Source organism: Eschrichtius robustus, chromosome 10 (genome assembly GCF_028021215.1).
Source record: "Eschrichtius robustus isolate mEscRob2 chromosome 10, mEscRob2.pri, whole genome shotgun sequence".
NCBI lineage: Eukaryota > Metazoa > Chordata > Mammalia > Artiodactyla > Eschrichtiidae > Eschrichtius > Eschrichtius robustus.
In genome coordinates this window covers 75,587,371-75,875,728 of record NC_090833.1, presented here as the reverse complement: position 1 = coordinate 75,875,728, position 288,358 = coordinate 75,587,371, and the positions used below count along the sequence as shown (strand labels likewise).

The following is a 288,358-nucleotide window of genomic DNA, read 5'->3' as shown; positions in this document are numbered from 1 at the left end:
TGTAAAAACTGTTAAGAAATGTGGGAGATAATTGGATCTTGGTATAGCAAAACCAGAAGGGTAATAGGTATTTGCTATTCATCAAAGGGGTCACTTGTTTTTATTTTCTTTTTCCCCTGTGTTCAGAAAAGAAATGTGCATATCGCCTGACTTATAACGTACAGTTCATTAGTGGAAAAAGTGCTTTAGAATTAGATCCTTATGCCATTTATCATACAGCATTTTCATTCTTAAAGCACTATTTGTAAAAGCAGGTGATAGTCAAGAGATGCAATGAGCAATGTTTGAGCACTATTTCTCTTTTATACCCCTGCACATGGAATGTGGGCAAGCAAATAATGTCACTTTTGAGCAGGAAAATAAATTTGGAGAGAACTAATACTCTGATTTCATAGTAATAAGTTACCTCTCATCTATCCATCTAGTTTATTGTTCTATACTAAATGATTTATGCATGTCTGTATGTTTATAATTTATATGAAAATTTGCAAAATCTTAATTATGGTAAAAAAAAAGACACTCTGTAATTTCCCAGGCAAGCTACTAAAAAGATGACTATCTCTCTACATATTTTAAGATGAAAAACAGTGACATGATAACTCATTCCTTTTTATGTTTTTGAAAACAGACTTACTGCCTGTGACTCAGTTACTTGCTCTCACAAAGACAACAACTCATCAAATTCCATTACTTCCATCAAGGCAATACTTTCTCATCTTTCATAATCAAATTTTAAACTGATGATTAATGCCATGGGTACAATTGCCAGTTCAAAATGACGTGTCTAAAAAAAAAAAAAAAAATGACGTGTCTGAATTTCTCATCCTTTTCACTTAGCAGTATATGAAATGTTTCTCTAGAAATCTTGATGCAAGTGGCCTGTTTGTGTCACCTAAAAATGCAGTAACATTCAAGTTAAGCTTTTCCTTATTAAGATCACCTGATAATGTGCTATATTTGGAGCTTAGCAAAATTCTTCAAAGTCAAATCTATGCACTGATTAAAGGAATTTTCTTAATTTATTCTTGTTCCTGATGGGAATTTTCTTAGGTTAAATTGTATTCACCATTTACTGAGAATCTTACATGAGCAAGGCACTGTGCTTGGAGGCAAGGGGCAGACAAAGGTGAATCAGAGAAGCTCCCTGCCCTCAGGAAGCTTAGTCTAGTGAGGAGATAAACTTATGTTCACCTTCTGTTGATCAAGCAGAAAGAGCCCATACCTAGTTGTTAGCACACAAAAGTGTTAGCTACAGATCTGCCCTAAACTAAAGGTATGACCTTGAGAAGGTCTCTTTTTTGCCCTCTCAATATCTTCATCTGTAAACTAGGAATTGGGAATAGATTTATTCAACAAATGTCAATTGAGTATCTACCATATGATCATAGTGGCCAACCTGAATGAGCAATTACCATGTGGCACGTATCAGGGTAAACATTTTACATAGATCATCTCCTTTAATCCTCAAAGCAATACCATATTCAAGAGGAAAAAACAGACATTCAAAGATGTTAAGTAGTTCTAACAGTTTTTTGATGGAGTCTTTAGGGTTTTCTACATATAATATATCATCTGCAAATAGTGAGAGTTTTACTTCTTCCTTTCCAATTTGGATGCCTTTTATTTCTTTTTCTTGCCTAACTGCTCTGGCTAGGACTTCTGATACTATGTTGAGTAAAAGTGGTGAGGCATCCTTGTCTTGTTCCTGATCTTAGAGGAAATGCTTTCAGCTTTTTACCATTTAATATGATGTTGGCTGTGAGCTTGTCATATATGGCCTTTATTATGTTGAGGTATGTTCTCTTTATATCCACTTTGTTGAGAGTTTTTATCATAAATGGATATTGAATTTTGTCAAATGATTTTTCTGCATATATTGAGATTATCATATGATTTTTATCCTTCATTTCACTAATGTGGTGTATCACACTGACTGATTTGAGATGTTGAACCATCCTTGCATCCCTGAAATAAATAAAACTAGATCATGATATATGATCCTTTTAATGTATTGTTGAATTTGGTTTGCTAATATTTTTTTGAGGATTTTTGCATCTATGTTCATCGGTGATATTGGCCTATAATTTTCTTTTCTTGCAGCAACCCTGTCTAGGTTTGGTATAAGGGCAATGTTGGCCTTACGAAATGAGGTGGAAGAGTTCCCTCCTCTTCCATTTTTTGGGGAAGAGTTTGAGAAGAACTGGTATATTAATTCTTCTTTAAATGTTTGGCAAAATTCACCTGTGAAGCCATCTGGTCCTGGACTTTTGTTTGTTGGGAGGTTTTTGATTACTGATTCAATCGCCTTACTAGTAATCGATCTGTTCCAATTTTCTATTTCTTCATGATTCAGTCTTGATAGGTTATATGTTTCTAGAAATTTATTCATTTCTTCTATATTGTCCAGTTTGTTGGCATATAATTGTTCATAGCAATCTCTTATGATCTTTTGTATTTCTGTGGTATCAGTTGTAACATCTCTTTCATTTCTGATTTTATTTATTTGAGTCCTCTCTCTTCTATTCTTGGTGAGTCTAGCTAAAGATTTGTCAATTTTGTTTATCTTTTCAAAGAACCAGCTCCTAGTTTCATTAATCTTCTCTAGTGTCTCTTTAGTCTCTATTTCATTTATTTCTGCTCTAATATTTGTTATTTCCTTCCCTGTATTAACTTTGGATTTCATTTGTTCTTCTTTTTCTAGTTCCTTGAGGTATAAAGTTAGGTTGTTTATTTGAGTCTCTTTTTTTAAATTTATTTTTAAAATGTATTTATTTATTTATGTTTGGCTGCGTTGGGTCTTCGTTGCTGTGCACGGGCTTTCTCTAGTTGCAGTGAGCAGGGACTACTCTTCATTGCAGTGTGCGGGCTTCTCATTGTCGTGGCTTCTCTTGTTGTGGAGCATGGGCTCTAGGCACACAGGCTTCAGTAGTTGTGGCACGTGGGTTCAGTAGCTGTGGCTCGCGGGCTCTAGAGTGCAGGCTCAGTAGTTGTGGCACACGGGCTGAGTTGCTCCACAGCATGTGGGATCTTCCCGGACCAGGGTTCGAATCCGTGCCCCCTGCATTGGCAGGCAGATTCTTAACCAGTGCACCACCAGGGAAGCCCTATTTGAGTCTTTTCTTGTTTCCTGAGGGAGGCATGTATCACTGTGAACTTCCCTCTTAGAACTGCTTTTGCTGCATCCCACAAATTTTGATGTATTTCTACCATTGTTTGTTTCAAGGTATTTTTTTACATTTCTCTTTCGATTTCTTCTTTGACCCATTGGTTTTTCAGCAGCATGTTATATAATCTCCACATACTTGTGGATTTTCCAGTTTTCTTTGTATAATTAATTTCTAGTTTCGTAACACTGTGGTTAGAAAAGATTTTTGACATAATTTCAACCCTCTTAAATTTTTTAAGTCTTTTTGTGGCCTAACATATGATCTAGCCTGGAAAATGTTCTATGCACACTTGAAAAGAATGTGTATTCTGTTGCTTTTGAATGGAATGTTCTATATAGGTTTGTTCAAACATGTCATTTAAGGCTGATGTTTCCTTATAGATGTTCTGTGTGAATGATCTATCTATTGACATAAATGGGATATTATAATCTCCTGCTATCATTGCATTGCTATCCATTTCTCCCTTTAAGTCTGTTAATATTTGCTTTAAATATTTCGGTGCTCCAATATTAGGTGCATAAAAATTTACAAATATTACATCCTCTTGTTGGATTGACCCCTTTATCATCATGTAATGCCATCTTTGTCTCATTATTATTTATTATAACTAATAAATTCAGTAAAGTTGCAGGATACAAAATCAATACACAAAATCTGCTGCATTTCTATACACCAATTACAAACTATCATAAAGAGAAATAAAGAGGGCTTCCCTGGTGGTGCAGTGGTTAAGAATCTGCCTGCCAATGCAAGGGACATGGGTTCAAGCCCTGGCCCGGGAAGATCCCCCATACCACGGAGCAACTAAGCCCGTGAGCCACAACTTCTGAGCCTGAGCTCTAGAGCCCGCGAGCCACAACTACTGAGCCCACGTGCCACAACTACTGAAGCCTGTGTGCCTAGAGCCCATGCTCCACAACAAGAGAAGCCACGACAATGAGAAGCCCGCACACTGCAATGAAGAGTAGTCCCTGCTCACCGCAACTAGAGAAAGCCCGCGCACAGCAACGAAGACCCAACACAGCCAAAAATAAATAAATAAATAAATAAATAAATAAATAAATAAATAAATTTATTTTTAAAAAAAGAGAAATAAAGAAAACAATCCCATTTATAATTGCATTAAAAAGAATAAAATACCTAGGAATAAATTTAACCAAGGAGGTGAACAACCTGTATACTGAAAATTATAAGACATTAATGAAGGAAATTCAAGAAGACACAACTGGAAAGATATTCTGTGCTCATTAATTAGAAGAATCAATATTGTTAAAATGTCCACACTACCCAAAGCAAGCTACAGATTGAATGCAATCCCTATCAAAACTCTAATGGTTTTTTTCAAAGAAACGGAACAAATAATCCTAAAATTTGTATGGAACCACAAAAACCCCTGAATAGCAAAGCAATCTGGATAAAGAAGAACAAAGCTGGAGGTATCATGCTCTCTGATTTCAGACTATTACAAAGCTATAGTAATTAAAACGGTATGATATTGACATAAAAACAGATACACAGATCAATGGAACAGAATAGAGAGCCCAAAAATAAACCCACACATATATGGTCATTTAATTTACAACAACAGAGCCAGGAATATACAATGGGGAAAGACAGTCTCTCCAATAAATGGTACTGGGAAACCTGGACAGCCACATGAAAAAGAAAGAAACTTGACCACTATCTTACACCATACACAAAAATTAACTCAAAATGGATTAAAGACTTGATCATAAGACCTGAAACTATAAAACTCCTACAAGGAAACACAAGTGGTAAGCTCCTTGACAAAGGTCTTGGCAATGATTTTTTGAATCGGACAGCAAAAGCAAAAGCAACAAAAGCAAAAATAAGTATGTGGAACTACATCATACTAACAAGCTTCTGCACAGAAAAGGAAATCATAAACAAAATGAAAAGGCAACCTAGTGAACGGAAGAAAATATTTGCAAATCATATGTCTTATAAGGGGTTAAGATACATATAAATATATATGTATATATTCAAAATATATAAAGAACTCATACAACTCAATAGCAAAAAAATCAATCTAATTTTTAAAATGGGCAGAAGATCTGAATAGACATTATTCCAAAGAAGACACGCAAATGGCCAACAGGTAGATGAAAAAATGCTCAACGTCATTATTCATCAGGAAATGCAAATCAAAACTACAATGAGATATCACCTCACAGCTGTTTAGAATGGCTGTTATCAAAAAGACAAGAAATAAGTGTTGATGAGGATATGGAGAAAAAGGCACCCTCCTGTGCTGTTGGTGGGAAAGTAAATTGATGCAGCCACTGTGGAAAACAGTATGCAGGTTCCTCAAAAAATCAAAAATAGAACTATCACATAATCCAATAATTCCACTTCTGGGTATTCATCCAAAGAAAATGAAAACACTAACTCAAAAGGACATCTGCACCCCCATGTTCACTGCAGTATTATTTACAATAGCCAAGATATGGAAACAACCTAAGTGTCCATCAATGGATGAATGGATAAAGAAATTGTGGATATATACAATGGAATATTAGTTAGCCATAAAAAAGAGGGAATCTTACCATTTGCAACAACATGGATGGACCTTGAGGGCCTTATACTAAATGAAATAAGATAAACAAATACCGTATTATCTCTCATATGTGGAATCTGGGAAAAAACAAACAAACAAGTTCATATAGATGCAAAGAAAAGATTATGTGGGTGCCAGAGGTGGTGAGTGGGAGAAATGGGCGAAGTGGGTCGAAGGTTAAAAAAGGATTAAACACAGTGCATTACTAAGAAACATAAGAAAATAGTGTACTATTGCCTAGTAAATTGTGACCATCACCTATAACAAATAAATAAACAAATAAACATATTTGTGTGTGTTGCTATATAAACTGAGGTCTGTAAAAAGGATAATGTCATTAACCTTGGTGTTCTATCTTCAAGAAGTTCTACTTTTACACTTCAAACAATCTACTCTCCTCCATATGCAAAAAAAAAAGTCACCATCACTTAAAATAGACGTACTTTAACAATGAAAATGTTTGCATCTTTGTCAAACTAAATATTATGTTGAGATATTTCACACATTTCCACAGAGGGGGATAAAAAGAATGACATTGAATTTACTTCCTTCTTTGTGGTATAGTCAGTGCTTACATTAAGTTTGGATGACATACCATTTCTTTCGGAGACAGACTGAAAAAGAAATGGTAATATTTTTTTGAAAAGATTGTTGGAAAAACTTATACCTGTTGACAAATACATTATTTAGTAATTAATTTAATCAGATCTAGTAAATATAAAGGAAAATTTTCTTAAGTCTTTCTGGATCTCAAGAATTCTAATCATTTCAATGGCTCTTTGCTTTGTTTTGGTTTGCTGGTATTTACTAACATTCTGATTTATATTTATTTGGAAGTAGTGCCCATTATCTCAAAATAACTCTGTCTCTATCTCCATCTCATTCTCTCTCCCTCTCTCTCTCTCTCTTTCTCTCTCTCTCTCTCTCTCTCACACACACACACACACCTATACTCAGAAACAGTCTGTTTTGCAGGAACATAACCGGATTCCATCTCCCTCATTCTACTTTGAAGGAGTAATGCTGTTATGAGTTGATCAAGATGGGAAGATGGCCTTAATGTTTCCATCAGCTTGACTAAACTTCAAACTGGCTTCTAACTCTAGGCCCCGATCTCCCTTTTCTTAGAGTCTTTACATTAGAAAACTTGTCAATTCTCTATCTTCCCTTCTGAGATGTAAATTTTTAAAAGCCTCTTGCAAGTTTTACAACACAGGAATGTCCTTCTGGGATCATACCTTTGAAATATATTCATCAAGGAAGATAGCAGCCCATCTCCCAGTCTCTGTAGGAGGGTAGGAGCCCACCTTCAGGAGGCAGGCAGCCTTGCTCCAGGATGTAAAACTACCTTCTGTCATAAAGATAAGAGAATGATTGCTTTACCTTTTGCCAATTAACAAATATAGGTAACCTAAGATTACCCCTCAGGTCTTAAAGACCTCAGCTCTTAAAAACTTTCCCAACTTTTTTTTTCTACAAGTACCATGTCAGTTTGTGTTTTTTTAATATTTTATTTATTTATTTATTTATTTGGTTGCCCCAGGTCTTAGTTGTGGCAGGGGGGCTCCTTAGTTGCAGCTTGCCAGCTTCTTAGTTGTGGCACGTGTGCTCCTTAGTTGCGGCCCGCAGGCTCCTTAGTTGCGGCACAGGTGCTCCTTAGTTGTGGCTCGCCGGCTCCTTAGTTCCCAACTTTTGTTTCAATGGAGTTTTCTGTCTCTCTTCCCTACTGGAGTAGCCTGCACAAAGTCCTCCTCACCTGTTTAACTTTGGTCAGTTTGGTGTTTGCTGTGACACAGCCAAATTCATGATGTCAGGAAACAATGCTTTTTTGTGATGTGGGATGATATTGCAATCTCTTGTTCCAATTCTTAGTCTATAACCTATTTCTGAAACCCTTTTTCAAAAAACAAAAGCAAAAAAACATGTTACGTAACTCACCCAAGGTTACAAAGTGGTTGGGCCAGGATTCAAGCTTTGGCTGATTCAAGCCTAAAAGCTGATACATTTAAACCCTACATTGTGTTGCTGTGACCATCTCCAAAAGTTTCTAACTTCAATATTATATGACCATTATTTGCCCTAAAAATGTAAAGTATAAATACAAGGTGTTTAGTTTTTATATTAATAGTGGAAGTTATGGGTACACAAGACACATCTCTTCCTTCCTGAAGGAGGCAACATGTGGCTGCAATTAACAAGATTTCCTTGCACAGAATTGGAAGGATAAGGGTATTCCAGGCTGAGAGAACTGAGTGGTTACAGAGCAGTGAACACTCGTGCATCAGAAAGCAATGAGGGGAAAGGGCAGTAAGAATGAAGTCTTGAAAAGTCAGCTGGAAGCAGACTGGGGAGAGCCTTGAGAGCCATACTAAGGACCCTGGACACTATAAAAAATACGGGCAGCTGCTGAAAGTTAAAGAACATGAAAGTGAAATGATTAGTACCTTTTTGCTTGAGGCTTACTTCTTTGTTTTGTTGTTTTAAATTATTATTTACAACCAATAAGAACATTTAGCAAGGTTGCCAAAAACAAGATGAACATACAAACCTAGTGTAAACTGAACACTAGCAACAAATAATGTAAAATGTCATTTTTAGAAGAAACAATTCTCAATAGCAACACAATTAAAACATAACTCGGAAAAATCTCACAAAAGATGTGAAGTGTCGTTTACCATTGCAACAAAAAGAATAAAATATCTAGGAATAAACCTACCTAAGGAGACAAAAGACCTGTATGCAGAAAATTATAGGACACTGATGAAAGAAATTAAAGCTGATACAAATAGATGGAGAGATATACCATGTTCTTGGATTGGAAGAATCAACATTGTGAAAATGACTCTACTACCCAAAGCAATCTACAGATTCAATGCAATCCCTATCAAACTACCACTGGCATTTTTCACAGAACTAGAACAAAAAATTTCACAATTTGTATGGAGACACAAAAGACCCTGAATAGCCAAAGCAATCTTGAGAATGAAAAATGGAGCTGGAGGAATCAGGCTCCCTGACTTCAGACTATATTACAAAGCTACAGTAATCAAAACAGTTTGGTACTGGCACAAAAACAGAAATATAGATCAATGGAACAGGATAGAAAGCCCAGAGATAAACCCACGCACATATGGTCACCTTATCTTCAATAAAGGAGGCAAGCATATACAGTGGAGAAAAGACAGCCTCTTCAATAAGTGGTGCTGGGAAAACTGGACAGGTACATGTAAAAGTATGAAATTAGAACACTCCCTGACACCATACACAAAAATAAACTCAAAATGTATTAAAGACCTAAGTGTAAGGCCAGACACTATAAAACTCTTAGAGGAAAACATAGGCAGAACACTCTATGACATAAATCATAGCAAGATCCTTTTTGACCCAGCCCCTAGAGAAATGGAAATAAAAACACAAATAAACAAATGGGACCTAATGAAACTTAACAGCTTTTGCACAGCAAAGGAAACCATAAACAAGACCAAAAGACAACCCTCAGAATGGGAGAAAATATTTGCAAATGAAGCAACTGACAAAGGATTCATCTCCAAGATTTACAAGCAGCTCATGCAGCTCAATAACAAAAAAAAAAACAACCCAATCCAAAAATGGGCAGAAGACCTAAATAGACATTTCTCCAAAGAAGATATACAGATGGCCAACAGACACATGAAAGAATGTTCAACATCATTAATCATTAGAGAAATGCAAATCAAAACTACAATGAGATATCATCTCACACCGGTCAGGATGGCCATCATCAACAAATCTACAAACAATAAATGCTGGAGAGGGTGTGGAGAAAAGGGAACACTCTTGCACTGTTGGTGGGAATGTAAATTGATACAGCCACTATGGAGAACAATATGGAGGTTCCTTAAAAAACTAAAAATAGAACTACCATATGACCCAGCAATCCCACTACTGGGCATATACCCTGAGAAAACCATAATTCAAAAAGAGTCATGTACCAAAATGTTCATTGCAGCTCTATTTACAATAGCCAGGACATGGAAGCAACCTAAGTGTCCATCATCGGATGAATGGATAAAGAAGATTTGGCACATATATACAATGGAATATTACTCAGCCATAAAAAGAAATGAAATGGAGGTATTTGTAATGAGGTGGATGGAGTTAGAGTCTGTCATACAGAGTGAAGTAAGTCAGAAAGAGAAAAGCAAATACCATATGCTAACACATATATATGGAATCTAAGGAAAAAAAAAAAAAAAAGGTCATGAAGAACCTAGTGGCAAGACAGGAATAAAGACACAGACCTACTAGAGAATGGACTTGAGGATATGGGGAGGGGGAGGGGTGAGATGTGACAGGGTGAGAGAGTGTCATGGACATATATACACTACCAAATGTAAAATAGATAGCTAGTGGGAAGCAGCCGCATAGCACAGGGAGATCAGCTCGGTGCTTTGTGACCACCTAGAGGGGTGGGATAGGGAGGGGGGGAGGGAGGGAGATGCAAGAGGGAAGAGATATGGGAACATATGTATATGTATAACTGATTCACTTTGTTATAAAGCAGAAACTAACACACCATTGTAAAGCAATTATACTCCAATAAAGATGTTTAAAAAAAAAAAAAAATGTGAAGTGTCTTTTCCAAGAAAATTATAAAACCTAATTAACGAATACAAGAGAAGTTGTAAGTAGAGAGACAGACCATGCTCATAAATGGAAAGACAAGAAACTGATCTATAAATTCTATGCAACAACAATAAAAATCTCACAAAGGTTATTTGTGGAAGTTTACAGGCCAGTCGGTTCTCACGTTCACAGAAGAAAAATGACCAAGTTGGTCAAGATGATTTTGAAGAAGAAAAAGAATAGATGTCAAAACTGCCCAGGTGTTAAAACATTTTAAAACTAAGTGACCTGACAGAGGCAGATATAGAGAACAAACTAGTGGTTACCAGTGGGGAGAGGGAAGGGGGGAGGGGCAAGATAGGGGTAGGGGATTATGAGGTACAAACTATTATGTATAAAATAAGCTATAAGGATATACTGTACAACATGGGGAATACAGCCAATAGTTTATAATAACTGTAAATGAAGTATAACCTGTAAAAATTGTGAATCACTATATTGTACACCTGTAACTTATTTAAAAAAAAAAACTTAGTGACCTGTGATTTTGGCTCAGAGACATTAGTTGTGGTTTTATATTTCTTTGCTGGGTTAAAGAAATAGTGTGGAGAAGGGAGATAGGAAAAATGACCCAGATGACAAAAAAAGAAATGGTCTCCTTCACAGCTCCTCATCCACTTTACATCAGAGTGACCCTGATCCTTAAACAGAACGACCCGACTCTTAAATAAAGACAAAAGCTAGTTTCAAAAGAAGCACTTACACCGCAGGAGCCTGGCCTAAGGATAATAACAGTTGGAGCGAAGTTTCAATCAGCCACCTGGCATTTGCCCATCATCTGATATGAGCTAAAAACAAAGGAGTCGGAACATGAAACTGTTAAGCACACTGCCCTGGGACAAATAGCCTGGGACAAAGCTGAGAGGCGGAAGTCACACGTGAAATAAGGAGCCTACTTACAAAGCAACATCCTAGTAAGTACAATAAAGGACAAGTATAAACACAAAAATATGCTGAGAGTTGCAAGCAGAGGGGTAACCACAGGCAGATGTGCTCCGGGGCATATTCTGAGGTGGGTCTGGGAAGCTTATGGCTAGTGAGGGAGTCATTGCCGTTGAGAGTGCTTTCGGTCATCTGCTCCTGGTCCACTGCAACTCAGGCCTCCGGTAGTGCAGCACCAGCACCATCACTGTGCACTGTTGATTCCACCCCAATTCCATCAACATATGATAAACTCATCAAGCTAAAACTTCATAATCTGTCTTCTATAATAAATTAGCTAATGATCTGGTCTTAAGATTTTAGAAAATGGTCGGCCTGTCTTCCTACTTCTTGTTGTCTTTCTTGTTGTGTGTTACATGGGGCTGCAGTGAACTAGGAATTTCTTCCCCTGGAGACTCTTTATCTGAGGCCTTAGATCACTCACAACTGTTGCTTGCAGATCACCGGTATGGAAGGAACAGAGGTTAATACCTGGCCAAGAATGTGATTCCTCCCATTGAGAGGCTTACTGACTTGTTTATAGAATGGTGAGTCCCAGGAGGACCCGAAAAGAAATACATATTGGATCCTAATGATGTTCTCTTGCAGGGGCACTGCCTACATTAAGCATTATTAGAACTATAGACTGTTAGCTCCAATCATGGACACACTACAGCTTTCTAAACCATTTATATCACACTAGCTCACTAACTTGATATATCCAGGAACCAAGATTCCAACTGGAAGTACCTCAGTTGGGTGTTGGGTCATTCATATTCCAACCAAAAGGTAACATAAATTGCATATTAATAAGCCTGAAATGATTAAGGCAACCACATAAAATCTTATTACTTAAAAGAAATTAAACTCACTGTGGTTTATTCAGCAATATTCCTCATCCATGTCCAAAGTCAGATTGTTCACGCGCCAGTCACAGTTAAATCTAATTTGCTGTAATCCTGGTAAACAGGAGGTAATCAACAAGTCCTCAGCTCCAGCCCCGAAGCAACACATAACACATTTCTGAAATACATTAATAAAGAGAGGATGGGGAAAAGGCTTTCTGACCATAACTGACATTTGTGATGTAGCAAGAAGGTTCTCTGAGTTCTGACATTCTATTTATTGGAATTATAAATATGTACATTGTTTACGTGGTTTGTAATTTGTTATTGCTTCTGTTACCCCTGCATGGTTACTGAGATTAGAGCCCCAATTTCTTGACTGTCTGTTTTAAATTCTTAGCTTGCTTGATCTCAGGTCAGCCTCACAACAACCCTTCGGGAAATTATTCTGCTTGCCATATTGCAGCTGAGGAAACTGAGGCACAGAGAAGTTAAGTATTGCCCAAAGTCTCATAACTAATCAAAGGCAGAGACAATACTTACAACAACTCTGATGCCAGAGCCCAAGCTCTTAAACATGTGCCCCACGGCTTCCCTAGGGTAAAGCCTTTTTTGTATAATTGCTCATTAATTATATGTGGATTGGTGGTTAGCTCAAACATTTCTAAATAGGGTCTTAGGGATACCATCCTGGTTGGAAATGGGGAACTAGGGCTCTTGCTTGAAGATATGTTTCAATAGCAAAACCTATTTTCACTTAAGCAGTATAGTTATTTGGGGTGGTTTATTTGGACTGATTAACAGAATTTGGAGGGGTTAAGGGTTAAAGTCCTCCCAAGCCATCCTTTGGTGCTGCTAGTATGGATCACATTACTACATACTTAACATCATTTTTTTTTTTGGTTTCCTGAAGAAGCAATGTGTGCTAGGATACCTGTCTTCCTATTTTACACCTTTGAGCATGAAAATACTATGAACCACAGTACTAAGTCACAACTACTTTTTCTCTCTGACTGGATTTTTCCTGCTCTGATCCACTGAAAGACATACAAGCTACTGCTACACAACGCCTAAACAATTGTTCAATTAGATGTGAGGGGGAAAATGCACATTCACTAACTACAAAGCATCATGCATACAGAGCCACTTTCAATATGTATCTTAGTCTCATGGTCATGCAGAATTTAGGCCTTGGTGTTTGATTCTCTCTTAGGAAGCATAGTTGTTCTAGGGTTGATATTGCACAAAACCAGAATTGAAGACAAGGGAAATTTTGTCCCTAGGCAGAATTTTGAAGTAGGAAAAACTGTTCTTGGCACTGTATTCCTCTCTTAGGCACTTAATCTGAGTCCCAATCTTACTCTGAACTGGAGGTGTTGGTACTGTCCCCCATAGGTATTCTGAGAAAGGCTGTCATCCACTCAGTACAAGCCTGGTGTCCTCAGGACTCAGTGGGCTCTGGAATTGCACAAAACTGGCCTGAATCAGCTAGCTAAGTGGCTTTGGGTAAATAATCTCTCTGAACCTTGGTCATATCTTCTGTAAAACAGGGATGATAATATCTATATCCTAAATGTGTTAGGAGGATTGAGCGTAATTCTTTTTTTTTTTAAATTTACTTATTTTATTTATTTTTGGCTGTGTTGGGTCTTCATTGCTGCACGCAGGCTTTCTCTAGTTGTGGCGAGCGGGGGCTACTCTTCGTTGTAGTGCACGGGCTTCTCATTGCAGTGGCTTCTCTTGTTGTGGAGCACGGGCTCTAGGCAGGTGGGCTTCAGCAGTTGTAGCACGTGGGCTCAGTAGTTGTGGCTCGTGGGCTCTAGAGTGCAGGCTCACTAGTTGTGGCGCATGGGCTTAGTTGCTCCGCGGCATGTGGGATCCTCCCGAACCAGGGATCAAACCCATGTCCCCTGCATTGGCAGGTGGATTCTTAACCACTGCACCACCAGGGAAGCCCCAAGTGTAATTCTTTATGTAGGCTGAGAAGCACAATACCAAAGACACAGTAGGAACTAGATAAATGGTAGATTTTTTCGTGTTTGATATAAGCATAAAGCATAGGTAAGGGGTCTATTTCTGCAGAGGGTATAGGTTTGAGGGAGTCATTTTGTGTATTTCTTCCTCTGAATGATAAAGATGTCCTACGTGATTTTTAAAGATGAAAAATGTTAAGTGCCACTCATCTGTAGCGAATAACCTGAAAATACACACTTGTAGACCAAAAGGCTTACTTAACTGGAGATTAAAAACAAAAAATCTTACAGCACATAACAAAGTACATTTTCAAAGGTGAAAAAAAAAAACCCACCCAACTCATCCACATTGTGCAACTAGCTAATAGGATGTTTAAAGACAAGAAAATCATCCTTGAGAAAATGCTTACATGTAAAGACAAAATTGTTGTGACTATATATTGTGGGAAAGAAAATTAACTAACGAGGCTTAGGGTGAAGTTACAGTGTACTGAATTGTGCCATTAAAAAAAACCAAATCCATTCGTTCATCAACTATTTGTACAGCGCCTGCTACCTGCCAAGCACAAACAAAACCATTCACAACCACCAACTCTTCTTTGCTTTCTTGGGGCCCAGGAGTCTTCCCCGTTAAGAACGGAACTATCTCGGTTATCAGCTTACGCTAAATTTACCGAGCGCGTCATTGAGCAAAGGAACATAGCAAGCCGACCCCGACCCCCGTCTTGCGCAGATCTCGTGCGTTTACGTATAATCGCATTTCGAAAACACCAAGGCGTACCTACGGTGTCCCACGAGGAAATGGTAGCGCAACAACAGCGACTTGTTCCGCCCGCGTGAAAGATGGCGCTTGACGCGTCAGCCATCCCTGCTGCACGGTTTCTTCTTTAAGGGGGCGGGGCCTAGAGAGAGCAGGGGGTGTGTTTAGGAGGTGTGTGGCTTTGTTTTTCCCGCCCTTTCTCTCCTCCCCTTGCTCTCACAGTATTCGCTAAGGGTGAATGAGAAAAGATCTGATAAAATTTACCAGAAGAGCACAAGGCGGGAAACGACCACGGCGTGAAGCGGGTTCGGGGACGCAACGCGCGCGGGGGCGGGGCCAGGGCCGCGGGGGCGGGACTGCGGTTGCGGTCCTATGCCCGCAGCGGCGGCGGCGGCGGCGGCGGCGGCGGCGGAGGCGCAGGCGGTGGCGAGTAGGTGAGTGAGAAGCCGGCGTGTAGGTGGCTGTTTGGGCTCCGGGTGCCGGGACCGCGCGGGCGGGGGCGGAGGCTCTCGTCAGGGCTCTGCTCGGCTGGTCCTCTCTTTGCCGCTCTCTTCCCTGATCGAAAGCCGGCATCGGGATTTTCAGCCCGGCGACCAGTGGAGTTGCCTTCATCCGGGCTTTCTGGCAGTGGCGGCGCAGAGGCAGGGGGATAGGGATCGGTTCGCTTTTCCGCGCACAGCCTCCGAGCTGGCTCCTTCTCGGGGTCCCGGCGTGACACTCAGAGGGACCCGTCGGACCCCCTGTGCCGTGACTCAAGGAAAAGGAGCCTCGGGCACCGAGAGGCCTGGCCCGGGGAAAACCAGAGGGCGGGAGGCGCGCGGCTGCTCCGTACCAAGTCGGGGTCCGAGAGGGGATAAAGCGGCGTGGCGTGGGGTAATACTACTCGTCTACAGAACTTGAAGTTTCTAAGGATTGCTGATGTCTTGTAAATTTGGGCAGCAATTCTAGACTGTCTTTTGCTCCCGTTTTGTGGTTCATGACCTGCTTACTTCACTTCTCCGAGGATACACAGACTTACTTAAAGGAAGTGACCATTATGACTTGGGCATCACTTGACTGATGGTATCGGTTGCAAAAAGAAGTGCACTGATTACGCGTCTGCTGTGACCACTCGGTCTGACTGGCCCCGGTGAACTCCACCAGGCTTCTGTATTCAGGAGACCGGGAGGTCATGCACTTGCCCGAGAGAGATGGCCCTTTAAGAAACAATGAAGATTGTTAGGCTCTAGTTAAAACAGTCTGGTTGTAGCCAGTGGATAAATTTCAATTCAAACTGTTCTCATCTCTCTTGTGATGCAAAGCAAGGGGACACAATACGTCTGGCACTTTAATTTGTACAAAGAGATTGGAAAATACTGTTAGATACGATCTTAGACTTTGGAAAACTTTTAACATAAAGGGAACATCACAGAAGCAAGAATACAATATATGGGAAATTAATAATACGGAGTCAGAGTACTTGAAGTATGATGGTGTTATGTGACACAGACACTGTTGCCAGCACCTTGGCAGTCTAGGAAAGCCCTGAATCAGTTGGAAACTACCTCATGATGCCTGTTCTCTTTATGCACATGAAACAAAAACAAGAGAAGTGATAGACCACATTGCAGATTGTGCAGTATGCCAGAACTAACCTGCTCCAAGGAAACAGTTACATAGGGGCTAAAGTGTTTTTTCCCCACCTTATGAAGTTGATAAAATAGTGTCTTTCTTTGGCCCTGTTAGCAGTTCAGAATTTACTTTCAGAGAGAGAGAAAACCAGAGGAGACTCCTATCTTTCAAGCCTGCCCTTGGGCTCTATTTTAATTAAGTAATTCTAAGGAGTAGTAGGTTAGCCTGCCTATTTGAGAAACTGGAGCTGTGAGAGATGGTCTGATAGTGATATGATGAACTTAACCTCTGAGTCTTGAAAAGTGTTGCGAACTATCTGGTGTTGCAAGCAGATCACTGTCAATAAAGTTGGTCTGGGCAGCTCCTGTTTTGGAAGGTGGGCTGGTTTAGGATCCTGCTTCTCTTAGAGCTGGGAGAAAATAAACAGAAAACATGGTTACAAGAAGTGTGGGCCTTATGATGGTTGAATTCTGATTTGCAACAGCAGTGGACCAACCAACTTTCTAAATATCAATCAGAGAAGAGATGGCTGATTTTTAGCAAAGGTTTAAGAAAAAGCAAAACTTCAAAACTACCCCTGTGCTAACAGTTTTAACAGATGATAATTAGTATAATCTCTACATCTGCATATGTTGGATGATTTTCAGGAAGTATATTGGGTACATCCTCATGAACCCTGTTTTTTGTTTACAGGAGTGTGGCAAGCCACTGTGTCACCCAATTTGAATCCTGGCTTCCCTCAAAGACTCTTACGGCTTTTGTTTGATAACTCTCTGGTGTAACCAGCACTACATGTAAATAAGATATATAGATAAAAGACTTGATTTTGAACTGATTTTTTTGAGCCATGTCTGTACGTATGGATTTTCTTTACCAAAGATGATGACTTTAAGTGTTAGTAGACTCATTTTACTACTCTCCTAACTGTACTCCTCTGTGACTTTTGGCAGGATTTAAAGCTAAACAATTCAACATAATCTTTGTCCCTTATTCTCTTTCTAATGATACTAGCAATGAGATTGAATGTAATTAGTGGTCTATAATAGTTGAGTTTTCACAATCAGGTAAAAAGTTGTCCCATAATCTAACCATATTTGCTCCAGGGCTCAATTCCATTTAAGGAAGTGTTTTTATTTTCAACATAATGATGAAATGTTTGAGTTGCAGTATTGCCTTTATGATTATTCACCTTTTTTATCCAAAAAGGAAGAACAAAAGAAGAATATGTTACCATATAATTGTATAGCTCTGTGTTTACTTAATTTGTCTCCTTGGCCTCTGGTTTGCTGTTGTTAATTATCATAGCATCATTACAGTTTCAATTCAGATTATATTCTTATATTCTGTCATTATAAACTGACTGTTTAAATTGTATACATAACAGTGGATATTTTAAACAAACTATACAACTTATACCCAGCGTAGTCTCTTAAGTCTATTAAATTGATATAACACATTTAAAAAGTGAATATTTCCTAAATGAATTTCTAAAATAAAAAATACACAAGAACTGTTCTTGTGTTAAACCATTTCTGCACATACCTACTGTAAAGCGTTTTGCCAAGCACTTACAACTATTCTTGACATCATGATAAAAGTGCTCATACAGTACTCTAAAATTAGAGTCGTTTTTTGTTGGGGTTTTTTTTTTGCTTTTCATCAATCTCTGAACTCTCCTGACAAGGTGTAGATCAAATTCTTTATTTTAAGTAAAATGGTTTACTTTGACATGAATTTAGTTACAGATAAAATGTTAATTCCCAAAGCAATCATACAGGCAAAGATAGATACATCATAGTTCACCTATTATTAACTACTATCCTTTACCATTATATGACGAATAGATTCCACAATTTTAGACCTGTTTAAATGAAATTGGTATTGAATATGCATAGGTATTCAATTTTAATATTAGGCAGGAATGATTCATTTTACATTAACATCACATTGAATGTACACTTTCAGAGTGATACAATGGGGTGGGTTAAGATATACAAGAGACCTGGATTCCAGCCTGGCTTGGTGACCTTGGGCAATTCCTCTTCTCTGTTTTCTCAGTAGATTGAAAGGTTGACGGGGCCCATCCAATCATTTAGTTCTCTACATGTTTTAAATAACTAAAGCTTTTTTACTTTAACCGTTTAGTATAACTCTCTTTGCAATGATAAAAGGCTACGCTGCTTTCTTGAATAGCATATTAAATGTATTTATCTGTCATTTTAAACACCAGTATTGGGCTTTAGCATCCTGTTACCCAAAGAGAATCATTGAGTGCATTGAGGACTTTTTGCTCATTTTCTCTTATGGTTCTAGATTGTTGTATTCTTGCAAGCTTTTGCCTTTTTTTTTTTTCTTTTCTTTTCTTAGCAGCTTTTAAGGTTTTCTGCTGTCAGGTGTGGACTGCCATAACAAAGTACCACAAACTGGGTGATGTAAAAATGAGAAAAATGTATTCTCTCTCTGTTCTGAAAGCTAGAAGCCTGAAATAAGGTGTTGGAAGGGGCATGCTCCTCTAAAGGCTCCACGGAAGAATCGTTCTTTGCCTGTTTTTAGCTTCTGATAGTTACCAGCAGTCCTTCACATTCCTTGGCTTGTAGCTGCATCACTCCAGTTTCTGCCTTCATCTTCGCATGGCCCTGTTTTCCCTGTCTGTGTGTCTCCAAATCTTTCTCTCCTTGTAAGGACACCAGCCGTTGGATTAGGACCCCCATCTTAACTTGATTACACCTGTTTCCAAATAAGGTCACATTCACAGATACAGGGGGTTAGGACTTGAGCATATATTTTGCGGGGGACATAGTTCAGCGCACAACAAGTGTCATGGTCTCTAGCTGAGCCCTCCCTTTCTCAATTTGTTTCCCTTTAGTTCCTATGGTTTAGGAACCAAATATCCTATCATATTAGAATTGTATATAGGCTGGATATTTAGAAACAGTGAGGATCCATTCTATGAGCTTTAGTATATAATATTTTATATTAATGTTCAGAGGCTTTTTTTAAGGCCATCATTATTTTGGATTTCTAAGTGTATGCCCTGAATATAAGTGGCATGTTACTACGTATGGTAGTACATTTTGCGATCATCATATCGCAAACACTTAATATGCACCTGCCATGCTAGTTTAATGTCTCTTTCATGTAGGAGACATGCTTCCAAATCTTTTTGACTGAAGAGGAGAAAACCACATATACGTAAATCATTTGAGGGTTTGGGGGTTTTCTTGACCTTAGAATGCCCTTTATTTCTTTTTTAAAATTGATTTACAATGTTGTGTTTCTAATGTACAGCAAAGTGAACCAGTTATACATATACATATATCCACTCTTTTTTAGATTCTTTTCCCATATAGGTCATTACAGAGTACTGAGTAGAGTTCCCTGTGCTATAGGTCCTTATTAGTTATCTATTTTATATATAGTAGTGTATATATGTCAGTCCCAAAATTTGCATTTTTGATGGATGACTTAAAATCGCTGAACCTAATCACTGGTTTTGTATGTCATTGTTCAGATAACCTTGGAGCTTTTGGATAATGTGACAGTTGGGATGCAGTGATGTCGACTCTCTGTCCACCACCTTCTCCAGCTGTTGCCAAGACAGAGATTGCTTTAAGTGGTGAATCCCCTTTATTAGCAGCAACCTTTGCTTACTGGGACAATATTCTTGGTCCTAGAGTAAGACACATTTGGGCCCCAAAGACAGAACAGTTACTTCTAAGCGACGGAGAAATAACTTTTCTTGCCAACCATACCCTCAATGGAGAAATCCTTCGAAATGCAGAGAGTGGGGCGATAGACGTAAAGTTTTTTGTCTTGTCTGAAAAAGGAGTAATTATTGTTTCATTAATCTTCGATGGAAACTGGAATGGGGATAGGAGCACCTATGGACTATCAATTATACTTCCCCAGACGGAACTGAGTTTCTATCTCCCACTTCACAGAGTGTGTGTGGATAGATTAACGCACATTATCCGGAAGGGAAGGATATGGATGCACAAGGTGAGTGGGTTTGGAAGCTTATTAAGCATGCTAACCTAGCCACTGAAAGTTTACCTTCTGATACATTTTTATCTAATTTTTAGAAATTATATGCAATTAACTTCAAACAGGAGCTGTTATTTGCTTCTACCCTGTTAGGTACGGATAGATCTAGGCTGATGTCTGTGGTCTTCTAACCCTGGAAAGTAGGAGATGATAGCATCACATTGTAAATAGAAAGCCAGAAGCTTAGAGAAATAAGGAAACATAAATTTTAGAATCTGGATTTGTCTTGGGAGCCTTTGACTCTAAAAGCTTTTTGTTTCTGCATTGCATGACCCTGTCTTTCACTTACCACTGTGTGGGTGTAAGCAGTTCAGAACAATAGTTTCGTAACCCTTTGCCCAAATAACCTTTGGTCCCTTTAATTTCTTTGCCAAGTTCCCAAATTTGTAAAATGAAGAAGTTGGACCAAATGGTTTTCAGGAGATATTCCTTTTAATTTTGTAGATTGAGCTAGAGGAAATCATTGTTGTCCCCTAATCTTATAGTTTAATATATAGTGATAATTATATTTCCATATACTGTAATTTTGGCAGATGAGAAGAACAAATTTAATTCTCCTTTCTGCTTTGCAGTTTGATACTAACATGGAAGTCCACTAAAGCCTTACTGATTTTATAAGGCTTTTACCAAATAGCAAGGAAAAATAGTATCTTTTAAAAGAAGAGTTTTTTACTGTGTTTGCAGGCTTGCCTCCTTATTTCTCACATGCTTATGAAAATCATTTAAAATCTGGAAGCTGTATAGTCACTAGATTCATCTAGATCTTATCTAATTTGAAAAGTACAAATCATTAGTTTCCTTTGTGAAACTATGCAGATGTTACATTGACTCTTTCTGTCACATTATCTGTTTTTAACTGCAGACAAAAAGGGTGTTTTTATTTTATTTCGTATTGTCTATGAGAGCATGGATTTGTTGGGTTAATCCCCCCCCCCACTTTTTTTTTTTGCCCTAAAGTGGAACGTGTTTTTCCCATGAACTAAATTACCCAAGAAGATGTCTGCCATTTAACTGTATTGTGAAAAATAAACAAGTATCAAAATGTTGTGGTTTTTTTATTTTAATGAATTTTCTCTTGCTCAGGAAAGGCAAGAAAATGTCCAGAAGATCATCTTGGAAGGCACAGAGAGAATGGAAGATCAGGTAAGGTGCAGATTGCATATTACCGGACACTGCTAAACCCACTACATATGTCTGTATAAAGCTAAGGGCTGCTTCTGTTAAGGCCTTGAAGACATATTTGTTTGACAGAGTGAGCCTGAACACGAACAGAATCTTTATGAAGATAAATGGAATAAACTGGATGAAAACTTCCATATCTTAGACCTGAAGAGTTAAATAAATAAAGGATAATAATAATTGCATCCACAAATTAGTATTTTGCTTCCCTTTTTTTCTGTTTGCATGGGATAAGTTTTGGATAACTTGTTCATAGTAAAAATTTTAAATTCTATATGAGTTTTGTTTTTTTTTTTTTAAGGTATTGCTTCTCAAACATTTCCACAGAAGTAGTTGTAACAGGAGAGTGAGTGCCCCTAAAGTATCTGGGGGTACAGACACAGCTCTAAGCATCATATTTCTTTGAAGTCCCGTGTTGTATCTTTAAAACTCATGCAATTTACATTTTATTCCGTGATATATCTTTTTGTTTTAATATTACAGTTTGCTGGTGATATTCCTCACCTTCTTACCACTCGGGCTTCCAGTGGTATCAAGTCTCCAGGAAAACATGCTGTGTTTATCCCATGGTTTTGAACATCCTTAGGGAGCAGGCACCAGGGCTTGAGAAGCATGATTGCAAGGGTATGGCTTCCCTTATGGAAATTAATTGCAAAACATTTCAGTCTAGGGCAGAGACGTTCAGAAGGCGAATCCCCGAAGGAGAAAGTGCTCTTTGCTTTTACTCTCATTGCTTCTGGCCACCCTCCTTGCTCCTCTGTTAAAACTCCAGTCTAAACTAGCCTTCTCCCTGGTTCTCTTTAGCTTGCCTGAGACAAATGATATTTTAAACAATGAACTTTTTCTAAAAGTTTGTCAAACTACAGCAACATGAACAAGGGAAATACAAAACCCTATAAAATGATCTTCTTTACAAAATTGTTGTGTTTGTACTTTTGTAAATAACTTTTACAAAAGTCAGAAGGAGGTAATTATGGGGCAGTTTCTAAGACTTACAAGGAAATGTTTCCCTTTACTCAGAGAAGCCCAGCCTTTGCTTGCTGGTCAGTAAGCAGGGTGCCAAGGAATGGGATGACTTTCACCAACTTCTAGATGTACCTGCTAGTTACGGAGTAACTAGTAGACTTATCTCAAAATAACCAAATTTAGGACCCAGTAAAATTCTCCTTTTTCTGGGATTTTTTTTCAAACCAGAAACCTGTACTTAAAAAGTTGACCACTATTAACATTAAGGTTTATTTCTCGTTTAAGGGCTTTTGTTGAAAATGTTATCCTATCCCTTCTATGTCAGGAGGAAAGTATACTTGGACAAACTGGAGGTTTTTAAAGGGGAAACGTTCACCTGCTGAAAAGTTCAAGTTAGAGAAGTCCAAGGAGGAAATAACTGGAAGCATTTTCTTTTAGAGCCTCTTCTGTGTTCAGCCTTCTAGGATTTGTCATTGTTGTTAAGCTTCAATGAGCATATCCATTTGCTTATGATGATAAATGTCTGAGATGCTGTGTATGACATACTATATATGCCTACACCTAAGGGAAGGTATTTTCCCATAACTGTCCTTTCTGAAAAGGAGTCACCTGATAATCGAGTTCTTGCAAATCTCATATCATGTGCTTGCAGTGACTTTATTTTGAACAATAAATACTGTTTGAGGATGATACTTAGTCTAAAACAACTTTAATCAGTGCTGGTTTTAGATGCTTATAGCTGTCATCTGATAAAATCGTTTTACAAGGAAGCAAATTTAACGCAGCTTCAGTTATTAATCTTCTTGAATTGCATGTGTTGATTGTTGTAGTTGTAAGCAGACATTTAAAAAATTACTTTGAAAAGTGAAAACAATGAGTGGTTTTATGTTACTACAGGATGGATTTTTTTTTTTTTTTAAATAATAAAACCTCCTGTGTGATGCAAGGGGGCCTATTAGGATAAAATTTCCAGAGACAGCATCACATTTAAATTCTGAAGCAACTTATATGATAAGGGGCTCTGAAAACTAGGTTTGGTCACTCAAAACAAGGACTGACTGTAAGGATGACAGAGGTTCTAATTTGAATAGGCATGTAGTGAGTTTGAATATAATCATTTCATAAAACGTGAATGAGGGGAAAAGTTGTATTGTTAGATCTTAAATAATATGTGATTTTAAAACATGCGTAGCTAAAAATTGATAGACATGTGACAATTTCATCTGCCTCTCTGAAAGTTTACATATTCAGGATGGGCAAAACATTTTGGGGGAGTGGTGGTGGCAGTGAATAAATGAGGGAACATCCGTATTTGAGACACTTTACGTGTGTGGTGTTCTGTATTGAATTTTCAATTTCATTCTAGAAACTACAGATTTTAAAATTACATCTTTGAGATGTAATAAGTAGTAGCATTACCTTGAAAGAACACTGAAGGAAGTGTGTCTGCTTTATTGATTCTTAAAAATATACGTTATGACTTTGATTTGCATTTGGGTAGATTATACCTTATTATGAATGTAGAGATTGAGGGGTTATTTTTAGATTTTTTTTTGATGTGGACCAATTTTAAAGTCTTTATTGAATTTGTTACAACACTGCTTCTGTTTTATGTTTTGGTTTTTTTGGCCGCGAGGCATGTGGGATCCTAGCTTCATGACCAGGGATTGAACCCGCACCCACTGCATTGGAAGGCGAAGTCCCAACCACTGGACCACCAGGGAAGTCCTGAGATTGAGTATTGATTCACACTTTACTACTGAGTTATCTGCTGAGCATTTCAAAGCCTTTTTATGCTTGGCTTTCCTCATTTTTAATATAAAATGCATCAGTGACCTTTGATTAACAGAAGTTCTTATATCTCAAATAAAATTTCAAAGGAGATCCTTTCTAAATTTGGTGTGGTGATTTAATTATTTCGAGTAAATGATAAACCAATGATTCCATTCTGACTAAAGAAAATTATTCCTGGGACTTCCCTGGCGATTCAGTGGTTAAGACTGCGTGCTCCCACAACATTGTAAAACAACTGTAGCCCCAGTTAAAAAAAAAACAAAAAAACTGTATACTTTTAATGAGTTAACATATTCTAGGCATAGTATGGGATATGGGAAACTTTCCCGTAATAAAGATATTTAATTAACAACAACAAAAATAGTCTTCGTGCTCCCACTGCAGGGGGTATGGGTTCGATCCCTGGTTGAGGAACTAAGATCCCTCATGCCGCACAGTGCAGCCAAAAAAAAGAGAAAAAAAGAAAATTATTCCTGGAAGAATGAAAAGGAGTTTTAAACAGCATGTAAATCCTTTAGAAATAGAAATATTTTGGAGTAGTAGACTTGTTTGGGGCTGTGTTTGAACAAGTTATCAAGTATTTCTGTCAAAGGGTGTTATTCTTTGCTTTCAGTTTTTGATTTTTTGTTGCCCACTTTATCCTATATTGTGTGACTTTTCTTCACCTCATTTTACTTTTTTATGCAGGGTCAGAGTATTATTCCAATGCTTACTGGGGAAGTAATTCCTGTAATGGAACTGCTTTCATCTATGAAATCCCACAGTGTCCCTGAAGAAATAGATGTAAGTTCTCACTTGTAATGTTAAATAGGAGCAATGGTACGCTTTATCAATTCCCTTGAGTTATATTACTATGATGTATATTAGTAATATTCTAATTTTAGTAATATACATTTTTTTGTCATACATACTATTCATATGAATTATTAGCCACTTTAACAAACACACTTAAAATCCTGAATTTTATGGCCAGAGGCTTTTTGGTCAGTAATGGTAATATGATGAAATTAAATTTATTAAGTTAATTTCTCCTCTTTTATATTTCCTAAGTGAGAGAATTTCAGACCTTAGAGAATCAATCAGTATTTAATGCAGTACTTTTTGTAACAAAGCAGTGTACAAATCACTGGCAGTTAATGGAAGTTCACTTACCTTCACTAATCTGATTTCCTTAATCATTCATTTGTTGAGGACATTAGGAATTACACACTACGCGTGTATAGAGAAATCTTTAGGAAACTATTTTTGTTGCTCCGTGACTTTGTAATTAAGATGTGTCTCCTGATTGTGACGGCTCAGAAGAGGAAATTGTTCTTGTAAGCATTGTTGCTTAAGCTGTCTGACCAGCTTTCACATCATTTGTTCTGCAAGTTTGTAGTGATGCACACAGATTGTTTTATGGGGATTTGTGATGCTCAGAAATGAGGGCAGTGTGTTATACTGAGCCTACACTTCAGAAAACTTGTGTATTAAAAGTGTTATTTCAGCGTTTTGTTACAGCCAGAATAAATTTTTTTTTTTTTTGGTGCATTTCAGATAGCTGATACAGTTCTCAATGATGATGATATTGGTGACAGTTGTCATGAAGGCTTTCTTCTCAAGTAAGAATTTTGTTTCTTTTTGTAAAAGCTGGATGAAGCAGATGCAAATCTTACGCTCACCTGTGACAAGATTGGGAAGGAAGAAAATAATAACAGAATGCCTGCCTTCATTATTCTAGGGTCAAAATGCATATCTGAACTATTGCTTAGCTTTGTGTTACTTCTTTACTTATCACATGCCTATGATATATTTGATGTTACTCTATTTAATATTTAAAGAAGCTGAATTTCCGTAGTACCCAGACAAGAATTCTTCGACCCTTGTTTGGTTCCGGTTTCTTGTTTTTCTTCTCATTAAAGCTGAAACTAAGAATCCTTTCAAATTAAGTTGCATTGTGGATAGACTTATTTCGGCCTAGAAAAGAAAATTATTCATATTTGTACTGATCCTTTCCATTTTACAATAGATTTTAGTGCTTAAAAGTGTGAGCTCTAAAACCAGACTTCCTAGCTTACTGCTGTGTAACCCTGGGCAAGCCACCTGAACTCTCTGCTTACTTCCTGGCTTACTTCCTGGCAAGCCACCTGAACTCTCTGTGCCTCCATTACCTCATCTATAAAATGGGAATATTAGTAGTACCTACTTCATAGGATTGTTGTAAGCCTTGAGTGAGATAAATCATATTAAGCATTTAAAACAGTGCATGGCACATATAAGCACATAATAATAGCTAATAGCTTACATTTTCTATTTATATTTCTTCTAAGAAAGTGATAATAACAATAATAATAGCCAGTATTTATTGAGTGCCTATGTGCTAAGTCCCTTAACTAAGTACTGCGTCTACACGTATAATCTCATCTCCTACTTGAGTGTTTCTTTACAATTACAGATTATCACAAAATCTTATTTTAAAAAATAAGGAGTGAAAGGATAAAGTATTTGCTTTTATGTCTACAGTCTTCTCCTTTAGGTTCATGATGGAGTCTTAGAGGTGTGAGCTTGTTTAATCTCCAGGCCTCACATGGCTTGAATCAGGAGCTCTTTAGTCCTGACTCTGCTCAGTGTCAGCCATTCATGTTACTTTTAATCCCATTTGACTTAAAATTTACCACTTAACCTCTCTACACCTCAGTTTCTTCCACGATAAAATGGTAATATTTTACTAACTGCATTGTTTTAAGGTTCAAGTAGAATCTGTGAGAGGCATGTGGTAGAAAATGCAAAGTACTATAGAAATAAAAGATGACATTATAATCAGAGCTTTGGTGTTCATCATGTAAAGCTATTCAGAGTTATTTGACGCTCACTTGTCTTTATTATTATTTTTTTTAGTTTGTGAAATTGTTTTACACTCAGTGTTTTTAATCTTTTTTTTTTTTTTTCCAATTTATAGTGCCATCAGCTCCCACTTGCAGACGTGTGGCTGTTCTGTTGTAGTAGGTAGCAGTGCGGAGAAAGTAAATAAGGTAATTTATTTTATAATCCAGCAAATGATCTGACTTTTTTAAACTGCTAACATATTACGGATTGTAATTTAAAGGTTAGGTTGCAGTCAAGATGGTCTAATAGTATAAGGAGGCAATATAATCTGACCAAATTACTGTGACACCCTGTGGCAAAAATGAGTTTAAAGTAAACTGTTTGAATAGGAAGTCATTTATCAGTTTCATTGTGATAATTCATAAATACTAGTCTCAGTACTGTATAAATGGTTTTGAGAATATTTTAAAATCAGATGTTTTTAAAAATATTTGTCTTCTATTTCCTAATGTGATCTTTAATAAATGTGAAGATAGCCATGTACTTTTGGTACTCATTACAAAGAAATGGTATCTGATCATTCATCTTGATTTCACTGTCTTGCTTTTCCCCCTAAATCTATTCCTTTTAGGGACCTATTGCTATTTAGTGATCGACGGAGGTTATATCTTATTCAGTAACATTTGTGACCATTTCTTTTAGTGCTATATGAGTTAATAAATAATTAATGAACAGTTACCTTTCCAAGCATTAGGTAATAAACTAAGGGATTTTGTACTTTTCTTCACTGATCATTAATTAGAGAGAGAAAAGTGCACATATCTATCAATTTAAACAAACCTAATTTTTCTAAGTTTTACACAGGAAATATATTAGGAATGATTATTTGCTTGACAAATATATTCGTAATTTTTTTTTCTGTAATATAATAAGCTACCCTGTATAATTACTTGACCCTTGATTTACCAAAATTAAATTTCTGGTACAACCATTTATGACAGGTTAGCTTACCTCTGTTATTATATTACATCTAGTGACTTATTATTATTTCTGTTACCCAAGGAAGGTAGCTTTCAATTTGTGTCCTCCAAAGCCGTCAGGTTCCACAGGGCCTTCCCAGTTGCTTCTTGGAGGGAGAAAGCCTCCATGGTTGGGGCTCTGTTTTTCAAATATTTTTCTCATCCCACATCCTCTTCTAGTTTAATAGCTTCTCTTTTATCTTTTCTCTTTTTAATTTAAGAAAAGGTTGCCATCACTAGTTTGAAAACCACTGCTTTAATATAGAAACTCTGAATATAGTCTGAATTCCAAGGTAGTTAGATGGCTTTTTATTTTTCCTAATAGAACTATGATCAAATCCTGTTAGAATGATAGGTTTCTAATCCCCAACCAATGGCTAGCTTATTTTAAATTAAATTTGAAAGAATTAATTCTCATTCTGTTGAAGGAGTTAGACACTTAGATATTCATTGTAATGGGATTTTAGGACTATTAACAGAAGCCATAATTCTGCTTGATTTAACTGCATTTAGTTTTCTCGTCCAAACTGTTTACTTGTTTGAAACACACTTGTTGCTGGGTGGAGATACAATCAATAATTATATTAGGTCATTATTTCCTAATATAAGATTAGGAATAAGGGTTCCATGGTCAAGTAAGTTTGAGAAAGTCTGCATATTGTTTCAGTCACCTGGAGAGTCACAATATGTATTCAAATGTTAAAGGTTTTGAGATACCATACAGTAAATTTACTAACATTTCCCAAACTTACTTGACCACAGAATACCTATTTTAAGCAACAAGTGTGATGTCCCATAGACTATTCCAGTTGACTATGGCATACTTATTTCTCAGAATAGATTTTATTGACAATAACAATTGAAATTTCTATTCAGATCTCTTTCATAAGCAAACCAGTGACCTTTTTACTTCATATTTTAATGCTAAAATATTTTCACTTACAGATAGTAAGAACATTATGCCTTTTTCTGACTCCAGCAGAGAGAAAATGCTCCAGATTATGTGAAGCAGAATCATCATTTAAATACGAGTCAGGGCTCTTTGTACAAGGCCTACTAAAGGTATAGTGTCCATTTATCACAGGTGAACCCAATTTTTTTAAATCATTTTTGAGAATCTTTATACATATATTTTGAACATTAGCATTTAATGTGTCTCATGTTTATATGCCAAGGAGCTGACTTCCTTTACACAGGTCTGAACATGGAGTGTATGTCGTATGAATTTATAGTTAGTATCAGTGAAACATCACAGAATAGCTTTCTTTGTGTTTCTCTCTGGTTTCCTGTAGCTGCCTGTCTGGCCTCAGGATTTTTTTTTTTTTAATATGTGCTTGAATCAAGTTCCATAACTAAATGGGAACATTTCTTTTTTTACTGAACGGATTTGAATTTTGGTGTTACCATTTTATGTTTAAAGTACCATATTCATTTATTGAAAAAATGTTAAGCTGCTTCCTATCTTGAAACAGTGTACAGGACTCGAGCAATTCCTGGATGTATGTATGTGTGTGTGTGTATACACACACACATATATACATAAGAAAAAATTATTTTATATTTTTCCTTTATTTACTTGAGTCTGCTTTTCAAGGAGCAAAACAGATAAATATAAATTAGCAATTATTTTCAATAATTATGGGGAATTGTTATTCACTTTATTGAATCTATTATTGATGTTTCAATTATAGTCAAAGGTGTGAAGAAGTAGATTTCCTAATGGCTATGTGAGTCTCTCAGAGTGAATACTTTCTTGAGGATATAGGCATAGTAAAATGAAAGAAAAAAATACTAAAAATTGTTGCAAATAAAAATTATTTTCAGCTTTTACATTTTCAATAATGTACGTGCTCTGAGCTGAGAATAATAGTGTTTAAATACAGAAACTACTTAAGAGGAACTCATTTTTGATTTGAATTGTACAAATCTGAAAATTAGAACTTCTCCTATCAAAGGCATAATAAGGTACTTAGTACTTTTATTTCCTCAGCATCATCTCATTTATTGTGTAATTTTATCCCTAAAAGGGACCTATACCAAATGCATAGTGGAAAACTTGAAACTATAATTTAATGAAAAAATATTTGTTAAGAGTTTTCCACGCAAGTCTAAATTGTATAGCTTTCCAGAGAATACTTTGACATTATAACAGTAGGTACTTGTTATATGGCAGCTGGCTACCCAGCTGACTATACCTGGAAAGAAGTACATTTTTTACTTACTATAAAAATACATATTCATTGAGACTCAACAGAATATATGAATAATCAAGAAGAATGTAAAAAGCCACTTGTAATCTCATAATCCAATGAATAAGCCCTGTTAATATTTGGCATATTTCTTTCTGATCTTTTTTTCTTCTGTTAGTGTTTTTTTCATATCTTCCCCTCCCCCCAAAAAATTAGATTATACTTTGCATGTTTTAACTTCCTTTTTCACAGTGTATTGTGAACATCTTTCAATATCAACACATAAACATTGGCAACTTAATTTTTAGCAGCTAAACAATAAACCATTTTTATTTATTTAATCATTTCTCTTTTTGGATACTTAGGTTGTTTCTGGCGATTTACTGTCTAACCCAGTGCTGTAACACACACATCACTGGAATTTGGCACACAATCATGATTCGTTTTCCAGGATAAATTTCTAGAGCTGGATTTGCTAAGTAAAAGCCAGTTTTTTTTTTTTTTAATTAAAAGATAGTTCTTCATATCTTTTGGTGTAAAAGACAGTAAATTTTCTTTTTCTGGGGTTTTATCTTGTTCCTTCATCTGGTACATAGCCTTCTGCCTTTTCATCTTGTCTGTCTTTCTGTGAATGTGGGTTTTGTTCCACAGGCTGCAGGACCGTAGTTCTTCTTGCTTCTGCTGTCTGCCCTCTGGTGGTTGAGGCTATCTAAGAGGCTTGATGGGAGGCTCTGGTGGTGGGTAGAGCTGACTGTTGCTGTGGTGGTCAGAGCTCAGTAAAACTTTAATCCACTTGATTGCTGATGGGTGGGGCTGGGTTCCCTCCCTGTTGGTTGTTTGGCCTGAGGCAACCCAGCACTGGAGCCTACCTGGGCTCTTTGCTGGGGCTAATGGCAGACTCTGGGAGGGCTCACGCCAAGGAGTACTTCCCAGAACTTCTGCTGCCAGTGTCCTTGTCCCCACAGTGAGCCACTGCCATCCCCTGCCTCTGCAGGAGACCCCCCAACACCAGCAGATAGGTCTGGTTCAGTCTCCCCAGGGGTCACTGCTCCTTCCCCTGGGTCCCGACGCACACACTACTTTGTGTGTGCCCTCCAAGAGTGGAGTCTCTGTTTCCCCCAGTCCTGTCGAAGCCCTGCAGTCAATTCCCACTAGGCTTCAAAGTCTGATTCTCTATGAATTCCTCCTCCCATTGCCAGACCCCCAGGTTGGGAACCTGACGTGGGGCTCAGAACCTTCACTCCAGTGGGTGGACTTCTGTGGTAAAAGTGTTCTCCAGTCTGTGAGTCACCCACCCAGCGGTTATGGGATTTGATTTTACTGTGATTGCGCCCCTCCTACCGTCTCATTGTGGCTTCTCCTTTGTCTTTGGATGCGTGGGGTATGTTTTTTGGGGAGTTCCAGTGTCTTCCTGTCGATGACTGTCCAGCAGGTAGTTGTGATTCTGGTGCTCTCGCAAGAGGCAGTGAGCGCACTTCCTTCTACTCCGCCATCTTGGTTCCTCTCTCAGTAAATTTTCTTTTCGTTTATAACAGGATTCAACTGGAAGCTTTGTGCTTCCCTTCCGGCAAGTCATGTACGCGCCCTATCCCACCACACACATAGATGTGGACGTCAACACCGTCAAGCAGATGCCACCCTGTCACGAACATATTTATAATCAGCGTAGATACATGAGATCAGAGCTGGCAGCATTCTGGAGAGCCACTTCAGAAGAAGACATGGCTCAGGATACCATCATCTACACGGACGAAAGCTTCACTCCTGATTTGTATGTCGTGCCCTGCTTTTTGATATTGTCATTAAGCAATATTAGGAAACTGTATCTTTTATGAGTAGAAAGAAAACAAACAATTTGGTGTTTAAAAGGAAAGAAATATTACTAGGAGAATTATACTGGAAGAAGTATTTGGTTAATCAAGCATTTTTTCTTAAATGTCAGCTTTTCTTAATATAATTGTGTTTCCCATAAGATAGGTCAGATTAGTCCTTAAAAATAAGTATTTAAGTATTTATTTAACAAATGTATATTGAGCCCCTAGGTGCAGTACTTGGTGCTAAGGTTAATAGTGGCCAACCAGACAGCCCCAGCTCCTTACATTGCTTATAGACTAGTGTGTAAGAGTCATAAAAGACTTATTAACTAAACCTTATTAACTAAGGAGGTAATTCTAAGTCTGTTTTTCCTTGATATATAAATATGAAATATGGCAAAACTGTCAAAATATATTAATAGAGCATTCTTTTACTTTGCATTTTATATTGTGTTATTCATTTCTTACCATAAAGTCTGATCAGTAAATTAACAAGAAAAAAAGTAATGATAGTAACATGTTGAATGTGGACTCAACTAGAAAAAAAAAAAAGATGATAAATCTGAATTATAAAACACTTAAGTGATGTTCTGAAATCAGGAAAAGAAATTGTAGTATACTATCATGGTTCTCTTTAATCAGTTTAAAGTGCCTGGCACATAGAATGTGCTCAATAAATGTTAACTAGTATAATCCAGGTTTGAGTGTACAAGGCAGCAGTAAAATTGGAGCAAGCAACCCTGTCCTGTGTCTTGAAGAAAAATTTTGAGCTGAGGCAACAGACATGTGAAGCACCAATAGTCAGACATAAGGTGTTGCCCAAAAGCATAGCAAGGAAACACCATGTCCAAGGGATCCCCAGCCTCATGTGTCTCTAGGTGCAGAAAGATGGCTTCATTAGGACCCAGCTTTTCCCAGCTCTCTGGTGTTCTTGTTGGGTCCTTTGAAAGATTTAGGGGAATTGGTTTAGAAAACAAATTGGTCAAAATAAGAATTTCAGGTCCCTAAGTTTTCACATATAGGTAATTTTGGCACACGTGTCAAAATTCTCAAAATTAATCTGATCCTTCAAGCATTTTCTTCTTTCCTAAAGTGTTTGGTTTTTTTTTTTTTTCTATTTTTTTGGTGGGTTCCTGGAGAGTGCTTTTGGGGGAATTTTTTAACACTTTGCTTCACCTGATTCACATATGACCAATACAATCAATTTATGAAACAGATATGTTCAGAACACTAGACTTAAATAGCTGAATTCTCTCTCCAAAGCCAGAGAAAGGTTGTTGTCAGTGCCCACACTGGCCACCAGGTGGACAGCCAGTAATTGTGAAATGCTGATTTTTCCCCCTTCTGAGTTTCCTTCTTCTGTAGTAGGGAACACCCATCTCCTAAAACTAGGAAATTTTAGGTACTTTCCTATTACCTCTGCGCACACACCTCCTTCCCTGCTACTCCTGTCAGTTATATGATGATCCCTACTATTTTCAGTCTTTCTTTTCAGTTAAAAATTACTTACTAAGCTTAAAAGCATTTTTAAGAACCTACTATATCCTAGGTTGTGTGGTAGATAAACATTATCTCAAGTGTGAATTACAACTTAACTTCTTACTCTGCTCATTGCCAATGTAGCTGACATTTTCTTAGGTAGCTGATTCATGTTACTTGCCAGATGATGGGCTTGTGGATACAAACCCAGTGGTCAAGACGTTGCAGATAATCATCTGTGTGTGTTCCTTAATCCCACTTGAATGTTACCCAGCATTCGTCCTCTTACCTTTTTTTCTTCCTAAACTACTTATTAGAAGTTATTAGTATGTGAAGTTAACCTTTTATTTTGTTTTGGTTTTTGGTGGTAGTGGTATGTGTTTATTTTTGTTGCTGTTCTATATTTTTGAGATGGCGGGATTGGTAATTATATTTATGAATCACCTAAGGCTCGTGGTATTTTTTTATAATGTGTATGATAGATACATACATACCCTTCCTGGGACTGCTTATACTGTTTAAGAGAAAATAATTACATTGTGGCCTGACAAACTCCAGTAATAGACAAATGTATCCTTGAGTTAAAATGAGTATGTATTTTATATTTTCAAATATATAGATATCTAATTCTTATAAATATGTTTATAATCCCACTTCTAAGAATTTAATTTATTGGCTGGTGTGAGAGGTTGTGGAAATCATTTCAACATTTGGCCTGTTTTTTTCATAGGAATATTTTTCAAGATGTCTTACACAGAGACACTCTAGTAAAAGCCTTCCTGGATCAGGTAAATGTTAAACCTGAGATTGTCAGAGTGAATGGTATGACATGTTTTCTTTTTCAATATATCCCACACTGCCTATACTATATATATAATTTAGAATTAAGTCCTTTTGTAGAGTCTCTGATCTTTCTAAAGTGTCAAAATTATTTTTCTTCTGAATTGTTAGAGGGGAGTAGCCTGTATATTAACAATTAAAGATTCAGCATCCCCCAGTTCAAATAATAAATGTTTTAATTCTAAGCACTAACTTATAACCCAAGGGTGTTTTCTTTTGGTAAGGGGGATATTGTACAAATGTTTATTTGCCTTAATTGAGCAAACAATGTCTTTAAAACTTATTTACATGATAGCATCTTTATTGTCTCATTCCTTTGAAAAAAATCTAGATTTTGAAGAAAATTTTAGATTATATGGGTCTTATTTCTTAAGATAACAGAGATTTGTCATAATTATCTTTCTGGGGATCAGGCCAAGAAACAGTGTCATAGATGCAGCTTTGAAATAACATAATTGTTAGGTTTGACTAGGAATTTTGGATCCAGGTCTATGTGGTCTGTGACATATTACAAAGTTCAAAGATAATCCCAAGTCATGTAATTCCATGCTTCCCAAGCAGAAATAAAATCCTTCTACCACTACACATGTACCCCCACCCCCCCAGAATAGAATAATATGAATATCTCAAAACCATAGTCTAGGACTTCCCTGGTGGCGCAGTGGTAAAGAGTCCGCCTGCCAACACAGGGGACACGGGTTCGAGCCCTGGTCCAGGAAGATCCCACATGCCGCGGAGCAACTAAGCCCATGCGCCACAACTACTGAGCCTGCGCTCTAGAGCCCGCGAGCCGCAACTACTGAAGCCCACGCGCCTAGAGCCTGTGCTTCGCAACAAAGACAAGCCACCACAATGAGAAGCCCACACACGACAACGAAGAGTAGCCCTCACTCACCGCAACTAGAGAAAGCCCGCGCGCAGCCACGAAGACCCAACACAGCCGAAAATAAATAAATAAATAAATAAATAAATTTATTTATTTTAAAAAAACAAAACAAAAAAAAAACCATAGTCTAAGCACGGCTCACCTCTGGTAGCTCCAATTTTATTTGAAGGTGTGGGCAGAGAAAAGTTAAGTAACACAGCTAGAAGTAACTTATATCATGATTTTTAATGACAAATAAAATGAACACGGATATAGTCTAAGGCAGAAGGAAAAATCTGAGTCAATTCTTAAAGATAAAACAGAACTGTTAGATGACTCCCAGACCCATACCTCTGCCTCCTCCTGTGTGTCAGGGCGCATCTGTGGAAGTGGTTAGCTGCTCTAACGTGAGTTATCTGCCAGGCACTGTCAGCGCTGAGACAGAAACATGCTGTGTATAAGTAGAATGGGGCAAATTATTTATAAAAACGCTTCATTCTCCTGCAGGTCTTTCATTTGAAACCCGGTCTATCTCTCAGGAGTACTTTCCTTGCACAGTTTCTGCTCGTCCTTCACAGAAAAGCCTTGACACTAATAAAATATATAGAAGATGATACGTAAGTCAGACTCCTAAATGGAAGAAAAACCTTCATACGTTGCTTTTGTTTTGTTCCCTTTGGACATTTTCTGTATTATAATTTCTTTTTTATTATTATTTGTAGGCAGAAGGGGAAAAAGCCCTTTAAATCGCTTCGGAACCTGAAGATAGACCTTGATTTAACAGCAGAGGGCGATCTTAACATAATAATGGCTCTAGCTGAGAAAATTAAACCAGGCCTCCATTCCTTTATCTTTGGAAGACCTTTCTATACTAGTGTCCAAGAACGAGATGTTCTAATGACTTTTTAAATGTGTAACTTGTTAATGTTGCGTCACGATCATAATTGCTGGTAAAGTAGCTCCGTGGTATTGGGGAAACATGATTCCCTCGGGTTGTGGCCTAGAGTCCTACTCAGCAATGGTAGTTAGTTACACTGCAGTTGTCACAGAAAGCCTGTAAGGGGATGTTAGGTGCAGTTACAATAAATGCACCTTTTCCTGGATGTGCTCTCTTGGGAGACAGACGTATGTTTACAATTATAATAAATATTATTGGTATCTTTTAAAGATATAGGATATAAACTTGACCACAACTACTGTTTTTTTGAAACTTATGATTCATGGTTTACAAGTATCCAAGTGAAATCTGAGTTAGCTTTCACAGATATAATACTAGTTGACTTTCCATCTGTTGGTGTTCCTTGGTATGTGGGATTACTGTAATACATTTACAATCAGCTAAAAATTAGAGCATTTAAATCGTTTCAGTTCCACAAAAGGAAGTTAGCTTGAACATAGGTTAAGTTTTAGAAAGAAAATATTGATCAAGCAGATGTTTTATTGAAATCAATTGTTCGATCCTACTTTGCAGACTTAGTCCTTGGGATTCAGTCTGTGTAGAAACGTCAGGCAGTATGTATAGTCCCGATTATGGTGAACCACAATCAGGGTGTTTTTCTGTTTGTTTGTTGAGCTCTGTCACAGAAAATGTAGAGAATTGGATTTTATGTTTCAGTAGTTATTGCCAACTTTTTTCAGTTAATTTTCATTATTTTTGAGCCAAATTGAAATGTATACCTCCTGTGCCTTTTTTTTTTCTTGGAAAATATAATCTCTTGGAAGAAGTTCAGATTTCACTAGTCACTCATTTTTTATCTTGTTTTCCTCTTGTATAGTCTTCCTCTGATTTAGCAATCATTATAACTCCGAGATTATTAAATGCAATAGAGAAATACTAACTAGTAAGATTTTTTTTCAGGAACAGGAATAGTATCTTCTTCCTTAAATTTCTGCCCGTGTTTTTGAAGTTGTTGCCACGTCTCTTTGCCTGCATGTAGGAGGACTAGCAGGAGAAACGTTACTGACATGCTGTTTTACTAGGTGCTACTTTGGCAGAACTAAGTGGTCAATTTCTTTTGTTTCCTTAATGTGTTTGGACCATTTTGCTAGCTATAAAATAACCAATTAACATAATTCTGTGCTAGAACAGTATTGACAAAATAGTATACACAAGCATAAAATATATTTTTATTTAAAACTGTGGAAGTAACATAAAAGGGAAAAAGTATTTATAAGAAAGGGATAAAAGTGATAGAGCCCCTCTGCTCTCACCCACCAAATTTAACCAAAACCAACATAGGTCCTAATAGCCTTTCACATCACTAATAAGAGAGGTGTAGACATCTCGATTTTTAGACACATTCTCAACTAGATTGACAGATGCTCTGCCTCAGTCATGAAAAAATGTACAGATTCCACCTTGTTGAACCCTGTATTCAGTGCTATTTACATGATAGATTATTTAAGTGCTAATTATTTTCTTTTGCTGATTTATTGTACCATTGTATGGGATGCAAGTTGTACAGTGAAATAAGTTATTAAAGCATGTGTGCACATTGTTATATATCTTTTCTCCTAGATGGAGAATTTTGAATAAAATATCTTTGAAATTTTGTGTCTTTCGGTTATTTGCTTAGAAAAGCAGTGCTATGATATTGAAAGACTGATTGGCTTCCTGCTCTGCTGACATTCATGTTGTATCTAAACAATTTTTTTTATTGATTTTCTCTTTTGAAAGAAAATACATTTAAAGGTTCTATGTGATGCTGGAATCATATGTGGTTTGATTGTTTTGTTTTTTATTTTTTTGTCTGCTTAACTCCCAGGACTGCATTTCGATTTTTTAATTTCTATATTAATATGTCAGATATAAGATAATGCTTGTGTAAATTCTTTTTTTTTAATTATTGTTATAATAATATTAATACAACCTAAGTTGAAGTTATTCCTTCCAGGTCCCCAGTATAGATGTCCAGTATGAAAGTGAAAGTGTGAGGAATCTAAACCCCTTAATTTGGAAAACAAATAAGATTGACACTTTTACTCCAGGAAAACAAAATTAATTCATAAATGTAATAGTTGAGTTGAAAGGTTTCTCTAGAAGAAGACTGATTCATTGCATTGCTAAGATTCTCAAAGAAGAAACCCAGACTTCATATAATGCCGGAAATTAAAAATGAGACCTCTATGGTCTATTTCTGTAATGCTGCAGGTCAAACAGGAAGACAGTGAATGTCACTGTTCTCTAATAGTAGTTTGGTTTTTACATGGAATTGTACAAATTGATATTTCTTGTGTGATCTGCAGGGTGCAGGTTAAAGTACCAAAAGCAGTTCACCACCCCCACGTGACACACACTATCCACTGGACTTTCTTGAATCTATCATCGCAACAACACTATGAGGCAGGTATGCTTAATTCCATTTTACAAATGAGGAGACTAGAGCTTAAGGAAGTATTATACATAGCCTGTGGTCACTCAGTTGGTTAAGCTGGATTTCATCCCAAACAGTTATCAGAGTTGTCCTGTGGCACAGCTCCTGGGACAGTTCCTCCATGTAGCAGGTACTCAATGCTGTTGAATTGGAGGGAGGGGAAGGAAGCAAGTATTACATACATGCTTACTAGCACTCTGCAGTGCCCAAGTGTGATTCCCTGCTTTGCTACTTGGAGAAGTTACTTAACCTCTCTGAGGCTCATTTGTTAAATATTTGAAATGAGGACACGATGATAACCTCATGATTGTTAAGAGGACTTAAATGAGGGCTTCCCTGGTGGCGCAGTGGTTGGGAATCCACCTGCCAACGCAGGGGACACGGGTTTGAGCCCTAGTCTGGGAGGATCCCACGTGCCGTGGAGCAACTAAACCCATGTGCCACAACTACCGAGCCTGCGCTTTAGAGCCTGCGAGCCACAACTACTGAAACCCACGCGCCTAAAGCCCATGCTCCGCAACAAGAGAAGCCACCACAATGAGAAGCCTGCACACCGCAACGAAGAGTAGCCCCCACTCGCCGCAACTTGAGAAAGCCCACGCACAGCAACAAAGACCCAACACAGCCAAAAATAAATAAAAATAAACTAAAAAAAAAAAAAGAGGACTTAATGAGACTATGTAACGTACTTAGCGCAGTACCTGATGAGTGTTTCATATGCTCTTTTACCTAATCTGACAATCATTACCATTTAATCAGGGTGTTTAGAACATTTACATTTAATGTAATTATTGATATGGTTAGATTCAATCTATCATCTTTCTATTTGTTTTCTATTTGTTCCATTTGTTCTTTGTTCTTTTTTTCTTCTTTTTCTACTTTCTTTTAGATTGAGTATTTTTTTCATGATTCCATTTTATCGCTTTTGTTGGCTTATTGTAACTTTTATTTCAGTGATTGCTTTAGGGTTATAGTATATACATCTTTAACATACCCGTCTACATTCAAGTGATATACCACATGACGTACAGTTTAAGAACCTTACAATGAAAAACTTCTATTTCTCTCTTCTTGCCTTTGTGCTGTTGGGGCCTCACATTCTACATCTACATATGCTATAAGCTTCACACTTAACTATTTTTGCTTAAACAGTCAATTATCTTTTCAAGAGATTTAAAGATAAATATTCTAAATACCCCAATTAAAAGGCAGAACTTGTCAGATTGGATTAAAAAAACAAGTTCCAACTATATGCTACCAACAAAAAACACATGTTGAAAATAAAGGACAGATTAAAAGTAAAAGGGTAGAAAAAGATATACCATATTAAGACCAATCAAAAGAAAGCAGGAGTGGCTATATTAATAGCAGGCAAAGTGGTACAGATGAACCAGTTTGCAAGGCAGAAATAGAGACACAGATGTAGAGAGCAAATGTATGGACACCAAGGGGGGAAAGCAGCAGGAGGGGAGATGAATTGGAAGATTGGGATTGACATATATACACTAATATGTATAAAATAGATAACTAATATGAACCTGCTGTATAGCACAGGGAACTCCACTTCACTGTACAGTAGAAACTAACAACATTGTAAGACAACTATACCCCAATTTAAAAAAAATTAAGAAAAAATCAGGCAAAGTAGATTTCAGAGCAATCCCTTTATCAGGGATAAAGATTATTTCATAATGCTAAAGGAGTCAAATTCAGCACGAGGACACAAAAATCCTAAATGCTTGTTCACCTAAAAACAGCTTCAAAATGCTTGAAGTAAAAACTGATAAAACTGTAAGGAGAAATTGACAAATCTACAATTATAGTTGGAGATTTGAAAACCTCTTTCAATGTTTGATAGAATAAGAAGACACAGATTTTAGAGCTAGATTATCCATAGGCTCAATTTCAATGAAAGACTTAACAGGAAAAAAAACTCTTAGTAAGGATATAGAAGACTTGAACAAGACTATCAACCAACTTGATGAAAATGACATTTATAGAACATAGCCATACCCAACAACGGTAGATTACACATTCTTTTCAAGAGCACATGGAATGTGTACCAAGATAGACCACATTCTGAGCCATGAAACAAGTCTCCATAACATAAAAGGATTCAAGTCATGCAAAGTATGTTCTCTTGACCACAGTGGAAATAAATTAGAAATCAATAACAGATATCTGGGAAAACCTCAAATAGTTGGAAACTAAATAGCACTTTTAAAAGATTAGATAATTTCTAAATCATGTGTCTGGGGGATAAAAGGAAATGGACTGGAGAACAGAAAGGGATGTATCAGAATGTAGTGGAGTGATTTTTATGAAGACTGGAACTCATCCTGCCTTTGATGTCTCCTCTCTGCAACCCATTCTTCATATTGATAACAGCATGATCCTTCTAAAATTAAATCTGATGATCACTTCTGTTTAGTGGCTGTACATCACTCACAAATTTAAGTCCAAAATCTTTGCAACACAGTTTCTGTTCATCCCTCTAACCTCACTTTTCACTGTCTTACTTCTAACTTCTTAGTACATTCTTTTGTTGTGTCTATTATACCATTTCTTTGCTTCTCTTTCTCCACCACTAGGCTAGACAACAAGATACATGTCTTCTTCATTTTTGTATCTCAGTGTCTAGCATGGTACTGGGCACAGGGCATGCTTCTAAAAAAGTTACTTCAATGTATATAATGAGTTTATTAAATATTATTTTCTTTGTCCTCTCCAAAAAAAGTAGTTCTTGCACAATAAGGAAATTGCTTTCTTTTTGTAATCAGAAGCTTTTTTTCCCCCAGAGAGTCCATTAAAACTCAGCCTATGCACGACCCAGCTCTAAAATTTCAAAGATCTTAAGGCAGTGATTTTCAATCCCTTCAAAGTAGTAAGACCCTGTCATTTTCTGTTTCTGCATTTGTGTCTCACTATCTCATCTCTTGCTGAAATGTTTTTAAATTAATAGCTTGATAAATTGCTAAGCAGTTGTCATCAGACCCATTAGGACAATGGTAAGTATCCATTTGTGGAACATGGACATTCAAGAAATCTGATCCAGTATTTAGAAAATCATTCCTGAGCTCAGAGTTGGCTCAAACTGGCACCTTCTGGCATTTGCTTGTGGGTGGGGAATGTGGAATGCTTTGAAAGCTGAATGGATTTGTCAAGTTTTAAAACTCCCTTGTGGCTAAAGGAAAACAGCATTCATTGTTTAAAAACACCATTGTTTGTTTTTTCTGCTTTTCTGTTCTTTGGAACCTGAATCTGCAAAAACGTTCACACCCAGCATTTTGTTTCATGTACCTCTTCTACTACATTTCTAGAGGACATGAGTGGCATGGAAACCTTTTTTTATGATTACAGTGTTCAGAGCAAATTGAAAAACTCCGTTTTAATGCTCATACTGAATTTTATGGGAAAAGACACTATAGCTGTCATTGTAGGCAGAGAGTAGAGTTGATAGGAGCGTGAGTCCTGGAACCAGACCTCAAGGCTCAAATCCCTGTTTTTCCACTTCTTGGCTGTGTGACCTTGGGCGAGGTATTGAACGTCTCTGTGCTACCTCAATATCCTCCTCTATTCCATAGGAATAAAAGAACTGCCATCATAGGATTGTTTGAAAAAATAAGTGGGTTGATACATGCAGAACGCCTGAAAGGGTAACGGGCACAGAGCAAATGAACAATAAAATCTAGTTGCAGCTGTTGTCAATGGTATCCGTGTCATTATCAGCATCATTAAGCAACTGAATATAAAGTTCCCATATCTGATTCTTAAACCACAACAATTCTACAGCTGTGATTCGAGGTGATACCACCTCAGTAGCCAGTTTATCTTATTAGTGTGAACCCATCACTGCCTGATCGCACAGAGCAGAGCATCGCCCACGGAGAAGGTCATTCTCGGCCATGAAAGGTACTATCCGGACGATTCACCCTGTTTTTCAAATCTCTCCGCTCTAGTTCCACTGCCGTTATTTCTCATCCACATTAAATCAACAGCTCCCCACTTCTGATCTTTTCACCCATTAACCACCCTCCTTTCCATGCCCTTCCCCCACCCCAATCCGTTTTCTCCACAGAAGGCAGAGTGATCTTTCTAATATCATCTCCTCTTTGACCTCACTCGCTTGCTTTAAAAAACCCTCCGGGACAAGCTTTGACACAATATAAGGCCTGTCATCCTTGGGTGAAGCACAAGAGCCTTTGGGATCTGACCGCAGCAAACCTCTCCACCCTTCTCTCTCACCACTCATCCCCTCATTCAGGGGCCCTGATGAAGTTTGTACTTCCCCACCCACCTTCCTCTCATCACTGCTCTCCCTGCCTGGAATACTCACGCCCTTCACCTGGATGAACTTACTTGTCCATCAGGATTTACCTGTGGCTGGTGTCCTGTTTTTCCAGTCCCTTCCCTCAAGTTTGGATTTAGAGCCTCCAGACTTTAAGCTCCTTGAGGCAAGGACCATGTCTGTGCACTAGGTTACACCTAATTGCCTGGCACTTAATATGTTTATTAACTATATGTTGAGTTAGTTACCCTTCGTTAAGGGCTCTTGTAGGTCTCTATGCCTATAGGCCTAGCAAAACACTTAACTCATTATTATCACCATTATCATGGGTTTGTTTGTCTCCATTAGACTGTGAGCTTCACACACGAGGTTGGGTCCTTGTCTTATACATCATTGTGTCCCCAGGTTCCAGTGTAGTGCCTGCCATGAAACAGGAACTCAGCAAGTTCTGAAAGAATGAATGGTATCCACATACCGTTAATCTCAGTTTTGAAGTTTCTCCAAATTCTGAAGTAATGGGATTTATGGACCCCTCTTGGCAGTTCTTGGGTGTTATCCCAATGATACCACTGACATTTTAAGCAAAAGTTTGTACATATGTATATTTTTCTGGGTGGTGGGGTCATAGCCTTCATCAGATTCTCAGAGGGGTTTCTGATTCCCCTCAAAGGTAGGAATCTATGTCCTAAAGAGTTATATGTAAAAACCAGTTGTGAAATAAAATGTTTGCAAGGAATCAAAACTACAAGGTGTGTACTACCTCACACCGATCAGAATGGCCATCTTTTTCTTTTCTTTTCTTTTTTTAATTTATTATTTAGGCTCTGCCGGGTCTTAGTTGCAGCATGCGGACTTAGTTGTGGCCTGCATGTGGGATCTAGTTCCCCGACCAGGGAATGAACCTGGGCCCCCTGCACTGGGAGCACAGAGTCTTACCCACTAGACCACCAGGGAAGTCCCCAGAATGGGCATCTTTAAAAAGTCTACAAATAACAAATTCTGGAAAGAGTGTGGAGGAAAATGGAACTCTCCTACACTGTTGGTGGGAATGTAAATTGGTGCAGCCACTATGGAAAACGGTATGGAGGTTCCTCAAAAAACTGAGAATAGAGTTGCCATATGATCCAGCAATTCATCTCCTGGCCATATATCTGGACAATACTATAACTCTAAAAGATACATGCACCCATATGTTCATAGCAGCACTATTCACAATAGCCCCAAGACATGGAAACAACTTAACCATCCATCAAAAGATGAATGGATGAAGAAGATGTGGTATATATATATATATATATATATATATATATATATATATATATATATATATATATATATATATATATATATGTATATATATATATACATATATATATATACACACACACATATGAGTATTACTCAGCCATAAGTAAGAATGAAAATACCATTTGCAGCAACATGGACGGACCTAGAGATTACCATATTAAGTGAAGTAAGTCAGAAAGACAAATACCATATGATATCACTTATATGTGGAATCTAAAATATGACACAAATGAACTGATCTATGAAAGAGAAACAGACTCACAGATACAGAGAACAGACTTGTGGTTGCCAAGGGGGAGGGATGGATTGGGAGTTTGGGGTTAGCAGATGCAAACTCTTATATACAGGATGGATAAACAACGAGGTCCTACTGTATAGCATGGGGAACTATATTCAATATCCTGTGATAAACCATAATGAAAAAATATGAAAAAGAATGTGTGTATTTATATATTACTGAATCGCTTTGCTGTACAGCAGAAATTAACAGAACATTGTAAATCAGCTATACTTCAATAAATTTTTTTTAAAAAAAGGAAAGAAGGAAAGAAAAAGCATGCACGCACAAAAGATGTTTCCAAGGTAGTCTGATGAATAAGCCCATGTGGCTCGAGGAGGTAGAGGGCTTGTGTCTCTACAGCCCCACCGCCTCGAGCAGTCTCCCTGCTGCTGGACGGTGGAGGCTCCACCCGGCTGCAGCAGCTGTTTCTTGCCACGTGGATATCCACCTGAAAGCCCCCTCCCACACACCTGTAGGAGCAGTTTGAGACTCATTTGCAGGACCTTCTCAGTTCTGGAAGCATCAAGGATTTCAGCCCCGGGACCAGCACCACTCAGTATTTCAACCTAGCATTCAGGGAGGAGAGGCTTTTCTGTTCAAAGCTGAGAACCTCCCTTGATTCACTTTGGCTAGACATTTTCTCTGGCTTCCATCAATAGACTCGGTATTTTTTTCTGGCCTAGACCCACACAAACAAGAGACTAGAGCTTCTCTAATAAGCTAAGGAAAAAGCACATTTTAAAAATAACTTGAGCAAATGAATTCATTCTGGTTAAAGCAACCAAGCTACATAACATAAACTAGGGTTTCGCAACAGCAGGTCCTAAAAACATAAACAACCCAAGAGTCCACGTGAGCCAAGCCATTTGCTGAACAGAAAGAGTCCCTGGCCCAAATTCTTCCAGAATAAAAAATACCTTATAAAAGTAGGAGTCGATGGCCATGATGTGAAAAAAAAGAGGGGGGGGGGAGGTGGGAGGGGTGGGAAAATGAGAAAGTCTCATGACTAGATACCCAAAATGCCAGCTTTCCAAACCAAAAGCTAGAATGATGAGGGATTGGGGGGCGGGGGGTGAGTACAGCCTGTGCCTCAGGCCCTTGCTCAGACCCTACCAGGACCCTGCCTTCCCTAGGGAAAGTCAGAGGCTATTCACTCTCATGAAGTCAGAGGAAGACCCTGCAGGTTTTACCATGTGTTCTGTTGACAAGATAATGGTTCCACTGAAACTGTAATAACATACTGGCCAAAGAAGCCCATACTTTTTTTTTTTTTTTAGCCCATCCTTTTATAGTAACTTCATACCCAGCCTGAGTTTTTCGAGCATCATAATAATATGTTCTTTCTAATGAGACCCATACTGTTCTAATGAACTTATGCAGAGTTTCATCTCTGTTCTAGAACAATACTTGCTATAAATAATAAATACAGTGATCATCATTTTATATTTGAATAGCTCCCCTTCCAAAAAGAAAAAAAAAGTACTTTCTCATTTCTTAGTAGTAGTGAGGTCCTTTCTATGCTGGGAGCACAGTGCTAGAATCCACACCTTAGAACAGACAGAACTTGGAAAAATTCAGAGAAAGGGCACAGGAATCATTTTTAAAGACCAGAAAATGCAATTTATGGAAAAGGGTTAAAGAACTTGCTATTATTTGCAGTAAAACTTAATACTATATTTCAGGTATACAAAGGATCATGGTCAAATAAGCCACATTTATTGAGTAATGGCTACGTGCCAATTTCTCATTTAACCCTCACAACGACCTTGGAGATAGAGTATCCCCAAGGTCCACCACAAGGACACTGAAACTTAGGTTAAATGATTGTCCAAATGTGATAGACATTTCTCACAAGTATTCTGCTTTTTTCTCTCTCTCTCTCTTTTTTCACCAAGAAGTTGGATAGTACTTTCCCCTTCCGTGGAACTCAGGCATGACCACCCGAATGGCCAATGAAATTTGAGCCAGAGACGTGTGTCGATTTCAGATGGAAGGTAAGAAAACCACTGTGAGCTTTGCCTCCTTTTCACTCTGTCACAGTGACCATTAACGTTCTGGAAATTCTCGGTCCTGCAGTGGGAGCCACGGGGGCAGAGCCCCCTCACCCACCCCCATCCACCCAACATGAGCATGGTGCATGGGCAAGACATTAACCTTGCAGTTTTAAGCCACTGAATTTAGAAGATTGTTTCTGCAGCAACACCTGTTAGACTTTGTCACCCAGCTGACGAGAACTTGACCTGCTCTATTGCCCACAACTTATTTTAACTAACATGCTGTGCTACCTTCCAGGTAGAGAATGATGGTTGTGTCTTCTACCTGGTGTGAGGAGCAGGAAAAAAAGGTCATTATCTCCAATGATGGGAATTGAGATTCCCCAGGGCGCAGTCAAGACTGACAGATAAAGAGAAGTGAGGATAATTGGGAGAACTTCTATTGAAGATTTACTCAGAAGAGAAAAACAGTTAATGTTTTGATGTATTGTCTCCCAGGCATGTTGAATGAACACGTTGCATAGATTTTCACAAAGGAGGCTCTACTTAAGGGAAATTTTCCTAATAGAATTTCTGGCTTGGAATTGTTTACTCTGCTTCACGGTCTCTCTCTGGTTTAGCCTATTTGCTTACAGACCTCACAACGATAACCTTCTCCCTTACTAATCAGCACACAAGATGGTCTTCATTTCCAGTCTACCAGGAACCCAAGGATCTTGGTTGGATCTCCCCCAGATCAGAGCCTGAGACAAGGACTCGAGGGCAGTCAGTTTATTTGGGAGGTGATTGCAAGAAGCAAGAATGAGAGAGCAGGCTGACTGAGAGAAGAAAGAGGAAAAGCCAACATAAAGCTGACTCATACCTACCATCCAAGGTCATTGTGAGGGTAAGAGGAGCTAATATAACTGAATATGCCCAACACAGCTCCTAGCACATAATAGGCACTCAATAAATGTGAATCCCCTGCCCTCCATCTCCTGTGAAAGTTCTGGAGCTGTACTAGACACGGAGGCAAACCAGCTCTAAGGTCCTTCCAACTCTTCACTTGTGCTTTCCTTTGGGTTTCCGGTGAGGACTGTACCCCCAATCTGAGTAGCAATGAGGAACCACTTCAAGTGAAAACCTGATTTAGCATCTGCTGACATAAACAGAAAAGAACGCAGGAAAGCAAAAAGCCAAGGAAAGGGAATGAAAGTGTAATTCAATTTTATAAAAAAGGAGATTTGTTCGTCTGGAACGTTGGGTGGAAATCTTGCTGAGTGACCTAGCTGCCATAAATCCTCTCTGGAACAAAGTAACAAAGGAAGGAAGGGAAAGAAAGAAAGGAGGAAGGGAAGAGGGAGGGATAAGGGGGAGGGAAGTAGGAAAGAATAAATAAAAGAAAGAAGGAAGGAAATTATCCAGCCAGGGACTCTGCTGAGAATTAGACCATAAGACTCAGGGACAGTTTAAAATGAAACTTTCCGGAAAACCTTTCAGAGAGATGTGTTTCCTCAGAAGAGCATCATCAGGGCTGTTCAATGCCCAGGGCAAGTCTCTTTCATATAATTGGACATGAAAACGATCACATTGGAGGTTGGCTGGAGGCCATTCAGAAATTAAATAATTATTCAACCCAAGGGGCTTTCCAAATGTTGATGTAGCTCCTTAGGAGGAAATTAATATTGAACAGTGTATCGTATCTAATTGGAATCTTGAGGAAATAGGGTCCTGAGTAGGTAAAACATCTGGGGGCTAACGTAGGGCAGGATGAGTGAGGCCCTCACTTTTGTGTTTTGCCTTAATTATGATGTAAAAAGGAAAATCTTGTTTATTTTTTATGCCAGGAGGGCAGGGGTTGGTTGGGAGAGGTTCCTCCATGCACCTTCAGTTTGACAGTAGAAAGGTTACTTCTTTCATTTCTTTGCACAGATATGCAAGGAGAGCTGAATAGTCACAAACGGCTTCTTGGTTTGCCATACAGGGCAGTTGGGAGTTAATGACTGACTTATCAGCCATGGTAGTGGGTAGGCACTGAACACAAAGGTACGGTAGTGTTTTCCCCCCTTCAAGAGAAAGTCTATTTGAGACCCTTGCTATGTTCCTGTTTGGAAGAGGGAAGGGGGGTGTGATCAAGTTCGAAGCATCCATGACACAGCAGCCTCTTCTCTATCTTCCTATGCCCTTTTGTATGAATTACTGTGAGAGCACAACTTCCCAAATCCACTGAGCACACAACAGTCTGATTTTCCCACTTGAGAAGGGTACTCAAATCTAACCCTTAAATTGACTTTGGGGATCCAGACTACGTACGGTGTCTTCAGATAAGACTACGTTAGATGCTGGTGCTCCTGGCAACTCTCCCTCCTTGGATCATATCTAAGCTGACCTGTTTAATGGTGAGACAGTTCCTCTCAATTACTCAAAGTGCTGAGGCCAACCACAAATGTACCACACCTGGCTTGTGTCAGGCCAGAGCAAAAACGTCAAGCTTATCTCCTGAGAAGAAGAGTCCCTCACTCAAGATACAAATGATTTAAAAAACCCCCAACCCACAGTCTATTAGGAAGATCTGAAAGAGTATTGGGTCACTGTGAAAAGTACAAACAGATCTTAAAACGAGAAAGAAAGATCACAGTCTCCTTTCAATAAAATTGATCTTAAAACGACTTAGGAAAGGATACGCACTCTTTTCATATAGAGTTGCAGGTAATTGTCCATTATGATTCTAAACTGCATCATTGTTTCAGCTGCACTGATATAACTCTGAACATTATCATAGGTTCTTCCCAGTCCTCAAACTATGACCTTCCTATGCTTCAGTCCCACTCCTATAAAATGGGGTTGGTCTAATGTGGATTTCACAGAAAATGACTATAGACATCTAGTGTCATTATAAAGATAACATGTGTAACATGGATTCTTGTCACGGTTTGAAATTGCTTGAAATATTGGGTTGGCCAAAAAAATTTGTTTGGGTTTGTCCATAAGATAGTATGGAAAAATCCGAATGAACTTTTTGGCCAACCCAATATATACATTGTTTGAATTACCATTATTTCAGGGCTTAGGAGGAGCCATGCACATTTATTTCTAGGACCCAAAGTTCATTAACATAAATGTTAGTATTACAGATCCCACAAAGTTTTGAGACAATCCCTCCAACCTTGTGACTAGTCAGAATTTTGAAAACAAAATCAAAGTAGGTAAGCCGGAAGTGCTCCTTACTTTTGATTTGTTACGTAGACACTTAGATTTGCAAACTGTCATTGCTTGGGATGAAAGGAAAGACTCTGAGAACATCTACTGTTTGTTAGTAAGCTGCCTGTAATAATTGCAGTTAGCGGCACAATGATGCTGGGTAATCAGACTCAGCCAAAATGAATAGAATTTTCACAAAATTTTACCTCTCACCAGATCTAACTGGAGTAGCCCTTGAACTCTGAGTACTGCTCTCCAGAGCAACATGATTATGGGTCTAAGTTCATCAGTGACTAGGCAAACATGCTTTCTCCATTTTTACTCTATTGCAATCTGACTGTTATGACGTTGCTATGGTGACACCTTACCGATATCCCTTTGCTCTTTTGGTACCCTCTCAGAGGAAGCTGTGATGAAGTGGTTTGGCAACAGAATCTTTCTGGGACTTTTCTCACACACGATTGAAGACCAGCAGGGCTTTCCTCTTACCAGGAATGTATAAAGTGTGAACTGAAAATGAAAAATAAGTTGCACTGACTTGAGCAAGGAATGTGAATGTTATTCACCCTGTATCAACCTAACCAGAAATATTCTCTTTTTGTTCCCAATTCCAGGAGATGTCATCCCAAGGGACAGGGAGTCTTTTGGATTCAGTGTGGAATATAACACATGCTGGGTGCTGGGATCTCTTATCCTCATGGCGGAGGGGCTACATGAGGGTGGTGTGAGAACAACATGCTGGAAAGAAAAGAAGGTAGTGTTTTCGAGCACTTATCTGTCAGCACTTACAGTGACAGGCACTCTGCCAAGCACATTACATGCAACCCTTCACTGAGTCCATACGATTACTTATATTACTTACCCCGTTTTACAAAATGAGGTAGCTGACTCAGAGAGATTAGACACAGCTAATATGGATCTTTCAGACTCTGAAGACTATTCTCTTAATTACCATGCACCTTGTCTCTCTATAATTCATCCTTCAGATGATCCTGGCTTCTCTCTTTTTCCAAGAAAAGCTTGGAAGTGAGATTCATGAGTGGTCCCATCCAAATTCCTCAGTCTTGTCCCATAGGAACCTGGGGAGGAATATCTGAAACAGCCGAAAAGCTGACAACGTCATCTGGGACAAATGCACCCTTGTGGCCTTTTCCACTTAGGTATCAGGACACACAGAACACTAATGGTCATGAGACACAGAATCAATGTCCCAATTTTACTAGTTGTGTAATCTTGGGTGAGTCACTTAATCCTTCTAGCCTTCGTTACTTTATCTGTGAAATGCAAGTGGTGAAAACCATACTTGTCCGGAGGTCAGGAATGGCCGGTTGCTCTCATTATCCATTTTTGCCCTCTTTTAGAACCTTTTGAGTCTCAGATATTTGAGGCTGTGCCCTGGACTCAGATTTATAGGTCCATGATTGCCCTTTTATAAGGCAGCAAACAGAATTAACAGTCTAATGAAAACATTATGCTCAACGGGAAGTTCATTTTTCTCTTCTACTTGTTGCCTTTTGAGTTACAGCTTCAGACATTACTTTGGAAGCTCCTTGAGGTAATTTTTCTTCATTAAGAACTGTTAACAGATATCATTAAATCCCTTTGCTCTCTAGCCTAGCTTTCGGGATCCCAGCCATTATCCTCTAACTGCATGAAAACTAGATGTATCTTGGTTTCCAGAGCACGCCTAGCATTTTCTCCCTTCTTGTGTCCTTACTGCTGTGGCTCCCTCTATCTGAAACAGCCTTTCCATCTGACTGCAGCAAGGTCCACCATCTTAAGTGCAGCTCAAATGCCACATCCTCCCTGAAGCTCCCTACAATCAGCTCCACCCAGAATGAATCTATCCCATCTCTATGCTCCACAAAATCGTGTTGGCCTGTTTTACACTACCCACCCCCCCATAGTCTTTTTTTAGTGCTATTGCTATTTGTGTTTCTCTAGTCACTTTTACTAGATTGTAAGCATCTCAAGGGCAATAGCCAGGGTTGCCCATTGTCATGTGATAGTGGCAAGAGAGTGTGAGGGTTACGGCCATGGGCTTCGGTCACACTGCCCAGTCTAAAACCTGCCTACAGGGCTTCCCTGGTGGCGCAGTGGTTGAGAATCTGCCTGCCAATGCAGGGGACACGGGTTCGAGCCCTGGTCTGGGAAGATTCCACATGCCGCGGAGCAACTAGGCCCGTGAGCCACAACTACTGAGCCTGCGCGTCTGGAGCCCGTGCTCCGCAACAAGAGAGGCCGCGACAGTGAGAGGCCCGCGCACCACGATGAAGAGTGGCCCCCACTTGCCGCAACTAGAGAAAGCCCTCGCACAGAAATGAAGACACAACACAGCCAAATAAATAAATAAATAAATTTATAAAACCTGCCTACATGATGTACTAGCTACATGACTTTGGTCAAGTTAATTCAAACTTTTCTAGTCTATAATTTCCTCACCTGTACCTACCACATAGGGATCTTCTGAGTATTAAATGAGATATTCCATGTAAAGTGTTTAGCAAGTACCTGGCATATTGTAGGTGCTTAATAGATATTAAGTACTTGCAATGCCTACAGTGAGGTCTTTTCATTAATTATTTCAATATATATTTACTGAGTTCTGTATTAGTCTGTTTAGGCTGTTGCAACAAAATACCATACCACTGAATGACTTAAACAATAGACGTTTACTTCTCACAGTTCTGTAGGCTGAGGAGTCAAAGATTACAGTGCCAGACAATTTGATTCCTGGTGAGGAATCTCTTCTTGTCTTGCAGATGGCCCCTACTCACTGTTGTCCTCACATGGCAGAGAGACAGCAATCTCTGTCTTTTCTTTATTCTTCATGTAAGCCACTAATCTCACTATGAGGGCTCATCTAACACTAATTATCTCCCAAATACCACATCTTCAAATACTACCACATTGAGGATTAGGCCTTCAACATATGAATTGGGCGGTAGGTGGGGGGAGAGATGGGCACAGAGTGGGTGACAAAAATTCAGTCCATAGCAAGTATCTATACATTTTCTTTACTTTTATTGAGCTGGTCTAGGGATAGAGCAATAAACCAAACAGAATAAAAATCTTTGTCTCATGGAGTTTATATTCTACTGGAAAGAGTAAGGCAGTGTGTAGAGGGAATAATTGCTGTCATAGACGTCCACATCCTCATCTCCCTAACCTGTGAATACATTACGCTACAAAGGGGAATTAGGTCGCAGATGGAATTAACATTGCTAACCAGCTGACTTTAACATAAGAAGATAATCCTGGGGCTTCCCTGGTGGCACAGTGGTTGAGAATCTGCCTGCCAATGCAGGGGACACGGGTTCAAGCCCTGGTCTGGGAAGATCCCACATGCCGCGGAGCAACTAGGCCCGTGAGCCACAACTACTGAGCCTGCGCGTCTGGAGCCTGTGCTCCGCAACAAGAGAGGCCGCGACAGTGAGAGGCCTGTGCACCGCGATGAAGAGTGGCCCCCGCTCGCCGCAACTAGAGAAAGCCCTCGCACAGACACGAAGACCCAACTCAGCCAAAAATAAAAATAATAAGTAAATAATAAATAAATTAAAAAAAAAAAAAAAAAAGAAGATAATCCTGGGTTACCTGGATGGGTTCAGTGTCATTTCCCCATAAGTAGAAGAAAGGAAGCAGAAAGACGAGAGTGATGCCATATGAGAAGGATTTGACCTGCCCGTGCTGGTTTTGAAGATGGAGAAGAGAGACTATGAGCCAAGGAATGCAGGTGGCCTCTAGAAGCTAGTAAAAACAAGGAAACTGATTTTCCCCTATAGATTTAAAAGAGGATTGCAGCCCTGCTGTCACCTTGATTTTAGCCCAATGAGACCTAAGTTTGGACTTCTAAGTTCCAGAACTGTAAGATAAATTTGTATTATTTTAAGCCACCAAGTTTGTGGTAATTAGTTACAGCAGCCATAGAAAATGAAAACAGGCAGTGTATATATTGTACATCACATGGCGATAAATTCTATGGAGAAAATTCGAGCGGGGAATGTGGAGAGGGAGTGTTGGGGGTGGCAGTTGATTGTAATTTTAAATAGAGCAGAAAGGGGGGCCCTCTGGTGACTTCTGGTCAAGACCTGAAGGAAGTGAGGTAGTAAGCCTTGAAGTTTCTGAGTAACGAGTGTTCCTGGAAGAAGGCACAGCAAGTATAAAGGTAGGAGCTTACCTGGCATTTGTGGGAATCAAAGAGAGCAGTGTGGATGGAGTGGAATTTGTGATGGGGAAGGTAATGGGAGACAAAGTCAGAGATAAAGGAGTGCTTCTTTGTGCTGTTTTTACTCTGAGTAAGAAAGGAAGGCCCAGGAGGATTTTGAGTAGCAGAGTGACGAAATGCAACATACATTTTAAGGGAATTACACTGGCGGCTGTATTGAGAATAAAACAAACACAGGGCAGGGAGGAAGCACGGGGACCAGGTAGGAAGCTATTGCAGTGTTCCAGGCTGCTTGCATTTGTGGCTGGACCAGGGTGGTAACTGTGGAGGTGGTGGACGGAGGTCTGCTTCTGGATATCTTTTTTTTAAAAATTATTTATTTATTTTTGGCTGTGTTGGGTCTTAGTTGCTGCGCATGGTGAGCGCAGCAACTAAGAGTAGGGGCTACTCTAGTTGCGGCGAGTAGGGGCTACTCTTCATTGCGGTGCACGGGCTTCTCATTGAGGTGGCTTCTCTTATTGTGGAGCACGGGCTCTAGGCGCTCGGGCTTCAGTAGTTGTGGCACGTGGGCTCAGTAGTTGTGGCTCACGGGCTCTAGAGCGCAGGCTCAGTAGTTGTGGCGCATGGGCTTAGCTGCTCTGCGGCATGTGGGATCTTCCCGGACCAGGGCTTGAACACATGCCCCCTGAATCGGCAGGCGGATTCTTAATCACTGCGCCACCAGGGAAGCCCCTGGATATGTTTTGAAGATAAAACCAATGAGTTTTTCTGATAGATTAGAGGTGGAATAGAAAAGGAGAAAAGTCAAAGAAGATTCCGTGCGGCCTTAAGCAACTGAAAGGTTGCACTGGCCCTTCCCTGAGTTGGGGGAAGACAGCAGTGTGAGCAAATCTGACAGGGAGGATCCATTCAGTGAGGGTGAACTTTTGATATCTGAATCCTCCCCCTCCCCCATTCTTTTCCATCAGAGTACTTTTCCAAACAAGCAAAGACACATACACATAAGGAATAATAGCCAGTGGGAAACAACATCTACTTCAAATCATGATGGGGCCAGTTTGCTGTACAATACAGGGCTCTGATAAAAGCCAGATTGGAGAAGAGATGTAGCCCAAGATGCTATAGATTGAATGTTTGTGTCCCCCCAAACACAATTCATATGTTGAATTCTAACCCCCAAGGTGATGGTATTGGGAGGTGGGGCCTTTGGGAGGTGATTAGGTCACAAGGGCAGAGCCTTTATGAATGGGATGAGTGCCCTTATAAAAGAGGCCTGGGAAAGCTTCCTTGCCCCTTTCTGCCATGTGAAGACCCAGAGAAAAGATGTCTATGAGGAGACGGCCCATCATCAAACATTGAATCTGCCAGTGCCCTGATCTTGGACTTCCTGGCCTCTAGAACTGTGAGAAGTAATTTCTATTTATAAGCCACCCAGCCTATGGCATTTTGTTTCAGTAGCCTGAATAGACTAAGAAACAGGACCAAAGAAGGCTTGAATTTAAAATGCTGGCCCTTCAGAGCAGATTCTGAAGGTTGAGCCATCTTCTTCCAGCCACCAGGTCACAGGCAGGGAAGCCAGATCAAGGGTGGGTGAGAGATAGGATGTGATTCATTAGATTGACCCCACTCACTGGTGAAAGTTATCGAGGAAATAATGAAGGCTTCCTCCCAACCACCAGGTTCACCATTTCTCCCCAGTGAAGGGGCCACTAAGGGGATGAAGTGGGATGAAACTTCTCTTTTCCCTACAGGCAAGGCTGAAACCCAAAGAGAGAGGCAGAGACCCTTCCATTAATGCTTATTGATTAGAATCCAATGCCTTCTTTGCCCTGCACATGCCCTGTTCATCTGCGCGCTGGAGCTTGAACCCTATCTTCGAGGGTAGAAGTTGGATCTCAATGTTCTACTTTAATTTCTGAGACAGGAAGCCTTATTTTTCCTCTCTTCTTGACAGAACAGAAAAGACCATGTAATGAGAATTCTTGGGCAGGCAACAGCCTCTTCCCAATGAGGGACAAGTGAGTAAGAGAGAAGGACTATTAAAGGTAAACTAGAGTAATTAAGAGACACTTCTACCCTAATTGTTATGGATGATGAAGAGCTGTCTGATTGCCATGGGGCCCAAGGACAAAAGGAACTTGAAAGCAGTGAATGGGGTTTGAGACAATTTGGAAACGAGACTGCTTGACTCAACAATGAACGGAAACATTGCTTAGTGGCTGGGTTTTTGTATCTGACCATTTTTTTCTTCTCTTGTTTGAGTTTTATATTCACAATATTCATTATCTTTGCATTGCCAAATGACATAGAATTAAATCATTTAATCCAGGGTTGATATCATTAGACCATGACTATTTATTAAATATTTCTTATAATATCAGAATTGACTTGATATTGCAAAGGATGAGTGTGGTTTTAGAGGGTCTCACTTGGTAGTTGTGGAAACAACTTTTGGGGGAGGGATGTTTTCTCTGTGTATTCTAGTTTCCACTCAATATATTTCCATACTTCTTTAAAGTGTGTAGTAAGAACTGTAAAATGCAATACCTAGTCATTTGGTACTTCTCAATCAATGTGCACTAAGATGCTATCGTACGGGGAACTAAAAGATGTGGAAGACTCATTCTTTTCCTCAGGAAGCTTATATTTAATGACTACTACAATGAACTAGGAATACTTTCTATGTTTAGTTTACCCTTTACTACCACCCTGCAAGGTAGATACTACAAGGTAGAGGTCATAGACCAAGATCACACAAATAGAAAGTGGCAGGCTGTGGGTTGGGCTTCAAAGTCCATGCTCTTTCCATTACTCCCAGCTTGCTCTAGCAAATTTGCTAGAATCTCAAAGTATTTTCCAATGATTAATGCTCTCCTCAGTCGGGCAGTCCACAGCATTTTTCAACAAGTCAGAAAATCCTGGAGAAGGTGAGCAATTTCCCCCTCTCTAGGTGCCTTGGATGTGGCCATGGTGGACCCAGAACGCATCCTTTCTGATCTGATATCCAATTCCCCGCCCTGGCCACAGGGTCAATGTCTTTTCCGCAAGGCTGGGAGCCCTGCTCGGACTGTCCATTCCCCAGCTCTTTCCGGAGGGAAGCTGACCCAAAGGTGACCTGACGTTGCTTTCCGACGGAGCTGCCATTCCGCGGGCGGCCGCCAGGGGGTCCCCGCACGCGCCTCCGCATGGTAGACGCGCGCCGGGTGCCGGTGGGGGCCGCTTTGGAGCGGCGGCGTCTGCAGCTGGAGTCCCGCGCTCGCTCGCCCGCGCGCTCGTTGAGACCGCGCGCGCTGGCCCGGGAGCCCCTCGCTGGATCCGCGAGCGTCGCCCCTCCTGCCCCGAGCTCATCCTCTTCCTCTCGCGCCGCCTGCAGCTGCCCCGGCGCGGGGAGCCGACAGGGCCCCGGGGCTGAAGGTAGAAACCCCACGGTGAGTGAGAGCTCGCGTCAAGCGGGGGGAGGTGGCGCAGCCCGCGGCCGCTCGCGCCGGGTCGCGCTCAGGAGGGTAGAGGTGCGGGGCGCACCTGGGGGCGGGTGCAACAGGAGGGCGGGAGGCGGCGGACCCCGTTTCCCCGCCCGCCCTTCGCTGGCTTCCGGGGCTGGAATCCGCGTCAGACCCCTGCCCGCGTCTTGGCTTCTGGCCGGCTCCTCCCGCGCCCTTCCCGGGTGTGAACGAGAGTCCACCCCGGGCTCCGGGGCCTTGATTTTAAAAGGTCTGTCGAAAATATCGATCTTCCTTCGGGGTACAAGTGTGTCCCCGAATCCATCCCGGGTTGCAGATGACTGCAGGGTCCGTGCTGGGCAGTGGGTGGCGGGAAGACAAACTTTTACAAAAGTGCGCCTGGGCAGGGGGACCACGTTTAGGGCGTCTTGATATTGAAGGAAGAGGCTCGGCTCGGGGCTGCGAAGGGGAACTCCGCTCCGTCGGCGAGGTCGCCCCGGGGACTGTGGATGCTTCTTGGAGGGAGAGGGTGTGAAAAGGACGTACAAACCCTGCCGAACCCCTGGGCCAACAACTGTCAAATATCTGGAATCCCAGCCCCTCCCTTTCCCTGCACTGAGGAAGAAGGTGGAAACCCTTCAACTTTCCTTTAATTGCCCCCTCCCTGCCTTTGGACCCCTCTGGAAGGGTAAAGGGCCGACTCCCGGCGCCTGGCAAGTAAGTACCAGAGACCCCAAACTCCTCAAGATCCCCCTTCACCCACCTTCCTGACCCCCTCCCAGACGTCCTCCCCGCAGGGACCACGCGACAGAGCCGATTGAGATCGTGGCGAATAGCCTTTTGTTTCTCCGCGTTTCCCCTATTGTTTGCCTCTCTCGCATCTGGCGGGGCTCGGGAGACAAGGAAGCCCCTCGGTCCTCCTTCCCCGGCCTTCACACCAGCTACCCGGCCAGCTCGCGCCCGGGAGCCCGCCTGGGGAAGGAGAGGAGCCCGACCCCAGCGGGGCCGCCCCACCTGGGCCTTGCGGTTAGAGGGCGGAGGGAAAGTTGTTCCTTCCCCGCCTCCTCGGGTGCCTGTGGCCCCGGGCGCATTTCTCAGGTCTTATCCCCAGCGCGCCGAAGAGCGCAGGTCGAGATGGGTGCCTCTTTCGGCAGAGAGTGGAAGCGAGGTTCCGCCCCAATCCGGGGTGTCCTTTGGTGGGTTCCAGTGGATTCCGATCTCCGCCTAAAGGCGTGTGGCCTGCCCGCTGCCAGGCGGCGGGACGGGATCAGGGCATGTCTGGTAGGCAGACAGCTCTAAGGCTCTGAGGTCTGCGAGTTTCCAGGGGTCGAAGGGCAGGCGAGTCGCCTTAAAGAGAATGGAGATATGCAAATAACCTAGGAAGCCTCGAGACTTTTTCTAGAAACAGGAGTGAAGTGGCTCCCTCCAGAATGAACCTGGACTTCTGTCTTCGCACAGGGCTCCAAGTGTAAAGTCCCGGCCCCCTCTCGGCATTTAGGAAAAACGGACCCGGAGGACCCAGCGCAGACGCTGCCAGGGCCGAGTTCACGATACCCAGGCCCTGTGAATCGGTGTCTGGGGACAGAGTTCCCCTGTGAGTGCGCCTGTGAGATTATAGTGGCCCTGTTTCTCTGCCTTTCCTATCAAGTTGTTTGCTTACACATGGTGCTTATTCTTAGTGACTGTGGATTATTAAAGAACTAGGACTTAACACCTGAAACTAATATAATATTGTAAATCAACTATACCTCGGGGGCGGGGGGCGCGGGGGGGGGCGGGGGAAGAACTAGGGCCGAAGCACAGTAGCCACTCTGAGAGGGCAGGGCCCCCAGCTGGTGCCCCTAGAGTCGCTTAGACTGAGAGGAGACTGTCTGTACACCTGTTGGAATCTATACCTGCACATAGTCTTACATATACTGGGGTTGTCAGCTTTTTCTGTGTGACTGACACCCAATCAGTCCCCTTCCAAGGAGACTCAACTACACTCTTTTTTTATCCTCCACAATTTGATCCCTGCCCCAAGACAGGGGAGGGAGGAAGCTTCCATCTGAACGCTCGTGACCGATGTACCCACTCAAGCATTTTAAGTAGAAACTGTGCACTGGCCTCTGCCCAGTTCCAGAAGTTTTCCCTTTACTGGACTTAGAACTTTTGAGCTTCCATTTAATAAAGAAGAACAAAGGAGACTAAGTCAGGAGAGTGGACACATAGAGCACTTTCTCCAGTGATTTCTGAATATTACCAGTGGGACCAACAAAAGAAAGAAAGCAAAATCTTTGAAGCACCGGAAGGCACTTTACAAAGATTTCATTACGAAAATGATCCCCAAGGAAGGATTCCTTTGAAATTAGCAGCAGCAGCAGCAGCAGGAGAAAAACAAGAAGGACCTGAGTTGCTCAAGAAGTGTCTAAAGGCATCATTAACGAAGTGAAAGGGCAGTGTCTGTCCCAGTCTACTCCAGTAAGGAAAACAGGGTAATTGCAGTGAAAGATAAACTTGTACAGTTTCTTTAATTTTAGAATTAAAAGAAAACCCTTCCCAGCATTGTAGAAAAAAACAGAAAATACAGAGAGGTGAAAATTAAAACAGAGGAAGGAGGGATATTATAAACAAGGCTCCATTAAACAGTCTTATCCAGGTATTTCCTTGGAATAAATTTCTGGAGATAGGATAGCCATGTCTAGGGAGTTAATGTACTTTTTAAGGATATTTAAGATGCCATATTGTCCCATAGGAAACTTGTGCCAGTTTAGCCTCTCCCCATCAATACATAGGAGTTTTTTTTTCCCTATACCCCACTGATAGTCTATATTATCACTCTTTTTTATCTCTGCCAGACTGGTGGGAGGGAAGTATCTTATTGTCTTCTTTTGAATTTCTTTAATCATAAATGAGATTAAACATTTTTTTCACATTGCCTGTTAGTATTTCTTTGTGATGGTGCCAGTTTGTGTCCTTACCTAATTTTCAGTGAGAGTGTTCTCCTTTTTCTGACTAGTGGTGCTCTTAATAAAAACATCCTGTTCTGACTTCTGCCCCTGCCAGTACAATCAGACAATCTTTATTGACTTGAAGCGTCAATTCTCTTCCTTCTTGCATTGCAAACATTTAGCAAGACTGCAACCATCACTTGCTGAAGTCACTGACACGGTCCCAGTAGAGTTACAAGGGAGACCATGCAAAGGCATTATTAGAGAAATTCATGGAAAATATTAAGTGTCTACTTTCTGCTCAGTAGTTTGCATGCCTTAACTCCTTTATAGCTTGTAATGCTTTTTTAAAATTTAGAGCTACTACTGATGAGTTTTTTCTAAATGGATTATACTAACTCATTTTATTGTCTGATCCTTCCACTGATAACCCGTATACCATGATCCACAACTAGTTCTTGTGCTGTTAAACATTTCTTCTAACTTTTGGACTGAATTTGCCTCAATTTTATCACAAGACTTTCTCAGTTTGACTACATTGTCGGAGCCCTGTACTTGGATGAATCTTGAATCTAAACAGTTTAGCAGCGTGCTGTTAAAGTAATAGCAAGAGAAGCCTTCCAAGAGCTGAACCGGGTACATTTCACCCTCTTTGATGCATTTGGGTAGCTGCAATCTCTGTGAATTCTTGCTTGAAGGTAGATGGTTCTGAAATGGGGTAGGGGAGAGAGAGGAAGAGAAGATTCATTTCGGCTAGAAGATGAATTAATACAGTTGAAGGACCACACAAGAAAATTTAAGTAAATAATCTGGGTAATCTAGGTACAAAATAACTTTCAAAAAGATAAAGTCTATTAAAGTGTCATGTATTATTAAATTTATTTAACAAATAGAAAGTGGCTTTCTAATTGGGAAAATCCAGTCTGAAATTCTTCCATAGTCTGACTGTAGGCATTTCATTTCAGGCACAAAACAAACAAACAAAAAACAATGAAAGGCAGATATTAAACTTGTCTGCAGCATTTTCCATGCCTTTAGATGTAAAAATCACACAGTATGCATTAGGAATGAACGATGCTGTCTGCATTAAATCATAGGCATCTAATTCAACCATCCAATGTCGCCATGTATCTTCACTCTCTTAAACTAATAAAATACCAAGCCACAAACTTTTTTGTATCATTTTAACCAAACCAAGTTGAGAAGCAAATGGGCCAGAAATTTCAATTTTTTTTTTTTTTTTTTTTTTTTTTTTTTTTACAGTAGGGAGACAGGAAGGGTTTTAACTCTATGGGAGCGTGTATAAGCTCTTTTGAACATGCTGAACTTTCCTAGAATAAACAACCTTGGCAACAAGAGGATTAAGTCATTGAGGTGTACCATTTTGCAATATTCTCTGATCCGTGTCCTCTAGCCATTGTTTTGGTGGAGTTCAAAGGTGAGAGATAGAGCAAAGCACGTACGAAAGAGCACGAAAGAGCGAAAGGAAAGAGGAACAGAAAGTAGAAGGTGGAGGGGGAAATCCTCCTTTAAAACTGTCTTCAGGACTTCCTAACAAGACTCTTGGTCACCCAGGAGGTGATTGGCATCAGTTTTCTTTAGACAGGTGCATGTGGCTGCCAAACTTCAGAAACGGTGAACATTACCTAAACCACCACCAATCCAACAGAGGGGAGCCTTGGCGTAGCACAGTAATCCTTAAACAGAAGATGAAGGAGGAAGAGAGGGAAAAGGAGATTTGGGAGAGAAATGGAATTTGAATTCTAAGATTATACCTCATTTCCTCCTGAGTAGTGCTGTGAATTTATGGAAGAAGTAGAAGCATCTTCTGATTTCCACTCGGACGATCTCCCAGGCACAGTGACTGTATTTCTTATCTTTGAGGAACCTGTCTATCCTGTTGAAATATCTCCTCAGCTCTAGGTTGCTCAGCTGGGGGACCGGAGCTCCTGACTGTGTCCACTCATCCTCTGCCATCTCTCTCATGTCTTCGTTTTCCTCCTCCTCTTCTTCCAAGCATTGTTCCAGGTATTGCAGCTGTTGATCAAGTCCGATTTGGACTTGTCTCAGGTGTTTCTCCTCCCAAGTGGATCTGAAGGTGTCTTGAATGAAGATGTGGAAGGCCTGTCTGGACATTTCATAGAAGGCCTCCTTGATGTCCCTCGTCAGAGGCTGGGTGTGTGAGAGGATCTCTTGGGGCAACTCAAAAGCCTTGCTTTCCCTTAGACACTCTATAGGAAACGACTTGCTCATCCTGCTCAGAAGGCTCAGGTTTTGCCAGGTGACTCTCCTCAGGTGAACATCCAGCAAGCTACAGTCCAGAGAGAGGATGCCGGTGACAAACAGACCCACGAGGCACACTGGCCACGTACACTTTCGAATCACATCAGGCTCAGCGCTCATTTTTTTTCCTTGCCCCCTTAGCTGAAAAATCCACAAGACTCAAGGTTGACAGTGAGTGAGGTTTTAGGTCTTAAGTATTACTTCGTGTGCCTTTTATACACCTGGGTATCTTCAGTGGGGAGGAGTTTTCTCATTCGTCATTTTATGGTACTCACGGTTTCGGCCCCTTTGCCTCTGAGGCTTTTCTGACTTTGGCTGACTACATTGACTTTGGGACTGCAATCTTGGTTGTTTTTTTTTTTTCAGAGAAGTGAGCAAAGCATTACCATTGTGTTATCTTAGGTGCCTGGATGATCCATCCCAGTACTATAGAATCATCAGAACAAGGCTGATGCAGACTGTTTCAGAAAGCACTGAAAACTGGGACTCTACACACTTGCTCACCTAACGCTATTACATAAGAGAGAGCAATCCTTCAAGGAAATATTTGTACCTGACCCTGTAGCCGAACATCTTCTCTCATTGAGTTAATCATAGACGTTGACAAAATAACTATGATTATATGATTGCAAGACCAGTAGCACATAAAATAGGTTAGGTTGTTTCCAATCTTGATAAATTAAGCTTTTTAAAAAATAATTAATTAATTAATTTTAATTTTTGGCCACGTTGGATCTTCGTTGCAGTGCCTGGGCTTCTCCTTGCGGTGGCTTCTCTTGTTGCGGGGCACGGACTCTAGGCGCGTGGGCTTCAGTAGTTGTGGCACGTGGGCTCAGTAGTTGTGGCTCGCGGGCTCTAGAGCACAGGCTCAGTAGTTGTGGCGCATGGGCTTAGTTGCTCCGTGGCATGTGGGATCTTCCTGGACCAGGGCTCGAACCCCTGTCCCCTGCATTGGCAGGCGGATTCTTATCCCCTGCGCTACCAGGGAAGTCCTTAAATTAAGCTTCTATGTTTGGATATTTTCTCTTTTTATTTGATTTTTCTGGGCCTCAAAAAAGATGAAAAACAGAGTGGGTCGTTGAGCATGGCACTTATCACAGAACAGACTAGGCCAGCTTAGTTTTCTGTTGCCATTAGGAAATGTTGAAACTCTCCAACTATCCTTCCCTTTAGTTAAACCTGAAACAGTGCTTACCACCCCCGCATAGCATTTTGTATGATCTGATCTCTTTCTTAGAAGTCCTCCAGAGGGTTGTGTATCAGGGAATATTTTTCTGCCTCATTAACTTCTCTCTTGTAGTATCATGCATTTTTTATTTTAACTTTTAGATATGGTTTAGACAGTATTTTAAAACTTTAACTTAGCTGTCTTTCCTTCTTGTTTAGAGGTTCTGCGTGCTGTAAAGTTTTTTTTGTTTGTTCCTGTTTGTTTTTGAGGAGGTATATGAGTAGGTGATCACCCATTTTAGCCAAGCTAATTCACACCTGGATCAGTATTACTGTGGTAATAATGGCTGTCCACCACTTATGGTTTTCACCCTGTTTGACCAGATAACCTTCTTCTGGTTTTGGTCAAAGAAAATTTCTTTCTCCAGGAATGTGAAATGGGATGTCATTAAATAAGGCTAGCTTTAGTTACCACCTTAAAAAAAGAAATTCATTAATTTTCAATAAAATCATTTTAGAATGGTAAGCAACCACCGTTCCATAAATATGGCAGACTTGGACTGCAAAATTGCTTAAAATGTTTGTGTCTAAATTAGCTGGCTACACCAAAGGCTAATTGTAGACAAGTGAGACATCTTAAAATCCTGGCTTTTTGGACTGGTTTACTATGACAAGAAAACCTACTACATAATGTTACTCTATGTGCTCTCTCTGTATAAATTCTGATTTCACAGAGATATTTTGTGGGATGACTAACTTAGAAAAATAATTAGGAAAATGGGCCCTTTTACACAGGAATATAAATTGACACAAACTTCCTGGAGAGCAAGGTGGTGCTATGTATCAAAAGCCTTAAAAATGTACATAATCTTTGACTCAGCAATTCTCCCTCTAGGAGTTTATCTCCAAGAAATAATGATGGATGTCTTTTAAGGACTTAGCTGTCAGGAAGTTCATCACAGCAAAAAACTGAAAACAATTTAAATGTTCAGCAGTAGGTACTTGGTTAAGTAAACCATCCGTAGAAAACGTCTGTGCAAGCATTAAAAATTATGTTGTGGGAATATATTTGGTTACTTGGATGGATACACTTTGTAGCTTAAAAACAAGCTTACGTGGTAGTATATAGAGTCTGATTTGTTAAATATAAACATATGCATATATGTACAGAAGAAATCTAGAAGTATATATGCTACAAATATTGAGTCATTATCTCTGACTAGAAAAATAATGGGTAATTTTTAGTTTCGTATTTTTATTTACCTAGATTTTTTAAGTTTTCTATAGGCAGCAAGTATTTCTTATTTAATAAGGCAAACTATTTTTCAAACAAAATATATTGAAAAAAAGAGATATTATACATCTGCAATAGGATCAATACTACTTTATTTATGTAAACATTTCCGTTCTAGGGTACTTTAAAAAGGAGATGTGAATTTTCTCTGAGATTCAGTTCTAATTCAGTTGATATGAATAATACAGACTATGTGGGAGTTCAGTGTAGTATTGTTACAACTTTGCATATAAAAAATATAGGTTTAGGTATATATATACATAAAATACATATATTTATTATTGCACATACGTACACACACAGAGTTTATAAAATGCAAATCTCTTCTGAGGGCCAGACCTTCTTACATACCTCACTTAACTTCTTATACCTAAAGCTTTTTGAATTGTCACAGTTAGAACTGCTTGTTCCTCTTTGGGCTTCTACAGTGCTTTGTCCTCCTTAATTCTGGCTTTGTAAAGTAAATAATTGTGTAAGTGTTGATCTCCCAATTTTGTGTGCCCCCCATCTCCACCCACCCAGGGTGCTTAGTATAGTTTGTGCTTGAGACAGTTCAAACGTACTAACCAAGCTAAGAGATTGTTCAGTTGACCTTCTGTGCTAAGAGGTTCTGCCCGTGGTTGATGGAGGTGGCTGGAGATTTGGCTATTGTCAACCGTCTTGAAGGTCCCTGTATTTTCTGCCATGTACAGTTTTGTCATCTTATCCCCCTCACCCCATATTCCCTCCCTCTATTGTCATTCCATATTGTATCCTCATTTATTCAAAACTGTATTTTTAGCATCTACCACATGCCAATCCCTGGGCTAGGTCTTGCAGAAGGAGGGATAAGGTATAGTCCATGATCTCAAGGAGTCCGTGGTTGAAGAAGTAGGTATGTTCTGAGTGTTTTAGGTACAGGAGTAATTCATAGGTCCTCCCTATAGTGTGTACCTCATTCCTCATGTACAATATTCATGACAAAAAAGGAAAGATGATTGACAGGCCTGCTGTCCCCTCTTCCACCATTAGAATTGCTTGATGTAGCAAACAACCATATGGAAGACCCATGCAGTATTTGGAATGCACCTATACTAAAAATCATTAATTTTTTAATCTAAAATTCCAATTTAATGGGGCGTCCCGTATTTTATCTGGCAACCCTATCCAGCGTGCCAGCTCCCATTGAGCTCTTAGAGCAGAACTCAGACATGAAGGCCTCTGCAGGAAGCTTTTCCTCTGCTAGCTGTCCGCCTTATGCAGAGGGGCATTCGATTGTGTTTCTCTGTGCTGGTTTGACTTGTGCACACATCCCTAACAACTGTGCACAGTCCGAAGACTGTACCTGCCACACTAAGACAGAATAGCACACACACACACTCTCACACATAATTGCTGTGATCAGAAGCATTATTGCATGAGCAGTATTGGTCATGCCTCTGTTCCGTAAAAGCCGTGCCATCTGACTCTATCTCAAAATATAATTAGAAAGGTGAAAAGAATGGCAGTGTAAGGAATCGTTTTTATTCCGGAATTTGTCTGTCACAACTGCCCAGTCTGAAACTGTGGGCTGTATTTTCACATGCTAACATTGTTCCATGGTACCTGCTCTCATTTCTCTTGATCATTTCTATGTGGTCAGACTTTCCTCAGGGGGAAAGCGGATTAGCAGGGGCTGCCCTGTTGTCAATGGAACTGTGTGAATTTGACATGTGGATGACCTGGTTAACAGTAATGGGCAAGACACAATTTGTTTGACAAAATGGAGATGAGACATTTCAGTCTAGACAAGATAGCCGTGACTCAGCTCACAGGCATTTGGCATCGTGTGGCTAAGATTGATAGCTCTCCGTGAAAAGGCAAGTTTTGAACCAGGGTGAGAGTAACATGTTGATCATCCATGTGACTCAGTGCATGAAAGTCAGTCATTCTGTTTGTGGGGTCAGAAGATGATTGAGCCCAGTAAGGAGCTCAGAGATGGGAAGCCTTGTGTCCATACCTGTCAGTGCTTTCCATATGGCGTGCAGACAGCTGTCACCACAAAGTCATGTGCAGCTCATTTAGCCCAGACCAACCCTGAAGCTCTAATAACTGGGTGTTTCACTTATTCCCACTGCCTCCCATATTGGGGTCCCCTCTCCCCTGGTCCTCTAGTCCCTCTCTTGGTTGTTCTTCTCTTAATGACGTAACTGACATAGAAATTTATAGTGACTACACAAGTAATTACGTGGATATGTGTCCATATGGTAAAAATTTAAACATTTCAGATAAAGTGAAAGCTTTGCTTGCCAGCTCTGCCTCCTGTCATGCCTCTCTCCTCCCCTGCGGTAACTACAGTTATCAGTTTGGTATGTCCTTACTTGATATCTGTCTCCCCACTAAACACTAAGTTCCGTGAGCGCATGTCCAACAACTGGCTTGTTCGCTGCTCATTCTTGCCCACAGGGCTCACAGAGATGCAGAGACACCTGGACCACTTCCATGGGTGATACGTGGCATGGGAGTAGGGGGACTTGTATGTATTTTTTAAAAATTGCCGAAACAGGATTATAAAAACTGTGATATGCTTTGAAGTTCAAGCCTGGAAGTGTATTCCTGTGACTGTATATATGATATCATTTGGATATCATTTTTAAAATCTATGTTATAAACCCTTTGTGAATGTGAAACCCAGGATAAATGGCTCATCAGACCTGGATCAGACAGATCCAGGTGTCTTTCACAGCACCCTGCACATAGTAGGTGCTCAATAATTATTTGTTGGATGATCAAGGGAAGATAATGAAGCCATGTCTCAGTGACAGGGAAGTTTTTTGGTGGTTTAGTTCTTCTGCTGTAGAGATACAGGGAGGACAAATTCAGGTGCTGGGGAGACTTGAGAAGTTCACAGAATGGTAGATGGCAGCTCAAGCATTCGTTCAGTGTCCTCTCCTACTTCCATTGCTTTTGTCTTTGGGATTCCCCGAGGCTGGTTAGGTCATGAGCACCATCGTACCTCTACTCTGGTGGTATCACATAATTCTGGTTGTTTTTTTTTTTTTAATATTTATTTATTTATTTATTTTGACTGTGCTGGGTCTTATTTGCGGCACGCGGGATCTTTGTTGCGGCATATTTAGTTGCAGCATGTTTAGTTGCGGCATGCGGACTTCTTGGTTATGGCATGCATGTGAGATATAGTTCGCCGACCAGGGATCGAACCTGGGCCCCCTGCACTGGGAGCGTGGAGTCTTACCCACTGGACCGCCAGGGAAGTCCCAGTTCTGTGTTGTTTGGTTAACTCATACATCCTCCCCTCCAGACAAGAAATGTGTCTTACTCAGTTTTGTATGCTTGGCACCTCTTACATAAAGACATCAAATGTTTGTTGAATAAAAGACTGCCATGTGATTTTTTTTATGGTTCTGAAGTTTGGATATTAACCTGTGCTCAAAATCTGAGAGCTTCCAAAATCATCCCTTCCCCACCCCCCCCTCCTCTGAATATTGCCACTTCTCTGTATTAATTGCTCCTGGTAACTGTCATTTTATATCACCCTTTTGGAGGCTCAGTGGACAGACTTACCCCTGGTTTGCTTTTATAGCCCAGCTTCAGATTATGCACATAGTAACTTCCTACACAGGAATAATTTTAGCTTTTAGAAAATGACCCCAGATAAAAAGAGATTTAACGTGGTGGAATAAGTATGTAAGTAAATAAATATGCACCACCAGTAAAACCTACCCTCAGTTTGGGGTTTATCAGAACAGCTTCCATCTGAATCCTGTTCCACTGTTGTTTCTCTTGGTCCATTGGAACCCTAATGGGGCTTTCACTTCTGAGTTGGTGGTAAGCATTTCAGATGAGACAGGTCACCTACCAGAATAACCCTCCCTTTTACCCACTGAGTAGATGTGGATTTCTTCCCCGAGCATATCTGTAGTCTGGAAAAACAATGAGAGTGGAGTGAGTGATGGACAGAGACGTCCTCTTGTCTTGGATAAATATTTTAAAAGGAATTGCCGTGGCAGAGATGAGGACAGTGGCTTCTTTTAATAACTATCAGTTTGAATGTGGTCATAAGGTTTCCTGACATTTATGAAGAACAAAGAAAGGTATTATTATGGAAAAATTTAAGTGGGCTTTTCTTTTTCTTTTTTTAAATTTTTATTATTTATTTGGTTGCGCCGGGGCTTAGTTGCGGCAGGTGGGCTCCTTAGTTGCAGCTCATCAGCTCCTTAGTTGCAGTATGTGGGCTCCTTAGTTGTGGCATGCATGTGGGATCTAGTTTCCTGAACATGCCCCAAATTTTAGGGTCTTTTTTTTTTTTTTTTTTGGTCTGAGAAAGCCCTGGGTTTGAGGATAGTGTCTGGAATAATCTACTAGGGCTATGGGCAGTGGAGAGGGGCCTCTTTTCTTCCTGACAACACCCTTGCCCCTAGGTAGCCTGTGAAGTGCAGACTCTATATCATAGAATGTAGGGTTGGAAGGAAAATGAGAGATAGACTCTTGAGGTCAGAGGGGTAAAGTGACTTGCCCAAGGTCAGAGTGGTACTTGGGGGCAAAGTCAGGCTGAGACCCAGGTCCTTTGGCCTCAAGGCCGTCACTGCAAGTCTTTCATCAGTAAGCAGAGAGCTCCCTTTGCTCTGCTTCCACTGAGAGGAGATGCCCGCCGGCAGCCATGAGAAAGGGGATTCTGGAGGCTTTCTCTGCTTTGAGGTCAGACAAGGATGCTATAGCTCAACCTCCTTCTGGTACTTCACAAGGGCTTTTCAGCTCTGTAAGGGAGGCATTAGTTAGCAAAGGAGGAAACCCTGAGTCGTCTGACACCCCTAATATTTCTACAAAGTTCCTTAGAATTCTACAAATAAAGACTGTTAGGCTTCCCAGATTCCTAGGTCAGTTCAGGACTAAAGTGGTTGCCCTAGAGAAACCTGGAATGGGTTTCCTGAGAGGTTTCCCCCATGTCTGAAATTTATTTCTGGACTCATTTACTTATTTTCTTTGTTTTCCATCATATCTCCAGTGCTTAGCACATAGCATATGCTTAATAAATATTTATTGAACAATTAAGTATGTGTGTCACTATTTTATCTTATGAGTATACTGTATGAGATCGGTTCAATAACTCTACCTCTTGGTAGAACTGTGTAACTTTGAGCAAGTCATTTAAACTTCCTGAACTTCATATGTAAATAGGGATAGTAAGGGTACCTACCCCAAAGGGTGGTTGTGGAGATGTAAATTGCTAATAACAGTGCCTGGTACATAGTAAGCGGTCAGTACGATAGTTAACATCATTATCATCATCATCGTCATTATCTGTTGCCTAGAGTGTAAAGACAATGCTAAATTCCAGGAGTACAGGAGTAGAAAAGACATATATAGTCCCTGTCCTTGCAGAGACTCCTGGAGGCAGTGATATCCGAGCTGAGTCTTTTTTAAAACTTATTTTATTGAACTATAGTTGATTTACAATGTTGTGTTAATTTCTACTGTACAGCAAAGTGCTTCAATTATACATATATATATATATAGGCATTCTTTTTCATATTCTTTTCCATAATGGTTTATAATAGGATATTGAATATAGTTCCCTGTGCTATACAGTAGGACCTTGCTGTTCTGAGCTGAGTCTTGAAGGGCAAAAGCTGGTGGGAGTTTGAATTAGCATGGTGATAGTTGGTATGGAGAAGAAGATAATTATCTAGGAGGTAAGATTGGCAGGTCTTGGTGATTGATTTGGAGTGGGAGGGTGAGAAAGAGGAAATAGACCATGGTGAAGCCCCATTTTTTTAGCTAGGTATACAGTGGTACCACCAACTAAGAGGTAGCATATGGGAGAAAGAGCAGGTTTGGGGGGGAACAACTGGTGGGTTCTGTTATAGATGGGTTACTTTGAGTTGTCTATGGGATAGCCAAGTGGAGATGTCCATTCGGCAGTTGGATATATGGGTCTGGATGAGGGCTGGAGACTGATCCAGGTGGGAGAGAGAGATTTGAAAGTACCACTAGAAGCTGTGGGTGATAATTAAGACCATAAGGATCAATGGGTCTGTCCATCTAAAGAAGACATGTAGAGTGCAAAAAGAAGTGTGAGCCAATTTCAGAACCCTAGGAATAGCCTGCATTTAAAGAGTGGGCAGTGGAAGGAGAAACTGAAGAGGATGGTCACAGAGGCATGAGGAGAATGAGGATGGAGTATTTTGACTCTTTATCTGCCTCTCTGCCTAGATAACTCCTCATAATCCTTCTCAACACAGCTCTCTAAGACAGCCATTCTCAGCTCAACTCTATTTGCCATCATTAATCTAGACCTAACCCCATCTTATAGATGAGATACTTGAAGCTCAGAGAGGGGAATTAATTCATTTAAGCCTAAAATCAAAGCCTCTCCCTCTCCCTTTCCCTCCTTTGTTCTTTTCTAGCATATGCCCCCATGGAACACGCCAGGTGTGTATCTGTGAGTTCTTGGCAGATGTCAACTGGATTGAAAGTTGGCTTGGTTATTTCACTTCTGCCATTTGGGGCTACAGGAGCTGGAGAATGTATTAGTTTCCTAGGACTGCTGTAGTAAATTTCCATGAACAACGTGGCTGGGACTTCCCTGGCAGTCCAGTGGTTAAGACTCCGCACTTCCACTGCAAGGGGCACGGGTTGGATCCCTGGTCAGGGAACTAAGATCCCACGTGCTGCGTGGCGTGGCCAAAAAAAACCCCCCAAACAAACAAACAAACGAAACAACAACGTGGCTTACAACAACAGAAATTTATTCTCTAATAGTTCTGGAGTCTAGAAGTCCAAGATCAAAGTGTCATCAGGGCTGGGTTCCCTCAAAACGTTCTAGGGACAAATCTTTCCCTGCTTCTTCTAGCTTCTGGTTATTGCTGGAAATCCTTGGTGTTCCATGTCTTGGAGACGCATCACTCCAGTCTCTGCCTCCGTAGTCCCATGACATTCGCCATGTTTTTGTCTGTCCCTGTGTCTTCCAGACGTTGCCTTTAGGTATTCTTTGGTAACAGTCTGCATAGTTATTAATAATAATAAAGGAAACTATTTATGTAGCAGTTACTAAGTACCAACTCTTTATATAAATTATCTTTTTTTTTTTTAAATTAAACCTTTCTTACAACACTTCTTAATTTTTATTTATTTATTTATTTTTGCTGTGTTGGGTCTTCGTTTCTGTGCGAGGGCTTTCTCTAGTTGTGGCAAGCGGGGGCCACTCTTCATCGCGGTGCGCGGGCCTCTCACTATCGCGGCCTCTCTTGTTGCGGAGCACGGGCTCCAGACGCGCAGGCTCAGTAATTGTGGCTCACAGGCCCAGTTGCTCCGCGGCATGTGGGATCTTCCCAGACCAGGGCTCGAACCCGTGTCCCCTGCATTGACAGGCAGATTCTCAACCGCTGCGCCACCAGGGAAGCCCCTAAATTATCTTTAATTCTCATAGCCACTACACAATGTAGGTGTTATTACCCTTATTTTAAAGAGGAGGAAATGGAAGCTTGGAAGTATTAGATGACTTTCCTGAGATCACATATCTAGAAATCCACAGAATTAGGTTTCAAACCCAGGCCTGTCTGAGGCCACATTGTATTTTTACAAGGTCTAGGGTTGTAAAAGTTTTGGTGTAAAATCTACTGTGTGTATGTATTTCATCCCCACAAGGATTTGAAGCAGCTTATAAATATATATAATACAAGAGAATAAAAATGGTTAAAGAAATTAGAGTTGAGAGAAAACAAGATGAAGTCAGGGGTACAGTCTGAACATAAGCATGCTTGTCCAGTGTCATTATGGCAGAGAGTTGCAAATCTGTCCCTGGGCTTTCTAGAAGCAAAGGGGGAAGAAGACCTGTTAAAGTAACCACAGTATCCAAAAGATAAAACAAACTAGCAAAAAAGCTAAATCCTTAGTAGAAGCAAAGCTTTTCTTGGCACTGAGTCCTGGGGGGAAGTTGTCCTGCAGGCCTTCTGGAAGAGAGTGCTGTGGGACATCCTGGGCAAAGACCCCAGCAACTTCCTTACAGGAGTGACCATCACCACCATCACCACCACGTGTATTGCAGGGCTGAGTCTTGTAGCCTCCCTCCATGTAGGCAGATGTCACATTGCCAGGGCACAGTTCTTGCAGGCTTTCTGCAGGGGCTTGTTGACTTTCCTCATGTTGAGCTACAGAAGGAGTTCATTAGTTCTGGATTGGGACAGTGTTTCTTCATCAGGGCTCAAAGGGGGGAAAAGGGTAGTCACACATGTTGGCATTCTCAGGGTGTTCAGTGTGGAGAGACTGCCCTGACATTTCCAGAGTCCCTGCCCAGATCCAATCCTGCATTTCCTATTATATGTACAGAGGAACTTTGGGGAAAACTATTTGCAGGCCTGACTCTCCTCCATTTAGTCAGAACTGGGAAAACAAGCTATTTTGTCAGATTGACCCAGTGCCATAAACAAAAGTGAAGTGTGTGCTGGACTTCCACATGGTCATGGGCTTGATTTGCTGTACTCCTCTAAGGGCGGTCGTCCTGGATATGGGAATCCAAGGACGACCGCATTTTACTCTGCATTGTGGGGACTTTTTTCTCTCCTGAAAGAGCTTCTTCGTAAGTTGGATAGCTTAAAATTCAAAGTGAAGACAGCCTTGTGTCCCCAAATATTATAGATAATTAAATGTTAAGACATCTTCTTGGGACTATTAATTTTGCAAACTCAAGCATTTTTATTTAAGAAAAGAACTCACATATGGGTGGCCTCCGAGCTAAAACTTTGTATTTCCAGGAGTGATGCAGTTAAGAGAGCAGAAATTGGCATTGCCCTATACCCATCCCCATTGGGATAGTGCAGTAACACTCATTGCCAAATGTGATAAAACAGTTTCTCATGAATGGTCCATGGGACAAAGAATGCTGTAATTATCTATTGCCTATAATTTCATCCATCCATCCATTCATCCACCCATCCATCTATTCATCTTTGAGGATATGATGCCTGAAACAAGACCGTAAAAAAGAAAAAGAGGTGAAGCAGTTCATGTTCTCATGGAGTGTCCAGATTTTCAGACAATAAAGAATAAAATTTCAGGGTGTTATAAGTGTTATGAAGGAAATAACCAGGGCAAGAGGGTAATTGGGGAGGTGATGGCTGAATTGAGACTTGAAGGATGAGGAAAAATCAGCAATGTAAAGAGCTGGAGGGGAGAGCATTTCAGGCAGTGAGAACAGGAGGTTCAAAAGTTCTCATGGGGAAGAGCTTGGGATATTCAAGGAACACAAAGGAGACTGGTTGTGTTGGAGTGAAGGGAGTGGGGAGGTTGGTCCTAGGATATGTTGGGATTGGGTAGGGCATGGCAGGCCATGATGGAGTTCCAATTTTATTCTAAGACTAGTGAAGACACATGACAGAATTTTAAGCAAGAGAGTGGTGTCATATGACTTGTGCTTTAAAGAGATCACTTTGGGGCCTCCTTGTTGGGAGCAGTTTGGAGAAGGGGCAAGAATGGAAGCAGGGAACCCAGGTGGAGGGTGGATATTTTAGCAGGCTGGGTGAGAGTTGTGGTGGCCTAATAAAGGTAGAAGCAGTGGAGATGGAGAGAAAAGATGATTTGAGAGAAGCAGCTTATGATGTATTTGGGTCCAGGCTAACATCTGTGATCACCAAAGGCCATTTTCCAGAAACGCCATTATAAGGTCTTTACTGAAATAACACGGTAGTTTTTTGATAACCCGTAAGTAATCTCATTTGGCATTACATCTTTAACTGGATGGCCTTAAACTAGGGTAAGTCCCTTATACTTCAGACAACAAAATAAATAATTTACTTAATTAGACCTGGGTTGGGATTGAAGCTTGAATTTCGCAGGTTTAGCTTGAGGCTTAAGTTTCTGAGTGTCCCTTGATACACAAAACAAATACATATCCCTGTACGTTTTAACATTTTTAGATAAAATCATGTGTTTCATGATCAAGTTAAATCATGGATTACTATCTATAGTCAAATCATAATGGAATATAATCAATATAATCATACAATTCTGAAGTTAAGAAAGAGATTCTAATCTGTTATTTACTAAATATAGATGAAAGCCTGTAGCTAACAACTCCAATTCTCTCCAATTTGGTTTCTCTAAAAAGTCTCAGAAATGTCTAATTGTCAGAAATGCCAGTCCATACTAATGCTCTGACACAGACTATACTCCCATGAAACACAGATGTTTGATAGGCTGGGTCAAGATGTTCTCATCACTAAAGTCAAGCAATGACAGATTTTTCTTGTGTCACAGAAACATTTTTTTTTTAAAAGATTTATTATTTATTTATTTTTGGCTGCATCGGGTCTTAGTCGCGGCAGGCAGGGTCTTCATTGCAGCACGCGGGATCTTCGTTGCGGCATGAAGGATCTTTTGTTGCGGTGCTCGGGCTTCTGTCTAGTTGTGGCGTGCGGGTTTTCTCTTCTCTAGTTGAGGCACGCAGGCTCCAGGGCACGTGGGCTCTGCAGTTTGCCGCACGCAGGCTCTAGTTGAGGCGTGCGGGCTCAGTAGTTGTGGTGCGAGGGCTTAGTTGCCATGTGGCATGCGGGATCTTAGTTCCCTGACCAGGGATCGAACCTGCGTCCCCTGAATTGTAAGGCAGATTCTTTACCACTGGACCACCAGGGAAGTCCCTTTCAAGGTTTTCAACAACATTTTTCTTAAACTTTTGGCACCTCTGATGGTTAACCTGGAGTAGAAGCTAGGCTACAATGTTATCTTAGTTCTAGATTACTTAGTTATTTTATGAGCTAGTGTCTGATTTGGCACATAAGGATTAGATTCATTGTTTTACAAATAATTTATCAGTATTTCATAATATTGCAAAAAATCCTAGGACTTCCAGATGCTCCAGAGACCAGCTACTGTAATAAACACATCCAAAAACATAGAATGGCTCAAACATGGTAGGAGTATTTCTCACTCATGTAAAGTTTGGAACAGAGGTACTTGAGCTGTGGTTGGCTTTTTTCCAAGCAGTGATCAGGCACCAGACACCTTCCATCTTGTGGATCTGCCATCTTCCATGTGGCTTCCAAGGTTTCAGAGCTTATCTTCATCAAGCTGGAGCAAAATGGCAAGAGCTGGAAGGATATGCATGGGAGTGTTGTACGGGTTAGGCTTGGAGAGGCATACATCACTTCCAGTCACATCCCATTGGCAGGAACTTAGTCACAGCTAAGTGCAAGGGATACCGGGAAATTCAGTCTAGCCATGTGCCCAGGAAGAAGAGGGACTACTTTGATGAACAGCTCGCCCGTCTCTGCCATGCTCCTGATCCATTTGGAGAAAGTCTAGCAATCAGAATGTGTTGGCACTGGTATGAGTTGGCTTGGGGATTGGCCTGGTATGATGGGACACATTGTAGAGACCCAGAAAAGATTTTTTAAAAATCCATTTGAAGAGAATTGGAACTGTCAGCCACAGGCAGCTTTCTAGTGAGACTATTTATTTATTTTCTGAAGAGTAGAAGAAGAAGTACTGTTGAATAGAAGATTTTCATTTTTTCCCCTAAGGCTTATACAAAGAAGAAAAAAAATGATTAATTTGTGTCTTTAAACAAAGCATGCTTTCCTTACAAGAAATCTATTTTGGTAGAAAGATACTGTCATTTGCTTTTTTTGAAAAAAAAGCAGGGCTTCCCTGGTGGTGAGGTGGTTAAGAATCTGCCTGCCAATGCAGGGGACATGGGTTCGAGCCCTGGTCCAGGAAGATCCCACATGCCGCGGAGCAACTAAGCCTGTGTGCCACAACTACCGAGCCTGCACACCTAGAGCCCGTGCTCTGCAACAAGAGAAGCCACTGCAATGAGAAGCCCATGCACCACAACGAAGAGTAGCCCCCGCTTGCCTCAACTAGAGAAAGCCCGCACACAGCAACGAAGACCCAATGCAGCCAAAACTAAAAAATAAAATAAAAAAAAAAGCAGATGGAGGTTATTTCCCATGGGGGCCAACATGTAGAAGACAATCCTTCAGTACTATCCACAGCTAACACTACACTGGGCATTAACCATTCATCAAGCATAGTATTACCAAGTTTGCATACATTATTTCATTTTAACACCAAAAGAATCCAGCAGGATCCCATTTTATAGTTTTGAGGAACCCAGGCTGCAAAAAGTTACATAATTGGCAAAGGCCACACAAAACTAAGGTCTGCCTGATTTTCTGTTAGACTGTATTCAAGTGAAAATAAGTGTCTTGAGTATATCATGTTTTTCTTTCTTTCTTTTTTTAAATAGAGAAGAAAATTTGTCATAGCCTTAACGTCTCAAAGGCTTCTTTGAGAAAAGACTTTGCAAGGCTCCTGGCTTCTGACAAAATAAGCCGAACACACTCAGGTCCCTTTTCCTGCCTGTGGAGGGCAAGACCTTTTCCCTCTCCACGTGGTCAGTTTAGATTCTGGATGCTGTTTATGAGTCCCTGCAGCTTGACTGGACGTGGGAGACCAGGCAAATATGATTCTAGGGTGTGGCTGGAATGCACTTCTGGCTTCTGTGGCAGAGGGAGGGAAAAGCGCTGCTGGCCCTGTGAGAAGGGGCGAGAGCTGGGGCCCGCCAGGGTCTCCGCAGAGAAGCAGACTATGAGGAGCATCCTGGGGCTACACCAAGCAAGCTTGGCTCCCACCTCAAATCAGCTAGGGGGATCCTGATGCAGAGACAGGCTCTGCGTCGTCGGCCCAGAGCATCCTGCTGTTAGAAGAGGGGCTAGAGCAATCTCAACACAGCATCTTCAGGTGCAGAAAGTACTCAAATCTGTTTTCCCAAAGTTGGTTCCATGAAACACTAATTTTGCAAGAAGTTCTGTGAAAGAAGCTTTTTGTGGTTCAAGAAATTTAGGAAACTTTGTATGTTCAATAGACTCACAGTGTACCATAGCATATTAAAAGCCTCTAAAATCTTACAGCAAGACACCTATTAAGCTTGTTTAACCCATGGTATAACAAACTTATTTGACCACGTACTTTAAAAAAAAATCACACTTATTAATATCCTGAGCAGCCAGTGTTTAGGGGAATGTACTTTGTGATCTAAATGGGGCTTAAAAAGAAGATAATACTAGAAAATACGTAAATCTAATGCCCAAATTCCAGTGGAACATCGTATCTGTGGAGGATTATAAGATTACTCTTTTATTAGGCAACATAGGCAGTGACAATGATCGCATCGTAACCCCAGTGGTTTCTTTGTTTTTAAACAGAAGAGGAGTATGAAAAACTCATATCTTTTATATTGTAAAATGCCTTTTGCCCCTCTTTTTTTTTCTTCTCCCTTTTCTTTTTCTATTACTACATAAACTTCTTGCTGTCATCAAGTAAGTCACTTGAAATTGTCATGTTTATTCTTTTCAAAAGATGTGTTAAAATCCCATTGAAGGGAGGATAAAGGTATTAATAAAGTACATATTGTCACTAAAAGGTGTTTCATGAATTTATTGGGCTGATAATTTTATTTGATGTTTCTTTAAATTGGGGGAACTTGAAATGTATCCTCCCTTCCTTCCTGTCTGCCTGTCTGTAGCAAATATATATTGATATAAAGGCTTGGCATTAGAACTACAAAACTCAATATCTCTTAGTGTGTGTGTATATGTATTTTTAATTGGATGAATAAATGTATCTTTTATGTGAATAATGAACATTAAGAAAACTAAAGGGCTTCCCTGGTGGCGCAGTGGTTGGGAATCCGCCTGCCAATGCAGGGGACACAGGTTCGAGCCCTGGTCCGGGAAGATCCCACATGCTGCAGAGCAACTAAGCCCGTGCGCCACAACTACTGAGCCTGTGCTCTAGAGCCTGCGAGCCACAACTACTGAGCCCACGTGCCACAACTACTGAAGCCTGCACACCTAGAGCCTGTGCTCTGCAACAAGAGAAGCCACCGCAATGAGAAGCCCGTGCACCACAATGAAGAGTAGCCCCCGCTCACTGCAACCAGAGAAAAGCCCGCGCAGAGCAACGAAGACCCAACACAGCCAAAAATAAAATAAATAAAAATTAAAAAAGAAAAAAAGAAAACTAAAGACATTTGTATTAGTCACTCGAAAGTTTTGATTGTGTAGACTTAGATTTTAAAAAAAAAATTTTTTAACTTTATTTTTTTATACAGCAGGTTCTTATTAGTTATCCATTTTATACATATTAGTGTATATATGTCAATCCCAGTCTCCTGATTCATCCCACCACCACCACCGCCCCTGCCACTTTCCCCCCATTGGTGTCCATATGTTTGTTCTGTGTAGATTTAGATTGTGTGACATGGTATACTGGAGAGGTGCAGATAAGTACCATATGTACCACCACTCTTGTCATGATGCCATGGCAGACATCACTAACAGATCACAGCACTCATTCTTGCTAAGTCCAGACCTGACTTTCTTCATGTAACAGAGAGGCAGGCACTACAGAGAAACTGGGACTGGAGCTGTTTGCTTTCCTTGGAGTGGTGGATGGGTTAGAGTTTTAGGAGACCTTGGTTCTGTTCTAATGAGTTGTTTGACCTTGAGAAACAGTCTTGGTGGGCCCCATTTTCAATTTCCTCATATATTTAGACCAGGTGGTTTACTATATAGGTTTTTAAAAGTTTTAAAAATATACATATATTTTATTTATTTATTTATTTATTTATTTATTTATTTATTTATTTATTTATTTATTTATTTATTTATGGCTGTGTTGGGTCTTTGTTGCTGCGCATTGGCTTTCTCTAGTTGTGGTGAGCAGGGGCTACTCTTCGTTGCGGTGCGTGGGCTTCTCATTGTGGCGGCTTCTCTTGTTGCGGAGCATGGGCTCTAGGCGTGTGGGCTTCAGTAGTTGCAGCACGCCAGCTCAGTAGTTGTGGCTTGTGGACTCTAGTGCACAGGCTCAGTAGTTGTGGCACACGGGCTTAGTTGCTCCGCGGCATGTGGGATCTTCCCAGACCAGGGCTCAAACCTGTGTCCCCTGCATTGGCAGGCAGATTCTTAACCACTGTGCCATACTATATGGTTTTAAGATTTATATTAGTATTATTCCTCTGCCTACAAAGAACTATCCTGGTGGCAAATTCAATTTAAACTCAGCACAGTTTTCTGCCTGCTCATCTGAGACTCCATTTGATATCTTCTATGCGTTTGTTAGGAGTATCTAATGCCTTATCTCTCTACTGTTTTCTGTATGTGTCAATAGTTTAATATATGTTTATTATTTATTTATTTTTAGAAAAATGGCCTTCAAGATGAAATAATAAAAGTTTTGATTTCCTGCACTTAGTGATGCAGGCCCCCTCTATGAATTCACTTTTCTAGACGTGTCTAGGCCATATTCCCAGGGAACGTACCCCTTTAGTCTCCCCCACAGTCCTGCTAAGGCTTCTTGGTCAATCCCTATGCTTGGATTCCTTAGCTTAATAGATGAAAAGGCTCAGTTTCTTTACCTATAAAAGAGGAACCATAACTTCTACTCCTAGATGCGATAATAAAAATGTAAAGTGCTTGACATTTCAGTGTCTGAAATACGGAGAACACTCAGTAAATAATATCAGTAAATACAGACACCCAGTAGATAGTTTGGTGTGTTTGTTTGTCTACAGAGTAGCAGTATTACATCATAGGACGGTGGTCAAGATGCAGTAGGATGACCCGGCACAGTGCGTACCATGCTGTAGGCATGCGGTAAATGTCTCCTTTTATTATTATGGAAAATGTGATAGATGAGAGAAGGCATCTCAGGCACATGGAGGAGGCACATAGCCTGGTCTGGGCTTGGCGAGTTACTCAGTCCTCTTGGACAGAAGATTTTTTCAGGTGAGTAATGGCTGAAAGGTAGATGCTGGTTGTAAAATGTGTGACTTTTAAAGGAAGAGTCTCTTAATTAGAGCTATTAAAGGAAGATTCCAGGTTTCTGGGAGAAAATCAAATGGGTGATCGCCAAGTTTCCTTCTGACTCTCCTTCTGTGGTTCCCCCAAAAGTTCCAGTGATTCCTGAGACAGACCGCAGTGACTCAAACAGCCCAGGCAGTAGAGCTCCAGAACTACAGCCTGAAGCACACCAATAACAAGGCAATGACTACCCTTTTGTCGGCTTTGATGATAACAGCCCATTTGCCAAAAGGAGAAAACGTTGTAGTTTTCATGTGGCAATCTGCCGAAGTCTTTGATTTGACAGGTAACAGAGGGAAGCAAAGCTCATGAGTGTATTTGGTGACACGTTATTTCCTGGTCATTTTTCTTCCCTTCAGTTTTGAGAGCCAAGTCAAGGAGAGGGAAAAGAGAGGAAGGGAAAAAAAAAACACAACAACTCAGCTCTCCAGGAAATGAGTCTTCAGGCAGAACTGAGACACCTGAAGAATGTGTCCCTTCACAAACTTTGTACATGTGAGTCAGTAGACAGGTTCTAGGTTTGCCAACAGACACCTGAGGACTGGTGCAAGGAAAGAGCCTCTCCCTCGCAGCTGGAGGGCTTCAGCGTTAGGTTCCTAAGAGAAGCTGGAGGGATGTGCAGACTCCTTGCAGAGCTGTTTCCCTGGCATTGACCTGGGCCGGAGGACAATCTAGTGCGTCATTCCCAAAGTGTTCGTGCAATGCTATGTGAAAACCAAATTGGTAAAACTCATGGTTAAGCAAGTTAAAATTGTTTTTTTTTTTTACTGTCGGGCTTCTCAAGACCTTTGATTATGCCAGTGTGAATTGTGAGCATCCGAGGAGGGAGAATATAAATGCAGTACTTCCCAAACTCCCTGGAAAGTGGTACCTTTTACTGAACTCTAGATATGGACAACGACGTGCCTGAGTCTCAGAAACATTGTGCGTAGTCAAAGCAGTGAGACACAAAGAAATACATACTACATGAATCCATTTATATGAAGTTCTGGAACAGGCAAAAGCAGTCTGTATTTATAGAAAGCAGATCGGTGGTTGTCTGGGGCTTGGCATGGGATTAACAAAGGAATTTTTTAGGGTGGTGGAAATGTTCTATATCTTTTTTGTTGTTCTTCTTCTACAACTTGCTTTTTTATTCAACATTGTGCTTTCTAACCCCTTTCCATATTGATATGAGTGGATCTAGATCTTTATTTTAACTCTGGTTTAGAATTCCATTGTATGAGATATACCATAGTTTATTTATCCATTTCTCTATCCTTGAACATTTTTGTTGTTTCTAATTTTTTTTAATACCAATAATACTCCAGTATTCATCTATGCACCTAGAAGTAGAATATAATTCACCTTTTTTGTGTTTTTTAAAAATTTTATTTTTTTATACTTGTTTGAGGGAGTTATTTAAATTTCTTAAGACAGTCTGGTTTTTTTTTTTATTAATTGATATTGGAGTATAGTTGCTTTACAATGTTGTATTAGTTTCTGCTGTACAGCAAAGTGAATCAGCTATACATATACATATATCCCCACTTTTTTAGTTTCCCTTCCCATCTACATCACCACATAGCACTGAGTAGAGTTCCCCGTGCTTGCTATACAGTAAGTTCTCATTAGTTATCTATTTTATATGTAGTAGTGTATATATATCAATTCCAATCTCCCAATCCATCCTACCCGCCCCCCTTCTCCCCTTGGTAACCATAAGTTTGTTTTCTACATCTGTGACTATTTCTGCTTTGCAAATAAGTTCATCTGTACCATTTTTCTAGATTCCACATATAAGTGATATTTGTCTTTCTCTTTCTGACTTACTTCACTCTGTATGACAGTCTCTAGGTCCATCCATGTTGCTGCAAATGGCATTATTTCATTCTTTTTTACAGCTAAGTAATATTCCACTGTATATATGTACCACATCTTCTTTATCCATTCCTCTGTCGATGGACATTTAGGTTGCTTCCATGTCCTGGCTGTTGTAAATAGTGCTGCACTGAACGTCGGGGTGCATGCATCCTTTCGAGTTATGGTTTTCTCTGGATATATGCCCAGGAGTGGGATTGCTGGATCATATAGTAGCTCTGTTTTTAGTTTTTTAAGGAATCTCCATACTGTTGTCCATAGTGGCTCCACCAATTTACATTCCCACCAACAGTGTAGGAGGGTTCCCTTTTCTCCACACCTTCTCTAGCATTTATTATTTGTAGATTTTGTTTGATAATGGCCGTTCTGACCAGTGTGAGGTGATACCTCATTGTAGTTTTGATTTGTATTGCTCTAATAATTAGTGATGTTGAGCATCTTTTCATGTATTTTTTGGCCATCTGTATGTCTTCTTTGGAGAAATGTCTCTTTAGATCTTCTGCCCATTTTTTGATTGGGTTGTTTGTTTTTTTGATATTGAGCTGCATGAGCTGTTTGTATATTTTGGAGATTAGCCCTTGTTGGTTGCTTCTTTTGCAAATATTTTCTCCCATTCTGAGAGTTGTCTTTTTGTTTTGTTTATGGTTTTCTTTGCTGTGCAAAAGTTTAATTAGGTCCCATTTGTTTATTTTTGTTTTTATTTTCATTACTCTAGACGGTGGATCAAAAAAGATCTTGCTGCGATTTATATCAAAGAGTGTTCTGCCTATGTTTTCCTCAGAGAGTTTTATAGTGTCCAGCTTTACATTTAGGTCTTTAATCCATTTTGAGTTTATTTTTGTGTATGGTGTTAGGGAGTGTTCTAATTTCATTCTTCTACATGAAGCTGTCCAGTTTTACCAGCACCACTTATTGAAGAGACTGTCTTTTCTCCATTGTATATTCTTGCCTCCTTTGTCATAGATTAGGTGGCCATAAGTGCGTGGGTTTATCTCTGGGCTTTCTATCCTGTTCCATTGATCTATATTTCTGTTTTTGTGCCAGTACCATACTGTTTGGATTACTGTAGCTTTGTAGTATAGTCTGAAGTCAGGGAGCCCTGATTCCTCCAGCTCTATTCTTCTTTCTCAAGATTGCTTTGGCTATTTGGGGTCTTTTGTGTTTCCATACAAACTATAAAATGAAATGTTCTATATCTTGATGTGGAATGACTACATGGTATCTATAATTGTCCAAATACCCTTAACTATGCATTCTGAATGAGTATATTTTAAATAAATTATACCTCAGGAAAAAAAAAGGGGAACCTTTTAATGTAGAAGGTATCTAGGGACTAGTGGCTTGAGCAGGTCTTTGAGCAAAGCTGATTCAGGACCAAAATACCAGGCTAAATCATTTCTTTGTTCTTGCCCTCTCCCAGGGGGTCCAGCTCCAGACACAGATGTTTGCAGGCAGCTTTGCCTTTCCAGGAGCCAAATGGGGGTCACTGTTCATGAGAGCACCATCATTTGGAAAAGCCTGATGGGGTGTGGTAGGCCCCATAATGGCCCCCTATGGTCTTTCACATTCTAATCCCTAGAACTGGTGAATATGTTACCTTACATGTCAGAAGGGACTTTGCACGTGTGGTTAAGTTAAAGATATTGAGAAAGGCCATTATCCTGGATTTATCAGGATGGACCCAAGGTAGTTACAGGGGGCTTTATAAGAGGGATGCAGGTGGGTGAGAGTCTGAGGAGATTCAAGGACAGAATCAGAGGTCAGGGTGATGTGGAGCAGTGAGTCAGGGAATGTGGGCAGTCTCTAGAAACTGGAAAAGACAAGGAAATGGATTCTCCCCTGGATCCTCCAGAAGGAACACAGCCTTGCCACCCATTTTAGATTTCTGACCTCCAAATTATTATATAATAAATTTGTGTTGTCTTAAGCAACTAGGTTTGTGGAGATTTGTTATAGCAACAATAGGAAACTAATACTTGGGATTTGATATTGGTCCCACCCTTCCTGTGCTTGAAGGTGGATGGATTAACATACTGCATTACCCTTCTCAGACCTTCAGGACACTAACACTCAAGGGAGAGGCCTGTAAGTAACCACCATCTGGCCAGGGGGCCCTGCTTTCTTGCTGTCCTTCCTCCACCTCCCCAGCCCCCTGGGGCCAAACATCACTCCAGCTCTTGCTTGTCCTACTTAGATGTCCAGTGACCAATCACCGACAAGCTTTGGATGAAGTGATGTGATTGCTCACTGGTCATGATGTGCACCTGTTATTTACATTGTGATTAGTGGATGGAAAAGCAAGCAGCCCTCTCTGTCCTTAATGCAATTACTGCTATAAGATACTGTGGTAACTGAAATCTGAACTGGGGTATTGTGGGACTGGTATTATTTAACCAAACCATAGTCATTGAAATGCATGCATATCAGAACTGTGCAAAAATGAGGACTGCGTTTGTTGCTATTATGGCACAAATTCTGCAGTGTAGCTGTTACAGCTGGACTGGCGGGCAGCCTGGCTGTGCCTTCATTCATCCACTGAATGTGGCTGATACAGGGTTAGGGCTGTCAGTAAACAATGTATGCATTTAAATTGCAGCAGAGGCTAGTGAGGTACTTTTTGTACCTCATTTCTGATGACCACAGGTCAGTTCTCCAGTAAACAGATTCTGAGACCTGCGATTTGCATGTAGGGGATTTATGGGGAACTGCTTATGACAACAACGCCTGGCAGAGAAGTGAGAACAGTAGAACTGGGCAGAGGGAGAGGTTGACTGTGAGGCACGGGGGCTCTGGAACTGGGATGCACTCAGGCAGGGGGCCAGGCCTTATGTCCCTCCATCAGCTAGGCACTGGATGTGCTCTGCTCAGACCCTAGCCAGCAACTCCCTCCAGCGAGGTGGCTCTAAGTACCTGTAATTCCTGAAGAGGCTGAGAGCTGGCAGCCTCCAGCACTCCCTGCAACTGTGGGAATAAATGCTCCCGCCCTAAAGGCATCTGGGCAGCACATTATAGGGTCCACTAAATGATTAGCCTACGATTCTGGTGCCACCAGACAGCCAAACTCTAGAGGGGTCTGATCACTATTTTTAGCAATGCTCAAGTTGGAATCTGGGGCAAAGTAATCAGGAAGAAGGGACCGAAGCACGGGAGAGCTCTCAGGCTGCTGAGCCAGGACCCTCCTTTTCCCAGAGTGAAGGACAGCAGCCTGCTGGGCCCAGTTTGCCTCCGCTTGCATTTTCGTTTATGGTAACTTGCCAATTTGAGAGAAGTTGAAGTCTTGTTCTAGTCTTGTTTTGGCCTTTTAGGGCACTTGGACTCTGAATTGGAGCAGATGGAGAAAAATGACAAAAACATGAAATAAAAAGTTGCTAGGTCTGACATTTTGTGGTCAGTTTTCCCTCTAGTAAAATGTAGGTACCTTGTAAAGAAAAGTGAAATTTGTTCAACTCCCTGCTCCTCCCCCGCCCTCCTTTTTCCTTTTGATTCTTAGGCCGCACACATACATCAGGTTCTCTCTCCAGTTTAGTCACCCCTAGCTCTTTAGTCATAAACCATTAGATGCCTGGAGTCTGGCTCCCACTTCCCTGAATTGGGAAACAGTGGGGTCAGCACCTCTCATTCTCTGAAATAACTGATCAGCTCACACTTAGGGGCTTTGAGACGCCCCACCCCCTCCGGAAAAAAAAAAAAAGGGTCGGCAGATCTCTGAGGGAGGTTGCTAAGAAATCAGCAGAGAGATGAACAGGATAATAGAGGACTTTGTCACAAAGGGCTGTCAGCATGTTTTATAGTTACTGATCTCAATGCTTAGGCTTAAATACTAGATTAAAAAAAGAAAAAGGGGCTTCCCTGGTGGTGCAGTGGTTAAGAATCTGCCTGCCAATGCAGGGGACACGGGTTCGATTCCTGGTCCGGGAAGATCCCACGTGCCACGGAACAACCAAGTCCGTGAGCCACAACTACGGGCTCGCCTAGAGCCCGTGCTCCGCAACAAGAGAAGCCACCACAATGAGAAGCCTGCGCACCGCGGCAAAGAGTAGCCCCCGCTCGCCTCAACTAGAGAAAAGCCCAAGTGCAGCAACAAAGACCCAGTGCAGCCAAAAATAAAATAAATAAGTTTTAAAAAACCAACACCATTCACTTTTAAAAAAAGAGAGAGAGAAAAAAAGAAAAAGATCTGTGCTTACTTCCTTGTGATGTTCTCCTTAAAAGACTGAAGATGTTCCTGGCTGTAATAAGGATTTAGTTTTTGCATCCTGGTGGACTGAGGGTTTGGAGGCCACCTGACAAAGGCTTTTCATCCAGAGAACCAAGTCTGACCCATCAGGAGCAGTGGCCTGGAGATGCAGAGTTAGGGAAGATTCTGAAAGAGCCTGTCTGATTGGCTGATGGCTGCCCTGGCTGTGCACCAGGGGAGGTGTGTGTTTGACCATCTCTGGACTAGAGTTTCCACCAACAGCCCTCAGTTGACTGAAGGGTGGTTTTTGTTTGTTTGTTTGTTTTTTGTTTTTAAAACATATTCAATAGTTACCTTTAATCCAGTGGGATGTACTGAGTTATTCAGAGGTGAAATGCTGAATGTAGCATGGTAAGTTAAAGAGGTAATTGTTTGTCTAGACCCTATACTTCAGGAGGAAAATGAAGGACAGTTAAATCTCCAAACAAGCATATTCTTGAATGGGGAAGAGATGGTGGAATTAGAATGTGTAAATATTCTTTGGTTTTGATATTGTATAGGAGACACAGACCAGTAAACTCCACCAAGGTACGTCTAGGTCCTATATGGCTAGACCTGCTGATATAAAGGTTGTTTTGGGTTTGAAGTGGAGAATTCTCTCATTACCTCATTTGACCTGATGGCAGGCAGTGAAGTATGAAAGAAGAGCTTACAACAAAATGCTTAGCAAATGACTGGAAACCAGAGATCTACCGACTTGGTAGGGGAGGGATGGTGTGTGTTTGGAAGAAACGAGAGCCGAACTGGTGGCAGAGGAGTAGAAGACAAACAGGGTTAGATTCCAGTCTTTGTCCTTTTGGTTGAGGGTGTGCATTTCCTGAAAGAGCCTTGGGGGCTAAAGGTAAAACTTGAACTGCAATTTTACAGTTCCCTTTTGTCTAGCAGCATCTCTTTTTGTAAAGCAAAAAATGAAAGGCTGCCCTAAAACAATCAATTCTCTGACACTTTCCCTTGCTGGAAGTACATTACTTTGCTCAATGTGGAGTGCTCATCTCATAAATAGTGCCTTTTCTTTATAAAAAATAAATTTATTTATTTATTTATTTTTGTCTGCATTGGGTCTTTGTTGCAACATGCAGGCTTTCACTAGTTGCGGCGAGCGGGGGCTACTCTTTGTTGCAGTGTGTGGGCTTCTCATTGTGGTGGCTTCTCTTGTTGCGGAGCAGGGGCTCTAGGCATGTGGGTTTCAGTAGTTGTGGCATGCGGGCTCAGTAGTTGTGGCTCGCGGGCTCTAGGGCGCAGGCTCAGTAGCTGTGGGGCAGGGGCTTAGTTGCTCCGTGGCATGTGGGATCTTCCTGGACCAGGGCTCGAACCTGTGTCCCCTGCACTGGCAGGCGGATTCTTAACCACCGTGCCACCAGGGAAGTCCCAATAGTGCCTTTTTAATAAAAAGGTCCTATTGCTGTAATTGGAGTTTTAAATGAGGACTCTTTCCATGTGTTCAGTAAGACATCTGTTTGTGCTTTCCGTTATTTGAATTGCATAATAAGGCAGCTTTGCAAAGAACTTGGCATTCCTCGCAAGATACCTTATAGGTAAAAAGTCACAGTTTTGTTCCCAGTACAGAGAATCTGAGACACAGAAAGGAAGAAACTAAAGAAGGTGAACCAGACTCAGTTAAAGGGAATTGGCAACTCAGTTCTGGATGTCTGGTTTCTGGTATACTCCCTTTAATGGTGATTTTTCAATCATTGGAAGTTCTCCACAATCCTGAGGTCAGGTCAAGTATGCCACAGCATTTCAGAACAAGATGAAGTTAAGTTAGGTGTAAATAAACAGAAATCTAACATGAGACTGTCTTAAAAGCTTGATTTTCGATGAAAAATTCATCAACATTCAGTGATAGCTGTATGTTATGAATCACTTCAACATCAAACTTAAGGGCAAAATTATAATTCTGTCCAATATAAGATGGTTCTGAAAGTTGCAAACAATATTTAGAAAAAAATGATGCCCCAATGTTGAGATCGTTCAGTATTAGAATACACGGTTTTCCTGTACTGACACCAACACACACACAAAAAGCCAATCGTTTCCTGCTTCGACTTGTCCCTCAGAAGGTGGGATAGTGGCCCAGTATGACTCATTTCCCTCACAGACCGGACGTCGCCTTTCTAATGAGAAATGGCATGAGTGGAAAGCAAATTTGTAAATAATAATGTGTCTGTCCTAGGAAACTGAGAATGTTTATTAAATTGGACAGTGTTTGAGTTACTCATCTTAATATACACTTTGGATTAGATGTGATGAATATTCCAGTATTAAAGACAGATAAAAATGTCTTAACCTGACACATTTCCTTTCCATGTGTTTTAAGTAAGGACCTGAGTTTGTCTTGCCAAGACAATTAGAATAGTACTTGGTTGACATGACGACTTGCTTCATGAACCTAGAGGGTTAATAGTCTTGCTTTCTTACTCATCCCTTTAGAGAAGGTTCTTTTTTTTTTTTTTTTTTAATTTTACTTTCTTTTTTTTTTTAATTTATTTTATTTTTGTATTTTTGTCTGCGTTGGGTCTTCTTTGCTGCGTGTGGGCTTTCTCTAGTTGTGGCAAGCGGGGGCTACTCTTGGTTACGGTGTGCAGGCTTCTCATTGTGGTGGCTTCTCTCGTTGTGGAGCACGGGCTCTAGGTGCGCGGGCTTCAGTAGTTGTGGCATGTGGGCTCAGTAGTTGTGGCTCGTGGGCTCTAGAGCGCAGACTCAGTAGTTGTGGCGCACGGGCTTAGTTGCTCCGCGGCATGTGGGATCTTCCTTGACCAGGGCTCGAACCAGTGTCCCCTGCATTGGCAGGCAGATTCTTAACCACTGTGCCACCAGGGAAGCCCTAGAGAAGGTTCTTAATTGTTGAATTGTGAGGAGACAGAACTCCAGTCTCATCCCTTGGCTTCTATGTGATTTTCCTTTTTTCCTCCGTTGTTTTTTTTTTTTTTTTTAAATACCCAAAAGAAATAAGTCATTAGTAGCTCTGAGGTGTAAAAATAAATGCATTTGCTCTTGTAAGTTCTCGGGTAAAATATTTGAATTGTAAAACCTTAGTACGTTACTCCTATTTTAATAAAAGGAGGGAAACACACACCAGAGTAATTTAGGAACTTGATTAGGGTAAGTTGGTCAGGCAGTTTAGAATTTAAGTTCATGATTTTTTTTTTTTTTTAATTTTATTTTTTGGGCCGCACTGCGCAGTATGTGGGAGCTTAGTTCCTGACCAGGGATCAAACCTGTGTCCCCTGCATTGGAAGCACAGAGTCTTAACCCCTGGACCACCAGGGAAGTTCCCTCATGATTCTTTTCTAGTCTGTTCATTGGATGGTCATGTATACCTATACAGAGAAATTTAGTAATATGCACTTTAAAAATCCTATGTTAAGATCGTGTTCTTTGGAATCAGAAATTGCAAACTGGCAGTCCACAGGCCTATTTTGGTCCTCAGAGATGTTTTGTCTGTGCTTAGAAAGCATTGATTTTTCTTTTTAGTTGTCAACCTGTAAAAATACACAGATTTTCCATAAACATTTGAATTTCCAGTTACTCTTGGAAAATCAGAAGATCCAGCAATTCTAGGTCTTTATCCCCACATTAGCAACTGCTGCTGGTACTGAGTCCCTGACCCCTTTTAAGTGGCACATGTGCCCTGACACTATTTGTCCTTTATCTACCTGACGGCTAAAAGCATTTGAGTATGAGACCCTGCTCCTACAAATCACAGTTTTCTCTGTTGGCTTAGATGAGAAAATTCTGGCATTGAGAATAAATAATTTAAGCATTATTAAGTGGTATTTGTATTCAAAGAGATTGGGTACCAGAACAAAAACTTAGGGTACTGCTGCCTTCAACATTTTTTAGTAAGAAGCGAATTCTCCTAACTTCCTACTTTCTCTTAAGTTTGTCCAAAGGTGCGTTTGCAGATGGTTTCCCAAGACTGTGGCCTAACTAGCCCTCTCCTCCCCAACACACACATCACACACATCACACACTTATTCCTACAACTCCTCTAATTAATGGTCTAGCACAGCTCATAAGATTCCCGAAGCGAATTAAACAGGGCTCACCCTTGTACCTCCCAGTAGGTTGGGGAGTAGCTTGGCAAATGCTGTGATTGATATGAAAAGTAGCAAGGTATTCTTAAGCACTTTTAGCACTGTTGTTACTCTCTGAAGCACAAGCTTTCAACACTGTGGCCTTTTATCCTCTGTGCTTTTGGAGTGTGAGAACGCCACAAAGGCTACAAGCACCGCAGCGTACTTGTGGGCTGAGAATCAAGGCTGGGAGGAGAGGGTGGGCAGCAGGGGAGTGACAGGCGGGGAGAGGGAGCTGGCAGCTGTCATCTGAATAGCATTTCCCTCCTCCCATTATCCTGTTGTCTGAAAGCTCTGTCCATTCATATTCATGGTTTCCACCCCTCTCCCTTCTGCCAAGGCCAGCTTCCTTTGCACATTTTATTTCCTTGACTGTCTTGGATTTATGAAGAATCCTTGAACTGCTTCAGAAAAAGGATGAGCTGTGAGAAATTGGAACTAGTTGGTAGAGAATCTGCAGGGAGAAATTTATTTAAACATAAGAAGCGGTACATGTCTCTTTTTGAATTATGATTTTCTCAGGGTATATGCCCAGTAGTGGGATTGCTGGGTCGTATGGTAGTTCTATTTTTAGTTTTTTTAGGAACCTCCATACTGTTCTCCATAGTGGCTGTATCAGTTTACGTTCCCACCAACAGTGCAAGAGGGTTCCCTTTTCTCCACACCCTCTCCAGCATTTATTCTTTGTAGATTTTTTGATGATGGCCATTCTGACTGGTGTGAGGTGATACCTCATTATAGTTTTGATTTGCATTTCTCTAATGATTAGTGATGTCGAGCATCCTTTCATGTGTTTGTTGGCAATGCAGCACTATTTACAATCACCAGGACATGGAAGCAACCTAAGTGTCCATCCACAGATGAATGGATAAAGAAGATGTGGCACATATATACAATGGAATATTACTCAGCCATAAAAAGGAGCGAAATTGAGTTATTTGTAGTGAGGTGGATGGACCTAGAGTCTGTCATACAGAGTGAAGTAAGTCAGAAAGAGAAAAACAAATACTGTATGCTAACACATATATATGGAATCTAAAAAAAAAAAAAAAGATTCTGAAGAACCTAGGGGCAGGACAGGAATAAAGACACCGCTGTAGAGAATGGACTTGAGGACACGGGGAGGGGGAAGGGTAAGGTGGGAGAAAGTGAGAGAGTGGCATGGACATATATACACTACCAAATGTAAAATAGATAGCTAGTGGGAAGCAGCTGCATAACACAGGGAGATCAGCTTGGTGCTTTGTGACCACCTAGAGGGGTGGGATAGGGAGGGTGGGAGGGAGACACAAGAGGGAAGAGATATGGGGATATATGTATATGTATAGCTGATTCACTTTGTTATAAAGCAGAAACTAACACACCATTGTAAAGCAAGTATACTCCAATAAAGATGTTAAAAAAATAAATATAAGAAGCGAATGCCAGATCTATATAGTACATTAACTTCATTTCACTGACTTTTATTTATTCCCGTTTATTTCCTACTAATCTAGTGATTAATTTATTTCACATGTATGAAGGCTATAGTCATGCTGATAAGAGAACAAAATGAGGAAAACATTTTATATTTTAATTACAAAAGTATTATACAATAATACATATTTAGTGTAAATGTTAAACTACAAAAATTCATGAAAATACAAAGAAATTTAAAATCACCCTACCTTACTGTTTAATTATTGTTAAATTTTGCATTTATTTCTTTTCAGTCACATACATATGTATATTTTTTAGGAAATTGAAATAATTCTAGATATGCTATTTCATTATCTACTTGTTTATGTGTAATACTAAATCATACATATTTTCATATCATATATTACATTAAAGCTTTTTAAAAGTCTTTATAGAATTACACTGTATGGATACCCTATGACTGATCTATTTTGGGAAAGATAGGTTTTTCCAAATTTAAGTGGTAAACAGTGTTGTGATACAGACATTCATAAGCTTTCACATCCAAGCTCTCTGCACATCTATGATTTTTTCTGTGGAAAAATACCCAAAAGTGACTTGTGAGTCAAAGGGTATCGCTGGGCTTATGGTGACCTTCAGAAAGGTTGTAGGAATTTAATCTCCCAATGGCATTTTATGGGAGCCCTAAATAGGGAGCTTTTCTAAGGATGTCTTATGGGGAGGTTGCTCTGAATATTCTTTGACTGCTTTTACCTAGATATTTCTACCCCATGAAGAAGAATAACCACTTAGGTTTCTCGGCTTACGGGAAAAGGAAAGTGGAATGCTGCCAACTGTGAAAATGTTTGGAAGAAGTCTGGGCCCTCTTAACCATCATCCTATTTAGCATTTGTTTTATATTGTGCATGGGAAACCAACTCTTCTGTAAGAAAACATAAATGTCTGCTGGGGAGCATGTATTTGCTTTGAGAACTCTCGGGACCAAGAAAATCAAATGCTTAATAACAACAGCATAATGAGATCACAGGGGTGCTGAAAGCATTAATTAAAGAATGATTTAAAAGTTCTCCAGTAAGCTTAGGGAGAGTGTGTGCCGTAGGCTTCCCAGGAGAAAGATTCAGTTTAGAATAGATGGATTCCTGTACTGACAAAAACTAGTACGTCTGACAACCTGGGGTGAGTTGATTACATCAGAGCTAAATTTTGAAGATGCACGTAACTACAGTTTTCCCTATTGTAAATGTAATGTACCATATTTATAGAAATCCTATTATTCTATTGAGAAGATGAATCACAGCTTACCGCACCCAATTTTTTGAACATTTTGGCTGTAGAACTAAAATTTTAAACATATCCGGAGACGTTTAGAAGTAGATATTGTACCGACTGTACACACACACACACACACACACACACACACACACACACACACAATGTCCCAATTTGCAACAAGAGCCATAAGAAGACAGGCCTATGATGACCAATTGAATTAGAACTTGAGGCTCTGATCAAAAAAACCAAAAATCATGTTATATAAACACATCAAATTTGGACAAGTACTTCCTAGTGTTGTCTAACGAAACTTAAATTTTTAGTGATCCTTCTGGTTTAATGAGGTTTCTAACTCCTAGCAAGAAAACCAGATTTTGCTACAGTAGTTTCCTTGGCAAATCTAATCTCCAGTTATCTGTGCAGTAAGATAAACCATGTAAAGACTACATGACTTGATTGTACAAGCTGATACTGATGTGAAGCCCCAGTTGGAAAACTTGTTGTATTTTGTAATAAGAGCAATGCAGGGTTTTTGTTTGTTTTTAGTGATCCTTAATTACTTAGGAAACCTATAACCTGGAGTAGTAGAGGTATAAAGCTATTACATGCCTTAAAAGAGAATCTAGGCTCATTATAATAATGTGTTACCAGCATGATGGTTTTGTAAGAGATGTTGTCCCGTTGAGGTACTTGGAATTGTAATTACTGTTCCCTGAGGACAGGAGACTTCCCTTGAGAGAGGGGAGTTCTCGGTTTTTCTTTTCTACCATAAAGGGAACTCTTTAAACTTTATATTTCTAGGGTGAATGCCCAGGATTAATCTTACCTGGTGGTTCTTTTGCCTGACTATCAAACTAGATAAAGTACTTAATCACAACAACGTTAATTTTAAGTGAAGTTAGCCCAGCAGTTAAGAAGTATGAAGTTCAGACTCATACAGACTTTTATATATTAACCAACAGCAATTTCCTTGAATTTCATTCATTCACCACATTCATGGATCCGTTCACTTATTGATGCATAACTGGATTGAATATCTGAATTGAGTGCAGCAATACTTGAGTCCGTAAGGATGGATGCTCTCGACCCATAGAGCAGACAGGAGAATTCCAATACTGTGCTCAGTGTGACCGTGGAAGTGTGCTCAATGTGTACAGGCACATGGATAGAGTAGCTAATACCGCCTCAAAGTCTATCCCATCTCCCTCAGCTTAATTTATTTTATTTTAGTTTATAACTGCTTTACCCTAGAGCCTTGCTACTCCAATTGTGGTACCCAGACCAGCAGCATTCACATCACTAGCAGTTTGTTAGAAATGCAGCATCTCAGACCCCATCCAGACCTATTGAATAGTAGTGGGTTGGCCAAAAAGTTCATTTGGGTTTTTCCATAAGATGTTATGGAAACACATAACATCTTATGGAAATGTTCCATAACATCTTATGGAAAAACCCAAATGAACTTTTTGGCCAACCCAATATTTTGCATTTTAACAAGATCTCCAGGATCCAAATTTTGTCACATGATTTAAACTCGTATGTGAATGGGGAAGGGGAACCATCACAAATGTATATTCTTAAAAGTCTGAGCAGAGAGAGCACACTCTAGATCAGTGAGTGATGGAATAATTTAGTAATACAGCTCCCTTTCTTTTGTGTCTATGGCTTGCCAGTGTGACTGTTAAGTGACTTAAGTATATGATCTTACTCACTTCTCTCTACAACCCACAAGAAAGGAATACTTATCCCTATTTTGCACATTAGAAACAGAAGCTCATGACTTCAAGGGATGTGTCCAAGGCCACGAAGCAAGTAGTAACTGAGCGAGAATGCAAACCAAGGACTGCTTGGTTCCAAAGGCTTGCTCCTTCCCCGGCAGGACCCACACAGGCTCCCCAGTACTGTAGACACCTCCCTGAAAGCTTGGGTTACACTTAGTGTTTTTAATCTGTCAGTTCAGTTTCATAATAGAAATTTGGTACACTTAACCCAAACAGTCTAAAACTGGAGTTAATACTCTTCCACTCCAAATACAATTAATAATTACTCTAAACGTGCAGTTCCCAAATGCAGTTTGGGTCAGTGGTTGAACCCCACTGGTCTGCTTACTTACGGGGCCAGATAGTAGATGAACTCTTTCTCCGAAAATCTTCTGGTACGCTCCACCCTGGGGGTCATTTGGGTGGTATTTGGCTGGCAGATTGCCTGTCAGATACCTGGGCCTTAAGAGACTATTTGTTTGCTGTGGGATACATTTTACTCAGGGAATGCTTATTGAATCAACTTTTTAAAGACTTTTTAAAAAATTCGTGGGCTCTGTTTTTCTTTCCAGTTTTTTTCTATTCAATTAAAAGAAAAGTATGACATTTTACAACCATTGTAACAAGTGTGAACATTATGAGGATACAAGAAGAAAAGTTAATAATCTCTCCTCTAATTTTCTTTCCCACTTCCTTCCTCCCATTTCCTCCATGGACTGGCCCGAATTGTTCCACACCTTTCTCCTTCCTCATGCAAACATACACAAACAGATATGTGCACATGCAGTGTTTTCAGTTTTACAAAGAAATACTCTGCAATTTGCCTTGGGTAGGTCCTGGGCTTCCCTTCCCCCACTCTCAAATCTCATTTGCAAAGTTCTTTTTTCTTTGCTACAAGGATTCTCAGTTTGAGTCGGGGTGGTGAGGGGCAGGGGGATGAGAAGACTATATTCAGTTTAGGTATCTCAGACTGGTGTTTAAGGAGGTATGCCTATAAAAGTGATGATGTGAAATAAAAGGTACTTATAAAATATAAAAATGCTTCTACTGATCTTTAAGGAATTACCTTTCTAATCTGGCGTGTAGAAAAAGAATGGTTGATCCTGATGCATGTCTTTTCCCCGACTCTCCAAAACTAAGCAGGTTGATGGGCAGTGGCTATCTTTTTTTTTTTAAATTTTATTTATTTATTTATTTATTTTTGGCTGTGTTGGGTCTTCGTTTCTGTGCGAGGGCTTTCTCTAGTTGCGGCAAGCGGGGGCCACTCTTCATCGCGGTGCGCGGGCCTCTCACTATCGCGGCCTCTCTTGCTGGGGAGCACAGGCTCCAGACGCGCAGGCTTAGTAGTTGTGGCTCACGGGCCCAATTGCTCCGCGGCATGTGGGATCTTCCCAGACCAGGGCTCGAACCCGTGTCCCCTGCATTGGCAGGCAGATTCTCAACCACTGCGCCACCAGCGAAGCCCCAACAGTGACTATTTTTAGAAAGAAAATATGCCTTACTCTGGCAAAATTATAGTGGGACCTAAAATGTCCTAAAAAGATGCTGCAGTTATTTTTCTGAGCCTGTTGCTGTGCTCTCTTGCACAACTTCATCATTTGAGAGGAAAACATTCTCTTCCTTAACAAACAGCATAAATACACTTCTATTTTCTGTTTTTCTAACCTTCTGGTTTACTTGGAGTTGGTGCCAGATCGCTCAGCATAAAGGTATCTGTTTTATATGTTCACAGCAGTGACAGCCTCAAATGAACAGTTATAAATAATATATCTAATATATCTTCTTTTTATATGGACCACATATTAATTTTGTTCATACTATATAATGAGCTTATTCTTGTGATGAAATAATTTAGGGAAAAGAGGATTTTAAAAGTGTAAAGTACAAGGAATATTTGTTGCAATTATTATCACTATTATTATCATCTTCCTCTGCCCAGGTATTCTTTTTTTTTTTTTAAACATCTTTATTGGAGTATAATTGCTTTACAATGGTGTGTTAGCTTCTGCTTTATAACAAAGTGAATCAGTTATACATATACATATGTTCCCATATCTCTTCCCTCTTGCATCTCCCTCCCTCCCACCCTCCCTATCCCACCCCTCTAGGTGGTCACAAAGCACCTAGCTGATCTCCCTGTGCTATGCGGCTGCTTCCCACTAGCTATCTATTTTACATTTGGTAGTGTATATATGTCTATGCCACTCTCTCACCCTGTCACATCTTACCCCTCCCCCTCCCCACATCCTCAAGTCCATTCTCTAGCAGGTCTGTGTCTTTATTCCCGTCTTGCCACTAGGTTCTTCATGACCTTTATTTTCCCTTAGATTCCATATATATGTGTTAGCATACTGTATTTATTTTATTTGTTTAATTTTCTAAATTAAAAAAAAATGGCTGGGGACTTCCCTGGTGGTGCAGTGGTTAAGAATCTGCCTGCCAATGCAGGGGACATGGGTTCGAGCCCTCATCTGGGAAGATCCCACATGCAGTGGAGCAACTAAGCTCGTGCACCACAACTACTGAGCCTGTGCTCTAGAGCCTGTGCGCCATAACTACTGAGCCCACGTGCCACAACTACTGAAGCCTGTGTGCCTAGATCCCGTGCTCCACAACAAAGAGAAGCAATGGCAATGAGAAGCGTGTGCACCTAGCCCCTGCTGACGCAAATAGAGAAAACCCACGTGGAACAGCGAAGACCCAATGCAGCCAAAAAGAAATAAATAAATTTATTTAAAAAAAAAAATGGCTGTATGACGTGCTATTTGGGGCTTCGATAAATAATCTTTTTGTTCTGGTTGTCGTCATTGTTGTTATAATCCTCCTCCTATTTCACTTTCTGTGCTTCCATCTGGCCTCCCCTTGAGCTTCCCATGGTGCCCACAGCATCTGATGGTATTTATTAAATGCAATCGTAGTTTCAGATGGCTGCATTTCATTGGCAGTAAAGGCCTCAAGGTCCAGTGAAAAGACCCCTAGAAGGAGAGTCAAGAAACCAGGTTAGGCTTCCCTGGTGGCGCAGTAGTTGAGAATCCGCCTGCTAATGCTGGGGACACGGGTTCGAGCCCTGGTCTGGGAAGATCCCACATGCCGCGGAGCAACTGGGCCCCTGAGGCACAACTACTGAGCCTGCGCGTCTGGAGCCTGTGCCCCGGAACGGGAGGGGCCGCGATAGTGAAAGGCCCGCGCACCGCAATGAAGAGTGGCCCCCGCTTGCCGCAACTAGAGAAAGCCCTCGCACAGAAACGAAGACCCAACACAGCCAAAAATAAATAAATAGATAAAGTAGCTATTAATTAAAACAAACAAACAAAAAAGAAACCAGGTTAGGTGGGCCTTGGAGCTATTCTACTATGAAACCTTAGGGCCATAATGTAATCTCTCTAACCCTCCTCTCCCACTCCTTACTGCCATCCGTTAAGTCCACTAGCTTCTCCCCCAGCAGATCAAGTGCTTTCACACTATGTCTTTGTATATATGCTTTTCCTTCTGCCCTGAATGCCCTTTCTTGTCTCCTGCCAAACTCCTACTCATCTTTAAATGACCAAGTTCAAATCTCATCTCCTTTGGGAAGCTTTTCTTGGGTCCTCTTAAATACTCTTAGTTGCTTCTTCCTCTTTGAGCAAACTCATAATTCTGCAAACACACAAGAGAATACTTTCAATATGTCATTGTGATTGTGATTGTGCATGTGTGTGTATGTGTTTGTGTTTAAACCACCCTCACTAAACCATGAGCATCTTCAGGGCAGGGATTGTGTGTCTCATTCATCCTGTCTCCCCCGGGCCTAGAACTTCTCCTGACACATAGTAGGTCTTCTTTACCTGTTTATTCACTAAGACATGGGCCTCAGTTTCGTCATCTGCGGTAGGGGGATTGGACCAGATGGTGTCAAAGCAATGCCATGGAATTCTATGTTGGTCAAAGACCTTAAATAAGAGGACCCAGGTCTGCAGAGGCCCAGCCAGGTGATACTTTTTATGTACAGCACAGAGGGAAAGTGTGTCTGTGGCATAAGTTTGGCTGCATTGCTGTTTCATAATGGTGAGCACAAGAGACACATTCCCTCTTTTGAGCTTTAGCTGCGCTGTTGGTCCTGATGTCTTGTTACATTACCGTAAAGAATTAATAGAGTAATCACTGGGAGGTTATTATTATAATAAATTTGTAAAATGTTATCTTATTCTTTGCCCCAATGTCTACCAGTTTTGAATAGCCTTTGCTTTGAATAATCTTGTGATAGCTTTTAATCTGGCCTGCTAGATTTGATTAACTAAAACGTGATCATTTTAAGAAATCAAAAAATGGTTGAAAGATTTTCACTAAGATTTTTATGTTTGTCAGAAAATGAACTGATTATTAGGCCCTTTGACACTGGGTTGGAAGTGACTAGGAAAGCTAATTAGTCCCATTTCTAGATCCATTCATTCATCCAGTCACTCCTGCACTCTCCCACTCACCAACAAATATTTACGGACGATTCCTGGGTGCCAGGCATTACGCCATGTGCGAGGCATACAGAGGACAGCAGAATACAGTCCCTGTTGACGTGGAGCTCTCTCTCTAGTGGGAAAAGAGACCGCCAGGCAGTTGGCTTCCATTGTGATAAGAGTTATGATTTGGGAAGTACAGAATAAAGATACCTAATTCAGATTTGGGGAGGCAGGGGTAGCTTCCCAGAAGTGGGTCTAATCTCAGAACCGAAGAGTGGGTGGGAGGGAGCCAAGGGCAGGGGTCAGGGAGTGCCAAAGGAGGACAGTGCTCAAGGCAGACAGAGGATGCTGCACGCTCAAATGCCCAGAAATCAGAGAATGGTGCTCTGGGGGCACCTGAGAAGTATATTCTGACTGGGGTATTGAGTTCAAAGTAATGGATATGGTGGCATTGAGTTCAAGGAGGGATGAGCAGGGTCCAGATCAGAAGAGGTGCTCTAGGCTGTGGCTACATGCTTTGGAAGGCAATAGAGAGCCCTTGAGGACCCTGAGCATGGGGTCCTGGTCAGATTTGGGCTTTAGAAAGAGCACTCTGGGTACTCTGTGTGCAGGATGGCTCAGACCATTCCTAAATAATTTTTTTTAAATAGATCTTTACTGGAGTATAATTGCTTCACAATGCTGTGTTATTTTCTGTTGTACAACGATGTGTATCAGCCATATGCATACATATGTCCCCATATCCCCTCCCTCTTGAGCTTCCCTCCCATCCTCCCTATCCCACCCATCTAGGTCATTGCAAAGCACCGAGCTGATCTCCCTGTGCTATGCTGCTGCTTCCCACTAGCTAACTGTTTTACATTCGGTAATGTATATAGGTGGATGCTACTCTCATTTCGCCCCAGCTTCCCCCTCCCACTCCATGTCCTCAAGTCCATTCTCTATGTCTACGTCTTTATTCCTGCCCTGCAACTAGGTTCATCAGTACCATTTTTTTTTCTTTTTTTTTAGATTCCATATATATGCATTAGCATACGGTATTTGTTTTTCTCTTTCTGACTTACTTCACTATGTATGACAGACTCTAGTTTGTTTGTTTCTATGGCTGAGTAATATTCCATTGTATATATGTGCCACATCTTCTTTATCCATTCATCTGTCGATGGACATTTGGGTTGCTTCCGTGTCCTGGCTATTGTAAATAGTGCGGCAGTGAACATTGTGGTACATGTGTCTTTTTGAATTACGGTTTTCTCTGGGTATATGCCCAGTAGTGGGATTGCTGGATGATATGGTAGTTCTATTTTTAGTTTTTTAAGGAACCGCCATACTGTTCTCCATAGTGGTTGTATCAATTTACATTCCCACCAACAGTGCAGGAGGGTTCCCTTTTCACCACACCCTTTCCAGCATTTACTGTTTCTAGAGTTTTTGATAATGGCCATTCTGACCTGTGTGAGGTGATACCTCATTGTAATTTTGATTTGCATTTCTCTAATAATTAGTGATGTTGAGCATCTTTTCATGTGCCTATTGGCCATCTGTATGTCTTCCTTGGTGAAATGTCTATTTAGGTCTTCTGCCCATGTTTTAATTGGGTTGTTTGTTTTTTTGATATTGAGCTCCATAAAATGACTTTAAAATAAAGCCTGTTACAAGAGATAAGGAGGGACACTACATAGTGATCAAAGGATCAATCCAAGAAGAAGATATAACAATTATAAATGTTTATGCACCCAACATAGGAGCACCGCACTACATAAGGCAAATGCTAACAACCATGAAAGGAGAAACTGACAGTAACACAATAATAGTAGGGGACTTGAACACCCCACTTATACCAACGGACAGGTCATCCAAGCAGAAAATAAATAAGGAAACACAAGCTTTAAATGACACAATAGACCAGATAGATTTAATTGATATTTATAGGACATTCCATCCAAAAACATCAGATTACACTTTCTTCTCAAGTGCACATGGAACATCTCCAGGATAGATCACATCTTGGGTCACAAATCAAGCCTTGGTAAATTTAAGAAAATTGAAATTGTATCAAGCATCTTTTCTGACCACAATGCTATGAGATTGGAAATCAATTACAGGAAAAAAACTGTAAAAAACACAAATACATGGAGGCTAAACAGTGTGCTACTAAATAACCAAGAGATCACTGAAGAAATCAAAGAAGAAGTAAAAAAAATACATAGAAACAAATGACAATGAAAGCAGGACGACCCAAAACCTATGGGATGCAGCAAAAGCAGTTCTAAGAGGGAAGTTTATAGCAATTCAATCTCACCTCAAGAAACAAGAAAAATCTCAAATAAACGATCTAACCCTACACTTAAAACAACTAGAGAAAGAAGAACAAAGAAAACCCAAAGTCAGTAGAAGGAAAGAAATCATAAAAATCAGAGCAGAAATAGATGAAATAGAAATGAAGAAAACAATAGCAAAGAGCAATAAAACAAAAAGCTGGTTCTTTGAGAAGATAAACAAAATTGGTAAACCCTTAGCCAGACTCATCAAGAAAAGATGGGAGAGAACGCAAATCAGTAAAATTAGAAATGGAAAAGGAGAAATCACAACTGACACTGCAGAAAAACAAAGGATTATAAGAGACTGCTACAAACAACTATATGCCAATAAAATGGACAACCACAAAGAAATGGGCAAATTCTTGGAAAGGTACAATTTTCCAAGACTGAACCAGGAAGAATTATAAAATATAAACAGACCTATCACAAGTAATGAAATTGAAACTGTAATTAAAAATCTTCCAACAGACAAAAGTCCATGATCAGATGGCTTCACAGGTGAATTCTATCAAACATTTAGAGAAGAGCTAATACCGATCCTTCTCAGACTCTTCCAAAAAATTGCAGAGGGAGAAACACTCCCAAATTCATTCTATGAAGCCACCATCACCCTGATACCAAAACCAAAAAAAGAAAATTATAAACCAATATCACCGATGAACATAGGTGCAAAAATCCTGAACAAAATACTAGCAAACAGAATCCAACAACACATTAAAAGGATCATACACCATGATCAAGTGGGATTTAACCCAAGTATGCAAGGATTCTTCAATACATGCAAATCAATCAATGTGATACACCACATTAATAAATTAAGGAATAAAAATCCTGTGATCGTCTCAATAGAGTCAGAAAAAGCTTTTGACAAAATTCAACACCGATTTATGATAAAAACACTCCATTTGTTTATTTTTTGTTTTTATTTCCGTTACTCTAGGAGGTGGGTCAAAAAAGATCTTGCTGTGATTTATGTCAGAGTGTTTTTCCTATTTTTTCCTCTAAGAGTTTTATAGTATCTGGTCTTACATTTAAGTCTTTAATCCATTTCGAGTTCATTTTTGTGTATGGTGTTAGGTAGTGTTCTAATTTCATTCTTCTACATGTAGCTGTCCAGTTTTCCCAGCACCACTTATTGAAGAGGCTGTCTTTTCTCCATTGTATGTTCTTGCCTCCTTTGTCATAAATTAGGTGCCCATATGTGCATGGGTTTATCTCTGGGCATTCTATCCTGTACCATTGATCTATATTTCTGTTTTTGTTCCAGTACCATACTGTCTTGATAACTGTAGCTTTGTGGTACAGTTTGAAGTCAGGGAGCCTGATTCCTCCAACTTTGTTTTTCTTTCTCAAGATTGCTTTGGCTATTGGGAGTCTTTTGTATTTCCATACGAATTGTAAAATTTTTTGTTCTAATTCTGTGAAGAATGCCATTGGTAGTTTGATAGGGATTGCATTGAATCTGTGGATCCTAAATAATTTTTGAAACAGATGTGTGCCTATTTCTGTCTTTTGTTCTCTAGTACATTTCAGTGAATGTGATTTCATAACTTTCTCTATCAATCTCATCTTCCAGGGCTTAACGGGAGGTGTGTAATTTGGAGAATGCCACTGTACAATCCCCGTTTCTCATGTTTTAATTATTTATGTCATGAAGTATTTCAAACAAACAGAAATATACAGAAAATAATATGGTACACACCTAAATGCACACGGCCTACATCTACAGACGTAAACAGTTTGCTGCAAAAGCTTAGATCTCTCTTTTTATTAAAGAAATGAACCATTACAGATACATCTAAAGCTGCACCCCCATTCTTTATTACTCCTCTCCAGAGTAGCAACTCTTGCACTTGGTAAACATTGATCCCCTGCATTTTTTCTTTAATTTTTACTTTTGCTGTATATATGAATGAGTCCATAAACAACATAAAATCAAGTTTTATAGTTTTTTTTTTTTAATTTTCATGATTGTTTTAGAGATACATCTGTGTTGATAGTGTAGAGAATCTAGTTTGTGTATTCTTTTACAGGTGGACATTACTCTTATAGTATTGAGCCTTAATGCCTTCATGGACAAAGGGGAAATAGATTCTCATCTGGTGTGGCGTTGTTCCCTCTCCAGGGCCTGTTCCCAGCTAGGGAAATGTGTGCTTTTACCTGCAGCTCTGGCACCCTGCAAAGAACCCTCCAACTCCCACCACACCCACACATGCAGTTTGCATTTATCTGCCGATTAGGGAAATCCATGCCACCTCCAACGGCCACCTCCAACGTAAGCAGTGTTCTGTACCAGTAGCATAGTCTTTCTCTCCTCCCGTGGTGAGAGAAATGAGCTTAGTGTTTTTGGAAAATTTCGAGGCAAGAGTGGCTTGAGTTCAAGATGAGAGAGTTAACCTCCAGCACACTTGGTTTTGACGGAAGTCCATTTTACTGCTTTTAAAAAAGAGTGAGAGCCCAGGATTAGCAGCTGCTGGGTATAGGTCTAAGGTCCAACCGAAGCCTCTGCAGGGGCACCTGTTGCTTTCAGAACTGCCTGGGAGGGAGGGAATCCCCCCACACAAAAGGCTTCTGTTGGGTTTCTGTGCATAGCTGAGAAAGCTTAAGTGACAAGGGAGGTAAATCACAAGTGAAAGAGGAGGACAGACCAGGAGGAGTAAAAGGGAATACTGTTGACAAAAGGCTGTGCTAGGGCAAAAAGATACATGTGAGTATGAAACAGCAGAGAAAAACTGAAAAACAAGCCCAAGATGGCTGGAAAGAAAACCTGGTGGCAGCATCTAAATTTTCCAAAGTGAAGATGGGAATCAAAATTATCTAAAATCCCCACCAGACGTTTGAAACATCATGGCTCGCCCCTTTAGTCTGTGCAAGTTACCATTCTTTCCAGAATAAGTAGGAATGATTTTGAGCCCCTGCCATAGGACGGCTACAACCCTAGGCCAGTCCTCCTCCTAACCCTGGCGCGAGATAAGCGGGCACAGGCAGCCTTGAAATGTACATTCTGTAAGCTGGGCTTCCCACGGTGTGCCCACCACGATGTCATGCAGTTCTGCTGGGTATGCAAAAGAGCGCCCTGTGTGATTAAGTCAGTGCCACTCAGTGGGTGTATTATGAACTCTCTGTAGATGTGACTCCAGTCTTGAATCTCTGTGTAAAAAATCATGTTTGCACGGTACCCTGACAACTGCTGGGCTGAATGTTGAGCCGAGTTAGGTGGGACGGTTAGAGTTCTGAATCACCCTATTCTTGCTGCTGTTACAACAGCTGCCACCCTGTAAGAGCTAAATTCAGGAAGATTTTGTCTTTATTCTACCTGATGCTCTCCCTCCTCTCCTCCCATGTTTACAACATAATAGGAGACCAGTTGGTAAGGGACTTCGGGAAAGTCATTTGCAGACTTCCAGCCCCAGGGGCGATACAGAGCAGAGTAAAGGAGGGCAGTTGTGAGGCTGAAAGACAACAGATAAATAATCATCACCTGACTCAAGGGGAGCCAGTTTGCATATTAACAGACCTATGGACTGGCCTGGCTTGAAAATCTCTGTCCCATCAGAGACAGGTTGGCGCAATAGGTTATTTTCCTCAGAAATCTGATATTGGAAATAAAGATTATCAGACAGCAGTGAAAGCTGAAAGGATGCACCTAAAAGGCCATAAGCAACCCAAATTAGAGAAGACAGAGACCGTGATTTGGCAGAAACCATGTTATAAGGCAGAGAAAAGATACACAGCATTGAGGTGAGAAAGATGTACCTGGAGAACCTGTGGAAATAGTTGAGTCATCAATAGCAAACACAAGAGTGGAGATCTTCAAACTCGTGCTCGTAAGGGTCAAGTGACCAAGCAGTCCCTAAGGAGCAGGCTAGAGAGGGGAGCTACTAGATCACGAGCATCTAGGTAGTTTACGACTCGTGGTCCCTCAGGCAGTGTGAACTTCCTGTTCACATGAGTTCCCCTTGCCCCTCAAGTCCCATGGGGGTGATGTGGATGTGGGCCCAGGTGGGTGCTGTGCACACAGGGGCCTGTTCCCCAGCTCAGCAGCACTGAACTTAGGAAACCCCCAATTTTATAGGGGGACCCACCCATCCTCCCCTCCAGAGACAGTGCCATTATCTTTATTACCCTGGAGTGTAGACAGCTCTTCTCTGGGCTGGGGTTGTTCCCTGTCTTTACTCTGCTGATCAAGAAACAAATGTGCCCTCTGATCTGGAGGGGGACACTGTCTCTAGCTTCCTAGGTTGTTTGCTAAGGGGAACATTCCAGAAGAGATAGTCTGGGGATCAGACTTGCAGAAACAACATGGAGAATTGTCTCCCTACGCTGAGGACTCTCAAGCTGCCTTGGCTCTCATTCCAATTCAAACAGACCAAGTCCTACGTTTTCCTTATTGCTCTTATATTCTTAAAAGCACCACTCTCCTCTTCCACTAGCCCAGATGGCTTTCTGCTCCTCGCCTTTAGAACTGCAGAACTGGCACAAAGCTGGAAAACTAGGTTGTAGTCAGAATGTGGGACCTTGAGTGCTAGGTGAAAGGTATAATCAAACGTGAAACCCTGATGCTTGGATGCCCCGGGACTACCATCAATTATGCTTGATCCAGTTATGCTTCCGTTCATTTGGGACGTGACTGCCCGTGATACAGGAAATTACTTCTCTTCATTGCTTCCAGGATGCTTAGTGGAGCATTGACTTGGAAACCAGAGTTCTGGGCCCAGCATCTAAACTAGCCCTTGCCCCACCGTACTCTCTTGTAACACTTGCTCTGTCATTCTTAGCACACAGCACAAGTTTTAATTATATATCGTGTGTGTGTGTGTGTGTGTGTGTGTGTGTGTGTGTTTAATGGCTTTTCCCTCACCGGATTATAAGCTCCATTAAGATAAGAATTATGTTTGTTTTGTTCACCCCAGCAAACCCAGCCTGACCTAGCAGGTGCTCAAGAAATACTGATGGGACAAATTAAATGTAGGTTTTGGACCCTTTTATTGTAAAGAGGCTTGAATAACAGCCCTGGCTGTGTGGATGTATTGATAGTTTACTGGCTGGTCCCCTCGTGACCAGTACCTGGATATGAGTGCCTGCAGACAAAGCCCCAGGATGCATGGGATCCTGAGTTCTGAGAGAGCAAGAGAAGAAATGTATGGAGGGGGCATAGGGGTTGATTTGTGCAGGTATCGAGCCCACAGGGCAGGTACAGGGCTCAGGAGGTGGGCAGGCCTGAAATGCAGCAGGAACAACCTCTGGACCAAACAGAAGGGAATCCTCCTGGGACTGCTGCAGGGGAGCCTGTAGGGTGGCCCTTTAATGTGGATGGGTTAGAGTGACTTCGAAGTTGGAGGCTAACAGCCAATAGTTTCCAAGTTCTTTATGTTTCTTATGTAAAGTAAAAATAAGCTCACAATAATGGACTTTAGTCTACTCTGTTTTCTGCTTCCCACCCATCAGCTTTGCACAGGGAGAAACATGCACTTCCTATGGTTTCCTGCCCCACCCAGGTTTTTTGTTCCACTTTGGTTTTAATATTGGTCCATTCTAACTGGAAACATGAAGACCGCCTCCTCAGCCCGCACCTGGTAGGCAGCAGGCCTCCGTGGAAACCCTGGGAGACCTTGTTGGATCAAGGGCTTCTGTGCTGTCTAGTCCCTCCCCCCTCTCTCTTCATTAGCTTGACTCTCTGAAGGTGAGCCCTTATGAAGGACGCCTGATGACTTTTATTTCCAATCTGTCTTTAGCAGCAGACAATCTTGACTGGTTGTGCTTTTTCAGAAGAGCATCCATCATGAAATGCAGGTAACATGTCTCATTGGGGCACTCCTGCCCCTCAAAGGCTTAGGGAGAACTTGGCCTGAACCCCAGTTCCTGGTGCTGTGAGTTCAACATGGCCCTTCACCCCTGCTCTGGCACCCCTTTTCCTTCTCTGCCCCTCTCACCCCTGCTCTGGCCCCCCTTTTCCTTCTCTGCCCCCCTCACCCCTGCTCTGGCCCCCCTTTTCCTTCTCTGCCCCTGCTGCTGAATCATGCAGCCTCCTCACTTTTACTCAGAATCCGACGTGGATTCTGAGCCTTATCCTTGTTCCATTTCTGCAAGAAATCCAATGGAAATCAGCATTTTCCTGGGCCTGTAGTTTTATTAATGATTTCATGAGAGGTGGGGGGCAGAGGAGGGGCCCACCTCAGCCATGACCAGCCCTCTGCCATGTCCCCTGCACTGCTTCACGTCCCATCAGCCCTCCGCGTCCCCTCCAGCTGTGCACAGGACCAGGTCTTCATGGCCTTCTTTCTGAGGCCCTGGGTCCTCTTCTGCCCACACACATGCCGAACATTTCAATGTTCACCCACAGCCCACATTAAATGTAGCTTCTGCTGCAAGAAATGAAAAGCGTTCTTATCATTTGGCTTTTGAAACTGACTATAATTAACTCATTCAATTCATGATTGCTCTGATTTCTCAGGAGTTACGCATTCACGTGTTCTTTTTTTTTTTTTTTATAATTTTAATTAATTAATTTTTATTTTTGGCTGTGTTGGGTCTTAGTTTCTGTGCGAGGGCTTTCTCTAGTTGCGGCAAGCGGGGGCCACTCTTCATCGCGGTGCGCGGGCCTCTCACCATCGTGGCCTCTCTTGTTGAGGAGCACAGGCTCCAGACGCGCAGGCTCAGTAGTTGTGGCTCACGGGCTTAGTTGCTCCGCGGCATGTGGGATCTTCCCAGACCAGGGCCCGAACCCGTGTCCCCTGCATTGGCAGGTAGATTCTCAACCACTGCGCCACCAGGGAAGCCCCATTCACGTGTTCTTAAAAAGTGAGACAACGTAATTTACCATATAGAATAAAGTATCTTTGAATATTAGATTTAAAAATTAACAAGTAAGCATCATATATTTATAGACATTTACTTAAGCATTTGTTAATTTGTATGCTTTTCTCTTTGTATTCTCTCTTTTTTTTTATTTAGGTCTTGGTGAATTTCTGTCTATCTATCTATCGATTTATTTATTTATTTTTGGCTGCGTTGGGTCTTCATTGCTGCGCGTGGGCTTTCTCTAGTTGCAGCGAGCGGGGGCTACTCTTCGTTGCAGTGCACAGGCTCAGTAGTTGTGGCGCACGGGCTTTGTTGCTCTGTGGCACGTAGGATCTTCCCGGACCAGGGATCGAACCCGTGTCCCCTGCATTGGCAGGTGGATTCTTAACCACTGCGCCACCAGGGAAGTCCTGTATTCTCTTTTAAGCCTTAGAATATTTAGGTACAGCCCATAGAGATTAGACCGTAGGCACTGTAGCTCTGCTTTCCAGTTGGTGAGACAGCTTCAGCAGGAGGCCCGTCCACAGGCAAGAACCTCTAGGAAAAGAGTCCAGTCCCAACCATAGCTGCATCCCTTGCTGGGGGCAGCCCCGTCAGGCCAATCCATTTACCCTCAGGCCTTCTGGCATTATGATGAACACAATTGTCTTTGTCTCATTACACATATTTTTGCAGAGCCCAAGTTTAAAAATAGCCATGAGATGTATTCCTCATACAGGGATTTCATCAGGCACCTTAAGCAACCTTTAGAGAATGCTTCACTTGGGAGTGGGTTTGGTCTGCAGTGTGGACGGGGAGACTACAGGAATCCTGGCAGGGGCAGCAGCCTGGGCAGAGGTGTGGAGACAGGGGCTGCAATAAGCCAGGTCTGAAAGGCCTTGGAAGCCACGCTGAACATTTGGGACCTTACCTCACAGGCCATGGGGAAGAACTGACATTCCAGGAACTGGCTCAAATAACAGACTCAGAGTCACATAAGGTGAACATCCTTGATTCTTCTTTTCCCTTCTCTGCTTCCTCCTCCATCCTTTCAGGTATCTTTTAACATCACTATTTTTATTAACAGGTAGATGAGCCCAGGTATCCAGTAAGCCCCAGAGGAGACTTGGTGTGAGCAGAACTGATGGAATAAACATCCAGACATTATTTGGAGTTTTCAGTCACCACTGGTGCTCCGTGTACTTTATGTTTGGATTATTCAGTGTTTTTCCCATCCTTTAATGTTAGGTCTCTTCAGCCAAATGATAAGGTTGAACAGGGTGGAAATTACAGGGTGTGGATCACAGTGGGTGTTTAGTAGAAGCCATCACTTCCATTTGTGCTGCAAAGGCTTCCAGAGGTGGCTCTTTTTTTCTTTTGTTTTATTTCTTTGTTTCTTCATTTTATTTATTGTGCTTTTTCTTTGCTTGGTTGCTTGTTTCATTTTATTTCCTTTTCTTCCATTCACTGAGTTAATAGGATATTCTTTTTTTTTTTTTTCAAGAATTGCTTTTTTAAAAAACTAATAGCCTATGTTTAAAAATCAGATTTCCCATAAAACTCAGAATTTCCAGCTTTGTTTGAAAGTTGACATACATAGCACTGGGCTATATTCCCACATGGCAGCAATCCGTGAGAACAGCCTTCTTCAGACAGATATTCTCTCACCAGTTTACCCCAGGCCCCACTATACTCTGTTGTCTCCCCTGCCCTGAGGAAGTATCAGTTACCCTTTCATTTGAGCTGTCGCTTTCCTGTACCTGCTGTTTACTCATTTATGTGACTTCGCCTGCCCCAGGAGTTGTTCAAATTTACCATTTTTTAAACTGGAAAATGTAATGGCCTTGCATTTGTCATCGTTACTGATATATTTTAATTCATGTCTGCCAGAGTCTTTTGTGCTTTCTATTTGTCCCCCAAGTTCTATGTTTCTTTTCTCTTTTCTTGTCTTCTTTTGGCTTGACTGAGTTTGTTGTCTCACTCCACTTTTTTTTTCTGTAGCACTCTGAAAATTATACCATCTGTTTTTTATCCTTTTAGTGGTTAACCTAGTAATTATAGCTTGTATCTTTTACTTACCAAAATCTAAAGCGATCAATATCTTTACTTTACTCTGAACAACACCTTTCCCATTTCTGCCCCCTCTTATGCTAGTCATTTTGTATATTTTAAGTCTATATATTTCTTTTCTTTTAAAAATCCCACAAGGTATTGCTTCTTTTATTCTTCTATAGAGTCAATGCTTGTATTGATTTGCCTATATATTTACCACTTTCTGTCCTCTTAATTTTCTTATAGCTTGGGGTCTTATATCTTGTATCTTCTTGTATCCGCTCAGTTCCTTCTTCTAGCTTCTTTTATATGTCTTTCATCTGTGATCAATTTCCTTGGCTTGAACTACAGTCTTTAAATTTCCTTTAATGAGGATCTGCCCATGGCAAATTCTTTCTGATTTTATTTATCTGTACACATCTCATATGAGTGTTCTTTTTTTTCCTTTTCCTCCCCACTTTTACTTTGGAAGTTATACATTACATTTCTTCTTCCCCATCCCCACTTTCATTTCCCCTAAAATTATAATATGCGTGCTTAGCTTTAAAAACTTTTATTCTTCAAAATTGCTATTCTTCTACCAAACAACACAAGGACCTTAAAATACTTTAAGGTAATCATACTTCCATATTATTGCTATCTAATATTTTAGTTCCAAGTTGTTTATAACTTCTCCCCTCCATTAATCTTAAAAAAATTTAAATAGTATGGTGTTTATAAATTTATTATTTTTATTATCTTCTTTGCTCATTGTTTATCTTACTTTGTTCTTAGTTTAATTTACTTTAAATTGAAATGTACTATTATTATTTAATATTTTCTTTCAGGGAGCTTCTGTGAATTGGATATTCTTTTTTTTTTTTTAACATCTTTATTGGAGTATAATTGCTTTACAATGGTGTGTTAGTTTCTGCTTTATAACAAAGTGAATCAGTTATACATATACATATGTTCCCATATCTCTTCCCTCTTGCATCTCCCTCCCTCCCTATCCCACCCCTCTAGGTAGAAACAAAGCACCGAGCTGATCTCCCTGTGCTATGCAGTTGCTTCCCACTAGCTATCTATTTTACGTTTGGTAGTGTATATATGTCCATGCCACTCTCTTGGATATTCTTTTCTTTGTATAGATATGTCTTTATTTCACCCCCATTTTTGAGCAGGAATTTAGTTATAGAATATTAGTTTGGCGTTTATTTTCTTTTACCACTTTGAGTATGTTATTCCAGTATCTTCTTGCTTCTATGTCATTGATGAAAACTCCTGTGCTGATCTAATTGCCATTATTAGGTTGGTAACTTCTTTTTCTATCTGGTTGCTTTCATGACTTTCTCTTTGGTTCTGAGGTGTGTGTGTGTGTTTCTTTTGAATCCTACCTGGGACTTGTGATGGTTCCAATGAACATCACAGGTATTACTTTAATTCTGTTAAATTCTCAGCCATTATCTTTTTAATATTGCCTATCCTACTTCTTCCTCCTGGAACTCCAACTAAAAGGATATTTTATTTTCTCAAATAAAATACTCTCCATGTCTTATACTCTCCATGTCTTATTACCTCTCTTTCACATTTTTCTATTTCTTTTTTTTTCCTCTCTCTACTACATTATGAGTACTTTCCTCAGACCCATCTTCCATGATACTGGTTCTCTTTTTAGCTGTAGCTAATATTCAACCTAGCACTGTATTTTTCATTTTAAAATTTCTATTTAGTTCTTTTTTTTTTTCCCAAAGCTGTCCTTTCTTTTTTCATAGAGGCTGGTTCTTTCATTATAGTTTTTATTCCTTCTTTTACTTTAAAAATACCTTTAAACATATTTAGTTTCTAGTTCCATCAGATTATTCTATTACCATCAGTTCTTGCGGTGCTAATCATTCTGCTTGTTATGTATGTGGCCTCTCCCTCTGACTGGTTTGTTTCTTTGTCTGGTTTGTTCAGCAGGACTTGTTTATTGTGAAGGAATCTTATGAGTCCTGAGTTATGAAAACATTTCTACAGGGCAATTTGAGTTTGCTTCTGCAAAGGTTTCTCTGGTCCTGGGAACATTTTTATCGTAATTTATCAACTCAGGATTCTTGCACAATTTAAACAGTGTATATTTGGGTATCACACTTGTACACGGCACACGCTTGATGTTTTGTGTTTTCATGAGATACGTTTTTTTCACCCTGAGACTAGGGCAGAATACACACTTACTGGCCTCTTTCCTGAGTTACTAGGGAGTGGTGGTAGTTTTTCTGGTCCTACTTTCATGTAGAGGCAGGTTTTCAAGAATTCTGACTGTATGCAGTTATGTCGGCTCCAGTCCCCTACCTTGCTTGGGCCCAGGCCACATTACCTGTCCTCACCTGAGCATTAAAATTCCGCCCCAAGCTCCTGTGCAGCTGTATCCAGATTCAGCCCCGCTCTGGGTGAGTGCAGCATTTGCTCTCATGCCTCCTGCTTTGGCTTTGGATTCTCTCTTCATTTATGGCCTGTGTTTTTAAAAAGTTATATTTTATAGGTCTGTGAAGTACATTCTCAAGATGGTCACACTAGGTTATGTTTTATATATGTTTGGAACTGAAAGAAGATCTAGGTGATTTTTATATGATTTTTAAAATATATTAATTTATCACAAACTATTTTTGGCTACCTATTACGAGCCTGGCTTTGTTATAGGTGCTGGGGTACAACACTAAACAAAAGAAGTCTTTGTGTGGTTTACATTCTCAAGGGGAAGACAAAACAAACAATAAATAAAAAGATACAGTAAAATCAGAGGGAGCTATGAAGAAAATAAAAGCAGGATAATGAGAGAGAAAGAGATACTGGGTTGGGTGGAGTTTGCTATATTTAGGACAGCAAAGGAAGCCTCTCTGAGGAGGTGACGTTTGAGCAGAGGCTTACATGAAGTGGTAAAGAGTCATGCCGATATCTGGGGTGTCAGTCTGGGTCCTCCAAGAAGTAGACACTAACGCAGGATTAGCCGTGCAAGAGATTTATTAAAGCAACCCCTGTGAACAAGACCAGTGTCCAGTACAAAGTGCAAATGTGAGTCTCCTTTTTCAAAAAATAACTTATTAAGGATTTCAAGTCAGGTACAGCAAAGCATTCAGTCCAGTTCAGGGCCTTTCTGAGTACTCTGTTCAGACTAGGAGGGAAGATGGGGAGAGACCTGGTGAGAACCTGGGAGTGCTGTCAGATTATGATGCAAGTCTGAGACCAGGTGAAGAGGAGAGGGGAGGACAGAAGGTTGAGGGGAAGCCTCCTAGAGTTCTATGCTGTTCTGAGAGAGTTTGGCAAGGCTGGGGGAGAGCCCTTGAGCCAAAGTCCCCTATCAGGTGAATTTTTCATCTCCCAGGAATAGGCTTGCCTTGGCAATCTTGCCCTGCTCAGTCACTGACCAGGAGTAGATTGTGGACAGTATGACTTTATCACAAATGCAGAGATGGATTTCAGAGCACAGTAGCCATGACTCCTGGTCAGTTTTGCTCCTTGTAAGTTGGATGGCTGTGAAGCACGTCCTCATGGCAACCACACTGGGTAAAGAGCTTTCCAGGAAAAGGGAACAGCCATTGCAAAGGCTCTTTGTTATGGGTTGAATTATATGCCCCCAAAACTCATATGTAGAAGTTCTAAGCCCCAGCACCTCAGAATGTGACCTACTTTGGAAATAAAGTCATTGCTGATACAGTTAGTTAAGATGAGGTCATACTGGACTAGGGTGAGCCCCTACTTCATTAAGACTGGTGTCCTCATAAAAAGAGGAAATTTGGAGACAGACACGCCCATGACAAGAACACCATGTGAAGGTGAAGGCAGAGATCGGAGTGATGGTGTCTGCAAGCCATGGACCACCAAAGATTGCCAGCAAACCACAGAAGAAAGGAGAGAGGCATAGATGAGATCCTTCCCTAGTGCCTTCAAAAGGAGCATGGCCCTGCCAATGTCTGGATTTCAGACTTCTAGCCTCCAAACCCATGAGACAATAAATTTCTGTTATTTAAGCCATCCAGCTTGTGGTACTCTGTTATGGCGGCCCTGGCAAACTAATACAGCCCTGAAATGATAATGAACTTGGTGTGTTGTAGAAACATCAAGGATGCCAGTGTGGACACAGCAGATAAGTGAGAGGGAGTGAGAGGGAGACTTGTAGAGGAAGGAGAAATATCCAGGGCCCAGATCTGTAGATCATGACTTTGTGAACCAACATAGCAACTCTGGTTTTTATTTTGACTGTGATAGAGAACTTTACAGGCTTTAGAGAGGGGAGTGGCCTAGTGTCATTCATATTTTTTTAGTATCACTCTGGCTATTGTCTGGAAATAGATTGCAGAAGAGCAAGGGCAACGAGTCAGGTCCGTTGCAGCTGCCCGAGAAAGAGAGGATGGTGGCTTGGATGGGAGAAGTCACTGTGGAGGTGGTGAGAAGTGTGGGAGGGGTGGAAATTTGAAGGTAAACTGTGTAATTTACTGATGGATTAGATGAGCAGTTAGAGGGAAAGAGAAGAGTCAAGAATGATCTGTCCTTTCTCTTTTGCTTTTGTTTGTTTGCCTATAGCGACTAGATAACTACAGTTGTTATTTTCTGAGATGGGAACACTGCATGAGGAGCTTGTCTGGAGATTACAGGAATCAAAATCTAGATCTCTGCTATGTTTTAGAAGTCCCACGTTGTTTTGCAACTGGCTTTTTCCTTTTCGTGGACTTCTTTCCATTTCAGTACAGATATATTGCCTCATTACATTTTGAGGGCTGCCCAGTAGTATTTCTTGTATGGATGTATCATTCTTGATTGAACTAGCTCCCTCAGAATGGACTTTTGGGTTGTTTCCCTTTTTTGTGTGTGATTGTAAACGATGATGCTTAAAAGTCATATTATTTATCTCTTGCCGCGTAACAAGACACCCCATAACTTGGTGGCTTAAAAACAACTACGTATATTATCTCCCAGTATCTCTGGGTCAGGAGTCAGAGCACAGCTTAGCTGAGCTCTCCAGTTCAAGATCTCTCTCAAGGCTGTAGGCAAGGCGTAGGCTGGGGCTAGTCATCTCAAGGATACACTGGGGAACGATCTGCTTCTGAGCTGACTCAGTGGTTGTGGGGAGGATTCAGTTCCTGTTGGAATGTTGGCCTGAGGGCCTTCATTCCTCACTAGCTATTGACTGGAAGCCACCCTCAGTTCCTTGCCGTGTGGTCCTCTCCAAAGGAGAGCTCACAGCATGGCAGCTGGCTTCATCAAGGTAAGCATGCAGAAGAGAGTGGAAGAATTTGCAAGCAAGACGGAAGTCACAATCTTTTATAACCTAATCTCAGCAGCATTCTCCATCCCTTTTGCTGTATTCTATTCACTAGAAGTAAGTCAGTAGGTCCCTCACTCAGGCAAAGAGGATTATTCAAGTGCCATGGATACCAGGAGGATTACTTAGATCGTTGGGGGCCATCTTAGAAGTCTGCCTACCACAACAGCCCCCATATTTGTCTTTTGAAAGATTGTTAAAGGTGGGTTTGCTGAATGAAGAAGTATGCACATTTTAAAATTCCAAGTATAGGGAGTTCCCTGGTGACCTAGTGGTTAGGATTCCAGGCTTCCACTGCCGTGGCTGGGGTCGATCCCTGGTCGGGTAATGAGATTCCTGCAAGCCGCATGGCGTGGCCAATAATAATAATAAAATAAAATAAAATAAAATTCCGAGTATAACACTATAAGATTTCTTTTCAAAAGTGTTACTCCAGATTTCAAAGTTCATTTTGATGGGACTATTTGCTATTGCCTGAGAGGGACAGATTGTAAATCCTCAAAGAGCCTTTGCCAGATTTTGTCAGGAGTCTCTCTTCCCTTCCTGTCTTCCTTTTTCTTGCCCCTCCAAAATTTCCCACAACAGGAAATAGCTGTGTGTCTTGTCACAGAATTGATAGGAAGGTTCTAACCAGCAGGTACATGCCATTCCCATCATCATGGCAACTAGTCTAGGGTATGCTGACCTGGGTATGCTGCCATTGAAAAACGTCATTGCCTTCACTTGTTTGCTGGCTTGAGTGAGGTTTTTTCAGCCAGCCTTGGTGAGAGAGATGAAAAAGTGATAGACAAGGGGAGGGTAGATGGGGCCAGTGAGGACTACGGAAACTCCACTTGAATCATTTCTTCTACATCCTCTGTCCTCAGGAGTTTCTGGTAGGCCATGGAATGATGAGGTGTACATTTATTTCTTCATTAGTCCGAAAGCACCTTTACTTAAAAGGACCCTCTTATGTTTACTTGGATAGGTTGGGGGGAAAGCCAATATCAGGAGAATTGCTTTATCTCCTTCCCACACAATTTTAGGTGGCTTTATAAAATTAAGTACATTCTAAACTGAGACTATTATAAAGACCAAACAAAGGTGTTCCAAGTGTGGATGGCTGCCATCAGGGCGGGTGCCCCCGTGGAAAGCTTAGGCTCTCTTGGCAGCTTCCCAAATGCATGCGGAGGTGCCTTCCTCCTGTGAGCAAGGTGGGCTGGGCTGCGGAGCTGGGGGAAGTACCAGACCTCTGATGGTGTTAGGGGACATCTTGATGGGGCCATCATTGACCTTCCCTGTTTGTGGCTAGCCCCTTGGCTGGAGAAGGGACTGGAATTCCCCACGTTCCGGCCTGACTTCCCACTTTCAGGTCCCCACAAGCCACGAGGCCCTCTTTGGATGTAAAACAGTTTAGGGACCTAGCTCTCAGGGCAGCAACTCCATCTCTGCTTGTGCCGCCCGCTTGGAAAGCTTCTCATACTGGACAAACTGAGAGCCAAGGCCCTGCCTCCTTCCTGTCTGGGCCCTCCTGCGAGCCCGGTGCTGCATGAGCAAAGCTTAACAAACTTGCAGTGATTCCGCGTGCTGGGGCAACACTGCCCTGCCCCTCTGCCCTCCCCCCAGGCGCCTGCGCAGGATGTGATCACATTTCACAAGATCACTCTGCTAGATGAGAAAAACGTGTGGTTGACTCGGTACAGCGAGCTCAGTCCTGTGGATTGCACTCCCTGCAGAAACGAGAACCCGAGTGGAGCGGCCTTTCAAACTGAAGTAAATCAGGGCTCCTTGGCCATCCTTGCCCTGCTCTGTCAGGTTTTGTCTTTTTCTAGAAACCCCGCTGGGTTCAGGCAAATTAGGGGAGAGGAAATTAGGCCCGGCTCATTGCATAATCACTCGCAATTTCTAGGGTCTGGGACCAGCCATCTTGTGATTTAAAATATAAATACTTGCAAACGGTTTCTATCTTGATCAGTTATATAAAAATCTGCGTTTAAGATGTGCTGAAGTGGCTATCAGATGTGTTTCCTTTTTGTGGAACTCTATTTTTCAGTCTTTGACTATATTAAGACTTTTATATATATATATATTTAACATCTTTATTAGAGTATAATTGCTTTACAATGGTGTGTTAGTTTCTGCTTTATAACAAAGTGAATCAGCTATACATATACATATATCCCCATATCTCTTCCCTCTTGTGTCTCCCTCCCACCCTCCCTATCCCACCCCTCTAGGTGGTCACAGAGCACCAAGCTGATCTCCCTGTGTTATGCAGCTGCTTCCCACTAGCTATCTATTTTACATTTGGTAGTGTAAATATGTCAGTGTTACTCTCTCACGTCATCCCAGCTTACCCTTCCCCCTCCCCGTGTCCTCAAGTCCATTCTCTACGTCTGTGTCTTTATTCCTGTCTTGCCCCTAGGTTCATCAAAACCTTTTTTTTTTTCCCCTAGATTCCAGATATATGTGTTAGCATATGGCATTTGTTTTTCTCTTTCTGACTTACTTCACTCTGTATGACAGACTCTAGGTCCATCCACCTCACTACAAATAACTCAGTTTCATTTCTGTTTATGGCTGAGTAATATTCCATTGTATATATGTGCCACATCTTCTTTATCCATTCATCTGTGGATGGACACTTAGGTTTCTTCCATGTCCTGGCTATTGTAAATAGGGCTGCAGTGAACATTGTGGTACATGACTCTTTTTGAATTATGGTTTTCTCAGGGTATATGCCCAGTAGTGGGATTGCTGGGTCATATGGTAGTTCTATTTTTCGTTTTTTGAGGAACCTCCATACTGTTCTCCATAGTGGCTGTATCACTTTACATTCCTACCAACAGTGCAAGAGGGTTCCCTTTTCTCCACACCCTCTCCAGCATTTATTGTTTGTAGATTTTTTGATGATGGCCATCCTGACCGGTGTGAGATGATACCTCATTGTAGTTTTGATTTGCATTTCTCTAATGATTAATGATGTTGAGCATTCTTTCATGTGTTTGTTGGCAATCTGTATATCTTCTTTGGAGAAATGTCTATTTAGGTCTTCTGCCCATTTTTGGATTGGGTTGTTTGTTTTTTTGGTGTTGAGCTGCATGAGCTGCTTGTAAATTTTGGAGATGAATCCTTTGTCAGTTGCTTCATTTGCAAATATTTTCTCCCATTCTGAGGGCTGTCTTTTCGTCTTGTTTTTGGTTTCCTTTGCTGTGCAAAAGCTTTTAAGTTTCATTAGGTCCCATTTGTTTATTTTTGTTTTTATTTCCATTTCTCTAGGAGGTGGGTCAAAAAGGATCTTGCTGTGATTTATGTCACAGGGTGTTCTGCCTATGTTTTCCTCTGAGAGTTTTATAGTGTCTGGCTTTACATTTAGGTCTTTAATCCATTTTGAGTTTATTTTTGTGTATGGTGTCAGGGAGTGTTCTAATTTCATTCTTTTACATGTAGCTGTCCACTTTTCCCAGCACCACTTATTGAAGAGGCTGCAAGACTTACTATATATTTTTTAATTGACTAAAATTGGTGAGAGAAATGTTTGTGGTTATGCTTATCAGGGTTTTTATAGATTGCTACATCACCTTCTTCCAAAAGGAATTTGAGTCATTTAGCCCTTATGTAAAATCAAAAACTCTTTAAACTCAGGGAGTTGCTTTTGGCTTTTTTTTTTTCCTTAAGTATAAAACGCAGTTTAAAGAAAATAAAGTGCAGTCTAAGGCAATAGTATCAAACACCTGTTTTGGTCTCTTGCTGGGCGGTAGGCGGGTGCTGTTTTTCTAGGAGTGGTGGCTGTGTTTCTGTTTTTCCTCTTCTTTCTTTGAACAAATAGAGGAAATCTCTAATGGAGGATTTCTCAACGAGACATACTGGTGAATGTAGAATCTTAAATGAAAAAGGAGTCAGTGGATGTGGCTTCTTGGCCTCTGTGCTTGGACCAGAAATAAAGCAAGTCCTCACCGCAGGCATTTGGCTCAAGGCCTTTGTTTTCCACCGTTGGCCTGAGCAGCACACGTCTCCGAGCAAAAGTTCCCCACGCCTTTGGAGGTTTTTAAGGGCCTTTTTTTTTTCTTTAAACCTGTGCTTTCATTGTTTTTAAGAAGAGTGGTGTCACCCTCACTTGTCATTAAAGAATAGTGTGGGAAAAATAAACAAACCTACCCAAAAAATAAAACAGGAAGAAGAAAAACCACTCCCCTAAATGAATGAAAAAGTTTATACCCGTCACCCTTTTGTGGGGTAACTGTTTCCATGCAAGTTGGTTTAGAAACTTCAAGAAGATTTTTTTCTTTTGATTTCTTTTTGGGTTGTCTTCTATTTTTATATTGTTGGCAAGTCTACACATTGTGGTTACATAAGAAAGTCAGAATTAAGATATTTGGTATTGAAACAGCACCCCTGGACTCAGGATGAGTTTTTCTGGTACTGCCCTGAGAGAGTTCGAATTCCTATCATAATAGGCATAAATGTCCAATCAACACAGGCTTTCTGACCGCCTTCTCCATGTGGTCCCTGGAGAAGCCTCCTAAACAGGGCTCCTGCCCTCCTGAAAGGCTCCTGTGCCTAGTGACTGGAAGGTGTCAGAGCATCAGACCTGAGGAGAAAGTTCCTGCTGTTCCTCGCTTCCAGAACTGGTCAAGGCGGGTCAGCCTTTTCAATAGCCACTGCCATTACTGAGTGCCTACAGTGTGCTAGACCCACTGCAGACATCTTTTCACCTCCTGTCTTATTCCATTACCACCACGATCCTTCAAGGTGTAATCTAGTAAGAGTGTGTTTATAAGAAGAAGAAAGGTGGAAAGCCTATGGAGTTTGCTGTCCAGAAGTGGGGACGCATGTCTATATGAATAAGGTCAAGAAAGCGTTATGTTAATGATAAGAATTAAAAGCTAGTGCTTATTACAAACTTACCTTGTGCCTGGTGCTGGGTCAAATGCTTTCTTTGGATAATATCGTTTAGCTCTCATAACAACACTAAGAGATAGATAATTTTATGAAACTAAAGTTTAGCAATGTTATATAATAAGCTCAAGAGCCCAAAGCTCTGAAAATGATAGCCCTGGTAGTCTGATCTCAGACTCACTGACTTCACCACCAGTCTGTACCATATGGGGGCCCACAGACACAGAGCACAGGAGGTGGTGAATCTAACCCGGCTCGCCATCAGTGGTGTAGCTGGTGGACCAGTCAGGGGGAGAGCCGCACTCTCCACGCTCAGTGTGATTTCAGCTAGCCCTCCTTTCCCCTAAGGACTTTTTCTGTCGTTCTTATTGCTGGACCTTCAGTGCTTCAGGTGACCACATTTCTGTCTTACCCATTCTCCTCAATAAATGGCTGTTGACCCATGTGGACTCCATGGTAAGCCAGGCCTAGTGTGTGAAACTCCCCAGCTCAGGGAGTTCTCAGACACTGAAGTGCATCAGTCATTATATGCAAAGTGAGGGGTGGGACCCGAGGGTCTGCATTTTAAACAAGCACCCAGGGTTATCTTGGTCTTCCTGTTCATTTCTGAGGGTGCCCAGGAGGCCCAGGGAGAACTGAATAGTCAGTGGACAGACGGTTCTGGGCAAGTAGGGGTCATATTTATTTTCTTCTTCAGCAGTCACCCACCTCTACCAGAGTCCCCAGGGCTCAAGAGGGGAAAAATGAAAGAGAAAAAGAACAAATGGGAGGCAGTGCAGGGGAACAGTGGAGAACACAAGAAAAGCCAGTCAAATCCATAAACATTTGTTGAGAATCAAGTGTTCAAAATGAGCGCAATAAAGGGGGAGGGGCAATTTAGGGGGAGGGGAGTAAGAGGCACAAACTATTAGGTATAAAATAAGCTATAAGGATATATTGTACCACATGGGGAATATAGCCAATATTTTATAATAACTATAAATGGAGTATAACCCTTAAAATTTGTGAACCACTATATTATACATCTGTAACTTATGTAATATTGTACAGCAACTGTACTTCAATAAAAAATAAATACATAAATAAAGGGAAAAAAATTCCCATAGCAAAGAAAAAAGGATGAGCAGAAACAAAAGTGAGATCTGGGAAGGGTCGGGCAAGGAGGCAGAGGGGTGGGCTGAGCCTACCCCGGCGTGGCAGCTTGGGTTTGAAACTTGTCTTGATGAACCTGCAGGGGCTGTCAGATGGGTGGGTGGGCCCTCATGGTAGATGGGCGGGGAGGTGGGGGTGAGGTGTGAGAATAACGAATGGTCCAGACTGTTTGGCACAGAGGAACAGTTACACATTCAAAGCTTTGGGAGCAAAGGGGTAACAAGAGTCAGTTCTAACAGCGTAGTCAGGAGAGGCTGCTTCGGGGGGGTGACAGATGTCCGGGCCTTGCAGGCTGAAGGCTGACTGCAGGTGGGCAAGCCTAGGAGAGGACTGGGGCAGAAATTTAGTCCCTGACAAGTGCGGTGGACATTAGGGGTCAGGTGAGTCATCTGATTCATAGAGCCACGCCTGAAGGTCCTTCAGGGCCTGTTGAGGGTGGGTAGACTAAGAGTGAGGGCCCTTTTCCCTGCTTCAACTGCAGAAGAGAGACGTTTTCTCTATTTTTATATAATTGTGTCCTGCATAAGACTTCATGTGGGGAGAAAAGTCTATGTTGCTTAAAAAAAAAAAAAAAAAAAGACTTAATAACTACCAGGGGAATTAAGAAAAGCTATATATATAATATATACATACACATGTATATATTATATATACACACAGGTATATATACTATCTATACATAAAAACATATGTACGTGTGTGTATATATAATATGTGTGTGCGTATATATAAAAATATATATGGTTTGTGTTGAAGTGTTGAAAGAGATAGTTTTTGTGAACTTGGGGGCAGTTTTGAAGGGCAGCTAGGTGTCAGGTCTGCATAAGCATTTCAGAGAGTCCTGCCTTAGTGGAAAGAACACCGGCACCGAAGTTGAGGCTTTGTTTCAGTTCCAGTCTGTCCTAGGTGTGGGCCTCTCCTCACTTTTCTGGGCATTAGGTGTGTTTGTTTCTGTTTTTGTGTTTAATACATTAAGAGGTTGAATTGAATTAAGTGATTTTCGAGGCTTCTTCCTGCTATGAAACCTCCCAGCAGTGATCTCGCTCGCAGGCCTCCCCAGCATATGCATGGGGTGGGTGGCAGGATCACGCTTGAGGAGCGTGAGTTTAAGGTATCGTTCAGGATGATCTAAGGAGACAGTTTAGGGGCCAGGATGCCTGCTGCCACGTCCCGCTGAGAAGGGCAGCAAAGGGTGGATGCAGCAGAGGCAGAAGCTTGGGGATGGTCACCAAAGTCACAGAAGTAGAGTTGGCACTAAAGGAGGTGTTGTGATACGTTTTCTTCTTATATTTAAAAAAAAAAATTCCCCAAGCTGCTTGCCCTGCTCTCTTCCCCATTATTTTTCTTTTGAGGTAGATTTTTTAAACTTAATTTTTAAACAAAGCACACAGGTAAAGGCCTTTGCAGCACCATGCAAAGATGGTTACAGAGATCTACAATGAGTTTTGAAACATTCTTTTAAGGCTGGGCATCCTTCCAGAGGAGCTGACTTTTCGGTGGATGCTGGAAAATGAAAACGTGGGCACAGTTTAGATTGGCCTGGGGAACTGCACATCTTGTAGCTGCTATTGATCTTTGAATGAAGTATCTGTGTTCTGAAAAGGTTTCTCTTGTCGATCATCCTCTCATCATGATTCTGGGAGCGTGGTCCTCTCACCTGGAGAAGGAACTGTTGTATCTGTGCACCATTTGATTAGCAATAATCTAGACACACAGTTCAACCACACAGCTTACTGAGTTTCTGTCTGTGCCCTGTCCTGCGCTAGGTCCTCGTGCTGCGATGAAGTCTAGGGTGGGATCCTAGCCCTCCCAGACCGATGGAGGGGCCAGATGTGTGAGCACAGGGATGCAGTGTAGTGTGCGGTTACCATGTGAGTGTGAGAGAGAGGTGGGTGCAAGATGCAGAAGTCACAGGACAGAGATGGTGAGCCGTCCCTTTCTTCCTTCCTCTCTACCTCTTTCCCTTCACTATACCAGCGGTTGAAGTTAACCCAGAGAGAAGCTTGAGGCCATGAGGCTGGGCAAGGGAGAAGCCTTATCTGGGTGGAGGTGTTTAGATTCCCCATGGAGAAGGCTGCCCATATACTGTTCCTGGATGGTAGCCACCTTCGGCCTGGGGCTGTCACGCCCGGTACTCACTGACTGCTGGGGAATGTTGAGAAACACCTCACAGATGAGAGAGGGTCCTCTGTTAGCATTCTCACTGTCCCGGGCTGTGGCTGCACAGTATGTGGGAGAGATGCTGCCTGTGATGGGTGGTCTCTCTTGTCTGAGTCAACCCTTGAGGAGACTGTGCATGCCTGGTGTGCAGATACAGACCTTCCGCAGGTAAATAAGTTATGTCTTAAACAGGGCCGGCCTTGCATTGATGTCGTAATGCAGCTCTACTGAAAAACAGCTACGTTGGGCTTCCCTGGTGGCGCAGTGGTTAAGAATCTGCCTGCCAATGCAGGGGACACGGGTTCGAGCCCTGGTCTGGGAAGATCCCACATGCCGCGGAGCGGCTAGGCCCGTGAGCCACGACTACTGAGCCTGCGCGTCTGGAGCCTGTGCTCTGCAACAAGAGAGGCCACGATAGTGAGAGGCCTGCGCACCACGATGAAGAGTGGCCCCCGCTCGCCAGAACTGGAGAAAGCCCTCGCACAGAAACGAAGACCCAACACAGCCATAAATAAATAAATAAATAAATTTATTAAAAAAAAAAAAACAACAGCTACGTTTGCATAGGCAAGCCTGTGGGCACAACATGACGTTGGGATCTCCATAAGGGCCCCCGAAACAATACTAGTCTTCTCTAAATGGCTTCTGCAGAAACTGATTGAAGCAACAACAGATCAGCCTTACTGCTTATAGGACGTAGCTGTAGGTCTGTTAGTGAAATTTGTTTGCTTACATCGAAACCCTAGATTTACCCCCCTTTTCCCATGCAGCTCTGGAGACAAGGGGCTTTGGGGAAGCAGCAAATAGCACACTCCCTGAGGGCAGGCATCTCTCAGGAGGGAAGGCTGAGCCAGCTGAGCATGTGCCCAGTTGATTCTTCTCAAATTCACCAGTTACATGACTTAGTACCTCCACTTCCCCTGGGGTAACGTTAGTACAAGGACAGAGAAAGGCCAGTTGTGTCCTTAGGGGAAATTCTTCCTGATAAAAACCAGGAATGGGGAAATGGAGCTCTCCTTCAAACTTTCCAAGATTTTGTACAGTTTTGAGGGTCACGTCTTATGGAGAAGATGTCAAAGAACAGCCCAGGTTATGCTTGGGACCCCTACTGATCATGAAGCCACTTGAAATCCAATACTATGAGAAAGCTGGGTTAATAAATGTAACATTTGAAATTTGTCTATCTTTACTCACACTGTCTCACTTATCCCCCAAACACGCTGTGATATTGCGTTAGTACCCTCATTTAACCAAAGAAGAAACTGAAGCACAAAGAGGGAGGGTTTAGCCCAGGAGAGTAAGTCGTTAAGGGGCAGAGTCTGGACTCAAGCCCACGTCTTTCTGACTCTAAAGGTAGGGCTCTGTGCAGTCCTCCAGGTGGCCACGTCGTTTACAATTACTTGTTTGATTCAGTTTTATTTCAATCCTCTTTTTTAGTTGTGGATGTGTTCAAGAACGTAGAGAGGATAGCATCATTTATTATTTGTCTCAGTTTTATCTCAGCATTATCCTCCTGTCCATCTGTTTCCCCTCTCGAGTTGAAAAGCTCCGAAGTAGATGTTTGTCTTTTCTCTCTTGAGAATTTCTGGGGATGCAGCCTAAATCCTCCAGCCGGATCACTGTTTGATAACAGGAGTAACGTTGTAATCAGTTGAGAAAGTTATTCTGTTACCAACGCACAGAGATCATAGCTGGGTTAAAACCAAACGTATTGTATTAAATGTAAAGCATTTAAAAATTTTAAATGAGAAACTTTTATATTCCATTCAAAACAAGTGTTTGAGAGATTAATGGGAGGGCATGCTGCATGTAATTTGCCCTGGTATATCAAAATTCATGAAATAATATTGCACTAGATTTTATTACATGCAGAAATACTGGAACTTCTTCACAGTATTAAGCTAAGTGTGTTATAAGTATTAGGGAATCTTTTTTTTAATGTTTTGTTTGTTTTATTTATGGCTGCGTTGGGTCTTCGTAGCTGTGCGCGGGCTTCCTTCTAGTTGCGGCGAGTGGGGGCTGCCCTTCATTGCGGTGCGCAGGCTTCTCATTGCAGTAGCTTTTCTTGTTGCAGAGCTTGGGCTCTAGGCGCGCAGGCTCAGTAGTTGTGGTACACGGGCTTAGTTGCTCTGTGGCATGCGGGATCTTCCCGGACCAGGGCTCGAACCTCAGACCCCTGCATTGGCGGATTCTTAACCACTGTGCCACCAGGGAAGCGCAATTTTGGGGAATCTTGACTCATTATCAAATCACTTAGATTAATATTATTTCCTTTTTCCTGAGAATTAGAAGTCCATCCAAATCAAGCAAGAAGGAAGCATTTGATTTCTTTCATCATATGCAGGGCTCCCATTGCCACCCCTTCCCCTTACTCATAAACACACATTTGCATCGAACTGAATCATTTTCCATTACTCATATCATTTCTTGGTGTTACGTCAAAAGTCACCATGTCAGTAACGATATAATGGTTTTCTATTGATGAAGTGCTTCCACAGGAGATATCTCTTTTAATTCTCACAGTAACCTTGAGAGGTAAGCACCAGGTGCTTACTTTTATTTTTTTTAATTTATTTTATTTATTTACTTTTGGCTGCACTGGGTCTTCGTTGCTGCACACCGGCTTTCTTTAGTTGCCACGAGCGGGGGCTTCTCTTGTTGCGGTGCACGGGCTCTAGACGTGCGGGCTTCAGTAGTTGCGGCGTGTGGGCTCAGTAGTTGTGGCTTGAGGGCTCTAGAGCTCAGGCTCAGTAGTTGTGGTGCATGGGCTTAGTTGCTCTGTGGCATGTGGGATCTTCCCGGACCAGGGCTCGAACCTGTGTCCCCTGTATTGGCAGGCAGATTCTTAACCACTGCGCCACCAGGGAAGTCCTTACCTTTATTTTTAAAGAAAACAAAACTGAGGCTCATAAAGGGTGTCTTTTCCAAAGATATAGCCAGTCAGAGTCATTGCCAGGACCTGACTCCAGACCACAAAAGTTCAAGAAATACGTATCATTGGGGGGTGGCACATGACCGTGTACATAGGGCTAGGTCTGCGTTTCTCCCATCCTCTTCCCTAACCCCCTTAGGTGTGCCGTAGAAGTTCCTCTGGTCTTTTTTGTGAGCTACCTGTCTAGAGAGGCAGTCTAAATTAGGGTTGAGAGTTTTGGAGTCAGCTTGGCTACTTACTGTTTCTATGACCTGGGACAAGTTTTACTCTCACTGTATCTCAAGTTTCCCTGAGTATAAAATGGGGACAATAATACCTAACTCATAATTTGCTATTTAAATAAATGTTAGTTATTGTTACTATTATGTAATTAGGTTGAGTAGAATTTTAACCATTCTAACATTCTAATTGGCTGTTTGCTATCTCAAGAATCTGACTCTCTGTTAAAACTTGAGTCATAATATGATTCAAAGGATGATTACGATGATGGCAGCAACCACATTACTCAGTGCCTGCTGTGTTCCAAACGTTAACCAATATGCCCTCTGGAATTCCCTCAGCAACCCTGCAGATGCTATGTTCTTAGCTACTGGGCTATATTGCCTCCAAATTTTGCCTGCAGTTGGTGTTAGTTTTACCCATCCCACCAAGCTTAAAATAGTATTCTTTTGAAAATTAGAAATGTATTTTCCAATTTCCAGTCTTCTAGCGCATTTTGTGTTCTCTAACCCCCTTCAAAGATCTCTTGCAGTGGTTCCAGATGTCATACATAAATTTCCATAGTGCCAGGGATAAAAATTTTCCAGACCCTGAGACTCAAATTCACTTAGAGTGCCTAAAAGTAAATAAGTCTGTTGATAGTTACAGGAACCAACTTCCTTGAATTTGAATGTTTTTCCTTTAAAGCAAGACTTTTCCAAGAAAGAATTGGCATATCCTGTCTCAAAGAGAAAGAAGGAAATGGTAATTGACAATGACCTTTATCCCAGTATCTGATGGAGGTTCTGAGTGACATCACACCAGCTGGTATGCACCTTTGCTTTAAAAAGTAAAAATACATTTTTTTATCTGCCTTATTTTTTTATTTCAGCAATTAAATTAGCTCTATCTGTAGTTACCTCCTCATCGTCCATTTCTCTGCTGCCACCTGCCTAAGTATTATGGTCTCAAGTCTTAAGACTTTTTTTCTCACCACAAAAATATTCTCTAGCTAGGCGAAAGATTTGGAAATAATAGAGAGCAAGTGGTTACTAACTTGGAGAAGTTTTTGTCTTTTAAAAATTATTAAAATAATTAGGATGCCTTTCATAAATATTAAATGGGTCAACTGAGCATTTATCTTGCAATAATTTTGCTTTCACTATTTATTTTTAAAACTGTGGTAAGATTGAATCAACCCTATTCAAGGTAGAACCAATGATTTGCCATCTCCCTCATTACTGGGAATCTAAGCCAGTCTCTACTGGGCTCAGGAAGGACTTTATTTAAGAGACCTTTAGTCTCTTTTTTTTTTTTGGCTGTGTTGGGTCTTCGTTTCTGTGCGAGGGCTTTCTCTAGTTGAGGCAAGTGGGGGCCACTCTTCATCGCAGTGCGCGGGCCTCTCACTATCGTGGCCTCTCTTGTTGCGGAGCACAGGCTCCAGACGCACAGAGACCTTTATTCTCTTTAAGAAAATATATTTTTAAAAGTCTGTCTTTTCTTCAGCACAGTGTGAGTATATGGTAAATTTAACCACACCAAGTAAATCCCACCCTTTTCTTCTCTTTCTTTTTTTTTTTTTTTAAACTGTGAACTAAGCAAATAGGTCTTTTTTAGAAATTTATTTATTTATTTATTTATTTATTTTTGGCTGCGTTGGGTCTTCATTGCTGTGCACGGGCTTTCTCTAGTTGCAACGAGTGGAGACTACTCTTTGTTGCAGTGCGCGGGCTTCTCATTGTGGTGGCTTCTCCTGTTGCAGAGCACGGGCTGTAGGTGCGCAGGCTTCAGTAGTTGGGGCACGCAGGCTCAGTAGTTGTGGCTCACGGGCTCTAGAGCGCAGGCTCAGTAGTTGTGGCACACGGGCTTAGTTGCTCCTCAGCATGTGGGATCTTCCCGGACAAGGGCTCGAGCCCATGTCCCCTGCTTTGGCAGACGAATTCTTAAGCACTGAGCCACCGGGGAAGTCCCTAAATCCCACCCTTTTCTATCCTTCCACTCTTTTTACTCTTTCTTACCACCAAGTGTCCTCTTCTGAATGGTGATGTTTCTGAGTCTGTGAAATGAAGAATCCTTGTGGGTCTCTGCTGTAAACACCTGTGCATTGATCAATCACTGCTGTTGCTGCCACTGCAGTATACCAGCTTGCATGCAATATTTTCATCTTTGGAATATTTACTCCTATTTTTAATGCTAGACTGTCCACACTGGTGACTAAAATATGCAAATGAAACAATGAGAATGCAACTTGAATGGATATTGAAGAGCTAGAAATTGATGGGGAGTGATGGTTATGCAACAGACTTCTGTAAGGCTGCACCTGTTTGTCCTGATTTCATCTGTGTTCAGAAATAACCTGGGCATTTTAAAGCTCTGAAATCATACATGCCTTTGAAGATTAAAATGAGGCAGAACTGTCTCTCCCAACTAGTCTAAAATGTAACAGTATGGCAGCTCAAAGTTGAGGAGGTAGATTAGTTGGACCAAAAAAAAAGAAAAAGGCAAGATGGCTTCTCAGGCAGGAATCTCTCCAATTTTTGGATTGTTTTGTGAGCAAAGATAGTACCTAATGACTAGGCAGGAGTAAAACACTACATAAAGGTTGATAGAGTCACATTTTTAGGCACAATCCTTTTATTGGAGCCTGAGAAGTTTAGGTGATGTTGAAATTTATTCACACACACACACACACACACTCACTCCTCTAAAATAAAAACCGAATCTACTTTTATTCAGTATTTGGAGTGCGAGAGGAGGGTTCCATGGACTATTCTAGTCATAAAGAGAAAAAAATAGTGGGAAGATAATAAATCAGGTGAGTTATTCTTTAATTCTGAAGAGCTGGAATTTTAGGTAACACATGGGAAAGAACAGCCCATTTGAGAGAGAAGTTGGACAGATGTCTTGAGTTTTCAGGACAGCCCAGCAGTTGGTAATATCTGACCTCAGTGCGTAGGCAGTGAACTTACAGGTTGAGGTAGAGTCCCCAAATAATGAAAGATAGGGGGTCCAATTTTGTTTCACTTCTGTCGTTTCACCTTGATGCAAAGGGTTCTTCATTCACTGTCACTTATTCATTCATTCAGCAAACATTCAGTGAAGTCGGCTCTGTTCCAGGCACCATCCTAGCTCCTGGGACCCCAGCAATGAAGATGGCACGAACTCCCTCATGTGGGGTCCTTCTGGGGCCCCCATTTTCCTCATGGCCTTCCTGTAGTGAATTGCCCTGCCAGCTGGTCCTGCCAGGAGGAGTGCTTCATCCCACAGAGGAGACATTAAACCTCCTTTCCCCGACTAATGTCTCTCTGGTCCCTCTGCTTTCTGTCCTGCCTGCCCTTCTGTACCTCCAACGTCTCTAGAGGTGGTCACAGCTAAAGAGGACACATCTCTCAGGAGTGGATGGGAGAGCTGTTTCATTTCTTCCTTAATCCTTGGTGAGGAGTCTTTGATTTTTCAACTGATAAGTCAGAAGACATCAGTAGGAAAAGAAAAATAAGAACTTTTCTTGCCAGTGTTGCTTAGTTACCTTGTCAACATTCCCTTGCAGCCCAGCTGAATGCTCTCTGCATATTTTTATAGTGCACATGTTTTATTGCTATAATTGATCTATTTAGCAGAAAATATGGAGAACACATGGAGCGCCTGTCAATTTTATGCTGTTTACTTGAAGAAATTTATGCTGTTTATTTGAAATTTAAGATAATTTTTCTCTTCACTGTCTTTTTCATTCCTAACCTGAGTAATACTGTGAAGGAATCCCATCATGATCCATGTTGGGGCATTTAATTTTGTAGCTAAAAAAGCAAAAGCCAATGAACTGACCTCAAAACTAGACAGCAAGTTGTGGACTTTTCAAAGGCAGGGCTCAAGTTTGTTTGTTTTTTTTAAATAAATTTATTTATTTATTTATTTATTTATTTATTTATTTATTTATTTATTTATTTTTGGCTGTGCTGGGTCTTCGTTGTGGTGTGCAGGCTTCTCATTGCGATGGCGTCTCTTGTTGCGGAGCATGGGCTCTAGGCGCATGGGCTTCAGTAGTTGCAGCACACGGGCTCAGTAGTTGTGGCTCACGGGCTTAGTTGCTCCGCGGCATGTGGGATCTTCCCGGACCAGGGCTTGAACCCGTGTCCTGTGCATTGGCAGGCGGATTCTTAACCACTGTGCCACCAGGGAAGCCCAGGGCTCAAGTTTTAATTAACTTTGTGTCCTTGGTGCCTAGCCCTTTAGTAAAGGTTTATTGGTTGAATGAGCAGTTAGCTTCAAACATTTCTTAAGAACCAGCATTGTAGTGGGTGTTATTCATAACATAGAATTTGCTATAGTTTTTAGCCGCGGGGCAAAGCTGGTGACTTGTTCTTTTCTTTCTGGAGACTGGACAAAGACAGAGAATAACGACAGTGTCGTTGCTAGTCCCACATTTTATTTAGCCAAATCAGCTATTGTGCCTGAGGCTGCCATGGCCATAGCAGCAGCCATAGTCCCTCTGGCATTTATGACAAGGTCTTCGCTGGGAACCTCCTGGGTTCTGGGGCTGTGCTATCCAAATCAATCCAGATCAAGAGACCTGGTCATTGTCACTATCTGTCAAGGCAATTGTATTCAAAGCACTGAGTCTCTCATTCTTTTTCTCACATACACACATGCACACTCAGCTGATAACTAGGTTTATGAAGCCAACTGTTGACAAAACAACAAATGGAAGTTTATTTAGTCATCCCCTTCCCCAGCCAGTAGGGCAGCTCACTAACCCAGTACTCCTCAAAGCATATACTTCTGAGATTTTGTTGAAATTCAGGCTCAGATTTACTAGGTCTGGGGAGAGGCCTGAGCGTCTGCATTTCTAGCAAGCTCTTTTAGTTAGATCAGGCCTTGATACTTAAAGTGTCATCCGTGGGCCAATAGATTTGGCATCACTTGGGAACTTGTTAGACCTGCAGACTCTTAGGCGCCACCCCAGACCTACTGGACCAGAACCTGCATTTTAACAAGATCCCGTGTTCACATTTGAGAAGCACTGCTCTAACCGTGTAATAAGCCTACAGTGTCAATTATGGGCAAGGGTCCTGCTGGGGCTCTGGGTTGAAAGAAAGGTTAGATGGATTTCTTTTTTTTTTTTTAATACATCTTTATTGGAATATAATTGCTTTACAATGTTGTGTTAGTTTCTGCTGTATGACAAAGTGAATCAGCTATATGTATACATATATCCCCCTATAGATGGATTTCTTGTTGCCTTTTTACTTCAAAACTCTTTTGGGTACCTGCTTCAGTAGAGCATCTGACACTCAGATAAAGACACAGCCAGATGCCTCTTTGTTCAGTCATTCAGTGGTGTGATGAATTTGTTTTTATCCATCCTGGAGTGCCATTGTCTTTAAACACGAGGGCCCACTGACCAACCTATCCCTGCTCCAGAAAACTTTATTCTAGACAGAAAAGTTTGACCGGGAGAGACATGTCTGAGCATGTTAGAATGATGAACACATTTGGAACAGCATTAGGAGATGGGAGTTTCTGTTTCCTCATCTGTAAGATGCAGATAATAATACCACCTGTTCTAGCTTCCTTTATAGGCTTGTGAGGAGCTTTGACATCTACCTGTGAAGGGGCTTTGAAAACATAAGGATGTTCATGAGATTTTAAAGCAACTTTAGTGAGAAAAAAAATCATATATATTTCAGTACTGGAGAGGTCTGGATTCAAAATTTAGCCTTACCATCTACTAATTTTGTGATTTCTGCAAAATTATTTCATATGATTGAGCCTCAATTTCTTTTTATATAAAACGGTCATAAAATCATCCATCATGCAAGGTTGTAGTGAGGATTAAAATGTTAATAATATACGTAAAAATCTGGTGCATAGTAGAGTTCAATAAATGGTAGCCAAGAGCAGCACATTAAGGGACTTGGTTGAGAAATAATCTTACAAAGATTACTTTTCCCTCAGGTAAGCCTGTTACATTGGAGCAAAAAGGAAGAGTGACTTTAAATCTGGTTAAAAGTGTGAATAAACACCCATCCATTTCAAGAGATTGATATCTTGAAGTTTGTTTTCTAAGTATCTCTGGAAGAAAAATCCCCAAACCTCAAACAAGGTTTTTTTTTAAATTTAAATATTAGTGAGTACCAGCCACTGGTGGGCTTTGTGATTAGGAGGATTTGCTATGATTATCTGTCTCATTCACACGCTCTCAACAGAGGTGCCAGAGGGACTTGGTAGTGTCCATGAGAGCCTGGCACTGGTAATGAGGATGGTTTCCACACTGGTGTCTGTGCACCCAGACATGCCAGGCCCTGGGGAAACAGCAGAATTAGTGATAACGAGGGTCATGTAAGGTGATTAGATTGCTCTGAGGACCGTGGGAATTGATGGTACCCTCATTATCAGAATAACAGAACAGCAAGTCTTATTTACTGGAGACATGAGGGGGCAGCTGTTGGATTGTTGCTGCTTTACCGTCAGCAATTAAACATTTGCGATACAGAGTGACTTGTCTATTTTAAGAGAAAATAAACGTCCTTGTCCTCCTTTCCCTATCTTCCCAACCTCTAGCTCATATTTTTATTTTGGAAATGCTCTTTGAAGGCCCTCAGCTTTCTTAAGTCTCTTTTCAGGCAGGCTAGGCCTTTGGGATGGTATTCTTTTTTTTTTTTTTTTTTAATAAATTTATTTATTTATTTTTGGCTGCATTGGGTCTTCGTTGCTGTGCACGGGCTTTCTCTAGTTGCAGTGAGCGGTGGCTACTCTTCATTGCGGTGCACGGGCTGTAGGCCCACGGGCTCAGTAGTTGTGGCTCGAGGGCTCTAGAGCTCAGGCTCAGTAGTTGTGGCGCACAGGCTTAATTGCTCCGTGACATGTGGGATCTTCCCAGACCAGGGCTTGAACCCATGTCCCCTGCATTGGCAGGCGGATTCTTAACCACTGCACCACCAGGGAAGCCCGGGATGGTATTCTTTTGAAGAAGAGATTGCCCCCTTTCTCTCCCTACAGTGTGCAGAGTTTGTGTGGTGATAACCTTCCTGGTGATCTTCTGAAGTACCGTGAATGTGATTTCACAGACAGCCAAAGGCAGGGTGTCACATGACCCGCTTTTCCACACGGATCTTTTTGAGGGGGTGTGTACACTCGAGGCCAGGTGAGGAGGGACACGAGCGCCTCGCTGATAATATGACCTTGCAGTGAAAACCTACTAGGAAGAGGGTGGGGTTAAGAGGGAGGAAGTGAGCCCACGAAGGCTGCAGGGAGGCTGCAGGGAGTGGCCAGAAGAGGCCTTCAGCTGAATAATCAGCAGTTCTGAGTGTAGAGCACAGCCTGTGAGAGGCAATCGGAACGTCTTAGCTGGTTTTTGTTTTGGTTTTGCCGGAATAACTTAAGGTTGAATGCATCCCTGAGCCGTGTTTGAGTGTGGGTGGCATAGCAGAGGAGTGGATCAGTGGATCCTGTTTCAAGTCATTTTCACTGATGCCATGATGGACTCTTCTGACTCTGGCCACAGCTGTTGGCTCATTTTGCTAGGGTTTGACCCATGAATGGATCAGTGATCTCCTCTCTGTTTCCAGGCCACAGGCCGTCGTCTTCACTTCCAGCCAGTCGATACTTGTGGTCTTTGGGGAATACGTGGGTGGAAGCTCTAGGTAAAGGGGCTTCATGAACCAGCAGGAGGGACAGGTTGAAGAGCATCACTTTTTAGAATGTAAGGCTGCGTGGAAAGAGCATTTGCTAGCAATCAAAAACTGATTTTCAATCCTAGCCATGTCCCTACTCACTATGGGACCTTGTTCAGCAAGTAATTTTATCTCTTGGAGACCCAGGGATAATGATACCTACTGCACATCTACTACACCTATTCTAAATCTGCTATAAATCACACCAGAATTTTAAAAGGGTCAAATGAGGTGATGAAGAAGAGAGCACTGAAGACTTCGAAGCTGCCTGTCCAGTATGGTAGCCACTAGCTGCGTGTGGCTTTTTGGATTATTAATTAATTAATTAAGTCAAGCAATTATTTAATTAATTAGAACGAAATAAAATGAAAAATTCAGTTTCTTAGTCACACTAGCCACCTTTTAAGTGCTCAGTAGCCACATGTGGCTAGTGGGTACCATACTGGACAAAAAAGATACAGAACATTTGCGTTATCACAGGAAGTTTTATCGGATGGTGCCTCAAAGCACCATTTAGGATGTAAAGGATGGCATGTTGTAAGGGTGATAAATGCTGTCATAGTTAGGGGTTCTTAGAAAGAAACAACCCACTCAAGTTAGCTGGAGTAAAACGAGATATTTGACTAATTCAAGGAAAATGTATGTGTCCCAAGGGTTGGAAACACAACTAGGCTTTAAGAGGAAATGGAACCAGTTCCTAGAAGACTATCAAGAACAAAAGAAGCTACTGTCTCCCCACTGTCTCTCTTTCTCTTGTCTTCCTCTCCCTGTGGTCACTTGTGCCCTTCTCTCTGTTTCTCTGTCTGTGCATGGCTTCTTTCTTTCTCTCCTCTTCCTCCTTCACTTCTTCCTCCTCTTCTTCTCAACCCGTCCCCCTTTCCTCCCTCCCCTCTCTACAGACCAGCTTTCTCAACTGTACTACACATGGTCCAAATAGGGCTCGAGCAGACCCAATTTTTAAAAAAATATGTTTAAGTATCATTGATTTACAATGTTGTATTAGTTTCTGGTGTACAGCAAAGTGATTCAGTTATACATATATAACAGTTTGCATTTGTTAATCCCAAACTCCCAATCCCATCCCTCCTCCCCCTTGGCAACCACAAGTCTGCTGTCTATGTCTGTGAGTCTGTTTCTGTTTTGTTAATAAGTTCATTTGTGTCATATTTTAGATTCCACATATAAGTGATATCATATGGTATTTGTCTGACTTAACTTCAGTTGGTACAATAAACTCCAGGTCCATCCATGTTGCTGCAAATGGCATTATTTCATTCTTTTTTATGGCTGAGTAGTATTCCATTGTATATATGTGTATATATATATATATCACATTTTCTTCATCCATTCATCTGTCGATAGACATTTAGGTTGTTTCCATGTCTCCATGTCTTGGCTATTGCAAATAACGTCAAGCAGACCCAATTTTCATCACTTCTCAGGGATAATGCCTAACAAAGGCTGGATCCTGATTCCAAATTCCCAGGGAAGCCCGCTGGGTGTGATAGCCACCCCTGCTCCAATCAGCTGTATCCAGGAGGATGGGGGTAGTGTCCTTATGCTTACTCAATAGGGGCAAGTGGGGGGGTGGGGCAGATGCTCTAAAAAGGAGCATATGGGGATGTGTCATTGACTAACATGATCATCCTTAACACCTTGGAGCAGTCCATTGAAACTATGATCACACAGGGAAAAGTTCCCAGAGATTTGATCAAGACCATGAAGAAAAAGGGTGTGATACTTTTCCTCCTTTGGCTACTTGGTTATACGATTTGATCACCAATTCAGATTCTCAGGGGTTTGGCTTAACTTCCATGTCCTTATACCTGGATGGAAGTGGGCACAGCCAGAAGTGAGATGGAAGTCAGGTCTAAGCCTTTGTCATTTCTTAAATGCAAACGGGACACTAATGAGACCCTTTTTTCTCCTGCCTTTAGGAAGAAACATGAGGTTCCCCTGGAAATCATTCAAGAGGAAGATGGAAGGGGCTGTCTAAAAAGAGATTGAAAGCTGCAGACCGCAAGACTGGGGCCAGAGGGCTGGCAGTGGAAAACCCTGTTGGGTTGTGATCTCTCGTTGAAAAGTCCCAGTTGCCTTTTTGCTTCCTGCAGGAGGAAGGAAGCGAAGGAGAAGACCATGTCCATAGCCTTGAAGCAGGTGTTCAACAAGGACAAGACCTTCCGGCCGAAGAGGAAATTTGAACCTGGCACGCAGAGGTTCGAACTCCACAAACGGGCTCAGGCATCCCTCAACTCAGGCGTGGACCTGAGGGCAGCTGTGCAGCTGCCCAGCGGGGAGGACCAGAACGACTGGGTAGCGGTGCACGTGGTGGACTTCTTCAATCGGATCAACCTCATCTACGGTACCATCTGTGAGTTCTGCACTGAGCGGACCTGCCCTGTGATGTCGGGGGGCCCCAAATACGAGTATCGGTGGCAGGATGACCTCAAGTACAAGAAGCCGACTGCACTGCCAGCCCCCCAGTACATGAACCTTCTCATGGATTGGATTGAAGTCCAGATCAACAATGAGGACATATTTCCAACGTGTGTGGGTAAGTCCATGACCAGCTTCCTGGTTATTTTGTCACTTCCCACCCAAGCTTGGAAAGTTTGCAGAGGCTTCTTCTGGGACTGCCTTTGAATGCTGGATAGCACCTATATCAGTGTTTCCCTAAATTCCATCACTCACATGTCAGCAATTTCTTTTTCCGGATCTAAGGACCTTATTGAAAAACAATCATTTGTAGACCACTTAGAATTATTTTGTAGACTGAAATAGTGGGAAACACTGGCTTGATGAAAAGTTGGATTTGATCTTATTGGCTTCCTTAGGATTAGACTCCAAACCCACCCAGAGCTCCTGGTAAAATTTTTAATTTGGAGCTAATTAACTAGTTAGTTACATTAACTCTGGTGCAATTATTGGTACTTGTCTCTCAGGGTAAGAAATCCCAGTGTGAGAATCCGTGGATTTGTTTGGGAATCAAGCAAACAGGCAGTTGGCATTTTGGAGAAATAAGATCCTGGCATTCTCTTCTTCCCTCTCCTGATCATAGGTATTAATTTCAGTCTGTACTATTAACTCTGGACCCTTGGGTAGCTGCTAGACCAACCCGGACACCTGAAATGCAAATGCTTTTGTTTGCTTTGTGCTCTGAGCCATAAAACTCTTCAAGGGGAGAGACCAGACCTTTCCTATCTCTTATATTTCTTTATGCTGCTGATCATTGAATCTGCATGCCTGGCAGGTTGAAATTCAGAATTCAGTTTTTAGGGCCTTAGGTTCAATAAGGATGAGCATTCTCTTCTTTCCACTGTTGTACCTGTGATACCTAGCATGGTGCCCTGGAACCTTTTAGGCACTCAGGAACTATTTGTGGAATGGCTGAAAAAATACTTATGCTGCTGGAAAATATTATTGAAAAGCTCTGAGATAGTTGGGGTATTAAAAAAAAAAAAGCGTTTGAAACACATCGCTGAAATCACCTTTAGATGGGGCATGTGTGTCCCCATGTGGCATATGGAAAGTTGAAGTGGGGTGTATGGAAGTAATTACATTTATACCAGAAAAAAAAATGTATATAAATTGATTAGGGCAGTATGTCCATCTTGAAATATTCAGCACACAAACCAGTCTGCTCAGAATCCTCGTGCCTTGACTTATGCAGTTTCCTCATGTACTTTCTGCTGTCCCTTGTTAGGGCAGGAAGTGGGGTGTATGGCAGCACAACCCCCCTTGGTTGGCTCACCAGCATAGGAGGAAGAAGGCAGGTTTCAGAAACTCCCCTGGCTGTATAATTGGCGCCTTGGAGGAGTAGCAATTTCCTAGGTTCATGTCTTTTTGCACTTTCATTGACTGTCAGAGGCTTCTTTTGGAGCTGGGAGGAATTTGTCTTTTCCAAAAGCATTACAAGCAACTGCCAATGCTCTGTGCAGAACATATGACAGCAGTAAAGGTAAATAAATGTGGGTAAGGATCTCTCCTTGCTGCCCTTCCCCTTCTGTTTCTTTGATGCTTTGAACTCTGGGCACTTCTGTTCTCTCTGGCAGTTGTGGTTGCCACGTAGAGTTGCTGACCAGAAATAACATCACAGAGCCTGGTGTGTTACTTAAGAGTGAGGAAGCTTCTGGCCGTCTCCCTGGAAAATAGAACATCATAGGTGATTTTAGACTTTGCTTGGAGGAAATCACTGGATGCCGCCAGATCCCCCAGAGCAATTGACTTTGCTTACTTTTTCTAGACGGTCTCCTTAGCCATTCAGTGTGCTTGGGGAACGCTCACCTGATCCGAATCCTCTATTTCAGCTCTTCCCAATTTGTGCCGCACAGTATAAAAGTGTTCTGGGAGCTCTTAATAGGTGCACTGTGATATTTTTTTTCTCCCATGGAAAAATAAGTTTGGGAAATGCGGAGTGAAATTGATTTCTTTACTTCAGGACTTTAAATATACTAATGTGCATTATACATCTCCAAGAAAAGAATACGTTAGTAAGTAGTGTATCCTAATTTGAACCTGGTACCTTTTTTTTTTTTTTTTAATGGAACACTATTAGCATCTTTAGGGCAATGTTCATCTGTATAGAGTTGTCAAACTTTTCTTTGTATCAGAATTACTTGGACCTTCTTCTCAAAATGCAAATTCCTTGGTCCTCCCCCTCAACAGCTAAATCAGAATCTCTTAGGTGAGGCCTAAGAATTTGTACTTTTAGTAAGCTCCTCCCACTCCTCTTGTTTATTGTAACCACCCAGAATGCTTTTCATCCTCCCCAGAAACAGTTTGTTTCTTACCTCTCTGGTTTTATCCATGTCATTCTCTCCTTTGGAATCCCCTTCTAGTGAATTCTCATGCATCCTTTATACCATCTCAGACTTCCCTGGTGGTCCAGTGGTTAAGACTCCTCCGTGCTTCCAATGCAGGAGGCGTGAGTTCGATCCCTGGTTGGGGAACTAAGATCCCACATGCTGTGTGGCGTGACCAAACATTTTTTTTTAAAAAAATGAACTTTATACCATCTCCTCTGTGAAGACTGTCATCTTTTAGAATATAAGCCCCTTCAAGTTATAGAATATGTCTTATGCATTTGAATATCCCAGCACTAAGTCCAGTCCTGGTGCCTTATAAGTTGTTGGATGGATGGATGGATGGATGGATGGATGGATGGATGGATGGATGGATGGATGGAAAAATAATCTTTATAAAGTTCCAGCATGTGTATGGTGCTGGTGATCAAAGTGAAGTTAAACAAATGTCTCTGAATCTCTTTATCACCATTCCTGGCTATTTCCCGTACCTTGCCTTCCACAGGGTTTAATTTTGTCTGTTTAACTTTTCCAGGGTTAAAATGTTAGGGGTCAGTAAAAACCACCACCATCCACCATCACCCTGAGGGTCTTCATTAGTATCCTGCTCACCTCTGCTATTTGTCCTCAGACAATACTGTTGCTGTCTTGGCAAGAACTTGTCTTTTAGGAGCCGCTTTCTCTATGAGAATTCATTTCCTCCTCTTCTTCCTCCCCCTGATTCCAGCCTACTTTCCTTCTTTTTGATCTTGGTGCTGCCATGAGTCATTATCATGGAAATGATCAAGATGTCTGTCAGGATAAAGTAAAAGAGGAATTCCCAGCCAACAGCAGACCCTGGGTGGATGAGAAATTTGGGAGTTCTGCTTAACGTTAACGGCTTTGAATCCTGGGCATATTTCTGTCTTCTTGCCTGGGAATTGGGAGGGTTTGAAACTTCCCCTCCTCCCCACTGTGATCCGAGGAACTAGAACCGGAAAATACAGACAGATGTGAAGGCTTCACCCTTAGTTAGGTATTAAAGGATATAAACAGCTGTTGATCTCTACCGTTGAAACATGGAGGAAAGAAAAGCTTTCATCTGTTTCTGGATTCTGGTTTAACTTGGATACCCGGGCTATTTCAGAAGTCGAGCCTTCTCAGTTGGGAGAATACCAAACAGATGTGGCTCCCTCGTGAACCAGAGTCTCCTCCAGTCTCCCTTGATCCTCTCCAGCTTCCTTTGTTAAAAAGCCAACAGATGTTCCTGCAAAAGCTCCCAAGACAGCAGTAACTTCAGAAGCAAGGGCCACCTCCTCTTTGATTGTATCTCTTTAGCCACTTTTAGAGGTAACGTTTGAAAAATAGAAAGCACAGCCACCCACTTTTTAAAATTCCATTGCCTGTCTAATTACAATAATTTTTATGTTCTAGCCCCCGGTTTCCCTGTTTTTCTGTTATATAATAGGACTTAAATCTCAGATCTGACACTCAGAAAAAAAAGAGTGGAAAACTTAGCGCTCCTCCAACTCATGTTTTTAAAAAGTCTTTGAGCAGGAGGAATTTAAAAAATAATGACATGATCTCACCTACCTCTATGGTTTTAGAATAAATGGGTGTCAGGGAAGGGGAGAGCAAGGAAAGGAAGCAAAGGAAGGGAGAGAAGCCAGGAGGGAACTCACGTGTATTGAGTTTGCTAAGTGCCAGGCACTATGCTTGCTACTGTTAATCTTTCTTAATTCTTATAATAACTGAATGAATTAAATATGCCGTTTTACCAGTTAGGAAGCTGACATTTAAACAAGCAAAAGGTTTCCCAAGGTTGCACAGATAATCAGTCATTTAGAAGTCAGGGTTTGAGCTCAAGAGTGGCCAAAAATCTATGCCCTTGTCACCCACTACCATTTATAGCATGAATTGTTATTCTGCAAATTTCCTTCACATGGTGAAAGACTTCTCAATCATGGTTTTAGGAGGTTGTGTAGGGTGGGAAAAAATTCAGAAAAGCTGATTTTTGGTATAAATTTTAAATAAATGATTCTTTTCTTTGTTTCTGTTTGTCCCTATTTTATTATTTTTTTTAAATAAGATTCTTTTTTTAAATATATTTATTTATTTATTTATGGCTATATTGGGTCTTTGTTGCTGTGTGCCGGCTTTCTCTAGTTGCGGTGAGCGGGGGCTACTCTTCATTGCAGTACACACGCTTCTCATTGCAGTGGCTTCTCTTGTTGTGGAGCACGGGCTGTAGGGGCACGGGCTTCAGTAGTTGGGGCACGTGGGCTTCAGTAGTTGTGGCTCGCGGGCTCTAGAGTGCAGGCTCAGTAGTTGTGGAGCACGGGCTTAGTTGCTCTGCAGCATGTGGGATCTTCCCGGACCAGGACTTGAACCCGTGTCCCCTGCAGTGGCAGGCGGATTCTTAACCACTGCACCACCAGGGAAGCCCTGCCCCTCTTTTAAAAAATCACCCCTGAAATGCCTGAGGAATGTGTCCGTGAGACTACAGCTGAGTTTCATCCTTTCTCAAAATATTGTGGCAGGAAACATAAGGCTATAAAAATGTCCATAGGGATGAGCTTTTCAGACATGGGATGTTGGGGAACTGAGTTTATAATTAGCCTTTAAATTTTAACTTTTTATTTTCTATTGTCTCCCTCCTGGTTTTTTATTTTTATATAAATCTATGTAACACTGGTAAGACAGCATGTACGTCAACAAAATATATTTACAGTGTGGTAGGACTAGCCCTGGGCTTGTAAACAGAGACTAGCTCTGCTATTACAAGATGCTGTGTGACATTGGTAAACACAAAACCTCTGGGCTTGCGTTTCTCTGTGTAAAGATTCTGATCTCACAGGACTGTTGTAAAGATTAAATGAGGCCGTGTGAGTAAAAACACCCAGCCCAGAGCCATAAGCCCCTGTGAGAGGTGCTAAAAAACAAATGTGTGTCAGCTGCCTCTCTCTCTGCATACGTTTCTACTTAACTGTCAACCAAAACTCTTGGAGCCCACTAGATGATTTCTGAACGGTATCCCCAGAAAAGAGCAAGACACATTGTAAGAGAATCAATGTGATTTTTAAAAAATCGTTGCTGAATTGCTCTGTGATGGGGGTCATAAATACCTTCCAAGACTTTGGGAAATTTCAGTGTTTCTCTAGGAGCTAGACCAACTCCTGGTGTCAGGGACGAGCACTTAACTCTTTAGACAGAAAGCTACTAGGAAGGATGGTTTTGCTTGGTTTTCAGAATACTGAGTACTGAGTGTGCCCAAGTCCAGTGTCAGTCTGGCAAACCTCAGCAGAGACTGGGTGCAGGTTAGCTGGGGAAGAGGGGAGACAGCTTACTAGTCACATCTGGCACAAGCCATTCATTAAAATCAGTGCTGGGTGAGCTGCCCTGGATTTGACCTCTCAGGAGGATGGGGAAAGAGTTCTCAGTGCCCAGGAATGAAGCCTCCAAGACAGCCTTGTGAACTGGCAAGTTTTTCTAAGACTCTGGAAACATGTTTTGCCTTTGGGATCTGATAAACTGTTTGGCTCCCTAAGAGTTTACTCGTTGGGAAGGCATCATAATAAAGCTACAATTTTCTGAATACATACTACCCTCCACACTCTACCTGCATCATATCGTTTAATCTGTAAAATAACCCCGTAAGGCGGGTATTATGAGGTCCATTTCGCAGATGAAAAAGATGAAGTAACTTGCCCAGGGTCACACAGGCAGAGCTAGGATTCAGACCCAAAGTAGCCCAACTCTACAGGCCGTGCTCTCAGCTACTCCAACATCTCGTGTCTGTGATGTTCTTAGCCCAGAATCAACATTACCCTTGATTTACCCCTACCTGTTGCATCACATGTTAAATCCTCTTTAGGAAATGTCCTACGATAAACCCAGCATTCACAGGGAAGGATGTGAAAACAGACAGGGCGGTGCATCCGATGCAAATTGTACTGGGTCCTTACTGATGGGAACTCTTAAAGTTCTGCTGGCGGTAAGAACTTGCCTTCTCTAGATTCTGATTCTACCCTAGTTTATTCAGTTGTCTATTCATGGAAACCATGCAGAAACAGCTGAATCCACTCTTCCTCACCCGCTGGCTGCCGGCGAATTCATGGGCTTTTGTGGAGGGACACAGTTCCCTACTTCCACCTTGTTAACCCAATACTGCAGTGACTTGGTGGCTGAGTTAATAAGAACGGTGGTAAATAACCACCCCCACTCAACAAATCCCAAGAGATACCTCTGGAAAATGGTGAGGGCCATCATTGTGCTAAGAAGCAGCAGGGAAAAGGAGTGGAGAGGGGAGCCCAGAGGGCCTAGAAACTGCCCTGTAAGTTAAGGCTAATTACCTGCTGTCCCCACCTGCACTGAGGTCTCCATTACTCGTGCTGTGTAATTTTAATGAGCCATATCTCAAATGACAAGTCGTTACATCTCAGCATCAGCTGGGAAGGGAACTGGGCTATATGATACTCAGTGGAAAACAGAGATGAAAAATACAGGCTGTAATGGGGGTTGGGGGGTATATGCTGCTTTCTCTCGGTTGGTGCTTGTAGACATGGTGCCCTACCTTAGTCAACGAAGGCTGCCTTGTGAAGGTCAGTGCTGCACAGATAGGCAAGCCAGCTCAGCACCAAGCCTTAGGGGATGTGGAAATGCATCGGGAAATGCAATGGGATGGAGAAAAACGAGTTAACCAGAACTCTTGCCCAGAACAGACATGGAGTTGGAAGGAACAGTTGCATAAAACACTTGAAGTGGAGATGAGATCCCCAAGAGCACGCTGGATTATTACTGACCTGCCAGCTGACTTTTAAAGAGCACAGGTTTTTGTTTATCTGAGTAGGGCATATCAGCAGGGCCCTGACACCAGAGGCCTTCTCTCTCTGCCCTCCCCACCAGTCTCTGCCTCCCCTCTAGATAGAGAAGGTACCCTTAAACAGTGTCATTTTGAAGAGAGGTTGAGTTTTTGTCCTGCCCTAGATCTCCATGTGTGGAGAGTGAGTCTCAAGCTTTTCTTTTAAAAGACCTTTGTAGGTTTCAGGACAAGTAGTATCTGTTAAGGCCTCTGCATATAAGAACTTTTTGGTGTTTCATCTTTAAAAAACTCATGCTAAATTCATCTTCTAAATGATAATTCTATCCATGTTTTCCTTCATGTAATCATGTGTTTCTCTTAAGTCTTCTGATGAAATGGATGCTGTGGGAAGATGAGCCAGTTTGGGAAGGTGGGGTGTTGGTAAAAAGGAACAAAAGCATTAGTCTCTGTTAGACCTGAGTTTGAATCCCAGTTATCAACTTTTAGTAGGAAATTTTCACTCTCTGGGCCTGTTTCCTCATCTGTAAAATGCATATAAAAGGATCTACTTCATAAGACTGTTGAGATAATTAAATAACATGCTACATTTAAAATACTTAGCACAGTGTCGAGACATAGACTAGGTATGCTTTCGATGTTATCCCCTCAATATCACATGGTATCAGTGTGATGAATTAGACTTGGCAGGTGAATTAAGGTAAGAAAGGAAAGAAGGTAGGATGAAAATCCTTACTTCTTTCAAGTATTTGGCTGTGGAGTTGATCCACATTCCCTTAATCTTCTGCTATATCTTACGGAACCTTTAGAAGAAATAGTAAACATTCATGGGATGTTTAGCTTGGCCTTGACGGCTGGAACCAGGTGGGTCCCCGATGGAACTTGAGAAGATGTTCACATGAATAGCATATGAGGCCTGCACAAAGCCAATCCCACCTTCTTGTTTCTGCTACAGGATGCAGCATCCAACATAACGCTCTGCATCAAGTAGACACATGGTGAACTAATTACTACTATGTAAGTGTAAATTGATTGACTCATGCTGTATAGTTCATATTACAGAACAGAAAACTCCTGAAAATTGTGAGGCAGTTGAATTTTTGTCATGTGGCTGATATTTTCATTTCTCAGAGAGAATTTTAAAGAAAGCTTGGCAAAGAATCCTTTTAGTGTGTGAATGCCTCCTTAGTGATATGTCTAATTGATCTTTAGAGCAGGCCTTTGGAAGTTAAAATGTTTGTCTTCATGGAGAGACAAACTGGAGTTGTCAGTTCTCTCTCAGGGAAAGGAAACATTCTTCAAATTAAGCAATAGGTTTTCAGTGTTTCTATATCGTCTGGCCCGGGATCCTAGGACTGGAGAGCAGTGATGAGTTAAGGGAGACTCTCCAGCTGATAGTCAAGCGTTCATTCTGCTGTCACCCCCGGAATTCTGCCAGCAACAGCTGGCTCCTGCCTGGCTTCTGGGCCAGCTGAAGTGAGGGAGCCCTAATGCCTGGTGTAGCAGTGCAATGGAACCCCAACGTCTTAGGACCACCAAGAATTACTTGTGGGTGACTTCCTTCAACATTTCTTGGTTGCCTGGCCCAGCCAGGGAATCCTACCATGGCCTCCAGGAACAGAGGGAAGAAAGTTGTTGGACATTGGGAATTTACCTATTCCAGCCTTCAGATAAACCATTCATATTTCACCATCCCAAAGTGGGGGTGGGGGGTGGGGGGGGGAAAGCCTACAGCTGAGGGCATCTGTCTTTCTGTGTCTTTGAAGAGAAATGTGAGCAAATATGTTAATGATATGTACCAAAGTCCCTGTGAGCAGTAACTGTCATAACACATGGATTGTGTTATGATGGCTTTATTTTGTTTTCCAAAAATAGTGTACGGGTAAGGTTTCATCATCAGCCTGGGTTCAAATCTGTTCCTCTCATGGCTTTGGGACCTTGGGAAGCCCTGACCCTCTCTGAGCCTGTCTCCTCATGTGGAAAGTAGGGGTATTAATAATTATACCCACTTTGTAAGGTTATGAGAATTAAGTGTCATAATGCGCACAAGGCTCTTAGTGAGTTCCTGGTAGAGAATTAAGTGCTGAATACATTTGGGCTTTATTACTTTTCATGGTGATATAAAAAGAGAAGACCACTGATTTATTGCAGTTTGTAATGCTTAATGACATAGGAGAATTTCTCCTGCAGTATTCGCTGTAAATTTCTTTTCCAACTGGAATAAAAATTGAGAAAAGCTATTGATCATGTCATAATTACAGTAGTTATCTTGGAAAAAGAATAATCTTTCACATCCATTAGAATACCAGTTAATAATCAAGACTTGAATGCCTCACTGAAATCAATAGATTCCATATTTTATGTCAGGCAGTAATTCCAAAGTTTAAAGTACAGTAATAATAATAACATTAGCTAACATTTATTACCTATTCGGGGCCCAACAGCATGCGAGGTCCTTTGTGTGAATTTTTTTTTTTTTTTTTGGCCGCACTGTGCAGCTTGCGGGATCTTAGTTCCCCAACCAGGGACTGAACCTGGGCCCTGGAAGTGAAAGCACCGATTCCTAACCACTGGACTCTGAGGGAATTCCCTGTGTGTATTTTATTTCTAATCCTCAAAGCAGCCCCAGTCGACATTATCATTTTCCCTATTTTCAAATGAAGAAACTGAGGTAAGTTTCTTTCCCCAAAGTGTGGGGAGAGCTGAAATGTCAAAGTGGGATGGTGAGGTACCAGTGTAATCACAAGAGCTGCAAGCTCCTGCTCCCTAGGATTGGACATACCAAGTGAGGGGAGGGGATGACTAGCACCTGGGAGCTGGGGCTGTGCAGCAGGAGCTGGGAGCACAGCCTGTTCAGCAGAACTGGAACCAAGGAGAAGATGCAGCACTGCTGGAGGCCAAGGCAGACCACGGGAGAAATACCTGGGTGTCTGCTTCCCTCCTCCAGTCTCCTGCTGGGGTAAAGGGGCCTGGGAAACCTATTTAGGGAATGGATCTGAGAGCAAATAAGTGAATGGCTGGCATATGGAGAAAACAGATAAATAACAAATAAATGTATGAAATAATTTTAGGTAGTGATGAGTTCTGTAAAGACAACTTTGGGAAAGGGAATTGGGATGCTGTAAGATTTAAGTAAGATAGATGTAGAATAGTGGCCTCAAATTTTTTTGGTCTTTGAACTCCTTCATACTCTTAAAAATTATTGAAAATCCTAAAGATCTTTTGTTTTATGTGGGTTATAGCTATCAACTGTTATCATATTAGAAATTAAAACTAGGGACGTTTTAAAATATTAATTCATTGAAAAAATAATAATAAATGCACCACATATTAACATAAATAACATTTTAATGAGAAATAGCTGTTTCCCAAAACAAAAAATAAATAAGTAAGAAGAGTGGCATTGTTTTACTTTTTGCAAATCTATCTATTTATTTATTTATTTATTTATTTAATTAATTTGTTTTTTGGCTGCGTTGGGTCTTTGTTGCTGCGCGCAGGCTTTCTCTAGTTGCGGTGAGCGGGGGCTGCTCTTCGTTGCGGTGCGAGAGCTTCTCATCATGGTGGCTTCTCATTGCGGAGCACAGGCTCTAGGCACATGGGCTTCAGTAGTTGTGACACGTGGGCTCAGTAGTTGTGGCACACGGGCTTAGTTGCTCTGCGGCATGTGGGATCTTCCCAGACCAGGGCTCAAACCCGTGTCCCCTGCATTGGCAGGTGGATTCTTAGCCACTGCGCCACCAGGGAAGTCCCTGCAAATCTCTTTAATGTCTGAGTTCATAGAAAACAATTGGACTCTCTTATCTGCTTCTGCATTTCAATCTATGGTTCAAGTCCAGCTTTGCACAGATATGTAGTTGGGAAGGGGAGGACTTTGTGTACCTGTGAAAGAACCCCCAGGGATGCATACAATCCTTTGAGAACCACTGTTGTAGATAAAGCAGTGAGGAGGCCAGTCCTTTGCACCTAGTAGGCATTTGATGATTTTGGTTGAATGAACACAAATTAAGGTTGCATTGAGGGTTTCACAGTGTCCCTTGTAATAAATGGTATCATTGGTGACATTGTGATAGTGTAAGACAGTTAGATAAGATGGTTCTTAGGGCGCATTGATCAGTAGGACACATGCTTTGTGGCATTTACCCAGCAGTACTGATGGCTTTTCCCCTTAGTGTTCAGAGTCATGCAGGCGCCCTGTCACAGACTTTTGTAGGACCGCCAAAAGAAAGATGGTAATTAGTCTCTGAAAAAAACACACCCTCTGATTTCCTTAACACTGTGTTCACACTAACCTAATGAGCTAGTTCAGACTAGGCTAGACTTAACTGGTGGTCCTTGATGTGTACATAGGAAGTATTTTAAAATTTGAGTGGAATTGCTGTGATATAATTATTGTGCTATACAATACAAGGTGGTAGACCACCACCAGTTACCTTGCAAATTTTATGCAGTACTATTTAAGATAAGGAGAGCTTTCTATCTGGGTGAGAGAGGTTATGAGTTTTTTTTCACCATCACCTGATACATATTCTTATAGAATGCTGACATTAGCCAAGATCTAAGTAATAATGCAAGGTAGCTGTTATGAAAAAGAAAGCAAATGAATGATTTAGACAGTAGTTGCTCTTTTGGATTATCTGTGATCCTGCTCTTTCCATCAGCGTGAATAATGGAATTCAGCATTAACTGAACTCCATGACAAGGGACACTGATGGAGGTGACCACCCGTCAGCTTTAGATGGACATGGCCACATTGCTTCAACCCCCAATGGACAGATATAATTACCCTCTGTGGACAGACTAGTTTTTGAATGGGGTTTATACAACATCTTAGGCCAAATGAAATGTGTTTTTATTGCTGATTGTCAGAGGCAAATCTCATACCTGCCTTTCTGAGCAAATTATATCGCATCTTGCTTTGATATTATGCAGTTGATGTAATAATGATGTCTACCATTTACTGAGTATCTATAATATGTTAGGTGCATTACAACCACTTTAGAAAGGTGTTTCTTTACCTCTTTTCTAAATGAGGAAACTGAGTCTCAGAGAGGCCCAGGTCACATAGCTTATAAAGACTTGTAGCAAGTCTTTCTGACTCCTCTGTGTTTTTTCCCTACACCAGGGACCTCTGAGATATCACATTCTAGGCATGTGCATGCATGTCTTTGCATAAACACAAAGACAGAAATGTATTCAAAGACTGAGTGAGAGAGGAGAAAAACGAAAGGATAAATTGGAAGAAGGAAAAAGTTTGACTTCTGTATGACACCAAGGCATGAGACTTTTGCAGAAGAAATCCTACCTGGATGAAATAAGATATTTCAAGTCATGGCTTTGTTCCTTTCTCATTGTGCCTTAAATATGTGGATTTGACTCATGGTCTGCTGAAACTAGGGAGACTGCCACTGGGACAAATGCTCCCATTAATAAGGTGAGACAGGGACTTCCCTGGTGGCGCAGTGGTTAAGAATCCGCCTGCCAATGCAGGGGACATGGGTTTGAGCCCTGGTCCGGGAAGATCCCACATGCCCCGGAGTAACTAAGCCCATGCGTCACAACTACTGAGCCTGCGCTCCAGAGCCCGCGAGCCACAGCTACTGAGCCTGCATGCCACAACTACTGAAGCCCACGCACCTAGAGCCTGTGCTCCGCAACAAGAGAAGCCACCACAATGAGAAGCTCATGCACCGCAACGAAGAGTAGCCCCTGCTTGCCACAATTAGAGAAAGCCCATGCGTAGCCAAAAAAAAAAAAGAAATAAAGTGAGACAGATAAGGTGGTTCAATAATTTTCATTTGTGTAGTGAGGACTGATTTTGTGTGTGTGTGTGTGTGTGTGTGTGTGTGTGTGTCCAAGGTGAAAATCTCACTGGTTAGGAAGAAAAGAAGGAAAAAATAAAAGAATATGAGGGTATGCCTGCTAGCTCCCTATAATGCCCTATGGTTCCACATTGAGGAAGTGAGCAGAGCAATATAATTGTCTTCAACTTTTACCTTTCAGTCCAGTGTGCAGTCCCTCTGACCCTTTTTACTGCCTTCCCTTTCCACTCCTTGGTCTGTTAACCCTATTTCTCTCCTGTAACACCACGAGATCTAGGTCATAAGGTTGCTGTGAGGACTTAATAATACATGGGGCTCGGCATGTTGAAAACATTTGATAAATATCAGCTAACATGATTATTAACAATATTGTCAATACTGTATTTCTGCATAGTAGTTACTATGTTTTTCTCCCATATGAGAAGCTGCACATACCAGTAAGTGATTGAGGCTCCCAGAGATTAGGACCCTGGAGGCCCTGAGCCCTCGACAGGCAGGGTCAGAGGCAGGTTTCTGGACTTGCTGCAGGGGTGGACTTTTCAGCCATGGTTTCTCTGCCATCCCTCAGACAGTGGACACTTTGGGGCCCATGAAATTTTTTTAGCTGTAAAACATGTTGACTCTTAAAATAGTCATGGAATCTGGCTGCCCTTATCAGTCTGTGATGACTCACAGGGTTGATTGGGTTCAATGTTGTTTCAGGTGCCACAGGTGTACATTTCACCTCTTCCCCGCAGTGTTCCCCAGCAGCTGGCCTTTGAGGAAGGCCCATGGGGCACTGTCGGCTCACGAGAAATACGGCCAAATGTGGGGCTCAAGTTTTTCAGATAAAACAGTGTCACCTTTTCCACGACAGTTTGAAAAGGGGATGTTATCAAAGTGAACCTTTTTAATGACCCAATAAATAGATCCATAAGGATGAGTTTCTTTTTTTTTCTTTTTTAAATTTTTCTTTGTTGTTGTTTTTTTATTTATTTTTGGCTGTGTTGGGTCTTCGTTGCTGTGCATGGGCTTTCTCTAGTTGCGGCAAGCGGGGGCCACTCTTCATCGCGGTGCGCGGGCCTCTCACTGTCGCGGCCTCTCCCGTTGCGGAGCACAGGCTCCGGACGCGCAGGCTCAGTAGTTGTGGCTCACGGGCCCAGTTGCTCCGCGGCATGTGGGATCCTCCCAGACCAGGGCTCGAACCCGTGTCCCCCGCATTGGCAGGCAGATTCTCAACCACTGCGCCACCAGGGAAGCCCAGGATGAGTTTCTTGAAAAAGCTACGTTTCAGAACTAAGTTCGGGGTTATAATTCAGTAACTATTTATTAAGCATCTGCCTATTCCAAGTACTGTATTAAGGGGTGGGATACAAAGACTGGTCTGCCTGGTCCTTGTGCCTGCCCCCTGGGGGCTCCTCCACACCCCTCCGAGTGCTCTGTTCCCACAGCTGGAGCATTTAACCCCGTCCACAGGCTCGGACCCACCAGAGGCTCTGACCTTCTTCACAGGTTTTAGTGGCAAGATGGACTCTCCCAGTATTATTTATTGGGCCAACCCCATACCCCAAATCCCAAGACTGGGAAGTGGATTCTTGCCTAGGGCTCTACCTGGTGTCCCAATCTTTGTAAACTGGTGTCCCCCCTTGTAGCCCAGTTGTGCCATATTAGAGTCTTACTTCTGGTGTCCAGAGCAGGAACAGGGTCCCCACTGTTTGATCCTAGCGCCTTCCATGCAGACCATTTGCCAGCCCCTAATTCCTCTCAGTCCCCCTCTTGCCCCAGCACCCTGCCATCCGCCAGGGCTCCCTGGGTTGCCTCCTCCTGAGTTTGCCTCAAGCACTTGCCTCGTCTCCGTGGGTCTGTCAGTGGTCCTCAACCTCCTGCCACTGAAGAGGGCCTCCTCCCACCAACTCAGCAGCAGAAGTTCTGCAGCTGCAACCTCCGGCTGGGAGGCTTTTAGCAGGGAGCAAGTGAGGGCTCCCAGACTCCAGCAGGAACAGGGCTTTGAATCACATTCCCTTCTAGCTGCTAATGCCCTGAACTTACTGCTTAGGTGTTTTCTAAGGTGAATGCTCTGCTCTTTTGCCCAGGCTGAAGCGGCATCAAAAGGCTGAGGGGCTAAGAGTTTGGTGCAGCGCCTTCCTTAGAAGAATTTTCAGTGCTCTTGGCTATGTATAAGGTTACTGCTAACTGCTGTCTATGGATGTGGCTTCTAAAAGGTAAACTGACTTGCATCACAATGTCTTTAATGGTGTTGCAACTAAATAAGAAAAGGAGAATGCATCTGGCATATCTTTCATCTTATCAAGAGGCCCCTATTCATCTGGTCCAGCAGGCCATCTCCTTAATTTAAGAAATAGCCTTGTGACTTCTGTTCTTCCATAGCTTCTAGATGTGTTTTTATTTCCAGTAGGATTTAGCAAAGTCATTATCCCACGCTTTAAGAAGGCTCCAGACTAAAAATACCTCAATACATTTTTTTAAATGACATAAGAAAACAGAAGTCTTCTTCTTTCCTTGGAGAGAGCAGTTTCAAATATAAGACTGGCAGATGTGTCCCTAAGGATGACTCTCACTTCTGTTGCATAGATCACTGCTCATAAATAATGAGTGTGACAAATGTCAGATGCATCGGTGAATTTCAGAAGGAAGGCTCTGGTGACAATGTTATGTACTTTGTAGCCCTTGAAGGGAGATGTTTATCAGAAATGAGCCTACTGGTTTTTTTTCTTTTTAAGTGTCCATCAAACGGATCATATTTGTCAATGATCAGTAAATAAATAGATCTCATGTTAATAAATAAACAGACTTGATGAGAGTTATGGCCCCTTAACTGGCTAATGTCCAGTAAAATGAGAGACTTGTCCCCTTGCTGGAGGTGAGGACTTGAAACTCACCAAAAAGGACTAAAGTCAACATATACCTTTTTAATTATGTAATAACCCCAAATGAAGTTAGATTTTTTTTTTTTTAATTTTATTTTATTTTTGGCTGTGTTGGGTCTTCATTGCTGTGCGCGGGCTTTCTCTAGTTGCGGTGAGCGGGGGCTACTCTTTGTTGCGGTGCATGGGCTTCTCATTACGGTGGCTTCTCTTATTGTGGAGCACGGGCTCTAGGGTGCGCGGGCTTCAGTAGTTGTGGCACGCGGGCTCAGTAGTTGTGGCTCATGGGCCTAGCCGCTCCGCGGCATGTGGGATCTTCCCGGACCGGGGCACGAACCCGTGTCCCCTGCATTGGCAGGCGGATTCCTAACCACTGCGCCACCAGGGAAACCCCAGGGTCATTTTCTTAAAAACCATAAATCAGATCATGTTTATTGTCTGCTTTAAAAACCCCAATATCTCCCCACTGAAACCACAAAAAAGTCCTAAATCGTTGCCTTGCCCTGCTGCCTGCTTTGTGAGCAGGCTTCTGGCCACCTCCTCTTGCACTATTTACCCTGCCCACTGGACTCCAGCCATCCTAGCTTTTCTTAACATTATTTTCATTCTGAAATAATTTGTCTTGTTCATTTATTCATTTATGTTGGTGAACAGGAATAAGAGAACCAATAATTCCTTACTAAAAATCAAATGATACAATGAAAACCATCATGATAAATCTGAAATATTACCTTTTTCTGTGGACATGATTGCTTGAATGAACTCGTCTAATTCAACATGTATTTATTTACTATGTGCCCAGTAGTATCTTCAGTAAGCCAATCAGACAGTTGGCTAATGCTTACTGAATATTCACATGACAATGTGCTAGTGTGCTAAACACTGGAATGTAGCGGCCAGCAAAACAAGCATGACCTTCTCCTCGAGCAACTAAAAATCACATAGTGGAGGGAAATATTACAAAGGATGGAAGGTCCCTGAGTGCAGGAGTCTCTCCATTCGATGCTGCAACCCCAGTGCCTACAACAGTGCCTGGCACAAGCAGGGACTCTGTGTAAGTTGATGAATGAACGAGTGAAATTAATCATTACAAGTGTGAAAGTTGAGGGAAATGCAGTGTGCCAAATATACAAAATACAAAGGCATACAAATGCTCTCGAACACATATACAACATCTCTAACAGGGGGAGCTGATAGAGGGAGGGGGCATTTAAGGTGGAACTGGAAAGGTGAGTGGGACTCAGCAAGGTGGAAAGGGCAGGGTAGGGAGGTGGTGTGGGCAGAAGGGGAGAGCAACACATGCAAAGGTCCTGAGGTGAGAAAAGCCTGGCATCTCTGAAGAACTGAAAGAAGGGAAATGTGAGGGTTGCCCAGTGAGTGAGGCAGGAGTGACACGTGATGAGTTCACATAGGTAGTGGGGCCTTGGAGACCATGCAAGAAATCATGGAGGTCCTGAGAAGAACTCTGGACTTCATTTTACTGATGTAGGAAGCCTCTGAGGTCAGCTGAGTGACGTGGTAAGACTCAAAAGTTCAAAGTAGTGAACAAGAGAGGAGCAGAATGGATGTAGAGAAACCCGGCCGGAGCTCATTGCAGTGGTCCAGATAAGAGACGGTGAGAGCTTAAACGCAAGTGTGAGGTTATGTGGATTTGAGAGGTTTAGGAGGGAGAATAGGTGATGGAAGATATGGAGGCAAAGCAGGGAACAGGAGCAATAGAGGGTAACTCCTAGGTTTCTGGCTTGAACAACTAAGTAGAGCCATTTTCTGAGTTGAGAATGTTGGACGAGGAGTTTTGAGGGGCTGGGAAGTTTGGCTGAGTTGATTCTGAGGTGCCTCTGAGACATCCAAGTAGGAATATGGACCGGGCAAGTTGGATGTACAGGTCTGGAACTTAGGAAAGAGGTGAAGCAGGTAAAGGGCACTGAAGCTGTAGGTGTGGCTGAGATCACTTAGGGCGGGAGTCTAAAGTCTAAAGAGCAGAGGTCTAGGACGGTGCCCTGAGGGACCTCACGCTCAGTGGTGGGGCGTGTTGATAAAGGAGTGTGGGGAGAAGTCAGCGTTAGGAGGGAAATCCGGAGAGAGTGGTGTCACAGGAGCGGAGGGAAGAGAGTGCTGCAGAGAGTAGGGTGTTGAAAGGCCAAGTGAGTTGAGCACAGAAAAGACAAGCACTTGGTAGATCAACGTAGTGAGAGGCGCAGGCCACAGTCCAGGGGAGTCAGAAACACTAGTAAGGCAGCGTTGTTCTCCCACAGACATTCTGATCTACGTCCGGGGCCCACGGAGCCCAGCCAGCTCCCATGATTCCTAGTTCCCAAAGCAGAGAAGGTCGGTGTCGACAAAAATTTAATCAGTCGATCTAAGAAAGAAATAGAAAATTGTATTGGAGCCCAACTGGGGATTATAACCCAGGAACAGCTTCTCAGAAAGCCCCGAGAACTGTTCTGCCTGTTAGAGGTCAAAGCACAGTTAGCTATATAGGTTTTTGAGACAGAGGGCTGTGCATTAAATGACACAGATAGTTTGCACAATCCAGATCTATGTATACAAAGCGAGTAGTGAGTCTTGGGTCATTATGGCTCCTTATAGATTACGAAAGGTTACCTCCTGAGGAGTCATCTTGGTGGTGCTGGGAGAATGTTGTTCTTTATGGCTTAGCAGGTATTTCTGCCAGTGGGGAGGTCTGGTCGATGCATAATGCAGATACACATGGCACAGTAGAGGGGAGAGAGGAGGCCAAAAGGCAGAGAAAAAATTTTATGTTTACATTTCCCTTGACTTGCCTTAGAATAGGAATTTTTATTTCATCATCTGTCTACAGAAGGAGAAGGAGCAAGCAGACGGGAAGCTACCATGCGTCTTCAGAGAGGGTGGATCAATCCTATGGGCCTTGGGCTTCCCTGGTGGTCCGGTGGTTAAGAATCCGCCTGCCAATGCAGGGGACACGAGTTCGGGCCCTGGACCGGGAAGATCCCACATGCCACGGAGCAACTAAGCCCGTGCACGATAACTACTGAGCCTGTGCTCTAGAGCCCGTGAGCCACAACTACTGAGCCCACGTGCCGCAACTACTGAAGCCCGCGCGCCTAGAGCCCGTGCTATGCAACAAGAGAAGCCACCACAATGAGAAGCCGGTGCACCTCAACGAAGAGTAGCCCCCGCTGGCCGCAACTAGAGGAAGCCTGCGCGCGGCAACAAAGACCCAACGCAGCCAAAAGTAAATAAATAAATTTATTTAAAAAAGAAAGAATACTATGGGCCTTGACTTGCCAGTTCCATTGCCGTTCCCTCGTGATGCTGGATGACATTTCCTGCACTTGTTTCCTTCCATCAAATTGCCTGCATTAGTTTATGCTCATTCAAGTGGTTTTCTTTTGTGTGCAACGAAAAGAGCCTTGGGAAGCCAAGAACTCTTTGACTCGCAGAGAAAAGACTGCTTGACCTCTGGAGGCTCCATTAAAGGTCACCTTTGGCAGTGATTCAGTAGCGTAGTAGGTTTACTGCTGTAGTACAGCCTGCAACTCCTAAACCATAAATTAAGAATCCCGTGCACCTTCAACATGCACAGAACGGCTTCATTCTCCCCTGTAAATCACAGGAATTCTAAAGCCCTTGACAATTCATAGTGCAACCTCCCTTAGTTGTTCTGCTTCCAGGAATTTTTTCAGACTTGATTAACTGGAAGGGTGGAGATGGGGCTTTGCAGGCTTTTTTTGGTATCCTTGGCTGTATGATGAAGTGAGAGGAATGATTCTCTTTTTTTAAGGCAGAAGGCATAAGGTTGGTTTTTCTGAGAGACTTTTCGCATCTCTGATTTCTGTGACAGTCAGTGGGCTTTGCACCCCCATTCCCACTGAACAGCTGACAGATTTCACCGCTATGTGTCCAGATGTGTGGTTGTCTCTCAGTTTAAAATCATCTTGCCGCGCAAGACAGGTGAGGGGCACAGCGATGGGATAGACGGGGGTGGAAAATGCATTTAGAGCTAGAAAAGAGGGGAGAGAGGAACTGGAACCATTTCTGATTTAAAATTTTGGAGAAGCCTGGTTGAAAAATCAGCAAATCTGATTTTTTTAAAAAATTTTATTTATCTATTTTTTTATTGAAGTGTAGTTGATTTACAATGCTGTGTTAGTTTCCGGTGTAGAGCAAAGTGATTCAGTTATACATATATATATATATATATTTTTCAGATTCTTTTCCCTTATAGGTTATTACAAAATATTCAATGTAGTTCCCTGTGCTATACAGTAGGTCCTTATTGTTTATCTATTTTATATATAGTAGTGTATATATGTTAATCCCAAACCCTTTGGTAACCATCACTTTGTTTTCTATGTCTGTAGAGCAAATGTGACTTAGAAACAAAATTCTGCAGGGAAAGGAAAGTGTTGATTTTTCTTAAAGGAAAGATAATATTCTCAGAGGAGAGAAAAGGATGTCCCTGGTCCTGTTCCCTAGCACCATTCTCTGTCTCCCAGATGAATTGAGCATTCGGTATAATCGGGAAATTCTTTTGCGTTTTGGGCACAGGTTGGAAACCAGCTTCCTTTCTCCTCTTCCTCCCTCATCTCCTTGAAGCCTTAATTGGAGATACCCCCTTTTCCTGCACAAAAGAGTATAAAGTCGAGAGGGCAGAGGAAGGTTACCCTCCAGGGACAACAGTTAATGCATAGCTTAGAATTGAATCCCACCCTTATTTAAAAGTGGGGAACTCTGCATTTTTCTCAATATTGTTAGGTAGAAAGGGATGAAACTAGGTGGCTTCCAGGGTCCTCTCAAGTGCTGACATTCGATTATGGAAAAGGATTGCCAATGACAGTGCCTGCTCTGAGGGCATGACAAGGGTCAGGGGTGTGCAACACTGGCTGGGATTCAGTTCATTTCAAAAGAGACATTGAATGCCTACGATGGGCCGGGCCTGGGTGAGGCATTGCAGGGCACAGACAGAACTGCCCCAAGTGCTCCCTGCTCTTGAACTTAACCACCTCAAAGTGAAAATTAAAAGTAAAAGCTTTACCAATATGACAATACTAAATAGAACTCTTCGGTGTACAGGTTATTCTAGTACATCATGAAGCAACAATCCTGTTATGCAATTATTACTCCCTCTGCTTTATAGGGGAAGAAATTCAGTTCACAGAAAGAAAGAAATCTTATAGAATTGCAAAAGAAGGAGAGCCCCTATCTGGCTGGTTGATCAAAATAAGTTTTACAGAAATGACTGGGAGTAAAAGCTTGCTTCCACTGCTTTCTTCTGGGACCAGTTTTTATGAATAGACTGCCTTCCTCCCTTAATTAATTTCTCTCTTAGCTGTGCAAGTCCCAGCAGTATGTTTCTGAAAATGGCAGCTGATTGCCTGATGTCTTTTGCTTTTGTGAAGCACATTACCTAAAGGATGTTGGACTGTTCCTAATGTTACCTTTTCTTTCCAGTCTAGGGCTCATTTATTCCAGTCCTAAAAAATTGATTTAGCTCTGTTTTAAACTGCCCTACACTGTGATGCCCAAAGACTCAACTCATCTCTTCTGTGTGTGTGACACATAAGCCTGGTACCCTAGAGAGTTTGGGAGAATTTTGTGCATGTTTTGGGTCTCTTGGTACACGGAACTGTGTTTATCTCTCATGTTGATCGGTTGTGTACAGTTTTTAATGGGAAAAGCCTGACTTTACTGACCTTTTCTGAGCAAATAAATTGACTTCAGGCTGCTTGGTGTCATTTGGAAAAGAATGTTCTTTCTCTTCCTCTGGGGCTGCCTCGAGAGTTTTGCATTTCAAAATCACTACATTCCCAGCTTCACACCTCCCCCAGTCACCCCACCAATGTCACCACTTTAAAAGCAGACTAGAAGGGGGCCTGAGAGAAGATGAGGGTGGGGAGGAGAGGCCCAGGGGCTGTGTGGCTGTCAGTCATTGGTGTTGCGCTTTGGTTTGCAAGGAAGATTTACCTCACGAGCCCTCGTGTTCTCCCCATAGGAGTCAGCTCCTGTTGCCACTTGAGGTCAAGCTTTCCTTCCCAAGGGAAGTCTTGTCTTTCTAGAAAGTACTGTCCTCTTTACGGGGTTGGACTCCCTCTGAATTCTGTGTAGACTGGGGAAGGAGCAGCCAGGAGGATTAATCTGTCCCCTTCCCTGTCTCCATGTTCTTTCTGGGATCTCTCTTCAAATATGGTGATTAAATCACTTAGATCTCTAAGGAGATCAGGAGTTTGATTTCACAACTGAAATAAAACCACAAATCTCTAGTTAAGTGAGGAAAATGATGTTGTTTGTTTAACTTTTGATTCTTTGGATGTGATTCCTGGCATTTGTTTGTTTATTTTCTCATTGTCGGGTGATCCAGCAAATCCTCCTTTGGGAATATAGAGAATGTCCTTTCCGGGGTGGAAAAATCATCTTAAAAAATGAAAATTACTCTCTTTAAAAAAAAAGTTGAATTTTCCCCTTATCCCAGAAGTCAGTTTTGTAGCCGTGCACAAAATCCCAGCCATTTTCAAGTGGAGGAACCTATTGAAGAAATGGCTGCTGAATTAGCAGTGGCCAAATTCTTGGGGCCTAAGAGTCTCAGGTGAAATCTGATCTTTGACTGGGAAATTTTTTTTTCTGGCAGGCAGGACGGCAGCTTAACAAACTGTGGGACAGAACCCATGTGGTTACTGTTCTGAAGTGGGGAGGGGTTCAGAAAGTTAACATTATCGTGGCAGGAACCAGGAGTCATTGTGCCTACTTTCACACAAAATACTTAAGAACAGCTACCACAAAACCCCTCACCTAATAGGCAAAATCATTGGCCCAATGAGCTTTTGTATTTAGTGATGACCTCCTATAGGAATTTTCCATCTCCTTCGAATTCCGCCTTGGACCCACTTTGCTTTTGTCTTGGCTTCAACCCTTTAGTTGTTTTAACTACAAAAAATATGGTGTGATGTTATTGATACAGATACATCGTTTTCTTGGTTTCAAGCCTTTTTATATTTTTCAAACCAACCAACCAACCAACCAACAAAAGGCCTTGAACCTTAAATAAGATGAGTAAAATTGGATCTGTGTTGGCTGCCATGGTGGGTGAAAGGGTCAGAGTCTCACCCCCACTCCTCCAAGATGAAGTAGCTTCTTTCACTCATGAAGTGGAACCTTAAAGCTTCAAGAAACACAGTTTGAAATGCTCCGTAAACACTTGCCACCTATAATTTCCCCTAGGGCCTGCTTTCCTTCTTGTTGTTTGGGAGTCAGGAAGGAGTCACTGACCAAGAGAGGCTGCTTGAGGAGGAAAGAAGAGGCCTGGGGGCTCAGATCCAGCCCTTCATGGTCTGTGGTCTCAACACGTTCTCCAAGCCTCGCCATCTACCCTGAGAAGGTGTGCCTGGCTGAAGATGAGGATGGTGAGAGTACCTAGTCAGGGAGTAAGTAGGGTTGTCTCCATACATCCAGAAAGGTTGATCAGGTGGGGTAGTTTAAGGAACAGCTCTGCAGAGCCCCTACAAGGCAAGTGGCACTCTTGGGGCCCCGCAGGGAATTCTGTTGCAGTGAAGGGGCTTCCAAGAGCTTTGTTGCCATCACTTCTAAGCTGCAAGCACTGATCTTGCTGGCTCAGCCGCTATCTTAGATCTTCTAACCCTCAACACACCCTGCTCCCCCCTGATAACCTGGTTTGACAGTAACCATTAGAAACCTTGTCCATGCTTTTTACCTGGAGATGGTGCTTCTTCCTCCAATGGTAACCTTGAAACACATGCTCATGAAACTTCAGACTCATGACCTTGAATAGTGACCTTGAAACTGGGTAGCCTTCCACCAGCACCACTGGTGAGCTGGCTTAAGCTTGAATCCATGAAACAGACACCACTTCCATCTGAGTGCCCCTTTTCCCAGAGTCCTAACTCTCCAGAGCCAGCCCTCTCCTGCCCTTAACAAACTGCCACGGCAAACTGAGAAAATGAATCATCTTCTGGCTCCCAAGAGTATTCCTTCTGTTTATTTTCATTGTTTTAAGATATATTGTTCTCTTAACTGTTTCCCATTCTGAATTGCTCTGAGTGGGCTTAGAATATTACAGAAGAGTTTTCCCCCTTATTTTCCTCTCCGATGACTTCAGAGACCAGGTTTCAGCTGATGTCTGCAGTGACCAGAATGACTACTGGTCATTCTGCATATACCACCTCCTCCCATGGGAGTATTTTCAAAGATCTCACATCTCATTGAGGGCCTATGCAGTTCATTGGTTTGTTGACCTCTGTGTCGAACTGGGCTTTCCAAGTGGTTCATTTTAGAACATTGTTCTGAAGTTGTAAACTAAACCAAGACCTGTTAGTTGAAGGGAGTGTAGCAGAGGTGTTCCTCGGGCTGGTGAGAAGCGCTCAGAGTGTTACTCTGGGCCTTTCCCTTTGTGCCCTGGCATCCATAGTGTGAACCTAAAGCCAGAGTGTCTCCTAACGGCGTATGGTGTCACCTACAGATTAAACCATTTTGAATTCCTTAAACTTCTGAAGTGTGTATGAATCAACAACACAAACTTGAGTGTGAATGGAGTATCCATGGAATGTCGTGTTTATTTTCCTTAATTTAATTATATCTGAGTACAGTCCCTGTTCTACCAGGTGGTGGGAAACCTAGCCGCAGACATTCTTGAGACTTTCTATCCTTCCTCAGAGCTTGGCAAAGCTTCCAGGATTTGACTCAGTGCCAAAGCCAGCCCAACCAGCCCTTTATCTACCCAGCTATGCCCATTGTCCCAGCACACATGGTGCCCTTGAGTATGCTGCATATGTGACAATATTGGGGCGCAGGAATCTTTGGCAGGGCCGGGAGCCGTGGAGCCTACGACCCAGTCATTTTAGACATGCCCCGAAGCCATCACCTTTGATAGGTTGCATCTCCCCTGACAATAAGTCATATCGATAAATCATCTTGAAACACTTCCTTCTGTTCAGCCTTTGGGACTGCAGTGAATGGAAACTGAACATTTTTACTTTATCTTTTGCCTCTGCCACCCCTCATTTCCCCACACAGACCAAACCCATCTATTTCGGGCCAACTCCCATTCATCCTCTGAGTCTCAGCTGCAATATCACTGACCAAGTTAGAGGTATCCATGTGGGCACCCCCTCTGCCTGCCCATTCGCTTTCCTGTTACCTTGTATTCCAAGTATGATTTGCTTTGGGATCACGTGGGAAATCGTTAAAAATGCAGAATCTCAGACCCCATCCCATATCAAATTGCTAGAACAGAATCTTCATTTTCACAATATCCCCAGGTGGCTCATGTGCGCATCAAAGAGTGAGAGGCACAGACCTACTGGATCATGAGCTCCTTGATCACAAGGTCATTGTTTTTCCATCACGATGTCTCCTTTCACAGTGCCTACTCTACGGCCCCCTCAATAAATAGCTGCTGAATGCATAGATAGCCCTTAAGAAGGATGGAGACCAAACATTCAGTTTGCAGTGGCTGCTATTAAAGGATGGATTTTACCTAAAGTGTGACATGGAGCTACTAAACTGGAGGTGGGTTGGGGAGCGACTGTGGAGCCAGAAATGGTGGGCTGGGCTAAGGCTAGGTGGCCACGCCCACAGATGTAATAACCAACTTAATAGGCCACATGGGGCCAGGTGGAAAGCTGGAGAGCCTGACCCCAGGAGGGAGGGCAAAGACTGAACCAACGAAGCAGAAGAGTGGGTAGGGCAACCTCTGTGAGTGTTCCTGAAAGGCATGATGGGAAATAAGTTTGGACAGGTAGATTGAAATTCCAGTGGCATTCATTTCCCACCCAGTGTTGGAACACAGATTCCCAACTAGATCAAAGACAAGGCAAAAAATATGAACAGAATCTTTATTGTTCTCTGCATTCCTTTTATGCATTTGAACTTGAGGGCAGAGGGATAAGAGCCAACAAATGGATTAAATTCATCTCTCAAGTTAGTTAGAAAACCTGAGATTTTATTAGCGACTTTTTTTTCGGCTGTGTTGGGTCTTCGTTGCTGCACACGGCCTTTCTCTAGTTGTGGCTAGTGGGGGCTACTCTTTGTTGTGTTGCGCAAGCTTCTCATTGCGGTGGCTTCTCGTGGAGAAGCGTGGGCTCCTGCCCTGTGAAGCGCAGGCTTCAGTAGCTGCAGCACGTGGGCGCAGTAGTTGTGGCCTGTGGACTCTAGAGTGCAGGCTCAGTAGTTGTGGTGCACGTGCTTAGTTGCTCTGCAGCATGTGGGATCTTCCCGGACCAGGGCTCAAACCCGTGTCCCCTGCATTGGCAGGTGGATTCTTAACCACTGCGCCACCAGGGAAGTCCCTATTAGCGACTTTTACACACCTAATTATGGAAGACATGACTCCTAGACTGACATTAAGGCACCATTTGAGGAGCTGGGGCAGAAAGGCAGCTGCCTGTGAAAAGGTCATGCTTGTCTGTGTAGCCATCTCTCTTCAAATCAGTCACTCTGAGGGAATGTCTAACGTTGGCCACGTAGGAATTGTCTGGCAGGTGAGGTGTTCACTCTTACTGGCATTTTCTTTTACCTAGGAGATAACCAGGTTCTCTTTTGGGATGCTGACACATTGGTGCCTTATCAGTTACTGAAGTTTCTTCTTTTGTGGAACATGAAGTCTGTGGATTGTACCAAAGAGGCTTAGCTTTGGATCTAGGAAAAAAAAAAAAAAAAGGAAGCAGCAGTGTCTCAGGGCTGCATCAAGTGACCTTGAACTCTGCCACTCCTTGCCCTACCCACTCTTCCAGATGGGCAAGAAGTCAAACCTTGGAGGCTTTCTGCTCTCCTTGCCCTGGAATGCCCAGATGTGCTTTTAGGGGAGCATGTAGCACTCACTCTGCCCTTGCTTGTGGCAAACTTGGATGCTCCCCTGCTGAAATTGGCACCTAGGATAATCCAGCGTGTGCTTGCAAATTCTGTCTTGCCTACACAGGCGTGGGATTCTGCAAGAAAACTCAAGTGTCCCTGCCCATTCCCCTCCACCTCTCTGAGCTTGTAATGAACTTGGAGAGCTTGTTTCCAAAGCACTCTTGGGGGAGGGGAGACTATTCTGATTGAAGCCAGGCCTCCCTTCTAGGTGTGGGAGGCTGCAGAAAAGGAAATAGTGCACGCTGGGAAGTGAATCTTAGGGATCCTGGAGCAGCTCATTTTCCCCTTGAATTCTGAGTTGGGAGCAGAAAGTGTCATGTATTATTCTGAGATCAGAATTCAGCTGAGCCTGGATTTCTTTTGAAGAAGCAGCAGCTGTTGCCTAGACATGAACTAGAGGTCCGTGACGGGCAATGGCATTGATGTTCTCAAGTCAGCTTCACAAACCCTGCAGGAGTGGAATTATGTGCCCAAATGAGAGATTCACTTCACAGCATCCTGGTCACCTGTCTGGATCTCTGTGCACAAATGCTGCCAATATATGTGGTATCTCAACCAATGAGGGTTTGAAAAACTATTTCTCCATGAGATTCCTCCCCACCTATGAACACACACACACACACACACACACACACACCCCTTCCTGTCCTGTTCATACCAAGCAAAAATGAAAACAAAACAAAAACAACAACAACAAAGCATATGACCCTTCTTTCCTCCCTAAGTGATGCTTGTAACTGAGGAAACTGGATTTGAGTACCACTCAGTGTAGATGACTTTATTTACACAACATTAAACAGATGATGAGTGTGGGATCTGGGGTCCACCCAGTCTAGGTTGGAATCCCAGTTCTGCCATTTACAGGCAAGTTATTTAACCTTACTAAGTCACTGTGTCCTCACAGATCAAATGGGGTAATAATAACACCTACCCCCTAAAATTTACTGAACGGATGAAATGAGACTTTATATTTAAGGGCTTAACATGGTCCTTTGCTATGGTAAGCACTGAGTAAATATCAGACTTTTAAAAAATGTTCATAAAGAAGCAGATCAGCCTCTTGTTCCTGCTGGATGCATCAGTGCTCTGCTGTCTAACGGACAAGTCAGTTTCCCATCAGTCTTCCTTACTTATTCTGTGCCTTTTCTAGTCCCACATTTTGAGCTGCAGTCTGATTGATGAACAGATGGTAAGATGTATGCTTGAAATCCATCAAGTTTGGGAATACCTTGGGGGGAGGATGCTGAGGAAAGAGAAATGAAGTGAGGAGAGGGCTGATGAAAAAGCCCGCAGGCTTTCTGATAGACACACTGAACCCCGTCTTCCTCTCCACCCTGACCGCTTCCAGGTTTGTAAAGCCCACTGTATTGGACTTCGGGTTATAAATATGGGTCTACAACCCATTATCAGCCATTCTGGAATCCAGAAAAGGTCTGAAAACCACAAGTGTTTTCATCTGGCATGAGGCTACTTATATTCTTTATTTAACTTAGTATGAACATTCTTATGTTTCACTGTGAAGATATTAACGTGTTTGATTCCAAGATGCTGTCCCTGGGCCTGCCGGGGGTGTTATGTAACAGGCAGTATATGTACCATGTTGCCATTCTAAATTCTGAAAAATTTTGACTTCTAGAACCAAATCTGTCCCCAATGACTTTGAATAGGGATTTTTTTTTTTTTTTTTTTTTTTTTGTAACAAGAAACACGATCCTGAAGCAGTTTAAACCAACAAACAATAAATTGGAGGTGGTGGGGGAGAAATTTATTTCAAGGCTGGTAAGCAGAACCTCAGGGCAGAAATGCAGCTGTAGTGAGAAGCGGCTGGAAGCAGGCCTGGGAAGCCAAGGATGCCCTCTCTAGAATTCTGGTTCTTATGGGCATGAACATGGATGGCTGCCATGGATATAACAGTTATAACCCTCGAGGCCCAATCTGTGGCAAGTGGTAGGAACTTAACATGTACATATCAATTCACAGATTGGCTTTCCGGTCTGATATATGCCTTGCTTGGTGGCCAACCCAGATTGCATGTTCTTACTAAGCCCATAATCAGAATTTGACTTTTGTAGGTTTCCATATGATGATCTTCCAAGACTCTGCTGTGCTCCCAGGCTTCTGAGCTGCAGTCCTGGGTCCCAAGGCAGTTTGTGACCAATCCCTGGTGGTTCCTTCTATGGGTCTGGCAATGGCAGAAATCACTCGGAGTTCATCTTCCTAGAGTTGTGGGGTTTGATTCACATAAGAATCTATGAGAAATGAAGCAGAATGGGAGAAAGATGGCAAAAAGCAATTTGAAAGAAGGACTCACTCAGGACTTAACATGTTCCTCAGTATTTTTTTTGGACCTTCAGTTTAAGCTCACCCCACATTAACTGTCTTTCCCTGGCCATCATGCCCTGGGACCTGGCTTGACATGGTCATGACTGTTTGGGATGAACCTCTAAATCAGCCTAATCATTTTCCTTTAGTCTTAGCATCTTTGATAAGCCACAAAAACCTTTCTAAATGTTCTTTTGCCATTTTCCTTCTCTTATCTAAGAGGACATTCATACATAGACATAGGGAATGTCAAGAGGCTAAATCAATGTGGGTGATGATCAGCTGTCAGGAAGCTGGAGCTTTGAGACACATACACAGACAGTGTCCACAGACATTCACCCTGTATCAGTGCAGTGATTAAAGTGTACAGATTCTGGAACCAGCCTTCTAGATTTGTGTCCTAGTTCTACCATTTACTAGCTATAGGACATTAGGAAAGTTACTTAACCTCTCTGGGTCCTCACTTCTTCACCTGTAAAGCGGCCATCCTGGCACCTACTTCATATATTTGTTGTAAGGATTAAATGAGTTAATATATACAAAAACACTTAGAAAGTAGGTGGCATGTAGTAAGTTCTAGATTAATGTTTGAGACTTTCCTTTTATAAGCACAGAGTCTGAGTTAGATTCTTATTCATTTGTTAAACAAATATTTATTGTGTGTATTTTGTGTCTACCCTGTGAAGGCACTGTGTTTGAGCTGGTGAACAATTCACGTATCTTCTAGTCTCAGTGGTGAAGACAGACATTAAACAAGATATTACACATGTCATGAGTATTATGACCCAAGCATTATGCTTTCTAAAAAGAAGAACAGAAATCAGTAATAATAAATCCAACTTTATTGTCTTTTCTCTTTAAGTATTGCATACTAAGTACTTCATATATTCTCCAAAGATCAGGGCATAAGTAGAGGTGAGAGTGTCTTCGAGCAATAGTCAGATCAATTGTTGCTTGCTTGGAACAAGAAGTGATTTAAATCTATGATAAACTAAAAAAAGAAAAAGAAAAGAAAAAAATTATTGTCCTTACTATCTTATGTGTGAGAGCCAAAGATATCTACAGAACAGGTGAAATTGTTGTATTTACTTGCAATAATAATAATAACAACAACAACAGCCAGAAGATTTGTAATGCTTAGCAGTTCATTCTTCACCCTTGATTCTCATCACTAAGATGTAAAGTCAGTAGAGCAGGATTTACGCCCAATTTACAGATGAGGAAAGTGCCCAAAGCAGTAAAATGACCGACCCCAAGTCACAGGCAGGGTCAGTGCCTGACACGTGATTAGCTCCGGTAATATTTGTTGGACTGAATGGCATCCAGGCATTCTGACTCCCTATGTCGTCTCTCTGGTTTTATGCAGAACACAAGCAAAACCTCAACTCTGTAGTATTTTCAGATTTCATGCTTATTTAGTAGTATTAGGATTATTTATACTACTTCTTTGCAGATGGTAATTGAACAGCACTCTTTTCTTGACCCTGTCAACACCCAGCAGCAGTTTACCTCCATCTTTTTTCTATCTAGAGATTCAAGACATAGAAAACTAATTTTCAAGGTACATCTTTTAAAATTTTATAAGTACATTGAATAATTTAAAAAAAATCATGTACAGTGTTTCTTGACAAATTGTTTCTGTAACTGCAATTTACAGCAAAGTAGAATTAGTGGTATACAAAGTAGAATTAGTGAAGTCTTCGGTTGAATCCTAGGACTTCAACCGTCCTAGGATTATCTCTTCTAGATCCAATCTTTTCAAAGCTATTAATATTCATCAGAGGCTGATCTCACGAGGATTGTCATACAAAAAGCTTAAGAAGTGCATCACTCCCGCTGAATTTTTTGGCAAAATATAAAACTACATATTGCAGAAGCGTGAAAACAAAAAGATAAAATCTGTCTTCGGCTGTCTTGATTAAATATGATGCCTTGGTTCTATTCCACCAATATCTTTAACTTCTCAGGGTGCCCAATTTTAACCTAGGTCAGACTACATCAGCAGAATTAGAGAAATGACACCAAGATAAGTGTGCAGCATATTTCACATTCACCAAATACCTCTGTTGTAAAAGTCTCTATAAGTAAGTAGTAGAGTTGGACTGAATTTAATTTATGCGTGAAATGGCGGGCACTTGATTTATTTTAATGCAGAAAAGATTAAATGAATGAACTCAGGAAATGTTGGGAAATGAAAGCTAAGTGTAAATCGCTCAGCCAGCCGTCTATTTGGAGAGCAGGCTCAGGCTTAGGTTTGTTAAGCTGAATTGAATATTCAGTCCCACCATTTTCCATTTGTAACTTACTGCCCTGAGGAGAGGTAGCGTTCATTCACTGATTTATGCATTTATTCATTCAGTCACTCAGCAGATATTGATTGAGCCCCTGTCAGGTTCCAGGCACTTTTTTGACTTTTACTGGGGATGTTACCGACCTGGGCTCTTGAACTCTTTAATCAATAGAAATTGATAAAAGGCCAAATGAGGAATTCAGGCAAGGCTTTATTGGGACTCATGCTGCAGCAGGAGGGAGTGAAAACAAGTAACAGGTTCCCTTGCTCACTCCCTGAGCTGGGGTGAGGGTGGTGCGGATCAATGGGTAAGACTGGAGGGGTGGCTTAGTGGTCTGCTCACCGCCCTGGTGGTGCTGTGTGCAGGGATCATGCGTGGTACCCGGCTTTTGCTCCTGGCACCTCAGAAGTGGCAGTTGGGTCTTGGCCTTTTTGTATCTTGTTCATAATTTGGCCCAACTGTGCATGCATGCAGTTATTTCTACGCCCTTACAGTTTCCTTGTATTCTGTTGCTCGAGGGGACATTTGTCCAGGTGCAAGCACTGCAGTAAAGGATCCCATGAGACTTCCCTGGTGGTCCTGTGGTTAAGACTCCGCGCTTCCCAATGCAAGAGACCTGGGTTCGATCCCCGGTCAGAAAACTAGGTCTCGCATGTGACAAAGAAGATCCCTCGTGCCGTAACTAAGACCCGGCGCAGCCAAATAAATAAATAAATAAATATTCAGAGAATAATAAAGACTAAGTTCTCACTCTCCTCGAGCTTATAGCTGAGTGGAAGAGAGAGGCACACTGTAATCACATTTGTAATATGTCAGCTGGTGATCAGTGCTGTGAAGAAAAGTAACTAGAGAGTGACAGAATGCTGCTTTATAATGGCAGAAGGGCCACTCCGAGAAAGGGATATTGGAACGACATCTGAAAGGCATGAGAGACAGAGTCCTTGGACATTGGGGAAAGCACGCTCCAAGCAGGGGGAAGAGCAAGTGCCCAGGCCCTGAGGTGGGACCATGCTTGGAAAGTTTGAGGAACAGCAAGAAGGTGTGGCTAGAGTGAGGACATGGGGAGAGTTGAAGGAAGTCAGATTATCTAAGGCCTCAGTAAGGTTTTCGAAGTTTATTCTAAGGGCGATGGGGAGTCAGTGAAGGGTTTTAAGCAGAGATGTGAAGTAACCTCCCTTGATTTTTTTTTTTAAGTATTTGTTTTTATTTATTTATTTATGGCTTTGTTAGGTCTTCGTTTCTGTGCAAGGGCTTTCTCTAGTTGCGGCGAGCGGGGGCCACTCTTCATCGCGGTGCGCGGGCCTCTCACTATCGCGGCCTCTCTTGTTGGGAGCACAGGCTCCAGACGCGCAGGCTCAGTAATTGTGGCTCACGGGCCCAGTTGCTCCGCGGCATGTGGGATCTTCCCAGACCAGGGCTCGAACCCATGTCCTCTGCATTGGCAGGCAGATTCTCAACCACTGCGCCACCGGGGAAGCCCAATCTCCCTTGATTTTTAAAAGAACCACTCCAGCTGCTGCGTGGGGAACAAGCATGATTTGAGAGGAGCAGTGGGTGTGAGCAAAAAGGTTGGCGTGATTTCTACTGCTCTCAACTAGTGCTTTGACGGCAATCTCAACTCCTCACCTGTAAAATGGAGCTGAGAATACCTCTAGTTCCTGTGAGGGGAAGATGGGTGCAAGGTTACCCCTCGTGTACGGTAAAGGCCTCCCAGAATAGATGAGATTATTATTGTCGTCAAGCTCTGGGTCTGTGATGTATGGTGTTGACCTTCCTATTTTCTCTCCCCAAAGGGTCTGTGTAAGGATCACAGGAGATCATATATGTGAAGTGGCTGGCTGGAGCTCAGTACACATGGCTCCCTTCACCATCTCTTTAATAGTCAAGAGGGTCCAAAGTACTGGCTTCTTCCTTCTCCCTGGGGACTCTGAGCAGGAGTTCAGAGGCTTAGAGGGTGTTTTGTAAATTCCCAGGGAAAAGAGCTCTTGGTTCCTGGAGGCTGGGGTAGAAGGCTTTGAGCAGAGGAGCTGCAGTCAGATCACTCAAACCTAACTTTATCATTTCATTTCAAAGAGGGTCTCTCTCTCTCTCCCTCCCGCCCTCCCTCCAACCTCCACCCACCCCTCCTTCCCTGCTTCACTCCTTCATTTCCTGCTTTTGTGTTTCAAAAGTAATATGTCCTGGTACTAATAATTTAACCAATGCCAGTGTCTGAAGTCCCAATAAAATTAAGCTTCTTTCTTTCTCTCCAACCCACCCCAATCCCAAACTCCAGATGTAACTAAAGATAACTAGAGATAATTTAGTGTATATCTTTCTTCAGCTTTCCCTTGCCTATTCAGTCATAAACGCATTTACAGATTTATGGTGGTGCTTGTCTTTTGCTTTGTTTTGCAAAAATAAAGAAAAAATACTCCATGGGTTTCACAAACCCCTCCAAATTATATTTAAAGTGTTTAAGAATGCATTTTCTAGGTAGAATATCTATAGCTTTATCAGATTGTCAAAGAAGTCTAGTAACCTACCCCAACCCCAAGTTTTCAGCATCAGTCATTTAAACTTCCTAAAATCCCCAAACATGGAGATTAGACCAAATGTTCTCTGAGGTCCCTCTATTATTGCCATTTCACCAAATTTGCTTGTATTCAAGTCCAAGAAAAGCTTTTTTCTCTGATATGCCACTTACTGTATTTCTCTTATTAACTGATTCTTAAGCATACCTAGAATAAGTCTTGAGGTCCTTCAAGATCATGAAGGGAAATCTCAATGCTTAATAAAAATCCTTGATTTTTTTTCTGTGAGTACAGTTTATTAAATTGAATTATTCAGAATCCAATAATATTTGTATATGCTACATAATAGTTTTATCTATCAGAATAGTGTATTAACACAAAATACATTTTTGTCATATAATTAGAGGATAAAAACATATTGCAAGTCCAAATATCAACCAAGTTTAAATATAGATAACTCAGTGGTGACAGCATATGAAAAGTAAATCTGATCCTATATCTGCGTCATTAGTTAGCTAAATAAATAAGTGCATAAAACGGAAGATTAAAATCTATATGAGTGATAGAATCCACTCATCTTGCGATTTAGAACCAGATGTGATGAAATTGTATTTTTCTCAGCAAGGCAGCACTTCAGCAAAGCAGACACACATCTGTTTGGTTTTCCCCAGAGGATGCAGTGGTTTTCAGATCTAAAGCCAAATCCATTTGAATCAGCCAGGACCTTTTCCATCGGAAAGTGAAAAATGAGGCTCTTTCTTACACAGTTAGCTGATGGTACTCTGCTGGCATGTTGGGTCAATTATTGCAAACTTTAGACTGACATAAAATGTATGTGCCCACCTCATTTATTTTTTCATGATCCCGTCCAAAGATGGTCATATATACATATATATTTATCGATGGGTTAGAACACTTTTCGAGTAAGAAGTCATAGTTGGGAAAATTCAGAGACTACAGAACCCAGTTCTAATTTTTAAAATTTTATTTTCTAATTTGAAATTACTTTAGACTTACAGATAAGTTGCAAAAATAGTACATAGAGTTTCCATATACCATTCACCCAGCTTCTCCTAATGTTGACATATTCATAACCTTAGAGCCATTTTCAAACCAAGGAAATTGACATTAGTGAAGTCATAATTTTTAATAATTTTTCTGAAAGCAAATGGTAAAATTTCACTTTTTGCCTAGGTTTGAGAAAAAATTGGTATTTTGTCTTTACAGATTGTACATACACATAAAGCAGTCTTATAAAAATTCCTTCATTCTAAAGGACTTAAAAACCATACTTAGAGGACTGTTCAGCCAAGCTCTCTTGCAGGTTTTTTTTTTTTTTTTTTTTTTTTTTTCCCCCCCTCATTTTGGTTAAGAATTTTGGAGATCTGAACAGCAATTCCTACAAACAGGCCTACATGCATTTGACTTATTGAGGAGGAAAAAAACTTGTGGCTGGGTCAGCTCATGTTTATGTTGCTGATTTAAGTAGTGAGGCAGCACTTTGAAAAGCACACCATGTGTAACTGGTTCTTTATCACCAAATCCAAGGCCATAGGGAGTATAACCTCAGTAGCAGGAGCCAAGAAAAACTGCCCTTCGTTCAAGACTGACGTTTTAAACCTAATTCCCATGTTAGCTTTGCTGAGGCTGGAGGTGGGTCTTGCCTCATGTGGGGAATCTTCAGGGTCATCCCACTGCCCAGTCCTAGATGAATGGAGGCCATGAGTGTCGGACTGGGCTCTCAGCAGCTGCAAATATCTGTAACAATGTGGTGTTAAGATGAATGAGCCCCACGGGTTCCCAGCTGCTTGCATCCACCAAGACCTTGTAGCTTTAGACAGATGTTTCTGCCCTGAACACTGGGAAATAAATGTACAGTTTCTCTGTCTGTTGCCAGGGATGATGGTTATTCCCAGTCATGCTCTGAGGTCCTCTGAAGCCATTAAATGGTACCTGTAGATGTTGGCCTCTGCCGACAAGCGTAAGCCAACATTTGATGCTTTGAAAAGCAAGGCCTTCCCTTGGGAAGCAGCAGTGAGAGAGATCATATGTATTTCTCCATCAGAACCCAGCCCAGATTTATAGAGCAAGGCAGGGTGCAGAGATGTCACAGGATACTTTGTGGCTCCCAAACTAAATGAAAGCTTGACTCTAGCCAACACATATGTCAGTTTTAAAAATACATCTCAGGTTCCAGCATTGGCCTTCTGTTCATTGAGACACCTCAAAGAAACCAAAGCTCTTTGGAAGACTGTTCTAAAATAGCCTCAGCAACTTGCTAAAGTTTGGTTTTATTAGGGGGCTCCCCTGTCCTTCCTTTGCCAAACCTGCTTCTCCTGCAGGGTTCTCCAGCTCACAGTTCGGCCAAGATCTTCTCCCCAGTTGCTCAGAAACCTAGACAAATCCTTGATGCCTCCCTCTCCCTTGCCCCCACTTTGAATCTATCCTTTAATCCTACTGCTTGTACCTTCCGATGTGTGTCGGGTTTCTTTCTCTCTCTTTATTGCCATTTCTGTAATCATCTCTCAACCAGAATACTACAGTGCCCTCAAATTTTAAGTCTCCCAACTTCACTCTTGCCCCCTCTCCAATCCATTCCCTTCAAAATAGCCAAGAGTAAGTTTTTTAAAACAAACCAAAGCCATGTACATAACTGGTTCTCTAGTGGGTATGACTCATGCTGTAACCCAAATGTGACTTTATTCTTTTTCACCCTTCAAAAAAATATATTCAGTATGATGGTCCTTCCATGGTTCCTGGATAAAATTCTTACAGGCCGTGGCTTTTCTAGTCTCTCTCAGATGATAAGAATCTTACATCAGTTTAGATCACACACAAAAAAGTCCCAATTCAGTAATGAGAATGAGTCCAGTCCAAGGTAATCATAACATTCAAAGATAAGACTTCTGCCCTAGCTTTGCCCCCACCTCTCTGCTGTGCTAAGATAGTTACAATTGAGCTGTTTGCCTCAGGGGAGTGGATCAATAGAAATAAGGCAGGATTCCACTCCTGTTCCAGCATTTCCTTCTTCTCCCACTACTGACTGCTATTTGGGACCCTGCCAGGGTCAAAGCACAGGGAGGGAACAGGAGACAGAAGATAGGAATGTTATAACTTAGTTAAAAGGCCAATAGGCTCTTGCTATTTGGCCCTACAAACGGATAAAGCTAACTCTTCAGAGTGACCCTTTCAAAGGAGAAACCATCTGAATGGTTGGTCCATCTTGGTCCACTCATGGTTGTCGACCGAAAGGAAAACACACAGTATAAGAGTTGTGAGTTTCAGTTTTATTCAGAGTCCTTGCTGAGGACTATAGCCCAGGAAACAGCCTTTCAGTAGCTTCTGAGAGAATTGCTCCGAAGATGTAGGATGAGAAGCTAGTATATATATGATTTTTGGCCACAGAATACTTGCAGTCAAGCACACATTTCAATAAAAGATTACTGCTAGTCACAAGGAACAGATATCTCAATTAATGATTTTAGTCCTTTTCTATGTATGGGAAGATGTAAGGATCTGGGTTCATTAAAATTCTTCCTGGGACTTCCCTGGTGGCACAGTGGTTAAGAATCTGCCTGCCCAAAAATCTCCCAGAGATCTCCATCTCAACTCCAAGACCCAGCTGCACTCAAGGACCAGCAAGCTACTGTGCTGGACACCCTATGCCAAACAACTAGCAAGACAGGAACACAACCCCACCCATTAGCAGAGAGGCTGCCTAAAATCATAATAAGGCCACAGACACCCCAAAACACACCACCAGATGCAGACCTGCCCACCAGAAAGGCAAGATCCAGCCTCATCCATCAGAACACAGGCACTAGTCCCCTCCACCAGGAAGCCTACACAATCCACTGAATCAACCTTAGCCACTGAGGGCAGACACCAAAAACAACAGGAACTACGACCTGCAGCCTGCGAAAAGGAGATGCCAAACACAGTAAGTTAAGCAAACTGAGAAGACAGAGAAACACACAGCAGTTGAAAGAGCAAGGTAAAAACCGACCAGACCTAACAAATGAAGAGTAAATAGGCAGTCTACCTGAAAAAGAATTCAGAGTAATGTTAGTAAAGATGATCCAAAATCTTGGAAATAGAAAGAAGAAAATACAAGAAACATTTAACAAGGACCTAGAAGAACTAAAGAGCAAACAAACAATGATGAACAACACAATAAATGAAATTTAAAATTCTCTAAAAGGGATCAATAGCAGAATAACTGAGGCAGAAGAATGGATAAGTGACCTGGAAGATAAAATGGTGGAAATAACTATTGCAGAGCAGAATAAAGAAAAAAGAATGAAAAGAATTGAGGACAGTCTCAGAGACCTCTGGGACAACATTAAATGCACCAACACTCGAATTATAGGGGTCCCAGAAGAAGAAGAGAAAAAGAAAGGGACTGAGAAAATACTTGAAGAGATTATAGTTGAAAACTTCCCTAATATGGGAAAGGAAATAGATAATCAAGTCCAGGAAGCACAGAGTCCCATACAGGATAAATCCAAGGAGAAACACTCCAAGACACATATTAATCAAACTATCAAAAATTAAATACAAAGAAAATATATTAAAAGCAGCAAGGGAAAAACAACAAATAACATACAAGGGAATCCCCATAAGGTTAACAGCTGATCTTTCAGCAGAAACTCTGCAAGCCAGAAGGGAGTGGCAAGACATATTTAAAGTGATGAAAGGGAAAAACGTACAACCAAGATTACTCTATGCTGCAAGGATCTCATTCATCTTTGATGGAGAAATTAAAACCTTTACAGACAAGCAAAAGCTAAGAGAATTCAGCACCACCAAACCAGCTTTACAACAAATGCTAAAGGAACTTCTCTAGGCAGGAAACACAAGAGAAGGAAAAGACCTACAAAAACAAACCCAAAACAATTAAGAAAATGGTAATAGGAACATACATATCGATAATTACCTTAAATGTAAATGGATTAAACGCTACCACCAAAAGACATAGACTGGCTGAATGGATACAAAAACAAGACCTGTATATATGCTGTCTACAAGAGACCCACTTCAGACCTAGGGACACATACAGACTGAAAGTGAGGGGATGGAAAAAGATATTCCATGCAAATGGAAATCAAAAGAAAGCTGGACTAGCAATTCTCATGTCAGACAAAATAGACTTTAAAACAAAGACTATTACAAGAGACAAAGAAGGAAGCTACATAATGATCAAAGGATCAATCCAAGAATAAGATATAACAATTGTAAATATTTATGCACCCAACATAGGAGCACCTCCATACATAAGGCAACTGATAACAGCCATAAAAGGGGAAATCGAGAGTAACACCACCATAGTAGGGGACTTTAACACGCCACTTTCACAAATGGACAGATCATCCAAAATGAAAATAAATAGTAAACACAAGCTTTAAATGATACATTAAACAAGATGGACTTAATTGATATTTCTAGGACATTCCATCCAAAAATAACAGAATACACTTTCTTCTCAAGTGCTCATGGAACATTCTCCAGGATAGATCATATCTTGGGTCACAAATCAAGCCTTGGTAAATTTAAGAAAATTGAAATCGTATCAAGTATCTTTTCCGACCACAACGCTATGAGACTACATATGAATTACAGGAAAAAGTCTGTAAAAAATACAAACACATGGAGGCTAAACAATACACTACTTAATAACCAAGAGATCACTGAACAATCAAAGAGGAAATCAAAAAATACCTAGAAACAAGTGACAATGAAAACACGACGACCCAAAACCTATGGGATGCAGCAAAAACAGTTCTATGAGGGAAGTTTCTAGCAATACAATCCTACCTTAAGAAACAAGAAACATCTCAAATGAACAACCTAACCTTACACCTAAAGCAATTAGAGAAAGAAAAACAAAGAAACCCCAAAGTTAGCAGAAGGAAAGAAATCATAAAGCTCAGATCAGAAATAAATGAAAAAGAAATGAACGAAACGATAGCAAAGATCAATAAAACTAAAAGCTGGTTCTTTGAGAAGATAAACAAAATTGATAAACCATTTGCCAGACTCATCAAGAAAAAAAGGGAGAAGACTCAAATCAATAAAATTAGAAATGAAAAAGGAGAAGTAACCACTGACACTGCAGAAATACAAAGGATCATGAGAGATTACTATAAGCAACTATATGCCAATAAAATGGACAACCTGGAAGAAATGGACAAATTCTTAGAAATGCACAACCTTCTGAGACTGAACCAGGAAGAAACAGAAAATATAAACAGACCAATCACAAGCACTGAAATTGAGACTGTGATTAAAAATCTTCCAACAAACAAAAGCCCAGGACCAGATGGCTTCACAGGCGAATTCTATCAAACATTTAGAGAAGAGCTAACACCTATCCTTCTCAAACTCTTCCAAAGTATAGCAGAGGGAGGAACACTCCCAAACTCATTCTATGAGGCCACCATCACCCTGATACCAAAACCAGACAAAGATGTCACAAAGAAAGAAAACTACAGGCCAATATCACTGATGAACATAGATGCAAAAATCCTCAACCAAATACTAGCAAACAGAATCCGACAGCACATTAAAAGGATCATACACCACGATCAAGTGGGGTTTATCCCAGGAATGCAAGGATTCTTCAATATACGCAAATCAATCAATGTGATACACCATATTAACAAACTGAAGGAGAAAAACCATATGATGATCTCAATAGATGCCGAGAAAGTTTTGACAAAATTCAACACCCATTTATGATAAAAAACCCTCCAGAAAGTAGGCATAGAGGGAACTTACCTCAACATAATAAAGGCCATATATGACAAACCCACAGCCAACATCGTCCTCAATGCTGAAAACCTGAAACCATTTCCACTAAGGTCAAGAACAAGATAAGGTTGCCCACTCTCACCACTGTTATTCAATATAGTTTTGGAAGTTTTAGCCACAGCAGTCAGAGAAGAAAAAGAATTAAAAGGAATCCAAATCGGAAAAGAAGAAGTAAAGCTGTCACTGTTTGCAGATGACATGATACTATACACAGAGAATCCTAAAGATGCTACCAGAAAACTACTACAGCTAATCAATGAATTTGGTAAAGTAGTAGGATACAAAATTAATGCACAGAAATCTCTTGCATGCCTATACACTAATGATGAAAAATCTGAAAGTGAAATTAAGAAAACACTCCCATTTACCATTGCAACAAAAAGAATAAAATACCTAGGAATAAACCTACCTAAGGAGACAAAAGACCTGTATGCAGAAAATTATAAGATACTGATGAAAGAAATTAAAGATGATACAAATAGATGGAGAGATATACCATGTTCTTGGATTGGAAGAATCAACATTGTGAAAATGACTCTACTACCCAAAGCAATCTACAGATTCAATGCAATCCCTTTCAAACTACCACTGGCATTTTTCACAGGACTAGAACAAAAAATTGCACAATTTGTATGGAAACACAAAAGATCCCGAATAGCCAAAGCAATCTTGAGAATGAAAAATGGAGCTGGAGGGATCAGGCTCCCTGACTTCAGACTATACTACAAAGCTACAGTAATCAAGATAGTATGGTACTGGCACAAAATCAGAAATATAGATCAATGGAACAGGATAGAAAGCTCAGAGATGAACCCATGCACATATGGTCAACTTATCTTTGATAGAGAAGGCAAGAATATACAATGGAGAAAAGACAGCCTCTTCAATAAGTGGTGCTGGGAAAACTGGACAGCTACATGTAAAAGAATGAAATTAGAACACTCCCTAACACCATACACAAAAATAAACTCAAAATGGATTAAAGACCTAAATGTAAGGCCAGACACTATCAAACTCTTAGAGGAAAACATAAGCAGAACCCTGTATGACATAAATCACATCAAGATCCTTTTTGACCCACCTCCTAGAGAAATGGAAATAAAAACACAAATAAACAAATGGGACCTAATGAAACTTAAAAGCTTTTGCACAGCAAAGGAAACCATAAACAAGACGAAAAGACAACCCTCAGAATGGGAGAAAATATTTGCAAATGAAGCAACTGACAAAGGATTAATCTCCAAAATTTACAAGCACCTCATGCAGCTCAATATCAAAAAAACAAACAACCCAATCCAAAAATGGTCAGAAGACCTAAATAGACATTTCTCTAAAGAAGATACACAGATTGCCAACAAACACGTGAAAGGATGCTCAGCATCATTAATCATTAGAGAAATGCAAATCAAAACTACAATGAGATATCATCTCACACCGGTCAGAATGGCCATCATCAAAAAATCTAGAAACAATAAATGCTGGAGAGGGTGTGGAGAAAAGGGAACCCTCTTGCACTGTTGTTGGGAATATAAATTGATACAGCCACTGTGGAGAATAGTATGGAGGTTTCCTCAAAAAACTAAAAATAGAACTACCATATGACCCAGCAATCCCACTACTGGGCATATACCCTGAGAAAACCATAATTCAAATAGAGTCATGTACCACAATGTTCATTGCAGCTCTATTTACAATAGCCAGGACATGGAAGCAACCTAAGTGTCCATGGACAGATGAATGGATAAAGAAGATGTGGCACATATATACAATGGAATATTACTCAGCCATAAAAGGAAACGAAATTGAGTTATTTGTAGTGAGGTGGATGGACCTAGAGTCTGTCATACAGAGTGATGTAAGTCAGAAAGAGAAAAACAAATACCGTATGCTAACACATATATATGGAATCTAAAAAAAAAAAAGGTCATAAAGAACCTAGGGGCAAGATGGGAATAAAGACGCAGACCTACTAGAGAACGGACTTGAGGACACGGGGAGGGCGAAGGGTAAGGTGGGAGAAAGTGAGAGAGTGGCATGAACATATATATACTACCAAATGTAAAATAGATAGCTAGTGGGAAGCAGCCGCATAGCACAGGGAGATCAGCTTGGTGATTTGTGACCATCTAGATGGGTGGGATAGGGTGGGAGGGAGGGAGACACAAGAGGGAAGAGATATGGGGATATATGTATATGTATAACTGATTCACTTTGTTATAAAGCAGAAACTAACACACCATTGTAAAGCAATTATACTCCAATAAAGATGTTAAATAAAAATAAAAAATAAAAATAAATGATAAAAAAGAATCTGCCTGCCAATGCAGGGAACACGGGTTCGAGCCCTGGACTGGGAAGATCCCACATGCTGCGGAACAGCTAACCTGGTGCACCACAACTACTGAGCCTGCGCCTAGAGCCCTCGAGCCACAACTACTGAAGCCCGTGCCCCACAACGAGAGAAGCCACCGCAGTGAGAAGGCTGCGCACCACAACGAAGAGTAGCCCCCACTAGAGAAAGCCTGTGCACAGCAACAAAGACCCAACACAGCCAACAATAAATAAATAAAATAAACTTATTAAAAAAAAAAATTCTTCCTGAGATATACATATATCTATCTAAGGGGTCTATTTTTCCAAAGCACAGAGTACCTCATCCTGTTTTTCATCCTGAATTCCTTTTAGGGTGCAGCGTCTGTTAGTGACTGCAGTGGCTAATGACTTACTGAACTGGGTTGTGGGCAACATTCTTTGTTGTACGTGGTTCAATCAGCTGTAGCCACAGAGGAGTGATTTCCCAAAAAGTAGGGCTGCCATAGAGTATATATACCAATGGGCTGTATGTGGGTCCTCAGAATCTAACTAAGGAATAGACAGCTGCAGGCTAATGACTTAGTGTCTGGCTGTAATAAGCTAAGGTAACCTGCCAGGGTTACTGTTTCTGTTTAAAGCAGGATGGCTGTAACCCTCACTTTTATCCTGAGGTGACGCTGCATTAGTCCTCAGGACAGATCATCCTCATTCTCTTCCTATGACAGAAATAAAAACTTTGCCTTCCTTTTTGATTAATGGCTGTAAATCCATAAGACTTGCTCTGGGGAAAGTGGAAGTTGGTATTTTAACTTAGAGGAAAGGAAACAGAGGAAAGGAAAAGAAAGAAGCCCTAAAAGCTGTAGAAACAAAAAGAAAATTGACTCCTGGTGCTGAACGTTTCCTCATGGCACTGAAGTATAGAAAAAGAATACATGTCAAGAAGGGGTTGTTGTGTGGTGATAATGCTTTTGAATCTGGGAAGATGGGGGCTTCATCAGGAACCCGTGCCCTCACTTATTAGACGTCAACTAGGAGTTTTTAAGACGTTGCTTTGGAAAAGTTGAGGAAAGGAACCTGGCCAAGCAGCCTGTCTCTGCTCCCTGGGATTCTGAGTTACTAGACATGGATAAGGGTTCTGCTCCTCCTTGGTTTTATTTTATTGTTTTTATTTATCTTTAATCAAAAGGGCTGATTTCAAGGCAAAGCTGACTTTTTTTCGTAACCTTTCCTCCATAGTATCCTGCCACGTACTATCTGAATTGTTTCATTTTACTTTGTTAGATTGCATAAAGCACCACGAATAATAAATTACTTGGGGCTAACAGGCAGCCTTTTCCCCCCTTAATTAATAACACTTTATTTTTTAGAGCAGTTTTAGGCTCACAGAAAATTAAGCAGATAATACAGGGTGTTCTGGTCTGACCCTTTCCCCCGCCTCACAATTTCTCCCATTGTTAATATCCGGATTAGTGTGCTACATTTGTTACAATTGATGAACCAAAATTGATTTGTTATTGTTAATTAAAGTCCATAGTTTACATTGGGGTTCACTATGTTATAGTTCTATGGTTTTTGACAAATGCATAGTGCCGTGTATCTACCATTACAGTAGCAAACAGAATAGTTTCACTGCCCTGAAACTCCCCTGTACTCTGCCTTTTCATCCTTCTCCTTTACTTACTTACTGACTTATATTTGTCACACCTCAAGTGTGAGCAAGGCCCCTCCTGTGGGTTCATTTAATACAACTGGCATGGTTTCAAACTTTCAAAAGACTCCGCCAAATCCTGAGGGCGATCAACGAGGAAGTATACACAGACATTTTAAAAGTCTAAAAGTAGGGACTTCCCTAGTGGCACAGTGGTTAAGAATCTGCTTGCTAATGCAGGGGACATGGGTTCAATCCCTGGTCCAGGAAGATCCCACCTGCCACGGAGCAACAAAGCCCGTGTGCCACAACTACTGAGCCTGCGCTCTAGAGCCAGCAAGCCACAACTACTGAGCCCACGTGCCACAACTACTGAAGCCCGCACGCCTAGAGCCCATGCTCCGCAACAAGAGAAGCCACCGCAATGAGAAGCCTGCGCACCACAACGAAGAGTAGCCCCCGCTCGCCGCAACTAGAGAAAGCCCGCACGCGGCAACAAAGACCCAACACAGCCAAAAATAATAAATAAATAATTTTTTTTTTAAGTCTAAAAATAGGTACAGTGTGTACTCTGATAATGACTGTCCTGCTCCTCCAGGCTCCCTTGCCCATTCAAGGCCTCACACTGGCTTCTGATCTCCACCCTTTAATCCCCAAAGGTCAGTTCAAATCTGCAAGCACTTTGCTAGAAAAATTAGAGGGCACTGATTTCACCACTTAACTGCTCCTTTCTAGAAACTTTGAACCTTCTTTGGGACCAAGGTAGAGCTGGATTTCTCCACTGCAGTAGTATCCCTCCCTCCAAGCCAGTAGGCTTTCTTTTAAAATGAAGCTATTATGTTTTTTTCCTGGTTACAAATTAGTGATGCTCACCTTAGAAAGTTTGGAAGATTTGGAAACATCTGTGTGTTATTTCCAGATGTGCCTGGCCCAGAGACCAACCAGGCAACAATGGAGGTGCAAAGCTGGGGTCAGAGTGTTAACCCCTGAGTAGTCAGCTTGCCTGTACTTACTTCCAGAAAGATGCAAAATATACATTTATCACAAGAGCAAATGTGCTCTTAAAAAAGAAAGAATTTCCAGAAATTCAAAAATCCTCTTTTCTAAGCAGTTGCCTAGCCCGGTGCCTCTAAAAACTCTTTTGAACTGGAAGACTCGAATTTGCCAGTTTCCAGTATTCCCTTGCTATCATCTTCATCAAACTGTATTTATTACATTTGCCCTATACTGCCTGTACATTTAGGGATAAATGGCCCCCACTGGTTAAAGGATGAGGTGAGTGAGGCCTTGCGGGAAGCTGGCATCTTTTCTTTCCTACGTGTCTTGGGGTAGAAATGTTTGTTGACTTTGAAATCAAATGACAAAATGAATAGGCATGTGCTCCAGACCCTGAGAACCCCCAATAATTGGCTGATGTCTTCTCGTTCTTAGGCTGATTTCTTTTATGATCAAAATTTTTTTAAAATTCTATTGATATTTCTTCTACTGTGGTAAAATACACATAACATAAAAATTACCATTTTAACTATTTTTAAGTGTACAAATCAGTGCATTCACTATGTCGTGCATTCGCAGTGTGGTTCAACAATCACCACTATCCACTTCCAGAACTTTTTATCACCCCAAACATAAACTCTGTACCCATTAAACATTAACTCCCCATTCCTCCCTCCCGTCAACCCCTAGTAACTTCTATTCTACTTTCTGTCTCTATGAATTGGCCAATTCCAGGTACCTCATATAAGTGGAATTATCTAATACTTGTTCCTTTGCATCTGGTATATTTCACTTAGCCTAATGTTTTCAAGCTTCTTCCATGTTGTAGCACGTATCAGAATTTCATTCCTTTTTTAGGCTGAATAATATTCCCTTGCATGTAAATACCACGTTTTGTTTATCCATTCATCTGTTGCTGGACATTTGGGTTATTTCCACCTTTGGGTTACTGCAAATAATGCTACTATGAACATTTGTGTACAGGTATCTGGTGTGCAGGTATCTGTCCAAGTACCTGCTTTCAATTCTTTGAGGTTTATACCTAGAAGTGGAATTGCTGGACCATGTGATAATTCTGTCTAACTTTTTGAGGGACTGCTGAACTCTTTTCCACAATGGCTGCACCATTTTACATTTCCACCAAGAGTGCACAAGGGTTCCGATTTCCCTACTTCCTTGCCAACACTTGTTATTTTCCATTTTTTTGATAATAGCCATCCTAATGGGTGTGACGTGTTATCTCATTGTGGGTATGATCAAACCTTTTAAAGCAACTCTTTCTGTGTGGTTGTGACCACCTCTGAACTAGTGTCGTGTAATTTAACCCTAGCTTGACCCCAGCTCGGGGATCAAACAGCTTTGAGCTTAAACCCCAGCAGGAAATCAGCTCCATGAGGACCGGAATTTTAGACTGTTTTGTTCAATAATGTATCCCCGGTCCCTACAACGGTGACTGGCACATGATAAGAGCTTAATATTATCTGATGAATGGACAAATTCTACCTCCATCACTTACTAGCTATGTGACCCGACTGAAGTTAATAACCTAAATCTCTGTTTCCTCAACCATAATATGGGAAGAAAGATAGTGCCCTCTGCCAGGGTTATGTGAGGATTAAATGCAGCAATGCCTAGAGAGCACTTGCACACTGCCTGGCACATAGTAGGCACTCTGTAAATGGTAGTAAGATGCTTGTTATGACTAAGCAGGGGGCTTCATACATAGGCCAGTGCTGAGCACTGTCTGCAGCATGGTGATGAGTTTCAAGAGGCAGGAAGGGTGCCGTATCTTCAGGGATCTGGGCAGCTTTGGTGCTAAGCCAAAGCTTTGTAGCAGGAAGGAAGGGGAAGTGCTGCAAAAATCCATTAAGCCCAGAGCTCCCCAGAGCAAATGCGCACCCCGGCAATGATGCTGGGGTGCCAGACAGAGGGAGAAGAACTGGGAGGCATCCTCTCAATGGGCCCCTCCAGCAGGACCTTAAGCCAGAACAGGCACAGAGAGTTTACAGCAGGAGGAACACTCAGTGGAGATTAATGACCCGTGATGGACAGTGGGTCTTGTAGCTAGAGCTACCACATTCTTTCACGATGCATAATAACACATTGGGAAAATGCAGCTTCATGTAACCAAATGCTAATGGAATCCTAACATCCCAGGTCCAGGAGTAAGTAGACTGAAGGAGGGGAAAGCTGGGTATTTCCCCCTTTGCTCAGGTGTTGATAGAAAATGCATCTCCATCTGGGGGCAGAAATGTAGATTCCTGGGAATTCAGGCAGGCTGAAGTCTACATCCTGTTTGTTCTGTTACATGTCTAGTGAATGGATACTGGCTAGTGTCAAGCAGATTTCTCTTAGGAGGAGGAGAACTTTTGCTTTCCCCCTTGGTGTGGTTTGTCTGTCTTATCAACTTGGAGCCTGCTGGGATGTTTCAGAAGTGGTGCATGCATTATTCCAGCGGCTGAGTCACCTCTGTGTTGATCTGTACAGCTGTCATGGGGTAGAAGGTTAACAAGTCCTACTCTGTGCTTACCACGTTCTTTCAGAGGCTCAGACTCAAGCCTGCTGTGTAAACCCTGACCAGAGATCACCTGGACGCCCTGGGGCACTGGTCAGCTGTTGGCATTCCAGGCACCATGCTCAGTGCCCAGAAGCAGCCTCTAGAGATGGGGAGGGCTGTGAGCACTCAGCGAGGGTACCACTTAGGGCTGGCAGGAGCAGGGCTTGGGGCCCTGGAGCCAGGAGTAGGTATGACAGGTTGTCAAAGAATATAGAGCTCACGTTTCAGGATCAGAGCCAAGAATGGGAGAAAAGACAAGGAAAGAAGTTGAGAGGAAGCAATATTGGGAGCAAATAAGCATCCCCGGGATCCCAGTGTCTTGCCAGAGATAGTCCCTGAGGCCTTGCCCCACATTCCCCTTGCCAAGTCAGTCCCCATTCCATGCATCGGAGCACTTCCGGTTTCATGCTCTGCAGGAGAGGTGAAAGTGACCGGTGTTCCTGGAGCTGAAGGAAGTCTGCCAGGGTGGGAGAGCAGCCAGGGGAGCACAAGACTTCCTTGCCTTCCCCACCCCCAGCACTTCTCCAAGAAGAGGGAAAGGCAGGGTCGAGCACTGGCCCTCCTGCCCTCCAGGAGCTCAAAGCTCTCCAGGCCTCCAGGGCCCCGCTTTGGCCTGCATCCATGGACCACTGGAATTCCAGCGAGCCGGGTGCGTGAGTCACTCCACACCTCTCAGGGAGTTGTTTCCTCTTCCTTTGATGGACGACTCAGACCCTCTTTATAACCAAACAAAACCCATCATTATAATCCTGTGGTAATGCTTCTGTTAACAGTAGCTTGAGCTGAAAAGACCAGCTCCCGGATCGTGAGAAATGACAACAGTCCTCAACCTCGTCTGGGCAGGGTTCCCTGATGTTCTGCTCTAGGCTTTCTTCTAATCTCAGATGTGAAATGCCCGGCACTTCTGTCTTCCCCAGACCTGCCAGATGACACAAAGTGCGGGCCAGGCAGTAAGCGTGTCGGAGAACCTTCGCGATAACGTTGGTGTATTTGTCTTTGTGGACCTTGGCCGTTCTTTTCTTCTTGCCTTCTCCCCACGCTGGTGTATTTGTGGTTTCCTGAAGTTTAAGTAATTGAAAGTGACTGATTTTCTTCCAAATGTAACTACATTCTACCTTTCATATGTTGTTCCTCCTTTATTTGTTGTCAAAACCAGGAAGAACATTCCTCTCTTCTAAAAGTGACTTCATTCTAAAATCCAGAGATATAACTTGACATTTTAAAGGTGGATGTATGGCTGGGTGAAGTCTTCTGTTTTCACTGTAACCAGTTTTCTTTTTTCTTTTCTTCTCTCTTCATTTCCTTTTCCTTTCCTTTCTTTTCTTTTCTTTCCCTTTTCCTCCCTCCCTTCCTTCCTTCCTTTCTTCTCAATCAATCCAGGCTCTTTCTTGCTCTCCTGGTTGTCACTAGGGCCACATACCAGATCTTTTCTTTTGTTTTTCTTCCCGGAATATTCTCCCTTCTAATCTAGAGCAGATTAAATGTTTGATGAGAGGTACAGGGAATCAACTAAGCATGTTCTTCGGGGAAAAAACTGCCTTAAGTAGCATGAGCCACACAGAGTGCCTGGGCGGAGGGGCTGGGGGTCTTTCGTCTGTCTACCAAGGCTTGTCGCACAACTGCGAGCTGTTGGCTCTCTCTGGGCAGACTACAGCCAGCAGGCTTCTGGAAGCTGCACACGACAGTCCTAAACTTTCCCGGCTTGTCAGGCTGCAGCTCAGCACTTTGCCTCTCTCGCTGCAAGGCACTTGGTATTTTGTGACGGCCACGACCAGCACCCTGCTTCCTAGCAGTTTTACTTGATTGATAGTCTCTTTGGACTTTCTATATTTAGGCTTGAAATTCATTTGCTTGTTCGCCCATTCATTCCTTTAATAAACATTTATTGTGTCCCTGCTGTTTGCCAGGCAATGGAATAAAGAACTATATTGTCCCAGATAGAGGCAGTCTAGAAGAGGTATCTTCAGCATTGTCATCCTTACAATCATCCTCAATATTCATTCATTAGAAAAATAGAGATGAGGGCTTCCCTGGTGGTGCAGTGGTTAAGAATCTGCCTGCTAATGCAGGGGACGAGGGTTCGAGCCCTGCTCTGGGAAGATCCCACATGCCGTGGAGCAACTAAGCCCATGCACCACAACTACTGAGCCTGCACTCTAGAGCCCACGAGCCACAACTACAGAGCCCACGTGCTGCACCTACTGAAGCCTGCGTGCTCTAGAGCCTGTGCTCCGCAACAAGAGAAGCCACCGCAATGAGAAGCCCGCGCACCGCAGCGAAGAGTAGCCCCCCCTCGCCGCAACTAGAGAAAGCCTGCGTGCAGCAACGAAGACCCAACACAGCCAAAAATAATAAATTAAAATAAATAAATTAAAAAAAAAAAAAGAAAGAAAAATAGAGATGAAACACCTACTGTCTGGCAAGTGCTTATGTGGGAAGTGAGATGGGCAGAGTCTCTGCTCTCAAAGAGCTCGTAGTTTAACGAGCTAATGGTATGTTGGAAACATACCATTACACAATAATTATGAAAAATGACAAGTCCTCTGAGAGAGGAAGCATATAATATCAGTTTTATCTACCAAAATGTCAACTTCATATGATTCACCATAATACTGTTTATTGATTGTTCCCTATATACCAAGCATAGGAAGATGTACTTTGTAAGTATCAACATTAACATTCAAAAGAACCCTGAAAAGTAGGTTTTATTATATCCATTTTATAGATTGGGATACTGACATAAAGAGGTTAGGTGATTTTCTCTTGATCGCAGAGAAGTGGCAGAATTCAGTCTGTCTGACTCTAGTTTTTGTGCTGTATTCTCTATGGTATAGAAATACTGTACATTGTGTGCCAGGCCATTGGAGGGGGGCGGTAGAGCATAGTGCCCACCTGTTACATGGAGGACAGATGGAATAAAGTTTAGCCCCCAGAATCACTGTGGTTGCCATGTTTCAAAATCTGCTATCAGATAGGAGATAGATTGGTAAATTCACCATGCGTTTTTAACTTTTGGCTTACCAGTATGTTTGTCTTTTGGTTTCCTTGTTTGATGTTCCTGTAATGGTTTTCATTCCTCGTTATTGTACTAAGAGGATTTAACTTTTGGCACCTAACTGTGCTCTGCCTGGCACTGTGGATGCTAGTAGACAGCAGGCTGGCAGAGGTGTCGAGGATGAGGGATGAGACAGAAAGGTGTAGGGCAAGAGGGGGGCGGGGGATATAGACCTTTGGAGATGGCTGTAATGCCTGTGACCCTTCTCAGTTCATCCATCCCTGCTCACAGCCCCAGATGAGAGGGCATCTGCCCATGTGACTCCCATCCCTCCTTGACACAGATGATTGCACCAGGATGGACATCTGACCTGAGCCAGGCCCACCAATAGGTTGGCCTGTGCTGTGTGACTTGTGTGCCACCCAAAAGGAGAGCCGGGCCAACTAGAGCCCCACTCTCACGACCTCATGCTGTTAAAAGATAAACTGAGGTATACTAAAAAATCATAAGAGTTTATTTGACCAAAAATCGATTCCAATCAGGGAGGGCAAAACTGAAAGTGGCTAAAAGCACTCCATCAACAGGAGCCGGGGGAAAGAAGAGACAGAAGCAAAGCAAGGTAATTATTTGATTGGCTGTAGCTTAAGTGATTGCCTTATTTGGGAAACCTCGTTGGCTGTTTGTGACTGGTTGTCCTTAGGTTTGGATTCCTTAACCCTGAGGCATTTCAGGATTAGGTTTTGATTTGCTTACATAGGCTACTGAGGCATTAACGCCACCTCAGTCTAATGGCCTCTTGTTTAATTAATTTAATAGCACTGAAGCTCAGAGGAAAGGTGTTAGAGCCCTTGAGTTGAAAACTCATGCGGGGCCAGCCTAAGACTGCCGTTTGGGGCTCACGTGCATGTCAAATGAAGAAGGAGTCACGTCTCACCAGGAACTAGAAAGAAAACGACTCCAGGGACTAGAGTGAGGCAGAGAAGTGAGATCACATGGCCTGTGAGGTAAGAAGAGAAGCCAGTCCCCACCCTTCAGTTCCCTGGCCCGGTTCCATCCCTGCACTTCATCACCTGTTCTTGGGCTCCATGTTATAACACAGTAAGTCCCTCATTTACTTAAGTAGCTTGAATAGGTTTCTGTTCCTTGTAATGGACAGATCAAAACACAAGTTCTCAAAGCAGGTAATTTGTATCACAGCTAAAGGGAACAGAGGAGCCCCACGAAGTCCTACTTCTAGGCCTCAGATACATCTGCCCGCTCCACGGAAGGCTAAGCTAGATATCTCATGTTATTCTATCCTTAAAGAAACACTGAAAGAGGGAATAGAAAGCATCCAAGAAGAGCTGCCCCCTTTAAGTAATTGTCTTTCTACAGTTGATGTACCACTAGAAGAACCATCATTATGCTCAGGCCACTGGCCATCCCTTTCACCCACCATTACATGGACCTTCTCAAACTCAGGCTCCGCGCCAGATCCTGGGCAGATGAAGATGAGCAGCACAGCACCTGTTCCTGGGGTGTTCACTGTACCGTGGAGAGAAGAGCAAACCAATACATCACCATAAAATGTGGGAGCCACTGTAGCAGAGACGTGAAAGTGTTCCTCTGAAAAGGGAATGACTAATTTCACCTGAGGATTTTGGAGAAGGTTTCACCTCGGAGGTGATTTTTGAGCTGAGTCTTGAAAGGTGACTCACTATTTGCCCGGCATTTCAGGAAGAAAAGGGGGGAGGGAGGCAGGCACTCCAGGCTGAGGGAACAGAATGTGCAAAGTCACGGCGTTGAAAACTGGTCTGTTGAGTTCATGGAACTAGAAGTCAGCACAGTTGGGGAAGTGAATGTTTTGGGTGAGCGGCAGTAATAAGATTAGGTTGGGGCCAGATTTTGAACATCTGTGTCTACAATTAACAATGTAATTGATAATTATTATAAGTATTATTCATTATTCTCTACCAGAGACAAAGTCAGTCATCTATATGTATTATTCTCATTTAATTAAAAGCCAAGGAAACAGGAATTCCCTGGCGGTCCAGTGGTTAGGACTCTGCGTTTCCACTGCAGGGGGCATGGGTTCGACCCCTGGAACTAAGATCCCACATGCCGTGTGGAGCGGCCAAGAAAAAGAAAAAAAAGCCAAGGAAACGTGTTGTGGACAACGTCCAACCAATGTTAAGTTTTTTTTTTTTAAATGCTCCCTTTTTTTTTTTTTTTTAATTTATTTGGTTGAGTCAGGTCTCAGTTGCGGCACATGGGCTCCCTAGTTGTGGCATGCGAACTCTCAGCTGCGGCATGCATGTGGGATCCAGTTCCCTGACCAGGGATCGAACCCGGGCCCCCTGCACTGGGAGCATGGAGTCCCAACCACTGAGCCACCAGGGAAGTCCCCAATGTTAAGTTTTTAAGGCTCATTTTTGGGGACGAGGACTCGAGGCAGTTTGGAGGAGAGGCTGGTGTGAGGGAAGATGAAGAAGAGGGAGGGCGGGCAAGAGGCAGCCGCAGTTGTCCAGGTGAGCCATAAGTACCTGATGCAGGGTGGTGGCTCTGAGAGCCAGACGAGCGGCTGAGCCTAAGCCACGCTTGGGAGCAAAATTATTTAAATGTGTGGAGAGAATGAAAAAGAACCTGGAGCTCGATTTGAAAAATTTCCTCTTTAGAGGTGGAGTCAGTAGTGATAGCACTGATCAAGATAGATGATACAGGAGCAGGAATGGGCAGGAGGGCATGATCTCACCTAGGGGCATATTCAATTTCAGATCCTGATACGAGATCAAGGTGAAGATCTGCGGGCAGTCAGGTAAGGGAGTGAGGCTTGGAAAAGGGATTAGGATGGATATATAGATTTGAATTTCTATCACTCTGTCCTTCTGACTGGTGGAAGAGTTCAGAAAGGTGTACAAGACAGTTCTCAAGGTTTGTATTACTGGAAGTGTCTCCAGACCACATCAGTCATGGTACCGTCGGCACATGCAGTACTCTCAAACAACCATCCGGTGACTTGCCTCCTTCAGCCAACTCCCTGGAGCTCTAATCCTACTTTCCAGGACTTTCTGATCCTTAGTGGGCAGGCAGGTAGGGGTGAGCTGGAGGATGAGATGCTCACTAATCCCAAACCCATAATGGTCTGAACTGCATTTCTGTCTGCCGTTTTGTGCCCTGTGACCCCTTCCCTGTCCTGCCCTAGGATGGCATACATATGCCATCTCTTTTATGTCATAGCCTAGTATTAGTTTCAGGTGAGTTCTCCCTTCTTCCTCTGATTAATTCAGAGCCCTGCTGATTTGGGATTTGGGATCAAGCACCTGCCTCTTTTGTTGGAGGGTCTTTTGAAAGCTCTGTAAATTAGCCTCTTGGGTTTACGAAAGAAAGATGAAGAATAGAATGGTCACCTGTAATGATAGTACACCTCACGTGGGCTTGGCTTCTTCGGAATTTTCCAAACGTAACCAAGAATGAGTTCTTTGACCTCCACTTGAGAGCCTAACATTTTAGGTATTTGAAATAGTCTGTTCCCCCGCTCCACAAATTTAGACTGATCCCTAAGAAAGTGCCATTTGGCAGATAAAAAATAGTCGAATATCAGCAATTTCCATGCGGTTCAACCTACTCGCGTCAGGGATGGGGATGGGGATGGCGAGGTGAAAATAAGAGAAATTTTATGTGAGATGTCTCTTTTCCTTAATTCAGATCGTACATGACTTTAAAAAGTCCTCGGAGCATTTAGTGACACGCAATTATTTATTTGTAGAAAGGCTTGGCAGTGTTACACAGTGAGTATTTCTGCTTCAAAGATGTCTTCTGCCTCTCAGACATGTTGAGCCTCCCCCGTTCATCCAAATCCGTGGAGGGGGGCACATGCGCCCTTGCACCCAGCTCTTCTGGTCTCCATCGTGGCTTCCAAATGGGACCATGTGGTGGCCTTGGTTTGAGATTCCTCATGAATAGGGAATGAAAGACCTAGCTTTTGTTATGCACACCTATATACTAGATTCTGTGCTAAATGCTTTATGTACACTATTTTCTTCAATTCTGAGCAACAGCCTTGAGAACTAGGAATTACTATCTTCGTTTTTATGAACAGGAAAACTGAGGCTCTCAGAGCTGAGATAACTTGCCCCAAATTACCTAGGACTTGATTGCTGTTGTTAGTTCTTGCTCTGAACTATTAAATCCTCTAGTGCAAATTTTGCCTCCCCCAGGAAAGAAGGCAATAGATGAGGTGATGATCCCTCTGCCCATACTGGGAGGGAGGATGGGAAGGGAATACATTTCAGGAGACACCTCATGTCCCTGTCTCACTGTATGACTTTGGATTCTGTTTCTCAACAATGAATTGAAGATAACACATGAACTCCTCCCAGGGATGCTGTGTGATTGAATGTAAAATTGCTTTGCTTTGTACTCAGATAATCCAGAAGGGTAATCTTTTGAATAAGGAGGAGGTATGCCATAAAATTTATCTTTGGATCATCTATCAAAAAACGGGGGAGGTTAGTAAGCAATAGATGAATACCCTAAAGCAGTAGTTCTCAACTGGGAGTGATTCTGCACCCCAGGGGACAGTTAGCAATGTCTAGAGACATTTTTTGGTTGTCACATCTGGGAGGCTGCTCTGGCATTTAGTGAGTAGATTCTGCTAAATGGTCCATACAATGCACAGGACTGCCTCTCGCTACAGTTATCCAGCCCCAAATGTGAATGGTGCTGAGTTTGAGAAACTCTGGTATAAAGTACACTTGCTGGGAAAACATTTAAACTGCTCTAAAAGAACAAGTTAATTTCATGAAATATCAAGTATTTCGGAAGCCCTTACCTGCACATAAAGAATTACTGTAAATTATAAATTACAAAATATCTGGTCATAAAAGCAATTCTCAGCAGGAGGCTTCTATTATTATTATTATTATTTTCTTCTGAGGGTTCTATAAACTTTTTTAAAAGTGTATTTTAACAAGAAAAGGGATGTAGTCAAATTTTACACACTTATACTCATCAGAGCAAGGAGAGGAGGTAATCACTCAGAATTAGTGAAAATTCAGTATATTGAAGCGTTATTGGTTTATTCCCTTGTAATGTATTGCTTTACATAATAATCAGTGGAGACCCTATTGATTGTCATTTATTTGGTTATTGCTTTCTAATGCATATATTAGCTCTAAATGTGCTGTGGTTCAATGCAAGAAAAGCCTTGAATTAAATGAGATTGTTAAGATATCAATCTTTACCTTTTGGGGTGGAGGAGGCTGAGTAATTCTATAAGACTCATAATCATAGTGTCTCATCCTAGACCAGCCATGCGGGTTTTATTTCGAGGAGGATATGAAATTGGAGAGGTCAGGGACTATGTCTTGAACAGAGGAAAAGAAATACATTTCTGAGCTGGAAAATGTAAAAAAAAGATTACTCTCTCTTACTTGATGATATTTTTACTTCAGTTGTAGAGGTAGGGTTGGGTGAGATGTTATGGAAAGTGCTAGGGTAGATAATTGAAGTGGTTGGGGAGCCTCAGAGCCCAGCTGTATATTCTTGAGAATCAGAGGAAATGAATGGCCCAGGCATTCTGCACATTTTTAGAGCCATTTGTAACTGATGCATGTGGTTCTTCATTATAAATTTAGTAAGTTCATAATTAATGAACTTACTAAATAACAAAACTATGGAAATTCCAGCTACTGAATGAGCAGGCATGAGTACCAGGGTAGTTTAATAGAGAAATGGTAAGTGGGATTCTTTGTGTTTCCCTGTTGGCTATGGCTGTTTGTTCTACTGTGTTGAGAAGATTCTGGGACTCTGGCTTAAGTGGAAATGAGCACTGTGGTCAGTTGGTGATGTCTACTTTGGAAGTGTGGTGGGAGCCTGGTGACATGTAAGCCATGTCTTTGACAGCCAGCCTGGTTTATGTGTTTAACAGTTAACCACAATCTCTCAAAGCCCTGAATTTAAAAGTTCTCTGAGTTAGATCCTATAACAAAAAAAATCACAAAGCTGTATCTGCCCTACCTTTTGTCAATTACAGACATTTAATTTTGTGGTTGAAGTCAAGTGTACAGATCTAATTTCATTCATTTTTAGGCTAATTAATACACTAGATGCTATGATGACCTACACTTCTGTCTAGAAAATATTTGCAACAGAGCAGAGTTTTAGATCATAGAAATTTAAAGACACATATCATTTCCATGTGCCTTCAGTGATCACACTTGGGGATAATGACATTTCTACAGTGTTATCCAACAAAAAATTTGGAGAACTATGCATGCGTTATGCGGAGCATTTCTAAAGTCTGTGTATATCCCTTCCCATTTCCTTCACTTGATCATTCAGGGAGTTTTAAGAGACTATGATTTTTTGTTCCTTGGGGATAAAAGAAAATTAAATATTTTTTGTATATGAATTTAAGATAAAGAACTCTTTTATTGGTTCATTGCTTTGGGTCAATTATCCAATGCTTACTTTTGTGTGTGCAGAGAACCCTCAAATTTAAAACAGCTCACTGCACATAAAAGTTCACTCTCTGCTGGCTGGCAGACAACTTGGAATGATTCCGTTTTGGAGGATCCTGCACCTCCCTGTAGAAGAAATAATATCAGGCATTTTTCCTTAACACCCCTCTCCCTTCTTCCTGCATTCCTTTCTTCCCTAACTGCTGTTTCTTTTGAACCATTCTTAGATGTCTTTATTATGAGACTGGTTTGTAGATGTTATTGTCCTGTGACAAAGGCCTTTTCTACTTCACAAAGAAAATTTATTTGGATTGGGTCCAAAATAGTATTTCCTTATAAGTTGCCCAATAAGATGACGAAAGCACCTTACCAAGTGTCGGGAGACTGCATTCTAATCTGTCCTCTCTCTGGCAGTTTGGCCTTGGACAAGTCATTAAAAGGCTCTCCTCCTTTTCTGCCACTATAAAATGAATAGAGCACATGGCAGCTACTTCTCCTTGTGCATTACCATTTTAAGATGATAATAGTTAAGTCTTAGGGTGCTTAGGATGCCAACAGTCACATCTTGTGCAGCAAAAAATCAGGTTTGCTTGAGGGTAACTGAATTTCGTGGAGCCACTGTGCTAGTTAAGAGGAAGGCTGAACTTATTAGAAGAGGGGTGATGTCATCCTTATCACAGAATGGATGAAATGCTGCCATGTTCAGCACGGAAGGAGATTAAGTTTGTTGGTAGATGGTCAAGGAGACATGTGGGAAACCATCCATGAAGTAGAAAGGAAACCTGAGTAGAAAGGAAGGAACAACAAGATAGCTATCAGTTAGGGCCCTTTAGTTAAAAGCCACAGAAACTGACTCTGATGAACCAGAGTAGGAAAAAGGATTTATTAGGAAACAGGTAACCTTAGTGCCAAATGATGATTCTGCGTATTTGTCAATTGGGGTGGGTAGGCATGGGGTTGGGGGATCACAGATTGACGGACTCACCAGAACCCCAGTAACTGAGGGGAGAGCAGTTCTCCCCGGGAGGAAAGCTATGAAAAGAGGAAGAGAGAAAGGAATGCTGCTTCTCAAAAATAATATAAGAAAGATAAATACTTCTAGAACAAGTAAAAAAAGAAGAGAATTGGACAGCCTCAACTAGCTGTCAACAATACAGCTGCTTGAATCAAGGGAAAACGTGGTTTACTATTTTGGAAAAGAAAAAAAAAAAAAATAGGGAGACTATACCAGGAAATGAAAGGGAACTAAATCAAACCAAATTAACTCCTGCTTGAGCCTAAGTCCCCCACCTCCCATGCCTGCCTTGGGTGCCCAGGCACCTGGTGCTCAGGAACTGAAATAAGAGACGTGACCCCTGTCCTCAAAGAGCTCCCATTTCAGCCATGCAATGTGGTGAATCCCTCATTTATTGAATGCTCACTGGGTGCCAGGCTGCTTGCTGAGAGCTTTAAAAGCATATCGCCTTTAATTGTCCACGTGCACTTTGAGGCTAGTCCTATTATTACCTCCACTGTGTAGGTGCCACTAAGAGAAGCAGGAGAACCAGCCTAAAGTTAGGGAGCAGGTAGGGCGGAGCAGGAGTCAGCTCTGCTCCATTTGGCTGCAGTGCCTGGAGTCCTGTTACTGGTCTATGTTACCTGTCTTAGCAAATAAAAGAGAGGAAAGAAAGCAGAGTAAGACAAATGGGAAGGATCAGCTCAGCCCTTTGGTATCTTCGGTTATTGACTAGTTCACTGAGCTGTTGTAATGTTTAGGAAATTGACTCACGTTCACTCCCTATTGAAACCTGTCATAAAATATTAAGGACAGCCGCGTACAGTCTGTGCACAAGAGCAGGCTGGCCGCCACTCCAGAGCAGGACAGAACCTGCCCCTCACTCTGGGGCGACTAGCAAATCAACAGTCTTTTTGTGCTGAGCTTCTACAAGATGACATCCTGACTTACTGACTCCATGGATGACCTTTTTCCCCCAAACCAAGTTCAGATTTCAAGTCTAAAATTTCCTAAGCCAGGATAAAAATATTATTGTCTCTTCTGGGCCTGGCCCTGTTCATCAGCAGTAAATGGAATGCTTGATGAGGGTTAATATTTCTAGACTAGGAGAACCACTGACTCTTGGTCATCCCAGATGTCAAAGTGTGGCTCCCAAAACATAAAATGTGAAACTTTTAACATGACATGATTATTTCTCCTTTTTAATTTTTTTTTAGTATTTTCATTTAAAAGTATGTTTACTTTTATAATAGAAAAAAAGCATTTATAAAGAAAAATGCCTGATATGCTAGGGTTAATCTAAAATTTATCACTTTTCTGCCGCTTACACCATTACTTGTAAAGGAGTCTATTGTAGGTGCCAGAAATGTAAGTAAATGTGACTGTTAGATGCCCCACTCACTGAATCTAAATAACCAAGAAAAGGAAAGTCCCCTCTTGCGAGATCAAGCCTGGGATGTTGTTCTTTCCTTCCTTGTCGTTATCCCCACCACCCTTTGCTGGCTTTGGAACCTTTTCATCGAGACACCTTCTGGGCAGAGTTTAGTCAATGGCCGATGTAGCGTGGAGTTGTCGGCCTTTACGGTCCATTTGGGGCCACTTCTTTTGGTAGTTCTGTCTTTTGGAACTCTACGCCTCTGCCTCTGTTTTCTTTTCCTTTCAAAAGTCATTGAAGTCCGGAGTGTCGGCAGTGACCTTTGGAAATGTTTTTACAGCTTACAGAGACTTCCTGACATGTTTTATTAGCTCTTGGTGGTAGCTCATAAAGTGAGTCTTAGCAAAGCTGCATACCGTGACAGGTTAGAGCCACTTCCACAAGGACCACGCACCAGTGTTGCCCTGGAGGACGCTTGACGACAGGATATTTGGCTACTGCCCTCTGTCCAGTTCAGCAGGGCAGGAGTGATTACTTCTTGAAGAAAGAGAGGTCATCCCTTTAGGAAATACGGTGACTAGCTTATTCTGAGAGAGCCTCAAGTACGAAAGACCCCTGCACGGAAAACAGAGACATCATTGCTCTGGGGATTGAGGAACAAGCTATTCCAAAAAGCTTTTGTTAGAATGATAATACCAGATGTAGACAAGAGCACAGAAAAATGGGTGCACTGTTGTCGGAAATATAAATTGGTACACTCTGTTACAATTATAGCTGACATGTGTTAAATGCTCACTAATTACCTAAAAAAAAAACAACCAAAAAGCTTTTGTTTTCTGTGTTCATGGAGGTAAACCATAAGCCAAAGCTGGCCAACTGCTATTTATTTATTTATTTATTTATGGCTGCGTTGGGTCTTCGTTGCTGCGCGCGGGCTTTCTCTAGCTGTGGCAAGCAGGGGTTACTCTTCATTGCGGTGTGCGGGCTTCTCATTGCGGTGGCTTCTCTTGTTGTGGAGCACGGGCTCTAGGCGCGTGGGCTTCAGTAGTTGTGGCACGTGGGCTCAGTAGTTGTAGCTCGCGGGCTCTAGAGCGCAGGCTCAGTAGTTGTGGTGCACGGGCTTAGTTGCTCCGCGGCATGTGGGATCTTTCCGGCCCAGGGCTCGAACCTGTGTCCCCTGCATTGGCAGGCGGATTCTTAACCACTGCGCCACCAGGGAAGCCCTGGCCAACTGCTTTTTAAGAGGAAGGAAAGAAGAGAAAACAACCCTCCTTTCAGATTTGTAAGTTTTAAACAAGATCTCCGTCCTCTGTTTTCTCCTGCTTGGAGGGGTGGTTTAGCAAACTGGTATGGAGTTTAAGCTCTGGATTTCCACAGACATGGACTCCATTTCTTCCTCTGCCATTGACCAGCTAACTGGGTGATCATAGGCAGGAGACCACTTAAAACTTGGTCTCCTCACAGAGAAAGTGGGGATCATAATCATAGGGTTATCATGAGGGATAAAATGTGATAGTGCAGGTCAAGTGTTTATAGCACAGTGCTTGGTACGAAAGCACTCAAAAAGTGTTAGCTATGAAACTATTTTACTAAATTCTTTGGAGGGCTGTGTTTGAGCTCTTGGTGCAACAGTATTTATCTGTGTGTGTCCCCCTGCCTGGGGGGGTCCATCATTTTGTACAGCCTCTTGGGACATGATTGACAATGGGACATCATTTATATGGGATACAGTGTGACTGGGGTCCTGGAGTCATGCAGCACATCAGCCCTCCTTCTCACCCTCCACTTCTCTCTCTCTCTCTCAGACACACACACACACACACACACACACACACACACACACACCTCTGCACACTTTACAAATAGACACATAGACTGTATTTGCTTTGGGGAAATAATTTACTCATAAATAGGCATAACAGAAAAAAAGCAAAAAGACATTTCAAAGATGTTTGGCAGGGATTTACTTGCACCCCTTGCATTTTGTGACAAACCAAGCAGAGAACTGCAGTTTCAGATTGTTGGTAACAGTCAAGTAACAGAGGATCTGTCTGATGTGAAATTCCATTGTAATCGAAAGCAAGAGAAGCTAAAAAAGAAAAAAGGGACATAAAAGCTGGGAACAATTAATGAAGCAGCCCTTTTTCCTCCTTTTTATCTCAAGCAAGTCTTTATCTCAAGTCTTTTTATCTCACATCCAACAAGATTCTTGGTAGATTGCAAAGCCATAGGAAGAGAAAACCAAGGAAGGAGGGCAGCTTTGAGTCCCTTCCATCCCTTCCATGTGACAGCTGATTAATCCATGTTAGGTCAGTAATGGTCACAATGATGTTTATCCTTGTTTTATAGATTAACAAACAAAGACAAATTGGTCATGCACGTGATGCCCAAATCACACAGTTAGCAAGGGGCAGAGCTTAGAACTGATATTTGTCTTTGTGAAACCCTGGTCTCTCCGCTACCTGAGAGCTTCCCAAATGTCAGTGCCAGAGTCAGTGTTCTCTGTGACAAAATGAGAATGAAGAAAATAAGGACATCGCATCAAATGCCTCATACTTACTCCTAAATTTATTCTAGGTAAAGGACTGTCCTTTATTCTGAGATTATGTCTTTCCTGCTTATTTCTTTTTTGGTGTTAAAAACGCCTTTTCTTTTATGAAATTATAGAATTGGTGAGGCTTTTCAAATTGCTCTTGTTAATAAAATAAAGGAGACAATTTATGTTGATTTCCCCTTGCCCAGTTTTTAAAATTTTGCTGGATTTTGACACCCAGAAGTTTAGCTACACTGTTTTGCTTCCCTTAAAGTAAAACATGCACATATTTTAAATGCCCCTGTTTGCACCCGGTTGTACTCTTCATAGTCTATGGGCCATTAGGCTGTATGTGATTATGGCCTATATTTCTCATCAAGCTGTAATGGTGCTCCCATTACGTGCTCGCAGATATGATAAAGGAATATTTCCTGTTTCTTTGTTCAGATTCCACCAGAAATGGTTTCTATTAAGAATTCTTTGGGAAACATTAAAATTGCAGATTCCAGAGCCCTGCCCCGAAAGATTGACTCAGTAGTGCTGGACAGGACCCAAATTTGAGTTTTTAGCAGCCTTTGAGGAGATGCTGATTCTGTTCATCTGGGAATAATACTTTCAGGAACTCTCATATAAAGGCACTGGATCATATGAAATTATCTCTTCTCTGCACTGAGAATTCTTTGTTCTTTCCATAGAGACATGGCATCATGTCAAGCTCAATTTTGTGAATTATATGAGATTTCTACATCCATTTCTGATTACAGTGTTGGAAAAGAACCATCTGATTTGCTTCAAGCACTTCCTTCCAAAATCAATTTAAGTAAAATTAATCTTAAAAAAAAAAAGACTCATTTCCTAAATTTGAAATCACTTTTATGCTTAACTAAACATATGATACGTCCAAGCTGAATCCTGGGCCCATCGGGGAAGTCTCCATCCTGTATGTGACATCAGTCAGTTACCATGGAACTAAAAGGCTGTGCTATAAATTCTACTTCTATGCAGGTTTCCCTTCAGTGCAAATCAGCTGAGAAACTCTCTCTCTCTCTGTCTTTTTTTTTTTTTTTTTTTTTTTTGGATCACACTCAGAGAGGATATTTAGTATAAACTGACTTTTATTAAAATACTTTAATAATTTATGGTTTCCAAACGTTTCCTTGCCATCCCATTTTTCATATGAACAGCATACTTAACAATAACCTAGCTCATTACATGAAGGGATTACTGACCCAGGAAAGATGAATCAGATTAGCTGGGGCTCGAGTGTAGCTAAAAAAGCCCTGCCCCCTTCCCCAGGAGAATTTATAAGCACTGCCCACTGCACTCCAGTATGCGTGTGTACAAATAAACTTTCCAGAGAGCACATATCCTGTCAATAGTCAAAACGGATTATTGTTGAAGAATTGGCTGAGATGAGAGAGGATAGCCGCAGCAGCTCTGAATAAAGCATGCTCAGCCAAACGTCTTCCTGTGATCTGAGCACATTTCACCAGAGCCCTTCTCTTCCCAGCTCAGACTTCTTCTAGGACAGGAGTAAGTGTGAGTACAGGGTGAGTCTTTGCTTCCCTGCTTCTTTGTTTTCCACACCTTTGACTCACTCATGCCTCAGAAGTCCCCCTGGACTCCCTTTGACACCTTTACCTTAACCTGGGTGCAGTGCTTGCCCTCAGTCCTGTATGGTATATCATGCCCTGCACCATCTATTATGCTCACTGTAGTGAAAGGATTCAGCAATGAGTTCAGGTGTCACAATCAGACCGTCCTGTGTTTAAAGCCTCTCTTTACCACTTACTGTGGGAACTTGGACACGTGACATTATCTTACAACTCAGTTTTCTCATCTGTAAGTGGGAATAATAATTATTCTGTGTAGTGTTCATGTGACTTAAGATAGTGCTTGTGAAATGTTAGTGCAGTGTCTGGTACATAAATAATACTAGTAATTAAATTATTTGAAATATTGTTTAGAGATTTGATATACTTGTCTCTTCCACTTCTATTGAAAGTAACAACTTTGGTTTTTTGTTTTTTTTTTTTTTTCTTAGTGGATGGTTAGAGTAAGGTGTCATAAAAAATTCTGAGGTCATATCCAGGTGTAAGAGGGAAAGACTCTGGGGACCAAATAGCCATGTCTGCCTCATTTAGATGGTGGAGTGAGGACAGATGCCACATATTTTCTTTTCCTGTACTCTACTGGAAGGACCTTAAGGGTGGTAATGCATGAATTCAAGCCCTTAACTTATTGATCATCTACTATGTACCAAGCACTGTAGTATCCATTGTGTATACATTAACAAACAAAACAGACATGCCCTGTCCTCGTGGAGGTTACAGACTAGTGGAGGAGCCAAATAGAAACAAGTAAACCAGGGGACTTCCCTGGCGGTCCAGTGGTTAGGACTCCACACTTCCACTGCAGGGGACACAGTTTCGATCCCTGGTTGGGGAACTAAGATCCCACATGCCGTGGGGTGCAGCCAAAAACAAAAAACAACCAAAAAACAAAAGCAAGTAAACCAGAAAATAAAAATAGAAAACAACTAGTGATAGGGAGTACTGGGAAGAAAACCATTAGATCCGAGCCACAGAGAATTAAAGGTGGAAACAGAAATCTGCATTAGAAAGAGTGGTCAGAGGAAGTATCTGAGAAGGAGATATGAAAAGAGGGATAGGAAATGTGTTCCAGGCAGCAAGAGCAGGCTATGTAAGGACCTGAAGTAGAAAAGACCTTGGCACGGTCAAGGAATTGACAAGATGCCCATTTGACAGAGTGTAATCAGGAAGGAGGAAAGCGAACAAGATGAGGTGGGAGAGGTAGGCAGGAGCCGGATCATATAGAGCAGTGATTCTCAAACTCCAGCAGGCATCCCAGTCCCCCCAGAGAGCTTGTTAAAACCCCGACTGCTGGGCCCCACCCCCAGAGCTTCTGATCCAGTAGGTCTGGGGTGGCACCTGGGAATGCGCATTTCTGAACAAGTTCCAGGTGCCGATGTTGCTGGTCTGGGGACCACTCTTTGAGAACCCCTCCTATAAGGCTTTTTCAGGCCATGGTCAGGGGTTTGAATTTTATTTGAAGCATTAGTGGTAAGCTATCAAAGGATGTCAAGAGTCATAGCCCTTAATTATTCTTTTTTTAAATGATTACTCAGGCCATTGTATGGAGGATCAGTTAGAAATTGTCAAGGATGACAATGGGGAGGCCATGTAGGGAGTTGTTCACAGTGGTCAGGCAAGGGCAGTGGCAGTCAAGAGGCGAGGAAGCATTCAAGATCTGTATCGAGGTGGCAGCAGTGGGGTCTGCCTGAAGATTGACTGGATGGGTGAGGGAAAGAGAAGTGAAGGATGTTGTTTGAGTTTCTGTTTTGAGAGGCAGGGAAGGTGGTCAAGGCATTTACGAAAATGGGGAAGATTGGGGCAGGAGCATGTTTGGGAGGGAGAGAAAAGGAATTAATTGGACATGCTTTAGACACGTTAAATTTGAAGAAGAACCATCTCTGAAGGCTCAGAACCTAGTACGTGCAGATGCTTCAGTGCTTGAACTAAAATTATTGAAGGCCACAGCCTCCTGGTCGGTGCTGAAATGAACTCTCTGGGTGCTTGGGAATGCAGCCCGCTCCTCAGTCTTCTCTCTCCGGGAACCGGGAGTGCTCGGTCATAAATTACTCCGGCACTATAGGAGCAGCATGCCCTGTAAATCATTTTAAAGTAGGTCAGGTGCCTTTGGAAACTAGATTAGCTCTTGGGTAGCTGGAGGTTAACAGTATATCCAACCAAAGTGGAAGCTTCTGGGAGGCCAAGGTGCTTTTCGATCCAAGATCTACCAAAGTTTAGGGTTTCTAAACTTTGGCACTATTGACATTCGGGTCGGATAACTTTTTGCTGGGGCTACGGGGCTGTCCTGAGCACTGTAGAGAATTAAGCAGCATCTCTGGCCTCCCCCTCCCAATTGTGACAACCAAAAATACCTCCAGACATTGCCAGATGTCCCCCGGGGTGTAAAATCATCCCCAGTTGAGAAACACTCCCCTAAGAGGACCCTCCTTCAACATATTAACCACTTGGTGGTTCCTCTTGCCACAGGACAAACTGTATTCCTAATTGAATATGACTTTTTCTATCCCAGCCTCTCAGAACTCCCTGTCTTTCCAGGTGACTTTCAATCAATCTGAAATGTTAATACAGGTCATTGGTTAAGGAGCTGCTATAATGATCTTCTGGAGAGGACATCTCTGGCCTGAAAATGTTCCTGTAAATGTTGCTGATGTAGGGAACTTTAGGGCAGCCTGTAGGAGGAAGGATGGGAGAATCTGATGGAAATTATGATAATGATAAATATAATGGTAATAGCAGCTGCTAACATATATATAGAAATGTGCCATACACACAGATCTATATATTTTAAAAATATTAACTCACTTAATCCTCACAGCAACACTGTGACTTTGGCAGTATTATTATCATCCCCATTTTATAGATGAGGAAACTGAGGTGTAAAGATTTAGCCAAGATCACACAGATAGTTAAGTGACAGCTGGGTTCAGACCCAGGAACTCTAACCCCCACCCAAGTCCATCCTCATAACTTTACTGTTTTTCCAAAGGAATGGGGAAGGGGGTATGTTAGGAGAGAACACAGGGTCAGGTGGGTGTAAAATGATCTGCCTGCTAAGATGCATCACCTTTAATCTTTATTATTAATTATACTTCTAAATTTACAAAGTCTCTTTGGTAGAAAATTCCCATAGTTTAAAGTATTTGAGAAATTATAATTTCCACCAATGATAAATATCTCAAGTAAACAATCATTCATTTATTCATCCGTTTACCCCCTTTCATTCTGTTTAAAGGAGGCATCTAACTTCAGTTTTCTTAGCAAACACACTTTTAAGCCACAGATTTCATTAAGTCACAGGGATTCATTTTCACAGGCTTGTAACTTTATTTTTGGTACCCAGAAGCAACTCCTCCACTTTTTGCTATTTCCAAACTGCATGGAGAGGCCAACACAAACATTTCCGTCACTTTAGCAACTGCAGGCAGCTGTTGCTGCTGAAATTACAGGTGTGCTGAGTTTTCGTGATGTAGTAGGGATGAATGCTCACACTCTTTCCCAAAACTCCTCCAGGAGCACGTCAGTAGCAGAGGGAAATGCACTTAGATGAAGGCTGTAACACGAGTCATGAGCTGATTCTTTCACTGCTGCCTTGGTCCCTGGAAAGATAAGCTCATGACATTTCCCTTCAAAACATGTTCTGAAATGCAATTCCTGTAGCTAATAAAACATCAGTGAAACTCTGGCTGACTGGGCCTTCAGGGCCATCAAGAATGTGATGACAGTTGATACCGGGTTAACACCTGACCCCGTTTGTGCTATATTGATAGATTCTGAAATTCCTTGGGAAAGAACTTCCATCTGGTGAATTTCTCTAAGGAGAGAAGTTTCTTGCGTTTATGCATCTTATGATCAGAAAAAAAAAAAAAAAATCTTCATGCTGTTCTTGAGGAGATAGAGAATTGCCATCAACACAGCAGTTGCTTCAATCTGCTTTCGTTTTCTTTTTTTTTTTTTTTAAAGTTTGCTAAATCCTACAGAAGTTGTAATGATGAAATGATTTTTTTTAATTTTTATTTATTTATTTATTTATTTATAGCTGTGTTGGGTCTTCTTTTCTGTGCAAGGGCTTTCTCTAGTTGTGGCAAGCGGGGGCCACTCCTCATCGCGGTGCACGGGCCTCTCGCTGTCGCGGCCTCTCCTGTTGCGGAGCACAGGCTCCAGACGCGCAGGCTCAGCTATTGTGGCTCACGGGTCCAGTTGCTCTGCGGCATGTGGGATCTTCCCAGAGCAGGGCTCGAACCCGTGTCCCCTGCATTGGCAGGCAGATTCTCAACCACTGCGCCACCAGGGAAGCCCTCGTTTTCATTTTGACAAGCCTTGCTTCCAGATCCTGTCCATCAAATGGGCTATGGCTGTGAAGGGACATTTCCTTGGGCTTTGTTGGGCTGTTCCTCTCAGATGTGTCAATAATAATGATAATAATACTAAAAATGTCCAAGATGTATCAGGTACTTAGCTACTATGTTATCACTTTACATGGATAATCTAACACCTAGATCCCATGCGATGGGAACAATCACTGCCCCCTGATTTACGGTTGAGAAAATACAGGCTTAAAGAGAGAAGTCACCCGCCCCAGGTCACAAGTGAGGCACTAACGGGGCCAGGACTTGAACTTCGCACACTTTGTTGGGCACCTAACGCCTGCTACGTGCTGTCTCCCGCCCATGACCATCACGTGCCTAAGGAAACAGCAGTGGCAGGATGGACTGTCCGTGTACCTCTTGCGCCTGTCTGTACAGCAGTTAGGTGTCTGGAGCTTGCAAGGTTGAAAACCTTACTAGGCCCGAGGCACCCTTCATCAAATGGTTGACACCAGAAGCACCCAAACCTCCAAGTGCCCTGGGGATTATCCCAACAGCTGCCACAGCAGACTGTCTAGGGGAGCAAGTAGGTGCTTAAGGCCGTGCCAGGCCTGGCCAGCCAGCACTTGAGCTTGCTCAGAGCTCCCAGCAAACCATGAACCATAAGTATGTTTCCTCTGCCAGAAACCCCTTAGGGCAATCAATATTGGCATCTGTCTTTGCATGCTTAATAAGAGTCGGGTCCCAGACTGGTCCTGCAGGAAGGACCTACACATATTCCCAAGGGCTTGTAAACATCCGGAAATGAAGTCTCCCAACAGCTCTCCCTGCAAAGAAACATGGAGAACAGATCAAAGTAGGGCTACCTAATTTGGTGGGGAGAGGATGAATGAGGCAGAGGGCGGGTGAGCAGGAGAGGACCTGCTTCTCAGCATCTTACCACCCCACACCCCATTGCGGCCCCAGGCACCTTTGTAACACTTGCAGAATCCAGTTTCAAAACCACATTAGTCCTGTCCTACCTTCTTTATCTTATTGTCACTGTCTCACAGTCCTTAATGCAGAGCCTGACACTCTGGAAGTGGTGAGTACATTTTTTATTGAGTTAACATGAACTGGGAAAAAAACAGCCACTGTCCTTTTGTATGTCTTACTTTGCTTTAAAAAAATGTTAACGTGAGGGACTTCCCTGGCGGTCCAGTGGTTAAGACTCCACGCCTCCAATGCAGGGGCATGGGTTCTTTCCCCGGTCAGGGAACTAAGATCCCACGTGCCAAGTGGCACGGCCAAAAAATTTTTTTAAAAAAGTAAAAAATGGGGGCTTCCCTGGTGGCGCAGTGGTTGAGAATCTGCCTGCCAATGCAGGGGACATGGGTTCGAGCCCTGGTCTGGGAAGATCCCACATGCCGTGGAGCAACTGGACCCGTGAGCTACAACTACTGAGCCTGCGCGTCTGGAGCCTGTGCTCCGCAACAAGAGAGGCCGCGATAGTGAGAGGTCCGCGCACCGCGATGAAGAGTGGCCCCCGCTTGCCGCAACTAGAGAAAGCCCTCGTACAGAAGTGAAGACCCAACACAGCCAAAAATAAATAAATAAATAAATAAATTTTTTTAAAAAAAGTAAAAAATGTAATGTGAATGTAAGAATTCAGAGGAGTGTGGTAAACCCCATGGAGGAAACTCAGCTAGAAAACACCTTCAGGGAAACATATTCTACAGACTCTCCCTTTTCTCCCTTCTCCTCCCCTTCACGTCCTGCTTCCTGCCCTGTGGCAGGTCTGTGCAGCAGAAACTAAATGGTCTTGGCTTGATGCTAATTTCTAGGGCAAGATGCCTATCTCCATCCCTTAGCGGTCCACAGAAGCTCATCCCGCTTGCTCTTGACCGGGGCTGCCTGATCAACCTTCGTATCTTGTGAGACATCATCTGGCAGAGGGGCTGGAGGCTGGGGGCTGCCAGCTGAGGACCAGGCTCAGCTTCCCTCCTTCCCCAAAGCTCCCCTTCCCGGGCACAGGCTGTGCCGTGTGGCCAGAAGGACTCACCTCTGTTTCAGATGCTACTTCTGGGCAGAACTCTGGGGGGGCTCTGCTAGGAGGAACTTGGCAGGCCTGCGGGAGGCTTCTGTCCCAGGCTCAGCTGTGCCAGGGAAATGCTGGAGGGAGGTGTTGATGGAGAGAGCGTTGCTGTGGGTGAGTTCCGGTGCTAAAGCGCGTTGGCTTCCACTGTTTTTTCCTATGGAAGAAGGCAGAACAATCGTTTTAGTGAGGATGATTTTATTACCCAATGACCAGATGTTTTTTTCATCAGTCCAGTGTGAACAGCTGGTTGCCAGGAAGAATGGACTGAGATCATCCGGGCTGCTGAACTCTGAAAGGACAGGATCTCCCAGTTCCATTCCTGGGACTAACCCCGAGTGCCAGCATGCCAGCTGCTGGTCCACATCTTAGCTCAGGCAGGGGTGCACTCAAACCATTCATGGCAATCGATGGCAGCTTGTTTCTATGTTTATAGATTTTTAAAAAGTTAGCAAATGTAGGCGTCGTCCCTTTTCCACTCCTAACCAGCTCTGTGGTTTTGGCCAAGTCACTTATTTCTAACATTTAGTTTTACCTAGAGACTTAAAAAATGAAAAGCAAAAGACATAATGTCTGGGATGGTGGCTTTTCCAGTGTGCTGTTTTGGAAATGTGAGTGTTCTTATTTTGGAGGCAAAGACTTGGGCTTCTGTCGGTGGCTCTGCCAGCCACCACTGGATGAGTTTCTGTTTTCTTACCTGGAAAGTGGGAATAATTATCCCCTGCTTGCAGGGAAGTCAAAATTCAATTGAGCAATTTCAGTATTCCCCAAAGCTTCGATTATCTAGGAAAGGGTTCTGTGGCCAAGTAGGTTTAGGAAACCCTGCATTAAAAAGAGCAGGTTTCTTTAGTGTTGAATTTCTCAGAGCCTTTATGGTGCTTATGTACACTGGAAAATTTCCTGGAAAGGGATAGAATACACAGCATTTCCTTTAACTCTGGTGTCCTTTAAATCAGCTGTCCCCAACCTTTTTGGCACCAGGGACCACTTTCGTGGAAGACAATTTTTCCATGGAGCGGCAGGGGTGACAGTGGGGGGAATGGTTCACGCAGTAATGTGAGTGATGGGCAGCAATGGGGAGCAGCTGTAAATACAGGTGAAGCTTCGCTCGCCTGCCCACCGCTCACCTCCTGCTGTGTGGCCCGGGGGTTGGGGACCCCTGCTTTAAATTATTTTTTTAAGGAGCATCTAACCACATGAGGACAAACTTTAAGGAATGCTGGGCAATACATGTAAATTTAAGCTCAGGCCAGCATAAGGTAACAAATATGGGTAATCACAACCACTTACTAGATGCCCACTATGTTTTGGGTAGAGTACATATAAATATTGGGTTGGCCGAAAAGTTCGTTCGGGTCTCTCTGTAATGCAAAAACCATTACGGAAAAACCCGAACGACCTTTTCGGCCAACCCAATAACAACTCAAGAATGTAGTCCGCCAGCACCTGAGCAAGAGAGGTATATAGGTACCTATTTCCCAGATACTCTTTAAAGGTACCAGCTTACTAGGTTTACAGAGATGCTCTGTCCTGATTAAAAAGGAAAATAATCTGCTTCCACGGTTAGGTGTCCTTCTACACCCACACCCACATATAAATGACCTGCTTGCCTTTTTGGACTTGACTCTGGAGCCTCCACGGCCCGTTGTGTCCACCCCTTTGACAGGCTGTCTCGCTTCTCTCACAAAATCCTCATCAATCACTGTTGTTTGTCTAAGTGACTTGGAATCATTGGAGCCCGAGTTTGAATTCTCAAACCTCCACTTACTGCCCCTGTGACCCTAGATACATTATTTGTGTTCCAGTTTCTCCAACTGTAAAATCTGGACCCCACCTGCCTCATGAAGATCAAAATGAGATGGAGAGATGAAACAAGAAAGCTTACCCGCCAGGCTCTGTAGTGAGAGCGCCAGCATATACGAATTTGTTTCATCCTCATGAAGTCCTGTGGGAGAGGTTCTTTTATTACCTCCGAAGCACTGAGAGGTCACATAACTCGTCCAAGTGACCGTGTGCTGGGATGTGAATGTGGGCAGGCTGGGTCCCAGATCCACACTCTTACTGCTTCACCTTCCCGCCTTTCCTGTAAAGCAGGGAGTCCCCAACCCCCAGGCCACGGACCGATACCAGTCCCGTGGCCTGTTAGGAACCAGCCTCACAGCAAGAGGTGAGTGGCAGGCAAGTGAGCGAAGCTTCATCTGTATTTACAGCCACTCCCCATGGCTTGCATTACCGCCTGAGCTCCGCCTCCTGTCAGATCAGCGGCAGCATTAGATTCTCATAGGAGCTCGAACCCTACTGTGTACTGTGCATGCGAGGGATCTAGTTTACGCACTCCTTATGAGAATCTAATGCCTGATGATCTGAGGTGGAGCTGAGGGGTGATGCTAGCGCTGGGGAGAGGCTGCAAATACAGATTATCATTAGCAGAGAGGTTTGACTGCACAGAGACCATAATAAATCTGTTGCTTGCAGACTGATATCAAAACCCTATCAGTGAGTGGCAAGTGAAAACAGGCTCAGGGCTACCACTGATTCTGCGTTATGGAGAGTTGTATAATTATTTTATTATATATTACAATGTAATAATAATAGACATAAAGTGCACCATAAATGTGATGCCCATGAATCTTCCCGAAACCAACCGTCCCCTCGCCCACCACCGCCACCCCACCCCCAACCCCCCCCCCCCCCACTTCGTGGAAAAATTGTCTTCCACGAAACCGGTCCCTGGTGCCAGAAAAGGTTGAGGATCGCTGCTGTGAAGGGTCCGAATGGTTCCTGGCACGTGGTAGGTGAAATTGATGGATGTTTTCTTCTCCCTCCACATCTGTTCCATCTGCTCGACTGTTCTCTTATTATCTTATTCATCAATGTATTCTGCCCTCCCCCAGTACCTTCCTTAATAAAGTTGTACTCGTTTAATTGTATGTTTAACACATAAAGACCACACAGCACCAAGTCCTAGAAGTCTATGATATTGTTTGAGGGCTTTGAATAGGATTGGGGGGCGATAGGGTTACTGGTCATGTTACATCCCTGGAGAACTGCAGGAAGCACCCTTCTTTCTGCCAGTTCTGCTCTGTAGTGAGTAACATTATAAGTGGTCTCTTCGTCTCTCATGGCACACTGGAGAACCACAGATCACTACAAGTTCTCATGTGTCAGGTTTTCATCACGTCCTGGGAGGGCGAGGTCCAGGGAATTCTCGGTCTTGTCTTTTCTCTGCCCAGGTAGGAGCCAAGGAGCTATGTGTGTGAATCAGCTTGGAGGAACTCATAATGGGCCTTGATTTATTAGGCGGTTGTCTCGCCCTAAGCCACAGGAGTGAGGGTGGGGGACTTGGGGGATGGTTGGCCTTGATCTTCTGAACAATACACACGCTTTCCAGCTTCTGGGTGCAAAGAGTGAATCAGGCCCCTGGGAATAGCTAGAAACATTTGAATCTGTGCCATGTGTTATGGGGAGCCTGGGACTTTAGGCAGAGAAGCCCACGTAGAAAGAGAATCGATTTGATACCTTAAGCAATGGGTATCCATCCACACAGCTGGGCAACTTTGAGCCCCTTAATTTTTTGGCTTATTTTATTATTCATCACATTTTAAGGCAGCCCAGGCATTGACCTGGTAAGAACATTTACAGTGCCAGACACTATGCCAAACTGTCTTATTGTCCGTTTGACCTATGAAAAAGCTGAGGTTCGGAAAGATGAAATCATGTGCTCAAGGCCACAGAGCTGGAATGAGGGGCATCAGAATTATGAACTCAGAGCTTTCTGACTCCAAGGCTTCAGACTAGAGAACATCCACTCTTATCAGGTTATGCCCAACCCTCACCAATTTCACATGACCTTCTCATGGGCTTGGAACATTCTGAGGCCATAGCTGAAATTTCGGAAAACATCTTTAATTCCATCACAAATCAGCCAGTGCCCTGAGGGGCCCGGCCTGGGGTATGCTGCTTGAAGTGGCTGTTCCACCCAGACCCCAGCTGTCTGCATCTGGCTCGGTTTTCATAGGCACTTGGCAGAATCCCAGGGACTTTGAGGGTCCCGTGTGATGCCAGGATGTGCAGAAAATGAGGCATCTTCCTAGTCACTTGGCAGGGGCAGACTTATACCCCCAGGACTCCAGGGAAGAGGTGTCCACCCTTTAGCAGTCCTCAGATCAGCATGGGCTGGGGAGACAGCTGTCTATTTCAGTGGGAAATAGAGTCTCAGAACGATAGAATGTTAGGTCTGGAAGGGACCTTAAAAGTCACCCGATTTTGTCAAGTGAAATCCTACATAGAACTTGAACATCGACATGGATGGATAGGTGGGAGAAGAGATCCCTTATTCCTTCCGCTAGCTCGGCAGTACCTCAGCCCCTGCAGTGAAGAGTTTGAGACACACTGATCTCGGCCACACCTCGTGGACGTCAGCTGAGGAGCCTGAAACCTACCGAGGTTCATCAGGCCTCTCCAAAGGTCACCCTGATTGATCAGGAGCCTGGTGAGAGGTTGTGACCTGGTTTCCCAGGTGGTTTCTGGGTCTAAAAAGGTGACCTTGGCTCTGTCTCTTCCCAGCCCCAGGTTAAATTGAGCTTCCTTAGGCAGAGGGGAAAGTCCCAGACGTCTCTTGACTGGTTGACTCCATTCAAGCTGTTGCAACTCTTTCCAGTGAGTTTTAACCTTTCTCACAAAGGGTTAGGAACTTTGAGAGAGAGGATCATTAAAAAGTAAGAATAGCTTAAGGACCTTAGGCTGGAAGCAAGAACAAGGGTAATTAGCCATGCTGCGGGGAGGGGAGCTTGGCAGTAAGAAGACCACCTCTGTTCCTCCCAAAGGTTTGCCCAGAGTCAACTTTAATGAGAGGGTTAGTTTAATAGGGCATGTAACCTGGAAAGTCCCCTGTGAGTTCAGCGCTCAGAGTATAGACATCACATCTCCTTTTTTTGCCCTTGACTCTCCCAAGACTGAGATGACCCTGAGGGAGGAAATAGAACATATTTGGTTGAGAAAGTCCCTGCACTAAAGTTGCACTCCTGGTGCTAAAGCTGGCCTCCAGGCCACGTGGTGGGTGAGGATTTGGCCAAGGTACAGCAGGTGACCCAGCTTTTCCCAGAAAGGCTTGGGCGGGCTCTGTTGAATTAGCACATCAGGAGTTTCACTAGGGTTAATGTTTTAACCGTGTCAATATACTTAATGTCATTTTGTTTGAACATTCCAGGACCCAATAAAACCATTTTTAAGGAGCACGTTTTGTTTTGTTTTTGAGTGAAGGAATAGCAGTAGGAATTACTGGGGTGCACTCGTGCTGTGTTGAAAAGTTTAAATTTTAAAAGTCGAATACAACACCAAAGACCAAAGAAATGCCTATAATGTATACCTTGAGAGCTTTGCGACACTTTCAGTTGTTATAGTCATTTCGTAGTCTGAGAGTCTGTTTCACTCTCTTGGTCATTTCTGTGCTGTGGAATTTTTGTGATTTGGGAGATTAGCCGCTGGTGGGTTTTACTCAGAACCTGCCTTGGGCTGGATGGCTTTGGATCAGGTCACATTTGGTGCCTTCTCCTCCTCTGATTAAGAGGAGAAGATCTAGAGCCAGCCTGCCTGAACTCACAGCCCAGCTCCTCCACCTCCTTGTGGTGTGACCTTGGGCAGGAAACTTAATCTTCCTTATCTGTGAAATGGGCATGACGGTAGTGCCTGCCTCGTGGGGTAGTTGTGAGTACTTAATGAAGTAATGCACCAGCCCTGGACCAGAGTAAACACTCAACACTTAGCTAGTATAGTTGTCGCTGTTAACACCAGCACTGGCCCTCTCTTAGACCACGGTCACTATGGTCATAGCATCTCAGAGTTGAAGGAGACCCCAACGATTCCCAAAAGCTGCGTTAGAATCCCCAAAGGTGCTTTTTAAAATTAGCTGTAACTGAGCTGCACCTGAGACCCAGGGGACTTGAAGGGGGACTGGGAATCTGGCCTATTAACAAACACAGGTGATTGTCATATGCAACCAGTGGTGGAAACCACCTTCTCTTACCTGGATCCCCTCTCTAACAACACTAGCAAGTGGCCTCTACTTGAACATCTCCCTGAGTGGGGAACTCACCACCACCCCAGGCAATGAATCCCACCTTTGGACACCTCTGGCAATACACCAGTGCATCTTCCCGTTGATCTTAAGAAGGAAGGGAAGAAGAAAGGGACTGCCTTCAGCCATAAAAAGAGACAGAATAGAGTCGTGGAAAGAGAACAGACTTTGAAGTCAGAAAGAAATGGGCTTGAATTCCTCTCCCGCACTTGTTAGCTTTGTGGCCCTGGGTGAGTGGCTTGCTGTTTTCTTCTCCCATTCATTTTCCAAATGACAGCCTTTCAGTGTTTGAACCTGATCTTTCCAGTTTTCTCCTGGCCTCCCGACATGATAAGACCTCAGTTTCCCTTATCACTTTATGACCAGGTTCCTTCCCTGCCCAATCATATAATCCCCAAAGATGCACATGGTTCCCCAGGTGTGGTTCTGGGTCAGAGAGTGAATCAGGAGTGGCAGGGGCTGGGAGAGTGGACCAGAAAACCGGAGAGTGAGCCAGCAGGGTGAGAGGGGAAGAGACTCTGGCACACCAGATCCCCAGCCCTCGTCTCCCTAGTCATTCACCTAAGCTGACCCGTGGTTCTGATGCTCCTGGAACTAAACCCTGGAAGTGTCCCTTTGGAGGTGGGGCTGGGGACGGATGTTATCATCCTAGCCACATCCTTGAGGGTAGTGTGTGAGGAACTGGATGGGGTCAAGGCCACCTCTCCCTCCTGTTCAGTTTTCCAGAGGCTGAGACCAGAGCTGGCTGGAGGGCAGGTGAGCGGGAATCTAGGCTGTGCACCCTTTATCCACATCCTGATGCTGAGTCCATTCCCATGACCTCAGCCCCACTCCAGCTCAGATCCAACAATGCCCGGTTCGTTCCCAACCGTGCACGTGGTTTTCAGCCTACAAGCAAGGACTCTTCTATCCATTGTGTGGGTCAGAAAGAGAAAAGCAAAGGTTTTTAGATCTGAGTTCTGAAAATCCTTAGTACTGTGTGTGTTCAGAACATTTAACCTCTCTCTCTTTTTTTTTTTTTTTAATTAATTTTTTTTTTTATTTTTGGCTGCATCGGGTCTTCGCTGCTGCACGCGGGCTTTCTCTAGTTGCAGCGAGCGGGGGCTACTCTTCGTTGCAGTGCTCAGGCTTCTCACTGTGGTGGCTTCTCTTGTTGTGGAGCATGGGCTCTAGGTGCTCAGGCTTCAATAGTTGCAGCATGTGGGCTCAGTAGTTGTGGCTCGCGGGCTCTAGAGCGCAGGTTCAGTAGTTGTGGCTCACGGACTTAGTCGCTCCGCGGCATGTGGGATCTTCCCGGACCAGGGCTCGAACCTGTGTCCCCTGCGTTGGCAGGTGGATTCTTAACCACTGTGCCACCGGGGAAGTCCAACATTTAACTTCTCTTGAGCTTCAGTTCCTCATCTGTAAAATTGGGATACAAGTAATACCTACCTCACGGGATTGGAGAAAGGACTCGATGACATGTGCATACAAACACTTAGTATATACTAAGTGATTAATATGTGTCGGCTTCTTGGGAGGAGGAGGTACAACTGAATGATTGATTTTTCACCCTACCACTGCCTATGAGAGCGGACCACAGGCTGTGGGTGCCCATGCATCCACCTCTCCAATCCCCTGCGAAGGACCCAGGGTTCAAATGAAAACGTGGCCATCAGCATGTCTGTAAAGTTGGCCAAGGCAAATCTAAATAGTACCTCAGGGGAGTTTAAATTTTACAGAGGAAATGTGAAAGTCTTGGAGAACATTTCTTCCTTTCTTAAACTTTTATAGCGCACAGTTCAGTGTTGCCTTTCACTTCCGTTAGGTTTCAATTTAGCCGTGAAGGTGTGGTCCGACCAGCTGCATGACCATCACCTGGAAACTTATTAGAAGCACGAAACCTCGGACTCCACTCCAAACACGCTGAAACTCTGGGGTGCAGCCCAGCAATCTGTGTTTTAACAAGCCCTCCAGATGCTTTTATGGCTCCCGTTTGAAAACATTGCTTAGGTGTTGGCGGGGTCCCCTTCCTATGCCCCTCCTCCCACTCCTGGCAGTTTTCAGGTCCACAAGGCCATGTCTCTAGCCATATATTTTTAGCACTTCCACAGTTTGAAGACAGCTCCTGGGAGAATGATTTATTGTCTCATCTTGGGAGACTCATCTGTTCACACCAACAGCTGGTGTAATCTAAATCCAAGTCTGTACTAGAGAAAAGTTGGGAAATAAACATCTGTTTTGGATGGTCAACCTCCAGATCATTTGGCTTCCTCTACCTCCAAGGCTGCCTTCCTGACCTCCTGAAAACTATCATGGTATTTCTGATGGGTAATGATCATAGCAAATATTTATCAAGCTCTATCTGTGTTGGAAAACACCTTTCTTTTTTTTTTTTTTTTTTTTCCTGATTTAATCCTCACAACAACCTAATGAGGTAAGTACTGTTAATATTACCCTCCTGGCCTGCATGGTGAAACTGAGCCTCAGAGAGGCTAATTCACTTGCCCAAAATCACGTAGCTAGCAAGTGGCAGGCAAGAGACTTAGACTCCAGTCTGAAAGCAGATTCTGTGAATCTTCAGCAAGCCTCCCTGTTTGGTTAAGCAGGCCGTGTATCCTTGAGCAAGGAATATGCACAAAGGAATATTCTAGGCTAGTGTTCTTTAAACATCGGCATGGATCAGGATTATCTGGATGGCATCTTAAAACACAGATGGCTGGGCCCTAGTCCCAAAGATTCAGATTTAGTGTCTCTAACTTGGGGTCTGGGAATGTGCATTTCTAACAAGTTCCCAGTTATTGCTGGCGCAGCTGGTCCAGGGACCACAATTTAAGAATCATAATCTAAGCCACTGTTTCTCAAGTAGGGCTGAACGTGAGAATCATCTGGAAATTTTCAGATTGAATTGCTCTAGTGGGAAATAACAGCCATTCTTTTTTTTTTTTTTTTTTTTAAATATGCTCCCCAGTTAATTCTAATATGCAGGAAGGGTTGAGAACCACTGCTGTACTCAAAGGAAGACTGCTAATTGCTGTTTACAGCTTTAGTTCTTAAGTCCTATGTCAGTGCTTCTCCAACGAAGGCATTCACACTGCCAAGGAAGTCAGTGGAGTGCCAGGGAATACCAACACTGCAGGATAAATAGAGCCCATTAATTTTATTTCAAGCTTTGGGAACATGTTCATATTCTGGAAGCAAACAAATTTCGTGTGGACTAAAGTACGAAATGTGCATGAACGATTAATATAAACTATGGGGTTAAACCCACTTTTAAGAATCTATCCAAGGAAAATTGTCAGAGACCAACTGCCAAAGATATGTTCAAGGAAAGTCATTCAAGCATTATTTTGTCTTGATAATTGTTAAATCTGTATCATGGGTATATGACAATTCATTGTTCAAAAAATATGTAATACTCATTATGTTAAGTGCAAAGAGGAGGACACAAACTAAATGTATAATTTGATTCTAATCTTACTTTTTAAAAACTATATATTATATATATGCAGAGACAAGAATGGAAGGTTACATACCAAATATTACCAGTGGTTATTTCTTGGTGGGATTACGGTTGATAATGGTATCTTTACTTGACAGGATTTTCTAAATTTTCTTAAACATTACTCATATGATTAGAGCAAAAGAAATGCGGCAGTCACCTACTTTTATAAATTTATGTTCCCAAATACCTGTCTGAAACACAGACCATAGGTTTATAAGTTAGGAGTTTTTTTCAGAGAACTCGAAAACATATAAGAATTGCTAATTACAGTCCCAAAGAGTGCTAATGCCTTTGGGGCCAGGACATGTGAGAACCTTCCTAGGAATCGGGGAGAGGTGCTGTTGGACAAGGGGACACTTGCTCTGCAAGTCTGTCATGGGAATGGGCAGCGGTGGTCGGGCGAGGGGGCTCCTAGGATCCTCTCAGGATGCATGGGGTGGGGCTTTTGTTCTCTCCTCCAGTGACAGCTAGCTGACAGTGTTTCTGTGTGACATCACCAAGGCACCACAGTAGGTAGTAAATGTAGAATAGACCAAATGCGCCATGCCAAGGGGGTTTAGCGGTGTCCATGTATTGTGTAAATATGCAGGCAGTAAGAAAGTCAAGCCTACATAACTTGAGGACCACCTAGGAAGGTTACCAAAGAAAAGATGTAGGGTTGCAAAACACCAAACCCATTTGCTTTCATCACCCCCAGGAGTCTGTCTATCAATGTGCCCAGTGGGGTTGCCTTCAGAAAAAAAGCAAATGGTACCTTCTGCACATTTGTGTCAAATGGAGCACTTTAGAAAGAGGACGGTCCCACTGCAGGGCTCAGAGGGGCCTGGAAGGAAGATGGAATCTGAAAGCATTACATACTCAGGGACGGTGTTCCTAGGGTAATGGTTTTCTAGTATAGCCAATAGATATTTTCTATGCAACCAAGCCTCACCTGGCCTCACAAAACAAAATAAAACAAAAAAGTGTATTAACTACCTGCTTCCACACAGAGAAACACAATGTTTTCTTTAAAGGGTCTAGGCTGGCAAAGTAAATGAATGAAATGAATGGGGCTGCCCAGGTAAGTACAGCATCTCCAGTTTACAGGGAGCAGACATCACTTAGTTATTGCCATGTGGGAATTTCAGTCCACCAGTGCCAGGTCTTTCGAGTTTTTCCAAGAGAAGCCAGACTTCTTAATATTTGTATCGTAGTTCCCAATTTCTAAATGTTGGCAGCATTTCAAAAATACTATGTAGTCCAAAGAAAACATGCCTTCTGGCTAAGGTTGGCCTGCAGCCGACAGTTTCTCACCTCTGCTTCAGAATCTCAAGTCCAAGAGAGGCAATTGCTTTAGTCACTTGCATCCTCTTCCCGTCCAGCTCCACCAAATTCCAAAAGACAAATGTCCTGAACTCTCAGACTTTTCTTCTCAAAAGTCATGTTTGATTAAGGACCTTAAAATTGGCTAATGGCCTTACAGTAATTTATTTCAGTTGAGGATTTGTAAAACTAACTATTCAGAGGTACGTTCTTGAAGGTGAGGTTAATTTTTAAAATAATTTTAAAGGAATTATGAAGGTAGAGGGTGTACTAGTTGTATTATTTGAGGGTGTGTTATATGCTTTGCAGTGGGACGGATCTGGGTTGAGATTCCAGCTCCATCACCTAGTACATGTGTCACTTGGGCACAGGTGATTCCCATTTTCTCATCTGCAAAGTGCGGGAAACAACTCCTGAGTTTGTCGGGCTTGTTTGATTGGTAATGAATAATATTAACATATGTTAATATCTGGTGCCATTAGGTGCTCAGGAAATTAAGTTTCTCTCAGGAGCCAAGGTAATTGAAACTTTTAATTGCAAATGTTATAAAATAACCTCACGAAGCTTTTCCATATTTTTATAATTTAAAAAATTCACTGTCTTCAGAAGTCCCATTATAGTAAATAGTGTTGCAGTTGAAATAGGAGAAAAGGAGAAATTAGAGAGAGTGAGGGGAAGAACCTCAAGGGTGTCCGATCAGGGCTAGGGTTCACTTACATTATAAGGGGACCTTATAATTTATCAGTCTAATTTAGCTCTTCTGATTATTGCTGAATTTCTAATATCTAGCACATCCCCAAATATATGTATTTGTTAATTTTTAAAATTAATGGACAAATAAAGAGTATGTGCTGGGAGTTTTATCTGGCAAGGGTAACTACTAGCTGGATAGCTCTGTTTGGACCACGCTGTGTATCAGAAACGGTTGGCTTCCCAGACATGGAACCTGTATGGTCACACAGGACCTGCCCTCAGAAGAGCCCCATGCTTGGTTTAATATTTGCTGTCGCCATCTTGCAATTCTTTATCATTTTTGAAAAAGGGCCTCCGCAAATTATGTAGCCAGTTCTGATCAGAGAGTGTCATCAGGAAACATAGAATTGTCAGTGCATAAACCAAAGGGTACAAACTCATGGCCCCTGGACCCTACTGAATATTTTTGGCCCACAGAGTGGTTATTGTTTTCAAATATAAATAAACTTTTTATTTAGAAGAGTTTTATATTTGCAGAAAAATTGCAAAGATAAGACAGAGAGTTCCACATATAACTCATCCAGTTTCCCATGTTGGGAACATCTTATGTTACATTTATAAGACATTTGTCACAAATGAGGAACTAACATCGGTACATTTTCATTAACTAAACTCCACACAGTATTCAGATTTTAGAAGTTTTTCCCTAATGCCCTTTTCCTGTTCCTGGATTCCATCCAGGATACCACATTACATTTAGTTGTCAGGTCTCCTTACACTCTTCTGAGCTGACGTTTTCTCAAACTTTACTAGTTTTTGACGACTTCCACAATTTAAAGGAGTGCTGGTAAATGTTTTGTAGAATGTCCCTGAATTTGGGTTTGTCTAATATTTTTCTCATGGTTCCATTCGGGTTACGGGTTTTGGGTCAGAAGTCCACAGAGCCGAAGTGACATCTTCCTCACATCATATCAAAGGTATATGCCAAGAACATGACTAATCAGTGATGGCAGTGACCTTAGTTACCTGGCCAACGTTGTGTCTGCCAGGTTTCTCCATTTTAAAGTTACTCTTCCCACCTCCCTTTCCAACTGCACTCTTTGGAAGCAAGTCACCTGGCATACCCCACAGTCAAGGCTACGGAAAGGAGTTCCACCTTCTTCAGGGGAAAGTAACTACGTAAATTATTTGGAATTCTGCTGCAGTTTGTCTGTTCCCCACTTATTTATTCAATCATTTATTTCTATCAATCTAGACTCGTGGGTATTTATTTTATACTTTCGGTTATAATCTAATACTACTCCATTTATTTTCTTGCTTAAATTCCAGCTTCGGCCTTGCAGGAGCTCTTTCAGATTGCCTCCAGGGTCCCTTGGACACACCTCCGTTGTTGTGTTTTTATCGAGGACTCCCTTTCTTTCTTTTTTTTTTTTTTTAATTTATTTATTTTATTTATTATTTATTTTTGGCTGCGTTGGGTCTTCATTGCTCCGCGCGGGCTTTCTCTAGTTGCGGTGAGCGGGAGCTACTCTTCGTTGCGGTGCGTGGGCTTCAGTAGTTGTGGCTCGCGGGCTCCAGAGCGCAGGCTCAGTAGTTGTGGCACGTGGGCTTAGTTGCTCCGTGGCATGTGGGATCTTCCCGGACCAGGGCTCGAACTCGTGTCCCCTGCATTGGCAGGCGGATTCTTAACCACTGCACCACCAGGGAAGTCCGAGGACTCCCTTTCTTTCTGGAGCTACAAAGTGTTCTATTTCCTGCCCCAGCCCTAGAATCAGCTATTTCTCCAAGGAGCCCTGATTCCCCTTTTTGAAGAATGGTATTAGACACTAAGATCTGGATGTTGCAGGTGCTCATTGCTACCAAGGTATTTTTTAATTTTTAAAATTTTAAAATTAAAAAAAAATTTAATGTAAATTAAAAATGTAATGTAATGTAAATTTTTTTAATTTTTTAAAGTAAAATTTAAAAATTAAGCTGTCGTAGAGAGTCAACTTTTCCAGGCTGAGTTAACTATGTAAAAATAAATTACATTAAAAATAAAATGTTTTTTAAAAATTTTTAATGTTTTTGAACTACCAACATTTAACTATGAAGAGATTTCACATTAGAATCTAGACTTCCGATTCTCTTGAAAGACCAGAAGTTCTGGCAATCCTGGACCCATATTCCTGCTCAACACAGCTAAGGCTGAGACAATTTTTCTTTCCTGCATAAAGCACTCTCCAGGTTGTCACAGTCTGTTCCATTCCCTATTGTATTACAGCCAGCCTACTTGATGCTTTTATGTCCCTTTCTGACCCTTGAAGGCATTTGAATACGTGATTTCTGGTTAAGACCATATTCAAGTAAGTACTTTACAGATATACAGTTTAGTCCATGAATTTAGCTCTACTTTGACCCAGTGATCAGATTTTAAAGCTACATTTCTGGTTTCATCCCTAACCCACCATCTTACCTTCATGAGGTCTTACATGCAAATGCAATGACTCACCAATTTTTCTCAGTCCCTGCCAGAACCCTTCCAGCTCAGATGGAAAGAGTCATCTGCATCCACTTGCATCCCCTTCAGCCTCATGCAGGGTGGGTCTTTGCATGCAGAGTCTGCTCTGAACTTCTTTGGCAAGTTTTCCTTTCTTAGACCCTTTCTGTCTGGAGAAGATCCCCCAACAGTTACACCCCTGCCTCAGATCAATTTCTTCCTTTTCCCTTTTGGCTCTGCAAAGCACCCCTAAACTTGGGATCCAATCATTGTTCTTTCTGGATCCACGTTTCTCAAAAGAATGATTTACTTTGGCTATCTTTTCCCTCTCCCCTGCCTTCCCCAATCATGTATCCCAGGATTATTTGTTGCTCAATCAATCCTGGCTTATTTCAAACTTTAGTAACTCTGGAAAATGACCTACCTGATGATAGTTTTCTATTTATATGAAAATAGGTGCTTTGATATAAATATAAAATACAATTTGAGGAGGTGTCTTTCCCAGTATGGGTGAAAACTTAATAGAAAGATGCGTCTGAGATCTGCTAGGTGTGAAGAGTTAAATGGGTATTAATTTTCACTGCAGCCTTATGGCCTTGGACTTGACAAGGTTAAACGTGGGCCAATAGCAGTTCCCTGGGGGATCTTTCCATAGCAAGATGGTTTTCAGACTGTGACTCAAGGGCCACTGCCTGGGGACAGGAGAAGAAAGGGAACCCAAGCAGGCAAAGCTCTTCACCATCCCCACATTATATGGTCATTTGTTCACTTATTCACTCCACAAATACTTACTGAGAACCCCCGTATTCTGGTACGCGTTCGATGCCAGGGATATAACTGTGAACAGGAAAGTGACGTTCCTCGAAGCTTCAAAATTTTTATTCTAATGGAGACCAAAAAAAACAATGACAAAACAATGGTAAGTGTGATCATGGGAGAAGGACAGGGTATTATGCTACACCTAACTAGACTAGGGGTGAGGTGGGCAAGGAGGACAACCCAGAGGAAGTGATAACTTAGTTGAGGCTCGAATAACAAACGGGAGTTAGCCACACAAAGAGGGGAAGCTGAAGAAGAGAGTTTCCAGCTACCAACTCTACAATATGCGGCAACGCCCAGAAGTGAGCTAATGGATCTTAGCTCTGGAGGGCTGGGGTATTATATGCAAGTTGGGAGGATCCAGAGGTAATAATGGAGATATGCACGCATATGAAACCAGAGAGGGTCTTGCCTGCTGTGTTAAATAGCTCTGATTTTACCTCAAGCAGTAGGAAGCTGCTTTAGAGTTTTGCACAGAAAGAAGACATCCTGGTTAGAGCTGCATTTCAGGAAGATCCTCCATGTGCCTGGTAGATATTGAAGAAATCCAAGAGTAAAGGAAGGAAGCTCCACTAAGGGGGAGCCACAGCCAACCAGGCAGGAGGTGATGGTGGCTTGAGCTAGGGAAGTGGCAGTGGGGCTGGAGAGAAGTTTATAGATTAGAAACTATTCGGACAAGACTTGGTATTTTGTGTGTGTGTGTGTATTTTTTGTGTGTATTTTTCTGTATTTTAAAAAAATTTGACTCTAGTTGATTTACAATACCGTGTTAGTTTCAGGTGTACAGCTTCAGATTCTTTTCCATTAAAGGTTATTAGAAGATATTGAATATAGCTCCCTGTGCTATATTCAATATAAATAAATAAATCCTTGTTGTTTGTCTATTATATATATAGTGGTGTGTATCTGTTAATCCCATACTCCTAATTTATCCCTCCCCCACTTTCCCCTTTAGTAACTGTAAGTTTATTTCCTATGTCTGAGTCTATTTCTGTTTTGTAAGTAAATTGATTTGTATTATTTTTTAGATTCCACATATAAATGATGTCATGTGATATTTGTCTCTGTCTGACTTACTTCACTTAGGATGATAATCTCTAGGTCCATCCACGTTGCTGCGAATGGCATTATTTCATTCTTTTTTATGGCTGAGTAATATTCCATTGTGTATATGTATGTGTATATACACATACATATATACATATACACCACATCTCAGACAAGACTGGGTTTTCATTGCCCTGCACATAATGGAAGAAAGATTCTGCTGGTGAATAAAGAAAAATTTTTTTTGTGAAAATACTCACAACAGATCGTCCACGACCAGGAGGCTGAGTCATCTGCAAATTCTGACTGGGGCTCATGATCAAAGTACTGGTCCTTCTGTCTGACTTTCCAGTTCTAATGAGGTTCATTAGCACCGTGTTCTCAGCTCACTCTATCTCATTTGGGCCATTTGATTTTCAGCAAACTCGGCAGGTCTGAACTAGCTAGAGTTCATCTTTAATGGCTTTTATTGCCAATCCATAGTGAATGAATGCCTTTCTCAGGTCTTCTTGGGTCTCTCTTGATGTACTTCCACCTCCACGCCAGGACAGAGCGAGGGAAGGCAGCCAGCCAACCTGGAGATGGGGATGCGGGTAAGAAGGAGCTTCCAGCAGCAGAGAAGTGGCGCTGGAGACAGAGAGGGGCAGGTGACAGGCAGGCTCCTCTGGCTGGCTGAAACAGCACTTCCTCTGCCCCGCAAATGGCACGTCTGAAAGAATTAACAATCTGTTTAGAACGTATCATCACTTGCTATTCTGTATTCCCTTCTTTTGGTCCAACCAGTGTGATAATGGGTCCGAGGGTTACTCGGGGTTGGGGTGAGGGGCAGCTGGGACCGGGCAGAGGGAGCTGGGGAAGAGAGTAGTAGCCAGTTTATTTCTAACCATTTGCAGCTGTCAGCTTGTTTGGGGACTTTTTTTTTTTTTTTTTTTTTTTTCAGGCAGAGGAACAAAGTCTTGCTACACAGGATTGTTTTCCTTGGCATGGTGTACAGACACTTTCTTGAGGAATGCACTGAGATAACACAAAACATCTGCTTAGAAGAATCGGTCCTCCAAAGCTGAATTTTCATCAGCAAGAGTGTGAGGCTTCTTTAGATAAATATATATATACGTTTTGCGGGAGGCAGGAGAATGTGGATGGAATGGGCAAGAGAATAAACTATTAGGAGAGGATTTTTAAGAAATAGGTCTATGTTGTTAAGGTTTCTTTTCTTTTTTTTTCTTCATTGTGATCCAGTTGTGTTTTGTTTTGCAAGTATTCTGGAAATGGTATGTTCTCAGCTACGCTGCCAGAGGAGGCCTGTTTTCTTTTCCCACGTGTGTGGGATGTTGTTTTTATTCATGAGCTATTGAGAATGAGTGGTTTTTATGACTTGTAGAGGGATTTTCACATGCACACTCCTGGTACTGACCTCCAAAGACCAAAAGGACAGCACAGCTGCTCTCAGACAGGAGTGACAGTACGAAGGAGAAAGATGGGCCTTTCTGGTTGTTGTTACTGACATGCCATTGGGGTCCCCAAGGGATTAGATTAGCCAAGGCGTTAGGCTTCATCTCGTGTCACGTGGAAGCTCCTCGGACAGTTCACACGGTGTTTCCCTATATGACCTTGGGTCCAAATCTGCTTTCCAGGAAGAGTTTGTCCTTTAGAGAAAAGGCAGCTCCATCTGTGCCGTTTCGTTTGCCCTCCCCCACCCTGGACTCTGGTGAGGAAGCGCCACCTTTTAGAGCAGTAATAACATCAGTGGCCTTTTGCCGAATGCCTCTGAGAGCCTGCTGGCCCTGGGCTCTGTGTTTAATCCTCCCAATCTCACCAAATACCAGGTATAATTATCCTCATTCCTCAGATAAGGAAACCGAGCCTTTTAGAAGTTAGCAAACTCACTCCCGGGCAAGTAGCAGGGACGTTCCACGGCTGGAATCTGAAACCAGTGATTGACACCAGAGCCAGTCGCTTAACCAGTGTCTTCAGCCACGAATGACACATGCCTTTGGGGAAGTAAGAGCCAATATGTCCTTGTCCACCTTCGTCTTTTAACAAATTTGGCTTCTCCAGTTCTGCCAATTGGATTGGCAAGAGATGAAACGAGCCGTAAGAATCCCATCCAGCTTCCTGGCAGAGTGGAAAGAGCATAGGCTCTGGAATCAGACAGACTTGAATTCAGACCCCTTTTCATCACAAACTAGCTCTAAACCCCGGGCCGGTCAGTCCCTGCACCTTTCTGAGCTTTGATTTTGGTGTACCTCCGCTCTGGGCACTCAGCATCCTTCTGGGAGGAGCGTGGATGCACTCCCTGCCCTCAGGGAGCGTACAGTCTGGAGGGGGTGGCAGACCTGAGCCAGCGCCCACACACATCAGTGTGCAATTACCGTCTGGGATCTGTGCTCAGGAGAGTTACAGGAGCACATGCCAGGCAACCTGAGTCTGGGGATGATGGGAGGCTTTCAGCTGAGCTCTACAGAAGGAAGAGGCATTAGCTAGGTGAACGACGGGCTGGAATGTCTGCCAGCTGCTTGTGGAACCTGGGGTGTTCTGGGGCCAGTTCTCTGGTGTCCCTGTAGACAGCCTCTGAGCCCTTACTCTCCAGAGCTCCACAGCCCAGGTTCAACCCAGTGCCGTCAGAGACCAGGTTCTCAGCCCTAAGCATCTGGCTTTCTCTCCAGAAGAAAAGAGAGAAAAACCATGAAAACAAGAATGCGTAGCAGCTAGCTTGGAAACTGCTGCCTGGGTCTTGTTTGACTTCGGGACCTCCATCTCCCATCTGTGGCCCTGTCATAGCATCTCCGCATTCTCTGAGGGACTCTCTCCTTTTGCAGCTTCCATAAAAGGGTAAAAGAAAAAAACACAAGCCATTTAGACAACTTCTTGGGTTTTTTCCAGAGGTGCCTGAAAAGGAAGGATTGAATGGGACATTTGGGGGCTAAGTGAAAGGGAGGGGAGGGGAGGGGATGAGGAAGAAAGAAAATGGATTGAAGCTCAGAAATTACTGGAATTTTTATTCAGTTCTGTTTGGGAGAAAGGATAGTTACTGAGTCAGAGATGACAGGCAAATCCGCATGGGGCCCCAGAGAAATTATTATTATATTCCATGCTCGATTTAGCTCTCGCACTCAATGTGGCTTGGAGATCAGAAAGTTTGTGGTTAGACACATTCATAAACTCAGCAGGGCTCTGTCAGACGCTGGTTCCCGGCCGAGTACCAGGTCCTCACCAGCAGCAGAAACAGAGCCATGAAGCTGCCTGGTCAGGCCTTCAAGAGGGGCTCCAAGCCCCGCAGGCTCACTGCACCCTCCGCCTTCACCCCAACTCTCTGGCTGGCCTCCTCCTTGGCCCGATCACTTAGCAAACTCTAGTCTTGCTTTGAGTCTAATTGTGGAGCAAATTCCTGCTGGAACCACATGTGAGTGATTGGTTTGGGATTCTGACCTCTGCCCAGGCATCTTGCCTGGGCTCATTCCGGAATCTGAGTTCAGCCTGGTCCCGTTTTAGGCTCACGGATCCCATTTGCAGAGACCAAGCCACACGGCCTGCCCCGACCCATCCAGATCTATCCTTGAGCACATAGATGTCTGTCACCTCTCTGTGAAGCTCATCTGAACACATCTTCCCATTTTGAGGCAGCTTCTTGGAGTCTGAAATTTACCAACTTGAATCTGAGAGTCAGGGGCTGTGGCTCAGGGTAGGGTAGAGGAAGGGGAGGCTCTGAGATCAATCGTGCTTACAAATCATTTAGAGACCTTCTGTTCAAAGGTTGTTTTCTATAGGGATTTCCCTGGCGGTCCAGTGGTTAAGACTCCGTGCTTCCATGGAGGGGGCACGGGTTCGATCCCTAGTCTGGCAAGTTCCGCATGCTGCATGGCATGGCCAAAAAAATAAAAATAAAAAGCCTCTCTAACCTATTCCAAAGGTTGTTTTCTATATGATCAATACATATCTGTCTGAGATTATTTTCAGAAGGTTTGTCTGGGTTATTATAAGACTAGTCAAAGTTTAACTCCAAATCCTTCAGATATGCAATCTATTTCAGTTATGACTCCTGGTTAATATTGTCTGGCATTAACTTTCTAATTGAGTACAGTGACTGAAAATTAACTATCACCCCCCCCCCCGAAAAACTATATTGAAAGGTAAAGAAGGGAGGTTTTAATGATAAAAAAAGGAGTTTCAGATTCTTTCTTCCCACCTCCTAGGCTAGATGAAAATGTTCTTCATCTCAGAGCTCTCCTCCATAGAAGAGCATTGTGTAGCCTTCCATGCCAGGACCATATCAAGACTCTGGCAAAAAGCTATCATTTCTGCTGTAGGCTTTTTTCCTCCCCCAAGTAGGCGATGATGGATTCACATCTTGACTAAATAAGATCACTGCTCTCTTATGATTCAACTTTGAATGATGAGTGTTCCCTACCTAGCCCTGTGCCAGGTGCTTTTAAAGATAGAATCAAAGTATAAAACAGTCCCTTTGTTCAGGAACTTACAGTAATACAAGACATAAATATGAGAAATTTGTAGAAAATAATGCAAAGCCAAATATCATCCAGGGCTTAATTGAGTACCTACCACTCTAAATTCTTTGCAAGTTCAGGATTGATGGATTAATACCAAGACTGCCCTCCTGAAAATAAATATGCAGGAGGAATTTAATCCCAAAGTATGTTACAAAGAACATTTGGTCCATGAGATACTAAAACTAACAGTGCACGAGAGTGCTTCCTATCTGCAAAGTATTAGCAAAGCCTTTTACGTGTGTGTATTTAATCCTCACAACAACCCCCTGAGCTACAGATAACATAAATATCCCTGTTTCTTTCGAGTTGGGGGAACTGCAGCTAAGAGATACTAAGCCGTTTTGCATATGGTTACCTTGTTAATAGGTAGTAGAGCCAGAAACGAAACCTGGGAAGTCTGATTACAGACTCTTTTAAACCAATAGCTATTACGGGAAAAAGGAGGTTCCAGAGTTAAATAGGACTTTTGGCTACAGGAATTCTCAGATCCTTTACTATGCTTAGGTATATTGCAAACATTTATAAAAGCAGCATTTTGACAAGTATACTTGACCTCGTGATCGTGTTTTTTTAGCCAAGGATCTCCCAGAATTAGTCATTTTTAACACAGACCTTGGGAAGTACAAAAGTGGAGGGTCCCCAGTATCATATGTATTCAAAGAAGCAGAAGGAACAAAAGGACGGGGTTGGATACAGTCCTGAGCTGGGTCATTGGTGCCCCGTGGAACACATAGGCTGCCCTCTGCCCAGAGCCTTGCATGTTCTCCTCAGGTTCAGGCTGCCATGATAACAAGTCCAGTGTCCATTTGAGATGGTTCATTAGCCTTTCGTTCTTCCTACTGTTAGCCTGTATTTATCGAAAACAAACAAACATTTTTTTTGAGCTTCTTCTGCAAGCCAGGTACTGAGCTCAGTGGAGGTCAAAAAATGGTCATCTTAACAGTGAGGTTCTCTGTGCCATGGAGCTGTAACTGCAGGACGCCAAAGAAAGGGCCTGAGTTGTCAGAGCCAAATCTCTACTCTACATCCTTTTATCTGTGGGGACAGGCAAACACTTTAGCTGAACTAAGCCACAGTTACGTTAAAAAAAAAAGAAAATTACTGAAATAATAATATCACTGCTCAGGATTTCACTGGGAATAAATGACATCACACATACACATATCAGGCCTCTCTCAGGGTTCATTTTTCTGTGGCTATTTAATGGAGATTAGATACTTCCTACCGGTACCATGAAGACAAGAAACCCTCAGATAATTTAATTTTCATGAACTGGTCCCTCTGGAGCCTGTCAGGGAAAGGAGTAGATCAGCACTGAGTCTTACCCTGTCTTGCTGCCGTGAGGCCAGTTACACAGGATGAGAGTTCCAGGGTCCACCAAAGTGGTGGACATCCAGAGGGGTGATCTCTTCCACTTCCCACCTTCTGACGGTTTATTTAAAGTTTTCACACACACACACACAAATCTGAACACTTAGAATGCAGAAGAGAAAGGGAGAAAAGGGCTAAGATAGTATACAAACTGTAGAATTGGACCCTGAACCATCAATAGTATTGAATGAATTTCCCAACTGCCACCTAGCTTTCTTATTCTTAACCCCACACTCTATGAGCTGGGATTTTATCTCTGGCTTAGCAGAGAACCCACCAGGGTTCTTAGGCTCCCTACGAATCCAGCCTAGGACTTCTCAGCTTCCCAAGTTGGCCTGGGGGTGACTATGGTGCATGCTGAGCATGTCCTGACTTGAACCATTTGCAGTGTTCACTTTTGAAGAATGAATTACATGTAAGGAAGGGGATGGTGGAAGAGTCAGGGCCAACTTAGCAGCCAGAGCCAAGAGATCTGAGGCTGGGCTCCTTCCTACCCAAGGAGTTCAAGTGGGAAATAACAAAAGTAGGACTTCATCTCAAAGTTCCCACCAAGTGCCACGCACATTACAGATACTATTATAAGAACCCTAGAAAGTAAATGTTTTTCTCCATTTTGTAATGAAGTAGAGTGATGAAGTCACTTGCCTATACAGCTAGTAAGTTACAGGGCTAGGATTTTAATCTAGGTCTTCTAGACTCTAAAACCAGCTCTTCTCTATACTATGAAGATCATTCCCAGCCATAGCCCAAATGCAAGAGGCAAGAGCAAACCAAGTTCAAGGCCAAAGACAAGGCCAGAGACCAGGTGTGGAATGGAGGGCAGAGCCAAGAGCTCAAAGCTGATCAGACGTAGGGACTTGGGGGGTGTGGGGGAATGCAGATTGGGGACACTCTAGAGGGACCCAACAAGTGCCATGAACATCCTTGGTGTGTCCAAGATCTTGCCTTACCTTCAGTCAGTGTGTGGGGTGTGGGCACCAGCTTTAAAGGTCAAGCAGACAAACTGGCACAGCTGAAACCCCCCATCCCTGTGTCCCCTAGCAGCTGGTGACGTGAAAGGTGAGCGCCCCTGGGGGGATTCAGGCCACCCAGGAAGGAAGGGCTTGGGAGCTGGAAGTGTGTGCAGAGTCCCAGAGCAACATCTCCAGATTTCAGGGTAGTGGGTACTCATGGGCTTTGGAGTTAGACAATCCTGGGTCCAAACCCCTCCACTACTTGCCAGCTGCGTGACCCGGGGAAGCTACTTAATTTTCTGAGTCTGTTTCTTCATTTATGAGATGGAAACAATAATAGTACCTAGACTTGTTACGTGCTCAGTAAAGGTTGGCTTTACTCTTAGTCCCAGGTCCATGGTCTAAGGCACCAGCAGAGAAAACACATCTCTCCTTGGGGCCTCAGATTATTAGCTGACCTCTTAGTACCTCGGATCTGTGGCTCCCAAGGGTGTGGACTTTTTTCACCCTTCTCTCCTCACCCCTTTCCTTTTTTAAAATTATATTTCTGTGCCACCAAAGAGTAATCTTTAGATGCCTCGTTGCATTCAGCAGTTAAGCTGTGCTTTTATCCTTGGCAGAGAGAGTCACACTCCAAACATAACCAGATCTGTTAGATTTTAGAATCAGGCTGACTTGGTCCAAATCCCAGCCCTGCCACTGTTTACCTAAGTGGCCTGGAGCAAGTTAATCTGTGTTTGGTGTTATTCATCTGTGATACAGGACTAGTAAAACCTACATCCCAGACAGGTTGCGAAAGTAACACATGCCAACCTCTGCTGTTGTCTCCGGTATGGTTCCAGGACTCCCCTTCTGATGGGAACATAATCAACACTTGAATATGGATAATGGGGGATTCCATCACCTCTGGATCTCAGGCTTCTTTTTTTTTTTTTTTTTTTAATTTTTTAATTTTTTTTTTTTTAAATTTTATGGCTGTGTTGGGTCTTCGTTTCTGTGCGATGGCTTCCTCTAGCTGCGGCAAGCGGGGGCCACTCTTCATCGCGGTGCGCGGGCCTCTCACTATCGCGGCCTCTCTTGTTGCGGAGCACAGGCTCCAGACGCGCAGGCTCAGCAATTGTGGCTCACGGGCCCAGTTGCGGAGCATGTGGGATCTTCCCAGACCAGGGCTCGAACCCGTGTCCCCTTCATTGGCAGGCAGATTCTCAACCACTGCGCCACCAGGGAAGCCCTCTCAGGCTTCTTTGAAGCCTCTAGACCTTCTCCCAGCCTGGCAGCAGTGGTTTTCACTGGCCCCCCCCCCCCCCCGCTTCAGCAGAGAAAACCACCCATCCGCTCTCGGTGGGGGGCTGCCCTCCACCTTTGGCCAGCTTTACATCACCCCACCCCCAAACCCCAGCATCTGTTGCCCAGACAGTCAGCTGCCAAGCTATGCCCAAGTCTCTCCCTGGGTTCATTTGATATGTTGCCACTTTGTTTTGGAAGAAAAGCCAATATCAGTGCCGGACCCTGGGGAGGCAGATTCCTGCCTCTGCCAGCTGCCAGCTGTGTTCTGTCGCTCATCCTGCCCTCGGTGTTCCAGGTGATCCCGTTACAGAGTGTCTCTCACCAGACAGCTGCCACTGGGACCCTGTGGAGGCACGGATGGCAAAACTCCAGGCTTGCTGGGGACCAGGGACATGCCCTGAGCGCAGCTCTGCAATTCTGCCGAAAGGCTGGTGGTCATGTCTGCCTTTTCCTGATAAGGGTAATTACTTGCCTTATAACAACAGCTAGATGCTCCAGATCTACAAAGCAGAGAGCGGGGCGGGGGAGGTGTCATTCCCTTTAGCAAGCGCTTACTCTGTCCTGGGCGCTGTAGGAGGGTTTTAGTCATGCTGACATTCCTGGCCATGCAAAAAAGGCCTTGTTTTGACTCCTCCTTAACTGACAAAAAAACAAAAGTCACAGGGGTGTCACTTCTAATCCTCAGGACAATTGGCAATTTTACCTGCATCCTACATATGGAGAAACTGTAGCTCAGAGAGGTTAAATAACTTGTCTGTGGTCCTATGGCTGGAAAAGGAGCAGAATAGGAATTCAAAGGCTATTTAACTTTGGAATCCATGATGTCACTACTTAAGAACAGTGTAAATGCCAAGAGTTTAAGCAGTGTCTGAGAGGCAGAAAGGAAGTGGGCTTGGGATTCTATTTGTTGCTCTGACCAAGCTGGGAGTAGTGGTCATCAGACAGGAAATCTGGGTGATTCCTCTGCCCCCTCACCCAGTCTGTGTTATGAAAAACAACCCCCAACTCTTACCTTCCTCAAGGAGATGAGGTGACAATAAGTGTAATGCGAAGTTTCCATGAAGTTTTGTTGCATTTGCCCACCTCAGGAACAGTGTATCTCAGAAAAAGTTTGGATCAGAATTTGCAAACTGGTAGTCTGCAGGCCGAGTTATCCTGGGAAGATGTTTTGTTTTGACCTGCAGTATTCTTTCTTTTTAAAATGTCAGGTTAATTGCTATCATTTTAAAACTAGAACTCCAGATAGTTCATATAGAACCCCAGATTTCTGAATCATCTTGCGAAACCAGATCTCGCAGCCCCGGGCCTCTGTCGCCATCTGACCACCACTGACTGAGTTGTGCAGCGGCTGCTTCCTTTGATGAGAAGGGGCTTTCTAATTTGCTGCAGTCCTCACCGCTCCCTATTACTCTGTGTCAAGGAGTGCCAGTCTCCCTGGATCATCGCCCTCCTTCTACCAGTTTTCTTATATTAGAGATAAGAGGAAAAGGAACTTTCTCGGGCTCTAAAAAGTGGGAAAAGTAAAAAAGCAAGAAGGGAGAGTGCCTGTTTCTATCTAAAAATAAATATTTCTGCACGTTTATCTGCACCAAAAAAGATATAACCAAAGAAACAAACCTGGCCCTCTTTGTTCATTTGTTTGGTCTTTTCGTGGTTGTTGGTGTTTGAATTTAACGCCGTTTTAGCCACTTTTTCAGACACTGTCCAATGCAACTGCCCACACAGAGCCAGGCATCTGCAGGCTGGCCCAGAAGCCTGGGTCCAGGACTGCTCTCCAGCCTCACACGTGTGCTTGGGGCCTGCCAGAGCTTCCCCATCATGGCTTTGTTCCCTTTTTCCCTTTCTCTAGGTGTTCCCTTCCCAAAGAACTTCCTGCAGATCTGCAAGAAGATCCTGTGCCGCCTCTTCCGGGTCTTCGTCCACGTCTACATCCACCACTTCGACCGGGTCATTGTGATGGGCGCAGAGGCCCACGTCAACACCTGCTACAAACACTTCTATTACTTCGTCACTGAGATGAACCTCATAGACCGCAAGGAGCTGGAGCCCTTGGTAAGTGTCACTGTGCAGTGGCGGCACCCAGGTCCCCCCAGGAGCTCAGCCACTTGTCACAGAACACTGCCTCGCCCGTGCAAACTGATGGCCAGCTCCTAACCAGAGGATTGCGGAGTTGGACAGGAGTTAGAGGTCAGCTAAAGGGCAGGAGATGCCAAGATGTGCGCAGCCATCAAACAGAGGTCTTACATTTCTCCCTGGGATTGCCATGGTTTGGGCCAGAGGAAGTAGCTTTAATTCTCAGCTCCAAAACCAGTCACCTATTCACTTAACCCCTTAAATGGGCATCTTTGAGCTCTATGTCATCTCTTAGGCTGTTTTCCAAAGAAGGTAAGAAACGTTTCTTCAATCAGTGAATAAATATTCAGCACCTACTTGGTGGCACCTGCTAGATACACAAAGTCAAGTTAAACTATTTTTGAGTAGCTTTTACTCCAGAGATATAGAGAGAGGTGAGCCCAAGATGAGAATACAGTATCATGGGGACTTTGCTTTTCATACTGAATCTCCTGCAATGCAGTTTTAATGGAATATATGAGAATCCAGAACACTTGGTTAAAAAAAACTTTACTATTATTGTTTAAGTGAGTGGGGAGTCCTTTCATTTTCTTTATAGGCTGTCCTTACAGTAGGACTCAAACTGTGCTTTGGAAGTCAAGGGCCCCTAAAAGCCCTACATCTTTTGTGACATATATCATACTATGGTACCCTCATCACAGCTATCCCTAGCAACTCTATCTAGTACTGTCTTATCCAGTATAATCAGTGCTTTATCGTAAAATCATGCTTTTTTCCTGAAACAGTTAAAAGTGGCAGTTTTGCTAAATATAACTGACAGAGCGACTAAATTTCATCCAACTCCATTTGAACAATGGGCAGAGCATGGGGGCCAGACCAGTCTTTTGCTAGCCTGTCTTCCTTTCTCTTGATGTACATGTTTTTAAATTATAGGTTTTTAAAATTATTTATGTATGGTGAGGCCAACAGATCAAGAGATGACTGCCAAAGCTTTCAGCAGGTTCTGGGGCAGGGGGTCTGCCCCTAGCTGGTCACCTGGTGCTATGGTGATTAGGGCCAAGGGATTTTAGCCCTAAGAGTAAGAGGCCATAGCGGAGGTGGTTGGGGGAGTGGGCTCTGGATTGGTCGGTTTTTATTGATTGGTGAGTAAACAGCTCAGGGACGAGTTGTCTACTATCTCTAGAAATTGGTCAGCCCTGGAAGGGGCAATCCCTCCATTTTCAGCAAGGCCCCAGATATTAAAGAATCAAAACACAAAAACCAAAAGACATGTTTAATACAGTAGAGTGCCTGTATCTGGCAAAGAAGATGTTGGGGAATTTTATATATCACCCTCAGAGTTTCTCAACTTGAAATCTCTAATTACGCTTTGAGAATACATGGCAAAAAAACACATTTTTTTCTGCGTGTCGCTCAAGAGTTGTGGAACAAAGCAAGATTCGCTGGGTACAAGTGAGATATATCATTGGCTAAAGCATTTATTTTCTTCATTTTCTTTCGCAACCACTTTCTAGAAAGCTCTTGGCAAGAACTAAGTTGTCTCTGAATTCAGTTGGACGAGTAGTGTGGAAAGAAACTAAAACATATCATGGTGAGGTTTTGCTCATTTGTCTTGTATAAGGGCTGTTGTGGGTAAACAGAAAAGGTTGTGCAAACAGCAAAAGGGAGTTAAAGGCCTGAAAGGAGTTGATAAAGCTAATTTCAGAAAATGTTAAGGACAGAGTGGATAGGGGCAGGTGAACGAAGAGGGTGGAGAAAGCACTCTGATCTCCAGGAGAACATGGGTCCTGCTTCTGGGGAGTTTGGTTCAGTTGCTTTCAGTTGACATGTTCAGGTGGAGGGGAGACACCTTCCCTAAAGGTCCACTGGAAGGAAGAGGCTCTCCTCAGCACTCAAGTTTGGGTTTCTCTGAGTTAAAGGAGCAGAAACATCCGATGGAGAGAGCTGAGTGTTCATTTCTTCTCTACGTACAGAAGCATGAAGGCCATTGTAGGACAAAGCCGAGTGTAAGTTAACAAGTAGAGAAAGCCTTCCTTTGCCGTCAGAGCACTCTCAGTTACAGCGGACCCTTGAACAACATGGGTTGGAACTGCACAGGTCCACTTATACGCTGTATACTGCATTACTGCACCATCCAAGGTTGGTTGAATCTGTGGATGCAGACCTGTAGATACGGAGGAAACTCAGTCATGGAGGGCCCAACTATAAATTATACTCAGATTGTCAATGGCATGGAGGGTCGGGGCCCCTTACCCCCACGTTGTTCAAGGGTCAACTGTATTTTCTACAACTGAAGAAGGGCCCCAGGGGTTCTAACACCTGGCAGTACCGGGAACTGACTTGAAGTCTGAGTCACAGAAAGGGCTGGAACAACCCAGTTATTCTATCAATAGATAAGAGCCTGTTTCGGGGGATGGGGAACAAACTATGCTTGGATTAACCAGGAATTATAACAGTAGGTGTGAGCAAGAAGGGATATCGTTTTTTTTCCCAGAAGCTTATAGTTCTTTAAATTTTGCTTGAAACAGCCTACCTTTATGTTTTGTTAATTTTAATTACAGGGAGATTAATTTCAATGCTAGTACATATTAATAACAAGTGCTTTTAATGCTTGACTGTCTGAAATTATGTATTCATTTTACACAAATCAAAACCTACAAAGTAACAGAAAAAGATATTGAGAATGTTTCTGAAGACAGTCATTATCTTAGCACAGTTCAATGTCCACTAAGAATATTGCACTGGTGGATTGTTATTACTGAAACGAGCACTTTCAACATTGAAAGTGCTGGAATACCTAACTTCCAAGTCTACTATTGCAGTGCTGTAGTATTAAAATCAGTCATATTATATCAAATCAATACATATGTATTTGATTTGCATATATCAAGTACCCTATATATGCAAGGCAAGTTACTCAGATGTTCTAATTGTATAAGAAAGATAAGCTTTTGAGAATTGACGAATGCAGTCTAAAAAAATATAAAATAATGACTGTCACTCACCTTTGGTCCTTGAAGGATGATGAAGAAGTCAGGCATTTGGCTTCCTGTTCTAGTACCTTCTTTAGAATCTAATGCAGCTAGGGGCCAGAAGGGCAGCACTTGTCAGGCCAGTTTCCTTTTGAGCATCAACAGCTCCAGAGTTGCCACACCTCCAGTGGGACATTCCCGATGTCATGCCTTGGGATTCCACAGTGTAGGATGCAGAAGCCCCACCTCACGTTTCTCTCCGCCACGTTCCCGCCACACACAGCCATGCTCCTCAGCCTGCCCTGTTACTTTTGTCTGATGTTGGCTGAGTGCCCAACACACTGGTTGTGTTGAGGGTACAGCACCCCACAAGGGCAGGAGACACAAGGCTCAGACTCTCTGGGTTCGAACCCTGGACCCTTCATTCACTAACTCGCGATTTCGAGCAAGGTTTTTCAAAGCCTCATTTTACTCATTTGTAGAATAGGTATAATAATACAATTGTAAAAACTAAATGGGTTAGTCACACGATAGGTGCTTAAGAAATGTGGGCTGTTAAATGAGATAACGAATGGACAGTGGCTGTCCTATAGTAAGCAGAGGTACCCTAATTCTCCCTTCCCCAGTTCCCATGGCCTTTTGCCATCTTGGGGATCCCCTAGGTAGCCTTGTAGCAGATACAGTTCATTGTATTTGTATTAGTGTCTCCCACAGGATTGTCAACTCTTTGCGGGCTGGGAGTAAACGGGACATATGCTTGTATTGCCTATGTTGCCAAGTACCTAATAAATGCTTAGTGTGTTTTTGAATCCGGAAGAGTACTTTGAGGATGATCCCCATTCAAAGGGATTACACACTAGTCATTCCTTCTTTGGTGCCACCCTCATCTCAGAACGTGCCTGCAGACCTCCACTTATCCACAGTTGGAAATAAAGCTTCATGCTATCGGATTAGCAGTAGATATTAAAGCAAAATAAGGTGCAGAGCAGTAAAGGGACGCATCCTCAGCCTCAGGCCTGACAGAGAAATCTGGGACCCCAGCTCCGTCAGTTCCCTGATCCAGATTCCAACTATATCACCTAGGAGGATGTTGAATGCTCTCACACTGTCTGTGTGTCCTGGTGGGACAGGTGTACAGTGACCAAACCTCCCAGATTTAGCACAGAAGAATCCCATGTCTTGGGAAAACTCTGCTCCTGGCAAACGGGGACAGTTGGTCACCCTATCAGGCCTCTGAGGGGGGATACAGCTTGGAATTCAGAAGCTGGGAAGAGGTCACCCTGACAGCCCAGTGAGGAAGGCCAGCACGTCCATCTGTCCACAGGGTTTGCCTCATGGCTCCCGTTGGGACCTGCTGGTCAGCAGCAGCCTGGGAACCCAGAGAAATACATGATTTCATTTGGTCTCCAACAGGGAGGGGGAGGCTGGAACATTGACAGACACAGACGTGACAAATGATCTATTTTTCATGTAAATGCAACAGCTGAAGATGACTTGAACTCGAGCAAGTTCACAGTTGGAGAAAACGAGCCCAAATGATAATTAGCAAACGGGCCAGGCCCTGATTGAATAAGCAGGCTGCTGTTGGCCCTGGGCAGCCTGGGAGTCAGCTGACAGAATGGAGCTAATCAGGATTATCATTAGCAAGCACAGAGAGCAGCAGTATTTTGTTAGCCTTTCACTAAAAACAAAAGCAGATTCAGAGGGCTGTTAGCGATACAGAAGCTGGCGAATAAAGAGCAAATGAGGGAGGAGGAGGAGAGAGGTTGGCGAGGCAGGGGAGGAAAGACAGGAGAGTCCTTGTTCACCCTAAGGCACCTGCTGACCCCTGGGTGACCTTGGTCCAGCAGTTTCACCTTCTCTCTCCAGGGATCCATTTCCTTATTTCTAACAATGAAAGTGATTATACCATCACCTAGCTTGTAGAGGTGCTGCCATGAAACCAAATGTTAGCACAGGGCTGTTCGGTTACCTTATAGCAGGGCACTTGGGCCACAGGAGCTTTTTAATTAAGTCAGTGTTTCTCATTAGGGGTCCGCACACCAGCTGCATCAGAATGTCCTGGAAGTGCTATTTTAAAATGTGCGTACCCGGGCCTCACCCTGGATACACCAAATCAGAATTATTGAGGTTAGTGCCTAGTACCAAGCACCCTCGGTCTGCATCTCAAACTTCAGTGTGCATATGAATCACCTTGGCATCTCGCCAAACTGCAGCTTCTGATTCGGTACCCCTGATTGCAGTGCAATTCATTTTGCTCCCAGGTGATGTCAATGCTGCTGGTTCCCAGACCGCTCTCTCAGGGGCACGACTCTACATGACAATTACTCTCAAATTTGAAAATTACTATTGTTAGCACATCATCCCTTCTTCTTCTCTAGGATGCGGCGGGGGGGGGGGGAGGGTCAGCTCAGTGAGGTGGGAAAGTAAAGCAAAGAAGAAAAATCTACGGATCAGCACCGGCCAAGAGTATTCCTCAAAATGTCAGTCCCGAGTAATAATAAGTGAAAACAGTTTTTCTTTTCCTGATCAAATGAGTTTTTGAAATGCTACATCATCTCCACCCCTGAAGACTCAACGATGGACAATCATAGATCAAAGGCCTTGCGAAGTCATCCAGTGAAGAAACTGGTTCGGTTTTGTGTAGCGCCCCCTGCCCCCCATTTAGCTGCGTTTGGCTGCTGAAATCTTTTTTCTTTTGTCATCACTCACTGACATCTTATGGAGATTGTGATCTGTGGAACAAAGCGGGGACAGTACTATTCAGCTCTGTGATGTGTTTCTGGATTTTGAGTTTTCCCTCCGTGCCTCCACCCCGGCCCCAGCTGTACACTCCCCACTGCTGCATGGGGTGAGGAAGAAAGAAGCCTTGGAGAGGGAGATGGGAAGGAAGTGAGACTCCTCATATGGGAGGGCTTCACGGAAAGAAAAGTAACTCAGCCTCGTTCATCTTCACTCCTCAACCCTCCCACTTCCCTGACACCCCATCACTGAGTTTTTACCGTGTGCCTGGCATGCACACGTTTTCAAGAAATAAGGGATATCTCCATTTCTTGAGTTCCAGGTGTTCCCTTACATTCTTCACGTAAATTGTTTCCTCTGTTCCCCACACTTGTTACCTTTACTTCAAACAGGTGTGGTGGGCAGTTTCTCAACCTCCCTCGTCATTCTCGTTACTGACATCTTATCATGCCCAAGCTTCCCCTCCTCCCCCAGTTTGTAGGCAGTGCCTGCTGGCTAATGATTGAGGTTCATGCACCAAATGATTTTAGGCTTCAGCACCAAAACCACTGCTTGAAAAATGGGTACTTTAGGGCCAGATGGAAGAACAACAGTTTGCAGACCAAAGACTTGGAAAGCCTTGTCTCATAAAGACCCAGCACAGCCCATCTAAGCCCAGGCGTATGATGACCTTGCATTCCCGTATGAGGTGGCCAGGTCATGCCCACGCTTCCCTTGGAGACGCTTGGGTGAGTGCAGTAGCCAGGATTGGCCAGAGCAGGTCAGGACTGTGAAAAGAAGCAGAGCCTGTCACATGAGCCGGAGCTGCTCCCCCAAATAGCCAGCAATGAAGAGCCATTGTGGGGCTTTTGAAAGGATCTTCTCTTTTGAAACACCATCTGTGCAAAGGCCTCTGGGCTGCTGCTTGTCAGGCGGGTTCTTTCACTTCCAGCCAAATGGTTCCAACATGGACACAGGCATTGAAGAAGAAAGAGCTTCAGCCTGTGAGTCTGAAGCCCGGCAGTTTGGCCTTTACAAGGATGCTTCCACTATTAAGTTACCACATTCGTTGTCTGATGCTGAGCAAGGCATTTAATATCTCTGGACCTCAGTCTTCCATATATGAACGAGATCATATCAAGAGTCCCCCCAGCTTGACTTAACTGAGACTATGATCTTTGACATGGTGTGTCAACAGCTTTATTGTCTTTGGTCCAAGGTGACTTTCCTTTTTGCTTAGTGAGGCCTTCATGAATTAAAGCCCACCATGCCAGCAGAGTGGGTATACCTGGCACAGAGGGTCGCTGGAGTTGAGTTTGCATTCGTGGGACTTTGTCAAATTAGGTGGTGTGTGTGTGTGTGTCTGTCTGTCTCCAGCATGGCATCAGCTGGGGGTGGCTGTTCAGGGCAACCGAAACGCCCAGAACTGAGTGGGAGAGCCTGCCAGAGACCATTTTGGGAGCTTTGGCAGACATATTTCAAAGTGTCAATTTGAAAAATAGCAAAGGAATGTGGGATTATTTTCAGTGAACTGCATTGTGCTGCGTTAGCGGGAATGGAGCAAAATCAGCTGCATGTCTTTGTGAGTTCTACTTATTCATCTTTTGCTGATGTCCAGTGAGCTTTTGCTTCTGGTTTGTACGATGGGAGATGGTTGGTTTTTGTTTTTTGGTTTTGTTTTGGTTTTTAACTGGGTCAGGGGTGAGATGTGGTCTGCTTTATTTCAGGGCCTAAAATATAATCAATTAGAGTTGAATACGATGCCCATGGGAAAATCGCAACACATAATATTAAGTAATAAAAACAAGATTCAAAACCGTATTGGAAAAATCACTCTAATCATATGTCTGTCTATTAGTATGTCTACTAGAATCATCTAATCATAGATGAGAAAGGAAGTATGGCAAAAAGAGTCAAGAGTAGTTCTCTCGGTGGAATTATGGGTGATACTTTTGTATATGTGTCTACATGGACTTTTCAAGTTTTCTGTAACAAGCATGCATCACTTTTATAATAATCAGAAAAATCAAACCTTATGCTTTAAAAGGCCTTACGAACAAAGACCAAAGCTAAACATGACAAGTGGCCTGTGTGCCCAGGACCAAGGGTTTTGAGTGAGCTCTTTCCTGTCTCTGGCCGTGCCCTCTCCTCCCCCTTCTCAGAGCTGTGGTGACAGAGATGCTCAGAGGAACAAGGTAGTCTGCAGGTGACAGAGATGCTCAGAGGAACAAGGTGGTCCGCAGGTGACAGAGATGCTCAGAGGAGCAAGGTGGTCCGCAGGTGACAGAGATGCTCAGAGGAGCAAGGTGGTCCGCAGGTGACAGAGATGCTCGGAGCAGCAAGGTGGTCCGCAGGTGACAGAGATGCTCGGAGCAGCAAGGTGGTCCGCAGGTGACAGAGATGCTCAGAGGAACAGGCTAGCGTTGGGACATCCCTTTTGTGAATGTAGTTGGAGGCGGATGTGCACAATCACATGGGCTAAACAATTAAGCTTTCCCTGGATATGGGGTGATCGCTCCTGGAGTGGGGAGTTCAGCATCTTTGTAAACACTGAGGTGATGTTATCTTTATAATAGGTACACTTTTTTCATTTTGAAGCCTCTGTTTTAAGTGGGCAGATCTAAAGCACATGACGAAGTCTGTGGATCACTCACATGGAACGCATCCAGCCCTGCAGGGACAGGCTTTGTCTGGGCACCTCACTGAAGAGGGTACCATGATCTTGACTGACGGTTTTGGTTGGAGTTTCTCCCATCCAGATTCCTTTACCTAACTAGATCTGAAGAGATTCTTGTTTTTTTCTAACTTCAAGTTTCAAAAGGGAATAGGAAGGATTTATTGAAAAGAGATTAACCCATACCATAGAATGGTCTATATACAGTGGTTTTTAAAAAATATATTTATTTATTTATTTATTTATTTTTGGCTGCATTGGGTCTTCGTTGCCGCGCACAGGCTTTCTCTAGTTGCAGCGAGCAGGGGCTACTCTTCATTGCAGTGCACGGGATTCTCATTGTGGTGGCTTCTCTTGTTGCGGAGCGCGGGCTCTAGGCACGCAGGCTTCAGTAGTTGCGGCACGTGGGCTCAGTAGTTGTGGCTTACAGGCTGTAGAGCTCAGGGTCAGTAGTTGTGTCACACGGGCTTAGTTGCTCCGCGGCATGTGGGATCCTCCCAGACCAGGGCTCGAACCTGTGTCCCCTGCATTGGCAGGCAGATTCTTAACCACTGCGCCACCTGGGAAGCCCTATATATAATTTATTAAACTTAAGCGTAAGTGTATGTACAATAACTACAAATAATTTTTAGCTGAAACTATGGTGTGGGTCTAGAGTTAATTCCAGTCCCTTCTTACTAAGGCACTAGCAGAACTAAAGACCAGAAGTGACTAAGGAAAATGTTTCTGTCCTGGTCTCAGTCAGGTTCTTGTTTTATCATTTTTCTTCTCAGAGAGGACCATTCTCTTCTCCTATCCCCAGGGACCCATGCTTCATCCTCGTTTACACCACCTGTATCTCTGTATTGGTCATTCCTTTGTATGGGGTTTGATATTCTAATCACAACAAATTCTCAGTGTTTAGCTGCTTGGTTTAAATTTTTAAAGTACAGAATCTTAAAATATTAGTATATTTCAATAACTCTTATTATTTCTGTTCCAATTTGCTATTGCATACCTCTAATTCATACATGTCAGATTATCTTCTAGTTCGGCAGGTACCCAATACGGCAGCCTGAGAATACCTAGACTTGCCAGCCACACTCTGCCTTCTTTCTTTACCTTTGCTGAGTGGGAATGGTTTGTAGACTGCTTCTGATTCTGATTGGAAGTGAGACATTTCTAGACCATTCAATAAATATTTATTATCTGCTGACCATGTGCTAGAAATCGGGGACCTTACTTTTCAAGGAATTCATTGGAAGTCTTCCTCTTACCCTGTCATTATTTCAGCATCCTCCAAAGTATTTTTCCTGGAATCTACTAGTTCTAGGGGATGTCAAAGGTATTATGTGAAAAAGGGGTTCCATGGTCAAATGACTAGGGGAGACAGTAGTTAATAAAGCTATTCCAGTTTCTTTAGTACCCTGTCATGCATCCTAATCCCCCAAGCAAGATATAGAACATACAGATATATTTGATCAGGGAGTTCTTTCTTTCCAGAGCATTTTGTGGGTCTAAGCATTTGAAACACCCTTTGGGAAATACTAACTAAACAGTCTTAAACAATCTACGTTCCGTATTATAAAGGCAGCCCTCTTCTAGCTACTGAGGGTCTGTTAATAAGCATTTATTGAAAACCTACTATATGTCAGACATGTGCTGAGCGCCAGTGTAAGATACATCTCCATTCTTCAAGAAGCTCATGGTTTTAAAGAATCCATGAAACCACATTAATTAGAGCTGCACTGTCCAATACAGTAGTCACTGGTTACCTGTGGCTATTTACATTTAAATTAATTAAAATTAAATAAAAACTAAAATTAGTTTCTTAATCTTACTAGTCACATTTCAAGTGCTCAAAATCCACGTATGTCTAGTGGGTATTGTATTGGTTAGTGAGCCTCTCCATCATCATGCAATGATCTGTCGGACACCACTGACTAAGAGGTTCTAGCCTCAAGTGTTACCTCCTACAATACTCTGTTAATACCCTGTCCCACCAATGGCTGCCAGATGTGTTCAGAATTGTCCCCCTGCTGCCTCAATGAGGCATTGCCAGTTAGCTCTTTAAGCATCGATTATGGTCTGCTTCTCTTTGCTAGACCACTTCTCTCCCAGTTTACAGATGAAGAACAGATAAAACTCAAAACTGTATGCTCAATGTTTCTCCCTAGGTCTCATGTCAGAATCTCCATCTCAGGAGGTGCTCAGTTCCTCAGGAATGCTCGTAAATTACAAATCAATTACAAATCGTAATTACACTTTACTGTGTCTGCATTTTTGGAAATTGCTGCAGAATGTCAGTCACAGCAGGAATTAATTTATCTTCGTAAGCATTTGAATAAACGTGTGAACAGTCAGTATGGCTTGATGCCCATATATAAGCCTGCCAAATTTTGTCTGCTATGTGTGGTCTAGACTAGTTCAAATTTCCCGGCAGACAAGAGTAGATTCTTTGTCAAATGAGTATTAGCTTGGGATTTGAATGCAGGAAGGTTTTACTTACTGAAATATAACAATATATCTTCTCTCACCACTCACCAGTCTTATCACAATAAAAGCATGAGGATAAGGTTATAGGCAGTCCTTATCCTAAGGACTTGTGTAGTCACTGTGTGGTCTTCAGGACACCTCTTACCATGAGATAATTTTGTGCATAAAGGTTAGCTATCCAAGCCACCAACAAGGCCAGTTAGGCCATAATGTCATACTAGAACACAGTACTAATCAGTATGAGTTTCATGAGGTTAGTGCTAGCAGATTCCTACTGTGTTGTGAATCTGAGTGTAACTGGACCAGTAATTTAGAATAAATGCATACAGGTAGATCTGGATGAAGAGAGAGATGCAGATGACTTCAAAAGGGAGCTTCCTAGAGTTCCCTGAAAGAGCCATGTCCCTTCACCTCCAGGCAATAAGTACGTGCCAGTCCCTCGGCCTCCACATCTCCTAAGTCCTGCTCGTCCTGCAAGCCTCCTCTCCCTCAGAGATGATGTCCCTTCACTATTCACCACGTTAGGTCCCTGCCGGCTGCTCCCAGAGCTCCCTGACCCTAAAGAGGGCAACCACGATGGAAGCTACAGTATCTCTAAGGCTTAGTGTCAGAAGTGACAAACCACCCTTCCACCACTTGCCATTCATCAGAAGTGAGTCACTAAGTCCAGCCCACACTGAAAGGGGAAGAAAATTAAGTTTTCTCTCTCTTGAAAGAGGAATATCTAAGAATTTGTGGGACTTCCCTGGTGGCACAGTGGTTAAGAATCCACCTGCCAATGCAGGGAACACTGGTTCCAGCCCTGGTCCGGGAAGATCCCCCATGCCACGGAGCAACTAAGCCTGTGCGCCACAACTACAGAGCCTGTTTTCTAGAGCCTGCAAGCCACAACTACTGAGCCTGCGCGCCTAGAGCGCATGCTCTGCAACACAAGAAGCCACCGCAATGAGAAGCCCGTGCACCGCAACAAAGATTAGCCCCTGCTCGCCACAACTAGAGAAAGCCCGCGCGCAGCAACAAAGACCCAATGCAGCCAATAAATAAATAAATTTATTTATTTATTTAAAAAAGAAAAGAATTTGTGGGCATACTACTATGTATAAAATAGATAACCAATGAGAACCTACTGTATAGCACAGGGAACTCTACTCAATGCTCTGTGGTGACCTAAATGGGAAGGAAATCTAAAAAACGGAATATATATATATATATATATATATATATATATATATATATATATATATATATATACACACATATACACACATATATATATACATATATATATACATATATACATATAGCTGATTCACTTTGCTGTGCAGCAGAAACACAACAGTGTAAAGCAACTATACTCCAATAAAAATTTTTTTTAAAATGGACATATTTTTAAACCACCACAGAGACCAACATTTTTTTAAACTGGTGATGTTTGTCTTTGACCCTTGAGTTTATTTCCCTTTCTTCTCTCATTTCCCACATCCTGTAGCTCAGGTCTGCCACCTCCTCGACATGCTCCTTCCTCCAGAAATCACCTGCCTAGGTGAAAACTCCCCTTGCCTCAGTGTGGTCACTTCCTCCTCGCCTTCCTGGCCAAGCTCCTTGAAGAAGGCGATCTAGCCAATGGTCTTTACTTTCTTTTTTTTTTAATTTTACTTTTTTTATAAATTTATTTATTTTATTTTTCTTTGGCTGCATTGGGTCTTCGTTGCTGCGTGCGGGCTTCCTCTAGTTGCGGCGAGCGGGGGCTACTCTTCATTGTGGTGCATGGGCTTCTCATTGTGGCGGCTTCTCTTCTTGCAGAGCACAGGCTCTAGGCATGCAGGCTTCAGTAGTTGTGGCACGTGGGCTCAGTAGTTGTGGCTCGCAGGCTCTAGAGCACAGGCTCAGTAGTTGTGGCGCACGGGCTTAGTTGCTCCGCGGCATGTGGGATCTTCCCAGACCAGGGCTCGAACCCGTGTCCCCTGCATTGGCAGGTGGATTCTTAACCACTGCGCCACCAGGGAAGCCCATGGTCTTTACTTTCTCACTTCCCTTTCAGTTTGTTCCGGAAACCTGCTCTTTCTCCGGAAGTAGTACCCAGAAGCCCTATGCACTTATTTTTGAAACAGAGAAGAAACAATGAACAATTTAATTCACTAATAATTCATGTTATGGATGAATCTTAAAAACATTGTGCTGAGCAAAAGAAACCAGGCATAAAGTACATACTGTTTGATGCCATTTATATCAAATTCTAGAACAGTGTAAACTAATCCAGTGTTAGAAAGCAGATCAGTGGTTGCCTGGGCCAAGGGTGGGGTTGGGGGATTGACCGCAAAGGAGTAAAGAGGGAATTTTCCCAGAGGTGGTAGAAATATTACATATCTTAATTGAGGTGGTTACCTGGAAGCATATGTCCATCAAAACTCATCAAACTGTGCATTTAAATAAAACATTTTATTAAAAACCAAATATACCTTGATAAACTTTAAAGTATGCTTGGTAAATGCATCCCCAACATATTTTAAAAGCAACTTCAGTATTTGCGAGAGCAATGTTTTGACAGGTCTTTGCTGAAAACTTTTGTCTTTCTGCTGCCTGGGTGGTTAAAGAGACAAACCGAAGGAAAAAGTAGCAACTTATCTCTAAGGGCCAATTAGAATATCGGCAGTTTTCAGTTGGTTGTAATAACAGAAGTGATTCATGTCACAAAGACAGGAGGCTCTCCCTCCCCTCTGGCAATCAGTTGTGAATGATTATAAACCACTCTGCCCTACAACCCTGGGGCGGGGTGGGGGGGAGGTGGATTTCAGAAAGCATCTCAATTCTCAGGCCCCACCTCAGACCTATTAAATCAGAATCTCCAAGGGTAGGGCCCAAGCAAAGTAAAGCTCTCCAGACGGCTCTCAGTTGACACCGTGGGTGAGCCCCAGTGAGATGCACTATGGTGCTTCTCAAAAAATTTTTTTTTTGCACAAGAACATCTGGGAAGCTCGTGGAGGATGTAAGTGCATGGATTCTACTACTGGAAATTCTGATTAATTCTTCTTGGGGGTCATGAATTTGCATTTTTAATAAGCTTCCAGGTAGTTCTGATGCAAGTGGTCCAGGCATCACACTTTGAAACTAACATTATCTGTTCCCAGATTTCTGGGCAGAATTGGAGTTCAACAAGATGCCTTGGCTGAAAAGTGGCTCCTTCATCTTGGGTTTTTTAGATGGCATCTAGCCCTACTACTTTTGTTTGCTTAAGTCAGGCTTACTTATCCCCACCCCATTCCTTCCCCCAGAATCAACCCCACACCCAGTACCCTGTCTAGACCATAATGGCATTTTTGTCACCCCTTACGGGCGGCAATCATCACCATACCCTAGAAACCTATCCCTCCAGACTTCACCTCTTCAGCCTGGCACCTCACCTGTGTTAGAGCCCCCATCACACAAGCCTGAGTGCTACTAGGGTCCTGTGCTCCAGGCACATGGCTAGGTCCTGGGGATACAGTCACAGGTCAGTCTTGGTCTTTGACATAAATCTTCTTATCTAGGTAGAGATATGAATGGTCTTAATTTTCCACTGGTCAAATGAGAGGGCTTAGCCAAGGTCCGTGGTCCTTAGCAACAGGTTCTGAGAACATGCTGGGTGAAGCCAGAGCCCAGTTCTGGGGCCTCACCTCCTCTTCAACCAAAGCTGCCACACTGCTGTCATTAATGGCTTCAGTGTAAGACTGCATTCCAAGAAATGGTTTCTGCTGCTAAAATAAGTTGTAAATCCACTGGATTAGGGAAGGCTTAGCTTTCCTTCCAGTTCTGGCACATTGTGGATCCAGAATGACATAGATTGTCACTGCCTTTCCCTTTACTTCGTTTATTTCTAATAGTATAATTACTTTAAAACAGAGATTTATGGTAGTGATTTATGTCTATGTCTTATGAAAGTATTTCAGCATAGAAGAATGCTGTAAATGGTCTGTAATAATTATATACTTTTAAAATTTGGTATGTTCAGCTTCTGAAGGTATAATAATAGGGAAATATTTTGGGTAAAGCTATGACCGAGGTGCTGTAGGAGATATGTTTATATATTACCTCATTTAATCTGCACACAGTCCTATGAGATAAATACTGTTTTTATCTCCACTCAAGAGAGAAGGAACATCAGGCAAGGAGGTGAAGCAACTTGTCCAATGTCACACAGGTCTGGGGAGGCAGGGGTTGAACACATGCAGTCTGACTTCCAATCCCAGACAGCCTCCGCTGAGGAAATCCATTCGAGGTGGCTTTTTGCTTAAGGAGGACTCACTAACTCAAATGGGTTCTGATGATCTACGGCAGCTGGATGATTCCCAGGCTTCTGTCCATCTTTCAGCAGCATCCAGCTGTGAGGCCAATGTCACGATACCTCAGCTCTCTGAGCCCGAGGAACGTGCTTTGCTGAATGACTCAAGTGAGATGACAGTGCATGAAGAGCTGCTGCTGAGTGTTGGCGCAGCTCAAAAGACACCACCCTTGCCTCAGGAAGTTTAATATCTCTAGATGACCCAAACCCAAAGCCTTCAGAGGCCGGGCAGGTAGCAAAGATGAGTTAACAAGCAGGTAGTGAGAAAAAGCAAGTTGTGGGAGGAGCCGCCATGCAACAGCCAGCTAATGGTTTCCCTGGAGGGTACAGGGTGTGTGGAGGGTAAAAAGCCAGTGTTTCCAAATCAAAAGAACCTGGTGAACTCTCCAGGATTTAATTAGTTAATTAATTAATTAATTTATTTATTTATTTATTTATTTATGGCTGCGTTGGGTCTTCGTTGCTGCACGAGGGCTTTCTCTAGTTGCGGCGAGCGGGGTCTACTCTTCATTGAGGTGCGCAGGCTTCTCATTGCGGTGGCTTCTCTTGTTGCGGAGCACGGGCTCTGGGCACGCAGGCTCAGTAGTTGTGGCTTGCGGGCTCTAGAGCGCAGGCTCAGTAGTTTCGGCACGTGGGCTTAGTTGCTCCGCAGCATGTGGGATCTTCCCGGACCAGGGCTCGAACCCGTGTCCCCTGCATTGGCAGGCGGATTCTTAACCACTGCGCCACCAGGGAAGTCCCTCGCCAGGATTTTAAACGGTGGCAACTGATTCGAACAGTTCTTGTATTTTATTTTATTTATTTTTATATCTATAGACCTAACAAGCTCTTTCTAGGAGTGCCATCTACCTAGGCGCCATCGTTTTGCATTCCTTCCTTATATAGATTCTGCAGTGGGCAGGAGGGGTCTGGCCCATTACAACCTGGCAACACATCGGCAGTATCTGCACTTACAGAGTTATTTTTAGAGTTTTCCCTTATCTTGAAAGCCCAGCACTTCCAAGCATAGGAAGTGAAGCATCAGTGCGTGGGTGTGTGTGCATGCATGTGTGTGTGCATGCATGTGTGTGTGTGTGTGTGTGTGTGTGTGTGTGTTGGGGGGTGTACAGGGTTTGTCTGAAGCAGACGAGACAGTGGGCATTTGACTGAGTTGGTGTCAGCGTCACACCATGCTGCTCCAAGCTCCATCACCATGGCTGGTCTGCAGTAACTGCATTGCAGCAGGCACCAAGGACACAGAGCACATCTGTCCCTTTGTCGCGGGCTTCACTTGACATGACCAGTGTCATCTCCAGTTGGCATTTAGCTCATTGACTCCGTCGCTGCCAGGCCCGGGCCATAAGCAGCTATTGTTATTGTATGTACTTACTCCAAACAGCAGAGCCTTCAGAAACCCCGCCATACACCACCTCAGCTCGGGGAACTGGCAGAAAGTCCCACAGTACTCACAGCACACACTCAAAGGATTTTATCTTATTAACCTTTGAAAAACATTGGCAAATGGACAGTAGTCAAATACGAAGTTTGCCCACATCTAACATAGGCTGGTTTTAGTTTTACGACCTAATGATTGAAGAGGAAGACTTTTTTATTAAGGTTGGCACTCCTGCTCAGATCTCAATTCCATTTTTAGGATAAGGTTTCTATTGTGGTTTGCTGTTTTTTTTGGAGCTCACTCTCTCCCTGGCGGGTACAACAGCCTTTGTACATACAGGACAGGGGAATCTTAATAGGTGTTCACTAGGTGTGGTTTCTTTCCTTTGGTGTCACTGGTGAAAGATGTTAGAGCTCTAAGAGGTTCCCAGACATAGTTACTCCTTATTTTGATTTCTGTTGCTGGTGCAAGGGTGCTTGGTATTTTGCATTAATAGATTGAGATTATTCTACATAGAAGGACTCTTGAAAACATTTTTATTTCCAATATTGATAGCTATAACAGAGGGAATATAATTAATTGGACATAAATGTTTTCTTTTTCTTAGTTTATTTTTTATTGAAGTATAGTTGATTTTCAATGTTGTATTAGTTTCTGGTGTACAGCAAAGTGATTCAGTTATATATATATATAATATATGTATATTATATATATTGATATATTCTTTTTCATATTCTTTTCCATTATGGTTTATTACAGGATATTAAATATAGTTCCCTGTGCTATACAGTAGGACCTTGTTGTTTATCTATTTTATATATAGTGGTTTGTATCTGCTAATCCCAAACTTCTAATTTATACCCCTCCACCCCTTTCCCCTTGGGTAACCATAAGTTTGTTTTCTATATCTGTGCGTCTGTTTCTGTTTCGTAAATAAGTTCATTTGTGTCATATTTTAGATCCCACATATAAGTGATATATGGTATTTGTCTTTCTCTGTCCGGCTTACTTCACTTAGTATGATAATCTCTAGGTCCATCCATGCTGCTGCAAATGGCATTATTTCATTCTTTTTTTATGGCTGAGCAGTATTCCATTGTGTGTGTGTGTGTGTGTGTGTGTGTGTGTGTGTGTGTGTATACCACATCTTCTTTAGTCAGTGATCTGTTGATGAACACTTAGGTTGCTTCCACATCTTGGCTATCGTAAGTAGTGCTGCTATTAACACTGGGGTGCATGTATCCTTTCAAATTATAGTTTTCTCCACATATATGCCCAAGAGTTGGGTTGCTGGATATGGCAACTCTATTTTTAGTTTTTTGAGGACCCGTCATACTGTCTTCCATAGTGGCTGCACCAACTTATATTCCCACCAACAGTGTAGGAGGGTTCCCTTTTCTTCACACCCTCTGCAACATTTGTTATTTGTGGACTTTTTAAGGATGGCCATTCTGACTGGTGTGAAGTGGTACCTCATTGTAGTTTTGCTTTGCATTTCTCTAATAACTAATGATGTTGAGCATCTTTTGACATGAATGTTTTCTTGAAAGCACACACACACATGCATAAGTGCCTAAGCACACACACAAACACACACTAATGCTCATTTTTTTCCTGAAAAACTTCAAATCTTTCAAAACCCCTTCCCTGGGGATTTTTTATTTTCCATTTTCTTAATGGAATTGTCTATAAAAATCTTCCTTGAAGCTTTTGAAATTGTTTTTTTCTAAAACTGATATCTGTGGGGTCTTTTTTGTTGTTGTTTGGTTAGTTTTACTTTAAATTATAGTAAAATACACATAATATAAAGTTTACCATCGTAACTGTCTTCGAGTGTATAGTTCATGGGCATTAAGTAACCCACTTTGTTGTGCGACCCTCACCACCGTCCATCTCCAGAAATCTTCATCTTGATAGGTATGGTTTTTAATTTTTGTTTTATTTTATTTTGTTTTCACATATAAGCCAGGTCTTTAGGAGGTGCAATAGAGGCCAGAAAGGGGAACAAGAAGTATTCAAAGGAAGAAGGTATCTGCTTTCATTTCTCCTCAGCTGAAGCAGTGCTACTACCTACCACCTTTCAGTACATTGGGCGGCTTCCTCTTATACTGAGAGCAAAATACATTGTGAGAACAATAGCACATCATGACCTCTGTTGCTAAAATGTCTAAAATTGCAGCTTCATAATCAAATATCAAGACCAAGTGAGGAAGGAGCCCTAACAAGTAAAAATTACTTTATTCCTACAAAGCACATTCCCTTTATGTAAAATGCATGTTGTTTTCATGGTTCATTAATTGGGAATCTGAGAATAAGAAAAAAGCCCTCTTCCTCCTCTCGTACGCTGAAAGCCATCGAAGTTTAGTTATCAGGGAGGCAGGCACGTGCAGAGTTTACTCCATTCTTATTTCACATGCGTTTTCTTTTTTTTTAAATTTTTATCGGAGTGGAGTTGATTTACAATGTTGTGTTACTTTCTACTGTACAGCAAAGTGAATCAGTTATGCGTATACGTATATACACTCTTTTTTAGATTCTTTTCCCATATAGGTCATTATGGAGTATTGAGAAGAGTTCCCTGTGTTATAGGGTAGGCACATGGGCTTTAAAACGATAGAGTCCCACTACTCGAGGTACCCATGGGGTGCAGACCAGCGCTAGCAAACTTTTTCTGAAAAGATCCAGATATTGAGTGTTTTGGCTTGTGGGCCACATCTACTCAGCTCCGCCATTGACATGGGAACGCAGCCCTAGACAACACATAAACAGAGGGTGTCACTGGGTTCCAACTTCACCTTTACCGATGGGGATTGAAATTTAAATGTCATGTAATGTTCATGCGTCAGGAAGTATTACTCTTCTTTTGATTTTTTTTTCAACTGTTTAAAAGTATAAAAATCATTCTTAGCTTATGGGCCATACATAACAGGTGTGGACTGGATTTGGGCCAAGGACTGCAATTTCCAGGTCCCTGAAGTAGAGGAAAAACAGGATTCCAAGGCCCGTGGAGAAGATGCCAGTGACAGATACTGGTTTAAGTTCTCGCTCTGCCCAGTATTAACCATGTAACCTTGGGCAGGTCACTAACCTCTCCAAGTTTCAGTTTCTTCATAGGGGAAGCACAATGACCACCCCATAGAGATGAAAGTTACAAAGTGGGACACAAAATGGTGATCAGGCCCTAAAGCTCTGGAGAGGCTACATTTCTGTCTTTGGGAGCTTGAGAACATGTTTCAGTTGGTGGTAGTCAAACTCCTAGCAATAGGTCTTGTTTTATTCAAATGAAAATTCAGTTTGTTTCATGTTTATTTACCCCATCAACATAATACTTTGTTTCTACCAAAAGAATGAGATTGCTAAGAAACTACAAATTTCCTAAATCACAGGCTGACTGAGGAAGAAAAATCTCCGTATGTTTTCATCAGACACACAGTAGAGGTCTCATTAAGTGATGGCAAGCTCTGTCCTGTGGTGAATTCAGCCAGGCTGACCCTCTTCTATGGAATCCTTTGTTTTCCCCAGGGGAGGTCAATTCTTCCTCCAGGGACTCATGCCCTTGAACTTCAGGTCACACCCAAAATGACAAATGATGCTTCGTCAGGGTGTTTTGAATGTCATCAAGAGCTGGACCCATTAAGCTTCTCTCAGGATAACTAAAAGTCTGTGCCTGCAGCCTAACCTAGATTGGGAATGCTTTCCCAGACTGTGCTCTTCCTTCCCCACCCCTGACCCCCATGAAAAGGCCAAGTGACAGAAGCAAATGGGGGAGAGTTCCTTACCTGCCTTCTCACAAACAGTCCTCAAAGAGCCGGGCAACCGGAGAGGTGGGCACTGGGCCATGTTGAAATCTGTTCCATCCCTCCAAGGGCGTGCGTGCCTTGAGTTACCCGTGGCTCATCCCAAAACAAGGGGCTTAAGGAGCATCTACCAGAAACCAGTCCAGCTGTGCTGACAAATGCAGGGTATGGGAGGCAGGGAGTCAGACCCCTTATGGCTGTGTGGACCCCAAGCCAGGCTGTGGAGGAGGTGGGCAGGCAGAGATGGAAAGGAGGTGGGAGAAGCAACAGACCACGAGAGAGGACCAATACTGTGTCTTGTTGGTTAGAGGTAGCATCGCTTTGAGCAGAAATCAGGCTGGATCCATGCACTGTCATGGTCAAGTGCTAACGAACACGGCACCAGCGAGAGGGATGGGATGGGATGGGATGGGATGGGATGGGATGGGGGAAGACATGGTTGGTAGATCTGCAGAGAAATCAGGATGTTAAAAAGCATGGAGTGGCAGATCGGGGGCTGGCAGCAGTCTGCTGAGTAGATCTTGAGAAATGCAGTGATGACGAAATGTTTTCAATTCATTCTCTTGCTTTCATGATACGCCATGAGGCAGCCCGCCGTGTATCCGTATCCCATCTCCTGTGGTTAAAGGACAGAGCTTCAAAAATGTGCAGCTCTGCCCTTGTAAGAACAAGTGTAAATCAAGAGACTGAATGTGTTTACATAATGTGACTTATTTTTAATGTTTGCAGGATTTGGGAAAAGAAGAGCAGTTTGATTCTTGCATGAGTACGAATAAATATTCTCTGTGGGTGGCAGGTCTTTGTGTTTATCTATCCATACATGTGTATACATGTACTTGGGGTGTGCATATATGTGCACGCATTCACACATACACACACATGCACACACACACACACATACACACATACACACCCGCGTGGGGACCGCCCTCTGTGGCAGTGATGTGGGCTGCTGTTTAGGAACAGAATTAATCAAATAAATATTTTTCTTTCCTGTGTAGGGTGGTCTGGCCTGCCATGCTTCTATTTTTATTTCTTTTGGCTTATTTGCCACCCACTTTCCTAAAAGAATGCAGAAAGAACATTTTTAATTTCTGTGTGATGGTTGGATCATGTGTATACTTAAATTTGGGAGAATTTTTTTAAATGTTTGTAGTCTGGCTGCCCTGCCTGCCTTAAAGGACTTCAGACTTGGGGATGCCAGCAAGGAAAGTCAGCAGCCCTGGCTGTGGGCCTCCCGTGGATGGCTCCACCGGTCATGGCCCTGTCCCGTCCACACTGCACCCCCCAACCCCGGCGGCCAGGGCTGGCTTTGTATGGCTGCCAGCTCAAAGACTCAGCTGAAAGCACAGGCAGATATGAGTGAAGATCTGTTCAGAGCGATGCCTTGGGCTATAGTAGACCGGCTAGGAAGACAGGTTTTCAAGTTTCAACCTTGGCTACCCTAATGAACTATGTGACTTTGACTAAGGTACTTAACCCCAGTTCTGTCGTCTGTAAAATGAGGATGGTACCACTCACCCCATAAGACTGCTGTAAGGACTGAATGAAGTCATGAGTATAAAGCATTGAGCACAGTTTGGGACATAGAAAGAAGGGCCGGAAGTGTAGCTACTGCTCTGTTAGCAACAAAATACACTTTTGTCGATTCGTTAAGGCTGGGGTACTACTGCCCCATCTTGCTCACTGCATCTTTTGTGACCTGGCACTGCTTCATTTATTCATTCATCAAGTTATTAATATGTATAAAGCGTGGTTCCAAAAATCATTTAAGGTGGCTGGTGTCAGTCTCCCCCTGTAATTCTTTCTCCATCTAACAGACACAACGACGTTAAGAAAAATAGTTTTTCAAAAACGTTCAGGCCAGGTGCGCGATTCTCGCCCAAGGCACCTGCTCTTCACTCCGTGGTCTGTCTGTTCTTTGGAACAGAAGCTTCCGGGCCCAGAAGCCCCGCCCACAGGATCACTGGGGAGTAGCCGCATCCTCAGGGCTTCGAGGCCCTGAGGGCAGAAGGAAGTGCTCTGCACCCAGGGCACAGGGCCCCAGAGACTCCAGGGCGGCTCGCAAGTGAAGACCTCCAGCGATCTCCATCTCTGGAACCAGCTCTGAATGGTCCAGTTCACCAGAGGGGATTGAACTGGGCTCGCGTTTTGGGGGAGCGTATTGGGTGGCCCTGCTGTAGGCGAAGGCCCGGTCATCCTCACTGGTTCTGCCCTTCGCGGTGGGCGGAACCGAGGGCTCCTTACAAAGTCCTGCCCTGGGAGGCCCCACCCATGGAATTACCTGCTCTTCCCCCTCCCCGCCCCGCCCCCGCAATTGTCAAGGCACTTGGGAAAAGGTCAGTGTCATTTCCTCCGATAGGTGCAGCTTCTTGGATTCTAGAAAGCGAGAGGAGAAACACTGCAGCAGGGGAGAGCTGGCCTCCGCTGGGTGGGTGAGACGCTTGGCTGCCCTGTGCCCGAGGGTGGCAGGAGCTGCCCCCCCGTTTCTACCTCCTGAAGACTAGCTGCCCCACAGGGATTGGGCAGGAGAGTGACTGGGCATGTTTTGTACTTGCGTCTTTGCTTTTCTTTTCTCCTCCTCTCTCTTGTTCCAGGGATTTCCCTGCAGCAAACAGCCTGATATTTTACTGGGCTCCCCCTTGAAGTGAAATACTGCCCTTCAGAGCTAAGGGAGACGCTGTCTGAGGGAGAGCTAACTGCCAGGCCACGTTCTTAGCACCCAGCCCTGGGGCCCTCCGGGATCCTCTTTCTCTCCTTCCTTTTCCCCTGAGGCCTGTTCCCTTTCCCTGAGTGCTCTGTCTCCCGTCCGGAGACACTTACACAGGGCGTGAAAGGATGAACAGGTGTGTTCTGGGCAGGCTCAGGAAACGGGGCTCTCCGTGCAGAAACAAACAGAAGCAAGGTGTGTGCAAGGCTGGAGGGGGACAGGTCCCAGAGTCCTGCAGTCACTTGAACTTGCTGAGACTTTTTCTGGTAGGAGCTGGAGGGAAGTGGAAACAAGTTTCGTGCGTTTTTGGATCCTCAGCAGCAGCTCTCCAGCCTGCGCTGCTGCTGATACCAGCAGAGATTAGAGAGCGTAGGCCTTTGGCCTTGTCTACACGTTGGAATCACAAGGCAGCATGGTATCATGGGAAATTCTGAGTCCTCCAAACTGGATGATTCGAAGACAACAGCTGATTTTGATCCTCGTAATCAAATACCTAGCACAACACCACTTCCTCCCTAAAACCACCCCTGCCGCTTCCTCGAGTCCTTCTGACACCGGTGTGGCCCTGCTTCTCACAGCGTCATGATGCTAGAAGAGTCCTCCTTGAACCCTTGTCCCTGCGGGCACTCAGGAATCACCCCACGTTGCCCCATGCGGCTCAGCTGACCATCATAGCGTCCTCGCTGACGCCAGCTCGCTTTTCTTTTGGTTCTCATCCTCCTTTCTCCTCCAGGAGAACTGCCGTTTCCAAAGGGACTTGCTTTGCTACCCGTGGGTTAGATCCCGAGATAAGGAAATAGCAAGATATTTGCTTGACCTCTGGTGTAGAAAGATGGCCAGAGGGAAATGGGTATTGTCAGGAGCTGAGGACCCCAGGCCTGGGTGGGTGGGTTAGGGGTAGTTCTGGTGAAATCCTAGCACAGACCATCAGCAGCACTTTGTTTGGAATGGGGTGGTGGGGAGAGCAGACCCTTGAGAAATGGAATTTTCGAGATGGTCAACATTTTCAATCCACACACTTGTTAGGGGAGGGGAAAATAGCCAATAGCAAAAGAAACAAATGGATAATATGGATACAACTTGGAGGTTTTAAAGCCTTTAAGAAATGGAATTTGTAGGATGCAAGGCTGCGCAGAAAGTCATTTTTCTGACCTGGCTGCCAACCCCCCGGGGGCCTAACCATGTTGTCGGGAATGAAGAAGTCTTCTCAGTTACAGGGTTTACTCATATCGCATCCCCCCCCCCCCCCGGCCCAGCCAGAAATGTGGTCCCTGTAATTCACGCTGCAGTTCAAACCCACTTTCCCAAATCTGTCTTCATCTGAGAGGAGGCTGAGGAGAGGTGAGGTGTGGCCGTGCTCCAGCTTAGGGAGCTGCCGGGAACTGGGGGGCCCTAAGGCTGTGCTGCTGAGTGGTCGCAAAGAAGCACATTAGAAAAGGAGCACCCCTCCCCCTCCCCCACACCTTGGCCCTTTTTGGTGGACTCACCGTTTTCCTTTGTCTTTTTGGCAACTATCACCTTAACGTAGCGCCTTTAAAATGTGTTAGTGAAGCTCCGTTACTGGAGAAGGAAAGTGTGTGTGTGTGTGTGTGTGTGTGTGTGTGTGTGTGTGTGTGTGTACCTATGCTCTGTTAGATGAGAGGCAGTTGATTGAATACTTCCCTCTTTGTGCCCGATCTAACGATATGCTGTGTGTTTCAAGCGACCCTGTTTTCATGGTGGCTGGTGGTGGGAGGGACCCGCTTACACAAAGGTCATTTTCACGAAGCGCTGGGCCCAGTGTTCTCATTCTTACCACACTGCTGCGCCTTCTATACCCACCTTCCTTTCATCTCTTTGTGTCCTGTTCTTCCTAAATCATTGCTTTATTTCCAATATTTCTTCCTCCCCTTTCTCCTTCTTGTTTCTCAGAATTAGCAGAAAATTGGTGAATTAAAAACAAGATATTGGCTTTAAAATGCTGTTGCTATAGCACTTCTATGCCCAATATATGTTAAAACACTAGAAAAACGAAGAACCTCAGTCCTTTTCTTTTATTTCTCCTCCCAGTGGAGTAATAGAAACAAGATGTTTTTTGTCTGCTTACTTGTTTTTGTTTTTGAGGCAACCAGATCTGACCCTTATCCTTCCACTTGCTAGCTGCGTGAACTTGGGCAAGTTACTTCAGTTCTCTGAGGCTCTGTTTCCTCATCTGTAAATTAGAAGGAGCAATGCCTACTACACAGAGTTTTGAGCAAGAAGTACACACAATAAATATAAGTGCCTCCACCATAGTAGGTATTCAGTTTGTATTTTCCTCTACCTCTCGTTTTACTGGGTCTTTAAGACCTAATAATCGTTCATCTTCATTGGATTTTCGTCTAATTAGCAGATATTTTTACAGCCCCTTGTATGTGGCAGGCCTTGTGCACCAGGGTCCAAACAGAAACAAGATATAGTTCATCTCTTCCAGAGCAGTCTCTTGCTGGAACCAGGAATTAATAAAGTGTCATAGAACAACGTGAGAGGTACTGTGGGCACAAAGGGAAACCAGAAGAGGAGCACCTGAGACTTCTTGGGGACAGGGTGGGGAAGGTAGGAGATGGTGTTCCTGAGGGGGGATAATGGTCAAGGGTCTCAAAGGGTGCTGGAGTTGGGAGAAAGGTGTTTTGGGAAGAGAGGAGCAAAGGAAAGCGTATATAGAGGCATTGCTAGGGGTTCAACGGTAGAGAAGGAGAGTTGGGGAGTGACGGCTGAGTGATTGAGGAGTCCACACCAATGCTAGATGCTAGAGTTGGGACTTAGTTTGAAAGCTGTGGAGAGCCATTTAGGTTTTGGGTTTACGTGGAGGAGAGCCAATAATGCAAGAGGGATTTTCCTGAAGCACACTGAGGTGACTCTAAGAAATCCTTGTGTACACACGTTGCCTCTCTGAAATCAACATGGAGTGCAGAGTCCACAGGTCAGGAGTCCTGGCGCTGCCATTTATCAGTGGTCCCACCTTCGGCCAGTCGCTTCCTCCCTCACGGCCGGGTCTTCACATCTCTGGAATGAAGGTGTTGGACTAGATCACATCCAGATGTCCTCCCAGCTTGAACAGTAGTCTGTGATCCTGTGATTTTGTCACTCCTTTTTGGAGCTCGTTTTATAATTCCTAATGCTAACTTATTCATATGGTTATGCTAGCATGATGACTGACACCTAGCAGACATCACATTTCTATCTTTATTCCATGTGAAAATTTGATTACTGGAACGTGTGATGGTATGGTGTAGTAAGCTAAGTCAGTTGGTTTCTTTGTAGTCTTGGTTGGGTCAGAAATTATTTGCGTGACCTGGAATAAATCATTTTACTTCTCTGGACAGTTTATTCTCTCCGTGGCCAGTTCTCAAAATGGCTACACTGAGAGATAAGAGTAAGATTTGACTCACAGAATTCACACAAGTTTGTTCCATGTATATTCAAACAAACAAACAAACAAAACTTTCAAATGCTAGCAAAGATCTCTATTTTAATTTTAAATGTTTTAGATCAGAAGTGGCTGAGTATCTTACGAAGAAGATATGCTGATTTCATCCACCACCACCATGCCCCACAAAGACTAGGCAAAATCATTTTAACTTCATTTCCAAAACTAACTATGATTTCAATGTGGAGATTTGGTCTACTTCTCTTTTTGTTTTTTAAATGACTGAAGCTTATTTTTTAAGGAAAAATTACATGTATATTAAAAATATCTAAATAGCTAGAGAAAAGGCAAATAAAAGGCAAATATAAATAATAAAAGGCAAATAAAAGGCAAATATCAGAAATAGAATATATTATTCCATTCACCCAGAGGTAAACTTATCATGCTGGACTCATACTTTATATTTTTTCCTAATATAATTGGATCAAACCATACATACTGTTATGTGACTTGACCAAAATATCCCTCATCATATATTAATATATAACAAAGTTTTAAGGGTCTGTTCAGATTCAGGCAATTTGAAATGGTGAGTTCCAGTGCTGGTAGAAAGCAGTGTGATGCAGGTGTGTGCAAAGTGATGGAGGAACCCGGGAAGGGAGCTAATTAACCCTTTCTGATCTTGAAGGATATCAAAGTTTGCCAGGCATAGAAGGGCAGAAAGCATTTGCCAGATAGAAGAAACAGCCGATGAGAAGCTACTAGAAACGTTACAGACCAGGGCTGTTGGAGAACAGGGAGGAGTCTAGTTTGCCTGATGGGTGTGGTGAGTGGGCTGGGCTTCAACAGGAGGTGAGCAGGGTGGGTGGATCCAGTTAAGAACAGCTTTGTTTGCCAGGCTGCAGAGCGTGGACTTTGTTCTGCTGAGAGTCGGGAATCAGGGACTTTGCAGAATCAAGTTCTGCCTCACATTAAAGCAATGGTACCAACTGGGCACAACCAAAACCTGACTTTACTCTTTTCTTAAGAATGGATTTTTAAAAATCTGGGTGCTTGCAAAGTCTTCATGTACAAGCTGAATACAGCCTTTAGGAACATTTCTCAGAAAATTCACACCACCTCTGCAGAAACTTCTTAAGCACTTGTTGGAGTTCTTTAGTGGACTTAATACATGGTGGGTTCAGATAACTCCTGCAATGGCAAATTCATCCCTAGAGAGCAAACTGCATAGGAGTCGTTTAAGCCACTCTCCCCGATAGGAAGGAACGTGTTTGGCCCTGCTGGATGCCTGCAGGAGGGCTCTGATGAAGAGGAAAGCCATGGAACCCAATATTGTCTGTCTTTTTTTTTTTGGTTTGGGGTTTTTTTTCTCAGAACCAGTTGGTTTTTAGCCAGCCCATTGGCGCCACCCAGTGGGAAATCGCTAGAATACAGCTGTGAAGGCTTGTAGGCTTTTGCAGGGCGGATCCAACTGAGACGTCCTTCCTCAAGTTTCAGATCTATCTCAACCATTCGTTCCCTGTAAGAATGTTAAGAGGCCTTATAGTAAACAGTTTTTCTCCTGCATTTGAGGCTGCACGGTGTGGTGAGGAAAGCACTGGTCCTGGCTTTTCACAGACTAACTCAGTGGCTTTGCTGAAGTCCCATATCCTCTCTCAAACTTTTCCCTCTTCTGCTTTCCTTAAAATAAATAAATAAATAAATAAATAAAGTCTTCCATATTTCTAGTGTCTATAGTCTTTTTTTTTTTTTTTGAATTTATTTATTTATTTTTGGGTGTGTTGGGTCTTCGTTTCTGTGCGAGGGCCCTCTCTAGTTGCGGCAAGCGGGGGCCCCTCTTCATCATGGTGCGCGGGCCTCTCACCATCGCGGCCTCTCCCGTTGCGGAGCACAGGCTCCAGACGCGCAGGCTCAGCAGGTGTGGCTCACGGGCCTAGTTGCTCCGTGGCATGTGGGATCCTCCCAGACCAGGGCTCGAACCCATGTCCCCTGCATTAGCAGGCAGATTCTCAACCACTGCGCCACCAGGGAAGCCCTCTATAGTCTTTTAGTGGCATAATTGTTTTGGTATTTACCGATTGCACTTGTAACTCAAAGTGGCATCAGTCTGGATAAAGAAAAACTGTCTCTTTGGCATTTTGAAAATTCAGGAACGATTGCAATTAATTGTTAATTAATATAAGTCAATATCACTCACATGCATATTCATAAGAATGTCTCAGAGGCTTTAAACCATGGTCATGTGGTGTAGTGGAAAGAGCTGGGCTTTGCATCCAGATAGACCTGAGTTTAGATCTCTACTTCTGCCACTTTCTGTGTGACTTTGATAAGTTATTCTCTGTCTCTGTGCCTGTTTCCTCATCAGACCAATGGGGATGGCAAAGCTTACTTCACAGGATCAGGGTAAGGGTTACATGAAGTGATATCTGTAGAGCCGTGAGGGACACTGAGACTAAACAACAGCAAACCTTTGTTTGATGGAAGCAACTGTTACCATTTAGGCTCGGCAGCTTACCGTTCACCGTACCTGTTCACCTTGAGCACATCACTTCTGCTCTGAGGCCTGGATTCCTCTTCTGTCAAAGTTTTACAGAGGCAATGATATTAATATAACCACCCGAAGCACCTGCAACTCGTAGGGGCTTAACAAATGCTAGTTCCTTTCTTTCTGTAATCCTGACCCATTGCAAATAATTATGAGAATTAGTTATAAAGGCAAAGCTGTCTTCATCCCATGATCTCTCCTTCACTCTCGTGCTCTCACTCTTTCAAACACACCCGCACACACCCACACCCACACGCGTGCACACACACACACACACACACACACACACACACTTTGTATTCCCACCTAATTTTTCCCATCTCTGTCACAAAAAGTTAACCAAAAACACAAGAACCTTTGGAAGCTTAACAGAGGAACAGCAAATTCCTTTTCAGGTTGTCATCATCTATTTCCATCCCCCCACACCAGGTGCCTGGGTCCTTATTCAAATAGGTGTGCGCTTACCTGTCTCCCCGCCCCTGCGTCCCCATCCTGCCCTGGCCCCTCTGCTCCAGCCACGGCCGCATCAGATCCCTGGCGGGCTCCACCTCGACTGTGCTTCCCTCCAGCCACAGCCCCTCTTCTCCCGTCCCCCTTCTCCCACCCTCACCTGTCAGACTCCTCCTCCTCTAGGTTGTGGAGTCCATCTCCGTGGGTACGTTATCAGAGAAGTCCTCTCAAGGCTCTGCCTTCCCAGCACAAAGCTGCTGCCATGTTTGTGCTTCTGCAGAGATCAGGAAAGGGAATGAATGCGTACTCTGTCCATGAATACTTTTTAACCTTCCCACTCACCTCAAGTAGGCCTCACTGGTCTGTTTCACAGATGAGGACACTGGGAGCCCATTCATTGCTGGATTACACAAACATTTTATCCACCATCACTTGCCAGGCACTGGGGACACAGCACAGACCACAGACACAGCCCTTTTCTCCGTGGGTCTTACAGGATCTTACAAGGGATGAGTCCAGGAGGCAGGAATGAAACAGAAAGACTATCCTGGTTGTGAAGAAGGGTGCTATGAGAGAGCAGAAGAGGAGGTGATGCCCTCTCTTGGAGGTTCGGAAGGGTATCCCTAGAAAGGGGCCACTTCAGCTAAGACCCAAAGGCTCAGGGAGGTCACACAGGGTGGTAGTGAGGGCAGAGTGGGATGGGTGGATTGGGTTCTACCACGCCTCATCTCCTCCTCTAAATATTAACATTTATGTCATTGTATTCTATGTCGTTTTCCCCCTGATAGACTGTAGCTCCTTGAGAGCAGTGATCTCCCAAGCACTTGGTCCATAGCACAAGTACTGAGCATAAGTAAATGGTCACTTAATTTTTCAATATATGTATCTTTACATAATTGCCTTACTTAATATTATAAGGGTGCAAAAGTACCTAGATTCTGTTCTGTATATTTGGTTATTTTTTTAACCAGCACATTGGTGTGGTTTTCTAATAGAGTCTCTGAGCAGCTGGCACGCCTATTCTCAAGCTCCTCTTACTCAGATGTTTCCTATTGGATGGGGGGCGCTGGAGGGTGAGCTGGGGTCAGCGTGCAAGAGAGGTAGCAGCTGGCGTCAGCTCTGCAGCAGGTGGACCTCAGAAGCAGCTCATTCATCTCACTAAAATATATGAAACGTGTCCTCCTAAATGCCACAAGGCACAAGTCTCCTTCCCCAGCCTGAGATCCAGGACATTCCTGGGGATGAAAGAGGAGTTGCTGCCCCGTGCCAGGCACTGTGCCAGCGGTGGGGAATTCAGCGAGGGTTTCTTCTTCCTGACACCTTGGAGTTCACAAGTAGAGCCAACACACATGCCTGTCGCCCATGTGTGTGTGCGCGCACACACACACATACACACACAGGTGTACAAACTGGCTCCTGGCACGCAGGCCTCCAGGTGGGCACAGGTGGAGGGCATGGCTGATCCACAGTGGGAGGGGCGGGAGCGCCTGAAGGCCTCCCAGGCAGATCAGAGTCATCTTACTGGAGTTGGGAAAATGAATGGCAATTAGCCAAGTAAAGAGAGCAGGGCGTGGTAGGAGCAGGCCACGGGCAAGAGCCTCGCCTGTGCAGAGACCCAGAGAAGGAGAACAGATGGCACATTTGGGATCTATAAATGCCCACAAGAGCATTTATAGAAAGGCCAGCTGGTTGTGGTTGACTGTCAGACACGTTGGGATAGTCTTCATTTCTATTAAGAAATGTCCTTCCTCCCACTTTTCTTGACTTGTACCTATCCTTCATTTTTTCATCTTTGATTGAAACTTAGGTAAAGAGAAATTGTGCTCTACTCTAAGAAAAACAGCCGTCTAAATCCAATTATCATATCAATCTGTAAGTGATACTCGACTCCTGATGGGGAGACAGCTGGGAGTGGTGGAGACTGGGGCAAACTGGAGAGTGTATTCTCCATCTGAAGAGGACAGCAATTCTCAACTCAGCTGCCCAGTGGCTCCAGATCTTGCAATTTTTCCAAAACATAGAGCAACCTGGATTTTTGGCAAGTTAGCTGAGGTTTTTAAACAGTGCTTTGATTTAAAAAAAAAAAAAAAGCCTGCAGCCAGTGGAACACATCTGTATGCTGAGCCTTATTCCTGGGCCATGCTTGCAACCTCTTGTTTAAAGGCTCCAGAGGTTGCCAGGGTATTTTCAGAATCCTTCAACAAGTCATTGCTCTGCTTATAGTTACTCCTAACCATCCTTCTCCCCCTGCTTTCCAGAAAGAGATGACGAGCAGGATGTGTCACTAACGCCCCATCTTACCCTACGGAAGAAAGAGGAAAAGCTGTTTCCTCCTGGAGTCCCGGGCCGGCAGGAGGGAGACCTCCCTGGCTGAAAAGGCGCACCTACTTCCAGGAGCAGGCAAGCTGGAGACCAGCGGTGACTCCTGGGAGATGTTCCCCGCTCACTTCGTGTGCTCTTAACCCTCTGAGTGCTGCTAGCCGTGACCTGTGGACCTGGCCAGGAGAGAAGGACAGCCCCTCACCCATCCTGGAGGAAGGAAGCCTCTGCACTTACATGCATGTCGCAGTTCTGCCTGTGACCTGCCACCTAAGCTTTACTGGAATTCAGGTTTTGAGACTGAGATACTTAACTTGTACTTTTCCACTTACCTGTCTCGTCAGCCGGCTGCGTTTTCTGTAACGTGTTTTCTAAGTACCCAGTGAATTTTGGAACTCGGGATGCACAGCCAGTTTTTCTCTAACAAGCCTTCCTGTGCGGTCCCTGCAGTCTCTGGCCCTGATGCCGTGGTCTTGGCTGGGAGGTCTGAGGCCCGTCCCACAGCATCAGTGCAATTTCCCCCATAAGCAGTTTTACCCGGGACCTCTCCACGGGGTGGCTTGTCTTGCCCCAGATAGGGTCTGCACACTTTCATTGCAGGGAAGAGACTGGTCTCTAGCCTAAGGCTAACTAGTTACCAGTTCACCCTCAACAGAATGTGTTTTTTATAACCACACCATTCCTTGTCTCTTCCGTTCAAGATATTTTTTTTTCCCCTGTTTCCCCGAAGAGAGAAATAAAAGGAAGTTATAAATGACCAAGAATGATCAGCAGATGCCCTGAGCCAAATTAGTGCAGTGTTTGTTCATTATTAAAGGGTGTGGTGGCTGTCTTCACACAATACTGAAATTTCAGTGAAAATAAAAAAAACAACAAAAGTACAATGGGTAATTTGGTGCCTGTAGCTGAAATGCCCAGCCCATTGATTCGTAATCTTCCCAGCCGGCCCTCTGAGCTTCTAGATCCAGCCAATGTTTTCTTCCTCTTCCTCCACGCTCTCCCTTCCTCTGCCCTATGATATTATGGCACAAAGTTAATTTCTGCCCGGATGATGCTTGTGCCACAGTTGCCAAGGTAACAGTGGAGCTGGAGCCAACTTCCTTCTCCCATCCTTCCCAGTGTTTCTATCCCAGTAGACAGAATCATTCTGTGCTACATCCTGCCTTTTGAAAGCTAAGTGACTTTTAGCTGAAGCAGTGTTGCCTTCTCTGATTCATTCGCAAAACCGTGGTGGTCCTGAGAGCCTGTGACTAGGGGGTGATGATACTTCCAGGGAGCGTTTGAATTCGACAAAATAGCAGTTGGTGGAGGGATGTAGATAAGAATGTATTAGGGCATTTCAATGTAATACTGATTAAAGAATAACTCAACAACTCTGATTTTGTTTCATTGCATGTAATGTGTTAAAGCCATTTGGAGCTGCCGCGAGAGCCTAGAAAGGCATGAAGTCTTTCTTGGTCCAAACTGAGAAAGGGTCAACTGTCTGGGCACCATGGCATTCTGTGTTGACCTAACCCGGCAAACCAACCCTTGCTTTGTATCTCGTCAAATTTGTCTCATGGAATCCAAGTGCTGCTACCTCTCTCCATATTATTGTGCTCTGATCAACAACAAACATACCTTTTTTTGTTTTTTGTTTTTCTGCTTCCTAAGTAACTTTGAGAGGACAAGATAGGCAAAGATTTTTCTCAGCGTCATTTTTGGCTGAAAGGATATCTGACTGTCCTAAGGATCCAGAGATCAGACAAATGAGCCCGTCTTCCCGACCTATGCACGACGCAGTTAGTGCCACATGGGAGTGTTGAGCAGTGAGACAGAGAAATGACAGCATGGAGCCCAGGCCCTGGGAGGAACTCTGAAGCTCTGCACGATGGAAAACACAGGAGTTTTGCATTAAAAAGTTGACTAAGTTCCTGCATTTCAATAATGCCTGATCAAGTAGGATGCTGGACTCTGAAGACTTTTGTTATGAAGTCTTTTGAAGGTTATTTTCTGTTAACTGTTCGTGCATATGCAATTTCCACTCAATTAAAAGAAAATCCAGATTTTTTTTTTAACTTCTTGGAACAATTTCCTCCTGGTTATATTGCTTGCTGCACTAATCGGCACTTCTAGAGTAAGTGCTGGCAAACCACTCTTACGTTTTAATTACAGACTGTTCCTATTCCCGCAGAACTTTGTTTGGCAAATTCTGAAGAATATCATTACAGACGATCTTTTATCTCTTTGGCCTGACTACATCCTAAGTACCTCTCCTGGCACATGGAGATCTGAGCTCCTGGCAGCCCTTCAGGCATCTCCTACTCTCTGGGTCTGAGATTGACATCTTGCTTCTTCCTCCTAACCTGGCTCACTCTCCCTCTTTTCCCACTATTTTTTTTTAGTTGAGTAATACATGTATCCATGATTTTCTTTTTTTTTTTTGAGAAATGTCAAAGTGGAAATTTCAAAAAGGAAAGATTACAGTGACATCCATATACCCTTAGTTGTCATTCTCTTTAGTTAATGGATTAGAGTCCTTCTTTTATGTATGTGTGAGGTGTGTGTGTGTGTGTGTATGTGTGTGTGTGTGTGTGTGTGTGTGCACGTGTGTATGTGGGTCTTTCATGACACTGACATTAGTAAAGAGTTCTGGCTGGTTTGTTTGTAGAATGTTCCACAATCTGGCATTTTTTTCTGATTGTTTCCTCATTATTAGATTCAGGTTAAACATTTTTTAGCAAGAATACTATGTAAGTGATGTTGTTTCTTTCCTTTTGCATCGTGTCAGGAAGCATATAATGTCTAGTTGTCTCTTTTTATGATAAATATTAAGCTTGATCAGTGGGTTGAGGTGTTATCTGCCTGATCCATTCATTATAAAGTTCCATAATTCATTATAAAGATCTGAAATTCCGTATGCATACATTTTATAGAGTATGAGACTGTACATATGTGCTTTCCTTTCCTAATATTCACAAAGAGGTCCAGGATCTCCAAAAGATTACAGCCATTGCAGTTAGATGATATAGCAGTGACAGAGAATTCATCTTTTCCCATTTAACAGAAAGAAGGGACACAAAAAGTTTCCCTCTGCAGGTAAAGCATGAGTATGCTGACAAATGAGAATTTGTGTAGTCCCTGAAGCCAGAGTTAAAATATATATAACTTTTTTTTCTCCCATCCTCAGTGACCTCCCATTCAGACCGATGGTTTATTTTAGAGAGCGTGCATTTTCATTGATGGTGATTGCCCAAGGGTGCAAAAATTGATTTGAGTGGGGAGGAAATCTTATATATTACACTGGGTCATGGCCTGACCATAGTACATATACAGATATGAAGTATATATGTAGTATTAAAATTCTGTAGGGATAGGGAGATGATTAGGAATAAAATGTCTAAAAAGGCTCTTTAGGAGGATGATAATTTTTAAAAATTGAGAAATACCCAGCTGGAGTCAGTTTCTACTTCTGAGATTTCTCATTTTCTCTTCCTGGGGTGTTTGCTCATTTCTGAGGGCCAGGATGAATGGAAGCAACTTCGAGAGATTTCTTAAGCTACTCCTTCTACCCTCCCAAACCACATCAGTAACATTCCAGGTGAAAAAGCAATTCTCCTCTCAATGATCTTCAGGCACAGAAATTCTGCAGCATCCTCTGGCATAACCCACAGACCAGATTCCATCTGAAATCCTTCCATTCAACTTGAGCTAAACTATTATCTTTGCGTTTCAGCTCACCTTTTCTAGTGTCCCACATTGAGATCCAAAGACTGTATAAGTAAAAACATACTAAATGAGAGCTTTATTTGCATGTCCACTAAATACTTGACTGTTACCAGTTGTCTTTCAGCCTGCCTCCATTTATCATCTCCCAATGGTGGAATTCTCTTGGAAGTCTTGTTGCCCCACTGCTAACATTTCTATACTTCAGCCTGAAACCTTCCCAAAGCTCTCCATGTCACTGTGCATTATGGATGTAACTAGCAGTGAACATTAAGAAATTACTGCATGCTTTCTCCAAAGTATGTTGTGTCTTTGCTAACTCTTGACTTGATTTTATACACTTATAAATTTTCTTTTCTATTGTATTTGCCCACACTAAATCCTTATCTATATTCTGTTCCGCCATTTTGCTTTATCTTCTTGAGCTTCCTTCCTTCCTACCTTTAGCATTCCCTGTAAGATCACACTGAGTTATTTTGTTTTACTCCCCTCTTTAATTGGCAAAGCATTAGGGGACGTGGATAGAATTTCTCTTATCTGTTTGTGGTGATTATGTCATTCTGGTCATTAATGGAAGCACATCACTTCCTATGGTCTCTAAACTTACACCACTTCCACACCCTATGGGTATCACACTGTGAGAAAAAGAAATATCATAGGAAAAGTACAGCCACCAAGGAATGTGTACAAAGGCAAAATCACTAAAAGGAGTCTGATGTGTCACTTGGATAATACTGTTGTCCTTTGTGCTTTGATCATTTTAGTTCTTAATGCAATAGGTGATTCTCTCCTAGAGTTAGTGAAACAAAGCGTGTTTTGGAACTAATGGTTTTTTTTCCCCTGCTTTTAAAAATATATCAACAAAAAAACTTATAACAGGTTGTTTCCCTCTGGGCAGTTATTAATTCTGGGTAAGCATTTTTCAATGAATAAATAAGGAGTTTTGTAACTTTTAGAGGGAAGAGTCCATTTCTAATCTGACAGTTAAGCTGTTTTACTAGCTTTTAATGTTCTAATTTCAAAGTTTTTCAGTATCTTTTCTAATTGCATCAGAAAAAAGATTTAGCATATTTTTAGTTCCATTTGTGATTAAATTAAGAGTTTGGTTATAAGAACAGGCTAACAATTAAGAAAAATTAAAATGCAAGATAAAACTACAGGATATTTATGAAATCAGTTTTATGTGAGCTTAGGAATTCAAATGTTACAAATAAAAGACACATAACCATCTTCTATTTTGTCTTTTTTATGTGTTTGTTTTGTTTCTTTAACAAGCATATTCTTCATCCTGCAACAAATAAATGAAAAGAAAGGTTAACTCTACAAAAAACTACTTCAAAATTTATTTTAGACCACATGCACATCTTTGTATTTTAGCAGAAGTTCCGTTATTCTATTACAGATTTTTCCCGGGAGGGTGTCATGCATATTGTGTAGCTTCTCAACAGATTAATGTTGTACATCTTTTTTCTTGCAGTAGGGTTCAGTATTAAGTTTGGTAACAACCTGGCATATAAAGGTAATAAGTCTAGATTATAGAAAAAGCTCATCAACCAGAGTAAACAAACCTGAGGTTTAATCTCAGGTTTGCCACTACCTTATTTGTATGACCTTGGGTAGTATATTTAATTGTTCTGTGCCTCAGATTTCTGAACTGCAACTGGGGTCCTAGATTTGTTCCTATGTAGCTTATAATTATTTTTGGACACTGATGTAAGATTAAAATATTAACATATTTGGAAAAGCAGAAATATGTAAATTCTATATACTTGTATATTATTGATATTAGTACATTTACAGTCACTATGTAATAATTGTAAATGACTCCAAAAGTAGCCCCTATTCCTAATAGCAACAATAGAATACTATGTCTGACAAAAGCTGTTTGTGACGAGGTGATTTCTAGACACAGGGCGGTGAGGAATGAGACTTCTAGAACTCAATCACACATATAAGGGTTTCTCTGTTTCTCAGTTCCACTGTCTGAAATGTATACCAAGAAGTGACAAAGAGGCGGGCTACGGACTGAATTTGTCCTGCAGGCATGTTTTGTTGGACCTAAGTAGATTGTAGTTGTTGTTGTTTAACTAGCTACTGACATTTAAAAATTGGAAAATTTGACACATGAAAATCAGAATTTCTGGCTTCTCTTACAAAATCAGAAGATCTGGCCACAAAAGGCTGTTGTTTTCAGGAATTGGCTGAGAAGTGGCTGACCCATTTTGATGGAGTTGTCTCTCCAATGTACCACTGTCCTCACCACTCCCTGTTGCCGCACAGACATATGGCTGGTTGTCAGTTACCACTGTCCTCTTACACTGGGATGCTTCACTCATGTACGTTTCTTGCCACTCCCCTAACGCATTTCAGGTCACAGCCCCTGCTTTACCATGTCTAGAGAGTCCCCTGAGGAAACCACTATTTTAATTTTCAAATGTATCCCCATACACATTGAATACCTGCTGTATTATTATATTCTCCCTAGTAACCTACATTGTATTAATGATAATTAATGGAAAACTGTCTTAGAAGACAATAAATTCAAGCCAGATGCCTTCAATCCTTCCACCCAACAACAGCAAAAATTGATACTCCCATAAGAAGCTTGCTTCCCATGGAAGCTAAGCCGATCATTAAATCTATGCAATCTTTCAATATCCTAAATTCTTAAATTTCAACTTTGCTTCCAAGCAGACTTCATTGCTACATTGACCAAAATGATAAAGAACTGTCATTGGGAAGCAATCGTAGTGTCATTTATAACAATTACATATTTTATCTGATTTTTCTATTTCATTGTGAAGTAGATTTTAACAGAACACGTTATTTTAACGGAAACTTCTTGTTTTAATGCAGCATTCATCATCTGAGTTTTCATGAAGACAAAAAAACAAAAATTTCCAGTACTTAATAAATTAAAACCCCAATGAGGACATCCAATTCAAGCTAATTAAACTTTGATTGAGCTTATAAATATTACTGCATACTAGATTAAGTTGAATAACTGCTCCAGAGGAAATCGTATCATATAACTGAGATGTGACCTCACCTATAATCAAATCAGCAAAGGATAAGAGTATAAGCATTTTCAAGAAATATATAGAACATAGAGGCACAAAGGTATCAACAGAATCCTATGTTTATTAACCCAGAAACAATATTTTGGATAACTGTTTCTCCATAACTGTGCATATAATGTCTCTACAATGATGTATTTAGTATTGCTAAAAACTACATGCTGACATCCATCCGTAAGAGGCAGCAGCATTTAGAAAAATCGTACATGGTGACTTGTTTATTTATCTAAAGGCTAATTATTTCACTTAGGGCAGAGATGCTGAGGTCTTTTAGACAGGATGAAGTTTGGTGGGAGAAGTTAACATTGGCGGGACATGAGGAACTGGGCCGCCCACCCCTGCCCGGTCTGTGGATGAGAATATAGTCCCTTCTTTGCTCCAAACCTCAGATTAAAAGCCTCAGTTCCCCTCTCTCCCTCCACTCCTTGCTGGCGTCACACGTGCTGGTCACATTCACACTTACGGCCTCTGCGCTGGCCATTCCCCTGCCTGCATGCTCCGCCCCCAAATACCCTCATGTCTAATTCCTTCTCCCCTCAAGTCTTTGCTTGAATGTCACCTTCTCACTGGGGCCTCTGCTGGTCACACCTGCCCACCAAGACTCACAGGCCCCCTTTCTCTGGTCAAATTTTCTTTTTCCCATAGCGTCTATGTTGTGTAATTTATTTACTAGGTGTATTGTGTATTGTCTGTCTCCCCCAACTAGAATATAAATTCCATGTCATCAGGGATCTCTATTTTGTTGATTGATGTATACCTAGCACCTAGAAGAGAGTGTCTGGCACATAGTAGATGCTCAATAGACCTTTGATGAATGAATGAATGAATGAATGAATGAATTCACATGGCAGACAAGTGCCTAATTAAGATCTGCTATCAGAGAGAGATTAATTAACAGCAATGTATAATAATGATAATATTAGATGCCACTAACACCAAAAGTATACATTTGAGTGCATACTCTTAGCACACGCTAAGCGTTTTACTTGGATAATCTCATTTAATGGTCATGGTGACCCCATGAGGTGGGTTATCTATGTTTATCCCCATTTTAAAGTCAGAGTTACCTAAGTAATTTGCCTGAGGTCACAAGCAAGAAAGTGATGTCACACGGGGGTGCTCCAGAGCCCACACTCTGCACTAAAGGAATCACCCCCCCCACCCCACCCCACCGCCATGAGGCATCAGGCTCTTCTCACATTGTCTTCCTCTCTGGAGATACCGGGGCCATGTCACGTAGCAGTTCAGCCTTCAGTTTCTTTCCTGGCCATTTGTTAACGTGATTGCAGCAGTGCTTCTGTGACCAGTCCAGCTGTGGTCAGAAAGCATTTCTATTCACAAGATGTTCATTCACAAATACAGAGTGGACCCTTAGTCAGAGATTAGGCGGGACAACAGATCTAACGGGGACACCAAGGAGGTCAGAATAACTGGTCCACAGAGTGTTGAGTGGTGTGAGGCCAAGACCAGAGGCCACAGTGAGGTCCCTGAGTGGGCAGGGGACACAAGTCCAAGAGGAATCACCCAGGTTGGGAGCAGGGTGTTCCTATGATCAATTGAAATGGTACCTAAGAAACTTCTAGGTCTTGCTCCCTGCTGTGAAATGGGAAGAATAAAAGCATGCATTTCACTCCTCCTTAGAGGAAAACAAAAAGACTTTTAAGAATTAATAAACAGGACTTCCCTGGTGGCGCCGTGGTTGGGAATCCGCCTGCCAGTGCAGGGGATGCCGGTTCGAGCCCTGGTCCAGGAAGATCCCACGTGCCACAGGGCAACTGGGCCCGTGCGCCACAACTACTGAAGTCCGCGCGCCTAGAGCCCGTGCTCCACAACAAGAAAAGCCACCGCAATGAGAAGCCCACACACCACAACGAAGAGTAGCCCCTGCTCGCCGCAACTAGAGAAAGCCTGCGCGCAGCAACGAAGACCCAACACAGCCAAAAATAAATAAATTTTAAAAAAGAATTAATAAACAGAAACACCCAAAGCAGAAGATTAGCTTTGATTATAAGAAATTTGAGAAACTATCACAGTTAATTTTTGCTGATTTTTCTTCTCTATGAAAAAAATTAATGCATTAATTCTTCAGCCATAATGTAAAATATGTGGTTACATGAACTATTAGAAATATACAGCCGAGAGGCTAGAGCAACGAGCGGCTGAGGGATTTATTTATGCATGTATTCCATGGGCTAATTTAGAAATGAATAGGAAACATGCTGAATTTGAAAAGCAGCCTCCATTCCATCCACCTGACTTATGCAGCTTCCTTTGAGGTCACCAGGAGTCGTGCAGAGCATAAATGTTCACAAGTTCCTGGTTCTACCGGGAGATCTTTAATATGTCAGGACATAATGCTGGCCTATGTTTTAAGGCTGGATGAAATTAGTATGCTACGATGAGATGAATGACTTTTACCTTCCCGTTCCTAGGGCTCCGTGGATATTATCCGTGAAATGATTCAACCGCCAAACATAGAGGCAGCATTTGTCGAAAGAGGAGTGAGTAGTGGGAGTATTTTTTTAATAGTAAATCATTAGATTCAGCAACTATTGAACCAAGTTAAAGAAAATTCATTCAAAAGGTGAGCCCCATTTCACACTCCCAGGAAGAATTTTTAACACATTTCCAACCTTAGCATGGGCTTCCTGAGGTTGTGCAGATCACACCAGGTGTAGCTTTGGTATTAAGTACTAACAGGGCATTATCTAGACATTGAATTCAGTAAAACCCTGTGAGCATATGGATTTGAAATAAAAGAAATAAACAATTGCAAGTCTAGAAAGTTCCTAAGAGCTGTAAGCTGTAAGTTATTGCCATGTCAGCATTCAGGAACAAAGATTGTGCTGCCTTTGGGTTCATGGCATTGCATTGAAATTTGTGTTCTCTCTCCTAAGTGACTGAAAAAGGACTTCTGTGCGACTCAAATAGAGAAACATGAAAGGAAGGTACCCAAGCCCCTCACCCACTGCCAAGAAGAAGAGAAAATAAATGAGGGAATTTTTACATGATCATTCTCTGGTGCTCATAGATTCCTGTTACCGTGTGGGAAAGGACTAGAAACAGAACACATGGGTGTGCTGAGTGCTTTCAAGGGAGTTAGGAGGACATTTTGGGGGGAAGAAGGGCTAGGCATTAATTTACTGAGAATCTACTTTGTGCCAAGCACTGTGTTTGGTACTTGACCTATCTCCTCCCATCCCCTTCTCACAACTGTTCCCTGAGGGAAGTATTGGTGACAACAACCATCTGTAATCCGTTGCAGATGTGGTGACCGAGTGCAGTGGCTGGGGGGCTGGGATGAGCTCACCCAGGGACAGGCCTTGCTCTCATCCAGTGCTAGGCATCGTGCCAAGCATTTTACTCTGATTATCTGAATTAATCCTCACTCCAGTCCTTGGGGTAGATACTATTGTTATTATTCCCATTTTACAGATGAGGAAACTGAGGTTGAGGAGCAAGAATCTTTTTCAAGGTCATGCAGCTGGTTAGTGGTGGAGCTGGGATTTGAATCCAGGCAGACTGTCTCCAGACACCCTGCTCTTCATCACTAGGTTACATCGCTCCAACACACACACTTCAGCTATTAAAAAGTTATTCCTCCTTTTACCTTGTCCACTTGCTACCCTGGTGACAAAGTTTCTTTCACCATGAGGGTCAAAAAATTAGTCGCCCCTGAAAAGCCCAAAGGAATCTGGGGAAGCAGCGATGAGGAAGTTACACAGGTGAGAGGAATGCCTCCAGCACAGAACAGAAAGGGTGAATCTGATGGAAATGCCCCTGAAAGTTAAGATCGTCAAACTGTTGGGTCAAAGGGAGGAAACAAGTGGGCTTAATGCCCACGCGGCTGACGATGCTCAGCCAGCTGCTGCCTGGGGGAGAAAACCTGGCTTCCAGTCTCTGCCAGCTTCAGAAGAGCAGCCAGGGGTACAGTCGCCCCTCTGATTCAGAGGGGCTCACACCTTCCAATTGTCCCCCAAACAGTTTCCTTTCTGATCAGACTTAGTCTTTCAGGGATGACTAGTACATACCAAGGAACAGGCAAGACTGGAAAATAGGGAAATTGAGCCCAAGTCATCAGGCGAGCCCCTCCCTGCTAGTGCTGAACGCTCTCAAGGGCCCTCCGTCAGCATAGTAACTGACTCACAGATGCAGTCATCTTGCAGATTTCACTGGGGCAGGAGAATGGAAGCCTCAGCTCCTTTGCTTTGGGTTGGGTGCCCTCATCTGTCTTTGCTTTTTCCTATCCCTGGGTTCAGAAGCCCTTAGAGAAGAAATAATTTTCCCCATTTATGTGCAATCCTTCAGCATCCATCCTTGTACCAATCGTGTCTGATAACTACTAAGATGTGATTTGCCTTAAGGCCAGCTGGGGGAGATCTATGGACACGAAGGAGACATCTGATAACTACTAGATTTCAAATACAGCCAATCCGTAAGCAGCCCACCGCCACCAGCAGGAACCAGACTCTTCAGCGAGGCCCCGAGGCAGGCTTCTCACAGGTTAGAAAGAATGGCCAACAGCCCTTGCACTCATCCTCCGTGTTTTGGATTTCGTGGCCTAGGAAGTTTAAAATGCAACAACAGAGTGATTTAGGGATGCTCTCCTCACCATCTCTCCTCACCCTTATTTCATAGAAGAAAGGACATTTCAACGCCAAAAGAGGAGAAAGGGTAGATCTCAGAATAAAAGCCCATCCTTCAGGTTTCCCTAGCGTAGTGAAAGCATCTACACCTGCAATGGCCCACTGGCTGGAGCGCTGGGGTTGTAACGCAGGTGTTTTAAATAGCCACGTGCTGTTTTTGTGAGTTTGGTGCTGATGGTGGCAGGTTTTCCTGGCGAGACCTGAATGCCTAGAGGCACTTGATTGCTGGGGTAGCACAACCTTTCAATGCCTGGCCACTCTGCCTGTGATCCTGCCGGCCTGACCGTCTGTAAGAAGGGGTACGGGGAGCCTGCTTTCCAGGACAGCCTGGGGACAAGCACACAGCCCGCCCTACCTGCTACCACTGCCTCCACGTGACCTGAAGGACAGAACTGCTGTGGCCGCCCCTAGAGGTGAGAAATGGCTCCCTTTACCTGAGGCCCTCAAGATTACTGAGATTTCCTCACCCTCCCTTCCCTGCCACTAGCCCACCCCTGCCTAGAGGACCAAGAACTAGAATCAAGCCTCCTCTTTGGCTAAGGAGACTCCCCACGCTCCACCCACACCCCTAGGTGATCTCAGGTAGGAGACAGGCAGCAATAAAGATAGTCTGGGGGCTTCCCTGGTGGCGCAGTGGTTAAGAATCCACCTGCCAATGCAGGGGACACAGGTTCGAGCCCTGGTCCGGGAAGATCCCACATGCCGCAGAGCAACTAAGCCCGTGCGCCACAACTACTGAGCCTGCGCTCTAGAGCCCGTGAGCCACAACTACTGAGCCCACGTGCCACAACTACTGAAGCCTGTGCACCTAGAGCCTGTGCTCCGCAACAAGAGAAGCCACCACAATGAGAAGCCCACGCACCACAACGAAGAGTAGCCCCCGCTCACCGCAACTAGAGAAAGCCCGCGTGCAGCAACGAAGACCCAATGCAGTCAAAAATAAATAAATAAATAAATAATAAGTTTATTTAAAAAAAAGGATAGTTTGCGTGCTAGCCAGAGTCTGGGTCTGGGTTTCTCTCTAAATGTTTCCAGAGGAACAATTATTTGCTCCATCCCTGGAACTGAATCCTTAATCAGAATAAAACTCATAGGATCTAAGCTGGATATTGAAGAAGATGAGAGAGTAGAGGGCTGCCAGATACGGAGGAAGCAGAGAGGACAGGAAATGAGAGAGTCCCATCGGGTGGAAGAACAAGGAGGGCAGGAGCATTTGAATTAGAGCATGGCCAGGAGAAAAGGTTGTGCTCAGAGAGTGATCTATTTGATTTTTTTTTTTTTTAATTTATTTTTGGCTGTATTGGGTCTTCGTTTCTGTGCGAGGGCTTTCTCCAGTTGCAGGGAGCGGGGGCCACTCTTCATCGCGGTGCGCGGGACTCTCACTGTCGCGGCCTCTCCCGTTGCGGAGCACAGGCTCCAGACGCGCAGGCTCAGTAGTTGTGGCTCACGGGCCTAGCCACTCCGCGGCATGTGGGATCTTCCCGGACCGGGGCACGAACCCGTGTCCCCTGCATTGGCAGGCGGACTCTCAACCACTGCGCCACCAGGGAAGCCCCGATCTATTTGAATTTAAGGTTCCAATTTTATTTATTGCTGAATAACTAAATACACCAACACTTAGTGATTTAAAAGCAACACCTCTCTTATCCTTCTCATGATTTTGTGGGTCATGGATTCAGGCAGGGCTCAGCTGGGCAATTCTGCTCCACGCGATGGCAGTCTCTTGATGAGGTTCAGCTGGTGGCTGGGCTGATGGGTGGAGCCAAGATGGTGTCACTCAGGTGCCTGATGCTTTGCAGGGACGGCCAGAAGACTGGGCTCAGCTGGGCCCCTCTCCTTCTCCATGTAGTCTCAGGTCCTCACCATGGGTTGTCTCCAGTAAGGTACCCCTTACGTGGCAGCTCAGGGCTTCAAAGCTAACATTCCAAGAGACAGGAGTGAAACTGCCAGCCCCTTAAGGCCTGGGCCAAATTTTCATATTAGTTCTAATACTTAGTAGACTCTTAAATTTTCTGAGTAAACCATCATGCCATCTGTGAATAATGACAGTTTTGTTTCTTCCTTTCCAATCCTTACATTTTCTATTTTGTTTTCTTGCCTTATTGCACTAAATAGCACCTCTGGTACAGGTTTAGTAAAAGCACCTACATATTTACAGTTTGATCTTTACAGAATATTTACCAATCTATGCTTTAGACCATAGGTTTAAGTGTGAAAAAAAAATCATGAAAGAACTAGGACAAAAAGGTTTATTTTTAAAATAACCTCAGAGTGGGGAGGGATTAACTAATTTAAATAAGAAATGGCATGGTACTGCTTACAAAAAAAAAATAGATATGAATTGAGGGGAGGGAGGGAAGATGGAAGGGGAAATAAACTAAAGAGTGGAGGAAGGTTGATTGGATGGAGCTTGTGGGATGACAAAGAAGAGAGTTATTTTAGGAGACACTAAAGGATTGTTGGGGAGAAATTTGGATAAAGATTTTAAGGAAGTTTTACACTGTATTATATTATGTAGCATTTTGTATTCCCTTTTCGTGGCCTCTTTATGAGACTTCACTCAAGGCACATCTTACTTTACAAACTTCTAATAAGACATTAGACTTTACAACTAAGCTTTGTTTACTGTGTGCCAGTCACTGTGCCAAGTGGTTTACATGCCATATCTCATTCAGTGATTATAACAACTCCATGAGGTGAGTGCCAGAATTTCCCCCACTTTACTGATGGAAAAACTGAGTCTCAAAGAGATGAAATATTTTGCTCAAGGTCAAACTGATAGTTAGTAAAGGAGCAGAGATGTGAACCCAGATCACCAGACTCAATGCCAGGACTCTTAACCACTATATATTTCTCCTGGTATTGGCCTTTTCATGGTACCAGAGAAAGGATATGGCAGCTTGTGAGTAGCTAGATGCTCATTCTGAGCTCCTGGAATGGAACCAGGTCAAGGTAAGTGTTGGCCAGGCTTTCCTGGAGGCAGCTGGCACACTATTCTGCAGTATTCCTTTGGAGGAAGGGAATGCATTAATGTTAGTAGGAGTTTATAAAGTAAATTAATTCAGAGGCATGAGTGTTTGTCATCAGGACACAGAAGAAAAGAACAGGAGACTGCAGAATATTGACCTCCTTGCAACCACACAGGTGAGGTGAGCCAAGAGCAGGCAGGAATCTAAGTCACAGTAGAGCCTGAACTGAGCAAGTGCTCCCCTTGGTTGCCCTGACAATGGGACCTCCTTCCATTAAAATGTTATTATCATGTGGAAAGGCACATGCATACAAAGTAAACAGTAATTCGGTGCAGAGCAAAAGTGTCAGGGAGGAGTTTGGGAGGAGTCTGTGTAACAGATAGAGGATCAGACCTTAAGGGAAAGAATTTCACTTATGTATTAAAAAGTTGATGTTCTCAGGATGTCTTGGGTTCTGCAGACCTATTGTGCAGGATGCTGTCCATGTAAACAATAAGCTATACACCTGCAGTTTTGTGTTGCCTCACCTCTCCTGCCTGATGCCCTCACTGTATGGAAGGACAACCCTAGGAAGCAGAGTGGGCAGGTCTATAAGAGCCATGCACCAGGGTCCACTTCCAGGCTCTCTTTGTTCCATTGGACAAAGGACAGGGCAGCACAATCCTACCGGGCCTGTAGCATGTTCTCCATGAGTTTTTATTAGGATGAACTTTTGCTAATATCCCCAACTTAGTCTCCAAATCACTCAGGCCTTCAGCTTATAAAATGGGTTGTTATAAGAAACAGTCCTATGAAATTCATTAATGAGCCTTACAGAAGGTTTTTTTCAGCATTTATTTTAGCACCTACTATGTGCAAGGGTCTGGGGATACATCAATAAATAAGATACACTGAGTCTCACAGAGCTTATATTCTAGCAAGGGGAGACTATCAGGAAACATTATTTGAATACAAATAACTCCTTATGATCAGGATGAATCCTCCAAGGGTAAGCTCAAGGCACTATATAAGAACAGGAGAACCTGGATTTGGTTCAAGATGGTGGAGTAGAAGCACGTGTGCTCACTCCCTCTTGTGAGAGAAACGGAATCACAACTAACTGCTGAACAATCATGACAGGAAGACACTGGAACTCACCAAAAAAGATACCCCACATCCAAAGACAAAGGAGAAGCCACAAAGGAGAAGGTTGTCCTTCCATACAGTGAAGCCACAATGAGACAGTAGGAGGGGCGCAATCACAATAAAATCAAATCCCATAACTGCTGGGTGGGTGACTCACAAACTGGAGAACAATTATACCACAGAAGTCCACCCACTGGAGTGAAGGCTCTGAGCCCCACGTCAGGCTTCCCAAACTGGGGTCCAGCAACGGGAGGAGGAATCCCCAGAGAATCAGACTTTGAAGGCGAGTGGGATTTGATTACAGGACTTTGACAGGACTGGGGGAAACAGAGACTCCACTCTTGGAGGGCACACACAGAGTAGTGTGCACATCAGGACCCAGGGGGAAGGAGCAGTGACCCCATAGGAGACTGAACCAGACCTACCAGCTAGTGTTGGAGGGTCTCCTGCAGAGGCAGGGTGTGGCTGTGGCTCGCCATGGGGACAAGGACACTGGCAGCAGAAGTTCTGGGAAGTACTCCTTGGCATGAGCCCTCCTGGAGTCCACCATTAGCCCCACCAAAGAGCCTGTAGTCTCCAGTGCTGAGTCGCCTCAGGCCAAACAACCAACAGGGAGAGAACTCAGCCCCACCTACCAGCAGACAAGTGGATTAAAGTTTTACTGAGCTCTGCCCACCAGAGCAACACCCAGCTCTACCCACCACCGGTCCCTCCCATCAGGAAGCATGCACAAGCCTCTTAGATAGCCTCATCCACCAGAGGGCAGACAGCAGAAGCAAGAAGAACTACAATCCTGCAGTCTGTGGAATGAAAACCACATTCACAGAAAGATAGACAAAATGAAAAGGCAGACGACAATGTACCAGATGAAGGGACAATATAAAACCCCAGAAAAAAAACTAAATGAAGTGGAGATAGGCAACTTTCCAGAAAAAGAATTCAGAATAATGATAGTGAAGATGATCCAGGACCTTGGAAGAAGAATGGAGGCAAAGATTGAAAAGAGGCAAGAAATGTTTAACAAAGACCTAGAGGAATTACAGAACAAACAAAGAGAGATGAACAATACAATAACTGAAATGAAAAATACACTAGAAGGAATCAATAGCAGAATAACTGAGGCAGAAGAACGGATAAGTGACCTGGAAGACAGAATGGTGGAATTCACTGCCATGGAACAGAATAAAGAAAAAAGAATGAAAAGAAATGAAGACAGCCTAAGAGACCTCTGGGACAGAATTAAATGCACCAACATTTGCATTATAGGGGTCCCAGAAGGAGAAGAGAGAGAGAAAGGACCCGAGAAAATATTTGAAGAGATTATAGTCAAAAACTTTCCTAACATGAGAAAGGAAATAGCCACCCAAGTCCAGGAAGCACAGAAAGTCTCAAACAGGATAAACCCAAGGAGAAACACACCAAGACACATAGTAATCAAACTGGCAAAAATTAAAGACAAAGAAAAATTATTAAAAGCAACAAGGGAAAAATGACAAATAACATAAAGAGGAATTCCCATAAGGTTAACAGCTCTATGCCCACTTTCTGGAGAGTTTTTATCATAAATGTCGTTGTATGGAGACACAAAAGACCCCGAATAGCCAAAACAATCTTGAGAAAGAAAAATGGAGCTGGAGGAATCAGGTTCCCTGACTTCAGACTATACTACAAAGCTACAGTAATCAAGACAGTATGTTACTGGCACAAAAACAGAAATTAGGTCAATGGAACAGGATAGAAACCCCAGAAATAAACCCACGTACATATGGTCACCTTATCTTTGATAAAGGAGGCAAGGATATACAATGGAGAAAAGACAATCTCTTCAATAAATGGTGCTGAGAAAACTGGACAGCTACATGTAAAAGAATGAAATTAGAACACTCCCTAACACCATACACAAAAATAAACTCAAAATGGATTAAAGACCTTAATGTTAGACCAGACACTACAAAACTCTTAGAGGAAAATATAGGAAGAACACTCTTTGACATAAATCACAGCAAGATCTTTTTTGGCCCACCTCCTTGAGTAATGGAAATAAAAACAAAAATAAGCAAATGGGACCTAATGAAACTTAAAAGCTTTTGAACAGCAAAGGAAACTATAAACAAGACAAAAAGACAACCCTCAGAATGGGAGAAAATATTTTCAAACGAATCAACCAACAAAGGCTTATCTGGAGCCAGCCAAGCAAATAGAAAGAAAAGAGCCCTCCAAGCAAAAGGGCCAGATGGAGAAAGACCCTCGGGCAGGAACAGGTTCTTTGAAGCACTGAAGGAACACTAGGGTGCCTGGGGCCCCGGGAGGGAGGTGGTGGGTGGCACAGACACAGCCGGAGAGGTAAGCAGGGGCCAGATCACACAGAAAATGAGCCTGTCTGATTCCAACACCAAGAATAGGGGTCCACCCTCTGAGAAATAGTTTCTTATTTCTCTCAACACCATGGGTCGTATAATTGACAAGATTCTCTTTTTTGTATTATCTCTTTCTATGAAGGATAGACCCAATTCTATGCCACCTTGAACATGGTCATAGGACTTTACCTTTTAAAGTTGCCTTTTAAAGCTGATTCCTGCTTAACTGAGTCCCTGAACTTGCTTTTCAATCTCCGCCACCCCATATTTTATTATTTTTATGTTATGCCATTATTTTCTGTACCTCTTATAAACTTCCTAAAATCCTTTCTGGGATAAGATGCGCTAAAGTTCACATAAAGTAAGTGTAAATATCATGGTAACTTGTTCATTGAGTCAGGCTTGGTCACTGCTCAAATTCCCGTTGCATTTGAAAGTGAACTTCACATTCTCACTTTTGTGGAGGGCAAATCATTTAACTTCAGTGTATGTTTAGAGGCCTCCAAGTTTTCATTCATTCTGGTGTCTTTATTTATTTATTTATTTATTTTTGGCTGTGTTGGGTCTTCGTTGTGGTGTGCGCACTTCTCACTGCGGTGGTTTCTCTTGTTGCGGAGCACGGGCTCTAGGCACATGGCTTCCATAGTTGTGGCTCACGGGCTTCAGTAGTTGTGGCTCATGAGCTTAGTTGCTCTGCGGCATGTGGGATCTTCCTGGACAAGGGCTCGAACCCTTGTTCCCTGCATTGGCAGGTGGGTTCTCAACCACTGCACCACCAGGGAAACCCTATTCTGGTGTCTTTAATCTTTTTACTGTGTAAATTTCCCTTTAGAAGATGTGAACATGGATCGTCACTTCAAGTTGAATGAGAAGATATAAGATTATATCTTATCTCTTATATAAGAAAGGAATTAGAGCAGGATTTGGGGCAAGGGTGACCATTGAGAAGAAAGAAAAAGACGACAGTGTTCAGAAGTTCTGAATGTTTCTGAGTCAACTAAATTTGAAAGTAGCTACATTGTCACTTCCCCCTTCATCTTCCTGAAAATTCCTACCCCAAAGCCTTAAGTAGGGTCCCTCACAGTAGGATATGTGCCAGGGTGGGGTGGAGGGAGCCATGTGGCCCAGAATGGGGTGTCAGAGCTCAGGCAGGATGAGAAGGGCATCTGAGTAGGAGGAGGGATGCTCGGTTTGGAATATTGGAACCGAATCAGGATCAGGAGGGAATCCATGCAGGGATGAGGTGGGAGAGGGGTAGCCTGGCATGGTGTATTGGAGCCCAGGTGAAATAAGGTGGGCATCTGTGTAGGAGGGCTGCCTACCATGAGGTGGCAGAGGCCAGTGGAGTGAGGAGGCCATCTATCTGGGAGAGCAGCCTGGCAGAGGGTGTCAGAGCCTGAGTGGGTTGTGAAGGGCACTAGGCAGCGGGAGGGAGGTAGCAGCAATGGAAGGTTGATTCTTTACCACGGGGAGGAGGGGGAAGTTAATCAAACAAGTAAATATACTCCATTAAGTATAATGGAAGCCAGGTTTCTCACCATCAAAGAAGGGGGTTATAAATATGTAAACAGGTGTTGCTCTGAAATTAAAGGTAACTGTTTGAACCCATGTTTTTGTTATAGATAGATATAGAAATAAATATAGATGTAAATATGTGTATGTATGTATATGCGTATATTACATACACATATACACTTGTACATACACTGTATTTCTGTCTCTGTCCACTGAGAGGACCTGACCACAGTGGTGTTCTGATTCAATGAACACATCTAGTGTCCACATCTTGGCATGTAGATACTATTGTCCCCTGAAAGGAACCAGGAATTCTTAGAGATGACGGTTGGTTCCACGGCTGGGGCTGGGAAAATCCAAGATGAGTGTGGAACAGTGAGTATCAAGCACCTGGAAATGTTCATATGCTTTAAGGTAGAAATTCCTCATTTAGGAAACTATCTAAATGAAATCATTATAAATGCTGAAAAAATTTTAGCCATAAATATGCTCATTACTTTACTGTGTGTAATAAGGAAAATTGGAAACAACCTAACCAACAATAAGGTAAATGACCCAAAAATGTAATAAATATTCACTGAATTGGATGTTATAGAGATATTAAAATTAAGTGTGTCAGAATGCTTATAATGTTAAATTATAAATACAACATCTAGATTCAGTATGAGGACAACTTCTCACCGAGATCTGGCTCTTCCCTGCAGCCTTCTAGAACCCCTTCTCCTATATCTCATGTACCCCAGTGTATATCAGTGCCTTGAGGTGTGGTTGGCATTCTTGCTCTTCAATATCTTGACTTTTGTGCTCTCAAAAACCACCTATCCTCCCAGGTTTATGCCATTTAACAATACCACTCTCTACCACCCTACCCACCACCATCATCTTTTGTCATTCTCTACACCAGCCTCATTCACGGAAGACCAAGGTACCACTCTCCCACAGTTCCTCTCATTTCCAAGTCTTACACGTCCTAGGGAGCTTCATTGGTCCCAGACAACACATCATGGTCTCTCATTTTACTTAATTTACATCCCAATGCCAATGTTCTTCTTCCCTTCAAATCTAATTTAGCAATCTGAAGCCAGGCCCTTTGGACCTCGTTATGACACAGCACTGTGTTCAGCTTTGAAGTGTTACACTTCCAGACCCGACTGTAAATCAGTTTTTCCACTCTTTACTTAGCAGCCTCAATGTTCTTGTCCCTCTGTCCTAATGCATCCACTGTGTTATCCTGAATCTTTGGATAGCTGTTAATTAGCAACCTCCTTAAGACTTAGGTTAAGTGGCAGTTTTTAAATAGCAACCTAATTAAACAACTTCAGCCTGGCCAGATTCCATGCAGTCTTCCCTTGCCTCTTCTATTAAGTTGTGAATGAAAGATCTGGTTTTAAACCCAACGTTTTAATATCAACAGATATTTCTCTTTTACTACATGAGTCACCATGTTAGTAAAATACCCTTACTTCAATATTTCTATTTATCTAGAAGCTAAAAAAAGCTTTACCTTAATAAAAAAAATAAAATAATATAAATAAAAAGGATCTGGACCTGGGGAAAAAAAGCTCAGATACTCAAAATGATACACAAAAATACACATTGATAATCAAGGTTCTCACTTAACCCAGAGGGCGCTATAAGTTCTTGACAGTCCCACAAAGAGAGAAAAGAGATTACATTCTGTTCAAAAGAACTTTCTTATATTTTATTGAAAGATTCTAGTTCTTTGAAAATTAGCAATCCTGAATGAAATGGTAACTTCTGTTTAGTTTGAGAGAGTCTGTTAAAGAGAACCTCAGTTCCCTAACCATTCCGATGAAGCGGAGTTCATTGTTCTTGGTTTTACAAAATTACAGTGATATAACCAATCATTTATTTTATTTTATGTCGTGTGTAAACTTACTATTTAGATTTAAGGAAAGTAATTTTCAACTTAATATTTTAAGCAAGGTTTGAGGCTTATGTTCATGGATTGCAACAACTAATGTACGCTTTGTGGAACTATCTGCGTTTAATGGATTCTCTCGAAGATTAGGGTGACTCAACTGACAGTCTCTAAAATACGTTTGGGGTCATTTTACAACATGGTCTCATTTCTTAATGTCTGTGTGTCTTCTACTGCATCACTTTTTCTACTTATATTTACTTTCCTAGTAGGGTACTGGTGTGTTATGCCTCTTAAAAAGCTATGTATATGAAAATCTCACCAGCGCAAATCCTTTTAGGCATGAAAAAAATTTTTCTGTATAGAAAGTAAATAAATTCTTTATGAAGTAAATAAATTCAGGAAATAAATTCAACGCAGTAAATGCCTCGAATATCTACTTGGTATGACATCTAATTTACTTATTTTCCAGATGAGGAAATTCAGGGTTACAGAGATGATTTGCTCATGATCACATAGGTAGTAAGTGATGGAGCTAAGACCCAAATATATTCCTTCTTACTCCTGGCCCAGTGCTCTTGTTGGAGAAGACACCAAAATGGAAGGGGCTTATAATCCAGACATGGTCAAGAAACAAGAAATAAAATAAAATCATAGATTAGAAAGTATATCTAATGACATCCTTGGTATTAGCAATGGATCCTTCTTAGGGCATTCTTCAAAGACATAAAATATAGTTTAATATATAGAAAGTAAATATACACTTTTTTTAAAGATAAGCTTTTACTCTATTGAGT

At 42.5% G+C, this 288,358-nt stretch overlaps 3 protein-coding genes across 6 annotated transcripts; 2 read left to right on the top strand and 1 right to left on the bottom strand.

Moving 5' to 3' along the window:
• Window positions 1-15,257: 15,257 nt before the first annotated feature.
• On the top strand, window positions 15,258-38,002 carry C9orf72 (C9orf72-SMCR8 complex subunit). 4 transcript variants are annotated; one of them, XM_068552455.1, is made up of 12 exons: window positions 15,277-15,343; window positions 17,214-17,314; window positions 20,032-20,519; window positions 21,648-21,707; window positions 25,191-25,286; window positions 26,040-26,104; window positions 27,442-27,514; window positions 29,273-29,389; window positions 32,052-32,287; window positions 34,540-34,597; window positions 36,022-36,131; window positions 36,237-38,002. In XM_068552455.1, the coding sequence occupies exons 3-12, from the start codon at window positions 20,076-20,078 to the stop codon at window positions 36,421-36,423; spliced, it is 1,446 nt and encodes a 481-aa protein (XP_068408556.1). In that variant the 5' UTR covers window positions 15,277-15,343; window positions 17,214-17,314; window positions 20,032-20,075; the 3' UTR covers window positions 36,424-38,002. The 4 variants fall into 4 exon arrangements, with proteins under 4 accessions (XP_068408557.1, XP_068408556.1, XP_068408554.1 ...); XM_068552453.1 differs by having other exon boundaries at window positions 17,214-17,373; XM_068552454.1 differs by having other exon boundaries at window positions 17,214-17,414.
• A 19,344-nt stretch (window positions 38,003-57,346) lies between these two features.
• MOB3B (MOB kinase activator 3B) lies at window positions 57,347-268,984 on the top strand. Its single transcript, XM_068553306.1, has 4 exons — window positions 57,347-57,531; window positions 137,475-138,091; window positions 234,318-234,520; window positions 266,225-268,984. Exons 2-4 carry the CDS (start codon window positions 137,674-137,676, stop codon window positions 266,252-266,254), a joined length of 651 nt encoding a protein of 216 aa, XP_068409407.1. The 5' UTR covers window positions 57,347-57,531; window positions 137,475-137,673; the 3' UTR covers window positions 266,255-268,984.
• On the bottom strand, window positions 62,250-62,876 carry IFNK (interferon kappa). Its single transcript, XM_068553527.1, has one exon. The coding sequence runs from the start codon at window positions 62,874-62,876 to the stop codon at window positions 62,250-62,252; it is 627 nt and encodes a 208-aa protein (XP_068409628.1).
• Window positions 268,985-288,358: the final 19,374 nt, after the last annotated feature.

Coding starts and splice junctions, on each gene's coding strand:
- C9orf72 (XM_068552456.1), top strand. CDS start 20,076: ATGTCGACTCTCTGTCCACCACCTTCTCCAGCTGTTGCCAAGACAGAG. Junction 25,287..26,039: donor GTGTCCCTGAAGAAATAGAT/GTAAGTTCTCAC, acceptor GGTGCATTTCAG/ATAGCTGATACAGTTCTCAA. Junction 32,288..34,539: donor GAAAGCTTCACTCCTGATTT/GTATGTCGTGCC, acceptor TTTTTTTCATAG/GAATATTTTTCAAGATGTCT.
- IFNK (XM_068553527.1), bottom strand. CDS start 62,876: ATGAGCGCTGAGCCTGATGTGATTCGAAAGTGTACGTGGCCAGTGTGC.
- MOB3B (XM_068553306.1), top strand. CDS start 137,674: ATGTCCATAGCCTTGAAGCAGGTGTTCAACAAGGACAAGACCTTCCGG. Junction 138,092..234,317: donor CATATTTCCAACGTGTGTGG/GTAAGTCCATGA, acceptor CCCTTTCTCTAG/GTGTTCCCTTCCCAAAGAAC. Junction 234,521..266,224: donor GCAAGGAGCTGGAGCCCTTG/GTAAGTGTCACT, acceptor CCTGCTTTCCAG/AAAGAGATGACGAGCAGGAT.